The following is a 285,533-nucleotide window of genomic DNA, read 5'->3' as shown; positions in this document are numbered from 1 at the left end:
CTGCAACACCATTTCCTTGTGCCCTCTCCCTCAGACCCACCAAGAATGCTCCACTAGAGAAAGGGGCAGAGATTGTAAAGTCTCTTTGCAGGAGTGGAGTGCAGTAGAGTCAGGGGGAATGCTCATTCTTCTTCTTCTGACTCATGGTATCTCAAACAGTTTATTAAGAGAAAGCTGAAAGCCTACAAGAAATGGAAGATGGGAAGGATCTGTAAAGAAAGCTACCTCTTGAAGGTTAGAAGGTGTACGGGAAAAGTGAGAACTGCCAAAAGCCAAGTACAGCTAGACCTTGCAATGGGAATTAAAATAGTAAAAAGTCCTATAGCCATAAAAAGAAAACAATGAAAGAAATGGGACCCCTAAACACTGAGTATAGAGTAGAGATTAAAGATAATCTTGGCATGGCCCAACACCTAAATGAATATTTTGCCTCAGTTTTTAAATAAAGGTAATGAGCTTAGGGGTAGTTGGAGCAGGAAATGAGAACATGGAAGTAGAAATTACCACATCCGAGGTGGAAGTCAACCTCAAACAGATTAATGGGGCCAAATCAAGGGGCCTGAATAATCTCCATCCAAGAATATCAAAAGAACTGGCAGATGACATTGCAAGCCCAATAGCAAGGACTTTTAATGAATCTGTAAACTTACGGGTCACTCTCTGTTACAGTAATATGCTGTTTATTGCTAATTATCCTTTGTGCCTTCTTTGCGACACAAATCCCCTTTGGAAACGCCACAGTACCTCAAGTGTCTCACTCTTGGGTGCCTGGCATTCCATGAAAACCTCTGTAACTCATTGGCTAGTTCTATCTCTCACTAAGGCAACATGACGTGAAGAGGAAGCAACAACTCATTGCCATCCTCTCTCTCTCTCACACACACACACACACACACACACGCATTTCCTTCACTGGCAGCAAGAGGAGAGGAGAAGGCAATTCATGTCTTTATCCATTCCCTCCCCCTTCTCCCCCAACACTTCTGGAAGGTTAGAAATGCAGTCTTGCTTACAAATCATAGAGCAGACCAGCAACATACACACTCCTCCCACTGGCATAGTATTTTCTTCATTGCCTTTACTTTTCTATCACTGCTTTCTTTCCATAATGGTGTAAGCATGGTGTCTATTGGTTATAAAATACTGTATTATATAACTAATAGACAAAATGCTTACAACATTGTTACTACATGGTTTAATTAATTATTACTACATGGTTTAATTAATTATTGTAGCATACTAGCTAGTATTTTTGTAAGGGAAAACAAGTCAACCTGGAAGCACAAAGTATTTATAAATTACAGAAATGTTATTTAATTTCTGATAGGAATCACTTAGACATCTTTAGTTACTTAATAGGTCCACAACATCACAGAGACTCACAACCAGGGATTCAGCTATAGTGGAAAGACAGCACCCCCAAAAACCTATTGGTTTCCTAGTTATAAAACATAAAATACCTTTCCAGTCCCAGGGAAGGTATTCCCTACATCCCCCTTTTGCGTTCACATGGCTTGAATTATCATTTGTTAATTATGCTATTGCATTCACCTGTATCTTTGAGATATTTGCATGATTTGCAATTCCCAAAGGAATTTCATAACTAGTGTAAATCATTGCTCAGAAGCCAGGTTATGCAAAATCAAGCATACTTTTACTACGCTGCATCTTCCCAAAGAATTCTTGACGTGTTGTATGTAAACAAAAAGTGCCATTTAGTAAACCATTAGGTTACCATAGTTCAGTGTTTAGATTTGCAGAAATAAATTAGTAGGGCTGTCTTGTAAAATAACTGTGGTGTTTTCTCAGTCTTATTATTATACCGGAAATGAACTGTCCCATGCTAGAAGAATTATTGAGCAAAGAGGACCAGTAAAATAACTCAAGAAATGCTCTGTATGTAATCATTGATATGTGCATCCATAAATAGTCATTGTAGGAGATTGTAGGCTTCTTGAAAATATGATAGTTTGTATATATTAATCCCTCCTTTACTGGCTTTTTTTGGAGTAGGGTTGATAGTTTATCTGTAAAAAGCTGAAGTGTCAGTAAAACTTAAGTGTGTCAATAAACTATTTTTATATGGATTGTTCATTAAAGAAAATGAAGAGTTTTGTAAATATTGTAGGATATAATTTCCATGACAAGATCCTGGTCTTAAGTGTAATCACTAAGTGATTTACTTTATCGTCTCATTGCTTCACTCTAGTTTTGACAACAGTGAGTGACAGAATCATCACTCTTTCCCTGTCAATACTCAGGAAACACTACGTTTATTCAGTTAAAGCCACAGGTTTAGGAGAGACTTTTGGCACAGCATTGCCTTGGTGGTGGGGGCGGACTACCGAGACAGACTGTTGTTCCTCTGTTAGGCGAGTATAAATCCCTCCCTCCCTTCACTGTGTGTTCCACACTTCAAAATAGCGAAGCTTGTTCTCCCTTGTGCTCCCAGATAACTTTGTGGGCCAATGAGGTGGAGCCATAGACCCATCTTTGCCATGCACCATTAGGGAAATGTGTTCTCCCCAGGAGTGAACAGAAAAAGCAGTTTTTGGGAGCTCCTTAGGGAACTGCAAATAACCTTGCTTTCCATGAGCACACAATGGGAGGAAAGTTCCTTTCAGTATTCTCCTGGACAACCCCTGCGTGGTTCCTGTGAGCGGTGGCTGCTGGATACATGTAAACCTGAATGCAGTTGTTCTTTCCCTGACTCCCCCAACCCTAAATCCACACCGTTAATGGGCAATATGGAGCCCAGCTCCACTGCACACAGAAAGTGTGGTGTCCAAATAGTCTAATGGTTAGCGCATGAGACTGGGGCTTCACAGACCTATATTCTAGTCCTACTTAGGCGGGTCACTTACTCTCTCAGTCTTCCCTCTATAAAATGGGTATAATACTTATCTGCCTACCTCATTGGGTTGTTGAGAGGATTAATTAGTTAAAATTTGTAGGGCAATTTGAAGATTTAAAGTGGTATTTAAATATTATGTATTTATTATTATTCCTCGCCAGTGAGACCCAGAACTGCAGTGGTTTCACTACTCTGAGAGTTTTTCATAGCCTCTGCTACCATGGATGAATTTCATCATCCTGAAGAAGGTTGCATACCTTAGTGTGAAAAGAAAAGACAACATAGGGAGAATCCAAAGAACAAAATAAAATGTAGAAAACAAATTCTTCTGAAGAAAAAACCAATAAGTCTGAGAGGTTAAATAGATACCTAGCAGTTCAAAATAAAGAAAATCGAAGAAAAAAATGTAAGACTAAAACGCAAAACAATTAAAAATATTGTCTGAAAAGCTTGACTGTCTCAAAGATCATCTGCTCTTGCCTTAGAAATATATTTTTAAAAAAATTGCACAATGCCAGATATTTAAAACGTCACCAGAGGTTTCACTTCACATAATATCTGTTCTTCATTTTATTTCGCAAAATTAACCAAACAAAGGTTTAGCCAGGGATCTTGCATGTTTTTGATTTAGAGATTTTACAGGGAAAGTTTAGCACTTTGCAATATGCCAATAGAACCTAAACTTTCATGGTGTTTTAAGAACTCTACAAGAGGTAAACTTTTACTTACCCACACACAACTGAAGAGTAGGCTAGCCAATTATTTGTTTGTTTTATAATAAACCAATCTTAGTTTCAATTCCAAGGCCCTGACTACCGTAATCCAGCATCAGAGAAATCTTGAGTACAGTACAATGGAATGCAATGCATCGGTGGCACTCTCCCCCGCCACACACACCCCCTGCACCCTCTTTAGGAGGCTCAGGGTAGTCACTGCATTAGCATCCTTCTCAGCCAACACAGCCAATTGTTGTAGCCTGTACTGAGTTGGATAGCCATTCCCATAGACTTCTTGATAATTATGAATTATTTCAAATCAGGTACCAGTCTCGTGCAGGAGATGGAGGAAGGATCTTTGTGAACAAACATGCTTTTTCTCTTGCCTGCATTCTTACTGAAGAAATCAATGAGTGAGGCTTTGGCAGCTGCTGGTGAGAGATTACACTTATCACAGGTGAACAAGAAGGGGGCTGAGAGAGGCAGATACCAAAGAAGACTCCTGGGGCAGGGGTATGAAGGTGGTTTGCTGTTACCATCCCTCCCTCTCTACTTTCAGACAACTCAAGCATTTCTATTTAGGCGCACATTGCTCTTTTTGGGGAGGAAGGAAGGTTAGGGAGAAGATGGTTTCCTTTAGCTCTTTCTGTTAGATAATTGGATAGTACCAAAATATTGCAGCCCCTGATGCCTCGGGGATACAACAGTCTAGGAAATGGGTGGATTTTATTTGCCTAATGTTTTAAAGCTATAATTGAGGATTTCTCTGTATGAAATAAAAAGATGCTAAATATGCCTTAGGAGAGGTGGTGGAAAATGTTTAGACACCATTCAAAACGATTGCAAACACTGTAAGGCTGCTATGCATGCAGATGACCTAACTAAGCATATATACTCTAAATCCTCATTTGACTGTAGTATTGTTGGTCAAATCCTAACCAACACACCAAGAGGTTTTGGATGGCCAAATTATAGAACTTTCAGATATTAGCCCCTTGGCTCTTACAACATATGTAATTACTAAAATCATTATTTTTAAAAGTCTTTTTTATAGGGAAAGTACTTTCTTCCCCTCCCCAATAAGAATAGTTAGTTCAAATACTTTGGTATTTTAATATCATAAAAAGAACTATTGCCTCAAAATTAAACCCATTTGGTGAGTTTTAAGGGCTACAACTTGAATTTATGGAGTTCATTTTAGAATTTGAAAATAATACATTGTATACAGATTTCTAATATTAAAGCACTAATTGTAAGGATATCCCATGTCCTCAGAAATAAGAAAAATTGAAAACCTAATAGGAACAAAAAGTACTTACCCACTAGCAGGGAGGAAGGTATAGCTACAACAGTCAGACATAAAACGGCAACTCCAGGGCTGCTGTTCCCGTTTGTCTCTCCCAGGTTTAAAGGGCAAGCTCTGAGAAAAGCATGCTGGAAGAGGTTAGCTATTAAGAAAGGAACTGCATTTTTATGTTTGCAAGGGACAGATGGAAAAGGTCTTGGGTTTCTAAAATATCTTTTTGATAGTATGCAAGTGTAAAAGAACTAGATACTTTTTGGGCATCCACTTGGAGTTAACCTTTAATGTACCATAGTACTGTAATTCTGATGCATCATAAGACTATTTTCTAAAAGTAATTGCTTTGGAAGAGAGCAAACTGAGATCAAATAGGAAACATACCTGTTATGATATTTGTTATTAACTAACTAGTATTTCCTGATTAATTATTAAATAAACTTACATCCTGATCCTGCAGCCTTTACTTAGTCAAATGTCCCATTGGAGTCAATGGTAGTATTAAAATGTTGGGTAGGGATCACACCAATTATTTGTTAAATCATATGTAAAGAGATAGGAATGGTGCAGAACTACCAACATATGCTCTGATCCTGGAAAGAGAGCTGTGTGCCCCCTGATTGCATGGAGCCCAGCTGATTTCAATGGGGCTTCCTGCAGCCCATAGGAGTCCATACACATTGTTCTCTTTGCAGGATAAGGACCATAGTATACTGGCAGGCTTCAGCTGATCTGACAAAAATCTTTATATCTAGAGTTCCGGGCTCTGACGCCAAGGCGACTCAGCAGAAAAGTTTTGTATGCCAACTTCTTACTTTCTAAATCATAATTTTAAAACAAATATAAAATAAATGGTCATCTTGGCAAACAAACCTTAAAAAAAATGTTGTCAAAACACAAAAGTTATTTGCACATATATAATAAATGGAACATGTTTTGGAGTTTCTTTTGTTTTTGTAAATGGTTTAATGGGACTTTATACGGACATATTTGAAGGCACAGCTGCACATATTTAAGTCACTGGGAGATGGATCAGGCCCTAATATTGTTTAAGCAGTAAGTGCATTCTTATCAAAAGCATTGGCATTCATGCCACTGCAGGTATAGAATTTTGTTACTGCATTGTAAACCACTGTGATCACGGGCTTCATATCTTGATATAAATAATTTTTCTACCATACACCCAAAAGCAAATTTGGAAAAAAAAACACCTATGTCTCAAGAAAAAAGGAGAAAAGAAAAAAGTGTTTGGGGTCTGGTTTAATTCATTCCGCGTCTTTAACTAAAAGATGTATTCTTTGCAGTTAAATTTTCCTGCCAAATCTTAACAGGAAAAAATGTAAAATATTTTTTGGCAGCCAAATACCTGTCTTTACCCAGGCAAGATTCCCATTAACTTCAGTGGAAGCAGGAGCAGACCTTAAGCAGAGACAACAGGACTTGGTCCTTTCAGCCTACAGTGTAAATAATACCTTTAGGTATTTTCATTTAAAACAAGTAAATGTAATTATTAAATGTATTCTTTACAAGTGTATTCTTTCTGCATGTATTTTTTTCCCCTATTGAAAACGTATGCAGATCTTTAGCATATAAAAATTGCAGAACAAGCTGATTTTCATAATAGACTCTACTGGCTCTTAGATGAAAAAGGTCCCTAAAAATTTCAAATATAGACCCTAACATCTCATGCAGCTTTCTTCTTTACCCAGTGATACGAGTTCAGGACAATGAGCATATTCTTGCAAACCTGTATGTACATGGGTATATTTTGTAAATGTGAGTAGACCTATTGCAGTCAAGGGTATTACTCCCTTGATTATGGACTTGTTGCCTGAATGTGTTTGCAGAATCAGTTCAATAAGTACCCCTTAACATAGTAATTCTTGGCATAAATTATGTGACTCGTTCTGCTTTGTCACAGTTTTACAGACCTATTCTTCTCTTGATGATTTTTTGTTTCCTATTAATTCTCTCTCAGTGGCCCCTGCAATGTCATTTTCTGTTGCATATTGCCATATATGTAGGTCTGGCTGGCAAGAATCATAGGGTGAAATCCTGGCCCCATTGGAGTCAATGGAAAAACTCCCACAGATGTCACTAGGGCCAGGATTTCTCCCAGAGAGTCTGCTAGAGAACAAGTTGGTTGCAGAACGCTTATATGCCAAACCACAGATGTTATAAAAGGAGATATTTCCCCTTTATTGCTGAGCAAAGACAGATTACAAAACTTTCCAGAAGACTTGATCAGGCCTTTTGTTTGTAACAAAAATCACAAAAGCTTATGCTTAAATAAATTGGTTAGTCTCTAAGGTGCCACAAGTACTCCTTTTCTTTTTGCAAATACAGACTAACACGGCTGTTACTCTGAAACCTGTAACAAAAATGTTTATTTGTTCTATTATTAAAATGATTTTTTTTTACTAAACCAGTTAATAAATGCTTCCATAGCTCCTTACAATTGTTTTTTATTCTCGCCCACTCTACCCTTCTACACACACAGAAAAACACCTGCCATGGTGTGCACGCACGCTCATGCGCATGCACACACACAGCAATGGTACAGCAAGTGGCTGAAAAGATCAGCTGTAATTGTTTTGCTGGTAGACAGCTGTTCTCCTCCTTGAGTACCGCTCATGAAACTGCCAACTTCTCCCTCCGACTATGAATCTGTTTTGTATACATGGAGGTGTGACACCCCTGTATCTCTGGCCACTGAAACAATGGGAAGGAAGCGTTTGGTGAACAGTAAATATAAGCATTGAGGAATTTATAAGATTACAGAAAAGTTATTTACAATACCTCATCCATAACAACGTTGAAATGGGAACATAAAATAGTCTTTGCAAGTGGAACAAGTATGTATGTACTATAATCCCATTTCATCAAACAACTTGACAAATTCATCACCAAATTATTTTGCAATTAAGGTACTTTCCCTCTACTACAAAAGTCAAAATGAATCATATTCCAATCATTAAGGGACTTGCGCAATCAATCAAGCTTTGGATCTATTTTATATTATAATTTTCAAAAATATTTGCCTTTTTGCCAAAGTAAGCTAGAGTAACTGCTCTATATTAGACAATGCTTAGTGATGATACAACATTATTATTTATTTTTACCAAATATACCAAATAGCAACATTTATTTGGGTTTTTGTGGAATTCTGGATTCTACCACTACAACCAAAAAATGAGTACATTCCGCAAATTCCTGTTTACAAAAAAAGTGTCTCTCCCCCCTGCAGCTTTTTTGCATTTCTTTGTGTCTTAAGGTCAGAATGGCCAGTTCAGTGAAAAGGTGAAGTTACACAGAAAGAGGTTGTCCAAGATCAGAAAAACAAAGAACTTTTATTCATGAATAAAAATATTTAGAAGATATTTCAACATTGGTAAAGTATAATTTAGAACTATCCAATACTGAACCAATCAACATTTTATAGGAGTGACTGCGTCTCAGACACATTAATTTGACAGCTGAAATGTGACTTGAGTACACCCTGTATTCATCCTTCAGCAGCAGCTCTGCTCTCACAGGGCTGGCTGGGCTCAGCTCCCTGCTCCGGGCACTGCAACCCGTACACAGGGTTTCAGCACCACTCAAGTTTGGCTCAGTTGTCTCTCCATCTTGAGAATGGGGACCAGCCAGGCCCAATTTGAGTGAATGGCACTGCAGCCCCATTCACTACGTCACACCACCACTCTCACAAATTTGGCCCAGCTGGCCCCCCGATCAGGGAAGCCGGGCCAAACCTGAGCAGCGCTACACTCTGGAATTTTCAATGCCGAAAGCAGAGAGCTGAGCCCAGCCAGCCCCTCAGGACAGGAGCCAGTGCTTACAGTACACACTATATACTTATTTAGTACTTTTTACGTTAATGTGTATATTATATATCATGGGTGAGAAATATTTAGTAAGCCAAATGGTTTTTGCACTAGAACTATTTACTGAATTACAAAGGCCATCAAGGTTTACAAATGAATCCTGAGCCCCAAACGGTAGAGAACCACTGCTTTAAGGAGTAGTATCAGTAGGGACATCATTTTTGTTGGGAAATACGGCACAGCAAGTTGGTAATTCTTCACAAAGCCATTCTGTACTGAGTTCAAATACTATCCTCAGTTAAGTCAATGGGAGATGTGCCATTAACTTCACTGGGACTAGAATTTAGCCCATCATGCATTAATATGAATTAGGTGTGAGTACAGAAGGACAAATCATCCCTATCCGGGCTGATGTAGACATGTGTCAGGTGTGGGGCCATACAAAGTACTGTTTTGTGGGTACCTACTGTGCATCCCTTCCCAGATAGAAATATGGATTCCCCCGTTATATTTGGATACTCAGCTCTTTATGGCCAAACAATGAAAAGTACACTCTCCTACCAGCTGTCCACAGCCTTGCTTTTTGAGGACAAGCCAGCTGATCGCCTGCCATTTGCCAGACTCTACTTTTCAACCCTTATATTTTGCATGGGTTAGTGTAATCTGTCTGAGGGTCATGCAGGAGTTAGTATAGCTGTTGGTTAGCGCACAAGAGCGTGAACTAGGAGTTCTGTTTCTAGCTTTGCCACTCCAGTGGGACAAGTCCCTTAATGTTTATGCCTCTGTTTTCCACTCTGTACAATGCGTCTAAAAGTACTTCTCTACTTTACAAGGATGCTGTGAAGCTTAATTAATTCATCTGTAAAATGCTTTGATCTCATTAGGTAAGTGCAAAGTATTATTTTCATTATTCAAAACTGTGCTTAACTTTCTGTATATAAGTTCAATGCACCTATTCATGAATGTATGTGAAGTTAAGTGGGTACAGGATCACACCCTAAGGCATCTCCTGTCTACAGAATAAATAAGTAGACAAGACACTAATAGAAGCATAGGCCATGAATATGTCTTCATCTGGTGGTGTTTTCTTTGTCCTAGAGCCGATATTTATCTTTCAGATAGGGGCTCAGGACTAGATCCACTAGGGGATTTAGGCACCTAACTGCCACTTTAAGTCACCTAAATCCAAAATTTAGATCCTCAAAACCTTCACTTAGCTGCTGCATGACTCTGCAGGCACCTAAGTTTCCACTGGTAAAGTTCCTGATGCACCTAAATTTCAGCCAATAGGCATGTGCAAAACTGTGTAAGCCCTGCCACCTCGCTCACAGCTAAGTCCTCCCCAAATCCTCAAACTAGGCATTTCGTCACCGATCTGATTCATGCTTACATTATGCCTCCCAGATCAGCGCCATCCGCCCACAAAACACAGCAGGAGGCAGTAGTGTCCCATTCCCCACATATGGGAAAGCTCAGGGGTTATAGCACTCCCTCAAGGTGTTGGAGACTCAGGTTCAAATCCTCTCTCTCTAGCTGATGTGGAGCAGAACCTTGAACCCACATCCTCCCCTCCTAGATGAGCGCTCTAACCCTAGGGCTCTGGAGTCATGTGGACACTCACTGTAGCACAGTGACTATTCTATACAAAGAAAAACAGCTTCAACAGGAAAGACTGAGGTATGTCTACACAGCTTGCTGCCATGAGACTCAGAGCCCAGTTGGACAGACCTGGGCTCATGCTATGGCAATAAAAACAGCTGTATAGACATTGCAGTTGGGGGTGGAGCAGAGGGTCTGAAGCCCACCTACCTCCCTATACTTCAGAGTTCAAGCATTTAAACAACTATTTTTAGTGCCATAAGCTAGTTTAGGTGGCTCCCAACTCAGCCTTGTGATTCGGAGTCTGTTGACCCAGGTTCTGAGGCTTGCTATTGTGGGCTGCTGCTTGGTGCGTAGATGTACCCTGAGAGAGCCCCACCCCAGAATACCTGTCTCTCTCACCAGAAGCTGGTCCAATAAAAGATATCACGTCACCTACCTTGTCTCTCTAATATCCTGGGATCAACATGGCTACAACACCACTGCATACAGTAGCTATGCTTGGCAGAACTGGATTTTTATTTTTATAATTTTGACATATCAATATTTATTTTAAGCATTTTTTTCTATATCTGAACATTTAAATTTTCACAGTTGTGAGGGATTACAGGGGAGTCAGACTATGGGAGGGTCAGACAACTATTAAATGACGGTAGCTGTTGAGATTCATTCAAACACATATTGTCGTCACATGTCAAAACATACAAAGTAAATATCCTTAAATCAACCTCTAATAAGGTCTTAAGCAGTATTTTTCTTACTTTACCTTCCTGTAAATTTCTATCATCATCAATAGAAATATCTTTGTCGGTTTGTGAGTGTGTACAGTGAAATTGACATTTATCAACATTTACCCATACGATCTAATCATTACAGGCCTAACTGTTGCCCAATGGTTAGGGCACTCACCTGGAAGAACTGGGTTCAAGTTCCTGTTTTGTGTCAGGAACTGTGGTGATTTGAACCTATGTCTCCCACACATCTTGGGGCATGCATGCGACTTGGTGTATTAGAGGTAGTGATTCCTCCTGCATAGCGTTTTGTGCAAAAGGACTGGCCAGTCGTAGAAGTGCAGGAGAGGGTTCACAGCTGTGAAGCCCAAGCTTCCTGTTAGGTGCCTAGCTCCCTTTGAGGGGCAAGACTTAGTCCCCATCCCTCTCCTCAGCATTTCTTATAGGCTAGTTTAGGTGGCTCCCCACTCAGCATGCTGGCCTTGTTAATCCCATTCATAAGTACCTCTCTCCCCCCGTGCATTGTATTAAGTGCAGAACTCAAGGCTGTGGATTCCACTTGGCATCAGAGCACCTAGATGTTAGGTGTTAAAATGCTGAATCTATGTCCCTCTCTAGCCCTCAAATACCACAGTGATGAACTTGATCTAATTAGATAGATTGGCTACACTAGATGTGTTGTTTAATGGTAGAATAATATTCTAGCTTGTATTTATGTATCAAGTGTACTGAACTCTCAGCATGTTCCCATAAGATCTATCAGAAAAATCACATTTCCTATGCTTATAGTTTCTGTTGTTGTTTTTTAAAACAAATGGCCTATTATGCCTGAGTTCACTTTGATTTACTATCTGTGGGTTATAGACTGTTACATTAACTTTGCTCGTAGGACTGATAAGAGAATACAAGAGACAAAGCCAGTAATGGAGTTCTTTTCACAGGTCTTACTTTTTTTTTTGCAATTCAGTACTCTAACTACATCTCAGATTAACTATGACCCTATAGGAAACTTTGGATTCCTTTGCATGTAGGTATGCCATGGTATGCGCACGCTCTCTCTCTCTCACTGAATAGTTATAAGAACAAATGAATGTGAATATTATGAGTGACAGTAGCAAGAAACTTTCCTATTGTCTCCAGATTGCTAGAAGGTTGTTCTTATTCTTCTCAGATGATGACTTTTTAACAGTGATTCACAAATTCATCATCTCAGCACTTGAGTACTATATCTCCCTATACCTAGGCATTTTGGTCGAGGACAACTAAACAAACATCCGCCTGTCTTTGGAGCAGAGCTTGCCTCTCAGAGCACTTTACAGCAGAGGTCTACAGTTAATTCCCCTTCACTTCCAGGTCCAATTTAAAGTTCTGTCTTAAGGCCCACAGTGGAAGGAAGCAACCTTTTCATCTATGTTGCACCAAGACAACTGCACTTGTGTAAATATTACACAGAATTCTCCAATCTGTGATGCCTACTTACATGGGGCAAAGTGGACTTCAAGCAGAAGCAGATGACCAGTGAAGAATTCCTCCTGTGTAAAGGAACGATGTCCATGGGGGCTGCCTCCTGCACCAGCCGCACCCCCTAAGGAGGCAATCCTCAAACTGTGCTGATCTCATACTTGGCGTTGCTGAAGAGAGGGGAAGCAAAGATGGTGCTAAGCAACCCTATGCCTTCCCTAATTCCAGAAGCAGTCAGGGACCAAACTGGGCCCTGGCTCAAGTTGGAACACACCACATAGAACACATCTCACACCTCCTAGGGACTATTGCTTCTGCCAAGGATTGATGGAATGACTCGCACCCTGGCTTCACCCTTCCTTCCCTAAGCCAGCCCTGACAAGTCCCTGTCCCTGTGATGACAAGGAGAGGTAGGCATAAAGTTGTCTTTATGTCAGCCCATGATTCCTTCATAATGAGGAACCCCCATTAGACTCTTAGGGATAATTTAAGGGTCCTTTGTGTCAGCTTAGGAAGGGCTAGGATTCTGTCAGCAGATTGGCAGAGCAGGAGTGTGCTGGGCCCATAACCCGGACATCAATGGGCTGAAACCATCCATGGTTAGTTGCCACCTCTTTCCTGGCAAGCAGTGACTCTGAAAAGGACTTAGGGAGGTCCCAGTAGATAACCATCTGAAAGCTCCCAGTGCAATGCAGTGGCTAAGAGGGGTAATGTTATCTTTGTACGTACTCTACTGTGTCCATACTTCAAAAAGGATGCTGAATGTTTCAGACAACAACAAACAACAACACGAAAGGCTGGAAGTCTGGAAAACCTGCTTACATACTCAATCTATTTAGTTTATCCAAGAGAAGGTTAAGAGATGACTTGACTATATTCTACAAGTACCTTGACAGGGAGAAGAGTTGATAATGGAGGGCTCTTTAATCTAGCACTCAAAGGGGTAATGAGATCCAACAGCTGGAAGCTCATGTAAGACAAATTCAGAAAAGAAATAAGGTGCTATTTTTTTTTTAAACAGTAAAGATAATTAACAATTGGAACATTTTACCAAAGGTTGTGGTGAATTCTCCAGTCAAGACTGGGTGCTTTCTAAAAGATATGTTCTGGCTCAGAGGGTAAGGGATGAATACAGAAGTTACAGAAGTTCTCTGGCATATAGTATGCAGGAGCTCAGACTAAATGATCATAATTGTCTCCGCTGTCCTTAAAACAAAAACAAAACAAGACAATGAATCTGACCAATAACTTTCATGACACCCAGTGGTTGGCCCTGTGCTGAGAAACACCCTCTGGAAAAGATTAGAGCGAGCCCTACTCCTTCCATTTTCAGAGCCCAGTCTGAACACCACCCATAGCCTACCTGTAGTAATAGGTACCGATAAATGAACATAGAACAGCATTTAAGAGCATGGAAGTGAAGTTTTTCAGTAGAACTTACTCTCGGTGTCAACATTCAATCACTTACCATATACTGTCATCATTTACTAACTCTGGGACCAATCCTACAAGCCCTTCATCATAGAATCTGAGAAAGGTAGGGCTGGAAAGAGCCTTGAGAAGCCAGCAAGTCAAGTCCACTGCACTGAGGCAGGACCAAGTAAACCTAGGCCATTCCTGACAGGCATGTGTCCAACTGGATATTAAAAACCTCCAGTGATGGGGATTCCACAACTTCCCTTGGAAACTTATTGCAGTGCTCAACTGCTGTCATCATTAGAAAGTTTTTCCTAATATGTAACTTAAATCTCCCTCCCTTCAGATTAAACCTGTTACTTCTTGTCCTACCTTCACTGGACATGGAGAACAATTGATTACAATCCTCTTTATAACAACCCTTAAAATATCTGAAGACTTACCAGGTCCCCATTCAGTCTTCTTTTCTCAAGACTAAACATGCCCAGTTTTTATTTAAACCTTTCATCATATTTGTTGCTCTCCTCTGGACTCTCTCCAATTTGTCCACATCTTTCCCAAAGCGTGGTGCCCAGAACTGGACACAATACTCCAGCTAAGGCATCACCCATGCTGAGTAGAGCCAGACAGTTAGCTCCTGTGTCTTACATACAACACTCTTGTTAATACACTCTCGATGATACTAGCCTTTTACACATTTGCATCATATAGTAGATCACCAGTTGAGTATGAGTCAACAATAACCCCCAAATCCTTTTCAGGAGTACTATCAAAGCCAGTTAAAGTATTCCCCATTTTTTTAGTTGTACACTTGATTATTCCTTCTTAAATGAAGTACTTTGCATTTGTCTTTATTTAATTTCATCTTGTTGATTTCAGATCAATTCTCCAGTTTATCAAGATCATTTTGAATTCTAATCCTGTCCTCCAAAGTGCTTGCAGTGCTTCCCAGCTTGGTGTCATCTGCAAATTTGGTAAGCATACCCTCCACTCCATTATCCAAGTCATTAATGAAAACATTGACTAATATCAGACCCAGGACTGACCCTTGCAGGACCCCCTGAGATACACCCTCCCAGTTCGGCACAGAACCATTGATAACCAACAACTCTGAGTATGATCCTTCAACCAGTTGTGCACCCTCCTTATAGTAATTTAATCGAACACATTTCTCTCACTGGTTGATAAGAATGTCATGCAGGACTCAGTCAAAGCCTTACTAAAATTAAAATACATTATGTATACAACTTCCCCTCTATCCACTAGACTAGTAACCCTGTCAAAGAAAGAAGAGAAGCTGGTTTGGCATGATTTTTACTTTGCACATCTGCACTGGCTATTCCTTATAATACTATTATCCTCTAGGTGCTTACAAACTGGCAACTTGTTGCAGTCTCCTGCCATATACTGAAGTTAGGCTGACTGGTCTATAATTCCCACGGTTCTCTTTGTTCCCCCTTTTAAAGATAGATACTAGGTTTACCCTTCTCCAGTCCTCTGGAACCACACCCATCCTCCATGAGTTCTTGAAGATAATTGCTAGCAGTTCCAAAATTGAACTTCATCCTAGGATACTTAAGGAACTAACTGAAGCAATCAGGCCCCATGACTTCAACACATCTAATTTATCTAAATATTCTTTGATCTGTTCTTTCCCTCCTTTGGCTTGCATTCCTTCCCCTTGTTGTGAAAATCAATTGTGTGGAGTATTTGGTCATCATTAACCTTTTTAGTGAAGACTGAAGCAACACACACACCTAAGCCTCCTTGATGTCGTTAGTTATTAGCTCTCCTTCCCTGCTAAGTAGAGGGCCTACACTTTCCTTCATCTTTCTCAGGTTCCCAATGTATTTAAAGAACCTCTTCTTATTGCCTTTATGTCCCTTGCTAATTGTAACTTATTCTGATTATATCTCTACCTCCTTGTGCTATCCTTTTGTATCCTCCTTAACAATTTGTCCACGTTTCCACTTTTTGTAGGATTCCTTTTTGACTTCCAGGTCATTAAAAAGCTCCTGATGGAGCCATATTGGCTGCTTACTATTCTTCCTATCTTTCCTTTGGATCAAGATAATTTGCAGTTGAGCCTTTAAAATTGTCTCCTGGAGGAACGGTCAGCTCTCCTGAACTACTTTTTTCCCTTAGAATTTCTTCCCGTGGAACCTTACCTATCAGTTCTCACATGCTCAGAGTCCAGCTGATAGCCATATTTGGGGTCAGGAAGGAATTTTCCTCCAGGACAGATTGGCAGAGGCCTGGGGGTTTTTCACCTTCCCCTGCAGTGTAGGGCACGGGTCACTCGCTGGAGGATTCTCTGCGCCTTAAAGTCTTTAAACCATGATTTGAGGACTTCAATAGCTCAGACATAGGTGAGAGGTTTATTGCAGGAGTGGGTGAGTGAGAGAAATTTTGTGGCCTGTGTTGTGCAGGAGGTCAGACTAGATGATTGTAATGGTCCTTTCTGACCTTAAAGTCTATAAGTCTAAGTTTGTTAAAACTGGCTTTTTTGAAGTCCATCATCCTTATTCTGTTGCTCTCACTCCTTCCTTTTCTTAGAATCATGAAATCTATCATTTCATGATTACTTTCACCCCAAATTGCCTTCCACCTTCAGATTCACTACCAATTTTTCTCTGGTGGTCAGAATCAAGTCTAAAATGTCTGCCTCCCTGGTTACTTCCTCCACTTTCTGGAACAAAATGGTTTCCCCAATACATTTCAAGAACTTACTGAATGTTTTGTGTTTTGCCAATTACTTTTCCAAGAGATGTCTGTGTAGTTAAAGTCCCCCCTTACTATCAGATCTTGTAGTTTGTATATTTCTGTTATTTATTCTAGAAATGCCTCATCCACCCCCATTTCTTGATTTGGGCAAATATAGTAGACCCATACCATGACATCACCCCTATTTTTTACCCCCTCTTATCTTTATCTTACCCCAGAAACTCAACTGATCTGCCTTTCACCTCTTTTGGACCTCAGAATAAGTGTGTATGTTCTTGATGTATAGTGCAACACCTCCTCCCTTTTTATCCTGCCTGTCCTTCCTGAACAAGGTGCCTCCATCTTTCAAAGACTTTCAAGTAAGAGCAGCATGGGGTTGGACAGATGATCCTTTGCAACCTTCCCATAATATATCAGATGCAGGCTCCAGGCAGGCAGCACTTCTGACAGGCTATCATGCAGGTTGGCAGAGGGATGTCTCCACCTCCTCAGAAGGGAGTCCTGATTGCCAGTACCCTATCTCTTGGCTGTGGTGGCCAAGAGCCTCCCATCCTCGGTGGCAGGTACCTTCTCCTCCTTAGCCATTGAGGTCTGCTCCTCCCTCCTGTTGCCAGTACATCATACCAGTTCTTCATTTTGGTACACAGGGTACCTAGTGGGGAATGGAGCACTGTCTCCTATCTATTGAGCAGCTTTCTCTTCTAGTGCTTCTGTAATCATCTGTAGTCTGCTAGCATCCTGTGTCCCAAGTGTTTTCTCATGTGCATTCTGCTGATGAAGTCCTTGTGCTCCCAGGTGCTACACAGATGAGCCACCTCCACTTGAAGCTCTCTTACCTGTTTCCTGAGAGATTCCACCAACAGGCACCTCTCACACCAGGGTGTTCCCCCTGCCTGGACTTGTCAGTAGGGACATGCAGACCACATTCCCAGCAAGTAAGACTAGGGCCTGGGTAGAAGGCTCCAGGCTCAGGATGCCTGTCTGGCTATGGGAAAAGCTAGCAGTGGTGTGGACAACACACCATTTTCCTCCCATTGTGGGTTCTTCCTTCTAGAGCACCTGCTAATTAAGCAAAAGAAAAGAAACAAATGCAACACTATCTCCATCCGGCGAACTCAGCTGACTAACTCCCTTAGTCTCCTCACTGCCTCAGTCTCACCAGCCACATGACCTATGCACAGAAGCCAGTGGGTGTTCCATGCAGGATAGGGCTATTGCTATACCTTACAGATATGGTAGATATTTCACTTTTTATTTTCATGTATTCATTCAAAAATAGTTACTACTACCCTACCACCTGACTTGAGAATTTTTTATTGCAGACATTTACATGCTTGTAGTTCTATTACTGTGGCTGTGTAATGTATACTTTTGAATCCTAGCTATAATAGAACACACAGGAAACAGAATACATTCCTGTGCTAGTATACTGGAAGCATAAGAGTCTATAAAATCAGACAATAACTATCGATGGAAAGCATTTAATTAGACCAATTCCATTGTGAAGACCGGTGCTGTAGCTGGTTACAAGAACACTGCAGTATCATGAGAACCACCAGGTTTGGCCACAAACTTTGGGTCAAATTTGCTTGTCTGGCACCTGTCTGTGCTCCCACTGACTATGTTATGACTAGTGGGTTGCGTCAGGAAAGCAGGATTTGTCCCTACAATTGTGAAGCTAACAGGCTGAGTACCCAGGAAAGACAGTATATGCTGCATTTCTCTTGCACTATTCACTCCTGGTTGAGCCATAACCTGCAATTAGCACCAGTTCCCATGGAGGCTCCATTCTCTTGCCCACACCCCCCAAACTGATAAGCTTTTTGTTAGTGCTTTATAGCAAGAGGCAACAATGAAAAGGAGAGGAAAATGTCAGGGTCAAGTATCAGGAAATTATGGCACAATGCATATTCAGTTATGGTTTAAATTAAGATGTACTACTTTTAAAATCAGTATATTGTGTTTGAAGAGTGACATGTTAATTTCATGTTTTGCATAGTGGGCAGAAGCTTAGCAGAGCTCTTAAACGAAAACAAACTTCTAAGTCATGTTGATGTTAGATGCATACGAGCCTATCAAATACATTAAACCCAGATAAGCATGATGTTATGTGAAACTAATTAATTTTGAATTTTCCACAGCAGGTATAGGATACTCAAGAAGAGCACAAAGATTATGTGAAAAGAAAAGGAGGACTTGTGGCACCTTAGAGACTAACCAATTTATTTGAGCATGAGCTTTCGTGAGCTACAGCTCACTTCATCGGATGTGAAGCTCATGCTCAAATAAATTGGTTAGTCTCTAAGGTGCCACAAGTCCTCCTTTTCTTTTTGCGAATACAGACTAACACGGCTGTTACTCTGAAACCTGTCAAAGATTATGTGGTATGTTTGTATAACATTTTGCAGGATTGAATATTCTTTTCATATTTGTTTTCTAGCAGTTTCTTTAGGTTCATATTAGTGAATTCATAAATTGAATTTCCCTTTTCCAGTTTATGAGTTCACAGTATTTGTCTGAGATATATTTTTCTACAGTAAAGAAATGTAATGTTTCTCCATTCACTATTTCAAATTTGCCATGAATCGATTTTTAATTTCTTATTTTTTTTAAAAAAACTCAAGCTTTTTTCAAATCCTCAATTTTCATTAATATTTTAACACTCTCCAATAAAATACATCTATCAATTGTTTAAATAGAAGCAGTAACATTTTTAATTAGTAGCAATTGGATTTTGTTTATAAAGCTACTTCTATACTTAGGGAAATTTTAAAAATCCAGAGCCAAATTGTACCTTTCTGTAGAAATAGCACAAAGAGATTGGCCCAGCAAACTCCAGAAATTGACTTTGAAGCTTCCTTCAAGCTCTTCTCACAGGAAGGGGAGGTTTGTAGCAGGGGCAAGGGACAGGATGGAAGTAGAGTGGCCACCCCAGTCCTGAAGAACCCAGTGATTGGAGTGGAAGGCAAATCCTCCCCCTATAGCAGTGACCAGCTACTCCTGCCTCATACTGAGAAAGAGGGACGATCAGCGAGTTATCTCAAGTGCCTATATACAAAAATGCAAGAAGCCTGGGAAACAAGCAGGGAGAACTGGAAGTCCTGGCACAGTCAAGGAATTATGATGTCATTGGAATAACAGAGACTTGGTGAGATAACTCACATGACTGGAGTACTGTCATGGATGGGTATAAACTGTTCAGGAAGGACAGGCAGGGCAGAAAAGATGAGGGAGTTGCATTGTATGTAAGGGAGCAGTATGACTGCTCAGAGCTCAAGTATGAAACTGCAGAAAAACCTGAGAGTCTCTGGATTAAGTTTAGAAGCGTGAGCAACAAGGGTGATGTCGTGGTGGGAGTCTGCTATAGACCACCAGACCAGGGGGATGAGGTGGAAGAGGCTTTCTTCCGGCAACTCACGGAAGTTACTAGATCGCAGGCCCTGGTTCTCCTGGGAGACTTCAATCACCCTGATATCTGCTGGGAGAGCAATACAGCGGTGCACGGACAATCCAGGAAGTTTTTGGAAAGTGTAGGGGACAATCTCTTGGTGCAAGTGCTGGAGGAACCAACTAGGGGCAGAGCTCTTCTTGACCTGCTGCTCACAAACTGGGAAGAATTAGTAGGGGAAGCAAAAGTGGATGGGAACCTGGGAGGCAGTGACCATGAGATGGTCGAGTTCAGGATCCTGACACAGGGAAGAATGGAGAGCAGCAGAATACGGACCCTGGACTTCAGAAAAGCAGACTTTGACAACCTCAGGAAACTGATGGGCAGGATCCCCTGGGAGAATAACATAAGGGGGAAAGGAGTCCAAGAGAGCTGGCTGTATTTTAAAGAATCCTTATTGAGGTTACAGGGACAAACCATCCCGATGTGTAGGAAGAATAGTAAATATGGCAGGCGACCAGCTTGGCTTAACAGAAATCCTTGCTGATCTTAAACACAAAAAAGAAGCTTACAAGAAATGGAAGATTGGACAAATGACCAGGGAAGAGTATAAAAATATTGCTCGGGTATGCAGGAGTGAAATCAGGAAGGCCAAACCACACCTGGAGTTGCAGCTAGCAAGAGATGTCAAGAGTAACAAGAAGGATTTCTTCAGGTATGTTAGCAACAAGAAGAAAGTCAAGGAAAGTGTGGGCCCCATACTGAATGAGGGAGGCAACCTAGTGACAGAGGATGTGGAAAAAGCTAATGGACTCAATGCTTTCTTTGCCTCTGTCTTCACGAACAAAGTCTGCTCCCAGACTACTGCACTGGGCAGCACAGCATGGGGAGGAGGTGACCAGCCCTCTGTGGAGAAAGAAGTGGTTCAGGACTATTTAGAAAAGCTGAACAAGCACAAGTCCATGGGGCTGGATGCGCTGCATCTGAGAGTGCTAAAGGAGTTGGCGGATGTGATTGCAGAGCCACTGGCCATTATCTTTGAAAACTCATGCTGATCGGGGGAAGTCCCGGAAGACTGGAAAAAGGCTAATGTCGTGCCCATCTTTAGAAAAGGGAAGGAGGAGGATCCTGGGAACTACTGGCCAGTCAGCCTCACCTCAGTCCCTGGAAAAATCATGGAGCAGGTCCTCAAGGAATCAATTCTGAAGCACTTAGATGAGAGGAAAATAATCAGGAACAGTAAGCATGGATTCACCAAGGGAAAGTCCTGCCTGACTAATCTAATTGCCTTCTATGATGACATAACTGGCTCTGTGGATGAGGGGAAAGCATTGTTCCCTCATTGTTCCTTGACGTTAGCCAAGCTTTTGACACGGTCTCCCACAGTATTTTTGCCAGCAAGTTAAAGAAGTATGGGCTGGATGAATGGACTATAAGGTGGATAGAAAGCTGGCTAGATTGTCAGGCTCAATGGGTAGTGATCAATGGCTCCATGTCTAGTTGGCTGCCGGTATCAAGTGGAGTACCCCAAGGGTTGGTCCTCGGGCCGGTTTTGTTCAATATCTTCATTAATGATCTGGAGGATGGTGTGGATTGCACCTTCAGCAAGTTTGCAGATGACACTAAACTGGGAGGAGAGGTAGATACGCTGGAGGGTAGGGATAGGATACAGAGGGACCTAGACAAATTGGAGGATTGGGCCAAAAGAAATCTGATGAGGTTCAACAAGGACAAGTGCAGAGTCCTGCACTTAGGATGGAAGAATCCCATGCACCACTACAGACTAGGGACCGAATGGCTCGGCAGCAGTTCTGCAGAAAAGGACCTAGGGGTTACAGTGGATGAGAAGCTGGATATGAGTCAATAGTGTGCCCTTGTTGCCAAGAAGGCCAATGGCATTTTGGGATGTATAAATAGGGGCATTGCCAGCAGATCGAGGGATGTGATCGTTCCCCTCTACTCGACATTGGTGAGGCCTCATCTGAAGGACTATGTCCAGTTTTGGGCCCCACACTACAAGAAGGATATGGAAAAATTGGAAAACGTCCAGCGGAGGGCAACAAAAATGATTAGGGGATTGGAACACATGACTTATGAGGAGAGGCTGAGGGAACTGGGATTGTTTAGTCTGCGGAAGAGAAGAATGAGGAGGGATTTGATAGCTGCTTTCAACTACCTGAAAGGGGGTTCCAAAGAGGATGGATCTAGACTGTTCTCAGTGGTAGCAGATGACAGAACGAGGAGTAATGGTCTCAAGTTGCAGCGAGGGAGGTTTAGGTTGGATATTAGGAAAAACTTTTTCACTAGGAGGGTGGTGAAACACTGGACTGCGTTAGCTAGGGAGGTGGTGGAATCTCCTTCCTTAGAAGATTTTTAAGGTCAGGCTTGACAAAGCCCTGGCTGGGATGATTTAGTTGGGGATTGGTCCTGCTTTGAGCAGGGGTTTGGACTAGATGACCTCCTGAAGTCCCTTCCAACCCTGATATTCTATGATTCTATGATTCTCTGCCTGCCTCCTACGTCTTTCTTGCCAGTATGGCTCCTGCTTTTTTCTCTATGTCCTTCCCCAACATTTCTAATGACTATGAAAACAGAAGCCTGCCTGTACATTCAGTCTCAATCTATGACCTGACGTATTCAGTGATGTCACAATCCAGTTGCATTTGCCACTTCAGAATACACTAACATAGCATTAATCAGAAATGGTGACAGAAAATGCAGAGGAGAGATCCTAATAGGGTCTTTTAAAAAGAGGACAGTTTTCCCTCTTCAAACCCAATCATTTTATTTTATAGATATTGTTTGATCCTTCTCTCATTGAAATAAATGGCAAAATTCCTACAAGCTTAAGTGGATACAAGATTTAGCTCATAGCCTCATCTGTCTATACATAAAATGGATCATGCAGTAGAGAACAAATTCATCATTTGCTTCTCTGCGACTGGTTGTTTTTGAACCTCTAGTCAGATTAGGGAGTTTGACAGATGGTACTTTCAATTTAAATGGATTTATATGCCATTAAAAGAAATATTTGCTGTGGCTAAGAAGGGCATTGACTGAGGAAGTCAGAGCTCTAGATCATTTCCTCTGAGAATATATCAGTATCCTTCCAATTAGTCAGTCAATATAATGTTCTTATAAAGATGATACTTTATTTTTCTCCAGAGGTTTCCTTCTACCCGCATTCAGGATGTTTCTGAAAAGGACTAAACCTTTTTCAAAGCATCTACTCCTCCAGCACAGTGTTTATGATTAATATTCATTCCCATGTTATGAATGATACAGAAACACATGTACTACTGCTTGCTCTGTTCACAAAATGAACATTTGCTGCAATTGGCTATAAATCAAACTTTCCTTTTTTTGGTAATAATTAGATAAATTATACCAGTAACCAATCATCATAATACAGTAATCAATCGTACCCATAACTTCCACCAAGGACCTTTTCCAGTATGTAATTGAAAATATAACATTGTATTTGCAGTTACATAATTCAGTATAGATTTCTCATCATCTGCACTTTTTTAGAAACACCAACTCTGGTATTAATCACTTTCTATCTGCCTTCTTAAACCACAAGTTATCCTTTACAGGACTAGTGATTGCAAATATTTCAAATGGAATCTTAATCTTAAGAAAAAATGTAATTAAGCTTATTAAAAGATCCTTGTGTGTTTAATTGGATTCTAATTAAACAAAAATATTTTCACTAATATCTCATTTGAATAAAATATATCAATGTAGGATTAAATTCATCCCAGTGTAGAGGATTCATGCAAGATTGTCCCCACCATTTAAATGCCAAATGGCTGCCTACTGCACCAGGATAAAGAAAAAACAAAGTTAACATTTATCATTATAACTATACCAAATATCAAACCCAATCCTAGAAACACTTTCTACTTCACTGCTGTGATTAGCCTCTTTGGAATTATGATGGTAAGTGCTACACACAATGTTTGTTGGACCAGACCTTTATAGTGTGATGCTGCAAACGTAGGGTTTGATCCTGCAAACAAACACGAGTAACTTTAAAAGGGATGGGTTTCAGAGTAGCAGCCGTGTTAGTCTGTATCCGCAAAAAGAAAAGGAGTACTTGTGGCACCTTAGAGACTAACAAATTTATTTGAGCATAAGCTTTCGTGAGCTACAGCTCACTTCATCAGATGCATCAGGGGTAGCTCACAAAAGCTTATGCTCAAATAAATTGGTTAGTCTCTAAGGTGCCACAGGTACTCCTTTTCTTTTTTTAAAAGGGATGATTAGTTTCACTGAGTTCAATTGGACAACTCACATGAGTACAGTTACTTCAGGATGAGTAAGTGTTTACAGGATCAGGACAGCCTTACAATGGGCGGGGGGGGAGGTGGAGGGAAAGAGACAAACAAAAAACAACCTACGTGTTTTGCAAAATTTCACTCCCAAGAAGTGAAATTCTGCATGTTTGCAATCTGAAATAAAATAGTAGAATGTTAGTAAAACATTTTGCAGATCTGTTTCACCATTTCACACAACTCTAAAACCAATCACAATCCAGGAAATTTAGACTTTTCCAGCACGCTGAGATTTTGATCCTGGCACAAGAATTATCTAGCGTGTGCTTCTTTTAAGGCTATAAAAATATACTCTTAAAGCTGAATCCTGGTCCCTTGTGCAAAGCCCAGGTAAACAGTCCTTTCACAGGGGGAATTCTGCATAAGCCAGGTATATGTAGTTTTTCTCTTAAGCCGAGGAGCACCAGCAAAGCTGCTGTACATCTGATGTCACAAACCATCCCTACATGGGTGAGTCTGACCAGTTAGTCCACATAGTCATAGATCCAGTGTTTGTACTCTTTACCCCTCCCCCAAACAACACACTACACTGCCCTCTTGTTGAAGCAGCTGCACCTAAACAGCAATCAGTGGCATATACAGATGCAGTCTCCCCCATGTGGCTTCTCCTTAATATAGCCCCTGACCAGCCAAGTTGTCTGAGCTCTTCAGCCCTTGTTCATGCGACTTCGATCCTTAATATACATTTCTGATGCTGAGTGATCTAGGAATTAAGTGAACTGCTGTGTTAAACTCTGGTTAAAACATATCACTTTGGCAATAAGCATCTTGATACAGCCCTCGACCAGATAGGTAAATCCCCATTTTAATAAACTGGTATGGAGAGGGAGATATTTTTAGTGTTTGCTTTGTATTGCCCTTTTGTAAGGAGTTTCATTCTGTAACTAGCTTTTCTACTTTCCTCTTTTTTGGCGGGGTGAGGGTTCTTGAAAACAGTTCTTGTAGTAGCAAAGAGCTTGTATTGAGAGGAATACATATGGTCTTGCTGAATTTGGGTAATACCAATGGGGTAACTGGGAGTTATGGATGTACACTCAACTCCCTACTGTCTTCTACTTGCTTTTGAAAGGGAAATACAGAATATTAACATTAACACTGGAAAGAGCCTGAATGGCTGGAGAAAAAAGTTCACGTAAAATAAGGAATGTGTTAGAGTCTGGGGGGTGATTTTTGAAAGCTTGTAATATTTCAAAAACTATTCAAAAGGAAGAAAATGCTTTGCTTTTAAAACTAAAGATTTTAAGAGACACACAGCTCATGGATATTTTAACATATCATATCCTATAGAACAGCTCCAGTTCTGGAGAAAGATATTTATTGAATACAAAGTTTTATTGATAATTGTTTTTCCTCTAGTTCTGAAAGTAACAGTAACAGACTCTACAGCTATGAGGGAGAAACTGAAAAAAAAATACTTATGTTTACATTTTTCCAGTTGGCTGGAAAACATCTCTTTAAAACCTATATAGTTTGTTTTTTAAATCTAAACAGAATAATTACACCATTTCCAAGGTGTGCTTGAACTTTCCCCATCACTACAACCGCACACATTGATCTTAAGCAACCCCAGAAGGTACACAGCCTGAGCCACTATATGTTGTTGGTAAGAACTCCTGACAGAAGAAATGCCTGGCCCCAACCCCCACGAAAAACCAACAATGAGCCTAACCCAGTTCAGCAAACAAGCTGCACTGTAGATGTGTCATGTAGGGCTCAAGCCTATGGTTTTTATGCAGACAAAAATCTCATTGACTTCAAAGGAGATGTTGTTTATGCAGATAAAAACTCCTTGAGGAATGGGGCTATTAGTAACAATACACAACTTTTCATATAGTAGTACTTAATCTACAGATTTATAGTTTGCTTTTCATCAGGATATCAAGGGACCAAATACAAAACTAATAAAGAGGTGTGTTATCTATACAGTTTTATTTTTGTCATCATTTGAAACTTACAGTTTAGTTTCACTGTCCAAACAGAATGATAAGAAAAGAAGTGTATACAGTGAACGGTCAGTTGACAGAGGCGCAAATATATATAAACACTGGGCCCAGTAGTGGAACTTACTCACATGAGTAGTCCATGAGATTACTTGCATAAGTAAGTGCTCCCCACTTCCTGGGAATTAGAGTCCAAACACTGCTCAATTTACTTAAGCAAGGAGGCCCATTGACATAAGCAGGACTATTAGTGTGATTCAGGGCTTCAGGATCAGACTGAAGTTTTGTAAAATAGCACTATACAAACTCTTGCTGTGATGGGCCTAGACTGTGCTCCTTTGGTGTAAAGCTGCCAAGTAATTCACTGTAGGTGTCCACACAGCTATGTGCTACCATTGATATGATGACAAATGTCAGCTCAGTGGTATTTTCACCCCCTCCTCTTACTGCCTCCCTTTTGTTCTCCACTCAGTTTGAGTCATGAAACTTAGTTTTGTCATGAACAGAGAAATGCAAAACCACATGGAAGAGTTATTTCCTTAACCCAGATACAATGAGGGTTTGGGGAAGGAATAGATTTATTTATAGGTGCATCGTCATTAACATTCAAAATGTGCAAAGGGGGAAGGCTGACTGATTATCAAAGAACATTTTTGCATTTCTTTCAGTTATATTTAAATGAGCTAAATTAGCAAAATGAACTAGCATTCATGTTCACTTTTACTGTGTGCATCATAATTGCATAATCTATAATATTTGTAAATAAGTGCCTTGCTAATTAGAACAGAAAAAAACCCTGTGAACCTCAGTCCTGTTCTGTATCCAAATGGATTTGCCCCTGCACCTGCTAGGTAGGGCTAGTGAGGTGTTGAAAACCCCAGTCCCACTGAAGTCAAACAGGAGTGAAGGGTGAAAAATGCCTTGTATTACCCTATAGGTCCAGATATTTAAAGGATTAAGGCCTCTAAAGATGCAGATAGGGGTCTAATGGGATTTTCAAAAGCATTCAGATGCATAACTTATTGATTTCAGTAGGAGTTAGGCACCTAGGGGTTTTGAAAATCCCATTAGACCCCATCTGCATCTTTGGGGGGCCTAAATCCTTTAAAAAATCTGGCCCTTCATTCCCAATTATTCAACTAAAAAAATGCTTTTAGCTACATAAGTTTAAATTCTAGTGAATTTACTAACATAATGGGAATTTACAGACTAGCCATATTGCAGCAAGTTTGCCCTAGTGTTAGTCCTTATGCTGACACACAGCCCTGGTCTACACTACGAGTTTAGGTTGAATTTAGCAGCATTAGATCAATGTAACCCTGCACCCGTCCACACCACGAAGCCTTTTTTCCCTACTTAAAGGGCTCTGTACTCCTCCCCCGACAAGGGGATTAGCACCAAAATCGACCTGGCTGGGTCGAATTTGGGGAAGTGCAGGGTAGTGTGGTCGCAATTTGACAATCTTGGCCGCCGGGAGCTATCCCAGAGTGCTCCATTGTGACTGCTCTGGACAGCTCTCTCAACTCAGATGCACTGGCCAGGTAGACAGAAAAAGGCCCAAAGTTTTGAATCTCATTTCCTGTTTGGCAAGCTGCAGGTGAGTGCAGATCTCATCAGCAGAGGTGACCATGATGGAGTCCCAGAATCGCAAAAGAGCTCTAGCATGGACCAAAGGGGAGGTACTGATCTGATCGCTGTATGGGGAGACAAATCCGTGCTATCAGATCTCTGTTCCAAAAGATGAAATGCCCAAACATTTGAAAAAATCTCCAAGGGCATGAAGGACAGAGGCTATAACAGGGACCCGCAGCAGTACCGCATGAAATTTAAAGGAGCTCAGGCAAGCCTACCAAAAAAAAACAGAGAGGCAAATGGCCGCTCGGGGTCAGATCCCGAGACATGCCACTTCTATGATGAGCTACATGCCATTCTAGGGGGTTCAGCCACCACTACCCCACCCCTGTGCTTTGACGCTGTCAATGGATTATCATGCAACAGGGATGCACATTTTGGGGAGGAGGAAGATGAGGAGGAGGTTGAAAATAGCTCACAGCAAGAAAGCAGAGAAACCATTTTCCCCGAGAGCCAGGAACTCACCGTGGACCTGGAGCCAGTACCCCGCCCCGAACGCACCCAAGGTGGGCTCCCGGACCTGCCAGGCAGAGAAGGACTTCTGGTGAGTGTACCTTTGTAAATATAATAAATCGTTTAAAAGCAAGTGTGTTTATGATTAATTTTCCCTGAAGACTTGGGATGCATTCGTGGCCCATACAGTTACTGGAAAAGTCTGTTAACGTGTCTGGGGATGGAGCAGAAATCCTCCAGGGACATCTCCATAAAGTTCTCCTGGATGGTCACTCCTCATGGTCACCTGGTTGAAATAGGGTAATTTTATTAAGGGGACATTCAGAGGTGGCCGTTCCTGCTGGGCTGTGTGCCTGTGGTTGAAAAGAAATATTCCCCGCTGTTGTCCACGCAGTGGGGGGAGGGGTGAAGATATCATCCCAGAGAATTGTGTGTGGGGGGGTGGTGGTTTAGTTGGGTTTGTGCTGCACCTTAACCTGAAAACTGCAGCCCCTCCTTTTAAATTGCCAACCCAACGCCGCTTGGTATGGGAAATGAGGGTGCTGCTGTTTGAAACCATTCCCACATGTTATGAAAGTTAAAGAAGCCAAGAGACTGTGGCTTACCATGGCTGCCTGCAAGCTGACTTCTGTTTCCCAACCCTGCAGGTGTGATCTCTCACACCAAACCGGCAGACCCTCAATATAAGAGGCAAAATGCGACCTTGTGCCGAAAGCACACGTGCTACGTAATGTTAACTGCAAGGTTCACCATCGAAGAGTCTACCCACTGTTCTCTAAAATGTGGGTTTTTACCTACTACTCTCCTTTTTTCCCATCCTGCAACTGCAAATGTTTCAACGCTCACACTATCATCTCCGTCCCAGAGGCTAGCGAAGATTAGAAGGCGAAAAAACCCACACTCACGATAAAGCATTCTGAGCTCATGCAGTCCTCCCACACTGAAAGATCCCAGCAGAATGTTTGGGGGCAAGCAATGTCAGAGTCCAGGAAAGCACAATATGAACGCGAGGACAGGTGGCGGGTTGAAGAGGATAGGTGGCATCAGCTTGCTGACAGAAGGCAGGAGGCAATGCTTCAGGGCAGGGGAAAGAAAGTCACAGAGTTCCATGAAAGTGCCCTTAAGCATGCGAAAGTTTTGCAGCACTGGGAATCATCCCAGACCTGCAACACTGTGCAGTCCCACCAGTCTGTGCTGGTTTCCCAGGCCCAGAATCAGCATTCCATGGCATAAACCTGCCCCATTACCACCATGATGTCCAAATTGCCGGGGCCTGTACTTTGAGAGAAGTCTGTGTCCATGTCCTCATCACTCTCATCACCGTGCTGCCATCGCCTCCTCGCCTGCTTTTGCAGGTCTGCATATACTGCTGGTGTTTACAACACTCTTAACTGCCGCGGTGATCTGAGCGGGCTCCATGCTTGCCATGGTATGGCGTCTGCAGGAGAGCAGAGTGGCAGCAGAAGCAGCGGGTGGATGATGATGCTGACAGCAATATGGCGCCCGCAAGGAAAAAGACGCGAAACTATTGTCGGCCATTGCTTTCATGGAGGGAGAGAGTGGGGAGCAAGGGGTAGGCTGACAGCAGACAGTGCAGTACGACTGTAGTCGTCATCATTTCCAGACGGACTGAATCTCCATGAGATGAAATTTATGGGAGTGACTCCAGGTCATTCTCTTTTATGTCCAGGCACCCCTGACAGACCTCACCGGGGTCGGCCAGGAGCACCCAGGTCTGCCCAGGCACCCCCAACTGACCTCACCGAGGTCGGCCAAGAACACCCAGGAGACAATGACGGCTACCAGTCGTACTGCACCATCTGCTGCCACAAGGCAATGAGCTGCTGTTGTGTAGCAATACAGTACCACATCTGCCAGAACCCAGGATACGTATGGTGACGGTGAGCTGAGTGGGCTCCATGCTTGCCATGGTATGGCGTCTGCACAAGTAACCCAGGAAAAAAGGCGTGAAACGATTGTCTGCCGTTGCTTTCACGGGGGAAGGGGGCCCTGACAACATGTACCCAGAACCACCCACAACAATGTTTTTGCCCCATCACGCATTGGGATCTCAACCCAGAATTCCAATGGGCGGCAGAGACTGCAGGATAGCTACCCACAGTGCAACGCTCCGGAAGTCTATGCTAGCCTTGGTACTGTGGACGCACTCCACCGACTTAATAGTCTTAAGTGGGGACACACAAACACTTGACTATATAAAATAGATTTCTAAAAATATCGACTTCTATAAATTCAACCTAATTTTGTAGTGTAGACATATCCTTAGATAAACTAGAATTCCAGCTCTGATGAGAAACAGCATGATATTAGTCTCTGGCAAACACTTGCAAATTAAAAACCAAAGGGAGTAAGGACAGCAATGTAATGTATTACTCCCTAACATCAGAAACAGCTTCTCTTCAAGACTTGGCTGGCCAGCCTCACACACAAGCTTACCTTTTATGGAACAGAAGTTTATTGGTTCTTAATTTTTATTCTTAAAAAATGTGATCTAATCTATAATTTGGAATGAGTGTGTGATTAAGTTAGAAACAGAAGACCTAACACCTGTGGAGTTACTGTGGCATAAAGCAGTGGTGAATCAGGCCTTATGATTCTAATGAGCCAGAAACACCAAGAAGGATCAAGAAATTCTGGCTTCTGTAAGTGTAAATTGATTTGTTCAAGGATCCGTTTTCATTTCTTGTAACCTTTATGCTATCATAGAAATTCTAGTCTTTTCTCCTCTGCCCTTTACTGCATGATCAGCTAGCCTATAGGTTTTTGCTATACACTATTTCCCTGGTCAGTCTTCAGAGCACCGAATGTTAAAATTGAAATCTTTGAGGTGTCTGAATCAGAAGTTGTTTTTTTAAATAAAACTCTCACTTGCCAGAGTTACTAATCCCTCAGTAACATTGTGAAATCGAGTTTCCCAGTTGCTTACAGCTCTCAGCATTTAGTTAATTACTGCAAGCAATGAAAGTGATAGACACTCATATCAGCCAAAGCATCTTCCTCTCTAGCGAAGCATGCAGTTGAAATACTGTGCCACTGGCTGATTCAAGGATCAGATAGAAAAAATCCGCAGCAGATACGTATTCTTGACTCTGAACACCTTTGGATGATCAGTTATTTATTATTATTGTCACTCTTTTTCAACCCAAATGACGAGTCAAATTTCAGAGCCCTGGGGATGTTCCAGTTGGAAGTAGAAACCGATGCAGTTTTGTTTTTTTACAAATGTGACAAAGTGCTTAGAAGGGCAGGCAGCCTAGAAATTAGTGCACCTGCTCTTTGGCCCCTTACCTCCGTCAGGGCAGTAGAGGTGCCTGGTTCCTGACCCTAAGCTGGGAATCATCTGCCTCCACACACATCTGGATAACAGCCTTTAAGGGGATGTGGTAGGGGAACCCAGGCTCTCCCTCTCCACTGGTTTCCAGCCCAAGGCCCTGTGGGAAGCAACACCAGGAGGTGCCTTCCTGCAGAGTCTACATTCACAGCCCTGGACTACTTGCTACCTGTATGTCCCTTCAGTCTGGGGCATGGCCCCGATAATTCAACCAATCACTTTAAAAAATAAAAAAAAGCCAAATGAGCAGGGCTTTAGAGGACTTGCTGGTTCTCAAGGGAGGGTGGGGGGTGGAGATTGGATCTGTCTGAGGGTCTTACCAACTCTGTAGTCCCCTCTCTGTTTCAACCCTCTGTTTATGTTCCTGTAGGAGAGAAGAATTCTCCTTTAACCTGTCCACTCACTTTTGCACAGCCTTCTGAGCTCCTTTTAGCCTATTCCTCAATCAGAACGTAATATTGAGGCACCCCAGTGTTCTGCAGGTGGGATCGAACCTAGGAGCTCTGGAGATAAATGCATGAGCCTCTCCTATATGAGCTAAAAGCCACATACCTCTTAGCTAAGACTGTAGCAGGCTCATTAATCTCCAAGTGGTTTCGGTGCCACTAGAGGGGTACAAAGCACCACACCCAGGAGGTGTGGGTTACAAGAACATGCTCTGCAAGCCTGGAGAGGTGGGCCTATCTGGGTCCAGTATTGACCTTTGGCCTTTTTGGGCCCAGTGTGGAGTGTACACACCCCATCACACAAACAGAGTATAAAGTCTTGTATCTCTGAAGGAAGAAGGGATCAAATAGCAGGAAACAGCTTATTTTGCTCACAGCACCAAGAACATTATCAGCCTGTACCCTGACCCAAAAACCTCTTCCCAGGTTTCTTCCTCAGTCAGTGTTTTCAGCTGCTCACTCAGGCACTTTCTCTCTCTCTCATATATCATATGTTGTCAGGGTTCCCCCCCACACACACACTGAACTCTGGGGTACAGATGTGGGGACCTGCATAAAAGACCCCCTAAGCTTATATTTTACCAGCTTAGGTTAAAACTTCCCAAGGCCCAAATTCCTTTCCTTGTCCTTGGATAGTATTGCTGCCATCACCAAGTGTTTTTACACAATTTCAGGGAAGGGTCACTTGGAATCCCTATGCCCCCAAAATATCCCCCCCCCAGCTACTTTACCCCCTTTCCTGGGGAGGCTTGAGAATGTTAACCAATTGGTTGGTATATTAATGTGAGCACAGACCAAACCCTTTGTTTTTAGGAGACTGAAAATCAATCAGGTTCTTAAAAGAAGAACTTTATTTATAAAGAAAAGGTAAAAGAATCACACCTGCAAAATCAGGATGGAAGGTAGCTTTACAGGGTAAATAAAAAGATTTAAAAACACAGAGGATTCCTCTCTGGCTCAGCTTCACAGTTACAAAAACAGGAATAAAACTACCTCTGTAGCATAGGAAAATTCACAAGTCAAAACAAATGATAACCTAATGCATTTCCTTGCCTTACTTACAATTTCCGTCATTTTAGATGGATTATTCCAGGTACATTTTCAGGAGATGTTGTACCTGCTTGGTCTCTCCCTCTGTCCGGAGAGGGAACAAACAAAGAGGACAAACAAAACCTCCCCCCCGAGATTTGAAATTATCTTCTTTTCTAATTGGTCCTTGTGGTCATGTGCCAACTAGGTTATTGAACTGTTTAACCCCTTACAGGTAAGGCAATTCAGTATAGGAGGGATGTTATGCTACTCTTTTCTCTATATTTATGACATGTCTATCCTACCAGTGCTACAGCAGTACAGCTGCAGCTACACTGCTGTAGTATAGACACTACAAGGACAGAAGGGGTTTTTCCTTTGCTCTAGTAAATCCCCACTCCCTCCAGAGGTGGCAGCTAGGTCAACAGAATACTTCTATTGACCTAATGGTGTGTACTTGGGACTGCTTTACTACATCTTTAAGGAGTGTGATTTTTTTTACATCCCTGAGTGACATAGCTAGGTCCACCTGAGTTTTAGGCATAGACCAGGGCTCAGTCTTTCAATATTCTGTGTGTTCTCTCTGCCCCACACACCTAACTAGTAACACCCAGATGATGCTTCTGCCCACTTGGTGCTAATTTCTGAGCAGACTATTAGGCTTTGTTTTAGGTGTTGCCCCTTAACTCTTACAATTGTCTTAAATGAGGGACACATTCACACATTTTTCAAATGAGGTTTCAACTCAACCCATAACATCCATCACGCTCATAACCTTATTCTAGCCATCAGTAATTACTGGTTACAAGCAGGCCATGCCTATATGATAATGATACATTGTGTGTGTGCGTTCGTTCCTCTTCCATTTAGAAATGCAGCTTGTAAAAGATGTAAAGGAAAGGGACAAATTTATTATGGTATCATAGCATTTAGATTTTGAATTTAAAAGGATTCCTATGCTAAACTTTAATTAAACTCATTACCTATTGATGGACATGACAGACCAAAGGTTTTGAAAAAGGACACAGGGTAAAAGTTTAGCCCACGAAAGCTCATGCCCAAATAAATTTGTTAATCTCTAAGTTGCCGCAAGCACTCCTCGTTCTTTTTGCTGACACGGACTAACACGGCTGCTACTCTGAAAGAAGCCTACAAGTGAGACATAGCAGCCTATGTCCCTTTTTCAAAAGTGATTTTGTGCTAAATTGATGATATTTAGACACCTAAAGATGATGATAGGCACTTAACTAGGGACCATTGTAAACCTCACCACTTTCTGCTCCAAGGTCAAGGCACATTTCTTTCATCTTCCCTAAAATACATAGCAACATGTATATTTAAAACAAAAAATTAAACCCCTTTCAAAACAAGACACTCCACTGAACACTCTTCTCCCCCTGGGAAGAGGGTGAGAGAACAAAACTACTATCTGTCATGCTGCTTAATGCACTACTGAAAGACACTTATACTATGTTCATCACCACAATATCTTAGGAATGACGAATAGAATAGAAAAGTGCTGAGCAAGCAAAAGAAACTCACCTCTTAGTGAGTCCAGAAAGAATGTACCCAGGCACGAGGCAGGTTTTTGCAAATGTGAACTCCTCCATATTTTCCTTACAAAGCACATTCTTTTGTTTAAGAAAGATCCATATTATTCCTATATATAAAAGGACAACCCTGTAAATAAACCCTGGGTTAAAAACCTGAAAGGTGATCAGCACCTCGAAGGTGGTGCTAAACACTTGTAAGTTCAGAACCCATATAAACAAACATTATTAGAACTAGCAAGGGTTGGCAACAGAAGTCTATAAATTGTGTAATGAAAATTATCAGGTTATATCTGTCAAACAAACAGAACAAACAAACTATTACAGATCCTTTAAGGTTTGTTTATTTACCAGAGACTGGTATTTCAGCCATTAACGATTAGGGCAATAAGATGTTAACAAAAAGCTAAAAGGATGGGGGGCCCACAGTTTTTTTGTTTTTCCATCTAATTCAGAGCAAAATTACTGCTAAAATAATGTAGGACTTTCCTGGAATTATTAAATTATATTGCTCCTAAATTGATTTAGCTGAGAAAATCATTAAATATTTTACTCTAACTCAGCATAAGAAGGCATTAAGAACAAAGCTGCTGTCCTGGTAAATTTGGCAGGAGCATTATTCTGCTACGTAGAATATCCAGTTTTGGAGTGAATTTAGGCTTCACTTCTGGTGGTTCCATGGTTCAGACTGACTAACAGACAGGCATGTTAAGACTCCAATAGAAGAAAAAGGTGAAAAAAGCAGAGGATGTTAATAGTGCAATATTTCTGCATCCTTACCCTCAATTAGCACCTCTGCTTCCTAGGCAGAGATACAGTACTGGATTCTGACTTCAAATATAACTTGTTAATTCAAATTAACTCAACTGAAATTTGTGGTGCAACTCTGGATTGAGATCAAAATCTGGCCCATAACATGTGACCCTGTGTGTCTAATGGAAATGGGGATACATTAGTTGCCTTAACGGAAGTGAAGGAACCAGAGAATGGACATTTGGAGGGTCCTTTTCTTAGCAGCAGGTGCAGCAAGAAAAATCTCATGTCCCAGCTGGAGCAAAGAAGGGCACGAGTGCCAGTTCAAGAACAGAAAATAAAAGCTTAAAAGTGACTTACAATTTATTCTGTTCCAAATTCAATCATGAGTTTTATTTTCTAGTTTCCACTGTGTAGGTCTATGTAAGTGTCACCAGGACAAACATTAATAAATAATTTCAAACATAATTATACAGTATTAACTCTGGTCTGCACACAAACTTGGACTGAAATAACTAGACCACATTTAATTCACACTGTTATTTTGGAACAAATCAGTGTGTGGACAGCATTATTTCAGAATAAAGGTGCTCTTCCTTGATTTTCCATAAGTGGATAATAAAACTAAGTCTGACACTTATTCTGAAATAAGATCATCCAAATATAGACTTACCAAAACAACAAAAGATGTGAATTAAAACCAAGTTAGTTATTTCAGTGCAAGTTTACATATACACCAGCTTAGTTACACAGACATTATATACAATCCATAAAAAGTGTTATTGCAAGCCTATTACACTATCAGAACAAGTATTTACAATAGTGTTTCCCCATCTATAATACACACAATATATATTTCAGAACTAGGTCTCTCTTTTTTTAGTACTTAACAAATCTTCTATAATTCAACAGAACAGACCCAAATCTTAAAATCTTCTCTCTCTCATGTTTCTACTTTGAATGGCAATATTGTAAGCTCTGGAGATTCAATTTCTTTAAGGGCACAGTGGCAAAACAGTAAACAAATTATCCATCTGTATAACTAATAGCACCTACATTTCATGGATTTTCTCTTATTCTTTAGTTTCAATTTCCCATTCTCATGCACTAGCACAAACTTATTCTATTTGGGTTTCTTACACTGCAAGGGAATGTTTAATTCTAAAAATGATATGCACTAAGTGAAATTAACAAAAATTAATTATCCAAAAACCCCACCCAGTTCTGTTAGCTTTAGGTTTTTAAACTCCTTCTTTAAATCCCAACATTTAGCTTAATTTAGCCTAAAATTTGAGCTTAAACCATTTGTTGATTTCCCTTTAAATTTCAATGAGAGAAATTGAGGAAGTTGGAAATAATTCCACAGCATCTGAATCCTTTGTCCTACTCATTACAAAGGGCAGGTCCAGCCTTTACTGTAGTAGTTCAGGAAAAACTGCATACCAGTGCAACATCTTGCTACAGTGCAATTCAGCATGCTGCAGCTACAAGGAAATCCCTAGTGCCTTTCACTATAGCTAATATGCTGTCATGGGAGAAGCAATACAATGAAATATGGTAACTTCTAACTGCCATTCATTATATCCCTTCTCTAGAGTAATCTCCTTATCTGTAATTAGAAAGAACATGCATCTTAACTTCCTGAGATAAGCTGTTGTGTAGAGTTGTTGTGTGCTGTTAAAGAGTTGTCACATTCCACCTCAGAGATGGTTACATTTAAGGATGAAAGAAAAGGAGGACATGTAGCACCTTAGAGGCTAACAAATTTGAGCATAAGCTTTCGTGAGCTACAGCTCACTTCATTGGATGCATGTAGTGGAAAATACAGTGGGGAGATTTTATATACACAGAGAACATGAAACAATGGGTATTACCATACACACTGTAACAGGAGTGATCAGGTAGGGTGTACCAGCAGGAGAGCCGGGGGGGGGGGGGGAGAAAAACCTTTTATAGTGATAATCAAGGTGGGCCATTTCCAGCAGTTGACAAGAACATCTGAAGAATAGTGGGGGTTGGGGGGGGAAATAGTTTTACTTTGTGTAATGACCCATCCACTCCCAGTCTCTATTCAAGCCTAAATTAATTGTATCCAGTTTGCAAATTAATTCCAATTCAGCAGTCTCTCCTTGGAGTCTGTTTTTGAAGTTTTTTTGTTGTAATAGTGCCACTTTTAGGTCTGTAATCGAGTGACCAGGGAGATTGAAGTGTTCTCCGACTGGTTTTTGAATGTTATAATTCTTGACGTCTGATTTGTGTCCATTTATTCTTTTACGTAGAAACTGTCCGGTTTGACCAATGTACATGGCAGAGGGGCATTGCTGGCACATGATGGCATATATCACATTGGTAGATGTGCAGGTGAATGAGCCTCTGATAGTGTGGCTGATGTTATTAGACCCTGTGATGGTGTCCCCTGAATAGATATGTGCACACAGTTGGCAACGGGCTTTGTTGCAAGGATAGGTTCCTGGGTTAGTGGTTCTGTTGTGTGGGGTGTGGTTGCTGGTGAGTATTTGCTTCAGGTTGGGGGGCTGTCTGTAAGCAAGGACTGGCCTGTCTCCCAAGATCTGTGAGAGTCATGGGTCGTCCTTCAGGATAGGTTGTAGATCCTTGATGATGCGTTGGAGAGGTTTTAGTTGGGGGCTGAAGGTGATGGCTAGTGGCATTCTGTTATTATCTTTGTTGGGCCTGTCCTGTAGTAGGTGACTTCTGGGTACTCTTCTGGCTCTGTCAATTTGTTTCTTCACTTCAGCAGGTGGGTATTGTAGTTGTAAGAATGCTTGATAGAGATCTTGTAGGTATGTCTCTGTCTGAGGGGTTGGAGCAAATGCAATTGTATCTTAGAGCTTGGCTGTAGACAATGGATTATGTGGTGTGGTCTGGATGAAAGCAGGAGGCATGTAGGTAGGCATAGCGGTCAGCAGGTTTCTGGTATAGGGTGGTGGTTATGTGACCATCGCTTATTAGCACCGTAGTGTCCAGGAAGTGGATCTCATGTGGACTGGTCCAGGCTGAGGTTGATGGTGGGATGGAAATTGTTGAAATCATGGTGCAATTCCTCAAGGGCTTCTTTTCCATGGGTCCAGATGATGAAGATGTCATCAATGTAGCACAAGTAGAGTAGGGGCATTAGGGGATGAGAGCTGAGGAAGCATTGTTCTAAGTCAGCCATAAAAATGTTGGCATACTGTGGGACAATGCGGGTACCCATAGCAGTGCCACTGATTTGAAGGTATACATTGTCCCCAAATGTGAAATAGTTATGGGTGAGGACAAAGTCAAAGTTCAGCCACCAGATTTGCCGTGACATTATCTGGGATACTGCTCCTGACAGCTTGTAGTCCATGTTTGTGTGGAAAGTTGGTGTAGAGGGCTTCTACATCCATAGTGGCCAGGATGGTGATTTCAGGAAGATCACCGATGGATTGAAGTTTCCTCAGGAAGTCAGTGGTGTCTTGAAGACAGCTGGGAGTGCTGGCAGCGTAGGGTCTGAGTCTACATAGCCAGACAATCCTGCTGTCAGGGTGCCAAAGCCTGAGATGATGGGGCATCCAGGATTTCCAGGTTTATGGATCTTGGGTAGCAGACAGACACACCCCTGGAACCCCGACGAGGGGTATTCTGTGCGGTTTTGTTCTTGTGCTTTTTCAGCGAGTTTCTTGAGCAAATGCTGTAGTTTCTTTTGGTAACCCTCAGTGGGATCAGAGGGTAATGGCTTGTAGAAAGTGGCGTTGGAGAGCTGCCTAGCAGCCTCTTGTTCATATTCCGACCTATTCATGATGACGACAGCACCTCCTTTGTCAGCCTTTTTGATTATGATGTCAGAGTTGTTTCTGAGGCTGTGGACGGCATTGTGTTCTGCACGGCTGAGGTTATGGGGCAAGTGATGCTGCGTCTCCACAATTTCAGCCCGTGCACGTCGGCGGAAGCACTCTATGGAGAAGTCCAGTCTGTTGTTTCGACCTTCAGGAGGAGTCCACCCAGAATCCTTCTTTTTGTAGTGTTCGTAGGAAGGTCTCTGTGGGTTAGTATGTTGTTCAGAGGTGTGTTGGAAATATTCCTTGAGTCGGAGACGTCAAAAATAGGATGCTAGGTCACCATAGAACCGTATCATGTTTGTGGGGGTGGAAGGGCAGAAGGAGAGGCCCCAAGATAGCCCAGCAGAAGAATCTGTCCTAAGAGTATAGTCCGATAGATTAATGATATTGTTGGGTGGGCTAAGGGAACCACTGTTGTGGCCCCTTGTGGCATGTAGTAGTTTAGATAGTTTAGTGTCCTTTTTCTTTTGTAGAGAAGCAAAGTGTGTGTTGTAAATGGCTTGTCTAGTTTTTGTAAAGTCCAGCCCTGAGGAAGTTTGTGTGGAAGGTTGTTTTTTTTATGAGAATATCCAGTTTTGAGAGCTCATTCTTAATCTTTCCCTGTTTGCTGTAGAGGATGTTGATCAGGTGGTTCCGCAGTTTCTCTGAGAGTGTGTGGCACAAACTGTCAGGATAGTCTGTATGGTATGTAGATTGTAATGGATTTTTTACCTTCAGTCCTTTTGGTATGATGTCCATCTGTTTGCATTTGGAAAGGAAGCTGATGTCTGTCTATATCTGTACGAGTTTTTTTCCATGAAGTTGATAGATTTCCACTCCATACGGCTAAATTCAGTGCCTTGCATAATGACAGGTTTCAGAGTAGCAGCTGGGTTAGTCTGTATCCGCAAAAAGAAAAGGAGTACTTGTGGCACCTTAGAGACTAACAAATTTATTTAAGCATAAGCTTTCATGAGCTACAGCTCATTTCATCAGATGCATGTAGGCTTGAATAAAGACTGGGAGTGGATGTGTCATTACACAAAGTAAAACTATTTCCCCATGTTTATTTCCTCCCCCCCTTACTGTTCCTCACAAGTTCTTGTGAACTGCTGGAAATGGCCCACCTTGATTATCACTACAAAAGGTTCCTCCCCGCCCCCCAGCTCTCCTGCTGGTACACCCTACCTGATCACTCTCCTTACAGTGTGTATGGTAACACCCATTGTTTCATGTTCTCTGTGTATATAAAATCTCCCCACTGTATTTTCCACTACATGCATCCGATGAAGTGAGCTGTAGCTCACGAAGGTTTATGCTCAAATAAATTTGTTCATCTCTAAGGTGCCACAAGTACTCCTTTTCTTATTCCTGCCTTATGTTTCCCTTTGAGTTTCATGGTGTCTCTCTGTGTACTGGGCACCCAGAATCTGACCACCCAGAATCTGGCCCATAGTTTGTAAATCAGTTTATAAAGCTTTTGGGGCTCATTCTGGAAGAAGGGTGCTAAATACATTAAAGTAAATATTACCTACATTGGGCCAAACTTTCAGAACTGAATACCTAAAATCATATCCACAAAATTTATACCCAACATAGCCACAAACAGGCAACTGTATTGTATTTATTAATTTTATATATGTGAATTTATCATCGGAGTATTGCACCAATCACTTACTAACATCTCTTATTTTACATTAGAAATACACGAGCATTAAAGGGAGTAAAGAAAAATGTTTTCAGTTCTTATATTTTGTAGTTGAAAAAAAAGTAACATTAAGAAGCTGTTTAAAGCCTACAACTCTGTAAAATGCTTTAATATAAAAGCCACAAAATGAGGCCCAAAACGCATATTCATTTTGAAATTATTCTTTGGGGTAAAATTAAAGTAACCCATATCCCTTTTATCACCGTGCTAGCAATTCATTAGCTTTCTGTTCAAAAAAGATTTTACAATACAATATTTTAAAATGGGCACACCACCACCATTAGAATCATGCTTTACAAATCCATGAGTTGTTTTCGCAAAGCTAGTTTCATATGTTGTATTTCTTCTCTCAGTTTCAGAGTGCATTTTGTGCGTACTATATGCCAACACAAAAAAGCAAAAACAACAACAGATAGGCACTGTAGCATTGCAGTAATTAATTTAAAATAAGGTTGATTTGTTCTACTGCTTCTTTACCTGAGGCCAATAACTGGGAGCTAGTTATACTTCAATTCAATAAGCCAGAGGAAAAACACCTGTTGCATATGATTACAGCCTATTAAAATGCAATGAATAATTCAACATGAATATTTTAAACAGCAGCACTGTTGTCTTACCACCAGCTTCTCAAGAGTATGTATGAGGCTGAAGAGAGACAGGGTCAAGTCAACCCAATAAGTTTCTGTCCTGTCAAGTAACTCATCCCCTCCACTTCCTCACATCTTGGAAGCATTCTATTGTGGCTTTGTTTTCTTTCAGCCACTGACTGAAAGAGAAAAGAACTGTGGTATTGTGCTTTTAACTTAGATTCCGCATCTTCTGTGTTTAATTTTATCTCACACAGAGATGGGCCCAAACCTAAAACTCGAATCTGAACAGTGGCTGGCAGTTATGTATGTAGGGGGCCAAATCAAAAACTCTGATCTAAACACCTCCCAAATGCTGGGAAAGTCTGGACCTGAATTTTACTGTGTTTAGGTCCTAATCTTAAAAAGTTATTGCTCCTTCTAGAAGATACAAGTGTTCTCTCAGGATGAAGGTTCTACTTCCATCTGTTTTTCTTACAACCAATCCTAGTCTCTCTGAAGTCAATGGCAAAGGTCCCATGTACTTCAGCTGGACTAAGACTTGGCCCAACTCCACTGAAGTCAATGGGAGTTTTTCCATTAACTCCAAAGGGAGTTGGAGTGGATCCTTACTGCATCCTGGTGCCATGTTAGATTAGAAGCTCTTTGGGACAGGGACTGTCATTTCAGCTACCCTGAGGTTAAGGACTACGGATTCCGGTAGCCTAACCTTAACTACTCTCGGGGGAAGGAAAGGAATATTAATCCCTGTAGCGAAGCGAGGTCAAAGACTCACCAGCACAGCACCTCCTGGTGGTTGTCTTGGGAATTAGCTCTTTCCAGCCTTCAGAGCACTCGCTGCCAGCATCTCGCCTGCTTCAGGCACCGTGTCCCTCCCAGACCCTACTGCCCTTTTCCTCAGGGTTCTGCCCCAGCAATACCCCCACACTCTGGGTCTCCCCTCCCAGGGGAACCCCCAACTCTCTAAACCCACCTTGCCTCAGTGGCTACTGCCAGTCATCATCTAGCCCCCGCTCACTGCAGTCTATAAACCACTCATCACTGGCAAGGGGGTTTGGTCTAGCTGCCTCTGTCTAACCCCAGAATGTACTTCTGCAGCCCCAGTACCTTCTTTAGGCCTTACACAAGGCCTGCAACCTGGAGAGTTACTAGGCTGGAGCTCCCCGGCTTTACTCTACCTCAGGTACCCTTCACTCCCAAGCAGCCAGGTCCTTCTCTCTCCAGAGATCGATAAAGACTGACTCAGCTCCTGGCTCACAGCCCTTTTATAGGGCCAGTTGGGCCCTGATTGAGCTGGCCACAGCTGTGGCTGCTTCCACAATCAGCCTCGCTTGGCTGCTTTTAACACCCTGTTCCCCAGGAGTGGGGCTTTTGCCCTCTTGAGGTGACCAGTCATTCCCCACACATTGAGCCAAGGTAAGCAGAAGTCCTTCTCTTATCTGGCTCTGGCTCTTTTGCATTTTCACAGATCCTCAAGTGGTCAGAGACTACGGAAAAAAGTCCCTTCTCCTTCATGACTGTAGTTACTTTTGTCATCTCCCAAGCAGCTGTCTTACACTCTATTTGGGCATTTCCCACCCTGGTGTGTGTGTGTCATAGACTTAGCAGTGCACTGCAGCTGCCTCAGTGTCCCTACTTCTGGCTAGAGTCACTGCCATTACCACGCTTTGAAAGCCTACCTTCACCAGCGACCCAGAGGCGAAAGAACTTATTTCTCTGAGACCAGAGAATTCTCCTTGAAGCCAGTAGTTCTCATCACTCCCCTCTTCTTGGGTATTTGTTTGCCTACTCTGGGAAAGTAACTAGATTCCTCTTCGCCTCTGGTAGGGGGAATGCCACCCTTCCCCCAGCTTTTCTATTTGCATTTTGGCTCAGAATGTCTCTTGCCTGTCTGGAGCTTACTTAGGGGACCCAATTTACTCCTTCTGCTTTCAAAACTATAATATCATTACCTGAAAGCGAAGATTATGGACTACCTAACAATACACCTACAGTCACCACCTGTGACCCTTCCTGGGTCCGTATAAAAAACTGTAAGGTAGGTAGAGTGAAGGCTTTACCACAGTAACTTTAACCCACATTTCACACATTGGGAGCATTTGATGGGGCTTAAATATAGCCTTAGCTGTCTCAGTAACCCCCATGCAGTGAATGTCTCCCCGTTAATTACCATCTTCCTCTCCTACTGATGATCTAATGGACCTGCATCTGGGAGGGTGTAACATGGTGTGTAGGTGGTGGATTGAGGGGTGAATGGTTCAGCAAGAACATTATATGCCATCTGCAGACTGGCTGTGTGACTCCCTCCCTCCAGAGATTCAGTCACAGAGTTAAATCTGAGGTTGGGGTGAAGCTGGTCTTTCCAGCACTGCACTGGTACTCAGCGGGCGACATGGGTATTCTGGTCAAAGTCACCCCGCTGGTTACATAGGGAACACTGCTTTTCCCCACCGGACCCAGAGCTTCTCAGAGGTGTTTTCATTTTCCCCTGGGTGAGGGTCTCAGCATAGGCCTGATACCTATCCTCTGAGCCCCATTCCATCCCTACCATGTTTTCTATTAACCCCACGCTGACTATCTGGATATTGGTCTTCCCATTTCCCAGCTATGTTTACATCCCTGGGGTTTTTGTCTATTAACCATGATTTCAGATTAGAGGGGCAGAGTTTAAAGAATTGCTCAATACCCATTGCAAAGAGGCCCATTAGTACTAGCTGGCAATGGGTTCACTACTCTGTGTCAGCAACTCCTAACAGGCCAGACAAACTCACTACAATGAACACACTACTTTCAAAGTGTTTATCCATAAAGAATATCATGTCAGATCTTAAATGAAAGCCACATCATGCAATGACCAGCACGATCCTATGTATGGATGATATTTAAGAAGTTGTGGGTATGTATGAAAATATATCCTGAGAGTCTGTATCAAGGTGTGAGTCACCAGCAAAGATACGTTTTCCCTCAGACCAAGACTCTGTGTCCATCTAGTTAATTGACATGTAAATTAAGCATTGTGTTGTTTCACAATGGGCCTGCCATCACTGGTTTGAACTGAATGCTAATTAAGAACAGAAATATGTGAAGTCAACAGGAAAAACAAGCAATGAAGGGGAAGAGTCCTATCTAGGGGTGCACTTCAAAGGTTTACTGGCCTATAACAGGGAGACAAACATTTTGCATCTTTCCGAGTAACATCCGTGTTAGTCTGTATTCGCAAAAAGAAAAGGAGTACTTCTGGCACCTTAGAGACTAACCAATTTATTTGAGCATAAGCTTTCGTGAGCTCATGCATCCGATGAAGTGCTCAAATAAATTGGTTAGTCTCTAAGGTGCCACAAGTACTCCTTTTCATTTTGTCATCTATTCATGGAGAAAACCCATGGAAAGGTGTGGGGTGTTCATGAAAGCTTGCATTCTGGCTCTGACTGAAAACCAGCAACCCTGTCTCCCAAGGATTCAGTCTTTGACAATCTACTTTATCAAATATGAAAGATAACTACTGATAAGTGCAGACCTAGGATTATGTTTTATGTTTTGTTTTATTTGTGGAACCATTTCTGTTTTCATTATCCTTACTCGGTATCTCTTAAATCTTAATATTTGTTAATTAAGATATGATTATTTTCACAATAATTAAATCTCAGTGCAGTGGTTCTATAAAGGACCTGATCATAAAATCATAGAATCATAGAATCCTTCTATAAAGGACCTGATCCTGAGTTGTATTGGTCAAGCTGTGTCTCTACGGTTTCCTTGGGAATAGCACACATGGTAATTACTGAGAGTGGGGCTGGATACTAAAGGGTGAGGCTTTCTGAGGGCCTTGGGGTGCAACTAGTGTTAACCTGCAAGGCAAAGTAAGGGCTGGCAGAGCTCTGAGAAGATTGTATGTGTTGCTAATAGATTGGTGGGGTCAGGGAGTTGATACCCAGGTAAGCACAAGTCTCTCTCTCAGTGAGGTGAGGTAACAAGGTGGCTCACAATCCTGGGCACCCTGAGCTCGAGTCACACCCATTAATACGTAGGCCTCAGTGACTCTTTTCTGGACTCCCTAAGACGTTCTCCTACAAGCTTGACAAGTCAGTTTAAACTTTTGCAAAAAATCTTGTTTTCATTCATAATCTTTATAGTTCTCTGTCCATAAGGGTGAAAATGTCCAAGGCCTTTGTTTCAGTCCATAATGGAGCCAGGTTCCATATCATGTCCTCCTTCTCCTACCTTAGTCAATTCATACCCAATTTCAAAAGCATTTAGAAACACATCCATGTCATTCCCCTCCCTAAAGTGAGGAATAATTTGGAGTCTATGCCACCCACCGGGACAGGTTCAGGAGCCCTGGCTTCACCTACCAGCTTAAAGTGTTGAAGGAACAGTTTCCTCCATCTCAAGCTGATATTGACGTTCCTTGTCCTTCTCTTTCTCATCATAATGGTGCTACTTCTCCTGTTCTTCTGTCTGGTGCTGGTTCTTCTTCTCCTCTTTCTCATAGTGATGCTGGTTGTCCTCTTCTCTCTCATACTGATGCTGGTGTTCACGGTTTGCGAGCTTCTGAATATCCAGATGTACTCAATTCCTCTCCAGCTGCAGCTTCCCCCCGCCAGAACTGTTGCGGGGGAACAAAGAGACACCATGCACCCACCCTAGAAACTGCCAGGGAGGTGGGAATGGGAGGAGCAGGTCTCAGGTTTACACCAAAATGTTTTGGGATAACAAGGGGCATATGAGAACTCCGCCCCAGAGGTTTCTAAAGAGAGACATTATACAGGATGATTGACAAACTGTATGGATTTTTGAAAGATGTATGCTTGCTTCCTAGCAGACTCTTTATTATGTACATAATTGAAATATGAACTTATGAAAAGTAATGGCAGAAATGGCAGGGAATAAACCTGTCCAGGAAATAAGTCAATGGGTGCCCCTAGGATGCCTGTCAAGCACCCTAGTTATACCCACTTCTTTAGGAGGGAGAGGTGACGGAGATGACGATATCCTGCAATAAGCTGGACAAATCTTACTGTCTTAAGTTTAAGTATTTTAGGAGTTCACTTTATTAAAAATGCAAATGTTTATGTACTATTGAGGGATTGTATGTATTTCCATGGGGGATGGGGACCACAGCTCTCCAGGAACGAAGAACAGTGAGGAGAGGCTAGGCAAATTCATGCAAGTTGTAACATGTCCAGAGAGCTTCCACCACCTGGGTGGGGAGAGGCTCATAGATACTGGTTCAAACTGAATTTTCCAGGGACCTACAGAAAACAAAAGGATTTTTGATTACATAGCCTGAGTTAAAATTTACTTCTTTCTGATTTAGCAAATGGACATGACCTTGGTTCAAGGGAGGCCCCAATCCTTAGGAAAAGTTGGCAGGACTTTGGCCTACTGGGGCCCCATAAGACTGAGGGGGCTGTTCTGAGCTGAAGTTGTGATGAACTTGTGGCCACAGGAAAAACTACTGTGTGGGGTTTGGAGAACTGTTCACCAGCCAGAGCCCTTGTTGCAGTTGGGGGTGATCTCTGCTAAACTTATTAGTATTCGTGTAAGTTCTTTTAAGATGTTTTTTTCTGTAATATTTGTATCTTCAAAATAAATGTGTTTGCTTAGACAGAGCTGTGTGGTAACCCAACAGTGGCAATTACATTGTGTACTGTCTCTGAGGAGAGAAGTAAAGCAGGCCTGGTTTGCTAGGGAGTTGGGGAACTGTGCAGCCTTTAAATGCCCCAGGCAGAAGAGAGAGAGGTAACAGCTGAGGAGCCTGGACCCTAGAGTGAGTGCCCTTGCCAGATCATAGAGGGGGAATACAGGTGTAGATGGTCTGAAATGTGACAGATACTAGATTATAAGCTCTTTGGAGCAGATACTGTCTCTTTGCCAAGTGTCAGAACAGTGCCTAGCACAATGGGGTGCTGGTCCAGGACTGGGACTCATAGAGGCTACCAGAATATAAATAAATAATAATACTTAACATTCATATGTCCATATTTAAATCTTAAATACTGCAGTGTTGCAGTAGTAGCAAGTCAGAATATTGAGAGGAAGCTACAGCTCATGCAAATATTTTCAAGGGACTTTATAGACTAAGCTGTTTTGTCCCTAATCAGCTACTGAAAACAGGGTTTTTTGCATCACCTCTATATCACTGGTTCAGATCTAGGTTAGTTCAGTAGTGATGAACAATTGTGGGCATCTGAGGGAATTTTTCAATGGCCTATATAAAGTTAATTAGTGATGTTAGTTAATTTCATAATAGAACATCCCAACACAATCTCATAAAACTGCCAAATAAAATAATCACAATCAGCATCTGTCTAACTACTGCTGCAACTAAAAATAAACAATATTTTGCACTTTTCAGCCAGAGATCACAAAGCACTTTACAAACCTGACTGAGGATTACCCTCCCTGTTTTGCAGATGGAGTATCTACCTTAGGAGCAGGTAGGCTAAAGGTCATGTCCCTCACACAAGAGTCAGGCGCAAAACTGGAAATAGAGCCCATGGACTAGATTCTCATTCTAAATTCAATCAGCACGGAGAATAAACTACCCTCTATCTTAAAGACCTCTACAGATGGTCTCTCCAAGTCAGGAGCATTGAGGCTGAGGCAAATTGATGAGGCAGCATGGGGAAGCTTATACTGACACTGACTTTCCATGGTTTACCCACTGGGTGAAACCCTTGCCTCACTGAAGTCAATAGAAGAACTCCCATTGACTTCAACAGGGCCAGGATTTCACCCTCTCTAACTACATAGAGGACATTAATTGCCAAAACAGTCAATCCAGCGTATTTTACAAGCAATATTTAATTTAAACAATTATTGAAAGTCATAAAAATTTTGTACACATTTCTGAATACCCATGCTTAAGAGCCTGCTATTGTGAAAAGCTCAAAAACATAGATCCTAAGGTCAGAAGGGACCATTATGATCATCTAGTCTGACCTCCTGCACAACGCAGGCCACAGAATCTTACCCACCCACTCCTGCAAAAAACCTCTCACCTATGTCTGAGCTATTGAAGTCCTCAAATCGTGGTTTAAAGACTTCAAGGAGCAGAGAATCCTCCAGCAAGTGGCCCGTGCCCCATGCTACAGAGGAAGGTGAAAAACCCCCAGGGCCTATGCTAATCTGCCCTGGAGGAAAATTCCTTCCCGACCCCAAATATGGTGATCAGCTAAACCCTGAGCATGTGGGCAAGATTCACCAGCCAGATACTATAGAAAATTCTTTCCTGGGTAACTCAGAACTCCACCCCATCTAACATCCCGTCACAGGTCATTAGGCCTATTTACCATGAATATTTAATTACCAAGGATTCAAATTTGCAAGATATGAGGTACCTAAAAGAAAATGCTGAGTGGCTCTCATTAAATGCATTGGGAGTCAAGGGATTCAGCATATTGCTAGATCAGGCCCTAATGAAATAAAAATGCCTTTTCTCACCATAGCTGGAAATGAGATAGACACAACAGTTGGTTTTCACCCAGGCAACTCAATGGAAGAGCTGCTTAGGTGTTAATGAGGATTGTATTTGGCCCAGCTACAGCAGAAAGATGGTGATCCTGAAAAGAGACTATGGGGGAGATTTTTAAAGGCACAAAAGGCCAGTTGGCCCTAATTCTAACTAGTTTCCCAATAAGGAAGCTGCATGCTTTGCCCCGGATATAGGGGAGAGAACCACAAAAACAGCAAGTAAAGGGGCTGCACTCATTCTCTGTGGGAACCTTAATAACTATTCCAATTCCCCTGACTTTTAAAACATTTAATAAGTCATTCAGAAACTGTCATGGTTACGTTTTAACTGACTTCCTCCTGAAAGTCACTGTGACGATGGAAATCTAAACTCCAAATCATTTACATCTAAAAGCCTAATTCATCCAGAAAACGACTTATAGAACCAGGTTGTACTGTTCTTTCTACGGTTTTACGATATACTGGGAAGACAATCAATAGTACCCATGATGATTCATAAAGGGAAATATCCCTTTTGTTAAAGTGCTACCTACTGGCAGATGGGGCAATGAATTCAGTCATTTGGAAGCAGGCTTTTTTATGTCCTTCCATGAACCGATCGTTTAATTCATATTCTCACTGGGTGTCCTGTTCCTGATTAGAGCTCTGTGTAAATGCTTGTACCCAAAGGGAAACTGACATATTCTCGGCTTTTCAACAGCTATTCTTTTTGGGTTTGAAATTTCTAATGATTCTTTCTCAAGTTTTGCAGTAGCAAAAAAAAAAAAACAAAACAAAAAACCCAAAAAACAAAAAACAAAACTTTTTAAGATTGACTGTTTTTCTCTCAACCCTAAGGAAAAAATTGTAACATTCCGACTTAAACTAGGCCAAAGGATATTTTAAAACTTCTCAATGTGGGTGCAAAGGGGAGAGGGAAGTTCCTCACCCCAGTCCTTTCTTGCTTATTTTCCACAAAAGGGCTACAATTGCTTAACTAGTGGAGTATCTGGTGACATCCACAAAACACTGCACTAGGCCATACAGGAATCAGGGTTTAAACAAGGCAAGACCCCATCTTACGAGATAGACAAGTCTTCTGTCCTGACTAAAGTTTTATTTTCCTTCATGCCAAAGACTTAGAAGGTCCTTGTTTCACATCATTTCTCCACTAGGCTGGGATGGAAGGTTGTAGATGTCACTATTTTCATTTTCACAATTTTCACCAAAACATTTTGTGTCCTGTTCTATTCATAAATATTAATAGCCACCATTTCTTTGCATTTGCTTTACCAACTATAAAAGTGTAGTGTATCACTTATGCAGAATAGAGCTCTCCCTTATATTTAGTATCCCCTCCTGATTCCCTCCTTTTATCCCAGATTCCCATGATCGTGTCAATTCCTGGGCTCTCTGGACACATACCATATATAGTACATCATGCATTAAACATCATCTCCACATCATACACAAGCTTCTTGCCTTTATCATTAAGGCTCTTCGCATCTTAGCCCCACCCTACCAAGTTGATCTAGTAACATATCATAACACTGACCCTCAACCTTCACTCTCTGATAACATTTCCAACCTTTAATGCCCACCTGTCAGCTTCTGCGCTAAACACCTTTGTGCTTTCTCCCACACCACCCCTTATGGATGGGGAAAACTTCCTGATGTGAACCATACAGCCACAAGCTTATCATCTTATAAATCCATCTGCCATGATGCTGATAAAACTCCACTTGCTGACCTTGGCTAGGCAGGTGATGAGCTGTGGCTGTCTCTCTTCCCTTTCCTTCCTTTTCCTGCTCCCCTTTCATTCATTCCTGACATTCCCCCTCTCTCTACCCTTACCCCCGATTTTAAAAATTGGGAGCAAAATGATAACAAGTAACACCATAACATAACTAAGAAAGTTGTGTCAATTCTTCACCGTATTCATTTGCTTGTATGTTATGCCCTTATCCCCTACTCTTTGTCTGTTTTTGGTTGGTTAGACTGTAAGTGCTCTGGGGCAGGGATTGTCTCACATCCATGTTGGTTTGTACAGCAGCCAGCACACTGGGCCTTTGGGAGCTGCCATAATTTACTATTTCTAACAGGTTGTGCTGGCTCTTAAAGGACAGGCGCAGCCTCTTCACACTTCCCAGGGTCTTTTTACATCCTGCCTACCTCTAGATTTCCTCCAGGACTGTCCACAGGCCCTTTTCCAACAGATCCTCCTGCACTGCCTCCCCGCCTCTTTTGGTGGAGACCCTTACACAGGTCTTATCTCAGCTCCAGTTTTGCCAGACTGGACAAGAAACTTGTCTTACATAGTCCTGCATTTTCCATCCTCTCTTGCTACCCCAACCCTTATTTTGGACTGAAGTCAGGAACAGGCTGTGCTGGCCTGTGCCTACTCTTAAAGGGTCACCACAACTTGTTACATTACTACAGGCTACTGATAATATTAATAATACAGTGACTGATTTTCTACCACTATACTATGATTTCACATACCACCTTCACCAAGCTATACAGGTGAGATCCTGGTATAACTGGAAAACAACCTTTGCAGCTTTCCAGGTCCAATTACATATTAAAACGTATAAGGTGAAGCACTGTAAAAAATGCAAAACTCTTTTCTCTCTCTATCTATATCTACATATTATAAAGGTCCATATATTTATAGACATATATACATGAATTTCAACTATATACAGAATACCACCAACATAAAGCAAAAGAGAAAAATGGAAAAGATCCCTGTGTGTAATCTGGCAAGTATTGCCTCTGAGGTACATTATACCATGCCTGTATCAGTTGATTTTTTTTAATTTGATATTTGTTTATGTTACCTTTAACAAACCCGAAGTACTACCACTTCTCACACTAATCCCTCAGTATAAGTTTATATTGCCTGGAGTCAGTTTCTTCAACAGCGACTCTCCTGAATACAGAATAATAAACATGTTGTGGTTTAATTATTCTTGGTACTGATGTCTTTAACAGGTTTAAGAAAACACAGAACTTACATATAATGAAAACACACAAAAGCCCCATGTACTTTCTATTCTTACTTAAATCATTAAAACAACAGATTTCCCTCAGTTCAGTTTTGTAGCAATTACTGTTACTTCGTACTGGACTTTTATTATTTGTAGCAATTTTCTATTCTTTGTCATTTGCAGATCTCTGGTGTTTTGTTCAAAGCTACAGAGTAAGAAGAATCATGTCACTAATCCTCCTTAGTTATATGAATAGGAAGAAAAATCAATACATCGAGCCCAAATGTATCTGGAAATGGAGTTAATCCATTATAAATTCATTATGTTGTACTGGGACAATATAGGGATTCTTTCCTTACTTTGGAGAATTCACAGCTGTAATATTTCAGTTCTGCGTTGCAGGGTTTTATCACCGTTTTAATGAAGTGTAGTTGATTTTGAAGTAAAATCTGTCAGTTTTCATGAAAAGAATTAGATTCTTGTCTTGTGTCGCCTGATCAACTTTAAAATAGGACTTAATTCCCATTATCCTGTGAACAATATATTTTCTAAAAATTAATTGTAGTGGTATATTTTAACTTGATGTGACGACAGGCTCATTATCAGGAGTAGTATGCCAGCAGACAAAGATGGATTATCCAGGAAAAACAGATTCATGGAAAGGAAATTTAAAAGATTAGACTGTCTCCTGGACAAAGGGTCCCTTTGCTGAAGGGAAGAACCTGAAATTACCCTTTCTCTCTGTATCCACATGCACTTTTTGTAGGAAAGCCCCCCTCTACTACCACCCCTGCCCCCACACCATCATTTTGGTCTATTAGTTACAGTAGAAGGTAAAAACAGTGGGAGGCAGGCCAGTAGGCAGGCACATGGATACTCACCTTGCTTCTTAAAAGGTGCCTCTGGGATAACCTTTCACGTCTGACCCTCAGTTCCCTCAGGCCCTGCTGTCATCAATGGGCTTCTTGACAGTGGGCTCGGCTCACTAGCCACATTGGTTGTTTCACATCCTTCATTTAACAACTTCTATCAGTGGGTGACAGACTATAAACTCCCTGAAATAACTGGAAGTGGTCAAAATATAATTATCTGTCCTCTCTCTGCTGTACTGATGCCCAGCTAAACCTACCCCTTGGGACTTCCGATGCCTGGGTCCCTCGGTCTCTGTAGAGAATTGCTTCCTTGCTCTGAGACCAAGTTGCTCAGCATGTGCTTATCAGCCTTCCCCACAGATTGGCTGTTTCCTCCTTCCTTCCACAGCAACCAGTGTACTGCTTCTACAATTCCCAGATCCGAGATCCCAGTGCAGCCTCTGGGCTGCTCCTGCTGGCTTTGCCTTGTCCCTGCCTGGCTCCCTGACAGTTACCACAGCAACTCCAAGGCAGTTCCAATCATGACTCCATTTCCAACCCCTTAGGCAGAAAGCAGGATCAGCAAGCAGGATCTTCTGGTTCTGTTCAGGCCCGTGCACCCCCTCTGTCACAGCTGAGTTGATTGTGTGTTTCTGAGGTTCAGCGGCTTCCTTTTCCCAGGCTCTCAATATCACCTCCCTGCATGGTTACCTAGCAGTCACAGGTAGCTACTGTTTGCATGCACTGCTGTTTGCATGCTACCCCAGCGTCTCCACGCTACAACCACCCTCTCTAGCCTCTAGTTGCCCTGAGTCCTACTGTCACCTCCTCTGTGCTCTGATAGGCAAGGGCTTCTCAAGCAGTAGGTAGTGATCAACACACTAATTATGAAGAGGTATCCCAAAGGGTCTCACCCTACTGGTTGAAAAGCTAAAACAATCAGTAAACATCCTCTGGCACTAAGGCCCAGAGGGAGCCTGTGAAGAGGAGGAAAGGAATAGCATGCCACTTGTCTGCCTCCTCCACCCAGGCCCCACCTCACCAAACTCCAGACACAGTCAGACTGCCTGTCTACCTCCCTCTCCCATACACAGCATTCAGCTCTGGTGAAGAAGTGCTGCTTGGAGATATAGCACAGCTAATTCTGCTGCCCCTTGAAGCAGTGCTTCTCTGGAACTGTGCTCCGTCTGTAGGGAAAGGAAGCAGGGAGGCTAATGGACAAATACAGTAGCCACTTTAAATGGCCCTTACATGAGAGAGAGGACGATTCATGCAGTATAGTGGTTTTACTAAAAGGGAAGCAGAATGGGCTGGAGAAAATCTGTCTCAGATGGTTTGTTAGTGAGAGAGGAAAGAGCATATCAATATTTTTAAAATCTCTCCAACACACATAAATTCTGGTCTGCCAGAGAGTGCTATTATAATGGGGTACAGCCAGGAAATGGTGGCACAGAATATATATGAGCCTTAAAAAAGCAATAACAAACAGAATGGTAAAAGTCTGAGAAAATCAAGAACTTGGAGAAGACCAATAAAACTCTTAGGAATTTCTATTACAAAGTTACATTCTTCACAAGGGGTTAGACAGAAGGAAAGACTAGAGAAATATATATCTGAAGCTTTAAACTTCCCAGAGAGGATACAAAGAATCTAGGTGGTCCTATACAAAAAGAAGAATGGAGATCTGTCCTAAAAGATTTAAACAAAGGGGAAATTCTGATAGGGAGACGATCCTGGTGATTTAAAAAAAAAAAAAAAAAAAGGGCGATCACCTAATTCCACTGGTTAGGTGAAGGCCTTGAATTGAGGCGTCTTGCTGGGAACTATGAGTAATGCTTCTACAATTCTCTTTACAGAACCTGGGAGAGACCCAACAGATTGAGGAAGCTACAAATTGTTTCACTTCTAAATGATGACTGAAAATTACTGGCAGAAATTCTGGCTTCCCAGCTGCAAGATAAAACACCCCAAAATAATACACGCCAATTAGGTGGGGTTTATGAAGGAGTGGCTGCTGCCTGACAAAATGAGGAAACTGATAAATCAGACAAAATGCACTAGAGGCAGCTGCAGTTTTTGCAGTAGACTCAGACAAAGCAGTCAGCAAAGCTGAATGGGGTTTTCTGTGTAAGATTATGGAGCATTACAGGATACGAAATTTATTGATTATGTGGATTAAACTTTAACACACGGCACCCTCAACAGTAGTTATCACCAGTGACACTACTTCAGAAAACTTTTTCCTAGGCCAGGTACAAAGCAGAGACTGCTGCTATCCCCCATTGCTCTTGCTGTTGGTGGTGGGATTTCTTGCACGGCAATTGTAGGATCACCAGGAATAGAAAGAATCAAATTTTGGGATATGTAGGTAAAGGCCAGCCTACACAAAATAGGCTTGAGGAACTCTGAGAAAGCCTAACAAACTGGAGAGAAAAAATGAAGACTATCCAGGAATTTGGGGCATGGTCTCATCTTACTGTCAATGTTCTTACATCAGACTGTATCCTTAAATGAAAAATGCATTAGGCCCCAGATTGAATTGTGGTTTAAATTAAAAGACCAGTGCCTCAAATGCCTGCAAGTTAAAATACACCCCAAATTAGGCATATGCTCGTTGTCCCACCCTTAGCAGATTCTGTTAAGCAAGTTTTTAATTGATGGAATTCATTACCCCTTCACATATGGGATATAAATGATTTGTTACAGATGTCTTTAGACAGAGTGATAAAAAGTGACTCGATCTAGTTCTCACAAAATGTTAATATATGTTTAAAGAATAAATATGGAGCATTAAGGCCCCTAAATTGTATGTTTAACTTTATCAATATTATCTGAATGGTATGACATTTCTTTAAACTGTTAAAGTGGTTGGTGTATCCATAGCTGGATTGCTTATTTTGCAAGAAATTATACTGGAAAAAGTCTATGGAGTTTATACAAAAAAAAAAATCCTGTCCACAATGTTGAAAAGTGGAATACATACTCTTCATGGGTTTGAGCCAAAAATACAGCTGTGCACAAATATCTTTAACCAAAGCTTAAAAATTCTCATTTAAAATTTTTCTTTAGTTCTGCTTTTGGGTATAAAATTTCCAGTATTTCAGATACTTTTTTGTGACTAGGAGAGAAAAAAGTTTCCACAACTAAAACCTGCTTTTCTTGACTGAAAAAAACCCTTTCCTCTTCTGATTTTTTTAAAGGGAGGTCAATGAACAAAAGAATTTTGAAAAAATCATCCTTTTCTGAGAAACATGAGGGAAGCGGGAGAGTTTTATTTGGGACCCTGGGATGGGACTAGCCTGACTTGTTTTGTCACACCTCAGCTTGCTGAGAAGTAAATGGGAGTCCCTGAGGTACATCTCTAGCCACAGGTTAAAAACAACTATCCCACAACTACCAGCTGCCACCTCAACAGCTAGCATCCCTGCAAAATTTCGTTTCGTTTGAAGTGATCTTTACCAACTGGAAGGACTCTGCTAGGCAATTAGCTCGTCAGACTTACAAAACCATTAAGGGAAGGCCAGCACTGGACCAGAAGGTCCACCAGAGAAATTGTCTTTTACTGTTTTTCTTCAGGAACAGGAAGGTGTTGTGTAATTTTCCCACCATGTGGAAATATATTATGTGTTATGTATGTATATTACTTTTACTAAATATTTTAAAGTAGATTAAATTGCATTAAGATTTGTATTTTGCCATTCAAACCTTCTGCAATTCCCAGCCCTGCAGGGAAGAACTAGCCCTGCTGTCATATTCCATGCAGGGATGAAGCTTATGCTGGCCTGCACTGCGGGCCTGATCCATTGGCCTGTATGTTTGGAGTCAGCGCCATAGCCCCATTTCCTGCCCCTTTGGAGTGGTTTATGCCCTACAAGGCACAAGCAGAGAATAGTCTCTGCATCTAGAAGAGCACACTAAAGCTTCTCACACTCCTTTCCCCCTTGCCCCCCCTCCCCACACCCTTGGAGTGGAGAGACAATCTATCATCTAGCCCACAATGGGTCTGATCTTACTCTCAGTAAAGTCAATAGGAATTTTGCTATTGAGGTCAAAAGGTGTAGAATTGGTCCCTATTTTTTTAGCTAATAAATAAGAAGCATAATGACATACAAAGATCAGGCACAACAGCATCATGCAGCATTCAAAATTACCCTATTCTCCTTTCTCAAGTCTCCCCAAACCTCTCTCATTGTCCTTTACAGTCTGTGGAGGGTAAAGCCTTTTCAGCACCCGAAGAAAAGTTGAATGGATAATTTCCTGGTCCAGTTGCCATGAGAGTTCTATTACTATTGTTTCCATCATTTTAGTTTTTTAGGTTGTAATGTGGTTGCTCACTTTTGAGCATTCATTCAGTCAATTGAAATAGGCATAACCTCTGAAAGACTAGCCAATGTTTCATGGGAAACTGGGGGGAAAAATACTGTTGGGTAACAATTCTCTGTTGCCTTAGCCCTGGTGTATCCATTTATACCTGTGCAAAGGGATGCCAAATGCTACCAAGGCAGAATGGTGCACAGGTGTAAATGATTTCTCCTGTCATGGGCTTTGTGCAAAGGTCCTTGTGCCTATTAGAGCTGACATTTCCTGTTTTTTCCTCCTCGGTGCATTATTACCAGGGATATTACTATGGAAACAAGAACTTTTTTTCAGCTGCTTCTGCTGTTTATTTCATACCTAAAGCCCAGGGACACATCTTGGCCCCCACTCCAGCCCCTTTGAGACACTCTGATAGTACTAAGGATGATAGACAGCTGGCAAATACAGCCAAATGGAGATTTCTCCAGCAATGGGGAAACTCTGGCTCTGCATCAACCCATTTTAGCCCTCCTGGTGCAGGAGCATGGCTGTTACCAGCCAGCACAAATTAGAGTATTAAAGCCGCTGTAAATCTACTCTAACTTGGGCCAGGGACTGAATTAGCCCTAGCTCCATTCAGGATCCAAAGGGAGGGAGTTCTATAGTACCAATTTCCCCTACAGCCCTCAGTCCTATGCTAAGCAAAGCATGGCTGCACACAAGGATTTGATCTTTAGATCCTTTCTTCCTTGATGCCTGTGTCAATTAATATAGCGTCATATACCGAATTGTAAGATTTCAGATGGGACATCTGAATGGAAGCAGATGAACACAGATCCCACTTTCATGCCACTGTCCAGGCTAAACTAAAAGTGCGGGGAAAAGAATACAGAAAATATGATACCTGCAGATCTCCCTCACCTCCTATGCATGTGGTTTTTTACACAGTGGATCCATGTAGTCACAGCTTTATTTGACACACCTCCATTGCTTCCCTAGACTGGGAAAATAGGCAGAATTGTTATTAAACAGGTATTCATCAAACTTTTCCATGAAGCGTCAACAGGGATAAGTTAAAATGTACCAAAAGGTCATCCTCCTCCTCTCATCTACTCCTCCTCTTTCTAGACTGTAGCATGACTCAGAAAAATAAATAACTGAAGAGCCTTCGTTAAACTCTGGGATGCAGATTTGGTTTTGGCTTTTTTAAAACTTTGTTTTATTCAGGTCATTGCGTGGACCATGTGGAGTAAAATAAATTCTTAAAAACGTTATAGGGAAAGCAATAACATTTTACCTGTGTTTAACAGTATCTTAAATGTAGTGTCTTTATCCCCAAGAGATCTCCGATACAGAGATCATTTTGTAAAACTGGACTCCCCCACTATGTTTTTATATATAGATATATATATATAGATATAGATATATAAAATGGAATTGTACCTCTTCTCTACCATTCTACTGGGTATTCGAGAGACAAGGTAGATGAGGTAATATCTTTTATTGGACCATCTTCTGTTGGTGAGAGAGACAAGCTTTTGAGCTTACACAGAGCTCTTCTTCAGGTCTGGGAAACTAAATCAAAGTATCAACGTTTGAACAGATTGTTTATCTCTCTCACCAACAGAAGTTGGTGAGATAAAAGATATAAAGATACTACCTCACCCACCTAGTCTCCCTAATATCGTGGGACCAACATGGCTACAACAACGCTGCAAACATTCTGCTGGGGAGTCAGTTGTATTCTCTAGTGCCAAATCCTGCAGAAGGGCCACAGAAGACCTCAAAGGCAATGTAACTGGAGCAGTTTGGCTGCACTGGGGTATTCTAGCAATGAAAAGGACATACAAAGGAATTTTGTTCACCTGAGCAACAGTTCACTGCAGTTGTCTCTGCACCACTGGATGGGGGGACAGGCTAGAGAAGCAACAGAGGTGTAGCAAATAAATATGTGACTACATGGATTCACAGTGCAAAAAACACACGCACAGGTGATAAGCAAGGACTGCAAGTTGTCCTGCTGCAGTAGCAAGAACTCCTCTGCTAGGCAGAAATTCAGCTCTGTGCGGTTGGCCAGTGCAAGACACACACCCCACTTAAATGTCACTTAAACTTTCAGAACAGGGCTTGGGTGGTGCATAGGCTTTGTGCTGTTCCTCTGTAAAGGTTTGGATTTAATTCCTCTAATTTTGTGACCCACGGGGCAAAGGGGGAATTCTCTCCCCGGTGACTCCCTTGAATAGCCCTGTATGCAAGACTCATCTTGAATATGGTTTGTGTGTGAAAAATGGCTGTTGGTTTCTTTGCTCTGCTCCTTAGGGTATATTTTCAGAGTTACATTGAGTTTCAATTTCACAGTCACCTTCCATTGGCTTGAAACCTCATGAGTTTCTTTTAGAGTAGCAGCCGTGTTAGTCTGTATTCGCAAAAAGAAAAGGAGTACTTGTGGCACCTTAGAGACTAATCAATTTATTTGAGCATAAGCTTTCGTGAGCTACAGCTTGCATCCGATGAAGTGAGCTGTAGCTCATGAAAGCTTATGCTCAAATTGGTTAGTCTCTAAGGTGCCACAAGTACTCCTTTTCTTTTTATGAGTTTCTTTGACAACGTATCTTCGAGGGCTTCTATTTTACCTCACTTTTTATTTCAATTTCCCTTTTTATGTGCTTTACTTCTGAGTTTGGGGTTAGTTTGAATGAGAAGTTGATTTTCAAGGGGATTTTCCTTTTATGTGATGGCCAGTTTGGATGTGTTCTGCTTTCAGCCTATCCTCTTGTTATTTTCTGTTCTACTTTTCATGAGTGCATTTTTGTTGCTGCATGCAATTTATTTTGTTTGTTTGGTTTGTCATCATGCATGCAAGCAAAGCTTCCATTACCTCTGAGTCAAACGTGTATAACCTTCTGGTGAGTGGTTTTATAATTTAAGTGTAACTGTAAGCTATGCCAGACCCGCAGCACTAATGTGGTTATACAATGTAGTCAGGGCCCACCTGAGTCTCCATAAAGTGTTTTCCCTACAGTGTCAGTGCATTTTTCCCTTTTTAAAAAGTAACATTTTTCAACCACTTTCACAGAGAAACTTTGTAATAATGACTCATGTGCTACTATAAAGGTTTCTGTACGTGACACAACAGCCAGCCTCACTGATGACTCAGGCTCTGAGCTGCTGAATGATAACATGATCCACTACTCAGACTTCTGGGCCGGCCAGATTTAGGATTCCCATGTGGCATTTCTTTTGTGTGACTGAGGCATGCTCCCCTGTGTTGATAAAAATTGATTTGTTTCCAGAAATTCTTTAGGTATTCATAGTAGTAATTATTCCTATTTATACACAAAGGTGCACATGACCATAGACCAAAGGTGCCAGAAGATCTGGTGTGCATAGTTATTTCCCATTGGCAGCTCTGTATTATTCTAACGATACCAGTTTTGTTGTCAGTTGTACAGCTGTCACTGTATTGTCAGCTACAGTGAAATACATTCCAAAGGTTAGGGAAATGAAAATTTCTCTTTGCAGAGTTTAGACATATGGCCAGAGTTAATATCATATACATTTAAGCCTTACTTGGTTGCATGCTGTTAATAATTTAAAATCATATTAAGAAATTATGCCAGCACAAAGAATTACAGAAATTACGTCACTCAACTGGGTCCATGTAGGCACCATAAAATAACTGCTCTGAAGCCAGCTTTATCCATGGTTGCATTTCAGAGGTTATGTTAGACTGTTTTCCCCAAGAACGACGTGAAGATCATGCAGGACAAGCTTTTAATACAGACCAAGGGAAATGTCTCTCAGGAAAGAGAAGATTCCACACAGTTAGATCCTCCTTCCACTGTCAACTCAATGCAAAACATCCTCCTTGTAAGTAGAATGAATGCATCTGTAATTTGTGTACTTGCTAGCTGACCAACCATCTATTTCACTGTTGATATTGCCATTCTGCTTTCACTGACCACTCCACTATCTCGTATCTATGGAAAACCTGCATCAGATGCAGTGAAGGTCAGAAGCGCCTATTATTTTGGTGGTGAAAGCCGGCTCCAAAGAGACACTTACATATGGGCCTGAGCCACAAAATTCAGATCTGGCTTTGAACTTTCACCAGTTCAGGAGAGTTCAGATGCAGGGAAGTTTCTGGTTCAGGCTTTTACCTTTTAACGAGAAAACACTGGATATTCTTCTTTGTAAATCAAAGCCAAGTACTTACATTCTTCTGGGCTATCCCTGATAAGAAGTGGCTTACCATAGCACTGGACTGATTAGTAACTTGGAATTGATAAGTAGAGGAATACTCTAAAAGCTGCAATATTGATTATTGTCAAATGGGACTAAACCTGCATGAGTTTATATTCCTAACTGAAAAAACTTGTTTTCATCACTAATTAATCGAATCTATTATGTTAAATTAAATTATCTTTCTACTCCATTACCTACTATAGTAGTTACCTTTTCTCATCTTATTTTATTCAAAATAAATATATTTACTTTGATTAAATCCTAGTGGCAAAAAGAATATGTAAGACTAACTTTCACCTTACAAATAGTTTCAATCTTTTCTCCAATCTTCAAAAAGATTTTCTAAGTATGCAAGCCAATATGAATACTATTCTAGATATATAGATACACACACACACACACACACACACACACACAGCCTATATCTATTTCTAATGATGATTAATTGTATTCTATTTCTCTTCATGAACACAGACTTCATGTATTTTTAGTTTTAAATGACTTGTTTGGATGCAATGCTGATTGTTCAGCAAAGTTCCAGATTCAAGAACCTTATATAAATGAAATACCAAAGAACTGGAAACTGGAAATTTCCAATGACCGGTAGAGGCAAGTCTTCCTATTCAGAATCAACAATCTCTTTTAGTAAAAGTGAAAACTCAAAACCATGGCTTTATTTATTAGATACTGCCCACCAATAATCAGCTGTTTAATGATAGAATAATGAGGTATCTGGTAATAAAGGGCTTAAATTCAATTTTAGTGAGTAATCACACATGACTATTAAGCATTTGTATATCGACAACAAATAAGCTAAATCGATAAATAGATAAGGACATTTAATTAGCATGTTATATTTATCACAACTAATCACCAAATTATAGTAATTAGAATTTCTCCTCTCTATAGGTGAATAATGAGCAGCATTTTAATCCATTATGTATTTAAAATATGCATTATTAATATCACTTGATTATATATTTCAGTTTGATACATTTAAGAGCGGAATGTGATTTCCCCCCCCCCCCCCGGGTTTGGAATTCCACCATTTTTAGTGTCAAATAGCAGCGATGCTGTAATTACAAATCAACATTAATTTCCTCATAGACTGTGCATATCTAGCAATGAAGTTCAGACAGTTGATTTGGTCTTTGCTGCACAATGATGCATTTATTTTTAGTGAATGTCAGATAAAATAAGAGCATGTGAAAGAAGGAATTGGGTCACCTAGGGACATTACTGGGCGTAGAAGAATATTCAGGAGAAGTAAGTTCATACGTGTGTGCACTCAGACTTGCAGAGTTTCATACAAGAAAATGACAAGGTGACCACAATAATTGGTTCCAGTGCTGGAGCAGAGAGAAAGGAATGCCATAGTTACTATATTCAACACTCTTCACTATTAATGAGAAAATACAACATACTAGGGGTGAAAGCCTCCAGTGCTCCCTCCTGATTCTGGGCTACTCTGGGGCTGGAATAACCCCTACCATAATTCAGACAGTCATGGAGGGCTGCCTAACTTATAGCAACCAATCTCCAGTGACCTCCAGCAATAGTGTTGCTCAGAATCTCCACAGCACATTGGGCTACTGCCCCATCCTAGATAGCTCCCTATGCTAGAGTTTGTAAAGGGGTACTCGGTATTCTTCCCCCGTTCCCATGGTGGGGGAATTCTCCCCTGGTTGGATGTGGAGCTTTTAGAGCAATGTTACATTGCGCCAGCCACTTTACCCAGCATACAAGGGCTGGAACAAGTGTGAAAAGCTCACCCCAAAAGAGTGTGCTAAGAGATACTCACAGACTCCAACACCTCACTAAGCTCTTTGGTACAAGGACTGCCTCTTGCTATGTGTCTGTACCATGCCCAGCACTATGGGGACTCTAGGCACTATTCACTGTAATACAAATAGATAAATAAACAACTTACTCTGCATGTGATGTTTTTTCTTTCCAGTATTGTAATATACTGGGTAGTGTGCTTGTGCATCACTGCCCTCTCCTTCAGAGGATCAGACCTGCTCAAGTATGCATCATCATTTCACCCTCTGGGGGTGACAGTAGCTGATAAACTGAGTAGCTTTCTGTCACTAATCTCAGGTGAGCAATCCTGGCCAAAATTCCTGAACAGGATTATACAGCATAATACATAACCCCTGCCAAAAATAACAAATAAACTAATAAAACATAATAACCAAGAGAGTTCAAAACTCATCCAAAGCTAGCCCAAGGGTTCCGCCACCATCCCCATGTGTTAATGAGGGCTTTCGGTTGTAGGGTCTGTGAGCCAAGACCTTTGCCCTGTTTTAGCTGTACAGGGTGTTGCACACCTACCGTGCAGTGTAATTTAATAAATAAATAAAACAAATAAATAAATGTCATTGTTAGAATGAAGATATGAAGGTTGTGGTTTATCTGAACACTCCTTTTTCATTCAGTGGTCATGGCAGAGATATAAAGAAAAAGTCTACAAATTTTTGTTAATTCAAGATCTATACAAATCTGGGGACACACTCTTCGATAGACAAGTCAAATGCCAGTTTTATTTGTTTGGGGAAGCAAAAAAGTCCTCATTTACAAACAACAAACCTCTAGCTGCTGCACTGGCTGATCACAAATAGCAGAATGGCAGGGCATCTTGACCTTCCAACCTACAATGACTGAACCATATTTAAAGGAAGGAGAGGGGCTTCCTCCCTGATGCAGTCCACTCCTTTTAATTCTCTCTCCCCCTTCATGAAATGCCCTGGTAGCATGGTAATCCACCCGGTGTCTGAAGAGCATTGGATGCAATTCCCTTTGGAGTGTGTCTACACTTCTTCAAAAATCAGCCTGTAGGGGTCACTCAAAAGCATAAGGCAGTCTCCTCCACACAGAAGCTAAGGGGCCAAACATGTTGTCTACATAACACTCCCACAGCCTTTCCTGGCTGAGGAGTCAAGCTCAGCACCCAAACTTAGATCTCTGGGATTGTGTCTGCACTAGCAGTTTTCAGGAAATCTTCCCCCGTTGTACTGGTAATAGTGCTAGTATGAATACGACACTGGGTTTATATAACAACATCCTTTAGTTATGCTTTGAGCTGGGGTAGGAGATGCTGTGGTAAAAATGCCTTTGCATGGTCTACACCAGTATCTTACCTTTACCACCATTGATGGAGCTGCAGGGCTAAATTAGGCCCAGCCTGTGTGACACACTATACAGCCAAAGGACTACCAGAGTGTTCCAGAAAAACAATGTCTAAGGCACCCTTTATGCACCCACTTATACAAGGTCTGAATTAGGACTTGGGCATTTTTGATAAATGAGGAGCTTTACAGATATTACAGAGTTTGTTTCACTGAGATCAGATGAGATATATGTGCTGTGAAATTCCATAGGTCAAGCACTTTTAAACTCTGAAAGGAAATACATCAATAACAAAAGAGCAAGCACTGGTCATTCTAACAGTAATATGAGACATCAGAAACTGCAGTCAGTATGCAGTTCTGGAGTTTCTCACTAGTGCTGCATGGAAGGTGCTAGGGAAATTATGTTCACACTATTTCTGCCACCTGTGTAACACTATTCCTGACTTCCTGTGTTCTAGGGAACACCCTTCACTGAGATTCCACACAAAAGAGCTTTGTGGGGTGTAGGCAGGGTAGACTAACATCAACCAAGAGACTGACTATTCTCTGTTGTTCCATCCTTACCGCACGGAAATCCAGGAAGGAATACAGTTTAGCACTGTATAAACTCCATTCAGGTCTTGTCTAACGCTGATACTGAGCAATGACAGCAGGGTTCCTGTAGGAGCCAGAGTGACTAGGGAATCCATGAAACAGCATGCAAGCAAGAGAATCCATGTGGCTGGGTCCTTCTGGTATGGATTTGGGAGACAGGAATATCTAAGGGTGAGGAAGCCTCACCCATTCCAAATTCCATAGGCCTCCAAGTCCCTTCCTCTTGAGAGGATACAGACATCACAGAACATTCCACAAGGAGAGCTTTGTCGTGTTTTCCTGTTCCTTCGGCCTCTTCCCATGTGTTCTGCCACATGCGTTCTGTAGCTCAAACTTCCCCCACGTCTGTCCCTGTAAAACAAAGCCCAGTAGTAATCTATTCCAGAGACCATTCTCTCTGTTGTTGCAATACACAGTCCACCTGACAACTGGTGACCACTTGCATCCTTCCATTTTTGTTTAGCTCAAACATGCATTGGTGGAATGAGTATTGCTGTTAGCACCTTGGTGATAGCAGTGTTCAAGTTCATTACATCAACCGATACATGCCTATTTGTATCAGTTGAGGATCTGGCCTATACTAACTAGAGAAGGAAAGATCACTAAGTCTACCACACTGCCAGGGCAGGGTATATTTGCCTTCAAGAGAACAGGAGATACTGAACTGTTACTGTCTAATTTAGGTACTTATACCAGGTTCATCACAGTGGTCTATGAGCACCTATGACACTTAGTCTTAGCCAGAAAGCCAAGCTGTTGGGCATATTGTATTATGAAGTTGGGTTACAGAAAATGGAAAAATTAAATAAAAAGAACATTTTTAAAAGTAAAATAACCATAGCTATTTCACTATTTATGAAATTCAGTAAACAAAAAAAAGGACCTTCTAATTTCAGAATCCTGTCATCTACTGAAGCTTTTATGAAATCTCTGCAACTGTAAATTCAAATGCAGACTCCACATACCAATTCACGCATGAAGGCCTCATTTCATTGGCCATATTAAATTTAACATTATTTCAATCCCGCATTATTTGTGCTTCTGCCCTACATGCATTAATCTTTTCACAGCAAAGCAGTTGTTTGTGCTGACACGTGATACCATTGTACCAAACATCACTGTGTATCCCACTAAAAAAAGAAAATGCATCTCTACTAAAGAGCAGTGTTCACTGGTATCCTGTCTGAGCTGTACATTGAAATTATGACGACACAGGTTTTGAGCATGAATAGGAAGTGGCTTTGGTGAGTTTTATTTGAAAGAAATGAAACCTTAGAAATAAAAACATCTTCTGTAGCTCAAGATCTAGAGTCAGATGCTTTACGTGGGTGTATAATAATGTGTGCTCCTCCAATCCACAGGGCTGCTAGCGTATGTCTATGCTGAAGTGTAAGCCTAGGCTCGGACTCAGGCTTGAGCCCAAGCCCCACTTCCATCTGCACACAAATCTCTCAGACTTGGGCTCAGACCTAGGGTACTGGGACCCTGCTGGGGTAGAAGGTCTGAGCCCAAGTCAAGCCAGGACACAGGGTTTGAGCCCTACTGATTTGCAGTGTAGATCCAGCTCCATTTGACTCAGGTCCTGGAAGTCCTTCAAAAGTACCCACAATCCCATGGGCCAATTTCCTTTGTCCTCTCTCTAGAATCTCCAGTCAACTCAAGTGAAAATGGAAGCAACCCCCCTTAGCATACAGCAGCATGTGAGTCAGTGTTAACCCTTCCATTGTTTTCTGACCACCAAGCTACAAACATACCATCAGAGTTTATTTCTATCACTGCATCTCATCATACAATCAGTATATGAAATATAAAGCTAAACACATGGTCAGGAACAATTAGAAATTAATAAGCAAACCCTATTCCTCTATGCAATTAGGCACAACAATCCACACTTCAATCATTCCTTATATAACTCCATATTGTGAATCATCCCGCATCTCCACCCCTACTTCATAAGTAATCGTGTCATTCATAAGTACATTGCATGGCAATCCAGTTCTCAAGCACTGACCCCCGAACCAATTAGCCCCATCCTCCTGACAAGCACATTAATAGAAGTACTATTCACCCTCTTCCATTGGCCTATGCAAGTCCATAATGTGGGAGCACGAAGCATCCCTGGTTTCTGTTGCCTGGGTGCGTCCAGCTCCAGCTGTGTCAATTGCACTTTCTGGCTGAGTGTACTGGTTCAGCAGTCCCTCACTGTCATCGGTCCATTCGGGGGGAAATGGCTCGCCTCTGGCTTCACAGAGATTGTGAAGAGCACAGTAAGCCACGGTAATGCAGACAGCACTGATGACACTGGCATCCAAATGGGTCTGTAAACATCTTGACTGGGATTTCAGCCTGCCAAAAGCACATTCAGCAACCATTCTATACCTGATAAGAGTGTGATTAAACCATCTTTTCCCAGGGCCACTGAAATCAGTCTATGGTTTCACAAGCCTCGGCAAAAGGGTGTATGTGTAGACCCCCAGAATAACAGGTGGGACAGTAACTCTGTTTATGACAATGTCATTTAGTGGGACTTGTGTCCCAGCCTGTCCATCAATGTAGACTCTCAATTGGTGAAAAACCCTGGCATCATGAACTTTCCTAGTACAGTCCACTTTGACATTCAGAAATTGACCCCTGTGGTCCTCAAGGGCCTGCAGAACAACGGAGTAATGCCTATTGCTGTTTATGTACTTATGTGCTCCTTCAGGAAGGCAAACTGTGGGCACATCAGCCCAATAAATGGCTCCAGCACAGTTTGGAAACCCTGTTCTCTCAAAGCCAGCTATTACCTCAGGAATATCGTTTATACCCATCACCCTGGGGTAAACCACAGGCCTGATTGCCTCAGAAATCTCTGCCACCACTTTACCCACAGTCTACTTTCCAACACCATAGTGGTTGGCAACAGACCTGTAGCAACCTGGGGTAGGCAACTTCCAGTCAGCTATAGCAACCCATTTCTAGACTTGCAAGGGTGGCCTCATGTGTGTCTCTTTATGCTGGCGGATCAGGGCAAGCTGCTTACAAAGCTCCAGAAATGTAACTTCCTTCATTCAAAAGTTCTGGACTCACTGCTGGTCATTCCAGGTCTACATGATAATGTGATCCCATCAGTCTGTGCTTATGGCTCTGTTCCGGAAGCACCAGTCTACGTAGGGGGCATCATCAGCTGTACCAAGTGTAATGAACAGCATCAGCCAGTGCGAGTCTGCCATGCCTGGGTACTGCTCCTCTGCCTCCTCCTGCTCCAGCCTAAACTCTGTCAACTGCCTTTGGTGGGTCAGAAAACATTGCTGAAATGTCCACCAGCACCTCAATGCAGCTCTGCCCATTTTCTGACATTACAGAGAAGTAAAAGCAAAAGCAAGAGAAGTTCTTCCAAAGGGGTTCTTCCAGGATGTGTTGGCAGGCTGTTCAACCTTCCTACAATGTGCAATATGGCAGTAATGTTTTCACAGTCAAAGAGCTAGAGTCAGGGCCGGCTCTACGTTTTTTGCCACCCCAAGCACTGCAACTCCAAATGAAGACAAAGTTTGAACATTTTGGCTCTTGATTTTTATATATTACCTTTGACGCTAAACCAAATACTAGAAATGCTGTAGGTGTTGGTATGTTATAGCATAGCACATACTCTACATATATATACACTGTACTTCTATAGAGAAATATGTATTACATATGCAAAAAATACAGGATATGAGTACATACTGTAGCTCATCCTACTGACAGGAGCAGTAATCTGGATCCTTTCAATGGGAGTAAGGACTTCAAGATTTGGCCCTATAATTAAATTTCAGTAAAAAGTAACATATTAAAGTACCAAATATTTTAGATATAAATTGCATTTTCAGACATTTTATGAAATGCTAGGGAATACTCATTAACTATTGGCACAAATATGGATGTTTAGTGTTTGTATGTAAATAGTATTCATGGTGCTACGTAGTCAAAAGAAAACAAGCTCTATTCATCAGCCCTTACTCACACTTTACCTCAGCCAAACTCCCACTGACTTGACTTGAAGTCAGTGGGAGTCTGGCCAAAGAACAGAGTGCTGAAGAGGGTTCTTTGTTGATAAGAATTATCTCTGTGGTGTATGTACAGTAAGTATATAACTGAAAGGAGTGATTGTCATTCTAGTTTTGCAGTACTGCATCTTTAAAAGAAGAGGAGTCCACCTCCTTGTGGCAGAGGCAGATACTCTTGTCCCACACACCACTGGAAGAAAGACAACATCAGGAACGTAGTTTAACTAGGCAACAACTTTATTAAGTAACATGTCTGGGAACTACCCAGCAATACCCATCCAGTGCTCCTCATCCTTCCTTTATAATTTGTCCCACCTGGGGGAGGGCTGCCGTCAGCTCCACACCCCATTAATCTGCTTCCAGGACCCTCAAAACTGGGATGCCCACAGCAAGGACCCAGAACTCAGTCCTATTCTAATCCCAAGGAGGAGATAGCTTTACTTCGCAGGATAGACTGGCACTCAGAGCTGGGGAAGGACTTAAAAGCCCTCCCCTTTGGTGTGTGGGAGCCAACAGGCTTATGTCACATCTCTCCTTCCAACCATTCAGTCACAGAACCCCGTCTCCTCTTCTCAAGTACATGAGGAAGGTGCAGTCCTTAAAAGAACCAAGGGTCTTGTTTCCCCTTCAGGTACAGACAAAGTCCCCTCACCGCTGAGGTTGCAAGGGGAGAGGCAGGTGGTTTTTGTGTTTCAGTTCAGTTGTGGCATGTTCCAGAGTAAGTCACTGGCCTCCCTCTCACACACACAGGGACTTTCTTTCATGTTTTCCTGTGTCTGAAATGAATCATCAAGATGGGAAATACCTGTTTCGGTTTTTGCATTTCAGGAAGGCAGCTTCTCAGAAGGCAAAAGGAATACAGTGAGACATCGTTTTATCCATATTAGATAGAGTACAGTGACATCAACAGCTTTCAGATGCACCTATCCTTTCCAAATATCTGAAAAACAAACCTGTTTCACACACACGAAGAAGCTTTCTTCGCATAGGACTATACAGCATTTTGACAGAGGAATTGTGAGTCTGTTAAAATGTTACTTGGAGTTTCAGTGGTGTTGCTGGAAATAAGCAAACAAAAATATTGTTTCCCCCAAGTAATACATCTACAGCTTAGAAAATTTCCATATTCCCAGAGTTTCTTTTCAGTGGAGCAAACATGAAAGAGACACTGTGAATAAACAAAAGGAGATTTGGACTTCAAGATACACTGCATGTAACCCAGGCTTTTAGCATGCAATATAGTTTGCTAGGAGGCAGCTTTGATGCCACTGTTCTTTCCCCTGAAGACACCCCTCATTACTGAAAGCTACACGTTGCCCTCTTGGTCTGGAAGAAACATTTAATTAACTACAATATCACTATAGATTGCATCTAGTTGCCATAGAAACTTTAGAGAAGAAGCTTGGTTTTATCCCTTGGACTGGACTGACTTTTGCCACCCGACATCATTACTAGTATAAAAAGATTATGTTTCTCTTATTGGGCTGTATCCTTAAGTTTAAAAACTGAAAGCTGTTGATAAATCACAGGGGATCTGTGGCTGTCCAATATTTTTATTACAATATACACTATTCAGTTGGGAAGTTAATTGGAAAATCTGTTTAACTGGAAACTCTCTCAGGGAACCATTTTAAGACTGGGTGAAATCCTGGCTCCATTAAAGTCAATGGAGAAAACTTTGATTGACTTCAATAAAGGCATGATTTCACCCCAGCCATTTAAGAGCTAAAGCTGCTGTGTAATGGGAAAGGAAATTCTGTTTAATGGGGACACCTTTCTGGTGACTAAGTGTTACAGTACTTGGAAGGCAAGAATGTTTTTCTGGTTACGGTTTAGGATGAAGTCAGGAAATTTAGGTTCTGTTCCTGGCTTTGTCACGGTCTTCCTGTGTGACATTGGGCAGGTAATTCAATCTCTGTACTTCAGTTTCTTCTTCTGTCCAATGGGATAAGAGTCTATCCCATCAGGTTATTTCCAGGTTTAATTAATTAATACTTCTGAAATGTTTTGAGATTCTCAAATGGAAGGAGGCTGTTCTGGCATCATAGGTCTGTCCAGTCAAATGATGGGTTCTGCAGCTCCCTGTACAGACAGCAGCAGTGCTATTAAAATGGTGTCCTCTGTTAACTGTGATTTCCTCTTAATGGGTACAAAAGACTTAAACTCCAGGGTTTCATGATTAAGAGAATATACTTCTGTCTTCCAAAGCCAAATGACAACGCTTTCTGTGGTAGCTAAATAGTGCATGCTCTGAGGAGGCATCAATTCCCTCTACAACTGGCGGGACAATTCTATATTTGACTGCACTTTGGACTTGCACTACACCACATTTTTACTCTGCTGGTCTCATTTCTTGAGCACAAAAAGTGAGTGGTCTGTTGATTCTGCCACTTCCCATTCACACTAGCACAAGGGTAAGCTGTGCAAGTGTGCGCTATCAGTCAGTGAAGATTCCTTCTGTTTTGCCAGGCTACATAAAAATGCTAAATGTTCTAGCCTCTGAGAGGTCTCAAGCCTTCTGTCTCCCTTGTGTTCTCATTTCCCTACTTTTTACAAATGCATCAACTTGACAAACAATAATTTAAAGTTGCAGCAGTGGAAGCCCAGTGTTTGTCTCCTGCCAACATTCTTTGCTGGGTGGCATCTGCACACTGGCACTATTGTTCTTTTTGCTACAAGCTCTTTTCAGTGTGAAAAGTTCATCCTCTAGTTACTGCTGGTTTTGTTCCGGAAGAAAAACTGAAGGTCTGTGTGTGTGCGCGTGCGTGTGTGTGTAATGTGATATTAAGATTCACTGGTCTACATTGTGCAACCCTCACTCATGCTGGTGAGCACTTACTAACCCAAATAGTGCCACTGAAACCAATGAAACTGTAGTACCTGATTCTTTCAAAGCATATAATGTTAATTGCAACAGAAACGATCATAACAAATCACTTTCATTGTGAAGTCAATGGGACTATTCGTGCAAGTGTTCACCAGCATGAGTGAGGATTGCACAATCCAGCCAAGGACATGCTATTTTTCAAAGAAATAACAGCTCAGTATTTTCTGACAGGTTTAGTGTCTTTACTTGATAAAATCAGCATTAACAAGAGTGCCTTACCTGAGAAAACTATACAGTGAACCTGTTTCTGCTTTGAATAGCTAATTTGTCTCCAGGGCATAGCTCCCAAGGAATGTAGTTATTGCTTTGGAAGCACTATTGGATTACAAAGAGTTTGATGCTTTTAGCTGGTTGGCTAGCAGGTCGTTTGAACAAAGGATTTTGCGTCCTTGAGCTGCGTTGGCTGTAAATGGTGATACTCAATTTTAAATATCTCATAACTGAAGTACCACCTTTTAATGAAGCACGCGTGGAAATCCAAATGAACGGTAAATGGTTCATTATGATAATTTCTATTATAATGACTATTATATGATTTTAAGTAATAAAATACTACAGTGAAATACCATCACGTGAATAAAGAACTTCAAACCGTCAGTCTCACCTTCTACAGGTGTTCTATATTTAAGTTTGAAAATAAAAACTCCAGTAAACTCAGCAAGCACATGCAATCTGAGAGGAGATATCTTGTCAAACGGTAATCCCAGCTGCACACACAGGTACAGGTTTAATATGACATTACTAGAAAAACTGCTACAGATAACATCTTGTGAAGTTATTGCTCTTGCACCAGGCAATAGCAGGTTCTCAGGTTACAACAGTATGGTGGCTTTAAACAATGTAGACACAGGTACACTGTTCTGAGAGTATTTGCCATTGCATGTTGGAAGATTTGAACAGAGGTCTCCCCAGGCCTGTTCAACTGCCTGCCAAGTTCCATTCCTATCTCTCCTTTTATTTTTCAACATGAAGAAACTGGAATGCAAACCCACAGTCATGTGACACACAAAATTCTTTGAGCTTTATGCCACTGACCACTTAGAAAGGAGTTAAGGACAGCCTCAGTTAGACTTGTTCTGGAGGGTCCAGACACTGCACTTCTCTTTTTAGAGGGTGCAGAGTGCACTCCCTCTTCTTCTGGGGCACGAGGAGAGAAGATGAGGCTATGACCTTGTCTCTTCTTGTTCATTTTGGGAGGGTAGTGTCACTAGCAGCTGTAGACTAGTACAGTGCCTGTGCTCCCCACCTTCAGCTGGGCTGGTCTAGCCCTCTGGGAATAGAGTGGTTAAGTACTGGCAATGCTTTAACCCTGGGGAGTGTTTGGAGAAGAAGAGATGACCTCTCATGGTCCCTGAAGCCTTACAGTTCTATGATTCTATGAAAACAGAACAATGGGAAATAGATACCAAGTCAACCCAGTTCCATTTTATAATGAATGTATTTGTTCATACTAATCTTTGTTTGAATACAAGGATGTTCTTCTTTGAACTGTTTAAAGCCCACCCTGGCTATCCCACTGATGTTTCCCAGAAGTAGAAAGACAGTGAGGATAACACCACTGTGACCTCTCTCATGCTCATCATCTGTCCCTACAGAGTGGTTGATCACTACTGGGATGTACAATTCCATAATCAGAAATCTTGGGAATGCAGATCTCAATATTTCTAGTGCACTAACCTTTCTTTTAAGACTTGTTCCCTTACCTGTCCCAAATAGTTTGTCTATGGCAGGGGTTCCCAAACTTGGTTTGCGGCTTGTTCAGGGTAAGCCCCTGGCGGGCCGCAAGACACTTTGTTTACCTGAGCGTCCGCAGGTACAGCCACTCACAGCTCCCAATGGCCGCAGTTCACCTTTCACTCTTTCACATTGCAAACTCTCAAGAATTGGGTGCTATAAAATAATTCGGGATGAGATTGCCCCCACACTTTCAAAACTGGGTGGTTGCATTTAGGGGTACATCTTATATTAAAGTCAATGGGATTGGTGTCCCTAAATCCCCACAGTCGAATTTGAAAATGCAGAGGGTGCATTTTCTATTAAGTAGGGTTTGTGTCTGCATAAATATTTTATCTATAATAACTCTGTAACTTTCTGAGACAAAACTGTAACTAACATATGCAACGGATGCATTTCCACAGCAATTCTACCTACAGACATCCAGTCACATAGAGACCAAATGTCAATTCAACATCAAAAAGACAATCTCTTGAGCCTCAAAAGAGCAAATAGTTATTACAGAGAAAAAGGGAAAAAAACACATCTGTCTAAACATTCTTGTACAAAACTCTACAGTATTTAGAAAAATAATCAAAAAACCATGTAGTAACACTATTGTGTTCTGGACCATCACTGCAGATTATAGTTGATTTGCTATGATTTTCAAAAGTGGTCAGTGTCTTTGGGATGTCCCAAGTTTTTGGTGCCCAATCTGAGCCAGCCCAGAGAAGCCTGATTTTCATACGGCAAGTGTTGGGTACCCAAAAACTGAAACACTGAAAATCACTAGCCACCTTTGAAAATCAGGGCCTACTAGTCTTGTTTTGTTTTTAAATAGGTTAGATTATTCTTATATGCACATGTATTTATACCATGGGCTTTTAATTTTAGTAATAAATTGATACTTAACAAGAATGTGCCAAAAGAGCAGACATACCAATAAATGTTTTATTTTATTGACTTTAAGTTGAAACAATATACACATTCCACAGCTATTGAGCAGTGTAGTCCAGTGGCCAAGCTACATGACTGAAAATTGGGTGACCTGAGTTCTATTCACAGTTGTGCCATCGTTTGATGTGACAAAAGCCAGTCATTTGAAATATGTGTCTCAGTTTTCTAGTGTGCAAAATGGGGATAACAATGCCTAACAATGCCTCTGTAAAGCACACTGAGATCTATGAATGAAAAACTGAATGAATGAGCGAAGAGGTATTATACAAGTAAAAGTAATATCAAATAAGTGATGCTAAATTAATTACAAAATTAATTTGTACTTAAAAAATTATTGATACCCAAAAATATAAAACAGATATACCTCTACCCTGATATAACGCAACCCGATACAACACCAATTCGGATATAACGCAGTAAAGCAGTGCTCTGGGGGGGGGGGGGGGGGGCTGCGTGCTCCGGTGGATCAAAGCAAGTTCGATATAATGCGGTTTCATCTATAACACGGTAAGATTTTTTGACTCCTGAGGACAGCGTTATATCGGGGTAGAGGTGTACTTTTTTCAATCAGCTTTTAGGCTCAGCAGACATCATTGCAAATAAATCACTGGAAAACAAAAGTTTATGTTTTTTTTAATGATTTGAAAAATAAATGGTTAAAACTGAAAGCCCTACAGATGTGACTATTTGTTAGTGCTCTTCATACTGTATATTCATTATACCACAGATATTCAACTGGTCTTTGTAAGTGAATAATAAAAGACTGAGAAACGTTCAATACTCAACCACCAAGTCCTATTGACTGGTTCTGAGACAGAAAAACCCTTGTAGTGATATTGAAGCAGATTAAATGAAAAGGATTATTTATCCACAGACCTTAAACCATGAGTTAATTGCACTTGGTGGAGTACAAACAATGTACTATAGAGAAAATGCCTGAGTCACTAAAACTAGTTTACCACCTCCACAGTATCTTTTATGAGGCTGAGAAAAAGTAAGCCCTTGAGATAGATGCATTTACAGTGCTAAAATTTAGTAAAGTGTATAGTATGGCATCGAAATCCTGTTTTAAGATGAACGTGTAATGCCCCCCTGAATCACAAGATTCAGCTTTTCAAAGAGAATACTGTTTATCCTGGGTAGGCAAACACTTTGCTTTAGGAGCTTCTTGCAGACAGAGACCTCCTCAGGGCCTAGCTAGAGGCCAGCCTCCTTTGCTGGAGCAGCAATCCCATACTCCCACTCTCTAGCCCCTGCAGTAAGTAGCTCAGTTAGTTTGCCCTTATCTTATTCTCAAAGAGGCAAATAAAAATAGATAAAATAATAAATAAATATTCAAAATGAATGCTAACTATAAAAATGAAGCTATTTCTAAAGCATCTATTCCACAGACCCCACATAAGCTAACTACAGCAACCACTATTGACAGAACACTTGCTGCTGCAGAAAAGCAACGCATATCTACTTTTCCTTCAGTTTTGAACACAGAAGCATTATAACAATCACAAATAAATACTTAAAAAGAAAAGGAGGACTTGTGGCACCTTAGAGATGAACAAATTTATTTGAGCATAAGCTTTCATGAGCTACAGTTCACTTCATCGGATGCATGCAGTGGAAAATAGAGTAGGAGGATTTTATATACACAGAGAACAGAAACAATGGGTGTTACCATACACACTGTAAGGAGAGTGATCACTTAAGATGAGCTAATACCAGCAGGAGAGCGGGGGGGAGGGGGGCAGGGGGGAGAAAACCTTTTCTAGTGATAATCAAGATGGGCCATTTCCAGCAGTTGACAAGAACGTGTGAGGAACAGTGGGGCGGGGGGGGGGGAATAAACATGGGGAAATAGTTTTACTTTGTGTAATGACACATCTGCTCCCAGTCTTTATTCAAGCCTAATTTAATGGTGTCCAGTTTGCAAATTAATTCCAATTCAGCAGTCTCTCGTTGGAGTCTGTTTTTGAAGTTTTTTTGTTGTAATAGTGCCACTTTTAGGTCTGTAATCAAGTGACGAGAGAGATTGAAGTGTTCTCCAACTGGTTTTTGAATGTTATGATTCTTGACGTCTGATTTGTGTCCATTTATACTGTTACGTAGAGACTGTCCCGTTTGGCCATGTACATGGCAGAGGGGCATTGCTGGCACATGATGGCATATATCACATTGGTAGATGTGCAGGTGAATGAGCCTCTGACAGTATGGCTGCTCCCACTATATTTTTGCATGGTTCGCTCTTTAGGGACACAGTATTGACCCTAGCGATCTTGCCCAAGTCCTAGTATGACTGAATGGGTAATTTGCTGTTAATGTCAATATTAATTGTCATGGGAAGTGCTGTGAGGTGACCTCCACAGTGCTAGGGCTTGATGTTGGCTTAATATCTGCAAGTCCTGTCTATGAAGGTGAGTTCTTTCATGAGGTGTGCTATGGCTAAATCAGATGTTTATTATTTTCTTTGGCTTAAAGAAATCATTCCTGCCAATATTTTAAATTAATGGCATTCACACTTTAATTATTCTGCATAATTTGCACTTCCTAGTAATATCAGTGCTACACTTAATGAGTTTGTTAACCATCCACTACCTTAGCTTGCAAAAAAACCCTGAAGTCTATGTTAATACTGTCATGTGGTCCTCTTTTAGGCACGGAACACCATGCCAGAACAATTTTATTTGATTATGCTATTTATACTCATAAGTTTGTGTACTTATTAGCCTACACTACTATATTCAATCAATGTGTACTGTATCAATCTCCTGTTGTTTGCTTTGCCCCTCTTGGGATACAAGTGGAGACGGAGGGAGCGGAGCATTCACAGGAAAAGCTAGAGGCAGCTTCAGAATACTTTGCTGGTTTACATGCAAAGCCCCATCTGACTGTCATGCCACTCCCCAGACTTATTAGTGGTGTTCATAGGGAGAAATTGGGACCCTTGGGCGACCAGTTCAGCTGTAAAATCTATCCTGGGAAGAGGGCGGGAGAATAAGGCTCAAATATTTTAAGCCAAATAATCAGCTGGTGTCAATTATGTGTTGTCAAGGTTCCTTGCCCACTCTGAACTCTAGGGTACAGATGAGGGGACCTGCAAGAAAACCCCCCTAAGCTTATTTTTACCAGCTTAGGTTAAAACTTCCCCAAGGTACAAACTATTTTACCTTTTGTCCCTGGACTTTATTGCTGCCACCACCAAGCATCTAACAAATATAACCGGGAAAGAGTCCACTTGGAAATGTCTTTCCCCCCAAAATCCCCCCAAGCCCTACACCCCCTTTTCTGGGGAAGGCTTGATAAAAATCCTCACCAATTTGCATAGGTGAACCCAAACCCTTGGATCTTAACAACAATGAAAAAGCAATCAGGTTCTTAAAAGAAAAATTTTAATTAAAGAAAAAGTAAAAGAATCACCTCTGTAAAATCAGGATGGTAAATACCTTACAGGGTAATCAGATTCAAAACACAGAGAATCCCTCTATGCAAAACCTTAAGTTACAAAAAGACACAAAAACAGGAATATACATTCATTTCAGCACAACTTCTTTTATCAGCCATTTAAACAAAACTGAATCTAACGCATATCTAACTAGATTGCTTATTAACTCTTTACAGGAGTTCTGACCTGCATTCCTGCTCTGGTCCCGTCAAAAGCAACACACAGACAGAGAGAGAGAACCCTTTGTCGTCCGTCGTCCCCCCCCGCCCCCCAGCTTTGAAAGTATCTTGTCTCCTCATTGGTCATTTTGGTCAGGTGCCAGCGAGGTTGTCTTAGCTTCTTAACCCTTTATAGGTGAAAGGGTTTTTCCTCTGGCCAGGAGGGATTTAAAGGTGTTTACCCTTCCCTTTATTTTTATGACATGTGTATTTCTGAGCAGACCCCTCTGTAGGCCGCTGTAGCAGCTGTCCAGATATGGTGATGGTTACATCCATTCTAGAGATCGCCAGTTAGTGATTTCATTGGTACTTTCACAGTCTCTGCACTGTTTCCAGAGATGGATAAGAATGCTGTTGATTTTATTGATTATGATGTGATAGAGAAGATAATGTCAAGCAATTTCAGCCAGGATTGACTGAGGTCTGCAAGGACAATGCCTTTTAAAGACAGGTGACCAATCAGCATACAAGTTGGTAACATGTCACAAATAAAGGCTGGGATTTTCAAAGAAGCTTAAGGAAGTTAGACACACAAATCCAATTGAATTTCAAATGTCAAACCCCATACAACTGAGCACCTAATTCCCTGAGGCTCCTTTGAAAATCCCAGCCAAAATAAAATAGGTGACTGATGTTGCCTCATATCCACCCTGCTACTTTGCACAGTGATCTTGTATGTGAGATTATTCCTGCGAGGAGACCTCCAGGAGCCTTTCTTCAAAGAACATAGAGTGTGAACAACATGGGAACATTAAGCAAGACCACTGCAGTGCAATGGTGCCTTTTTTGGCTTTGGAAGATTTCTGGTGGATGTCACAAAGGTGAATAAGCTTGAAGAGGATCCCAGGAAAGATGCTGAGGCTGAGACACAAATATCCCAGAGAAAATAGGTATGAAGTCAAAATTTTGGAGCTATCATATAAATGGGCCTTACGGGCATAACCATCTTGTGTGTACACTACTGAGGGGTACATCTGAACTGCAATCAGAGCTGCGATTGCAGCCCATGTAGATATACCCAAGCTAGCTTTGATCCAGCTAGCTCAAACAACAGTAGTAAAGCTACTAAAAACATCCTCACTGCATTTTCCACTTTTCTGCAGAATTCATTTGCAAATTGGATACAATTAACCTAGGCTTGAATAGAGACTGGGAGTGGCTAAGTCATTATGTAAGGTAACCTATTTCCCCTTTTTTTTCCCTCCCCGCGCCCCTGTTCCTCAGACGTTCTTGTTAAACCCTGGATTTGTGCTGGAAATGGCCCAACTTGATTATCATACACATTGTAAGGAGAGTGATCACTTTAGAGAAGCTATTACCAGCAGGAGAGTGGGGGGAGAGAAAACCTTTAGAAGTGATAAACACCCATTTTTTCATGATCTGTGTGTATAAAAACATCCTCACTGCATTTTCCACTTTTATGCATCCGATGAAGTGAGCTATAGCTCACAAAAGCTTATGCTCAAATACATTGGTTAGTCTCTAAGGTGCCACAAGTACTCCTTTTCTTTTTGCGAATACAGACTAACACGGCTGCTACTCTGAAAGTAGTAAAGCTTTGGCAGCAGTAAAGCTGTGGCAGCCTGGGCTGTACAAGCCTGCCCAGAAGAGACAGGACTTGCTATACTTGTCCCAGGAAATAACCAGATGGCTATTAAGAACAAAAAGCAAAAGAGAAAGGTGAAGAGGAAAGTCCCAGGCAAATCATAAAAACATAATAGATGTACCCATATTATTGCAAAGCAGGCCTTCTGGCAATGTTACAGGAAGACAGGCTTCAGCTAGTGGTCCATTATACACCCCAAATATAAAGCAGGCTCATCCTGCCACAGGCCAAACAAAAGGGAAATTAGTATTTACATAATTTCCTTTTTTGTTTTAAAATAAAGATTTTAAATCTGCATTGTGTACACAGTGGCATTGTAACAATTTGAATAGTAGCGGCGCTGAGAGCCACTGAACAAAACTGTAAACTCTGTATATGAGGGAAACCACTTCAAGCCAGATGGTACTGCTGCACCCTCAACACCCCTACTTCCAGCACCACTACGTGTGGATGTATGTGTGCTTGAATATAAATATGTAACTTGCAGCTGAGAATCGCTGCACACAATATGCTGAACTGCTTTTAGATGTGCTGGAAGAAGAAGGAAGGGAGGCTGAAATAGATGAATATAGCTCCGGGGAAAGGGTAGCCAAAGGTGCTGATCACCAGGCTTATGCCCAGATAAATTTGTTAGTCTCTAAGGTGCCACAAGGACTCCTCGTTGTTCATGCAAAAAAGGTTACAGGAGATAAATACAGCTTAATATTGCATGGAGGGGTAGGGTGTGATTGAAGAATGGAAGTTGGGCTCATTTTCTATGAATGTTTGGCTTTGAGGAAGAACAATGACCAGGGAAACCCGAGGCATGTTGTGTTTCTCCCTGCAGTAAAGTGTTGTTATGTATAATTTATGTGCTTAGCAAGAATATTAACAAGTAACTATCATTAGGAACAGTGAAAGCCTGAGAAATTCAATCAGCAGCTGGAAGAGCCCCAACCTCCCCAGTGCACAAGCTTCAAGCAACTAACAACAAGACTCCAACAAAAGGGAAAAAGGGGAGTAACACATTAGTGCAGTGTAGAATATACTATTCAATTGTGAGAAAGCTCATGTGTCCAGGATAAACACAGCTCAATGTGTATGACATGGTGATAAAGCTGCCATCTGCTGCGCACCACTGGAAAAGATGTTGCTTTTGTTTATATCACAGCTTGTGCAAGGAACATTTTATAGTGCTGACAGTGAGACAGAAAAAAATTGTTATGGAAATGAACAACTTTTTAAGTGTGGCCAGTGTAGCTCATCATTTTTCTTATTGCCGTAACTCTGAAGAAGAGAATTCTTATTTGTTAACTGGTATTATTGGATCATCAAGCAGAAATTCTCCAGTTCATGAGAGACAAAGTAAAGTTCCCAATGACACTATTCACTTACTCACTGATGTGGTGATTCCTTTTTAGGGGAAATACTTTCTATCATCACTAACTCCTCTTTCACTTTACTTGTCACATCTGGGCAATAGAGATCGAGAAATGTGGCCCATTAACCCACCTCAGCAATTCAACTCCACCTAGACAACATAATCTAGTGGTGAGGCATATGTTCAGCAGTCTGGCACCATTGCTGTTACACCCGTGATGAGAAACTCTGATGTAATATAAATGTGACCAGACTCAGTCTATTTATTTGACAAAATATTAGAATATTCATCTAATACACATTCTATACTTTGCCTGATGTGGCAGAGCACAAAGGCAAGATAGGCATACACAACACGGCCCCTATTGCCAGTTTGGTTACTGCTTTGGCTTTAGCCTCCTCATCCCTGCCCCTTAAATCAAAGTAAAACTGCCTGTCAATGGATTTTGAGGACATTGGGAAGTCTCTAGCGGCTCCATTACTTCACTACAATAATTTATTCTTGATGAGAACACTGTCATATATTATCTTTCAATTATACCGGGAGGAAACACAAGAAGGAGGGTACAAGACAGGAAACCTCCTGATTCATACGGAGAAAGTAGGGCAATCGGCTAGCTATCTTAGGTGCATGTACACGAATGCAAGAAGCCTGGGAAACAAGCAGGAAGAATTGGAAATCTTAGCACAATCAAGGAACTATGACATGATTGGAATAACAGAAACTTGGTGGGGCAATTCACATGACTGGAGCACTGCTATGGATGGGTATAAACTGTTCAGGAAGGACAGGTATGGGAGGAAAGGTGGAGGAGTTGCATTGTATGTAAGAGAGCAGTATGATTGCTCAGAGCTCCAGTTTGAAACTGGACAAAAGCCAGTTGAGAGTCTTTGGGTTAAATTTGGAGGGGAGAGCAACAAGGGTGATGTCGTGTTGGGCCACCACAAGATCAGAAGGATGAGGTAGACAAGGCTTTCTTCGGATAACTAACTGAGGTTTCACAGGCCCTGGTACTAATGGGGACTTCAATAACCCTGACATCTCCTGGGAGAGCAATATAGCAATACACAGACAATCCAGGAAGTTTTTGGAGCTTGTTGGGTACAAGTGCTGGAGCAACCGACTAGGGGCCGTGCTCCTCTTGATCTGCTGCTTACAGACAGGGAAGAATTGGTAGGGGAAGTAGAAGTGGGTGGCAACATAGGCAGCAATGACCATGAGATGGTTGAGTTCAGGATCCTCACAAAAGGAAGAAAGGAGAGTAGCAAAACACAGGCCCTGGACTTCAGAAAAGCAGACTTAGACTCCCTTAGGGAACTGATGGGCAGGATCCCCTGGGAAGCTAATATGAGGGGGCAAGGAGTCCAGGAGAGCTGGCTGTATTTTAAAGAAGCCTTACTGAGGGTGCAGGAACAAACCATCCCGAAGTGCAGAAAGAATAGCAAATATGGCAGGCGACCAGCTTGGCTTAACAGTGACATCTTCAGTGAGCTTAAACTCAAAAAGAAAGCTTACAAGAAGTGGAAATTTGGACAGATGACTAGGGAGGAGTATAAAAATATTTCTAGAGCATGCAGCGGTGTAATCAGGAAGGCCAAGGCACTGTTGGAGTTGCAGCTAGCAAGGGATGTGAAGGGTAAGAAGAAGGGTTTCTACAGGTATGTTAGCAACAAGAAGAATGTCAGAGAAAGTGTGAGACCCTTACTGAATGGGGGAGGCAACATAGTGACAGATCATGTGGAAAAAGCTGAAGTACTCAATGCTTTTTTTGCTTCCGACTTCACAGACAAGGTCAGCTCCCAGACTGCTGCACTGGACAACACAGTATGGGAAGGAGATGAGCAGCCCTCAGTGGTGAAAGAACAGGTTAAGGACTATTTAGAAAAACTGGATGTGCACAAGTCCATGGGTCCAGATCTAATGCATCCAAGGGTGCTGAGGGAGTTGGCTGATGTGATTGCAGAGCCACTGGCCATTATCTTTGAAAATTCGTGGTGATTGGGGGAGGTCCTGGACGATTGGAAAAAGGGAAATATAGTGCCCATATTTTAAAAAGGGAAGAAAAAGAACCTGGGGAACTACAGACCATTCAGCCTCACTTCAGTCTCTGGCAAAATCATGGAGCAGGTCCTCAAGGAATCTATTTTGAAGCACTTGGAGGAGAGGAAAGTGATAGGGAACAGTCAACATGGGTTCACCAAGGGCAAGTCATGCCTGACCAACCTGATTGCCTTCTGCGACGAGATAACTGGCTCTGTGGATATGGGGAAAGCGGTGGATATGATATAGCTTGACTTTAGCAAAGCTTTTGATATAGTCTCCCACAGTATTCTTGCCAGCAAGTTAAAAAAGTATGGATTGGATGAATGGACTATAAGGTGGATAGAAAGCTGGCTAGATCACCAGGCTCAACGGGTAGTGATCAACGGCTCGATGTCTAGTTGGCAGCCGGTATCAAGCGATGTGTCCCAGGGGTCAGTCCTATTGCCGGTTTTGTTCAACATCTTTATCAATGATTTGGACGATGGGATTAATTGCACCCTCGGCAAGTTCGCAGATGACACTAAGCTGTGGGGTAGGAATAGGGTCCAGAGTGACCTAGACAAATTGGAGGATTGGGCCAAAAGAAATCTGATGAGGTTCAACAAGTACAAGTGCAGAGTCCTGCACTTAGGAAGGAAGAATCCCATGCACTGCTACAGGCTGGGCACCAACTGGCTAAGCAGCAGTTCTGCAGAAAAGGACCTGGGGATTACAGTGGACAAGAAGCTGGATATGAGTCAGCAGTGTGCCCTCGTTGCCAAGAAGGCAGATAGCATATTGGACTGTATTAGTAGGAGCATTGCCAGCAGATCGAGGGAAGTGATTATTCCCCTCTATTCGGCACTCGTGAGGCCACACCTGGAGTATGGCATCCAGTTTTGGTCCCCCCACTACAGAAAGGATGTGGACAAAATGGAGAGAGTCCAGCGGAGGGCAACAAAAATTATTAGGGGGCTGGAGCACATGACTTACAAGGAGAGGCTGAGGAAACTGGGGTTATTAGGTCTGCAGAAGAGAAGAGTGAGGGGGCAGCCTTCAACTACCTGAAGGGGGATTCCAAAGAGGATGGAGTGAGGCTGTTCTCAGTGGTGGCAGATGACAGAACAAGAAGCAATGGTCTCTAGTTGCAGTGGGGGAGGTCTAGGTTGGATATTAGGAAACACTATTTCACTAGGAGGGTGGTGAAGCACTGGAATGGGTTACCAAGGGAAATGGTGGAATCTCCTTCTTTTTAGGTTTTTAAGGCCCGGCTTGACAAAGCCTTGGCTGGGTTGATTTAGTTGGTGTTGGTCCTGCTTTGTGCAGGGGTTTGGACTAGTTGACCTCCTGAGGTCTCTTCCAACCCTAATATTCTAATAAAATTCATACTTCTTGCTTCTTTAAAAATATTCAATACAAAGTATACTTAGAAGCAAGGTCATGTAGACAAACACTTGTCTGGGATTCTTTAGGTTTACTTGGTCCTCCCTAAGCATTAGGGAAATGGACTAGATGACCTCTCAGGTCCCTTCCTGCCCTACATTTTTATGATTCTATGTAAAGAAAACCTACAGAACTACAAAAGTCTAAACGATTTAGATATTATAATGCATTCATTGCCACAGCACCTAGGACAAAGATCTCTTGCTTTTATACAGCTAACTTTATTGACATGTCGAGTTACACCTGTATTGTCAAAGCTAGTAACATAATAATATAAACTGAACAAATACTGCATAATTAACAGACTTTTTGGAAAAAATATTTTACATCTTTCTAATCTGGAGACAAGATGAACATATGAGATTTTTCTGTTGTTTCTTTCATTTCTCCTAAAGTAGAAATACATTTTATCTCTTTCACTTTTTAGCATGAAGGTTTATTATTTCAGATAACCTAAGGGAAAAAAAATCTTATTTCCTGTTATTCCCTCTATTTTTTAAACAATGGAGAGCAGACCCTCTCTGTGTTCAGCTTTCTCTGCTCTTAAACTGCTAGCAATAACTCTTTGGAGCGAGAGTTAGGCCTGCCCGTTTTGACTTTGACTTCATTGTGGGCAGGATAACACAATTTATCCTGCTCCCATTCAAGTCAATGGAAAAACTCACCTTAACTTTAATGGGGCAGGATCAAGACCTTTGAGCATGAGCCAGAGCCCACTGAATGACTTCTGTTGACTTCAGTGGGCTTCTGATTAGACTTTTGCTGAGGTGTTTCCCAACATTTGGAATGTGCCAACCTTATAGATTAATCTATTAGAGTAGTCTCTATTCAGAGGCATTTAACTATCTAAGTAGACAAAAATATTATTTGTTCTTTTCAACAACTTTAGTGTTTTCAGAATTACCCACCGTCACTTTAAGCTGCAGAAACCCTGTATAATCACTTGGCCTACAAAGGATGATAGATAGGCAGGTTTTTGGTTTAGGTCTTTTAATGGTAAGAAGTTATGTCATTTGGGCTGAGTAGACATCATTGTAAATTCCTTTTTTTACATGCTGATACAAAGAGGAAATCAGCCTAGCTTTGCTCTGCAGCCAGTGTTGGGAGAATTTCTGTACCAATGTAGGGAGAAGGTCTGCTGGCACAACCGCCACTGCATGAGTTATTTCTACTGGTGTTTGGCCCTATTCTGTATAATTTGTATGGCCTGCTGGACCTCAGACTTCACTCCCATCCCATACACAGAGAATGTGTATAATAAACTCTCAATAACTGCGATATTCACCACAGAACACTGGTTCTATAAGCAGTTTTATTTCCCAACTTATGCCTTCTAAATTATCTCATGTAGGGGATAGAGTCATGTCCAGGGTCCTTCTGCTGTGGAGTGCATTTCACTGTTAGGCCTTCAGCTGAGGAGCAAATAATGGGGCAAACCAAATTTGAAAATGGGTATGAGGTTTGAGCAAAATTACTACAGTTAACAAGAAGAAAAGTGCAAATGTTCATACCGAGAATTCAAAATAACAGATTCCAAAATTAGCTTTTACCAAAATTAGATGTTGTACAACGTCATAGTTTAGCAGAAAAGCAGAAGCTAAAGCTTATCATTTGCAAAACTAAATCATACCCCTGAGAGGGAAGAAGAACTGCAGGATCTGGCACAAGAGTTCTTTAGTTGCTTCAGAAAGGGGGGGCTTTTTCTGCTTTGGTGGATGGGCTAAATCAAAACTATTTCCAGCAGGTAGAAACTAAGGCAGTGGCTTCACCACACAATATGGAGGTGGGCACCACTGCCATAGACCCCTGTTAGTAACAGAACTGGATTGTTTCACATATTGTACAAAGAGAGTAAAAGATGATCCATGCCCCAAACAGCATGCAAGCTGATTAAGACCAGGTGCAACAAGTGGCTGCAATAAACGATCTGAAAGAACACGAGAGAGAGAATGAAGGAAGCAGTAATAAGAGCATATTTTTTTACAATAGGCCAGAGGTGAGCACAGCTAGATTATTTCAAGTTAGGTATTTATTGTAATAAATTGTAAGATATGGAGTATCTACACAGAACAGCAAGAGAAGTATCAGAAGTCCCTACAGGCCATCTATCAGCTGTTACCAGTTGGGAGTCACTGTTGACATTCTACTGGAAGTGGGTCTTGAGGAGGATTTTGAAGGAGGAGAGGCTTGAGGAGTGTTCTTTGCTGTGTAAAATGATACTACATTTGTTTCATCTTTCAGATTATATGTCCTCCTGCATCCAATCTGTTGTCTGTCTTTGGATTGCCTCGCAGCAGCAACTCTCCTTCTTATGTGTATGCAAATTGCTTAGCACATAGAGGGTGCTACCACTAATAACCACCCTATGAAATTCTAACTTTATTATGGACAGACAGTGCTGAAATCCTTATGCAAAATTTCCATTGACTTTAATGGGAATTTCCCCTGAGTAAAAACTCCAGCGAAGGCTACATTAGAGAGTTTACAGTGGTGCAGCTGCACTGCAAGTGCAGACACTCTAAGTTTACAGGAGAGAGCTCGAATTAATCCACCCCCAATAAGCAGCGGTAGCTATGCCAGTGGGAGAAGCTCTCCCGCCAACATAGCACTGCTCACACCGGCGCTTAGGTCAGTGTAACTTACATCACTCAGGGGGTAGCTTATTCACACCCTTGAGCGACATAAGTTATATCGACCTAGGATATAGTGTAGCTGTAGCCTAAAATCTAAAACTACATCCTAAGGCAGATTGTAATGCAGTGCTGACAAATCCACTTAATTTTAAGCTTTTTTTATTTTCTCCTTATATTGTCAACTACTGATCACCTCTAATAGCTGGGTAAAAAAATATATAACCATGTAACCAGATAGACGGTCTCTTCTGAGACTCCTGTCATTTAATCCATTATTTATCATATTTGGGGGCCACTCCCTTCCAGCTGAAAGCATTATCCTTTTCAACACTCAATGCCTCTTCTTGGCTAGAGAATAAAAGTCTCCTAATTACCATAAAACTTGGAGTTCATACATTATAGCCCGTTGTGCAACCAGGTCAGCTGCTACTGCTGCAGTCCCAACCCCACAAGCAGATACTTATAATTTACAATAAGGACTAGTCCCCTGACTTTTCAATGTATATAAGATTATTGTTGCAACTGTTTATAAACAGTTATCTCTATCATCAGGGTGTACATAATAAATTACTCTTTTATTCTAATGATGGTAACCTAAGGATACTACAGTTATTGCCATATCAATTCAATTGGATCAACACCCAAAATCAAAGAATAGTTACTGTGAGACTTTGGCATCTAACTATAACAAGTCACAACCCTAGTAGCCACACTACTAATGATCACTGAAGAATAACTGAATCCTCAAACAAACAAAAAACAATAATGGAGGCTTGTCCCAAACAGGAGGTGCTACTCAAATTTGCAAGATCCTCACTTTACTTTCCATGATATCCTCCCATTGATCTCAATGGCAGCTCCATTTTCAGTGCTCCTTGGGATTACTGAATTTCTGGTGCATGCATATAATGGTTTTCTCTTCAGAGTCCCCCATATATGTCTCTAACACAGTCCTGTGGATTCCCCTACATTCCCTCATCTGTCATCCCCACTCTCACAGTCTCACATCCTGGCCACCATTCTCCTGGCAGAAGAGGATTGGATGGGACTGCCTTTGGAGCCCATCAGAGTGGAGCTTCATTTACCCCAGACAGTTATTACTGAGCAAACCAGGGCATGCCCTTGTTCACATGGACAAACATGCTGCCTTCACGTCCCTTTGCCAATCAAGGGAGTAAGAGGCTGGTAGCTGAAACCCGGTCTCCTACATGGTGTTGCAGAATGCTCCCATTATGCCAGTGGGCTAGTACTGGTTTGGGTGAGTTGGTGCATATGCTGTCCTCATTGCCAGAAGAATTGCCTAGAGTCTGTGTCTTGGTCTTAGACTGGGTTACTTCTGCTTTCAGTGGGGTTTCCAAAGAAAAGTGTGAGTGAGGTTTCCAGTAATGTATACAACAGAGACATTAACTGAAACACCAAAGGTAATGAACAGATGCAGAATTTGTATATTAGTTTTAATGCAGAAGCCTAGAGAGAAGAGATTGCTTGTCTTGTAGAGCCTGATCATTGGATTTCTTGCTTGCTCTTTCTCAGTTTTCAGTTTCCAATCTTTTTTTTTCTGCTTGCTTCTGTTGCATCAAAGTACTCACATAGAAAAGGGCATGGCAGGACATGCCAGGAACAAGATTGTGTTCAGTCATGAGTCTTTGATCTTACGGACTGTTCAACTGTACACTGGGCAGAAAGGTGCAGGCTCAGTACAAACTAGACAGAGAAAAAAGACCAGTGGTTAGTTTTGTTCAGTGACTGAAGAGTTACTGTAGGTCAATAAATGCAGCGTGCACCATTTTCCATTGCTGATGTGTAGCTTTAAAACACTGAGGATATGTAGAAGGAAGTCCCAATGGGCAGTAAATTGCTGCATGCAGATTTTTCTCTTTATGTCATACAGTGCATTTTTAGAGATGTACAAGGAATGAAATCTTCTACCTGCAGAAAGTGTAAACATTACATTCCAAGCGACAGTATGCTATTGATGTTTGCAAACCAAATACATGCAAAAAATAGGGTGGGTAACATATTCATAGTTTTTAAGGTGCTTTCTCATAATCCTGCCTCAGCATACTAGGATTCAGCCCTACAGTTTTATAATTCTATGCTCATTATTATCCAAATCTCTGTTGGATACATTGAAAGCTGGACGAGCACAAGTCCGTGGGGCCGGAGGCGCTGCATCCGAGAGTGCTAAAGGAGTTGGCGGATGTGATTGCAGAGCCATTGGCCATTACCTTTGAAAATTCATGGCGATCGGGGGAGGTCCCAGTCGACTGGAAAAAGGCTAATGTAGTGCCCATCTTTAATAAAGGGAAGGAGGAGGATCCTGGGAACTACAGGCCAGTCAGCCTCACCTCAGTCCCTGGAAAAATCATGGAGCAGGTCCTCAAGGAATCAATTCTGAAGCACTTAGAGGAGAGGAAAGTGATCAGGAACAGTCAGCATGGATTCACCAAGGGCAAGTCCCGCCTGACTAATCTAATTGCCTTCTATATGACATAACTGGCCCTGTGGATGAGGGGAAAGCAGTGGACATGTTGTTCCTTGACTTTAGCAAAGCTTTTGACATGGTCTCCCACAGTATGCTTGCCAGCAAGTTAAAGTAGTATGGGCTGGATGAATGGACTATAAGGTGGATAGAAAGTTGCCTAGATCGTCGGGCTCAACGGATAGTGATCAATGGCTCCATGTCTAGTTGGCAGCTGGTATCAAGCGGAGTGCCCCAAGGGTCAGTCCTGGGGCCGGTTTTGTTCAATATCTTCATTAATGATCTGGAGGATGGCGTGGACTGCACCCTCAGGAAGTTTGAAGATGACACTAAACTGGGAGGAGTGGTAGATATGCTGCAGGGTAGGGATAGGGTACAGAGGGACCTAGACAAATTAGAGGATTGGGCCAAAAGAAATCTGATGAGGTTCAACAAGGACAAGTGTAGAGTCCTGCACTTAGGATGGAAGAATCCCATGCACCGCTACAGTCTAGGGACCGAATGGCTAGGCAGCAGTTCTGCAGAAAAGGATCTAGGGGTTACAGTGGACGAGAAGCTGGATATGAGTCAACGTGTGCCCTTGTTGCCAAGAAGGCTAATGGCATTTTGGGATGTATAAGTAGGGGCATTGCCAGCAGATCGAGGGACGTGATCATTCCCCTTTATTCGACATTGGTGAGGCCTCATCTGGAGTACTGTCTCCAGTTTTGGACCCCACACTACAAGTTGGATGTGGAAAAATTGGAAAGCGTCCAGCGGAGAACAACAAAAACTATTATGGGACTGGAACACATGACTTATGAGGAGAGGCTGAGGGAACTGGGATTGTTTAGTCTGCAGAAAAGAAGAATGAGGGGGGATTTGATAGCTGCTTTCAACTACCTGAAAGGGGGTTCCAAAGAGGATGGATCTAGACTGTTCTCAGTGGTAGCAGATGACAGAATGAGGAGTAATGGTCGCAAATTGCAGCGGGGGAGGTTTAGGTTGGATATTAGGAAAAAACTTTTTCACTAGGAGGGTGGTGAAACACTGGAATGCGTTACCTAGGTGGAATCTCCTTCCTTAGAAGTTTTTAAGGTCAGGCTTGACAAAGCCCTGGCTGGGATGATTTAGTTGGGGATTGGTCCTGCTTTGAGCAGGGGGTTGGACTAGATGATGTCCTGAGGTCCCTTCCAACCCTGATATTCTATGAAACTTCTATGTACATTCTTCTCCCCTTTACTAAAGCAGCTGTTTCAGTGTTTCTTTGCTCTCGTGATGTTATGACTAGAAAAAAAAACAAAAAAACGTTTCTTCCCAGTCTAGAACTTCGCCCCAGGTTCTATTTTGATAACAAACATAATAGAATTTTGTTTCTGAGAAAGAAAAGGATATATATAATTAATTATGAACCATATGCTTTGATTTCCAGGGGCAGCCACTATCTCTACTTAGGAAACAAACACTGGTCCACGGGGGGTGGGGGGGCACATACCACAGTTGGGAAGAGGTTGATGATGCCATTGTGATTTCTTTTCACTGGGGTTTATTAAGTCTTTATTATACTCAAGTCATTACCAACTTGGTGCTATCAATGGGTAAATGCCAATCTGTCTAAGTATTAATTGAATTCTTTATCTTATCAAAGGCACCAAAAGCTTTTAATGGGTGATCTTTTGTATTAGCACAAATCTAAATTAAAAAATACATACATACGCACACACAACTGATCGGAACTGGATGGGTACCTTGTGTCAGCAAAGTGTATATGGAGGATATTGTTGGGTCAAATTCATGTTGGATTAAATTTGCTCCTGCACAGATGGCCTCCAGAAAGACCTGTATACATAGCTTAAGGCTCAGGCTAAGGACTTAAGAGACAAATAAGGCCTCCTGGAGCCATTTGCACATGGGTTACTTTCACCCTTACAAATACGCCAATATAGTGGTAATTTTTTTGCAGGTTAAAATACATTCTTTGTGAAAAACAAATAATTGACTACATTTGATGGAAGTGACAGCGTGTTAATGTACACCTCTGATGAATACAAAACGCAGGGGAAATTGCTTGTTGCTGAAATACATTGGATCATAGCAGTAGTAAAGTACAGAAGTGAGATGCCACCATCATCATTTCAGGTTTCAGAGTAACAGCCGTGTTAGTATGTATTCGCAAAAAGAAAAGGAGTACTTGTGGCACCTTAGAGACTAACCAATTTATTTGAGCATAAGCTGGAAATGGCCCAACTTGATTATCATACACATTGTAAGGAGAGTGATCACTTTAGATAAGCTATTACCAGCAGGAGAGTGGGGTGGGGGGAGAGAAAACCTTTTGTAGTGGTAAACACCCATTTTTTCATGCTTTGTGTGTATAAAAAGATCTTCTATACTTTCCACAGTATGCATCCGAGGAAGTGAGCTGTAGCTCACGAAAGCTTATGCTCAAATAAATTGGTTAGTCTCTAAGGTGCCACAAGTACTCATCATCATTTCAGTGTCTGTTCCATATAATTACAGTGTAATTGCAAGCTTGCCGGGGGAAAGCTATCTGTCTTTGGAATTCTTGTAATGACATTTTATTTAAAATAAAATATCTAGTCTAAGGGAAAACAGTCAGGGACTTTTCAACATCTATTGAAGCGCACACTGCTTTTATTAGAACATTGTAAATGGCGTTTTCCAATGAAGTAAACTGATTCTCCGAAACTCTGATTCCAACAGTGCCATTAACACAACTCATCAGCTAATGAGAACTCACTCCTCTTTACTAGGCACAGATGATATTAAAAAATGAATCTTCAATAGACCACTTCCCTAATGCAAATCATTTATGCCCCAATCCTACAGACAGCTCCACATGGTGGACTCCTGCGCTTGCACAGACCCCCACTGAATTCAATGGAGCAGTCTCAGTTGGTGTTAATCAACTATGGTCAGCAAAGCTAAACTAGCTGAGGACCTGGCTCAATGTGGCTCTGTGCAGTGCTCATTGCAAGATCAGGGCCTTAAAATGCAGAGGAAAGAATAAAGGATTGATGTTACACAATCCAGATGTTTTTAGAACAAGAGTATTTTTACAGTTTAAAATGGTTTAAAAGATTTAAAACAAAATAATGTGACTAATTCAACAACTGAAACTTAAAAAAAAATATACCACCACCACAACCCTCACTACTTTCCATTTTACCAATGCCAGCAAGCCTAAGCATAGAGAGTTCAGTCCTGCAAGGCACTGTACACCTGGGCGCTGAACCACCACACGATTTAAATACATGCTTAACTTTAAGCATGTGAGTAGCCCTATTGAACTCAGTGGTGCTATTTATCTGCTTCAAATACTTGCTGAATTAGCACCAGAGCGCTCAGCACCATACAGGATCTGGTCTAGTAGCAGCAAATACACGGTTTCTCATTGTAAGGGTCTCATCCTGGTCTGTAGGAGTTACAGACTGGTTTAAATCTTAATGCATGAGGTCGAATGTCCATTCCAAATTTTTTTTATCATTACATATGAGAACTCTGGATATTCTTGATATTCATATAAATGTCCAATCCCTTTTTGAATCTTGATAAATTCTTGGCCAAAATGACTTCCTGTGGCAATGACTTCCACAATCTAATTACACCTTGTGTGAGAAAGTATTTCCTTGGATCAGTTTTGAGTTTGACACTTTTTTAACTTCATTGCATATTCCCTTGTTCTTATGTAAATAGGCAGTCCCATCTGTAATGAAACAATGTGACTTTTGGTAAAAGTTAGCTGTGATAGGTGAGTGATACAATCATTCAAAACACAATGCTGCGCTGGTACATACTCAGTGTAAATTGAAGCTTGTGGACTTTCCTAAGAGTGACATTCCAAACCTCCTTTTGCATTTCAGTATCTAAACTTTTAAGGGGGGCTGTGTCATACATTTTATCAAGTGCATTGGAGGAACAAATAGAATGTGGAGATTAATGATGAACTTTAAGTTTTGCTTTATTATGCTGGCTGAGGTGAAAACTATAAGTAGATTTACAAACAAAGAGTTGGAGATGGACAATATACAATTGGCTAGTTAAATGAAAATTATGTTTAACCTAATAATATGAGACACACTGGTTGTCTTCAAATCAGTCTGAGATACTACTGAGGCCATTGGATATCTAGCTAGTGAAATGTTTGTTTCAAAGTCTGGTAAGGAATGTATTCATTCAGGTATATATGAGAAAGGTGCAATGAACTCGCTCATACATTTTCAAATATTATTCCAGGTTTGTAATAATGTTTTGTTGTAGTGATGATTTGATCTAGCAATGTGTTTGTATGATATGGGACTAGCGGGAGGTTATGTGTGGAAGTAATAGGGAATACTTATAAGGATGTATTGTCTATTTTTCTGTCAGATGGGTCCTGCACAGGGAAATGTTGATATCCACAAATGGTTCAGAATGACATTTCACAACCGAATCATATCATTTCCAGTTTTAAAAGGCTACAGATCACTTTTAACATGTTTAGTTTAAGCTTTTAATTCTTCCTTAAAATTGCCTTATGACTTTACCTCGGAGTTTCTTATGCTGAGAGAAGAAGTAAATAAGTAATATTTGAAAGGGGTATAAAAGTCCTGGGGCTTTTGCTCATTTTAATTATGTGGATATATAAGTTTAACCATATCTTGCAAGGTCCAATTGTATTTTCGTTAGTAAAGAAGGGGGAAGCACAGTAATAGATAGTGATTGCCATGCCTAAACATTTAGATCATAGGGTGTTACCCAGGGTTCTCCCAACCCAAAGCTCTTGGTAACTTTTACTCTGTGCGAGGTGGTGTCAGGAAATAAATCAGGGGAGACACGGCCGTCCGATCGATAGATGGCTGGCACAAATAGGACAACACAAGAGTGCTTTCACTTAAAGCTAAGCACTTACACACGTCTGCAACAGGTTAGTAGAACACCCCCAACCCTTGATAATTACCAAAGCCGAGTGTGGCTCTCAAGTAGCACAGCGGCAGGCTTCTGGTGGCCAAATCTTCCATCTGCCGCTAGGGATGGCAAGATGTATCCAGAGGGAGAGTCCAGAAGAGTCCAACTACCTCAAACTTTTCCCCCTTATTTATACATTAGTAATACAATGACATGTCCCTTAAAGAAAACTTGTCAAACAAGCAGTTTCAATGGTCAAGCAACAGGTTCCTTCTGATTATTGATTAACCAGGTGTGGATTTTTCCAGAGTTTTCAGCCTTGAGGCCCTAATAGACATTCCTGGGGGCATGTCCTGCTCTTCTAAAACGCATGTATCAGCAATTTCAACACAATTCTTATCAGGAAGGATGCGGGGTCAAGCTGCCCTTTCTGTGGCACCCAAAACTCCCTCCCCTCCAGCCTTGGTCAAGCCGAGGTTGTTGCATGGCCACTTTATGGCCTGCTGACTTGGCTGCTTTTAGCAATCAGCCATAGTGGTTTCAGTCACTTCACTGGTTTGCCAAAACCTCCCCGTACAAGGGCAACCATTTCAATTGAAAGTCTTGAAGTAAATCTTTTTGAAAAGATGGCTAACAGTAGTGGCTACTAATTTCTGAATGTCCACATTCTGAATGTCCAGTCTGGAGAGATCACCATAGTATTTGAACAGACCATGTAGTTGTGGGTGAGAGATGCTGGATGATTTTGTGTCTCGTTAGTTATTGAAAAAAGATGTATGTATGTAAAGCCAAACATTAATTCCTAAATTATTTGGTTCTGCACATACTGCTGTTGCCAGAGATTCAATGGCCACTGCAAACCAGAGAGTAGCAGTAAGTATCCCTGTCTAGTTCCTCATTTGAGATTAAAGGATGGTGCTTATATACGGGTCACACATGAGACTCAAGAAAATTAAGAGAGTATCTGAATCCTGGAAATACATTATGGACAAAACCCTAATGCAAAGAAATTAAAAAGTGAGAGCTATCAGAGAATAATAAACAGCTCTATCACCCTAACATTTATGCGCATGAGTAACTTTATGCATGTAACTTCACGTATATCTGTGCTTGAGTAGCACTTGTAAATTAGAACATGTATGTTAGCATAAATGGAGATGATTTTTAGGTGAAACAGCTGGCTGGAATACCAGGGCTATATTTTTCAGCTCCATGTCCCTTACGTTTTGGAAATGTGCTGGAAAGGTCAGAGGGACGCAGCTATGGTGAGCAGGGTGTGCTCACAGAAGAGTTTGCTGCTCCTGGGACACGCTCCAGTACTGGGGCTTGTGCAAAATGTGTATGTTTGTTTGATTCTGACAAAAGTTTTAATAGATGTTCAACTTTAAACAGCACCCTGCTCTGGGAATGTAATATGTGCAGAATCAGGGCCCGTGTGACTATCTATTTGTTACGTATGTTTAAGGACTAAGAAGACTTCCAATCTGTGAAGTGTTGAGTACCTTCAGTTCCCAGTGAAGTCCCATGATCAGGATTTCCACTTAAGGCTCAGATTTGGGACCATTCATTGCTTGTTCTTTCAGTTACATACAGACTCTTGCTTACTGTTGGGTTATAAAAGAAGAGCTAGCCAGGATCTGCAAAATTTCTGGTTATTTTAACCTTTTCCTTTTCTATTTAGTACTTTCAATAATCCAATAAAAATGCTGCTGGCCATTTAAATCATTATATTCACAGAGTATCAGAAGGGTAGCCATGTTAGTCTGGATCTGTAAAAGCGGCAAAGAGTCCTGTGGCACCTTATAGACTAACAGACCTACTGGAGCATGTCACAGAGTGGTAAATAGTGAGGGAGTGGAGAGATTGTAGCGATAACTATTGATGCCACCTCTCAAGCAGACACAGAATGACAGTCTTATCACCTGGATTAACTTCTGAAAGCACACATTAAAATTATTACAGCAGCTACCAGGCAGTTCCTGAGAAGCATCATTCACTTTAATGGCAGACTACTGCAGCAGAATGTCAGGATCCCTGGATCCTGAACCCAGGCCTCCAGGCTGCTGGCATGTCCACACCACCACCCAACAGCTCTACTAATGCCTTGACAATTTGGATCCCTAGGGCCTTACACGCCACAAAAGAGACAGCCCACAGGGACCTGCTTAGAGGAGTCCTGGAGCCCATGATTGGACAAAGTACAGTATTTCAGTCAGAGACATAGGAAGTTGTCTGTGCAACAAGGTGAATCCTGGCTTGTTGCTGCTACAGGCCCTGCTGACTGCTACTTGACTTCCAGTCTCATTCCCAGTTCCTGCCTTCCCTGCCTCGTCCCTGGCTCCTGCCTTGTTCCTGGTCCCCACCCCCGTCCTTGTTCGCTGATTCCAACTTCAGCTCCAACTCTGACCTTTGGCTTGGCTCTGACCCTTGGCTTTGGACTCTGCCTCTGCTCTGACCACTAGGCATGACTCTGGATCTGACACAGGGTAAAATTCAGGGAAACAGGAGGGAGACGACCTGTAGTTCAGACTGTTCTTACTTTTGGGAGGACAAAAATCCACAGATAATACCTAGGAGAGTTTGGGGGTTTGTCAGGAGTAAAGCCCTGCAGCAGCACTCGCTCAGTATTCCTGACACCCTAATAGGCAGCTAGACTGCCTGACAGACCACCCTGACCAGCTGAGGAAGCCAGCAGACTGGTTCTTAAGCCCAGCAGCAGCTCACTGACTGCTCAGTGCACATGCCCACGGACTCTGCCTCCCTGTGCTCATCTCTCCAAGCACTGCTCCTGCTCTGCTCTTCCACTTCTCCATCCCAGATCCTACCCTGCACCCAGCCTTGTTCCCATCCTGTCCCAGCCTTACTCCTGCCTCAGAACCAGCCCAGGTCCTGCCTTCCCTAACTGCTGGTAATCTTGTTCTGACCCTTGGCTCTGATTCCTGTCTGGCCCTGTGTTGATCTCTGGCTCTGGCATTTGGACTCAGACCACTAGGCCTGACTCCCACTCCTACCATTAGGCCTGACCACGGGGCTTGACACTGTCCATAGACCAGGTCATACTACACATAATTTAGGTTTGACTCACCTCTCACCCCAGTGTATGAGAGATGTAATTTCATTGACTTCAACCCACCTGTGTAAGTGGGAGGAAAATCAGACCTGGTGGGTAAAATTGTCAAAAATAATACCACTGAATTTCAGTGGTGAACATTTGCTGCCTAGTTCCCCCTCACTGTGTTGAGAGGTACGAGAGCACCCTTCACTAGAAACTGGCAGACTATTCCAGGGATGCACCTCCCTCTGATCACTAAAGAATATACTACTCAAACACACACTACTCAATAAGAGTCTTGTACATTGCAAACATACTGTACAAATAAATATATTAAAATGCATTTTTACTTAACTTGTGAAGTTATATTAATAGCCTCTGCATGATGACAGAATCAGCTTTGTTTATTGACCTTTTAGACAAATCTTAAAAGGGAAGGATCGCTCAAACTCTTACTACACAGGCAACTGAGAGTCTACCACAGCTAAATCTCCTTATGTGGGAGAGAGATACTTACCCTTATCCTTAATCTGTACATCATTTTATTATAATTATTGAACCACCACGTTATTCCCAGTAGTTACTGCCTGGAACTCTTCTACTTTCCATAAATGAGCAGTAAATATTAGTACTCTGGGTCTGCACATTTGTACTCAAGTTGGACCCCTAAAGCAAATGAATGGAGCTAATTAAGCTGCCTATTTTATTATTGCTTTTATGCTTACACCCAGCTGAGTATACCGTGTAGCAGTAAGTGAGAGATATAACAGAAACATTTCACAAAGGCCATTAAATTACATTTAAAATGTAATTAGTTTAAGACACTGTTGAAACCAACAGGACACCAGTTTAGCGGACAAATTGGTAGCAGTTTAAGTCACAAGATACATATATTGCTTATGTGGAAACTACTGACCATTTAACTACTTAAAAATTATTATGTAGTGGCATTGCAACAGCATAGTAAGTACTATATCATTACAGGATTATAGCCTTCTAAACCACAATGCCAGAATTAAGGTTACATGCTTGCTAATTTTGGATTTACTAAAGGTAATTACACAGTAATCTGCATGTAGTTACGTGGTATTCATTAGTAAGCCTTATTACTATGTAATTAAAGAATGCTTGCATGATATTCCTGCCTTGTAAAGTCTATTATTGCCAGTAAAGTTAAAATTAACAGATGTTTATAGTGCACATAGTTTACACTGCTATAGTTTATACCTCTCAGTATCGGGACAAGCATAAGGCAGCAAAATATACAAAATCAGAGAAGATGCCACTTTTTCAGTCCATGGAAAATGATGCCACATTTCGCAAACCACTATCTAGCTTCAGTAACGAGAGGGAGGACAATCCTACTATGGCTCCTGTTTTCACTTCTTTTACTCTTCTCCCTATACTTGTCCTCAACACCTTTTCTAACATCTTCTAAGGTCTGCTAAATGCTGTTTGGTTTATTTCTGCCTCTTTACTATAGCTGCGTTCTCCTAAATTCTTTTGGTGTATTTAAGCCAGATTCCCTGCTAGCTCACCTCTGTTTTACCCTCCTTTTCTTTTTCTCTTCTTCTCTCCCTCCCACCAGATTTTGCCTTTCAGTAATTTTACTCCTTTTTCCTGCTGATTTATGTTCTCTGTTTCACTGTATTTTTTTCCTCTACTTCCTTCTGCTTGCTTTTCTTGTGCACCCACTTTGCCTCGTCCCCTTTCTGCAGAGGGGAATTTGCATGCTACTGCAAGCCCTTCTCCTGAGATTCTCTCCCTCAGACCTTCCACAGTCAACGTTACCAGTCACCCATCTTACCCGTACCAGCTAGTCAGGTTCTTCTTTTTCTGTTCAGCCTTGCAGGGACACTCTCTTCAAAGCTCACTGTTGCTGCCATAGCCAGTACTGTGCTCTTTCATCCAGGCTGGGGCTGAGCAGCATTTCATCTGGTCCATATCATGACAACAGGCAGTTCTGCAGATCAGGACAAATGCTATATAACACCATCAGCAAAGAGAACTAGAGCAAGCAACACAGATCAGCATACTGAGTTCAACTGGCCAAAACTCAAAATGTCCATTCTGCAGGAAATTCCAACATTTCAAAAACTCTTTCATTCCAAATTGCAATGAAAAGTCAACATTTCCTGCAAAACACAATTTCTGAAATGTTTTATTTCGACTCAGTCAGAATATTTAGTTTTGATTTTGACTTTTTATATCTTTTTATTTTTTATGTTTATATTTTTCATTTTATTTGAATATTTATTTTATATTATTTAAAACTATATGCTCCCGGGAAAAGACTACATTCAAAATGAAAAGCCAATCTGAAATGGAAAAATCAAACCATTCTGTTCCTAGAAGCTTGAAACACTTAATTTTGATTTGTTTTTCAAAACAAATTTTAATCTAAATCAGCATGTTCCCACAGAACGTTTTGATTTCAATGAATCAGCATTTTCAGACAGAAATTTTCCACCAGCTCTGCTACTGAGTTATAAATCTGCCCGAGGTTTTCCTTGCCTGTCTAACTATGCTGAGGCACAGAAAGGGAAATGTGTTAATGGTGACTCCTACACAAGGATGCAGAAAACCAGGAGAAAGTCTTGCTAACCGAGTCCTAAGAGCACAATGTTCAGTCACATAGGGCACAATGAAGCATGAGAGGGCTTTGCTCTCTGCATAGCTCCAAAGTACTCAGTGCTGTGCACTTCCATAGTAGGAATCCAGGTATAATCCCTGCTCTCTGTCCTTTGCCCCTGGACCGATAAAAGACCTGGAAAGGCTCCTGAGTCCCCCAGGGAAGGAAGTGCCTTGCATTACTCAATAGCACCCTCTCTGGCTGGCTGGGGAGCAGTGTTGAAAGACCATAGAGGGTACTATTTCATCTTCCAAGTAGGAAACAAAACAGAGATGTGGGGTTGGATGGGTGTTAAACAGGGAAAGTAAATGGAAATTCCTCAAGGCTCCAGTATGGTAAAAGTCTCACAAAAATAAGTGAAGTTGTTGGTTAGTGCGCCCTATAGTATTGTCTATATACTGAGTTAGTATTATCCATAAAAATGTGCTAGACAGAGAAAAGACAGAGCGGAGGCGGTGATTAATAGTACAGTTCAATACCAGAGATGACAAATGCAATGCCCTGCTCTGCTCTCTTCTCCTTTTGCTCTATTATTTCACATCCCTTCACCCTCCGCTGCTTTTAAAGACACAGCGCTAGATTCCTCGGGGATCAATCCAGGCAGTCGGCTCTGACACTGGGGAGGCTGTAGTAGCCTTTGAGTTGTCTGGTAGAAGGTTAGCAAAGCCCAAACAGTGGGTTGTGCTGCTCAGGGAGGGCACACAGACAGGATGGCTGGAGAATGCACTGAGTTATTGCTTTCAGCCTGATCAGCTCCTATAAAACATTGGTGGGAATTATAGCTGCTTCCCTTCTCTGCCTAGAAGGAACCTAAAAGAGCATGGAGGTAACACCATCTGCCTGCCTCTGGATTGAATCTGGTGCCAAGAGAGTCAATAGGGGCACTACTATGCCTTTAAGTAGAGGCAACATCACATTCTGCTATTCCCCATATGACCTCACTCCATGGTGCTGTGGCAGCAGGACCATTTTTTTCCCCCAAGTATCAGAAAAGCAGAAACCTGGACAGAAGTGCAGTAAGGATCCACTATTTTTAGGCTAGTGCACAATAGCTAGTTCTTCAGCACACACAGCTAGTCTATGCTGTAATAGCCTATTATTGCTGCTTGTTTGCTTTATCCATTGATTTTTGTCCTTTAGAGAAGCCTTTGGAACAGGAATAGTCTGACTAGTGATTTTGATGCTTAACTTGACATACTGTAAATGGGCCTGATTTGCCGAGGGCAAATGTTCATGTCTCATGAAAATCAGGCCACTTGATGATTTCTCAAGTCGGGAGTCGAAAATCACTAGTTAGTTTGGAAAATTTAGGCCTCTATATTTATACTGAGCCTGGCACAGTGGGGCTGTAACCTGGTTGAGGCCACTTGATGCTAACATAATATAAACAACAACAACAACAGGGGCACAGCACTGTTAGTATTTGCCTCTCCAATTGTTGGCTTAATCCCGAAATAAAAGGAGAGGTTTCTATTTTTAAAAAAATCTCGCCTTTCATTTTATTTCACCTTTCAAGATTTGCCACCTTCCGTTTCTCTCACAGCTTCCAATATAATTCTATGAAATCCAGGTTCTATGGCCACTGAGAAAATAAACTGGATAAAAAAGTGTGTATTTTTTCAACATGCTTTCTAATCCAACTCCACACCAAACCAGGGTGCAGGAAGGGGGAGGGGGAGATGAGGGGAGGGAAGAGAAGCTGTATACAGTAACCTTCAAGTCTGAAATTAATTTCACTTCCTGGATCACTGACCACAGGCTGATGGCTCAAACAGAAGAAAACAAAAGTCTGCACCATGTCAGGAAGGTCCACTGAAAGGGGATGTCACACTGAACAATTAAGTCTGATTGCAAAACTTGCTGGCTCGGGAACAAGTCTGCTGGGCCAGTGCATTCACACTACAGAGCAGCTTACACGTGTTCAGAATTAAATGGGCAGCCTTCTAATGAATGCTCCCCTTATATATTTACATAAGGACTTGGCATCCAGGTTAGCCACTGCTGACTCAAACTACTGGACAATTAAGTAATACTAAGCAACAAGTACAAGCATCTCCCACTATTACTTCAACTTAGAGATAGCAAAGGCTGTTATTAATTAACAGCAAAGGCTACAACGGTAAAAGATTATGATTTCTCTATATGTATGGCGAAACTGGGTCTTTCCAGAAATTCAGTTACATTTTATTAGCATGCAGGCATATGCTTCCAAGCAATTTATGGCCTATTATATGAAAGTAGTGCAAAGAGACCACTTTGCCCCCATTAATTTTTGCTCTGCAAAAAACAAATCCAGAACCTGGATCTAATTTAACCACTTCCAACCTCTGGGGAACCTCTCTCAGGTGTTTCACAAGGAGGCACTCATTGGATTGTCTGCCAGCTGAAAAGGAGAAATATCAGCACAATTCCTCAGTTGCTAGGGCCCAGCAGAAGCCAAGGCAGGGGAGAGGTAATTGCCTCCTTTCTTTCTTCCTCCTACCGTTGCCCCACTTCTGTGCTGCCCAACTCTCCCTCAAAGGCAATCACAGTGGTGCTCACTTCCTCCTTTTTCCACCCCTCCCTGCCACAGCACTCAGCTCTGGGTCAGGGGAAGAGGCTGTGGAGCTGTCTTAGAGCAACCCTGCCCCAGAACTGAGGTGTGGGTCACTGAGCTAGGAGAAGTGACATACAACACATACGCAGCAACTAGTCCTCTGCCAGCCCTAAAACAAGCCTTCCACTGTATTTCAAATGTCCATGACCTCACATTTTCAAATGTTAAATAAAGAAACACTCTGAAACACTGGGAAAATAGTAAGTGGGGGATATCCTGGGATTACTGATGAATAACATGTGTGGTCAAAAATAGGACCTAAGAAGCATTATGAAAATATGACTTGGCTGATCTTTTAGAACAGGCTGGAATATTCTTAAACCCATTGTGTGTGAATAGTCATACTGGAGTTTAAAGAGCAGAGTAGCTGCACCACTGTGTACGCAGGAAATGGATTATAAGTGTGTGCTGGTAAACTTTAAGCATAGTCAACTCCCACAGGCACTATTTTGGTCAGACCACCACGTTAATGGAGAAAACATACTGAAAGACCCTGACAGCTGTATTCATGATTTTTGGATGGCCAGGAACACCAATCAGAAAGCATCTAGTAGGTATCAATTACTAATATTCATAGTAAGAATGCTCTTCAGACTATAATGTTGTCACAAATGCTTCTGAAGGGAATATTTTACATAGTGTTTCTTTCATCCTGTTCCTTTCATTCCAGTTCTGGGGCTGCCTTAGTCCCCAGCCCCCGGCACACAGCCAAAGGTACCATGCCATCAGGGAGGCCACTGTGCTAGAATTTTCTCATCTAGGGTAAGGAAGGAGACCATGCGGAGAGGAAGCACACATTAGAAAGGGTGGTGCACGACCAGTAGTTAGTAAAGCTACAGAAATCCCCTTTCCTCTAGGGTGCTTGATCTCTGTGCTTGTCTCTCCCCAATTTATTAGCCAAGCCCAGTGAGGTCCAACACTCAACTCAATGGCTTTTCTGTTTGTCTGTAACATGATCATTTTGGAATGCTACATCCAAGCCATTCCACAATTTCAGGGGAGAGTCTAGGCACCAGTGGGCACAAGTCTGTTGATTCTGATGCCAAGCGGAACACCAGAAAAGCCTGATTCACATGAAAATCAGGGCCCCCACGTTGTCCAGTGCTGCAAGCAGCAGAATCTCTCTGCCACCCTCTGCTGCTGCCTACACATATCAGAGGCAGCAACTGAACTTGCTGCTTGAGGACAGTGTCTATACTCTGGCAGCTAACAGAGCCTTATAGGGATGCTTTGTTAGGGGGGAAGCGGGGACCCAGAGGGCTGAGTCGGGGGAAGCAGCAGGGACCAGAAGGATGGGACAGTGGGCACTGGGGAAAGCAGGGACCCAGGGACTGGGGTGGAATTGAGTTGAAGTGGGAAGGAAACAGGACCCAGAAAGCCTGAGGGGAGTGGTGGTGGTTAAGGGAAACAAGGACTCAGGCAGAGGGGTACTGAGTATGTGTGCATGGAGTGGGGTGGGGGGAACAGAGTTGGTGAGGAGAAAGTGGGAAAAGGGGAAAAAGGAGTGGGAGGAGGGACTGGAGACAGGGAAGTGGGGAACACCAATACCATATGAGGGGAGAGAGTAATGGGAGGCAGAGCCCCTGGTATGGGGGAGATGGTGAGGGGACTTTGAGAGAGTCCTTGAAATAGAGGCAGTTGGGAGGGTTGCACACAGGGAGAGAATGGAGCAATGCAAGATGCTTCTGGTAGGTGCAATGCGCTCAGCCAACACAAGATATGAAATGTGTTCCCCTCTCGTTAATAAATAGAAGAAATAATAAATAATAATTCCTAACGCTTTATAAAATGTTTTTGATGAGCAATTTCAAAGTGCTGCATAAGAGAGATGAGTATAATTATCCCCATTTTACAGATGGAGAAACTGAGGCACAGAGCAGTGACATGCTGAGGGTTACGAAGTTGCAGAGCTCAGAATACAGCCCAGATTGCCAAAATCCCAGTGCTCTACCCACTAGGCAAAAATGCCTCTCTTCCCCTTTTCCTCCTTCTGCAATGTGTCGGTCTATGCTTTCTCTTCCTCCTCAAGCAGAAAGAGCTGAGGGGCCGATTAGTCAGATTTCTCTTTTGAAAAGGATAAGCCAAATGGGCCAAAGATTCTCCCTTCGCTGACTCCACACAGCAGAACGAGTAGCCTAACCACAAGATTCACCATCTCCACCTTCTCCTCCTTTCCATTAAGCCTAACCACTGTGCAGCAGAAATCCACAGGAGTCAGCTATCTGAACTGGTGGTTCAGGTATTTGCAACGATGTATGCTTCAATTTGATTATCACAGACAACGACCAGGTTACTGGGCCAGAGCAAAGGTGGGGAATAAAATAATTAGAAATATTGCTAAGACAGTGTGTGAGGGTTCTGTACTGTTTCTTTAAAACTTCAGTAGGAAGACCAGCAGGTGTGGGGCTGGGAAATGTGCTATAAAGTTCTACAATGAAGCAGAAGCAGAGAGGCTAGCAGAGCAGCATCAGGGGTAATAATGTTTTTCTTATTCTAATGAAGGTCCATGTACAGTGTTATAAGAAACTCTCTTTCTGCAATTCTTTACGATTATCACCTGATACACTGTATTCACTGCATACATATTACCTCACTTCAGGCTTTTTGCCCATGGTAGATCATTGCACCAGCACCGAGGTGCATTATGGCAGGGTTATGTCTCCCTCTGAAGTAACTAGTATAGTATAGAGACAACATACTGAACTAGATGGACTATCTGTTCCAATATGCCAATTTCCAAAGGCATAGGCCTGTCCTCAGATTTTAGAGTAAATGGAAGTGTGTGTATTAAGTAAGTTCCTCATTCTCTCAACAATAGCACTCAAACTCAGCAGGCTATGGTGGCTCTCATTAAAATAAAAGTTTCTAGCCATTTTCGTTGCAGAGCAAACCGTGAAAACGTGAATCCTAATGGCTCAAAAACCAGACAGCATTTAAAACTCCCCAACATTTATTGTTTTTAAATATCTTTTAAGCCGGCCACGATTTAGGAGGCAGGATCTGTCTCATATTTTTTAAACTCTTGGGTTTGACTGTACTGAACTCAGATACACTGTTAAGTCAATGTTAACTGTTGGCTTTCCGTTCTCACCTTAACTTTTGTTTCCATTTTTAACTGAAGATCAGATCAGATCAGCAACTAGGAAGTACTTTAAAATATGAACTAAAAATTCGCCTCACTTGATTTTTGCCACTCTAACCTCTTTTTCCTCTGGAAAGAGAGCTGGAGAGGTCATGATGACAGAATTCTCACATCTCAGCTGTTAACTGCTGAAATCTACAAGGGCTGATTGAAAAAAAAACAAAAAAAACCCAGTAACTCACTTGAGGAATCTTTTGACTCCTGAGGGTACTAGATTTCAAATTGGAGAAGAGTGTATTTTCACTCATGTTTTATTTCTTATTTTTAGTCAGCTTTAATTATTATTTTTATTATTAATTTATTATTATTATTTTAGAGGCCAACTTGTCTAACAAGTTTCAGCTTATGCAATGACACTAAGTATTCACATAGTTGGATCCTGTGTCAGCCAGACAGAACCTTTTTTGATAATTCCTACTTCATTCTGCCATATAAAGAAGTAAAATTTTCCATTAATTCATACCATGCAGAAAAAAAAAATCAATTGCTTAGTGAACATCCAGAAGGCCTGAAAGGCCACATGCAGAAAGCACCAACCTGATAATTATTGCAATTTCCCTATAAGATGTGCTAGCAGAGTAATTTATGTATGAAAGCACATTGGAAAAGGGGTGGGAGAGTGTTATAACAGCTTCATTATACACTGGAGCAACATTGAAACACCGACTCTAACGATAAACGTGAGCTGTAATTAACCACCACTTAGTGGGGAAGAGGTTTAATAACATCCATAAGAAACAGGATAAGTTGACTTTCTCAGATTAAGAAAGAGACATGACTAAGGAACCTGATTTAACATGGAAGCACAAGGCAAACCTACATATTATTTTGGTTTATTTTAAACTGTTCAAAGTCAAATGACCTTCCAGGCCTGGGCTCCCTGTTCAACAATCTACTTACCTCACTGTGTTTAGAGAATGTTTTCCTCAGTCTTTGGAAAGTTTCCTCTTTTGTGCTGGACCTGCTGCCTCAATCCATAGAAAATAGATATGTTTACAACAGGCACAAAGGAAACAAAATTCATCCCCCAAAAGTATTTCTCTCTCTAAAAGAATAAAAAAATGTATTAATTCTTAATGCTTTCTACCAAAAGAATAATGTATTAAGCAGCATGTATCCTGATTAATAAATTGCAAAACAAACAGATGCAAAAGTCACTTACAATGTGTTATAAAGTTGTTTATGTTAATGCTCAAGATCAGAGGCATTTTTAGAAGTTTGTTTGCATAGGGAAAATACCAGAATGTTGCTGTGCCAAGAGTCAGCTTTGAAATAGATGTAATGAATAGTTACCTATTGTTCTTAAAGAATATCCGGCAGTATTTGACTATATATACACACAGAAGATGACCTTCCTCTTTAGTAGCAATTTCCACTCATTATTTCCTAAGCTCATTATGGGTGTGCTCCAAAAAGAGAGCAAAAATGCCTGATGCTTCTATTAACAAGTAAGATTCACATCTGGGCATTTCAATCAGGTATGGAAAAAAATCTAATTTAATAGAAAGAGTGTTTTAATGCCTATATGAAAACAGAGTGAATCACTAACAAATGGTTTTAAATTCTTTCATAAAAAATAGAGAGAATAACTGACCGTCAAATAGGAAGTTGCCATTTTAAGAATCTGATCATGGAGAGTGGGACAGAAAGGTTATCTCCTATTGGAATGCATGAAAAAGCAGGGTTTCTCAAGCCTCTTGAGGTAGGGCCTTTATTTGGATATTTTAACTCAACAACTAAGAAATACACAGTTTATCTTACAACAATTTTGAACACTGTTAATTTTCCATTAATTCAAGTAGAAGCTCCATTTTTCAGACTACTGCTGCAAACATCAAACTAGAGCTCCTACTGAGAAGTGTTAGGTACAGTGGCAACTTCCACTGAGTAGCTATTCACACTTATGGAGACCGTGAAATAGTGACAGATACTTAACAGGTTGCAGTTTACAGTGATGTTTACAGTTAAATCTACATGCAAAATACACAGGTCCACATAGATCTTCTGGCATATACCCAGTATTATGAGGTAAGGCAAGGTAGGAATAGCTGTAGTTGGTACAATGTCATTTCACACAAATATATACACGAATACTTACAGGGCCGGCCCACAACATTTTGGCACCTGAGGCGGAGAGCTCAAATGACGCCGCCATACCCCCTTGATTGGGCCAAAACTTTGAAAGATCTCAATTCTGCCTTCTTCCTGTTCTACTCCTCTCATGGTACCGCTCTGCTACCTACCCCAATAAAGGAGAACTAACAACTTAAAATGCCTTGTTCAAAAATGTTAAGTAACACTTAACTTTCAAATGTGTGAACAGCAAAGGTAACTTTTCTTGTCTGCATAGTAAACACTGGCATTTTTATCTGTTTGAATAATCAAAGCGGTGCTTTCCGTGCCTTCTTGGTTGCAAAGATTTAAACTGCTTCCTGAAGGTCCACAGTCTGGGCCAGCTCATGCTCTACTGAGATAGTTGCAAGGCCGACCATCCTCTCTTGTGTCATTGTGGAGTGTAGATGTGTTTTTATTAACTTCAGCTTGGGAGAAGCTGTGTTCTCCACTGGCAACTGTTACAGGAAGTGTTTGAAGTATGCGCAGAGCAATAAAAGCATTTGGAAAGAGGGTGGTTATCTTATTTGTGCACATATATTCTAGAACAGCCTTTGGAGTTGATCCTGCTGAAATGTATCTTGAAAGGGCTTTCAGTTCATCTCCTAAATCACTCACATCAATATCGCGTATGTCATCATGTGTCAACACTGTCTCTAGTGCCTTGCATTGCTGGTGTAGGTCTTCTTCAGGTATAGTGAGGAGTTCTGGAATATTATACAACATCCCAAATATACTGCTGTGTTCCTTGAGCTGCATGAAACATTCTTCAACTGACACTATTGCATAATCTAGCACCTGGTTGAAGAATTCAGCTTTGAATTGTTGTTTGGGGTCTCTTATGGGATTATCCCGTGCCTCGTAATGAAAATGTCGTCTTCTTCGGGGACTCTTGTATTCTTGAATGGGTGGGAAAATAGCTTCAGTGTGAAGTTCCTCTGCCAACTTCTGTGCACTCTTCAGAATGTTTTGAAATCCCTCATCTGACCGGTAAGACTGTAGGTATGACTTTGCTTTGTCCAGTTGTTCCATTGATCCAGATATATCAAGGTCAACACCTAGGAGTCTCTTGCTTACAACATTTATTTCAAACAGTATATCATGCCACAACACTAAGCCACACAGAAATTTGAAGTTATGTATGTTTCTGGTGATTCTATTTCCCCCTGCCACTGTTCTCCCACGAACAGTTCCTGTCATAGCATTATCCGCCATATTGGCAACTATGGCATCATCTATCTTCCCAATTTGGTGTTTTTATAGGCTTTATCGCCTCCACTTGACTTTCCCATCATGTGGTACTCAGTGGTTTCAGTGTCAGAGAGGATTTTCCCAGATGTTGCTTCAAAATTTACCATCAGTGAGTTGATGCAGAGAAAAATACATAGATGCTTTGAATTACATTGAAAAATTCAGCAGCCTCACTAGAAGCTGATGCTGCCTCACTGACCACCAAGTTCAATGAATGAGAACTGCATGGGACAAAAAAAGCTGGAGGATCCATGTCTGCACTCCTCTGTTCTTTCCTCTCATGTTGGCACCATTATCGTAGCCCTGACCTCTCATGTCAGCTATCACAATTCCCGTATCTTCCAGCTTTTTAAGAAGCACATTTGTCATACCAGCTCTTGTATCATCAATGTCAATAACTTCTAGAAAATGCTCTTTGACAGTCACCATTTCAGGGACATTTTCACTAGGTTCTGTTGTTGTTACAAAACACACCATTAAAGTCATTTGTTCTGTATGGCTGCTGTCAGGTGTGCAGTCCAGAATAACAGAGTAATATCTTGCTGACTTCAGATCTGCCACAATCTTCTGTTTGACTTTTGTTATCAATAACTGTATGATCTCATTTTGAATTGTTTTTCCAAGGTAGTGGTGAGTGTACATTTCTTGGGTAGTGACTTTTCTTAGATGCTCCTGGAGTGCAGCATCAAACACAGCCAACAACTCCACAATTTTAAGGAAGTTTGCATTGTTTGGCACATACAGCTGATCTGAAGTGCCGCACAGTGCTAGGTTTTAGGTAGCAAGCATTCTGACAATGGCAATGAGCCTTTTCAGAACATTTTGCCAGTAAAGAGTCTCTGATGCAATCTTTTCTTGATGTTGATCATCTATGGTGGCCTTTAACCTTAGTCTCATCTCAAGCTCTTTCCACCTATGGAATGCTCTCTGGTGATTTGCTGCCTTCTCATGGCATTCCAGATTTCTAGCCAGATTTTTCCAGTCCTTTGTTCCTGTAGAATCCAATGTGGCTGGAACATTAGACTGGAAGACTTCGCAACAAAAACAGTATGCAGCATTCTGAGTTTTTGAGTACATAAGCCATGGCCTCTCCACTTTGTCACCATTGGGGAGTTCACACCAGTAATGTGTTGGATGGAAACTTCTATTTTCATTGTCTTTGGGGAACGTGAAGTTTTTCACTTGCTGTGGCCCATGCAGTACGAGGAAGTCCCTCAGGCTACTGCTCAAGTGGGTTCACAGTCCTGGATCATCTAGACTTAAGGAACTAAACTCAGCAGCAGCTGTTTCTTTGCCTCCACCACACTCTTCTCTGATCTACACTTTTCTTCAGGAATGTGCATGGTTACATCCATTTGAGATGGAGATATGGATGCTGCAGTAGCTGCCAGGTCAACTGCACTCTGACTAACCGGAAGATCAGGCATCTCCTCACCACTCACATCCTCACTGCGGCCAGAAAGCTCACCGTGAACATTTGTGTCTATGTATCTCAGGAGAGCTCCTTCCTGCTTAGATAGAAAAGCTTCCTTTACTTTCTTTCTTTTTCTGAATGCTGCCCCAGAGGGGTGTTTTCTTCTTTCACTCATGACTGCAGTTCTGTGCCAGCTATACTGGCTCTCAGCACTCAGTTGAAGGGGACAAATAAGCAGGCTGGTAGCAGGGCCGGAGAGAGGGAAGATATCAGCGTCTTAAACGCCTAACTGGCTCCTACTACTTCAGTTGACTGCCTGTTTCCTCAAGTGGGTTCAGGGAAGCCGCAGGAAACAGGAAGCTCCCTGAGAAGCTGGTGTTAATCAGTCCAGGCTCCTGGGCATGCTAGAGAGGTACAGAAGAGGCTCCTCCTCCTCTCTCCCTGCAGCTTCTGCTGCTTTCTGTTATTCCCTCTCACCTTTTCTCCTGCCTGCCTGTTATGTCTCTTGTGCCCTCCTTCCTCCAGCACAGCACTCCACCATCTCTATGCATCTAGAGCAGAGAGAATACATATGCACCAGCAGCAGACAATTTTTTACACTCTGGGTCCTAGTGGCACCCTGCCCCCCCACAGTCTGGCACCTGAGGCGGCCGCCTCAGTTCGCCTCATGGTAAGGCCAGCCCTGAATACTTAGTGCAGCACTATTGTATACTGAAAATAGACAGTGAGAGATGAGCCTAAGTGACAAACTTCTGCAATGCTCATGGAAGGGAATGTCTCAAGATTGAATATTATGGTTTAAGAATGTTATATAAGTAATGGGCAGGCATTCATATTTCAGGCCCATTTGTTCACTGGAGCAGGGTTTTTTAATATACATACACTGAGGCAGTTGTATGGGTATTTTGTACAGAACTGCTATACCCTTAGGGTAAGCAGGTGTCAGTTATTCAGTTTATAAATGATATATTTCTAAATACTGTAGTTTAAGATATTCAAGTTGGTGCTTGAGGTCACTGTTTGTCTTTGTTTCCTGTGTGTTGGTTGCAGCTGTGTTCCTTGAAGCTCATTGGCTAAAGCCCAGTTTTCCTCCATCTGGTCGTGGAGCTGTTCTAATCCAAGCTGTGATCTGGGCCATCTCTCATTTCTTGTATTCTGTTTAACCATATTACATGTGTTGTATTTCTCCTGTGAGCCGTGGTGTGGTGATGCATTTCTTTGCCCCTGCTGTCAGTGTTCTGAATAAATCTTTCTGTTTTGTAGATTTTTGGGAGGACGAAGTGGGATGACTCAGCACAAGAATCACAATGCCATGCAGAAAGCATTTGTAGGAGAGAGCCCCTGTTTAATAAGCAGATATGTTGTTATACCTTGTCAGATCAGTGTTCCTTTAAAAATAGTTTTATTTATTTTACCTTTTTTATTGGGTCCTACTGTAAATAAAATGATACTCATGGCCCCATCTTAACGTCTTAAAATTAAAAGCAGTCTAAGTATCTGCTACAATGCTGGTGAAATAACAGATGGAAAATATCTTGTGACCTGCATAAAGACTAAGTTGTTTGCAACAGCAGATCTTCAAGTGGGAGTTGTATTTTTTCAGAACAAGGCAGGACAGAGAGAGATGATTTATCCACAATCAGTCACCGCTTTGCTCCACGTCATTCTCTCGCTTTATCTTTCCCAAGACTGCTCACACAGTTGCACAGCTATTTTTTACCATTTTAAATTCATTGTAAATAAGAGTAGCTACAGAAATAGAGGTTTAAAGAGAGAGCTGTGATCTGGTACATGACGTATTAAAATCTGGAAAGGGCTGGAGTCCCAGTTCATTCAATGTTGGAAATAAAAGCCTTGAAATTTCCAGTTCTGTTGTGATCAAGTGAACAACAATGTACTTATTTTAGACATAGAGAAGGTTCAATAAGTGAAAAAAACTTCTGTTATTAAACATATTCTTGAGGCAGGAACGTAGCACATATGTTATCCATGCACATATGTTTCATTGTTCGTGTTATGAAAATAGACGGCCAAAAGATTTGCCCAAAAAGAACTGAGTAATGATATTGGCAATTACCACACTTTTTTAGATTAGTGGATTCAGAAGGACTCCACCTAAACTGTACTGTAGGCTCCAAAGACCATTAGTATCAGGAATTTGTAAATGAGACTTTGCCTCAAAAGATTATTGGTCAAATAATTTTCTTCCTTTAAACAAAGTGAAAACTCAAAGCAGAATCTAAATACAAAAATAAAAAGAAATTTCTTGATTATGTTCTAGGAAAATTTTGGCCCAGAAGACAAATTATTCGCAGGACCGGTATTCACATTTCTCTCTACTGCTTTTCTGATGATGCAATTTACATATACCCTGTGTAATTAGTCATAAAGAAGACATACGCAACATTTCTAACAATATAATATAAACTTTTAATCCTATTAACTCAAATAAAAGATAATGGTAAGATAAACAATGATGTCTTATTTCACTCTGTTACAAACATTTAAAGAAAATCTGGCTAATGCATCATAAGGATTATGAAAATTGCAGTCATAATGGGGCAAATTTGTCTGTGCAGAAGTGTCAAAGAATTTAGCTCAGTCATTTTTCCTCTGACTTAAAAAGTTGAATCCACATGACAAAATAGTAGGGGCTAAATATTTGTGACCTGTGAGCTTTACTGTGTGAATTGAGAGCCAGAGCAAAAACTTCCCTTGAGCTACTTCTTTTACATTAGACCAGGCTGCTGAATTTTTGTTTCTTTCCATTATAGTTTTCATTCCCCTCCCCCCTGCCCCCCATACCATTTTGGGATGAAACACTCCGTTATTTTTACTTTGGAAATGATGTCTTGCTGAGTACATGCAAAGCTGAGATTCTGAACATGTAGTCATGAAAAAAAAAATATCATGGCACTTTATGCGAGGAAGAGGATGCTGGTCAAATTTCCAGCTTGGAAAATTAGCTTCTGCCTAACACAATCTTCCCAGTAGTTTTAACTGGCTATGGTATTTGTACTCTATTGCTCCAAGTGTTATTAAAACAGCAGTCATCTTTCACTCCCATGGCTGGCTAGATTTGAGTGGAAAATGATTGATTACAGATGGCTAAATCCTGACAAGTGCACAGGCCATTGCTCCCACATAGATTGTCTGCCATGCAATGGTTTAAACCAATCCCAGGACAGTTCATAGAATCATAGAATATCAGGGTTGGAAGGGACCTCAGGAGGTCATCTAGTCCCAACCCCTGCTCAAAGCAGGACCAATCCCCAATTAAATCATCCCAGCCAGGGCTTTGTCAAGCCTGACCTTAAAAACTTCTAAGGAAAGAGATTCTACCACCTCCCTAGGTAACGCATTCCAGTGTTTCACCACCCTCCTAGTGAAAAAGTTTTTCCTAATATCCAACCTAAACCTCCCGCACTGCAACTTGAGACCATTACTCCTTGTCCTGTCCTCTTCTACCACTGAGAATAGTCTAGAACCATCCTCTCTGGAACCACCTCTCAGGTAGTTGAAAGCAGCTATCAAATCCCCCCTCATTCTTCTCTTCTGCAGACTAAACAATCCCAGTGCCTCCAGCCTCTCCTCATAAGTCATGTGTTCCAGACCCCTAATCATTTTTGTTGCCCTTTGCTGGACTCTCTCCAATTTATCCACATCCTTCTTGTAGTGTGGGGCCCAAATCTGGACACAGTCCTCCAGATGAGGCCTCACCTATGTCGAATAGAGGGGAACGATCACGTCCCTCGATCTGCTCACTATGCCCCTACTTATACATCCCAAAATGCCATTGGCCTTCTTGGCAACAAGGGCACACTGCTGACTCATATCCAGCTTCTCGTCCACTGTCACCCCTAGGTCCTTTTCCACAGAACTGCTGCCTAGCCATTCGGTCCCTAGTCTGTAGCTGTGCATTGGGTTCTTCCGTCCTAAGTGCAGGACCCTGCACTTATCCTTATTGAACCTCATCAGATTTCTTTTGGCCCAATCCTCCAATTTGTCTAGGTCCCTCTGTACCCTATCCCTGCCCTCCAGCGTATCTACCACTCCTCCCAGTTTAGTATCATCCGCAAATTTGCTGAGAGTGCAATCCACACCATCCTCCAGATCATTTATGAAGATATTGAACAAAACCGGCCCCAGAACCGACCCCTGGGGCACTCCACTTGACACCGGCTGCCAACTAGACATGGAGCCATTGATCACTACCCGTTGAGCCCGACAATCTAGCCAACTTTCTACCCACCTTATAGTGCATTCATCCAGCCCATACTTCTTTAACTTGCTGACAAGAATACTGTGGGAGACCGTGTCAAAAGCTTTGCTAAAGTCAAGAAACAATACATCCACTGCTTTCCCTTCATCCACAGAACCAGTAATCTCATCATAGAAGGCGATTAGATTAGTCAGGCATGACCTACCCTTGGTGAATCCATGCTGACTGTTCCTGATCACTTTCCTCTCATGTAAGTGCTTCAGGATTGATTCTTTGAGGACCTGATCCATGATTTTTCCGGGGACTGAGGTGAGGCTGACTGGCCTGTAGTTCCCAGGATCCTACTTCTTCCTTTTTTTAAAGATTGGCACTACATTAGCCTTTTTCCAGTCATCTGGGACTTCCCCCGTTCGCCACGAGTTTTCAAAGATAATGGCCAATGGCTCTGCAATCACAGCCGCCAATTCCTTTAGCACTCTCGGATGCAACTCGTCCGGCCCCATGGACTTGTGCATGTCCAGCTTTTCTAAATAGTCCCTAACCACCTCTTTCTCCACAGAGGGCTGGCCATCTACTCCCCATGTTGTGATGCCCAGTGCAGCAGTCTGGGAGCTGTCCTTGTTAGTGAAGACAGAGGCAAAAAAAGCATTGAGCACATTAGCTTTTTCCACATCCTCTGTCACTAGGTTGCCTCCCTCATTCAGTAAGGGGCCCAAACTTTCCTTGGCTTTCTTCTTGTTGCCAACATACCTGAAGAAACCCTTCTTGTTACTCTTGACATCTCTTGCTAGCTGCAGCTCCAGGTGTGATTTGGCCCTCCTGATATCATTCCTACATGCCCGAACAATATTTTTATACTCTTCCCTGGTCATATGTCCAAACTTCCACTTCTTGTAAGCTTCTTTTTTATGTTTAAGATCCGCTAGGATTTCACCGTTAAGCCAAGCTGGTCGCCTGCCATATTTACTATTCTTTCGACTCATCGGGATGGTTTGGTTAGGTCAGTGCAGAATAGGATTACCATATTTGAACATCCAAAAAAGAGGACACTCCACGGTGGGGGGGAAAGACCAACTCTTCTTTGGGGAAAAATAATAATGGCAAAATCCTTAATATTTTTAGATATTTAAGAATTCCTCCCGGACGGTGATTTAAGAACCAAAAAGCAGGACATGTCCGGGAAAATATGGACATATGGTAACCCTAGTGCAGAACAGGGTGCAGCTTTAATTTTAGGGTCCCACAGAGCAGTTGACGGGGAAAGGAAACTCATGCAACTGAGGAGCAGTAGGGACAGACTTGGCCCCGGTGGTTGGTTCTTGAGGGTAGTAAGATGGGATCTGTGCGATTCCCTCCTCTCCCCAATTCTCATAGATTCCAAGGCCAGAAGGAACCATTGTGATCCTCTAGCCTGACCTCCTGTGTGACACAGGCCATAGAACTTCCCCACAACAAATCCCAGAGCAGATCTTTTAGAAAAACATCCTATCTTGATTTCAGAATTGTCAGTGATGGAGAATCTCTCTTACCCTTGGTAAGTTGTTCCAAAGGTTAATTACTCTCACCATGAAGAATGTATGCCTGTAGTGGTCCCTCGCTCCCAAGTGGGGAGGAAGGCCACTCCGCCTCACTGCACCAGGCAGCAACACTCAGGCTCAGGTCCCACTGGCAGGGTTGAGCAGTAAGCAATCTATAGCTCGTAGCCTCCTAGCAGGAGCAAACAACTGCTAACAGTCTGGAGCTCTTGCCCCCTCCAAAGGGGTGGAGCAGTAAGCAGTCTTTAGTCCAGCTAGGGCTGCTGCCAATCAACAGTCTAGGGCTCTGGCCCTCTAGGTGGGGCAGAGCACAAGTGGTCTTTAGCTCACAGCTGCCTGGCTGGGGCAGACAGCAATTAACAGTCTACAAGGGATGCTCTGGCCCTCTGGGCAGGGCAGAGCAGGGAGCAGGCTTTACCGTAAGCCTCCTGGCTAAGGCAGCGTGTAAACAGACAGTCTGGAGTTCAGTCTCCTGGCTGGGGCAAGCCACAAGCAACACACAGGTCTTTTGGTCTAGGCATGAATAGGCCATGACCCCAGCGGTGGTGTTGATGCAGGGGGTAGAGGGACCTGGGCCCCACTCTACTCATCTGAATTCCATCCCAGGGTCCTAACAGTGGCGAATGGTTTTGCCACTGGGTCAGCAGACATCCTACTGAAACACGCTGACTCATGCTCTGGCAACAAAACCGGACTAAAGTCTGGTTTCCCTGGGCTACTTCCTACCACGGTCTGGGCGGGGTGTTCCGTAGTCCACAGGTCTGCTGTCTCCTTGGGGTACACTGTGGACGGCAATCCCACAACTCCTCTCCAGGGGCAGGTGCTGTACAGTGCAGGTTCAGCTCCGGAGTTCTGCAGTGGGCTGGAAGCATCTGGCTCAACTGATCGGCAGGGTCCTCTCTCTATACTTCCTGACTCACCCCAGTATTTCCAGCAAGGGGGGCGGGGCGGTTTTGGTTCCATCCCCCAAGGGGAGTGTAGTGGTCCCTCACTCTCAAGTCTGGAGGGAGGCCACTCCGGCTCACTACAATGCCTTATTCCCAGTCTGAACAGGTTGAGGGGAGATATTTATTGCGAATAGGCCCAACCTGTTCAGTTGCGAGCTCTGTAACAGGGCTGGCAAGCCATTTCCTCCCAGCTAATTCTGTTTCCCCAGGGGTCACTCAGCTGAGGGAACTGCCCATTTAGAGATGTTAGGGAAGATATCTCCTTCCCTTGACATCACTCCCTGAAGCTCCCTCTGCCATAAGCACCAGTTAAGGAGATACAGTCTCCCTCAAAAATCATTTAGTGCTCTGTGCCTATGCAGCACAAGGATCGGAATTTGGCCCATGGTTTGTACAATTTGCAAAGTGTTTTGCAACCTATTTAAACTGAAGCACCTGTAGCAAGCTCATCATCCTCACCACCACTTTGCCTTGAGCCAGTCTCCTCCCTCTGCCTTTCCCCAGCATAGCAATCATAGACGATCACAGCTGGTGACTGGACCCTAAACTGTCTGAATATGACTCAGTTGCTCTGCAGAAAGCTAACACATGATCAGTTTCTACTGTAGTGCTAAATACTATGTCAAGTTACATTCAGCTACATAGCTGTTGTGGATAAAGTTGAGAAACGAGGTGGTAGATTTGCCATTCATAAAACTGAGCATGCAAAGTACATTGCAAAATAGAAGTATCAGTTTCAGTAGTGAGAGACTTTACCACAAGAAACAATGTGATTATGCAATTCAGTTTGCTGCTGAATGAAAATGAACACTCCTCAAAGAGATGTGCTAATTCACAGAGCAGAAACTAAAGTACAATTACTATATTGCATCGAAACCCTAGAACGCAGTACAGTTTACTACCATTGTTGAATCTCTTGACACTTACTGAAGAACATTAGAAATGAACCAGGATAAATTAGTTTTAATTCAATTCACACCCCTGCAGGGACAGGCCCTGTCTTTCTCTTTTGGTGGTTAAAATGTCACCATCCCCAAGGGTATCCCTCAGGGGAGGTGAGGTTTAAAATGTGACTAGGGCCCTATAGAAACCCTGCTGGCAGAAGCTGCCCGAGGGATGCCCTGAATTGGTGCAGTCTCTGAGCAGCTGGGCCATGCTCCTTCTCCCAGCCTCTAGCCAAAGCCATTCACTTTTAGGGCTGCACTGAATTGCGCTGGGCCCCCCAGCCAAATATGAGTTGCAGGTGCTTTGCAGCATTTCAAGCAGGCAAACATTTCACCATCAGGGAACCAACACTCTGGGCTATGTCAGTAGAAGCTGATGTATCCCAGGGGTGAATGAAGCTTTCTGTGTATCACATTACCAAAACTTAGAGTTTTTATCTGAATCAAAATGCAGTAAAGTTATCTAAGAGTAATAAATTTGCTGCTAACAAACTTCAGTTTTAAAGCTGCCACTATCATCAAGTGGAAATTGACCACCCACAGAGACAGTTCACCGGTCCTCCACAATACATCGTTTCAGTGAAATGAATTCCCATTTACTATCAAGGAAGCAGAAGTTGTAAATTTTACTTTAAATTTGCTTGTATAAGCAAAGCTGTGACTAGAGGATGCCAGTGAGATCACTGCAGTTACAGCTCAGATGGAAGAGAAAAGCACCTTCTTGCCTCGCCTCTGCTACAGTGCAAATATCAAATTGCCCCCCCCTTTTTTTGATATTACAACAGCAACTCTCCCCCACCTGCAAAATACACAAACACACACTGATTCATTAACATGAAACATCATCCTTCTTGGTGTTAGATAATTTTAGTGGCATTTGTACTGATGAATACTATATGAAAATATGAGCTAGAGACAGTATGATGGATAGTGGAGAGAAAGATGATTATGTAAATAAATAAATAAAGAGTATGTTGATTATGAGTGACGGTTGTGCAATCTTCTCCAAGTATTTGCTTCTTAGTTAAATTAATTCAATTTTGTCACATCCTACAGAAGCAGCCATGTCTTGTAAAAGGATATAAACAACATTCTCAAACAGACACTTTAGGAGAGTAATAAAAGATATGCAAGGCAAGAATGTCCTCATTTTACCATATGGATTTTGCAGACAATAAACCAATTCCAAGCCTATTTTCCATTCACATTTTTGGAGAAGGGCAGGAGGCTGGAAGGGGGTTATTAGATTTGCTGCACTGAGTTGGGGTATTAGTTTGTTAGATTTACTGGATACGTTTATTTATTTACTGGATACGTTTATTTATTCTACAAAGTGGGATAAACAGCCCATTAGAGTAAATTATGTAATTTACATTGTGAATGTTAACAGTGTGTGTAATGGCCACCCAGAGTATATTGACATTTATACTTTTATAAGTATCAGAACACTTTCCACCGGACTGAAGAGCAATTTGAAACATATGTATATATGAAGCCTCTGTAGTAAACCTACTTACCCTTTTATGGGTACAGCATACAAATATTAATGATAGGGGGTTATCAAATTACTACCTTACAATGTTGCACAAAAGGAGAGCAAAGCAGCTTAAAATCCAGAGCATGGTCTTTGGGGTGAAAAGTTAGTTCTTCAACTTCTTTGAATAAGAAAAAGAGAAGAGCAGTTCCAGGTTCCACCAAGGTACCCTTTATTGAGTTTCAGAGTCTGACAAGAATGCTGCCAGCTGCTTACTACATACTATATCTCTCTCTGTTATTGGTCATACTTATCTAGGTGATTTGGAATCCCAGCCATTCACACAGGCCTTTCAAGGCAAGAAGGGAGGGGGTCACTCTGTGTTTCCATTGTGAGTGCTGTAGCCTACAGTGTCTGTCTCTCCCCACTCTGCCTAAGATCCTGGAGTTACAGGACCCAGCATCCTTATTAAAAGGCCAGTCCTGAGACAATATTTGACTCACATGTCACAGCAACTGGAGACACTTGTGCAAGAGAGGGCCACACAGACCACCCATAATACATGCAGTATTATTTAAACTAAAGAGCCGATAAAAGTTATGTGCACAATGTTAAATTATGTCTGGCTATGTTGCCATTGTTAGAAAGCATGTTCCCCATTTTATATACCTTTTAGTGCTAGGGCATTGCACATTATTATCCTTCAACAAAAGAAAGTACTAGACACCAATCTTTAAAACCAATACAATATAGATTGAGCAGTACAAACGTTAAGTACAAGTATCATAAAGACAGATAAAGAGCAGTGACACATAAAAAGTCAAACAGATTCCTACTCCTCAGGGAGAGAAAGCCATCATGTGAAGAGTAAATATTTAAATGAGTCATTTCCTATGTTAACGAAATATGAGTGCACAGTCTAAAAGTTTAGCATTATTACAATTCAGGGCGTGGCTTCTTATCTCAGTCTCAGTTCAGAGCCTGAGCTGTTGCACTTTGGCTGTTGAAACTGTAATATCTTTAAAAACCAGAGTTGCTATGGCATTACTTAATATGGCCAGCTTTTATCATGCCAATGTGCACATACTCTGTACTGAAAATCTGGGCTCAGGAGAGAGGGTGTTTGTACTATATTTAACTCCATATAATTAATTCACATGCTTCTCAAATGCCCTTTCCACTTTATCTGCTGAATCCTAACAGTTAATGATTACTCACATGCCAATGAGGATAAAGGTAACATAAAGAGACATTTAAACAATATAAAAGCAGAGTTTAGTGGTAGGTAAATACCGATAGTCTCAAGACTCAAGTTCTCTCATAACTAGCCAAAATAACTCCATCAAACTATGCAATGGAGGACATTACTAAATGTCACACTCACTAAGGGGAAGATGACAAAACTCCTCCTGTAAAAAAACCCCCAACATTCTTTTGATTCCATTGAATAAGGTAAAGTGGCATTCAGTTAGTTTTTTAGACGTCACATAATCTGACAGCCAAACTAAAATTTCCCAGAAAACTCCCAACATGGAAATGTATTAGAAATCTACATCTGATCAAGGAACAGGAACAGTAAAGTCCAGAAATAGGAAACTTGAAAAGTTTTTGCAAGGCTGGTTGCAAAATTGATTGGGATGGGATGAAACTTTCAGTAATTTTGTGCTCTGCAAGAAGAATTCAGTGAGCTGTCCAAAATGACTCCTTGATTTTTTTAAGAGGTATCAATACAGAAAAAAACCCACCCTACTCTGCAGTGATTGTGTATCCATTTTTGTATCCAATTCATCAGTATCTTCTCTACCAAGAAGTAATTTTAATACAGGCTGTGGAATGGTTGGTATAATCTGTACCCATATAGTCTTCCACCTCTGCAACCTCTCCCCTACAGAGGTCACCACTGATATGCTACAACACTTACCAACAGTCAGGGCATGTCTACACTTGCCATTTAAAGCACAAAATGTCCCTTTTTTGCACTAAAACCGTGGGAGCGTCTACACTTGTTATTGACTTTTTGCAGTGAAACTCAGAAGTTTCACCTCAAAAAGAAAACCGCCTTCATGAGAGGCACGCAGTTCTTTCCGCTGTTCTTTTTGTGTTGTTGTGAAAGTGAAGACATATTCTTCCTATGTAAACACCTTTTGGCCTCTGGAGGATATCCCATTGTTCCAAAAGTGACCACTTTGGCCAGCATCTCAGCTGCTCTGACACCAAGTAAATGGACATCCGCCCTTCTCCCTGTAAAGCCCTGGGAAGTTTGAAACTCCCTTTCCTGTTGCAAATGCTCATCTGCCCAGGTGACCACGGCTGTTCCATGTAGCAAACAATCCCCTGCTTGGAGCAATGCCGAGCTACTGGACCTGATCAGTGTTTGGGGAGAGGAGGCTGTGCAGTGCCAGCTACGTTCCAGCAGTAAGAATTTCAATACCTACAAGCAGATTGCACAGTGGTGCATTTCTTACCAGTGGTGTATTTCAATGTACACGTTGATTCCCGTATGTATGTTTCACAGCAATGTGTTGCTTTTGTCTCCCCAGAAATGATGGTGGAAGACCCACCCCCCACTATAGCAGACTGTCTATGACGCATAAGCAAGTGGCCAAGATGCACTAAGGCAGACATGTTTCGTGAGGGGATTCTGCACTCCCAAGCGGAGACACATGATAAAAATAAATGGAGAGAAACCATGACAAAGTGGAAAGAGGGAGAGAACCAAGACCTAAACGAGAATAATGCTTTCCATAGGGAAGCCACGGAGAGGCTAATCAACATTCTGGAGCATCAGACAGATCTGTTGCATTCTCTCATTACACTGCAGAATGACCTGATTCGTGCCCACCCCCCATTGCAGCAAGTGCAGAATCCTTTCCCATGCACTCCCCAAACTCCCACTGCACATTCTTATAGGCTCGCTGCAAATTTTTCCATTCCTCAACAATCCACACCCCCAGACAGCTTGTCAAACGACAGCTGGCGTTACACACAGCTGTGAGGTATATGGGGCCCCCACCCTGTTCCCCACCATCACTCAGGATTGATATATGTGCATGTGGTGTTTGCTCTGTTTTTAAAATAAAAGCACACATTTTTCAAAAAGAAGCAAGCTTTATTTGTGTGTTCACAGTTCTGTACATGTCATCACAGCTACAAGTCAACCAGCACTTCATCTTCACTGAAATTACAGCCAACCGCCAGGCAGGACAGCAAGTACTTATAACACTTCCTTTCCCAAGCACAGCAGCAAAGTTTAACTATTTTAATTTTCAAACTTTTCCCTCAAGGCATCCTGAATCCTAACTGCCACGTGTTGTGCCCCTCTAATAGCCCTGGTATCTGGCTGCTGCAACTCAGCAACCAGGCGTTCGGCCTCCACGCTCCACATGAGTCAACCCTTCACCCTTCCCTCCTCACTCATTTCCCGCCTACTGTACAAACATCTCCAGCGCCCTTTCAAACGGCCAAATGCACATTCGACAGCCATTCTCACCTACTCAGCCTGTTGTTGAAAGATTCCTTACTGACATCTCGGTTTCCAGAGCATGGCTTCATGAACCCTGGCATCAGTGGATAAGCTGGGTCTCCCAGGATCACAGTGGGCATTTCCACTTCCCTGACGGTAATCCGCTGGTCTGGAAAGTCCCCACTTGCAGCTTTCTGTACAGGCCAGTGTTTTTAAAGATATGTGCATCATGCACGTTTCTGGGCCATCCAGCATTAATATGAGTGAAACGCCCACGGTGATCCACTAGTGCCTGCAAAACCATGGCGAAGTACTCCTTACGATTTATGTACTCGGTGCCAAGGTGGGCTAGGGCAACAAGAGGGATGTACGTTCCATCTATCGTCCCACCACAGTTAGGGAAGCCCGTTTCTGAAAAGCCATCCAAAATGTCATGCACATTACCAAGAGTCACGGTCTTGTGCAGTAGGATGCGATTAATGACCTTGCACACTTGAGTTACCATGGCACTAACGGTCGAGCTCCGCACTCCAGACTGGTTCACAACAAACCGGAAGCTGTCCGGAGTCACCAGCTTCCACAATGTTATGGCCACACACTTCTCTACAGGGAGTGAAGCTCTCAGTCTGATGTCCTTGCGACGCAGATCTGGAGAAAGCTCAGCACACAGTTCCATGAAAGTAGCTCTCTGCATCCAAAAGTTTTGAAGCCACGGGTCGTCATCCCAGACATGCATAACGATACGATCCCACCACTCTGAGCTAGTTTCTCTAGCCCAAAACCACCGTTCCACAGCGCTCGGCTCCTAAGTTAATGCCAAAAGCAATGGAATGTTGCTTATTTCAATTTCAGGCAGCTCGTCAGGCATCTCTGACTGCAGCTCTCTTTGCAAGTTTAAGAACAGCTGCACTGCCACACATGATGTGCAAGCGACAGCAATCAGAGCAGCGGACAGCAGTGCAGGATCCATTCCTGCTTGTAGATGTGGCGGGGAAAGCCGCCAGACAGCAGGGGGGTTTAAAAAATGCCACGAAAGAAACTAATGGGGCTGCTGGGACATGAAGCAGTGCATCACAGGGCACTGAGCAGGGACCCAGAATGCCTTCGGCTCATGCCCCCTTTTCCACAAAACCTATCGAGAGAGCTGCACTGTGCGATAGCTGCCCTAGAGTGCTGCTCTCATTGGCAATGGAAGTGCTGCTAACATAAACACTCTCTGACGCCTGAGGAATGAAGTGAGTACACAAACCAGTGCTTTACTTTCACCGGTTCCCTGTCACCGGCGAAACTTACAGTGCAAAAACTCTGCAAGTCTAGACAAACCCTTAGTTACCACACAGCGGACACTACCCAAGATGTGGAAGGATTCCCCTAGACTTGAATGGGAAATAATTTCAATATTTGGGCTCACCCTGTGTGACAATGTTTTGCAAATGTTGACTTTTAAGTGCAGATCTTTGTATCTTTCCTACATATGGACAAATTCTGTCAGACATTGGCCAGAAATGGATGGTATCTAATGAACTATTCTGCCCCACCATCTCTGTGACATGCCAATCGAGTCAATGTTGTCCCCCAGTGCCAAGTAGTCCAGCTCAAACCTATACTAGTGGACAGCTATAATATTGGAATCAAAGCATGTGTGATTGTATTTCTGAAAGCACGACTATTTTTCATTCCTTTTTTATGCCAACAATATTTATCAACTGGATATACTCTCCTTTACCATGGCCCATCTTCTTCTATTAGAGACATAATTTTACTTGTATTTCTACCTTTCTTACCAGTGACTTGAAAGCTTCTCTGCACCCCAACGTGCATGGTATCTGCCACTGCCCATCTAAGGCCCCCATGTCCCTCCTTGGCACTCCTCCAGCTGTAACTGTGGATTTACACATATAACTGTTTCCATGCATGTTGACATTGAATTATATATAAATTGTACGGGTCAAATTCTATGCTGGTTTAAGTGGGAAAAATTCCACTGAAGTCAATTGAGAAGCAGCCATTGCCCCAGCAGAGAATTTGGCTCCATGTCTTTATTATAATCCTTGTTTTGTGAAAAATGTTGTGTTTGGAAAATGCAAACTCAAGAATATTTTAAATGAAATAAACTGTTCTGGAAGTTTGTAATGTTGTTAACTTTCATTAGATAACGCACCTGTTAATTAAAAGGTATTTTATTAGTACCTTTCATTTCATATTAATAAGGTTTCTATTTCCCATCAAGATATAAAGGCAACGACATGCATAGAGACTGATTACAAATTTCCTGTGTAAACCCCACTCAGGGAATGGAGTATTCTGCTTCAAACAAGCCTTATCACTTTTCCCCTAAGTAATAACTTTCTAGTTTAGTTACCCATAATCATAGAAAACCATGTTAGAATAAGGGGTTTATTCACACTGTAGATAAATGAAATCAAAACAGAAGGGGCAGCATCTATTCTAACAACAAATGCATTTGTAAAATGTGCAAACACCACATAGCCACTGGATTTCTAAGAGCTGAGGATATTAAGGTGTTACAAAAGAGACATCAATAGTGCTGGCATTCACAAGTAAGTGGGTTTATTATACTATGTTTTCAAAGCTTAGCTGCTTATGAGGCACATTTTCCCAGCCTTTTAACACTTGTTTCAAAAAGTAACTCTCCAAAATAGCTATTGGATCCTATTATTCACCAACAGGAAGTGGTTAGTGTAAAGCTGAACTCTGACTGCTTCAATCTAAAATGTAATTAATGAGAGGCCTCAAGGTATCAGAGACAAAAGCCTGCTTACATGGAATATTTTCCAATAGAAAGAAACATAGGAACTGCCTGATGCAGCAGATAACATATAAACTCATCATAGCTTGTCTTCCCTTTCCCCAATCAACTCTCACACAAAAATGCACAATTTTGTAGAACAATGAAATGTTCAGACTCTTTGAGCCCTTATCTGTTTTAACTTAGTTTTTTTAAATAGGATCTTTAAAAAAAAAAAATCAATAACATTCTATGAGAAGCACCAGATCTATCTACCAATCATAGCACATAGTAAGTTTAAAAATACCAGTTTTGCCAACCATTTATTCTTCTCAAATATACACCTAAAGCGGGCTTAAAATTACATCATCACATTTTCTCCAACATTAGTCTGAAAAAAACATTTCCCCTTGCAGGGAAGGGAAAAAAAAGAAAAATCACTCACATACTAAAGAAAATCTACGAAATGTTTCACAGAAAAAGTTCTTAGGTTTTTCTTCTTAAACTAAACCCTGTGTAGTCACAGAAAACATTCACAGGGTTTGGGTCTCCCTCTGCCCCCCGCCCTTACAGGAAAAATGAAACAAATCTTTGGACCACAGGAAATAACGCAAGTATTAGAAAATCCCAGTGGTCTGAGTGAAAATACTTTAGAAGGATCTGTGAGCCCTCTAAACGATGTTAAAGGACAACAGATGTTCATCCCCCCAAGCTTATTCTCAAGACTCACGTATTCCAAAAGAGGTTTTATTTGTGAATACTTGGTTCAATACTCATATAAACAGAGATACTGAGGGTAATAGATAAATAAGGAAAGGGAGGCTGCATCTGCCCTCTACCTGCTGAAAAGAGAGCAGAAAACCCCCACTGTGTATGTGAAGATAATGGAAAAGTAAAGCTCTTTGGGTACAGAAAATGGTATTTGTTTTTCTCTGCTATGTCTTATGATGTAAAACAGAATTCAGAAAATATAGTCTGATACATGATTGTAAAGTTCTTTATGGTAGGGACTGTTTCTTTGTTGTATGTTGTACAGTGCATAGCACAGTGATTTTCACCTGTGGTCATCAGACAGTTGGGGGCCAGCAAACTATGTCCATGATAGGTTGCTGTTACCATAGAACGGTGGTTTTCAACCTGTAGTCCATGGATCCCTGGGGGCTTCAGACTATGTCTAAGATTTCCAAAGGGATCCACACCTCCATTCAAAATTTTTTAGGGGTCTGCAAATGAAAAAAGGTTGAAAAACACTGATCTAGTAGAATAGGCCCTGGCCTGTAGGTACTGCTAAATTACCAAAATATTGTTAATAATAAAAACCCAGTTCATTATTAATTAATTCTGACACTAAATCACAGACCCCATATTGCACCTTAGTGCCTAATGTCACTAAGATCCTTATTGAGAAATACTGACTGGTTCCAGTGGGAATCTTGCCCTACTTGGTCAGAAGGATGGTAACTTGATTCTTGATCCAGCCCCACTGAAATCAATGGGAGCTTTGCCATTAACTTCAATGGATGCAAGGTAAAGGTAGCACAATGAACATGGCTGTATAAAGACAAGAAACAAACTATCTGAAGATCTCGACAGAGGCACAAAATCTTTGAGAAGAATAATAAAAGCAGTTGAAAAATGTCAATCAGCTGCTAATGATTGTTTAAAAAGCACTTTGAAGTGCTGTAGAAGTGTTACATACATACATAATACACACACACACACTCACTCACACACTCACCCTTAAGGAAATAAAGAGGTTCTTGTCAAGTGTATCTTGAACTAGACCCCTTTTTCCATTGAAAGTTTGATTTTATCTCTCTTTTTAACTCTGTTACAAAAGGAAATAAAGCCTTAGATACACCAATTGGTAAAGGAACCCGATGGCTTTGTTCAATTAATTCCCAGGACTACCAGATACTGATTTAGTAAAAAGTTAGGTGGGTCAAGTTTTTTAAAGTAATTCAAAATTTTATTTCTGCTGTCAGATCTATCCTGATCCAGAAACGTGTTTCAGTCTGTTGCTAACTACTGTGCTGTCATTTCTGAAATACTTTTATTTGCACAGTATTGAACAGGTAGTTATTAAAATACACACACTAGAACAATGTAACATACATAACATTAAAATGGTGTTTTTAAAAAGTTTCCATGCAGCTTGCAGACATTTCACTCTTGTGACATTTCCATTTAACCACCTTCCTCATTTTTGTGTAGTTTACCTTTCTGAAGTAAAAAGCTGCTGTGGTGGGCTTCTTTGGTATTTTCCCCACCACAAAGATGTTAAATTTAATTATATTGCAGTCATTTATTACTGAGTTCAGCTATATTCACCTCTTGGACCAGATCCCGTGCTCCACTTAGGATTAAATCAAGAACTGCCTCTCCTCTTGTGGGTTCCAGAACTAGCTGCTCCAAGAAGCAGCCATTAATGGTTTCTAGAAATTTTATCTCTGCATCCTGTCCTGAAGTGACATGTATCAAGTTGAAATCCTCTATTATTATAGCGTTTTCTATTTTTAAAGCCTCTCTAATCTGCCTAAGCATTTCACAGTTACAATCACCATCCTGGTCAGGTGGTCGGTAGTATATTCCTATTGCTATATTCTTATTATTCAAGCATGGAATTTCTATCCATAGAGATTCTATGGTACTGTTTAATTCATTTAAGATTTTTACTAAATTTGACTCTATGCTTTCTTTCACACATATAGTGCCACTCCCCCATCAGCGTGACCTAGTCTGTCATTCTCATATATTTTGTGCCCTGGTATCAGTGTCCCAATTGATTAATCATTTCACTACGTTTCTGTGATGCATCATTTAATACCAAGTATCAGAAGGGTAGCCGTGTTAGTCTGTAGCCACAAAAACAACGAGGAGTCAGGTGGCACCTTAAAGACTAACAGATTTATTTGGGCATAAGCTTTCATCGGTAAAAAACCCGCTTCTTTAGATGCATGGCGTGAAAATTACAGATACAGGAATAAATACATATTGACACATGAAGAAAAGGAAGTGACTTTACAAGTGGAGAACCAATGTTGAAGGCCAATTCAGTCAGGGTGGATGTGGTCCACTCCCAATACCTGATGAGGTGGTGTCAATACTAAGAGAGGGAAAATTGTTTTTGTAGCGAGCCAGCCACTCCCAGTCCCTATAGGTCTCTGAAGGCTATGAGCTCCTTGCACCAAATGCACTCATACAGCACCTGTCCACAAGGCAGGTAATCATACAGGCTGAGCCAATGGAGCATCTTGCAAAGCAAACTCACCATATTTTACAGCAATCAAATTAACCTTCAACCATAGGCGTGGACTCCGTAGGCACTCCAGGTCTGGAGCGCCCATGGAAAAAAAACAGTAGGTGCTCAGCCCCCACAGGCAGCCCCGCAGATCAGCGCCCCCTGCCCACCAGTGGCCATGCCGATCAGCTCCTCCCCCACCGTCCCACTGCGATCAGCTGTTCAAGCAGCGTGCAGGAGGTGCTGGGGGGGGGGGGGTAGGGGGAAGAGTGGGGGCAGGAAGAGGTGGGGGGAGGGGGTGGAATGGGGCAGAGCAGGGGCGGGAAGAGGTGGGGTAGGTGTGGGGGCTTGGGAGAAGCGGTGAAGTGGAGGCAGAGCCTGGGGAAGGCTGGGGTGGGAAGAGGCAGGCAGGGCCTGAGGTGGAACAGGAAGAGGCGGAGTGGGGCCCTGGGGGAAGGGGTGAAGTGGGGGCAAGGATCAAGCATCCCCCGGAACTGAGGAAGTCAGCGCCTATGCCTTCAACTCAGGATGGCACACCTGGGCCTTATGCTCCACAAAGGAAATAAAAGTCTTTTACACTTAAACAACATAAAGGTACATTTAGAATTAGGCTCATACCAAACCAGGCTTTTTGGGTTAAGACAGAAAGAAGATCCATCTTCCCCTGTCCTAGATTCACCCATCCCTAGCTCCTGACAGAAGCAGCCAGACATTTTTTACTGGCATGCTGGGCCCTAATTGGCCTCTGTCTGCTCTTGGCCCTTCTAGACACTAGAGGACCAAGTCTCACTATTTCCGCGTGCAGCTGATCCTGGGAGGCCTCTCTAGGCAACCCCTGGAGGTCTGAACTCACAGCACTTTTCTTCTTAAAAAGGAGAGCTCCATAAAGCAGGGCACCACAAGGCAGCAGGGTCTTTGGCAGGGTATGCTTGTGACACAGGGATTCCACAACCTCCCTAGAAACCTGTTCCACTGCTTATGAAATATCAAATCCCGTAGTTGAAAGTAAATTACTGTGGTGAGGATAGCAAACAAAATATATTTTATGATGTTATGTCTTTAACTTACCATATGTATTGTTTTATAGTCAAATATTGCCTTTCCTATGTAGTGCCTTTCACTAATACTCAAAATTAAGTCATCCAGTAATTAATTCCAGTCATTTGTGTGAATTAGCATGGCTCTACAGTCATTTCAGCAGCATTCAAAACTAATCATCAATATGCACTGTATAATCAAAAAGAAGTGCAAGTATCTATATAATGTAAAAGCCATAGTTGTGGTGCATCAACAGACTTACATGCATTGGCAGAAACAGTAATAGGAGGAAGATTCTTTTATCCATTACTGATGACAAGGCATGTAATGCTAATTTGTTTTGATTTTAGTTTTGTTTTGAATATGGTTGCCCTTATATGCAAGGATAATTCTTTCAGTGGCATACTCGCAAGGCCCTTTATGTATTATAAGTGTTTTAAACGGTTGATACCACTCTTTATTAAAAAAATCTAATTTCATCCACTACAGTGAGCATTAAACATTATTTACAAATATGCACAGGGCAATCCTTCCATGAAGGCATTTAATTAAAAAGCATTTTGCATATTCTTTCGGAAACTATGTTTACAAGTTTTCCCAGGACACTGGTAGTTAACCGAAAGGTATTAAAGGTAGCTTAATAGCAGCAGGACTAGAAAGAGTAAAACCTAGTGCTTTGGGTTTTTTTGTTTTTTTTAAAAAGAACATTATAAAAACCTAACTTGATCCCTCACACCAACCAAGGATGTGGAGAAACATAAAAAAAACCCCAAAAAACAGTCCTCTAATTGAATTCTGAGAGTTCTAATCCTGAACTGGAAATGTCAGTAGCCCCTCACAAACTTGCTAACATCAAGAGTGAAGATAATAAATACTAAATTTGGAAAGCCTGACACAGACTTTTTTAAATTTTAAAAACAACTTTGGAAATCCGAGCTTTGCACTGAGAGTTAACATGTCCTACAGTACTATGGTGATGAGAGCCCTACAAATGTTTACAGACATACATATATGCAGATAAATTAATATTACTCTGGTGTGTGCAACAGAAATGCCTATATCGAGATAAAACTTCTTACCGAACAAACAAGGCAAATAGTTATCAATGAAGTGACAAGAGGAAGCACACCATTAAGTGTTTAATTTTTGTAAAATATATCACTAGACAATTGCAAATGATTGGATACTTGTGTTTGAATAAAGGTACAATCCAGAAGCTGGAAATAACATGGCTACTGAAACAGCTGAAGTGCAATTTTACTTCTCTGCACTTTTTTCCAGGTACATAAATGAAAGCTAAGTTAAAAAAAAAATCAGTCATCTTAAAATAAATTATTTTTCATATTTACAAAACTCCACTCAAGTCTGAGATTCAATTAATAATTTGAAACAAAATTTTAAATTTCACTTTCAGTGCATATGTTTTAAGTGTGCCCAGGCTCAAAGAATGCCAAATTCTATCTTATGTCATATTATTTCAAGAGGAGAAAAGCAACAGGAACAATGGTATAAACAAAGGGTGAAATCCTGGCCCTAGTGAAGTCAAGGGCAAAACTCCCATAAGGATACATATTTGAATGGTGTGAAATAGTCTTGACTATAAATTCAAACTTCTAATTGTAAATGGAAGCCTGTGCCACAGAATCATGTTTTTTCATCCATAGAAATTATACCAACAGAAAAATAAGGATCATAGGACACAAGACAATAAAAAACAAAAGAGGTCTTGCAGTCTGAAGATCATATCTTAGTTTGCTTTTTTAGTTACATCTTTAGTTTATACATTCAGATCCTGCATTGTTACTTTGATTTGGGAACACATGCCTGTATGCAGTCATGAAATTAATTAATTTTTGTCATTTATTTCCCTTGCCAAGTTGAACTCAGGTATGATATGTCTTATAATGAAGACCTTGCTGTTACCTAGTTTTCTATCTGGGTTCAACATAACACAAAGCAGGCAAGTAATTTGCCTACAGGTCATATAGTCCATTATCCCGTAAGTAGGAAATTACCTCATAACCCAATATAATCCAATAGGGAAGAAATTTGCTCTTGAACCATTAGGAAAAGTCATTACAGAATACGCAGATCATATTGTTTTTGAGGCTTAAGTGTAAATGTACACAAACATATGGTAATTACATAGTTTTTTCATTTGCTAATTAAGTTTTTGATGCTTTGCCCAATTTAAGACCATGTTGGCAATTTAACAAGAGCACCGAGGTCTGAATAAAAATGTACATAAATTGGGGAAATTGCAGATGCCCTCATCTTTTATACAGTTGTGAGCCAGGGACTATAATCCTCAACATGCCATGGTCCACTTTTGAATCTTTCTGCTTGGATGAAGATGGCACATTGTATTCTGGGACTGCAGTTTCCACAGGCTGAACCTTCACATTAAAACTGAGGGAAACTCCATTGCTGAATGATGCACTTTGTCCTTGTTGTTCAAGGATATTAAAAATCAGCAGCGGACAACCATATAAAAATGTCAGGTACCATCCATTTTCCTTCTGAATCCTTCAATCCATTTGAATGTAACCAAATGATGTCATGACAAATATAAAATAACAATATTTCCAAACTTTGTTTCCTAAACTTCAAAATTTTTTTACAAATACAATAGATAATCCATAGAGTTATGTACTTCTGCTTGTTCCACCATTGCTTACACCATCGAATCACTTTATTGTTAAGTTCTGATCACAGGTACCCGACATGAGCACATCATGCTGGAGGAGTTGGCAATCTCCTTACTATTTCAGTAGCTATCCTTAGATAGGCTTTGGCCTGTAAAAACAAAAACATATCTATTACCTTTTGTTTTCTATATGAAAGCAGAAGAAATATAAAAACTTCTGTTCATTCTATGTTCTTACACACACATTCAGAGAAGTATTTCAATTTCAGTGTTGCCTTTTTGTTGGTGAAATAAAATAATAATTAAAACTTAAGTGTTAGTAAGTATCAAGGAAAAAATCAACTCCAAATATGATCAGTTATTTTTAAAATTCCAGTCCAAAACTCAGCTGAACAATCTGCCCTGTCCAGCAGGCAGTGCTTGTGTTCTTCCTGTGAAGGACCCCTTCGTCCCTGACAAAAAATGTTATTCCTCAAGTTCCTCTGTCCTGTCAAGTTGGTTGAGGTGCTGCATACACAATTTCAAACTTCAGACAAAAAACAAATAAAACACTAAAAAGCCAAGTAAACGACATCATTAAGCACTGGGGTGCACTAAGGAGAATATGACAGAGTCAACAGGGATTAAAAATGAAAATACTTTTTAAAAGACCATTTTTCCAAGAGATTCAGGTGGATGTCCAAATGGACCAAATCCAAGTGATTAACGACCACCCCAGTAAAGGTCAATCACACACCAACCTATGGTGTGATGGTGGAGTCCCTAACAAGGTAGATGCTGTCAGAACATGGACGCTTACCAAAATAACACTCAAGGAGACAGCCTTATTATATGTACCAAGGTCCTTTTCCATTAACAACTTTAAAAGCCAACAGAGCCAGGTTCATTATCAAACTGATCATAGATTCATAGACTAAGTCCAGAAAGGACCAGACTCTGACCTCTGACATAGCACAGACCATAGAGTTGGACCCAGTAATCCCTGTATAAAGCTCAATAATTGGTGTCTGAACTACAGCATATTTTAGAAAGACATTCAGTCTTGGTTTAAAGATTTCAAACAATGGAGAACCAACTAAGAGGGCTTGGTAAATTGTTCCAGTGATTTTACCTTCACTGTTAAAAATCTGCATCTTATTTCCACTTTGAATTCTTCAAGCCACTGGATTTTATTATGCCTTTGTCTGCTAGAATAGACCTCTCTGCTACTTAGCTTTCTTTTCCCTATTTAGACACTTATAGGCAGTGATCAAGTGACCTCTTAATTTTCTCACAATGAGCTTGCGTTTCTGGCCCATCCTACACTCCCACTGTAATGGGAATTTTGCAGAGAATGTCTTGCCTGTTTTGTTAGAAAAGAAAGACATTGCTAGAAGGATCACCAATGTGTTCCTCTCCCCGCCACCCGCACCCTCACCCACATGCTTCCCATACCTGGAGGCTACTCTCAGCCCCTCCATCCTTCTTTCTGCCATTCCCAGCCCCACTGCTTTACCACTGTGATATCAGGTGCACTTCTTGTTACTTAAGTGTTCACATATCCATAGAACTGGCCCTCAAGCTTCGGGTACATAAGGAATGCAGTATCAAGGCCTTTATAAATAGTACACAAGGCGCGTATAATATAATCACAATTGATAAAATGAAGGGCCCCAGTGCTACAAAGACACATGATTAACTGTATTCATGTGAGCAATCCCACTGAAGTCAACAGTACTACTTACGAGAGTAAAGTGACTCACTTACCTAAGTCTTTGCATGGTCAGCCTCAAGTGCAGTAGCAGTATGTTGACACTGCTAAGACTTGTTTAAAATAAGAACTACCAGGATGAACAACAGTATTTCCTATTCTGCAGTTCAGCTTGGAGGCAGCTTTTTCTTCTTTCAAAAGCAATTCAGAACATTAATACTGCCTAAGAGAGGTCCAAAAATGCAATTCTAATAATATAATTATCGTTAGCATTTTTTCAGAAGACTAGTACCATTGATGTCGCTCATATTTCCTCCATATGCCCATTCTATAATGATAGTTTCTGTGGGTACTGGATAATGTAACTACATGAAACAGTAGCAGACTTCTCCAATCATTAATCTACCAATTTGTGCACTTGTAAAGCAGTGCTAAATCAAGGTGATAAATAGCTAACTGAAGAAACTCTACAAGAGATTCTGAAGAATTTAGTTCTGTTTAATCATTCCTACTACGTAGGAAATAAGTCTTGTGCTAGGAGTTACTTAACATTCTTCAACACATTGTCTTATTTGTACAGTTGTCATTTTGAAAAAGGCAAGCTATTTTTAAAAACAGAATCCCAAATTATTGGGTACAATTCTTTTTACCGTTTAGTACTATACATGCTTCAAAAATTCTTAGTTTACTCTATAAAGTGTTAAGATCTTTAACAAGAGAATGATTTAGGGTAATTTTATGATCAGCAAAACCAGCCACCACAACTCACTTTTATAGTCTCCAAAATATAGTACAGAAGAAAAGTATGGAGACGGCACAGTTATGAAGCATTATTTTGCATATAATTATGATGTAACCCCATAAACCAATATTTTAATAAATTAATTTTCTACAATGTAGTTACAAGCAAGTCTGACATCACTGAGTGAAACAGAATGAAATGAAAATGTACTTCTGTTCACAATTCACTAAGAAGTACAAACAGGAGGTATGTCATGGAGTTAAGTTCTTTAAGTTAGACATAAGCCATCAGAATTATAAAGTCCCATTGCTGTACCACAACAGTCAAGCCTTCACGTTTCAGTAAAATTCCCATCAAAGATTAGGGGCAATCCTGCTCCTCCTTACCCACAATATACATATAAAACCCAATGCACTGCAGAAACGATGTTTCTACTTCCAGAGCAGGAGGAGTGAGGAGACAGGGCACGGCGTCCCAATAGAAGTAAAAAGAAAAGGAGTACTTGTGGCACCTTAGAGACTAACAAATTCATGCATCCGATGAAGTGAGCTGTAGCTCACAAAAGCGTATGCTATAATAAATTTGTTAGTCTCTAAGGTGCCACAAGTACTCCCTGTCTTTTTATGGATACAGACTAACACAGCTGCTACTCTGAAACCCAATAGAAGTAGACTATACATCCCTTTGCAGGCTGTGGTGACTAAAATTTCAAGGCCTTGAAACCCAATTCATTTTTGAAACTGGGTTTTCCAGACCCTGGTCAAGGTAAAAAAGGAAACAAAGATTTTCCCTCACGGGATTTTCACTAGCGCTTTTTTTTTTAAATTACAAAAACAACTACTTAGCTGTTATGCAACCACAGCATGAATGTGTCCAAGAGCGGGGATTTTTCTAGAGAGCATTTTCCTCTTTTTCCACAAGGAGGGGCTGGCTCATAGAGGCAGCTATCTTTGACTTGTCTGAACACAACTTTCTGATGGGGAGAAGTGCCTAATCCAACCATCTGGCCCAACCATACTTCTGTGCAGCCTCTGCACTTACTATGTGCAGCTGTGGTCTTCCCTCTGCTCAGGGAGAGTAGATCAATCATCTCCCTGCTAACCATGTGACTGAGACTGTGAAGAGAAGACATTTTTCAATTACCTATATACCAGTAATAGGAGTCTGGGTAACAAGCAAGGAGAACTGGGAATGCTTACTGATGAGAAGAAATTTGATATATCTGGCATTACTGAAATTCGGTGGGATGACTCGATGAGTGGAATGTTAAAAATCACTGGTTATAACTGTTCAGAAAGGACAGAGTGAGCAAAAAAGGTGTGGGGGTGGGGGGGCTGGCACTCTACATTAACACCATTACCTGTTTTAGGAGTTACTGATAACTCAGAGCCACAGGATTTTTCATGCATACAGATCAATGCGCAAACTAACAAAGTCCAGGAGGGTGACTAGTTGGAGGCCTGTTAGCAACCACTGAATCAAATCAGAGAACAGGATGATTTAATCCTTAAACATATGTCTGCAACGTGTAGAAAATTAAATTGTGTTGTGATGGAAGACTTCAGTTTAGGAGACATATGCTAGAGGTCTCAGAGTTTCTAAAAATGATAGATGATAATTTTCTAACACAAAATATATTGCACCCAACACAAGATAACTATATTTTGGGCCTCATTATGATGAATAAAGATGAATTAATCACCGAACTGGAAGCTGGTGGTTGCCTTGGGACCAGAGATCATGATCTGATTACATTAAATATGGGCAAAACGAGGAAGTCCCCACCCGGAGTAGATTTATTTGGTGCTTCAAAGGGGTTAATTTCCGAAAGCTAATAACAATTATGAGTGAAAATGCTTGGGAGCACAAATTTTGATGGAAAAGTGACGAAAATTGGGAGTTCTTTAAGAAGACATTATTAGATGGCCAAACAGTCATGATTCCACAGTCAAGAAAACTTTGGCCAAAAGCCCATCCTGATTCAGTGGTTAAGCGAAGGCAGCACTTAGAAATAAAAAAGCAATACATAACAAATGGAAAATGGGAGAAATAAATAGAAACTGATATAAATCAGAAGATATGAAGTGCTGAATACTGATAAGGGAAGCTTAAGACATGAGGGAAAAGTCCATGGCTGGCAGCGCCAAGGACAACAGAGAGCTTTTTACATATAACAAGAACAACAACAACAGAAATCCTAGCAATGGTGCAGACCCATTCCTAAATGGAGATGATAATAATGATGCAGAAGAGACAGCAGTGTTCAATAAATATTTCATTTTTGTATTTGAAAGAAGCAGGATGATGTACTCATATCAGATGAAGATGATGAAATACTTTCCAGTCCATAGTAACTGAGAAGAATGTTTGAAGTATTTAGCTGCCAGCTTCTAACAATTATATGTCTGTCATTCTGACATTGACCCTGGGCAAGATAATGAAGAAACTGATATGGGACTCAATTAGGGCTGTCAAGCAATTAAAAAAATTAATCATGATTAAATGCGTGATTAAAAAAAATGAATTGCAATTAATCGTGATGTTAAACAACAATAGAATACCATTTATTTAAATATTTTGGATGTTTTCTACATTTTCAAATATATTGATTTCAATTACAACATAGAATACAAAGTGTACAGTGCTCACTTTATATTTATTTTTGATTACAAGTATTTGCACTGTAAAAAGCAATAGTATTTTTCAATTCACCAACCACAAGTACTGTAGAACAATCATGAAAGTTGAACTTACAAATGTAGAATTATGTACAAAAAAACCTGCATTCAAAAGTATAAATGTAAAACTTTGGAGCCTACAAGTCCAATCAGTCCTCCTTGTTCAGCGAATCGCTCAAACAAGTTTGTTTACATTTGCAGAAGATAATGCTGCCTGCTTCTTGTTGACAATGTCACCTGAAAGTGAGAAAGGCGTTTGCATGGCACTGTTGTAGCTGGCATAGCAAGATATTTACATGCCAGATGCACTAAAGATTCATACGTCCCCTCATGCTTCAACCACCATTCCAGAAGACATGCATCCATACTGATAAGGATCCAAGGCAGTGCGGACTGACACATGTTCATTTTCATCATCATGAGTCAGCTGCCACCAGCAAAAGGTTGATTTTCTTTTTTGCTGGTTTGGGTTTCTAATTTCCACATCAGAGTGTTGCTCTTTTAAGACTTCTGAAAGCATGCTCCACACTTCATCCCTCTCAGATTTTGGAAGGCACTTCAGATTCTTAAATCTTGGGTTGAGTGCTGTAGCTATTTTTAGAAATTTCACATTGGTATCTTCTTTGCATTTTGTCAAATTTGCCATGAAAGTGTTCTTAAAATGAACAACATGTGCTGGTTCATCATTCGAGACTGCTATAACACGAAATATATGGCAGAATGAGGGTAAAACAGAGCAGGAGATATACAGTTCTTCCCTCAAGGAGTTCAGTCACAAATTTAATTAATGAATTATTTTTTTAATGAGCATCATCAGCATAGAAGCATGTCCTTTGGAACGACGGCCGAAGCATATGAATCTTTAGCGCAGCCAGTACGTAAATATCTTGTGACGCCTGCTACAACAGTGCTATGCGAACACCTGTTCTCACTTTCAGGTGACATTGTAAACAAAAAGGGGGCAGCAGTATCTTTCTGCAAATGTAGACAGACTGGTGGGTCTGAGCGACTGGCTGAACAAGAAGTAGGACAGATTGGATTTGCAGGCTCTAAAGTTTTACATTTTTATTTTTGAATGCAGGTTTTTTTGTACATAATTCTACATTTGTAAGTTCAACTTTCATGATAAAGAGATTGCACAACAGTACTTGTATTAGGTGAACTGAAAAATAAAACGTTTTGTTTTTTACAGTGCAAATATTTGTAATCAAAAATAAATATAAAGTGAGCACGTGTAGACTTTGTATTCTGTGTTGTAAATGAAATTGATATATTTGAAAATGTAGAAAAACATGCAAAATAGTTAATAAATTTCAATTGGTATTCTATTGTTTAACAGTGCGATTAATTGCGATTAATTTTTTTAATCGCGATTAATTTTTTTGAGTTAATCTCATGAGTTAACTGAAATTAATCAACAGCCCTAGACTCAATTAATAAAGAATTAAAGGTGAATAATACAATTAATGCCAGTAACATGGATTTATGGAAAACAGACCCTGTCAAACTATCTTTTTTTGATGAGCTTACAAGTTTGGTTGATAAAGATAACTGCAAAGATGTAATAGATGTAGCCTTTTTGTAAGTCATTTGACTTAGTACCACATTACATTCTGATTAAAAAATTGGCACTGTACAATAGCCACAGAGCGTACACTGACTGGATTAAGAACTGGCTAACAGATCTTAAAAATTAGTTGTCAATGGGGAATCAGCACTGAATGGAAGTGTTTCTAGTGGAGTTCCACAGGATTGGTACTATTCAACATTTTCATCAATGATCTGGAACTAAATATAAAATTACTGCTGATAAAATTTGTGGATGACACAGATTGGAAGTGTGGTAAATAATGATGAGGACATGGCAGCCATATAGTGACACCTAGATCACTTGGTAAATGGGGCCCATTCAAACAAAATACAGCCAAATGCAAATTTATATATCTAAGAACCAGGAATGCAGGCCATACTCACAGAATGGTAGATCAGGAATTGGCAACTTTTGGCAGGCGGCCCGCCAGGGTAAGCCCCATGGCGGGCCGGGCCGGTTTGTTTACCTGCTGCATCTGCAAGTTCGGCTGATCGTGGCTCCCACTGGCTGCGGTTCGCCGCTCCACGCCAATGGGGGCTGCGGGAAGTGGCGGTCAGTACACTGAAAAGCTGTACACTGAAAAGCAGCGACTCTCAAGAGGATTTAGGGTCATAATGAATAAGCCACTCAACATGAGCTTCCAGTGTGATGCTGTGCTCAAAAGGGCTAATGTGATGCTTAGATTTTAGATGTATAAACAAGGGACAAGTGAGTAAGAGCAGGCAGGTGATTTTAACCTCTGCATATGCCACTGGTGAAACTGATACTGGAATACTGTGTTCAATTCTGGGCTCCGCATTTTTAAAAAGGATGCTGGAAAACTGGAGAGGGTGAAGAGAAGGGCCACAACAATTATTCGAACGCTAAAGAAAATGGATTACAGTGACAAACTCAACGAGCTCAACTGGGTTAGCTTTTGAGAGACTTAAAGAAATTAATCTGTTCAACTTCTCAAAAAGCAGCATGAGAGGTGACTTGGTTACAGTTTATAAGTACCTTCACAGGGAGACAAGACCAGGTACTGAAAGGCTCTTTAATCTAGCAGAGAAGGGCACAACAAGAACAAGCGGTTGGAAGCAGACACCAGACAAATTCAAACTACAAATCAAGCCCAAATTCTGCACAGTGAGTGGGATTAACCACTGGAAAAAACTACCAATGGAAGCAGTGTATTCTGTATCCCTTGATGTCTTCAGATCAAGCCTGCATGCCTTTCTGAAAGATACGCTTTAGCCAAACACAAATTATGCTTAAGTCAAACAAAAGTTATTGGACTCAATTACCGTGATAAGTGGGTGAAATGTAATATCCTGTGATATAAAGAAGGTCAGACTAGATGACCTAATGGTTCCTTCTGACCTTAAACTACACAAATCTATGACCCAGAGGACAGGGTATATACATCTTATCACTGGGAGGAATGTGTGATGTGTGTAAAAAGACACTAGGCTTTGAGGTGAATGTACACATCTCAGCGTGCCTTTGGCCCCTTTAAAACCAGGAGCGATAGACACATGGCACATGACTTGGAATAAACATGTGACCTACAGGAAGCCAGACATAAGGCTTCCTGCCTCTTACACAGGGGCAGGCACCAGATGGGAGAGACTCAAGATTAAGGAAGGTCAAGTGTGGAACTCTCCACAGCAGCTAATAAAGGGTTATCAGGAGATGTGCCCTCCCCACTTCCCACCTGTGCAAAGCAGGAAAGGTCTGGTATGTAGTGTTTTGTTTTATTCAGAGCTTTTTTTCATCTTCAGTTTATTAATAAACCAACCAGGGATGTGGATCTAAACTAACATTTCAGCTTTATTTGCGCTGTCTCAGCTGATAAATATCTGCCCACTGATTTACACAGTGGCCAGAGAGTTTGGAGAACACAGATCCATAGCTCATAACCCTGCCTAGGGATAGCATGGAACACTACGCTTCCCCATCCCTAGATGTAGCAGCCATTGCTTGGCCATGTGTGTCCAGGTCCTATGAGATGATAACCCTTCACCATACACACAACTCAGTTCCTGTGGACTGAACCAGGATTTGGGCAGTAAACATCAATATACACATACCAATGAATGGAACATAAAACTGTTGGTCACCTTTTAACAACACATTTCAGTTTTAAAAGATTTCAGAAATGCAAGATTAATTTTCCTACATCAAGGTTAGAGAATAGTTTAATTAGGTGATTTGACCTAGACTTGTTTCCTCCGAAGTGATTAAAAAGTGAAATCTCTATCTTGTTGAGAAATTCAGTCGTTCATCCAAAGCTAATAAAATGGCAGTAACACAAACAACATATGTGAAAAGTCTAAACAGGATTTCAAATTATCAATACTCCCTTCATTACACAAACTCAACTCTCTATATATTGAACTTTTTCTCCTATTCATGATCTTTTTAATGTGCCATCTGTAGACTTGAATAATACGGCTGAGTTCAGTTGTTTATTCTCTCATTACTAAGCAACAGAACATGGCTTGCAACAAAAATAGAAATTTTTTTCTTTTTGCGTGGAAAGGGCATGGAGAGAGGAGGAGGATTTTGAGTTCGTATCTATCACTCACAGCTACTTTCCTATTAATACAAAATGATTAATCTTTAGATATTATAGTTTCCCCTTTGTTATTTGGAAGCTCTCTAATAGGAATTAGTTTACAGTCCTTCTTTCTGAAAGCAAGCAGTTCATCTGTGGAAATTAAAAAAAAAAACCCAACAATTTCAAATATATCAATAACTTACTGGATAGTTACTTGGAGGTCAAAAACTCCTTCCTTTTGCTTGTGGGGCTGAGGGGAGCAGAAGAGCACAAGAAGGAGCAGAAATGCTTTGAAAACAGAAAGAGGGTGTGTGTAAGTAGAGCCTAAGTAGCACAGTCCCTTCTTCACCAGTGCTGTGCGGCCTGGGGTCTGTCAGTATTTATTTTAAGGGAGGGAGGAGGTATATTGCAAGGGAAAAGTGTTGAGGAGTTGTCACTCTACTTCTACACACACACCCCTCGAAAACTGGCAAATAATACTGCCAGACAAAAAAAGCGGAATTCCAGCTTTAGATTTTGCTATATAACCATTCCCCCTCTTTGGGGAGATGGGTACAGGAATGGTGAGCAGATAAATGGCAACAAAGTTCCTGAATCAGCAGAAGCAAGATGTATGGAAAAGTGTGGAGGGTTTCCTTCAGGAAAAGGAGTGAAATTTCCGGCGTATCTTTGAACTGTGTGCAAATGAAAGACACACACAAGGATCGATTTAAACAGCAGGCTGCAACTCTACTAACTTAACAATGGAGAGGGGCACTATCGACCCACCCTCTCTCACATACTAGGCATTTAATTGGGTCCAGTGCAGAGTTTCTAGACTCCCACCATACACTCAGGGTAGACCCTCTTCTGTTTACCCACAGGACTCAACTAACTTCCAATCCTCATGCCCTCCCTCACACAAGAGGGGAAGAGAATGCTAAAGGGGACCTCGGTCTGCAAAGACTTTAGGTCTCACCTTCTCCTTACAGGCAAAAGGTCCCAGGTCTCATTTACCTCTGGGAGCGGTTTTTTTTTTTTTTTTTTTTTTTTTAGCCTGTATCAGCACTGGCACATTCGGGATGCCAGTAATTAGTGTGGTCACACCTTCATCCCACAGTCTGTTATGTATTTCATGCCTAATCCAATTCCTAAAGTCTCCAAGCCAAATGCCAGACCCTCTGTCCAAAAAGGGCACTATATCAATCTAAAAATTCAGGCACATGATACCAGATGTCCCTGAGACACCCCATGTCCAAAGATGACTCTGGCAACATCACAGTTCATGCTCTTCCAAGCCCTAACCCCATGGGCTGGTTTGACCACGCCTTGCCATACTCACCTTGCAAATATTTCTGACCGAATTAATCTATGCTCTGTCAGTCTACTCCATCCCATGCCCCTCTGAATCCTAATTCACAAATTTACCCCAAGGCAGGCCCCCAGATCATTTCCCCTGAGCTGAGCAATCAGGATATTAGATGGATGTAATTCAGACATCTACGAGAGCAGAAGAGGCATGAGCTGATCTGACAACATGCCCCTTCTCCCAAACCATTGCAGGTGGATAGTCTCACACCTGAAGCTCAGCTGCAACACATGCCAAGCTGACTGTCTGCTTATAGGTCATATTTCAGTCCGATTTACTTGCCTGCAGCCTCAGAGTTGAAAACCCTCCAGTGCTGTGAATAGTGCTGCACCCATCCTAAAAGAACGAATGCCATAATTTGCCAGATTGGGATCCAAATGGGCTAATGCCTCCCCCATTACCACAGCAAATGGTACCTAGTCAGAGGTATAAAGGGCCTTGCTCCTGCATCCACATGGTTATCACAAACTCTTTTACTGGACATACCTGTTCATACAAGCATTCTCTTAGCTCTTCTGTAGCTCCTTTTCTGGATTGATAGGGTTATAAATACCTTAATTTTCAAAGGCACTGCTCCTTGTTTAAGTTGCACATCTACCAATTCGAGGGCACTCCTGGAGCTGTCCCCTTGACACCAGCACACCCTCACTAACCCTGAAGGCACTGAAAACAGCAATGACAAATGCAGCTTTAAACAGATCCACATGCACCCCAATGTAGGTAAAGCTTCCAATCACTGAAACAAATGCTTTATGCTTATGGGGTGCCTGAAACCTATGCAGCATCCCTCTCCTCCGGACCATCCCTCCAAAAGCTTCCTTAGTAAGAATTTTCCACATGTGTTAGTAAATCCTGCCAGCGTGCAACAAAATGACAGGCCAGCAATGCTGCTACAAGTTGGTGAAAATTTTTGAACCAATAGTTTATTCATTAAAAAAATGCAGTTTTGATCAATTTGCAAATTTGATCTAATTAGTTTTTATTGGGAAAACCTTTATCCATGTCAGCAAAACTGTGAGTCCATATCAACCTGCTCCTTTATAACCTTTTGCCCAGTGGTTAGGGCACTTGCCAGGGATGTAGCAGACCCAGGTTTGAATCCTCACTAGATATCCCTCGCTCCAGGTGAGCATCCCTAGCCACCAAGCTATCAGCTGATCTGGGGTGGGTTGCTCTCAGTCTCTTGTGTTGAAGCTGTTCCACTACATATAAATAGAAATATTCATTGATCCGAAGAGCGAGTGAGCGAGAACAACTTCATAGCCTGGGAGGTAGATCTGGATTCAAATCCCTCCAATGAATCAGGCAGAGAAGATTTGAATCCACATCTCCTACCTTCTAGGTGAGTGCCTTAATCACCAGGCTATACAGTTGTTCTCACTCACTCTCTCTTTGGTTCAATGAATATTGATTTACACACAGTGGAACAGCTTCAACAAGACAGAGAGTGACACACCCAAAAATAGTCTATAGTCTGGTGGTTAGGACGCTCACCTATGAGGGGGCAATATCTAGTGGAGATTCAAACCTAGGTCTACCACATCCCAAGCAAGTGCCCTAACAGTTGGCCTACAGATATTAAGGGACATGGATGGATGGACAGACGGACACACAATCCCTTTTCTAATTTGCTTATGTGGAAAAAGTTTTGTCATTTTCAGAATCTTACGAATATTTTTTGATTTTTTGGTTTGCTGGACAAGCCAAAAAAATCAGTTATTTGCCCACCTCTAAAGGTAACTCACTATAGCCAATGATGCCAATCTACAATGCACCAAAGACACCGCATAATTCACCACCTGAAACTCAGGGATGTACTAAACATACGGAAGGCTTCCTCAATGCTAATCTATGAACTCAACAAAACTAGCCTCATAAACCCTTAATGTCCTTGGGGCAATGGAATTTTCCACCAATCCTAAAGCCGTCAGGAGCCACAAACTGTGAGGCATCACCTGTGGGTCTTGGCGGCAAACAGCACTAGGTTCTGTAATCGGTCATCCTGAAACTGAGATAGAGCATGGACAATCCCATTATCGACACCAGAAACACGTACTACACAGAAAATATGTTAAACGAACGGCAGTGCAATACAAATGCACTTACTGGCCACATTACTTCGTTGACTGAATTAATGTGAATCTCTGCCTGTCAGACTAAAAACAAAACCATTTAATTCCTCACCCCAAATAGTGACAGCCACCAATATAAAAAAAACTTAATAGAAGTAATCTCTTATTATACTATGCTCTGACCACTCTTCAGGCCACCTCTATGCATACCAATTCCCTTGGTAATGAACTCCAAAACCAATTTTCCCAGAGGCGTCAGACAGTCCCCGTAATGCTGATCCTAGCATTCAATTGGATCACTGAACTGATAACCCATTAAACTGCTATAAGAATGCTTCCCCTAATCCAAATCGGCCCTTACTTCTTTTGGTGATCCTGACAAAGTGATGAGGATTCTTGGCTCCAGAAGTGTCAGCCACCACATGGGCACAAGACTCTAGCCAAGGCCACTGCCCTACATGCAAAATTTAAATGCCCCAATAGTTACTTATACCTGTTTTAGAGTGGCTTTCGTAGAACTTTTGATTGTCCTTATCTACACCTTTACCTTACCTAAGCTGTCTCTGGGTATCCATGATACACACTGTTTTGAATCCAATTCAGTTCCCCAGTATGTTAACTGTGCTGGGCCTTCTGCCTTTTCTGACGCCTGTGATGCCCCAAGCACTTGGTCTTCTCCAGAAATGCTCTCAACAGGCAGCTGTGCTCTACTGATCATATTTTCTGCCAAGAGGAAGTCATTGAAACAGTGAACTGCCTTGGGTGCAGGCTCGTTTCCCTCATATCTGACCATTCCAATGTCATGCTTAACCTTTCAAAGGCTGAACATGATGTGGAGCAAGGGCATGGCCTTGTCAAAACAGTAATATTCCTCAAACTGAAGACCGAACCAGTTACTATTTTTGCAATGAACACAGAGTAATGTTGTATTTTGCTACCTGTGTCCTTATGCTGCATTCCTTAACCATGGCTACTGCTGCATCAAATGAGGACTATCAAAGTGAACATAATTGAGGGTCAATACTGTCTTTAAAGGAAGCTTTGAAGGTACGATAAATGGTTGATAATCCTGTATTATCCATTAACTTTTTTAGGCACCACACCCAGGAGGAGAGCTGTAGATCTCTACTGGTAATTTTAAAAAAGGAACAACTATTCTTTCTACCTGACGTTTCCCCAAACTATTTGTTCTAGTTCTTTAATAAATTATAAATTTTCAGCCCACACACGTAACCTTTCCCCCTCATATGTAGGCTTGGCAGAATTTTATTTTTATTTTTTATAATTTTGATGGATAGTATTGATATTTATTTTTAAGAAGTATTTTCCAATTCTTATCTATTTACATTTTCACAGTTGCAAGAAATTACGGAGGGGAGCACCAGACAATGAGGGGTAAACAATAATTGTTTAATTACAATAAACGTTGAGATTCAAAAACCTTAAATCAAACTCTAATACATTCCCAAGCAGCATTTTTCTCACTTTGTCTATCTGTAAATGTCAATGATTGATAGTAATATTTTTTCATAGGTTTTTGTGTGTACTTGGTAATAGATGTTTACTGACATTTATCGATAAAATTCTAATCCTTCCAAGCCTACTCACATGGGATCTGAAACCCTACCAGATGTCCCTTGCATATATATGCCCCATCTGTTTTGTTAGGATAATCCCATAGTAGGGTCCTTAGTACCTCTAATTTAGCTGGAGATTGGGCTGAAAGGGATCGAGGGTAGTGACAGCAACCACCTAATCAGCTTGCCAAACTTGTCTTACCCATCCAATATATCAGGGTCGCTGTCTTCTTGTAAGCACGGGGCTGGGGAGGTGGTAAATGGCCTTCCTTAGGGTAGCTCCCCTGAAGGCTTTTAAGAGTCTCCTTTACGAGCTACAGAGCCCTCCGCAGCTGCCTGCTCTCTCCCAGAACTGCCTAGCAACTGCTGAGAACTTCCTCTTTTTAAGACCTTATTCCATCCTTGACATGATTGACAGGGCTGAAGGGGCGGGACCAGCCTTGCCCACAGCCTCTCTTTAACCCCTTCATCACTGGTGTGGGGATTATATACCTTTTATTCTAGTCTTAACAGAACCTAAAACGTGACAGTTAAACTCAGCACATTGTTTTCTGAGGACTCAGTCACTCTCCCTATAGCTCACTGTTTTATTCAGCTATGTACTATTTCAGCCCTATAACTCTATTTCATTTATAATGTTCACTAAGGAAAGCGGAACAGATGTTCTTAATATTTCTGAATCTAAGGACAAGAGTGGAGATAATTTCAACAGTGCAATGCATATTGTCCTCTATCTGAAAAATACGTGGTTTTTCATGAACGAACAGCAACAATTTTAGTTTATTTGAGAAACATGATGATGGATGTTATATATTAAAGATTAGAATCTGACCTCATGGAACCTCTCTAATCATTGTTTATGTGCTGTGAATTTTATATTATTTAAAGTAAGAAATAAGAGAGACACATTAAAGTTCTCTCTCATTCAAATGAGAAGTTGTGGGGGGGAGACAAGCAATTTTAAGTTGCACAAAGATTAGTGACTTTTTACTTTTTCTTTGTGGGAGAAGTGATTATCTTACAAAGACAATGAGAAAGTGTAAAAAAAGTTCCCTCTACTGAGGCACAGTAAGTGTTAAAAATTTACTTATTTCATCTTTAACTTGATGTCGATAATGGAGTTATCCCCCGATTTCATCCTAATGCCATTACCAGTGCAAGTGTGGGCAGGAATTAGATGCCAGATTAGAAACAAACTCACAAATGTAGATGGCAAAGCTACAGAATTTTACTATATTTCTCTTTAAACAGGAAAGTACTGCTTGTAAAAGGTGACAGCCTGATGAATGGAGACTGAAGACTCTTCATCTATCCAGAGAATAGATAAACCAGAACATCACACAATTATTTCACAGATCAGTAGTGATCTGTGATCAATAGTAGTACAGGCCTTATCCCAGACTAGTGAACGTGTTACATTCTATTAGTAGTCTTATAAGGTACTCTGCTCCAACTTCTCTCTTAAAAACAAAATTAACAAGTACAACAATGTTTAGGTTTTGCTACTACTCTCCAGAATGTTGGTAACCATATAAAAATTGAGCCCTATTGTGATAGGCACTGTACAAATAAGGTAATAGACAGTCCCTGCTTTGGAGAGCTTACAATCCAAACAGAGGAGATAGGCACACGGTAGGGAAAAGATGTACTAGGCAGAAAAGTACTGTACTGTCAACATGTATGACAATATCTTATGTACAAAACTACTTTTCTGGAAAGATAAGTCTGTCTTTCCCCCCACCTTCTCAATACACCAGTGCTTTCATTTGGCAATAAAATGCTATGGTGAATTCACAGAAACATCCCATTGCCTCCTGTATACAAATTCCTCCACTTCCTACTAACTATATTCTAGGTATTAACAATGTGCAGGTTCTTGTTACACAGATCTTTTGACGGAACTAACCTTCCCCTTTGATCCTCTCGTGGCTCAACTACCAAAGCATCAACAGACAGCTTTAGAAGACCTATGTTATTAGTGAGATCTCATGTGGCCCGACACTGACCCTTCCTCTTCTTGGCATGCAAGCATCTGGATTGAGTCTTTTGCTACTGAGACTATGGTTCAGACTAATTAAACACAAACATGTGCACAAAGAGGAAAAGACAGCAAGGATAACCCACATACCTGTGTACCTCGGTTTTGGAGCAAGTACATAGATTAACTAAATTTTCAGGATTTATTTCCTTATTTTAACAAGACGGTTTCCCCTCTTAAAATAACAGAGACCTTTCCCTCCTCCCTCCCCACTCTTCAGGGTATTTTTGTTTGTTTGTTTATTTTTTTAAGTTCATAGCACTAAACTTACTGTGTCACTTTGAGGCTGTGAGATGACAATAGGCTGGCCGGCATCACATGTCTCTCTTATATTAACATGCAATGGAATGTCTCCTGCATTAAAAACACCAAAATACATTTACATAAAGACTTAATATTTTATAAGTGCATTTCATTAAACTAGCCCTGAAGCTACCTGAAATCAAATTCTAGTTCAGGCTATCCTTTGAATTACTTAATCTCTAAAATTAGCATTTAAAATGAAAATTAGCTGCAGCAGAGTTCCACGTATCCACAATCATTAGTACCAAATATATTTCAAATGTATTCATTTTCTGGAAAAAGAGCAGATTGCTTTGCAGTAATTTATAATGACAGGAAGTTTGCTTTATTGCTTTCTGGAGATGCAGAAAAGCTCAAACTGAGACATTTCTATGGTCTAGACATTTTGGATAGGTACAAAATAAAAACACTTCTTTGAGTGTCAGGATAACATACTATTCAACATATTTCTTACTTTTGTATTTCAAAAGTGTTTTGAGATATTAATCAATATCCAAACTATAGCACATTTTGTTGCCCAACAACAAAATGTGCTATAGTCCTTAGTAGGCCATTGATTTAATTAAGTGCTAGCTATATATTCAACTCATTCTCTTTTACAAGAGTTAACTACTGTGTGTTTTGCTTGTGTAATCAGCAGGGAACTGTTATAGAAGAAAAATGTTCTGAAGGAAAAATCATTTATCAACCCATTGGATATTTTCACTTAATTCTGAAATATTTTTCCAGCACTGAATACAGTTGAATGCACTTCACATAGAAAGTTAGGGTTGGAAGGGACCTCAGGAGGTCATCTAGTCCAACCCCCTGCTTGAAGCAGGGCCAATCCCCAGTTTTTGCCCTAGATGGCCCCCTCAAGGATTGAACTCATAACCCTGGGTTTAGCAGGCCAATGCTCAAACCACTGTAAATTTTTAAAGTTCCCATAATTACTATATCATAACACAGATACTGCCTATGAGATAAAATGCAGTTAAAAACTGATCTTCTACTAGTATCAAATTTACAGCATGCTGGAGGCCTGGCTACTCTTCACGCAAGCCTTGTCTATACTCAGAAGTTTCACTGATATAACTAAAAGTGTGTTTTTAAACCATTTTAATTAAACTGGTGCAAAATCCTGTGTAGGTACTCTTAGTTTGGCTACAAAGTGTGTTATTTTGCTTTAACTTAAATTTATTTTTAACACCAGATTAAGATAAATTAAAAAATAGCTAAACTGAAATAAGTATTCATTTATAAACTTGCACTGGTTTAACAAAAACAGTTTAAAAGCAAACCTCTAGTTAAACAGATGCAAGCATGGGTATTGTCAAACCTTTATATGTAAGTAACATACAAGAGTTGGTCCAAGAAATATCTGTAGTTGAGCCCCTATGTAACAGTGACCAAAATAAATTTTAAGTTCAACATCATTAGAGGAGGAAATATATTGAAATCTTGCACTGAACTTTAAAAGAGGATTTTAAAAAATAGTTAAGGATGCTAGTAAAAGAAGACCCTAAAAGAAAAAAATAAAAATAAATAAATAAATAAAAAGTCTGGAGTTGCTGGTCTTGACTCTGTAATTAAGGTAGAGTTGAATTTTGCACTTAAAGAAGAGATGCAACCTCTATATAAAGACTACAATCTATCCTCCCCAAAATTGCTCAGTACATATGCTTTTGGCACAGAATGAATTTTCTGAGAATTTAAGTGAATCCACTAATTTTTTTTTAGTTAAATTTAGTTAAAAATTGGTCTCTTCATAAATTTACCATTGGAGGTCAGATCTTTTCTTGGTCCCAAATGTTCTTAGTAATGGAATAATGCAGACTAATTAAAGTCCACATAGTTAAATCTATAGTTTTTTATGGGGGGGAGGGATAACTCAGTGGTTTGAGTTTTGGCCTGCTAAACCCAGGTTTGTGAGTTCAATCCTTGAGGGGGCCATTTAGGGATATGGGGCAAAAATTGGGGATTGGTCCTGCTTTGAGCAGGGGGTTGGACTAGATGATCTCCTGAGGTCCCTTCCAACCCTGATATTCTATGATTCTAAATATTACTGTTATCTTGTACATAGGTCACATTTTGAAGATTATTATTTTTAGGATTCAGAGTAAATTTTTTGCAGTCAGTCTTCACAACTAAAATTTACTACTTCAGCAGCAATAGAATTCCACAAAGAACTGCCCTTTTTCAAAATGGCTGCCATCTCCTACTGTTCTCAAAAGGATTGAGGGCCACATTTATGAAGGTATTTAGGTGCTTAAAGATGCAGATAGGTGCCCAGTGTGATTTAAAAAAGTACCTAATTGAGTTAAAGACAGTAGCTAAAGATATAAAAAGAAACAAGTAATTCTGTAAGTATATTAGAAGCAGAAAACCTGCAAGAAAATCAGTGAGTCTGCTGGACCACCATGGGTAAAGCAAGCAATTAAGGAAGATAAGGTTATTGCTGAGAAACTAAATGATTTCTTTGCACAATTCTTCACCACAGAGCATACCTGCCTGGCACCTACTCTTTTCTGGTAATAACAATGAAGCGCTATCAGAGAGTGAGGTAACAAAAAAAGAAGGGCTGGAACAAACTGATAAATTAAAAAGCAACAAATCCATTGAGTCCAGATGGTATATGCCCAAGAGTTTACAACATAAGAATGAAGTTGCTGAGCTGCTAAGCAAAAACATGCACATTTTAATTTTTTTTAAAAGTTATTATACCAGGGGATTGAAGGGTAGCAATTGTTGTGTGTTTTAAAAAGGTGCTAGAAGTGATCTGGGATATTAGAGACAAGTAAGCCTTATTTATATATCTGGTAAATGTATTGAAAAACAATTAAAAATAGAATTATAAGAGATCTACGAGATCACAAATTTATTAGGGTCTAACCAGCATAGCTTCTGCATAGGAAAATGTCTCTACAAATCTGTTTGAATTAACTGAATGTGTTAATACAGAAATCAATAAAGGGGAACTGGCTGATATACTTTATTTGAACTTTTGAAGGCCCTTAACAAAGCTTCTTACAAGAAGCTACTAGAGAAACTAAGTACTCATGCTGTGTTGGTCAAAGTAATGGCTCAGAAACTGGCTGAGACACAGAAAAGAAATGGCCAATTTTCATCATGATAAAATGTAAATAGTAGAGTGTCACAATGTTCTATACTAGGATCAGTGTTGTTTAACGTAGTCATCAATGATATAAAAAAGGGGGTGAGCAGTGACGTTGCAAAATTTGCAGATGACACAAAATTATTTGGTTAGTCAAAACTGGAGAAGACTCAGGAACATCAGAGCCTTCCAAAGCAAGGTGTCAGGTGCTATCTCTCAGTAGTCGGGCTTAGTGGCTGGACGAAAGGTCAAAGCCAGACTTTGAGTTGGGACTGGGCCAAGAGTGGCACTGGAATCGAGATCTGGGGACAGGCCAGGGTCAGAACCAAGATCAGGGTCCATCGTGAAGCCAGGAGTCCACAGCTGGAGTCCAGATGCAAGCCAGGGGTTGAAGCCAGATGGTCAGAGTCCAGGGACAAGCCAAGTCACAGTAATAGCCAGAGTCCAGATACAGACCAAAGATCAAAGCCAGGTAGTCAGAGTCCAGGGGTCTAGGTAGGGTCAGCAGGCAGAGGTAAGCCTGGAGCAGGTCAGTAACAGGGCTGGAGCAAGGGCAGGGTAGGGCAAGGACAAGACTGGAACAGGGCTTGGGCAAGGCTGGGGCAGAAACAGGAACAGGGTCAAGAGCAGGCTGGGAGTCTCAAGAGTCTGAGACTCTGTGAGGCAGGATGAGGATTTCTGGCTGGGTAGTTGCACAGACTGATCTGCAGCTCTGGTGGGGTTGAGGAAATACTTGAACCTGGAGGATAGGCTGCAGCCACATGCCTGAAGGTTGAGTCACTGCAGGCTCTGTGCGAAGACTAAGTCAGTGCACCTACTGAAGCACTGGGGATGGCCGGGCAAAAGCCTGCCCACATCTAAAGGCCCTTGCCCACAGTCTAAGGGGAAGAGCCACCAGACCCAGACATCAAATGATTATGGGAGACAACCAATGAAAAGAAAGGGATGGAAGTGGTGGGTCACAGATTCAAAATCAGGGATCCAGATGGGGATACCAAGCAGAAGACCCCAAACAGTGCCCATTGCTCCTCAAAGACATCCAAGGAGCATGGCCCAGAGGAACTCTGTCCAGAGACTTGAGGGAGGATCAGAAGTAGGTCCCACAGTCACAGAGCAACCTCCCATCCAGCTTCCTCCTCGTGGTATGGTGGATGGCCACCCTGGCCAGCAGCAGGAGAAGGTTGATGAGGATATCTTGCGACTTCGTGGGGCCGTGGATAGGGTGTGCATAAAGCAGGAGGTGCAGGGAAAAGAGCAGCCAGAATTGGAGGAGGTGGTTCTGGAGAAGCTGGAAGAGGGGCTGCAACCTGGCGCACTTAATGTAAATGCATGTGAGGGTCTCCCTCTCACTGCAGAAGGAGCAGATGTCGGGGGAAGTGGTGAACTGCACCAAGTACATGCCCATGCTCCTGACTCCGTGAAGGAGCCGCCAACTAATATCCCCAGTGGGCCGTGGAACCAGAGTGGAATATGGACTAGCCCATCAGGGTTGTTCGCCCTCCGTGGGTGGTAGGAGGTCCCTCCACTTGGTGTCGGGTGGGACATGAGGGTGATGAAATGAACAGTGCGGAGCACAAGCACATACAGCTGTTTCCTGAGCGTGGCTCAGAGACTGATCAGCTGCATGTCTCGCAGCCAGCTCAGATGGTGAGTGGGTGGGCGGGAAGGTGGCAGCTGGGGAGGCTTGTGGGGCAAGAGCCCAACGGTAAAGATCAAGCAGGCAAGGGGGAGCACCCAAGGAAAATGTGAGAGACAGGCGGTAGGGCTGCCATTACCTCCTGGAACACGCGACAGCGGACACAAGGGGTGGAAAGCCCCATGTATTAACTGACCGCAATGGGATACAACCAGTCTCCTCAGTCGTAGTCCAGGAGATCCTGGTGGTACCAGCGAAGACCAGCACCAGCACCTCCAGTGCAGCAAGAGGGACTCTTGCACTCTTAGATGCTGGGATGCGTACGAAGGGCTCAGCAAAGAGGTTCACCCCCTTGGTGGCCGCCACGGACCTGGTCACCGAGACTAGCTTCCAGGTCCTGAGGAGGTCCTGGTAAAAGACCGGCAGCTCAGATTGGTTTTGGGGGACACCCTCGTGTGGAGGTACAAGAGCTGCTGGTTGTATCAGAGCCCTCAGAGGGGGTGGATGAAAGCATGCGCCAGCACACTCCATGCCTTACTACCTACACTGTAAGGAATTCTGCAGGGCCTCGAGGTGGAAGACACAGACCTAACTGCAGACACAAAGCAGGCCCTTTCTCCCTCCTCCAGGGAAGGCTCAGGACACCTGCAGAGACCCAGTGCAGCCCGAGCCAGAAAAACTCCAGGATCTTCTGGAGGCTGACTGGAGTGTCCGGGGGCAGGCTCAGGGTGTTGAGCTGGTGCCAGAGGACCAGCTGGTGCCAGACAGGACCAGATGGTTAAGCACTAGTGCCCTCCCTCATAGGGAAAGGCACCAGAGCAACTTCGTCCACTTCCTGTCCTTCGTCCACTTCCGGTCCTCGAGATCCAGTCAGCCACCCTGGCCTCGAGATCTACCCAATTCTCCAGCGGGGAGAGACTGGGGGCAGAAAGGTGAATGCCCAGCTAGAGCAGCAGGCCCACACTCTACTAGATGGCTGGGAGTGTTGTAACAAATCGCTTTGCTTAGAATCATTTAAACTATATGCTATTATAGTTTGAATGCTCTTTAACTTGCAATAAGAGATTGGTGTCAGGGATTTTGTACCTGGTTTAGGATTTTTAGATCATATAGTAGTAGGGATTATTAGTTACTTTACTAAAATGATACTTCATTTTGGAAAGGAATACTGCCTGTGTCAATTACTTTATTGGAAGGTTACATCCATGTCTTTTGGTGTTTCCTTCACAACACCAGGAACTTATACCTCGGAACAGATTAAGGGGGCATTAGGCAAGTTATTCACTGACAGCAGATTTTAAATTGCTTTGAAATTGACGTATATATAATACAATTAACAACATCCTCGGCCTTCAGGCCAAAGCTCTTGACGCAGCTGAAGGAGGCCGCCAAGTAGACGGCTTGGCAAGTCTCCACCTGCGCCAGGTCACCTGGGTCCTGGGCCACGAGGAGCACGTTGACAACATATGCCAATGGGGACTACCTGTTAGGATATAGATATTCAGGCCTGTCTGTAAAGGCCTGTACTTTAAGAATTTAGGGGTATTCTTATCACTTGGCTAGTTCTAGAGGTATAAAAGAAAGAATCAAAATCACTGTCTGCTGGTGTAAGGGCCTTCTCTTACTGTGACAGTTTGAGGCCCTGTGCTTAGCCTAAGGCCTTTGGCTAAGCAGCAGAGGCAGCCATAAGCCAGGAAGCGAACAGTCACATCCTCACATTCCAAACTAGTCACATTGAAAGAAGGTGCTATTGGGCTGTTAGGAATACAATCCTGTCCTGATAATTCCTATCACCTCCAGAGAAAGGGAAGTGCCTAGAAAATGTAAAAGGAAACTTAGTTTGATAGCATCCTGTCTGGCAAGAACTCACTTATCAATAGCTGGGATGTGAAATCCTCACTTCTGTATTGTTTTGTCATTAGAGTTCCCACTTTGCTATTGTTTGTCTGTATAATCTCTGTCTGGTTCTGTGATTGTTTCTGTCTGCTGTATAATTAATTTTGCTGGGTGTAATCTAATTAAGGTGGTGGGATATAATTGGTTAGCTAATCATGTTACAATATGTTAGGATTGGTTAGTTAAGTTTCAGTAGAATGATTGGTTAAGGTATAGCTAAGAATATTACTATATAAATTAGGGGCAAACAGGAAGTAAGTTCGGATTCGAAAATAAGGAAAAAGGAACTTGTATTTAAGCTTGCTGGAAGTTCACCCCAATAAACATCGAATTGTTTGCACCTTCGGACTTCGGGTATTGTTGCTCTCTGTTCATGCGAGAAGGACCAGGGAAGTGGGAGAGTGAAGGAATAAGCTCTCTAACACTACCCACAAATCTGGCTCTCTAAACACCAACCTTGTAATCCTTTTGCCGAGAAGACAATGTTGGAAGGGCAGCTAAGCAAGCAGCCCTGATTTGGCTGCAGATTTGCCTCACAACAGATGAATGGGCAACATAATGATGGATTCATTCAGTGTTGGTTAATGCACAAATGCATGAATTGGAGGGAATAATTTGAACAGTTAATTGTATCAAGCAAAGAAGAAGACCTGGTATTAGCAAAGACCTCTGTTCAATATGGACAAAAATAGAAATGTTAGGATACATAAGGAATAGGATAGAATGGAGAATAATACAGAAATTATTATTATATTTCCTTACATAAATCAATGATACAATTTCATTTGGAATATTGTGTTTAGTTCTTGTCACCCCCTTTCAAAAAGCATTTAGAGAAATAGAAGGATTCCAAAAATAAGGGCAAGAATAATTAATGACTGATAATCTCTCATCTGAAGAATGACAAGACAAACTATTTCCTTTAATGAGGAGATTAATAAAATGGCATGATAAAAAGCATATAAAATAATGAATGATACTGAAAAGTTATATTGGGAACTTCAATTCAGCGTTTCTCATAATACAAGAACAAGGGGGACACTCGATGATATTAAAAAGTGGCAAATTCCAAACAGATAAAGGAAATACTTTTTCACTCAAAACACTGTGACAAGTTCCTCAGGCTAACAAGGTATCATTGGGTATGTCTACAGTGTAATAAAACACCCTCAGCTGACCCGTGTCAGCTGCACCACGGGACTGAGTCAGCTGATATAGGGCAGCTGCAGGTGTTTTAATGCAGTGTAGACATACACACTGAGGCCAAGAGCTTAGTAGGATTCAAAATACATTTACATGGATAACAAGGATGTCCACATTTTTACTTATAAATATGAACAAAAACACACCCAAGAGCTTGGAAAGTGTAATATAAACCCTCAGAACTTTTGGTCATAAGTCAGACTCTAACTATTGGGCACTGGAAGGAGATATTCCCTATGGGCAGATTATATCACAACTAACTGTTGCAGGTTTTCTTCCTTTGAAGTATCAGATACTGGCCATTGTTGGAGACAGGACAGATACTGGTCTAATCCAGTATGGTAATTCCTATGCTTCTATGTACAATATAAACTAACTTTAACCCTTACAGCACTATATTCATGCTCTTTAATGAGCAGCTGGAGAACAGTATGTTTGTATCCACTCCTCTTCAAACCTCTTCCTCCCGAATCAGCAAATCCCTTGGCTCCACCCGCTTCCCATCCTTAGCCAACGGTACCCATCTTGGGGGCAGCAAAAGCCACTTATGGGGACCAGTGGCTGACCAAGCACCTTGTGCCACTGCAGATGGAGGCTTTGCACCCAGTGTAACCCAGGACTGAAGCAATCCCCTTTGACTCTGATCCCCACACATTATGCTTCTATCAGGTGACCCTAAATGTGCACCTTCAATTCTAAATTCCATTCCTATGTTAGATTTGAATCAGACCTTGATGTCTTTATGAAGATTTTAAATGAACTTCCTGGTTCATTTTAATGATAAGCTGTGGAATATCATTGACATAATTACAGTAATACATGGCGATACATCATTAGGATGCACAATTATCTCATTTACCAACTTAAATATGCTTTTATGTTTTATAACCTCTTCCTGATCACTCAGGTTTAAACATACCTTCTTTAAAAACAGCAAGCAATTAATCCACATTTTAAAATTATACATAATTCCACATTAAATCAATAAATGAACAATTCTTGTTTAGAATTACTTACAAGTTAAGATACATTTTCTTTTGAAATCACATTTTGCAATCCAGTATATTCCTGAAATCCCAACTAACACTTCAATACAATAGTTAAGGTGGTCTAATCATAATTAAATTATGTTTAGTCTAAACATAACTGACCTTGGATAACCAGTGTGTGTGTGATTCAAAGCAAAAATGTAAACTACTTATTTGCCATGCAAAACGCAACAATTCAATATTCTATATGTAGATATAAAAGTAACGGGTCTAATGCATTGCTGTTCAAATTACAGTCTTTTCCCACATACATAAAAAGCGCATTCCTGTTCCCAGTAGAGTCAATGGGACAACTCCCACTGACTCCAATGGGAAGAGTTTAGGTCCTAGATGTCACTGCCTACATGTTACTAAATTTCACCATAATTAAAAGTACACTTTATTATTTAACAATTATATAATTTATTTGATAAATAATACTATATGTTGTATGCTGTATAATATATAGATATCAAAACAGTCCATGTTCTGAAGAGTTTACAATCTAGAAGACCGTCAAGATCACCGAGATCCAGTGGATGGAGTTTCCTTAGACACTTCCTCTCCCACTTGTGGCCCTTATATATGTGAGTACTAGTCACATTTGTCACAAACTTCCAAATCTAGCCAGCATTTCATTAAAAGGAAAAATACTGAGACAATGATCATAAACAGCACAAAAACTGTAATAAAACTCGGCAATTTAAGATTATTACTGCACCATTTTTTTTTCTATTTGACCATTATTTGAACACACAGTATCATTAATTTGTCCGTCAACAATAAAAATCTTATCAGTATTCTTACCTAAAACATCAAGTCCAAGGGTTTTTGCTAGATCTCTCACACCATCAGCTCCAAAAATATGGGTCTCATGTTTACACTTCGGGCATTGGAAAACACTCATATTTTGGACAAGTCCCAAAACCTGTTAAGTTAAAAAAGAATGTTCAAATCTAGAGTCTTAGTATCAATGCTGGTATATTACATCTATCCACATATGGCATCAGAGAATAGATCTCAAACAAGGTATCTTAAAAGTATCAGTTTAAAATGAATAGACCGTTTTAAACAGTGTCACCACAACCCCTAGATTCCAGACTCAGCAACAAAGTAATTCAATAGTGTTTTTATTTGATCATTTTATAAATATTTATATATTATATACTTCATATTCATTACAAGATTGCTGCCTTTCAAGTCAAGATTATTAAGCACATTTGTTATAAAACATCTCTTATGCTCCCCAAACTACAGTACTTAACTTACAAACACCACTTTATAACATCTCACTAAAACAACTGTTGTATCATATAACTTTGAACCCTGGAGGTTTCATGTGCTGTGTTTTACAGTCTTCTTGTTTAGAGTTTCATTTCATGAACTGTGACATATTATTACAAGAAGTGAGACAAGCTGGGGGAGGTAATATCTTTTATTGGACCAACTTTATAAGACAAAAGATATTACCTCACCCATCCTGTCTCTCTAATATCGTGGGACCAATGGCCACCACTGCACTGCATTACAAGAAGTGTCACAATTGGACCTATTTTTTAAAAAAAGACTTTTTTGGCTATTCAGCAGGAAAATATCTTCAAAAACGAACCCAGATTTGCTAGTCTTGCTGAGGAGCAGAGAGACATTTAAAGATCAAAACAACAGAAATAATTATGCAAGGCAGAAACCGACAAAAACTGTGGGACAAAAATCTAATACACACATATTAGGTGTCTTTTTGTTGATATCCAATTTCCAACATCTTCTTTGCAAAAATATAAAGAAAGTTTGCCCCTCTGGGCATAAAATCTACGCTTCCACATTTTAGAATGATGCTGATGAGAACACTAATCACACTGTGTTTATCTGTCAAACAAAGTTAAGCACGAGGGATGACCGGAATTTTGCAAACCTGCCAGGAATAACTTACACCCAAATTTAACATGTTATAAGGCTCTTGTGGTTTATTAATCAACAGAAAACCCGCACAATCTTAGCTTCATGTTGCAGAGTCAACTGTTATATATTAAAATTCTATAAACAGACAATAAATAGATCACCTAGATACTACACCCAAAATTTCCAAACTTCAGAGTGAAAGTTACAAGATACAGAGGGCCTTTGAAAATTTCACCTTAAATTCCTAAACTTCGGCGCCTGAATAAAGTGGCCTTGTTTTCAGAAGTGCTGATCATCCACAGTTTCCACTGAAGTTAATGGGAGCTGCAGGGGTTCAGCACCACTAAAAATCAATTACATTACTTAGGTTGCTATTTACAATAAGCACCCGACCTTTGGCACCCAAGTTTGAAAATACTGGCCAATGTAAAGAATACGGAGAGAGGAATATAAGCAGATGAACATGTTATTTTTACTTTACAGCACATAACTGTGCTCAATGTGCAATCAAATACAACTAAAATAAAAAAAATTTGAGAGTGTGTCAGCTTTGGTGTACTGGCTTTTCTATGCCTGCATTTGGCGTTCTGAATTTTTCACATGGTAGCATAGGTTTACTATGTAGAGCTTTCAGAGGATTTAAATCAGGGCAGGTTTTACTCTGAGTTCTTTGGCTGGGAAAGACTACAGCTGTTGCAGGGGCAGCACATTCAATTTCCAATGGGAGGCACAGGGAAGGAGGAAGACAGCAGTGTTTTATAGAGCTCTCTGTAGCCAGCGTAAGTGCTCTGTTGATGGACTCCTAAACGATTAATACCATAACATGGGGATTTCAATGTGTGTGTAAACTGGAAACTGAATGATAACGAAGTAGGATGATGCTTTGAGATTTGAGAGACATAGAATCATAGAATATCAGGGTTGGAAGGGACCTCAGGAGGTCATCTAGTCCAACCCCCTGCTCAAAGCAGGACCAATCCCCAATTAAATCATCCCAGCCAGGGCTTTGTCAAGCCTGACCTTAAAAACTTCTAAGGAAAGAGATTCTACCACCTCCCTAGGTAACACATTCCAGTGTTTCACCACCCTCTTGGTGAAAAAGTTTTTCCTAATATCCAACCTAAACCTCCCCCACTGCAACTTGAGACCATTACTCCTTGTCCTGTCCTCTTCTACCACTGAGAATAGTCTAGAACCATCCTCTCTGGAACCACCTCTCAGGTAGTTGAAAGTAGCTATCAAATCCCCCCTCATTCTTCTCTTCTGCAGACTAAACAATCCCAGTTCCCTCAGCCTCTCCTCATAAGTCATGTGTTCCAGACCCCTAATCATTTTTGTTGCCCTTCGCTGGACTCTCTCCAATTTATCCACATCCTTCTTGTAGTGTGGGGCCCAAAACTGGACACAGTACTCCAGATGAGGCCTCACCTATGTCGAATAGAGGGGAACGATCACGTCCCTCGATCTGCTCGCTATGCCCCTACTTATACATCCCAAAATGCCATTGGCCTTCTTGGCAACAAGGGCACACTGCTGACTCATATCCAGCTTCTCGTCCACTGTCACCCCTAGGTCCTTTTCCGCAGAACTGCTGCCTAGCCATTCGGTCCCTAGTCTGTAGCGGTGCATTGGGTTCTTCCGTCCTAAGTGCAGGACCCTGCACTTATCCTTATTGAACCTCATCAGATTTCTTTTGGCCCAATCCTCCAATTTGTCTAGGTCCCTCTGTATCCTATCCCTGCCCTCCAGCGTATCTACCACTCCTCCTAGTTTAGTATCATCTCCCGAAGGGGGCAGAGAATAAGATGATTTACCCAATTAAGTCAGTCTATTCCTCACACCATACAAAAGAAAACTTGCACTTGTCATACAAACATACTCACCCATTTTCAAGCACCTAGCTTTTTAAATTTCTGTAGTCCTCTTAGAGTACATGAACACAGCACACTTCTTTTGGTGACATTTAGAGTACCTACCTGCATAAACCTCAAAGGATGGATATTAAATTGCAGTGTAGCCAGTGAGGCATGGCTTAGGCAAACAAAGACACGCCTGAAGGGCGTGGGTATGTATGGGAGTACATCCCCAACACCGTCTCTACTCGCCCAACCCAGACCTCCCCATCTACACTGATGTTTTTAGCAATATAGTGTCCCACTGCCGCCTCACTGCAGAAGCCTTTCGCTGCTGCAGGAAAAGACTTCAGGGGGGAAAGGCTTGGGCACCTCTCACAGCTGGAGCCCTTCCCCACAGCGGGGAAAGACTGTGGCAGCAGGGACCTTCTCCTCTGCCAGACCCTTTTCACTGCCAACTACAGCTGCACACTTGGATGCAGCCTGCTTTTTACTGTGGTGAGTAGCTACACGTACTGTGTGTACTGTAGACACAGCATTCAAGTATCAAAAAAAAAAACCCAAACAAAAACAAAACACATGATCACAGAACAAGTGATGTAGTCTTAGTGTTTTGTTTAAATGTTTTATAGCTGTTTTTATAACCGTTTCATGAATCCTTTGATGACAGCAACACACCACCAGAAAAAGTAACTGTGCCAGAGCTTTATTAAGACAATGCTACTGTAGCTGTATCCTCCATGCTAAATCATGTGTTAATGTCTCATTTATGATCTTTTTTCTTCAGCCAGTCTTACTGAAAGCAAATGACTCTGTGACGCGGGTAAACCAGGTGCCAGCTCTTGCTAAGTCTGTAGGCATAAGCTGAGCACTGACAAATTCATAGCTGGAAACCAGTCCAGCTCACCTATATATTAATATTGTTCGAGGTAGGTGTTTGACTTGTAAGGACGTATTTAGACTCTATAAAATGCTTGTAAGTTGATACATGCATTAATCTTATTTGTAGTGTCTGTATTCCATGCTACAAGGAAAAATATAAATTTGTTTTATAAAACTGTAAAAATGCCTGCTCTGAACTTGTGAACTCAGATGGGAAGAGGGGCTCCCCACACCCATACAGGAGGACTACCAAATTCAATGGGCAATCACAAAACAAAAGTTTTGTTAATTGCTCCATCCACCCATGGAGAAGTACATGCAGAAGGCTTGTCCCATTGGTTTGAATGCTGGAAGAGGGAAATAAAAATAAAATGAAGATTTTTCATATCTTTGCAAGTTTGTACTCTAACCAGGGCTGGAGCTAAGAAACAAAACGCAGAGATCCCCAGGGTTGAGATGGTTAAGCCCTAAAAAGACATTCAGGGGTGACAGATTACTGCATCTCTGTCACTTTTTGAATCAGACAAACTCATTTGTGTATATATGCTTGCTTGAACCTGTAAATAACTTATTTCTTCTTTCCTAGTTAATAAACCTTTGGTTAGGTTATTACAGTATTGGCTACAGGCTTTGTCTTTGGTGTGCGATTGAAAGTACAAATTGATCTGGGGTAAGTCACTGGTCTCTTGACACTGGGAGCAACCTGAATTTTTTGTGATTTTTTGGTGTAAGTGACCATTTATCACTAAGCCCAGCTTGCCTAGGTGGCACGATAGACTGGAGAACCCAAGGGGACTGTCTATGACTCCATGGTAAGACAGTTAAAGTGATCTAGGAGTTCATGTTTGTTACTGGGTTAGTGAAATCTAACTGTAGAACATAGTACCAGCGAGGCGGGGTCTGCCCTGCTTTTGACAGTCTGCCCTGAGATTGGCACTCTCGATCATGAGTCACTCCAGATGGCGTGACAGACACACAGTCCCTTAATGCCTGCGCCACATGCCCATTTTACATTCCTTCTGCATTAATCTTGTCTATCATCTACCTAGTAGTATATTTTAAGGTATAAATGGCTCCTTCTGAATATCAGCAGAGCTTTGGAATACTGGACTGTTCACTCTCAGTGTGCAATATTATGCAGAGTCCACTAGGCTCATTTTTTTCTCATTTAGGATTCTATTATTTATTTATATAATTATTAACTAAGTTATTTTTATTATGTGAGTTACTGTAACGCCTAGGAGCCCTAATCACAGACCAGGACCCCCTTGTGCTAGGCGCTGAACTAACACATTTTGCCCCAAAATTTACAATCTAAGTGTAAGACAAGAGAACAGATGGATACAGACAGTTTGGGGGAGTACAAGGAAACAATTAGATAATATTGATCAGGATGACAGATTGTGGTCTCAGCATACCAGTAGCCTAACTTCTCATGTTTTTTTGTAAGCATCACTGAAAAGGAGCATTTTAAGGAGGTTTTAGAAGGAGGATAATGTGTTAGGTTTGTGGATGGTCATGGGAAGCTCTTCTTGAGCATGAGGGGCAGCATGGGAGAAAGCACAAAGATGTTTGTTTGAAAATTTAACAAAGAAGCATGTCAAACACAATTTTCACATGGATATTACTGTGGGTTTACAATTCCTTCTGGTTGAAATTTGTTCTTCAAAGTACTGGTGTCAGAGGAACCAATATAGTAAAATTAGAAAACAAATGATTTAATAAATTTGAACAGCAGCAGCTCAAAAGATATATTTTACAATTTTGTGGGACTTTTGTGCACTACAATTATAAATTAAAAGCTTGAGGTTTTCTCCCCAGATCAAATTTGTCAGTTCATTAGTTCACATTATGCATTAATCAAAATGACTATTTTAAAAAGCTATTATAATTTATGTAAACGTTTTTATCACTCAGATGTATTTGTTAATACGTATATTGTTGCATATTTACAGAAAGATAGTAAGACTTCACTATTATCCTCAAAGTTTTTAAATCCACAGACTGAAAGTAATAAGTCTTGCTAATGAAGACTGTAAAAGCTCTCATTTCCCTGTTCAAATAACAGATTTGAAAAGGTTACAAAGTCCATTACAGTCTACACAAACTATCCCATAAGTATGAATGAATCTAATTTCACTCCCTAGTCTTTTGTGAGCTGAGCCTAAGAAGGTCAAAACCTTTTTTAGTTATAGAAGATAAAATTAGAGAATGAAAGCCTTTCATGACATCTTTAGAGATTCTGAGGGAAATCCTGGCTCTACTGAAGTCAATGGGAGTTTTGCCATTGACTTTAAATAGGGCCAGGACCATCCTTTCCCCCTCCCCCGTGTTTCAACGGTCCACATCTCAAAACTTCTATGAGTCAGCATTTCAATTTCTCAGATGTCCAGTTCACTTGTGTCACCCATGTGCCTCCTCTTGCTCAGCAGCCCTACACCCCAAGTTACTTTGGCCTGGCCAGATACTATTTGTACTACTTTAACTGAATCATCTGTTAAACTGCAAGTACAAGATGTGGTAAAGACATTGGACTAGGACTCAGCAGACCTGGGTTTCAGTTCCCTCTCTGGGCTGCCACAGATTTGCCTGTTTGACCTTGGGCAAGTCACTTCATGTATCTTTACTTCAGTTCACTATTTACAAAATGGGGATAATAATACTTCCTTTCCATCCCTCCTCATCTGATTGCAAACAATTCAGGCCAGGGACTGACACTTACTATGTGCATGGGTCCTCTAGGTGCTACAGTGATACAAATAAATAGCCAGACAGACAACAGTTGAAGTGTCTTTAGAAGAAAATACACCTCAGATTCTTTCTTCAATACAACAGCCAATTGTATATACAGCTGGCCTTTGGAACCTGTGAAATCCACATCTCCCACCAATCTGAACATCCTGGAGAGAGGATCTCAGCTTTATTAAAACCAAACAAGTTAGTCCTTCTCCTTTCAGAGATAGTCTTGAAAATATAAACCAACAGAAACTGATCTCTAAAGTTGAAAGTACTTCACTGATTTTTCCTAAATAGTCCGAATTATTCATGGATTTCCCCACCAGGTGCCCTGTGCTGGCCTTTGGGGTTCATGAAAACCACAGCCACAGATTCTTAGATTTAGGGTAGATTCCAAAAATTCACAGCTATGGGAGGCAGTGTCACATTGCAGCAGCTCCACTGCAACAGAGGCAGGCACACTCCCTGCCAAGTGGACGGTAGCAGCTGAACTGACTCCTCTGCCCACAGCAAGTGAGACTGCTGCCCACAGCAGGTAGAGTTCAAGACAATGAGAGGGCACATGATCTTCTAATGGAGAAGTCACTGGACTTAAAACTAGAGACTCTTGCATTGTAATTTTGTCTCCAACACGGATACACCTCTGTAGCCTTGGTCAAATCATTTAATCTTTCTGTTTTAGTGTCCAAGCTGTAAATACTATGGACCTAAATACCTCACTTGGGGGTTAATCTGTTAATGTTTGTAAAAAGCAGTGTACGTGTGATAAAATTCACCAGAATGCATGCAAAATCCTTTAATGCCTATGGGTTTAGCAGCCCACAGGCCATGAACTTATCTGGGAAGCTGTCCCTTATCAAATCCTTTTAGACGGTGGAAACTATGAATGGATTCCAGTGCAAGCAGGTGGTCTCCATTTCTGCAGCAGGCCATACAGTTTTAAAGATTCCACCTCTTCCAGGCCTGCCGACAGCAATTCCAGCAGTTCAAGGCCTTCGCCTGGTGGAAAAATCCAAACCAAAAGTAGTAAGAGGGAGTTACTAATGTCCAAGGTCGTAGGATACTTCCCTCTCTGGTTGTCTCTGGGGTGGGTCGTCCCTTCCCTCAAGGAGGGCCCCTTCGGGCAGCAGTGTCAGAGCCTTTAGGCTTCCCTCTGCTCTGCCACCCAAATAAGATAATTCCCTGCCTTTTAATTCCTCCAGCAGATGGAGCATTTGCTGCAGGTGTGGCGGGGCAGGGCTGGCTGAGATAAAAATGATCCCTTAACCCCTTGTTGCTCAGTGTGGGGTTTGTACACCCCATCACACATCTCTAGCACAAAATGCAACAGATATTTTATACTTTGAAATTTTGGTTACTGAAAAATTGATGTACATGTACATGCTTCAGCAGCCAACAAACAACATTCATATTTATTGAACCCATTCATGTATTTTTTTTGTTAAGATATCCTGTGAATTAAAAATCAAGTAAAGGCAGTAATTTCAACATTTCTGTCTCAGTTTCTATTTAAAGTAAATTAGGCATTAAAGAAATTTCTACTTTTTAAAACAGAATATAAATGTTATCTAAATAGGTAATGGAGAAAATGCGCATCACCAGAGGGAACTTTTTAAGGAGAAGATTGAAAAAAATGAGGTGTACAGGATGCTTTCCTTTTTAATTAATATTTAAAATGAGCAGATATTTGAATCTGCATGTTTCTTTCCATACTTGTATTCCTTATGAAAAATACATTTTTTGTGGTCATATTCAAGAATGCAATACTTTGTTATTTAGAAACTCGTATTATGGTGTCAAGTCCAAAACACAATTTAATATGTTTTCTGAAAAACACTATTTGATTATTTACTGTGACAAAAGTTCCTCTTCTAGCTTGGTGGGTCCTGCACTTATTGGCAGATTTGCTAGCTTCAGAGATTCACGGCAGCCCTCAGTTTGGCCACTTTCGTGGCTCAAATCCGCTGTTCATCACTGGCCAGCATGGGGAAAAGGAAGGAGAACAATCCCCGCACTCTCTGCTGATCCACCATGTGGGTCGGGGAACAGGCTCTCTGGTGGAACCCACAGTCCTGGTCAACTCCTCCTGTGTCGGATCAGGAGTTGGAAGGTTTGGGGGGAACCTGGGCCCGCCCTCTACTCCGGGTTCCAGCCCAGAGCCCTGTGGACTACAGCTGTCTAGAGTGCCTCCTGGAACAGCTGTGCGATAGCTACAACTCCCTGGGCTACTTCCCCATGGCCTTCTCCCAACACCTTCTTTATCCTCACCACAGGATCTTCCACCTGGTGTCTGATAATGCTTGTACTCGTCAGTCCTCCAGCACTACACCTTCTCACTCTCAGCTCCTAGTGCCTCTTGCTCCCAGCTTCTCGCATGCACACCACAAACTGAAGTGAGGTCCTTTTTAAACTCAGGTGCCTTGATTAGCCAGCCTGCTCTAATTGATTCTAGCAGCTTCTTAATTGGCTCCAGGTGTCCTAATTAGCCTACCTGCCTGAATTTGTTCCAGCAAGTTCCTTCTTGTTATGGAACTGCCCCTGTTACCTTACCCAGAGAAAATGGACCTGCTTAATCTGGGACTAATATATCTGCCTTCTAACACTCTCCTGTAGTATCTGTTCTTATCAGTTTAATGTCTGATACGTCCTCTATCTGAGGACTATATATTAAATGGATTTTTGGAACAGGGAGATGGAATAGGAGCTTGCTCCATCCACTCCACGCATCGACCTGGTATTGCAGTATCTCCAAAAAAAACCAACAAACAAAAAAAACCAACACTCTCCTGTAGCCATCTGGCCTGACCCTGTCACATAACCTAGTTAATATTTAAATAATACTTATCTTTTTTGTCCAGACATTAGAATTCAATTTCAAGTCCTTTCACTGTGAACTTTTGTTGAGCTTTTGATTTTACATTTTAAATGTTAAATTTAAAAATTAATTCAATGAAAAAAGTAGCAAGGTTATAATTAAAAGGTTCATAGAAAACTGACACGCAGGAAATTTGGAGTCAAAGCAGTTACCGTGTCTAATTTTCCCGCATTCCCTACAGATATTACTGAGGTTTCCAAACTTTGTGTGATCTCAAGTATTGGTGCCACCACTTATGCTGCAGTAACTAGCTAGAATAAGGTAAATTAAATATAGAGGCAGACCTCAGCTGGTTTCACTGATTTGTATTAAAATCAGCTTCTTAATTTACTGTAATGTTTTACTGTATTTAATGCTTTTTTTGTTTTGGTACTTCTTACCCGGGTTTTATCTCTTAAAAGTAATTTACATTTCATAGGCCTGATCCTAACACACTAGATCATGCTGCCTCTCATGGTACTGAGCTCAGTGGGAGTTGAAAGAGCTCAGCACCTTGTAAAATTTGCTCCATTACAGCAATCAGCAACTAACTAGTCTTCGCAAGATAGATTTGTATGAGAATAGATCCCTACAGAGAAGAAAGATGATTGATATGATCAATAATGAAACGTAATGATACATCTTATGAGTAATAATTGTTTCTTGTACGTAAGTGAAGCAAACATTTCAAGATGCTGGACTGTTCTTTTTCCTTAAAGATTAAACTAATTGACGACATGCAAAATGCTGAGGAGGTGTGAGGGAGAGAGACAACACAGGGGAAATCAAATCAACAGTGGGAAAATGCCTGATCATCATGTTAAAATACACATACCATACACAGGTGAACATACGATAAACAAGACTGTCTGGAAAGGGGAAGACTATACAGTGACCTGCTGCAGGGCTGAGTCATGAATCATAGAATCACAGAAGATTAGGATTGGAAGAGACCTCAGGAGGTCATCTCGTCCAACCCCCTGCTCAAAGCAGGACCAACCCCAACTAAATCATCCCAGCCAAGGCTTTGTAAAGCTGGGCCTTAAAAACCTCTAAGGATGGAGATTCCACCATCTCCCTAGATAACCCATTCCAGTGCTTCACCACCCTTCGAGTGAAATAGTTTTTCCTAATATCCAACCTAGACCTCCCCCACTGCAACTTGAGACTGTTGCTCCTTGTTCTGTCATCTGCCACCATTGAGATCAGCCTAGCTCCATCCTCTTTGGAACCCCCCTTCAGGTAATTGAAGGCTCCTATCAAATCCCCCTCACCCTTCTCTTCTACAGACTGAATAATCCCAGTTCCCTCAGCCTCTCCTCATAAATCATGTGCCTCAGCCCCCTAATCATTTTCGTTGCCCTCCACTGTACTCTCTCCAGTTTGTCCACATCCTTCCTGTAGTGGGGGACCCAAAACTGGATGCAATACTCCAGATATGGCCTCACCAGTGCCATATAGAGGGGAATAATCACTTCCCTCAATCTGCTGGCAATGCTCGTACTAATGTTGTAGCCCAATATGCCATTAGCCTTGGCACCAGGGGAATACTGTTGACTCATATCCAGCTTCTCATCCACTGTAATACCCAGGTCCTTTTCTGCAGAACTGCCGCTTAGCCAGTTGGTCCCCAGCCTGTAGCAGTGCCTGGGTTTCTTCCATACTAAGTGCAGGACTCTGCACTTGTCCTTGTTGAACCTCACCAGATTTCTTTTGACTTAATCCTCCAATTTGTCTAGGTCACTCTTGATCCTATCCCTACCTTCCAGCTTATCCACCTCTCCCCCCAGCTTAGTGTCATCTGCGAACTTGCTGAGGGTGCAATCTATCCCATCATCCAGATCATTAATGAAGATGTTGAACAAAACCGGGCTCAGGACCGACCCCTAGGACACTCCGCTTGATACCAGCTGCCAACTAGGCATCGAGCAGTTGATCACTACCCGTTGAGCCTGGTGATCTAGCCAGCTTTCTATCCACCTTATAGTCCATTCATCCAGCCCATACTTCTTTAACTTGCTGGTAAGAATACTGTGGGAGACCAAATCAAAAGCTTTGCTAAGAGGTCAAGATATATCACATCCACCACTTTCCCTATATCCACAGAGCCAGTTATCTCGTCATAGGAGGCAATCAGGTTGGTCAGGTATGAATTGCCCTTGGTGAATCCATGTTGACTATTCCTGATCACTTCCCTCTCCTCCAAGTGCTTCAAAATGGATTCCTTGAGAACCTGCTCCATGATTTTTCCAGAGACTGAGGTGAGGCTGACCAATCTGTAGTTCTCTGGATTCTCCTTCTTCCCTTTATTAAAGATGAGCACTATATTTGCCTTTTTCAAATTGTCTGGGACCTCCCTGGAACAACACGAGTTTTCAAAGATAACGGCCAATGGCTCTGCAATCACATCAGCCATCTCCCTCAGCCCCTCGGATGTACTGCATCTGGCCCCATGGACTTGTGCTCATCCAGCTTTTCTCGATAAGCTGGACATGCAGCTCATTTAGAAGAGGGAGCACTGCGAATCCTAGAGAACAAGAGGGGATTTGTTGAGAACAGCTGCCGAAAGGAGGGGTATCAGACCTGACTGGAGCTTAATCTATGGACACAGCCAAACAGAGGCACTCAATAGTGAGTAAACCCCATGACAAGGCTAACCACCTGAAATGTTGTCTTAAGCACTGTATACCTACTTTGTTATTTTAGTTTTCCAGAAATGGTCCCTACTCCTGAGCCAAGTTTGACTCTAGATCCAAACCTCAAAACATGTTCCAATTTGGGGTGTTTCTTCTCTAACAAACAACATGAAAATCTGAACGGAAAGTAACTTTTTTGTGCAAACCACTACCTAGTCACTAGCAAAGGAATATGGTGCACATAAAGATTGGATATATAACATACACAGAAGGCTGATTTATAATCCAGTCTATTTGGGACTATAAGGTCATTTTATTTTAGAACATCAAGTGGTACTGTGATCTCAATTAAATTCTTAAATTCTTCTGCCTTTAATATCACAGGCTAGAGAAATATACTAGTTTTTAGGTGTTTTACCGAAACAGAATTTGTGAAATTCAGTAAAAACAACGAGGAGTCCTTGAGGCACCTTAGAGACTAACAAATTTATTTGGGCATAAGCTTTAATGGGCAATAACTTCATCAGATGCACAGAGTGAAAAAAAGTAGGCAGGTATAAACATACAGCACATGAAAAGATGGGAGTTTCCTTACCAAGAGGGAGGTCAGTGCTAACGAAGCCAATTCAGTCAGGGTGGACGTAGCCCATTCCCAACAGCTGACAAGAAGGGGGGAATGTAAACACAGGGAAAATTACTTTTTGTAGTGCTAATGAGGCCAATTCAATCATAGTGGACGTGTCCATTTATTCATTTGAGTAGAGACTGTCCGGTTTGGCCAGTGTACATGGCAGAGGGGCACTGGACACAAATCAGACATCAAGAATTGTAACATTCAAAAACCAGTAGGAGAGCACTTCAGTCTCCCTGGACACTCAATAACAGACTTAAAAGTGGCCATTCTTCAACAAAAAAAACTTCAAAAATGGACTTCAACGAGAAACTGCAGAACTGGAATTAATGTGCAAACTTGACATCATCAAATTAGGCCTGAATAAAGACTGGAAGTGGCTGGGTCACTACAAAAAATAATTTTCCCTCTGTTGATACTCACAGCTTCTTGTCAACTGATGGGAATGGCCACATCCACCCTGATTGAATTGGCTTCGTTAGCAACTTGCAAAGACAACTCCCTTCTTTTCATGTGCTGTATATTTATACCTGCCCACCTATTTTTCACTCCACGCATCTGATGAAGTGGGTTATAGCCCAATGTCAACGTTCCTTCCCCACTCTGAACTCTAGGGTAGCTAGATTACTTACTAACTTAACAGGAGTTGGAAGGCTTGCATTTCTGATCTGTTCCCGGCAAAAGCATCACACAGACTGACAGAACCCTTTGTCCCCCCCCCACCCCCCGCCCGCTCCAGATTTGAAAGTATCTTGTCCCCTCATTGGTCATTTTGGGTCAGGTGCCAGCGAGGTTATCTTAGCTTCTTAACCCTTTACAGGTGAAAGAGTTTTGCCTCTGGCCAGGAGGGATTTTATAGCACTGTATACGGAAAGGTGGTTACCCTTTCCTTTATATTTATGACACCCAAATAAATTTGTTAGTCTCTAAGGTGCCACAAGGACTCCTCGTTTTTGCTGATACAGACTAACACAGCCACTCCTCTGAAACCTGAAATTCAGTAGTTCATTTAAAAAATTCACCTGTCTCCACAATTTAGAAATGTTTCACCTTTTGGAAGAATTCAATATATTTCTTTCTAAATGCTTACAGGCACATGGACTTTTCGAAACATCTCAGCTCCTTTGCGTGCATCCAGTAAAGCAATGTCTTGTGGAGTGGAAACAATCACTGCCCCTGGGAACAGAAAACATAAAATTAGGTTTAAAACTTATACTGTAAATTATACTACCAAGCTTATTTTGGAGTATTTTACTTCACTGAAGAAAAAGTTGCTTCTTTATATACTTAAAATATACGCAAAAAATAAAAATGATGCTGAAGAGTTTAGTTTTAGATTATAAAATGACCGGACCCAAGGTTCCCAAATTATGGTACAGAGAGCTAAAATACATTATATGCTTTCTAATATTATTTTTCTATGTAAACAATTGTTGTAGTTGCTATATTATTGGGAGGGAAAGGGAGTGCTGCCCATGCAATCACAGAAGGGAAGAGAGATGCTCCATGAGACAATGTGTTCATAAAAATGTGGTCCACTGTATGAAAAAGTTGGAGAACCTTTGGATTAACTGTAACAATAGCCTATCTCCAAGTAATAAGGCAGACAAGACACCCTATGACCAGCCCACTGGCTTTGTGACAGGGTTACGCCAATTGATACAAGTGATCTATGGGCATGAGCCTGCAACCGCTACACTAGGAATAGTTCCTCTGAGTGCTTTAGGATTTCTCATGTGAACAAGACTACTTGCATGAGTACGAATATGTATGTTTTGGCTTTTTGTCTAGAAATACGGGTTTTTTTACATCTGTACAATATGCCCAAAGCACTTCAGCCTTTTTTCTCAAATCATTGTCTTTACATCAGCATTAGTTACTATTTATTCCACCAATGGACACCAAGTATTCTCAGCAAGCGTCTATGTTGGAATGCATCAAGTTTTCTGTTATGGGCTTCTGCTATTTGCCCAGTTTCAAAATTATATAACAATACTGGTATCATAATAACATTGTACAATTTTATCTTGGCTCTTGTGTGAGTCTCCCTGTTTTTCCAAATATTTGCCAGTCACAAAAAAGCTCTATTTATCGTCCAAATTTTTGCTTACGCCTCCTTACAGAGTTGGCACTCAGCACTAACTGTGCTTCCAAGATATACAAAATCACTAATAATCCTGTAGTCTTCACCATCAATCACATAAGCGCCATCATTGCTGACTCCTCTTTCAACAATCATGACTTGCATTTTCTTTTGGCTTATTCTTAATCCTACTTTAGCACCCTTGCTTTTAACATTAATAGTTATCATTTTCATGGCATCATAATCCATGTACAACATGTCATCTGCAAATTCAGGAGCTTAAAGTTTTCCTCTACTCCACATAACTCCTGTATCTTCCTTTGATGTTGCTCTATCATAATGCAGTAAAGAAAGGGTAATAAAATGCCACACTCCAGTGATGATATCAAACCAATCGGCCCCTGTCTTTCTCTCTCTTACAGCATTTTGACCTTTATAAAGCATCTTGATCAGTGACACTGTTTATAGGAAACTTTTTTGTTGCAGGATCTTCCTCAGCAACTCTCTATGAATGCATTCAAAAGCCTTGGTGAAATCTATGAAGTTCAAGACTAATCTTCTATCATAGGGAAGCCCTTTCTCAATCAATCGTCTCAATATAAACATGTGATCTACACACAATCTTTCTGGTCTAAAGCCTGCTTGCTCATTACACAGTTTTTCATCTATATCCAGTTTGACTCTGTTCCACAGCATACTGCAAAACACTTTTCTAGGTACTGAAAATAATGTTATTCCTCATAAGTTATCGTATACCACTTCTTTTTTAATAATTTACCGATCCCACCTTTCTTCCAATCCTCTAGGCAAAGTTCTTTTTCCCAAACTGTATTATAAATTAATATCCAGATCCATCCTTTAGAAGGTATGCCTTGAGGAGAAAACCCATTGTCTTGCTGAATACCTATTTACAGTCTCTTCGAAGACCCAAAATGGATAAAGAAGTGACTAAGATTCACAAGTGTGCTTGTTCTGAGCCAAAGGACTCCTCATTATTATGTAATCACAGGAAAAACTCTGGGCTTTAAAGGACTGTTCACCAGCCACAGCCCTTGTTGGAGTCACAGGGCAATCTCAGGTAAGCTTAGTAGTATGTGTGTAGGTTCTTTTATTGTTTTTAATATGTTTTCTCTAACGTTTTTACTATAAGAATACATGTGCTTGCTTATAAAGAACTATGTGGTAATGAACTGTGGCAATTACACTATTTATAGCCTTCGAAGAGTAAGCAAAGTACAGAGGCATCCTGTTTAGGCAGTCTTCCTTGCTGGGGAATAACACGGTGTAGGCAGGGAACTGTGCAGCCTGGAAAAAATCTCAGTAAGCAGGGAGAGAGATGCAGGTCTCTGCCCAACAAAGGTGATAGCTAGAGAAGTGAAAGCCTGAGAGTGGGTGTCCTTGCTGGATCATGGAGGGGGAATACAGATGCAACTGCCCTGAACTGTGACAGACACCACTGTGACTTGGGAAGTATGATGATAACTGCTTACACACCTGGAACAATTTCTTGGAGTTGCCTCTCATTTATGCTTCTTTCGCTTTTCTCACTTTTTTTGTCAAGCTATTCTTTCATCTTTTGGATACAACTTCTTTATTTCTAACTTTTTCTGCATACTCCCATTGCAGGATGTATTGTCATTTGCCATATTTTAGCTGCTTAATTGCATTCTCTACTTCTGCTTCTAAAATTGGACTGGATGAAGACGACTCCATTCAGACCGTATTCAGTACCCTACTCAAGCAGGCAAGATGACATTCACGTGGACGGAGTTGAATAATCCTTGACAATACCAACCTTAGTGGAATGGGAATTAGCTGACTCGAATTATAAGAACATGTTTTGTTACAAATCACAATAAAATTAATTATCCTCCAGTGTTGAACGACATAGAGGAACAATGGGCTTGCTTTAGAGATGTTTGCTGGAAGCCACCACAAATTCACTTGTATCAAGAGGATGAAGAAAAGAAGTGTGGATACAGTCACACATGGAAACTGATAGAGGGAAGAAAAGCCTTAAAAGAGAGGCAAGCATAGGTAACACAGCAAGAAAAACAACTAACAGTGCAAGGGTAGACTCTAGAGAGACAAAAGTTATGTCAAAGATGAGAGAAAACAGCTGGATAAAAAAGCAAGAGAAGGTGAAGAAGCATCAGAAAGAGGTGACTCTAAGAAACTGTTTCTGGTGTGTAAGCAATTGTCATTATGGTTTCACAGAGTCACAGTGATACCATAAAAGCAAAAGATGGAAGATTGTAAACACAAAAGGAATCATGGTGAGAACATTTTAATGGAGTATTCAACCAACCGCAGCCAACAATTCAAATTAATAAATGTGAAGAAAGTGAAGAAGTAGTCCCGCTGAGGGGGGCAAGGAAACGCTAAAAATGATCTGTTAAATATCGCAAATTCCCATTTCTTACAAGCTAGTTTAACATGTGTGGTAAAGCAAAGATCCTGCACCCATGAATGGGAAGTATCAAATACAATTTATACATTTTCCCATTGCACCTTTTTGCCCAAAATTAATAAGAGGAGTAAACAAAGCATTGCCAATATCAACAATCTGATTCTAGGGCCTCCTATATTTTAGAGTGATGTGACTCTCAAGTAGTTATGTACTTCAAAACGTCCTCATCCACATCAAATCACAGAAATTGTTATTCACTTGCCATGTTTAGACCAAAGTATAGAAGTATCAAGTATTTATTTCTAACATTACATTTTTGTTTGCTCTCCATTGCCTACACTACTTTCTTAAAACATTAGCCCAGTAAGTGTTCCCTCTCCTCTGCAACACTATCTCCATACCCGTCCTGGGCCCATTACTAATCCCTCTGTGGGTCCAACGATCAGCATGGGAGGAAGAGGTGGAGACTGGGAAGTAACAGAGCATTATTCCTATAGTCCCACACAATTTACCCAGGAAGATATTGCAGCTCAAGGGTATATTGTCTTTTCTGCAGAGCCTTGACCAAAGGAGTCTTGATGGGAGCTGCAATCAGGGAGCTTCTGATAGTGTAGTGCCAATATAGACACACTGTCAGATTTTAGGTCGAGTATGGTGCCAGAGCTGGTGTGGGAAGCACAAGGTCCCTACATGGAAAGCCCTAGCTGTCCATATATCCCACGATCAACACAGGTTTGGGTTTAATCCAAATGACCTTAGGAGGAGATCTTATGCTACCAATGGGTTAAGGCTGGGAGGGTGGGCAGTGACATTTTCTCCTCCACATCCCCTTTGACCTTCAGAAAAGATGATCTGGGCCACTGACAATAACATTTCTTTCCCAACTAGTTTTGTTCTTTTCCCTTTGCGAGCACTGAGTTCTTCTTGTTTCTTCAGGAGCAGAAAGCAATATAAATCTCTTTAGTTTATCTACCTCTATTGGCATCATCACCAAGGACAGTACATCTTTGGGAAGGGAGTGAGAACTTGTGCTCCCTCTACTGACCATATAGATATAGTAACAGCACAAAAATCTTGCATAATTTCAAAACAGTGGCTCAGAGAAAAGAACAGGTTTTTTTTAAAAAAAATCTATATAAATTATGATAATTTGGTGAGTTTTCTCATCTGATGCTAAAATGATTCCCTATGGCCCAAACTACTTAACAGTGTCCTCAGTATTTCTATCCCATTCTCTTCCAAATTAAAATGAGATAGACCTTTTCCTAATTTAAATTTCTTGTATCAAAATGTAAATTCAATGAGGTCTCCAGCAAGTACCGCATATCAACAGTGCCTGCAATAAAAATAAGTATTTAGTATTTATTTTCTTTTTATTCAAGGAGAATCTGAACCATTTTCAATAACTTAATTTCTGAAAGAGTTTAGCCAAACATAGCTGAGTATTACAGTATAAGTGCAGTTCTGCTCTTACAGGGGTAACAGTTTGTATTCTGGTTCCATTTATAAAAGGTTTATAAAGGGTTAAGAAATGATTAATAGATGCTATAAGCATGTTACAGATGTGAGTAGTATGTGTTGTAGATGGTTATAAGCCATGGATATAACCTACCTACTGACTCACTGGATTCTATAAGAATATATAACAATTTATTACAATATCTATCAATCATTTAACCCTTTATAAACTACTGACCACTGGAACGTTAAGTCTAACCCTCAAAAGTGACTCTCTAAATCCTGAAGAAGAGCTCTGTGTAATTTGAGAGCTTGTCGCTCTCACCAACAGAAGCTGGCCTAATAAAAGATATTACCTCACCCACCTTGTTTCTTTAAAAATGTCACGCTGGGCAATTGTGTCTCTACCTTCATATTAAACATGGTCTTTTTGAAAGGTTTTCATTTGGTTGGTATGTTTTTTGTTTAAATTGTCAGCACAGCAAACTCACCCTGGGATCTGAGGCTTCAGGTGGGTTTTTTGTTTTTTAATACATAACCACTAGTAATAGAACTTGTATAGGCCAATTTAGGCTCTAAGGGACACATGTGCAACTCCACTCCTTTCAAAATTGTCACACAGGTGTAACTGAAGTAAATAGTTCTATTGATGCACAAGAAAGAATCCAGCTCTCTACTTTTTTGCTGTGTTGGCTCTCCAGGGTTAATAGCAGCCAACAATAGTAAAACATTACTTGATCCCTAAAGTAATCAAATATGACTGAATTCATACATGCAGGAGGTCTCTTGAAGAAAAATGTGCAATTTTTAAATAGTTGCCTTTCAGACTGAACCATACACAAGGTTGATTAATTGCACAAACAAGAAGTTGAACAGATCAAAATGCTATCACGGCATGTCCTGAAATTCTTCATATTTTATGTGCACATTTCTGTGCAGAAGAATAATTTCTGTGCCTTGAGTATACTACAGACTTCTAAGTTCAGCCTGGATAAATGTAAGTGACTAATCTACTTGTTTTTATTTAAGTAATTTGGAAATATATTGGTTGAAAACCACTGATGTGGGTTGTACTAATACAAACTATTCTACTATAATTTTAATATTTAACATGCATAAAATGAAATAACAGTAGCGTGTCAGTGTTATTTGCATTCCATTCAACTCCAGACATGCAGTTTGATCACTGTTAATATACATCACATTAACACTGACTTCTGACTAGGGAGCTAATCTTACACAGGAAGTTAAAAGCATTGAAGGAACTATTCTACTTTTTTATAAAAAAGTATCTGCATACATTGGAACTATTCAGAATTTATCGGGAGGAGTGCAGGTCACAAGAGGTTATGGAATGGGCCTTGTGTACAGCCAAATTCTTGGCAACCTAGAAATACTACTTAATATATAAAGGAACATGAGTAATGGTAATTATCTGCCCAGCAGTGCTGTAAATGTAGTGCTCTGGACAATGAGATACAAGGTATCTCTGTAGCATCTCCTTCTGCAGATACAGAGTGACATGGTGTTCTTGGAAGGGATCTGTGATGGGGTGTACCTGGTCTTTGTGGCCCCCAGCTGGAGGCCCCGCAGTCCTACTACACCCTGCCCCAGGAAAGGAGTGGCTAGAGAGATTCATGGAAGTCCAGCAGGCTCAGATAAAAGGAGCTGCAGGGCCTTAGCAGGTCAGTTTGTAGTCGGGACAAAAAGAGCAAAGCACAGAGCTCCTCTCTGGCCAAAGGAGCTCAAGGGATAACCAGAGTTTGTTTGTGGCTGCATTTGCCTAAGCTGAGAGAAAACCTGAGGTAAAGGGACCAGGTGGGAAGAGACCAAAGAAATAACGGCAGAAGACTGAAGTAAGCAGTATGCGGCTACTGTTTACAGGATCCCAGCCCACTACTCAGGGTTCCCCCAACCAGGAAAGTGGTATCAACCCCAAGACAGGGACAAGGTTTATTGGGAAACCCGAATGAAGGATTGAATTTAAAGGACTGAAGGCCCTAGTAAGAACTCTTTTGCTACCCCAGAAAGGGTTCATTTTGATTGTGCGACTGGGCCACTGAAGACCTGTCAAGTGAGCTCAACAATCTATCAGGGGTGCCAAGTGCGTGAAAGGCCTGCAGTACTGCATGCATCAGCAGGTGGCGCTCAAGAGGTGAGTGCCCCCATTACAGAGTCACATGCAGACCGCAGTGCAATGACAGACGGCTTGATCTGACCATGTCTCACACTTTCCTCCAGCTTTGAATCCCCCTTTTCCACTAAAAGAACAAGATTCTTTTAGACAAGATTTCCAGATTGTAGATAAACTGAAGAATCTGTACTGCCTCCACTCTATAACTGCTTTGAGCTGCTCCCATTGTGATGAAATGTCTTGTTATTTTTCAGATAAATTTGATCAGATTAGGGATGAGCTGTTTGCTTCTGTGGTGACAGTGCAAGGTCTGGAAGGAACCAAGGGCCTTATTTTCTGTGCTAGAGTTTCAGCTGGTGATGCTCACTGAGGTACTGGAGGTGTGGAGAAAACTCAGTCCCACAACCTGTACTTTGGATCCATGTCCTTCCTGTTTTCTGAAGGCTAGTGGAAAAGTTCTTGGTCCTCGACTTGTGGAGACTGTCGATACTTCTGTTAGAGAGCAGGCTGCCTATTGTTTTGAAGGAAGCACCAGTGTTTCATCGTTAGTTTTGACTTTGCTCAGAAAGTCATTGTTTGATGTTGACACTCTAATTAATTCTTGGCCAGTGTCACATATTCCCTCTTGGGTAAGATTGTGGAGAGAAGGCTGTAGTGAGAATTCTCTCAGTACCTAGATTCCTTTGATCTCCTTGACTCTTGTCAGTCTGGGTATAGACCTGGCCAGGGCACAGGGACTGCATTGACGGGTGTGGATGAAGATCAGGTGTCCATGCCGATATTATTAGGTCTACAAGATGCCTTTGATCATGAATTGTTGTTAACTCACCTGAGGACACTGGTGGGAATGAACAGGGCTTCCCTTCAGCATCTTCATTCTTTTCTCTTGGAGAGATCTCAGTGGATAATAGCTATCATTTGCTCCTATTCCTGAAGGGCTCTTAGATGTCCTGTACCACAGGGTACCATGCTGTCAACCCTCCTGTTCAACATATATATGGAGCTGTCGAAGGAGGCATAGGGAGCAGTATTTTCAGTATGCTGATGGCACCCAGGTGTAGATCTCTATCTCATCCAACTCTGACTGCAGTTCCACACCTCAGCCCATATCTAGTTGCGACTGGGTCATGCAGGAGAGGGAGTTGTCTGAAGCTCAACCCACACCAGATTGAGGTGAAGGAGGTGGGTTGGGGAAAGCAGCAAGAGGAGATGGGGCACAACAGGAGTCCCTTTAATTGAGGGGGTGCATTCACCACTAGTTATCAGGGTTTACAATTTAGGGGCAGTTCTAGACCCCAAGCTGCTGCTGGATGATAATATTACAGCAGTAACCCAGTCCACATTTTAACATCTGTGTCTGGCTAGACAGTTGTGACCTTTCCTTTTGGATGCAGATCTTGACAACATTACCCAAGGCCCTGTTACTTCAAAATTAGACTATTGCAATGCCTTCTTCATGGCGCAAAGCCTCAATACATTCAGAGGCTGAAGCTGATGTAGAATAAAGCAGCTTGCTTACTGAGTGGAGACAACATGCTGGGAGCATAGGACAACAGTACTCTGGGATCCATGCTAGTTGTCTACTCATTTCAAAGTAGAGTTTACGGTGTTAACTATGACCTATAAAGCCCTGAACAGTCTCAGAACTGCCTGCTTGAGAGACTGCCACTCTCCCTGTTCCATACTGCCACAGCAACAATCCGCAGAGGTTCTCAAGGTGGATCCCTTTTTGTTAAAGGAAAGGGGGCTGCTAGCAGGGTATTTACTGTGAGGTCTCCTAGACTCTGGAACTTGCTCCCCCTTGATCCAAAATAGCCCAAATGTGACACTATGGGTACATTAAAAAAAGAAATGTGTTTGGCAGGATTTTGGGAGATGGCTGAGAGTATGTTCCTGAAATGATAATGGGGAAGAAAGGACTTCTTTTTTTTTGTAGGAGGCTAATTGGTTGAGTTCCTGTCTGAATGACCATTTTTATACTGTGGGGATTATGTTGTGATATTAATTAAGTATTAGGGCACCCAGAGCCTTTGTACAAACATCTTTTTTATTATATAAATCAAAATAGTCACTGCCTCGGAGACTCTGCATACTTCTCCCTTTTCTGAGTTATCAGCTCTTGCCTCTTTCTGCCTTGTCACACTCCACCAATCATACAGCCTTGAATGCTCACTTGCCTGATTATCTACAGATTAAATCAAAATCTGAATGTTCTCCTTTGATGGACAATCATTCTTTTTTTAAAAAAAGCACCACTTCTGGGAAACTTTCAAGCCAAGGGATGAAAATGTGGTGAAGGAGGTCTAATTTCCACAGAAGAGCATATGTTTTATTTGTAAAGGAAGACACGGCACTAAGGTGCAGCTTTAGTTACCTCCAAACACCATCCTATAGTCGGTATGTTTTAAAGCATTTATTTTGTCACCCTCTCAGGAAATAACTAGAGAAGAGGATACGGTATCATTAATCATATGGGGGTCTCTCACCTTTTGTAACTGTCAGACCAATAGTACCCTGAATGCATCCGATGAAGTGAGCTGTTACTAATAAATAAATAAATTTGTTAGTCTCTAAGGTGCCACAAGTACTCCTTTTCTTTTTGCGAGTACACTTGTTGTATCTTCCTGTTCATAATACTTGGTCTACAAATGTAGCCATCACAGCTGATCTAGTACTTATCATATATTTACGCCTCTGTTGGCAAAGCCCAGAGAGTACCTCAGATAGTAAATACAGTATACTGTGCTGCTTTTTCCAATACTTAGATACTATTTTCCAGGACTAAAAATGTTCATAGAAGTCTGACTGAATATATAATCACTTCAAACAGTCCCTGAAATATGTGTTAAATCAATCTGCGTGCACCATCAAAGAGATACTCACATTTAAATCTATATTGAAAAAGTTCTGAGCCATTCATGCATTAACCTGTACTATATTTGGATCTACAAATTATATTTATAATGTCTGCTGTGGACAGAAGACTCACACTGAAATACTAAGTGTGTCCAAAAATTAGATAACCCTGGGTAATTATCCGCATTCTTCAACCACCAGCTGCGCTATATCTGACAAAAGAAAAAAAATTTAGTATATGAATTATATCTTGATGAATAAAACAAAAAAAGTTATATAGTCACACCAATGAGGATTATAGATCTGTCCACTATTTAAATTGACCTAAACCTATAAGGATTTTCTTTAAGTGCAATCATACAAAAACTGCACTGTGGAAAACTGGAATGCATGTATGGGACAGCATATGACATGACACAAATCCATGTGGATGTCTGAATCAACATGCAACAATCTCACACAACAAACCTGAGTTTTAACAAAAAAACACCAGCTAACTTCTGCAAAAGTGCCCACAAAAAGCTGCCAAAAAAGGCTGCCTTGCTGACTCGCATCAGTGAGAAAGACTGGAGGATAGAGTGAAGTGTAATGAACAGACTAAAAGATGTGAAAATGACAGTATTTGATTGGATGCATTCCAAACTGGATTTGCATAAGTATAAGGGAGATCCAGTGGTTACACTAGTGGGTAAGTTCAAAAACACCTTTGAACGTAAATTGTATGGACAAATGTGATTTGCTCCTGTTTGGTGGGTTCTCATAGAGCCACATTTCTACAAAGGGTTTTGGTCATTCCTCTTCCCAATGGACCAATGAACAGAAACCCTACCACTGAGCCTGCCATTTCAGCTGGTTCAAAGGGACACAGAACTTGAAAAACCATACATTCTTCTCCCCTAAGGCATGCAATAACATCCTAGAAACATCAATTGCAATTTTATTTCAAATCGGATTTGAAATTCTCCAGTTTTATGACTTGCTTTTATATGTTAATTACTGGGCAGACTGAGAGGGTTGTTTGCACATCTGTGACTTTTGGTTCATGGGCAGGAGCACGACGACACATGATGAGGAACTACTCTGGAAGCTACATACTCTCTCCTCTGTTCACTCTGTAAAACTGTGAGGCCAACACCTCTAGTCTGTAACAGACATGAATTTGAGTAAATTTATCATCTTGCCAATGCATTATATCATGGCTAATGAAACTTTTTACTAATGTATGCTTCCTGCTTCTATTAATTATTATTATTTGTAAGCTAAAGTTGATCCACTCCAAAGTCTACAGAGTAGAGGTTGGAATGACATTGGTTCTACCTATCCTGTGTCTGTTCTGTTAGAGAAGAGAGACTGTCAGTCTCCAATGCCATCAATCTGTCACATTTCACTAAAACTAATTCCACTTTCATTTAAAATAAAGGGAGAAAAATAGGCAATTTTATGTAGTTTAAAATCAAGCTTGATAATTCAGACTGCCTAGGAGGAAGAAAGGGCCTTATAAATACAAACCTACGTCCTTCTTTCTCTCTAAGAGATCCAATTCCTACTGTCCCTGTGGCCTTCACTGCCCGATGGGGAGATAATCTTCCTAAATGGAGGAATAGATAAATATATCTCTTGGCTATAATTAAATATATATTCATTATGGAAGCTAACCCTAGTTATCTTTAATTTATTCTTCTATATCCAATTTATTCTGGATTTCGGACTTTTTATTACACCATACATTTATATATTGTAGGCCAGTTTCACATACAATATATGAAGGATTCACCTTATCCCCTCCACTTCATTAGTTTATGCCAAATGGCTACCAATTTGATACTGAACACAAAAATTTCCAGCTTCCCAAGTCACAGAGAAGTGTTAAGAAATCAGCAGGCTACCCCAAGTATGTGCGTTCAATATAGATGGCGAGGCACCCATCTCTGCACACTCCATAAATTGAAAGTGAAATGGGAAAACAACAAACAGGTCAGAAGGAAAACAAACATGAAGGGAATGTAATCAATCGTTTCCACTCTAAACTGACTGAGGGAACTGCAATAAAATTCCTTATTGGAAGGCAGATCAGTGGCGGAAGAAAGGAGTTCTTGCCAAACAAGAAAATACATCAGTTTTATCTAGCCACACCTTGTTCAATAGTTTTGTTGAAGAACTGCAGATAGTATAAGGAAAATAATAGAAGGTTAAAAAATCATGCTATATAACTTGTATCTTGACTGGAATGTGAATCAGAGTGATAAAATCCATAGTGGTTTCCTACCCACCACCCCTTTAAATAAACAGCTGTAGACACACACACCTGCCACCATTTGCTCCCTCCAATCAAAAGAATGAGGATGATTTTTTCGCTAATATCACATATGAGTCAGAGTTAAAAAATATATTTCATTGTCTTGTTTCTTACCTGTCATTTGGGTATTGCTCCTACTACCTCCTCTTTGACTGAGGGAATTATCTGTATATGATGTTAGGTTTAAAAAAAAAAAAAAATCTGGAAGAATTTTTTGAAGTGTCAATTCCTACCCTACAACCAAAATGTTGTAACCCATCACCGTCTCATTTCTCATCTAAGCAAACCTAAAAACAACCAACCTTTGCCAGTACAGTTTTTTTCCTGATTGTGGGAACATGTGCACATGACTGGCATAGGTTTCATGTAGTGAAATCCCTCCACTCCAAGTTTCTTTGAAGACAGAATGAAAGTTTCCATACACTGCCTGTTCTAAGAAAGCCACAGTCAGATAGAATGGAGAAAATGTAATGCAAACACTACATCTGACATATGCACACCTGCAAATCAAGGCAAATATAAACTTCATGCACACCACACTTGAGACTATACTTCTAAATACAAAAAACTAAGCTGTGTAGTAACCTTGAGAGAAAGGATTTATACCACTAGCACTATCATAATCCATGTTACCCTCAAGAGAAACACAAAGTACATGAAAATTAGAGAAGTAACCGATGATGGGGAAACAGACTCTTTCTGTAAAAAATGAAAGAGAACACCCAACTAAGAATAAGATGGCAACATAGAAGAGAGCAGCAGAATATTGTATGCAACTCTGCTAGAATTCATTTAGACCCATGTGACACTGGGTATGTCTAAAGAAAAACCTGTGGCATTGAGTCTCAGAGCCCAGGCCAACTGATTTGGGCTCAGTGGGCTGGTGCAGCAGCACTAAACAAACAAAAGCTGACCAGGAACATCTACACTGTTGTTTTTAGCTCCACAGCCCAAGCCCTGCAATTCCAAATCTCCCAGGGCAGCCAGGAGCTGCAGGCGGGCCCCCACTGCCTGCAGTGGCCAGGAGCTGCAGAGTTGGCAGGAAGACCCTGCAGCTGCTGGCCACTGGGGCTGAATTCATGGAGGTTGGGGGAAGTCATGGATTCCGAGATTGCCATGACCTCCCTGAAAAAATCATAGCCTTAAATCATAATGCTTATAAGGAGTCCTTCTAGCCAGACTGCAAACTATACAAAACGTACAACAGCGAGGAAATTCTGGAGAACAGGATGAAGCTCTATAAATCACCATAATCATCTACCCAAGGAAGACCCAAGGAACTATAAATCTAATCAATCCTTGTCTGCTGTGTTCATTTTCAGCAGAAGCACGATAAACTTATTATTACACTGTATTTCAATCAGGCTAGAATCAACCTCAAACTAACACTCTCTACATAAATGACTACTGGGAATGACAAATGAGACCTGCTGCTGTGTACTGCTAAACCTAACTAGAGAAAATTAGGAATGAAAAAATAAACTTAAATTAATACTGTGGTCAACATCCTCTCATCCCTCAACCCCACTATGCTAAAATAAAGCCCCGTCATTTTAGTGTTTAAGTTTAAATGCCATTCTTAACTCAGCCCAGAATTTAGGGTCACCTGAAGTTATGAAAGCTCAGATTCATAAGAAGATATCTTATCAACAGCAACCACCAGTTTTAAAGATGACAGAGAGAGAGAGAAACAAATGAATGTGTCAACTTTTCTGTTTCTTTAGAAAGTTTTAAGAAGGCCTGAATATAATTTTTTTTAAATTGTGCTTTTTTTTTTTTTAAAAAACAGGTTAGAAAAGAAGATTTTGCACACTCTGCTTCTCTTGGAAAACCTCTATGGACATATAGAGAACAAGTAGGTTTATAAGAATCACAAAAACACTGGAAATGAAATCTGATTAACAGTGGATAAATAATTTTCATTCTGTTTAAACAGTGGTTCTAATTCTCCAACTTTTTACACTAGCGTAACTCTTTATATTGGCATAAAATGGCTGCAACTGACAGAAGAATCATGCACATTTTTGTTTACACCTGTTTAATTCAAAGAACTGGCAAATACAGTTAGAAAAAAACCTCCAGTGTTAAGAGTTAATATCCTCACTTTGTCAATTAATAATGTACAGAGCTTCCAGTGTATATGGATAGGATTATCTACATAATAAATGGAACCAAAATAACTAAACAGATTGTAATTCACACCTTTAGTTATTTCAGTTCAAGTTTGTGTGTGGACATACTTGTTTCAGAATATAAAAGTGCTCGATTTCAAAATTTATTAAAAACTTTATTAAAAAAAAAAAACCGAAGTTTTTTCTAAATAAGGAAGTTCTTTTCAGTATGTTATAAAACTCTTATCCCAGAATCAGAATAAGCCATCTGGTGGTTTATACCAAAATAACTATTCTTGAATAATTTAGGAATAGCTATTTCAGTAAATTTCCAATTGTAGACAAACCCTAACTTATGCTCTTAAGCAGCTTTCAGGTCTTACAAGCACTACTATCAAAGGCAAACCTGTGTCTGTCTGATCATTGTTAACAAGACAAAGCCATAAAGCTTTATATAGCAATTGTTTGTTTGTGACTTATCTAAAGTTTTTTTTCTTTCATATAACTCATTTATTCTCATATTCTCCTTCAAACACCCTTTCGGATAAAGATAAAGCATACAGAGCATGCTCAGCATACAATATCCTGATTGCACACCACATTCAGTGGTGATATAAGGTACTAAAAAAGTGTGGTATCCGTAGATGTTTCTTAAGTACATGCTGGGATTTCTGCACAAGCCTTCAGTTAGCAAATATAAGTCAGCTCCTTCAAAAACCTAATATAGTTTTAAAAATAAAAGGAAACAGGTTTGACGTTCCATATAGGGTGAGGAATTCCCACCTCAAGATGCACAAACAAACATTTTTCAAATGATTTCTTTTAAAAGGAATTGCTGACAGGAAACAAGCAGTGAAGGAACACACACAAATTAGGTAAGTAGTTGACAAATATGTTTGTTAGAAAGAACAACCATGTAATAAACAGCTTTTAGAAGTATACCATACAATTTTATATTCTATTAGCAACTTGTTAAGAGCCTTAGGCACAAGTGAAATAACCATCGAAAATGTTTACTATTACTTCAATTGGCTACTGCTTAAAAAGAAAAGTAGGAAGGAAGGAATGCCAAAGGAAATGGATGTATGCATGCCATGTGAGCTTGTCTGTTTGTAACTTTGGTGTCAACAGAGTGGAAGCTGTACAAGGCAATACCATATTATTTTCCTGAGATATCAACATATTTAGCTGATAGCAGCAAAAGTATTGGAGCAACTTATCTAATTAAGCTAACAATTGCCATTGACATTGAGTTATTGTATCTTCCTGGAAACATAATTTAAGACTCCACTCTCTCTTTCTTCTGTCAAATACTAATAGTGGTATGTAATCTATCACTGAAATCAGCCTCTGTACCAGATGACTGGAGGATAGCTAATGTAATGTCGCTTTTTAAAAAAGGCCCCAGAGGCAATCCTGGCAATTACAGGCCAGACAACCTAACTTCAGTACCAGGCAAATTGGTTGAAACTATACTAAAGAACAGAATTGTCAGAACTAGATGAACATGATTTGTTGGGGAAGAGTCAACATGACGTTTCTAAAGGGAACTCATACCTCACCAATCTATCAGAATTCTTTGAGGGAGTCAACAAGCATGTGGACATGGATAATCAAGTTGATATACTATACTTGGACTTTCAAAAAGCCGTTTCACATAATAGAAGAACCAGGGCTTACCCAATGACATTAATAGGCAGCAGGTTTAAGACAAACACAAGGAAGTACTTCTTCACACAATGCACAGTCAACCTACAGAATTCATTGCTGGTGGATGTTAGAAGGCCAAAAGTATAAGAGGGTTCAAAAATGAATTCGATAAGTTCATGGAGAATAGGTCCATCAATGGCTATTAGCCAAGATGATCAGGGATGCCACGCCATGCCCTGGGTCTCCCTAAAATGCTGACTGCCAGAAGCTGGGACTGGATGATGGCAGATGGATCACTCAATAAATTGCCCTGTTCTGTTCATTCCCTCTGAAGCATCTGGCACCGGCCACTGTCTGAAGACAGGATACTGGACTAGATGAACTATTGGTCTGACTCAGTATGGCCACTCTTATGTTTTAAATTTCTGTCATTCATTCTGTTCACTGCTGACGGTGGTCTCTGACAAAGCATATTAGATGGACAAGCCTACAACAACTCATTCAAGGCCTGATCCTGTGACGAATGCCTTTGCCTTTTGACAGGCAGCATCTTTAATTCCCACTGTGATCAATGGGATTTGTGGACACTGAGTATGACACAGAGTTGAGCCACATGAGTTCAAATCTCTATCTAAAATTCAAATTCAGAACACCGGGGAAAGGAGGATCCATTAGTGTGTTAAAGCATGGTGTAGTTTACCTGATTAAGCTTTGTGCATTAAGAAGATTGCTTGACTTGTAACTTAAAAAAAAAACAAACTTATCAAGACAAACTTTTTAAAACTATATTAGCATTCATATGCCACAATGAAAAGTGACAGGGAATATATTTTCTAATATTAACTCTACCTCCATCAATTTATAATGCAATTGCTTTTTCCCAGAATATTGATTTGTTCAACTTTTCTATATTTCCCAGTCTAACTTTAAAAAAAAAAACAACAAAAAAAAAACGGACACTGCTGACATTTTAAAGATTCTTTGTACTTTTCATCAGCATTCAGAGAATAGTTTCATATTATGTTTCTACACATTTCTAGTATCTTCAACTGCATTTTCTAAAAGATTTTTCTATTGCTATGAAGAAATAAATATATTGAAATCTTTGAAAAAGAGTCACAGTAAAAGTGTACCTGTAACTGGAACATTCTGTGAGACTGATAACTGTACGTCTCCTGTTCCAGGTGGCATATCAATTACTAAGTAGTCCAGTTGACCCCAGTCTACCTAAAAAAAGATTGCAAATGCATTTAAAAAAAAAAAAGAGTTGCAGTCTTTAGGAGAAACAGCCTGAAATTCAACTTGGTACAATGTATAATAAATGCATCAATGGCACACCTCAGGAGACTGATATTATGAATCCCTTCTCGTCTTGCTTTTAGCAAGCAATCAAGACAGATTTTCTAAACAATTTGCAGATTTGTTGGCTATTTGAAGCTATGCCTATGAGCATAACTTTGACATTCTTATGAAGGATGATCTTTTGACATTTTTCTCACAAAACGTAATCACAATCTCATTATTTTAAGTTGTTTATGTCAGAAATGCTGACTCATGTAACAGAGGTCATAAGAAAGTGTTATATAAATCTCAAGTCAAATTACTACTTCTTGTAATAGTATTCCTTAGTAATTGTTTTCATTAATTTTTAAAACAATTTTGCTCACTGTTTATAACTTCTTAGATGCTTGAAACTGTATAAATTGCCTTAATTTTTTTTCTAGTTTGTTATTGCAGTGTTACTCATGCATGAAGAGCTATCAAGACTGGCTTTTTATTAGGGAAAAAATAGCAGTGAAGTATTTGTTAAACAAAATCAAAGGAGATAATTATATAGATTTAGCATGTTCATAAGACACACAAAGAATATATAGGTTAGATTTGGTGTCTAACAACCAGCAAAGCTTGCTGTTAAAAATACTGGGCCCAAATCTGGGGTGCTGCGATTATTTTGTATGATGTAAAACAAGCATATAGTTTGCTTAAACATTTCCTGAGGAGATTTCCATGCATCATGAGGCTCCCAGTTCAATGCCAAGATGGTATTAAGTGGAACTAGTGAGATCTAACAACCACTGGGTCTTTCCTCTCTCCAGCACCGAGGGAGGCTTTTGAGAGTACAACCGGATGGGAAAAAAAAAAAGCGGGGGGGGGGGGGGGGGGGGGGAGGGGAGAGGAGGCAGAAGGCCGTGTTTCTGATGATAAACACATTGGTCATGGGGTGACCTTTTGGTATATGTCTGACTTACACCTACCTGTGTAAGATAGAGCCTTCGGCTGCTCTAATTTAGGAGAACACCTAGCAAGTAATGGGATTTGGCTAGACTTTTTATTTTACATACTGAATCATAATCAGCAGCATGATATAAGGTACAAACGCCTGTCAAATTACCATTGTCCCCCATTTCTTGTTGTTTATCAGCAGTGCATGCATTACTCTGTTTTCAATATGTCCTTGTACAGCTAATCATCTGGTGAGGACAATATACTTATCCCAGCAACTGAGTTAGTTGCTGCAGGCAGATCAGGACTGGAGCTACGATCTGTGGTCCTGAGCCAGCTTAGCGCTTTCGCTAAGATTTTTTCTCTCCTTGGTAGGAGGTGCTGCAGCAGCAGAATTTTTTATGTCCAGTGTAACCCACATTCCCTTTGGCTATAGGGGGATGCCCCATTAATGGGGGCAGAAGGGAGAGAAACTAAGAGGTCAGTAAGAGGCCAACATCAATTTTTGTTTTGTTCTTACATTAAAAGTTTGTGAAAAACTCTTTGTAATTTGTGATAACTGGTTTTGGTAAAGTGGAATCCTGGTACATGGTATCCTGATCTTCAAATCCCCCAAAACTGCTCAAATTAAACAGATGGATTATAATTAAGTATGGATGAGGTGCAAACTAACAAAACTGAGGCTCCCCTCACTTAGTGCTGCTTTAACTTACCCCCCTCTGCTGCCCTACCAGAGTTTTCAGTATGCATCATCAGATCAAGTTACAGCAAAGAAAAAAGTTACTTACCTCTACTGTTAACTGCTGTTCTTCAAGATGTGATGTAGATGTGTATTCCACATAAGTGTGTGCACTCCCAGCACACCAAAGCCAAAGAACTTTGCCTAAAGGGCCCATAGGGGCAGTGCTTTTGCCCTGCAGCCCTAGCCCCTCCTCTGGCTGTTTAAGGGCTGCACCACCCTGAACCTTCTCAGCTCCTTCGCATTGAACATTGAGAGCACAGACTCTGATGCAGAGGGGACAGAGGTTGGGTTGTGCAATATGTTTGCATCACATCTCCAAGAACAGTTACAGTACAAGTAAGTAGCCGTTTTTTCTTCTTCACGTATATGCAGCCGTGTATTCTACGCAGGTCACTCACAAGCACGAGTGGCAGGTTTGTAGAAATTTTGGTGGTTCCCAGAACCCGCCCCTGCCCAAACTCCGCCCCGCACCTGCCCAAGGCTCTGGGAGGGGGAGGAGGTCTGCGGTCCAGGCCCTAGGCTGGGGCAGGGGATTGGGGTGCAGGCCCTGGGAGGAAGTTTGAGGATGGGAGGGGGTGCAGGGTGAGGGGTCCGAGGTATGGGAGGGGCTCAGGGCAAGAGTAGAGTTGTAGGGGGTGAGGGCTCTGTCTGGGGCTGGGAATGAGGGGTTTGGGGTGTGGGTGGGGCTCTGGGTGAGAGTAGGAGTGTGGGGGGTGAGGGCTCTGTCTGGAGCTAAGGGGTTTGGGGGGTTAGAGAGGCTCAGGGCTAGGGCAGAGGGTTGGGGTGTGAGGGCTCTGGCTGGGGCTGGAGATGAGAGGTATGTGGTATTGGGGGGTTAGAGAGGCTCAGTGCTGAGGCAGAGAGTTGGAGTGCAGGGGGATGAGGGCTCTGGCTGGGGCTGGGGCTAAGGTGTTTGGAGTGTTGGAGGGGCTCAGGGCTAGGGTAGAGGATTGAGGGTGTAGTGTGGGGGTGAAAGCTCTGGCTGGGGGTGTGGGCTCTTGGGTGGGGCAAGGCTGGGGATGAGTTTGGGGTGCAGGCAGGCTGCTCTGGGACAGGGGCCAGAGAGGAAGACTCCCCCCACCCCTTTCCCTGCCAGCAGCAACAAGCTCTGGGGGAGGAGCCCCCCTTTTCCGCCCCCCCAGCAGCACACTCACCCCCACCACTGTCACTGCATGTGGTCCTAGGGCTCCTTTCAGGTGCAGGAATCTCCCTCGCCTTCCCCATGGTGGGTGCCGGGGGGTGCTGCATGCACCTCCTCCCCTGCTGTTGCCCCTGACTGAAGCCTCACTGGGGCTGAGGGACGGGGCAGGAGCGGTGACTGTGGGCGGTGGGTAGGCCATGTGCTGGTGGAGTGTCCCGCCGGAAAAGGGAAGGGTCTGAGGTGGAAGGGCAGGCTCAGTCAGTCTGCCCTGGCAGTGGAGTTGGGGGGCACTAGGACCCTGCGGCAGCAGTTGCTGCAGGGAGGCAGCATAGAGCTGCAGGGCAGAGGCAGAGACGCTCTGCTCCAGGGCGGGAGGGGGAGGGGGGGAAGAGCCCCAGGGGCAGCAAGAGGGGGCTGGGGGACACTAGGGGAGGCACGGGGTGGGGGCGGCAAGTGGGGTCAGGGGGAGACACCCGGCACCAAATATTGGTGGAGCTGGGCCCCTGGGCTCTGAATATTGCTGGTTCTAAGGCACCCCATGGAGAGATAACTCGCTGCCCCTGCTCACAAGTAGTACTCACAGGAGGTGTGGCTCGGATTCTATTTAAACAAGGTTTCAGAGTAGCAACCGTGTTAGTCTGTATTCGCAAAAAGAAAAGGAGTACTTGTGGCACAAATTTGTTAGTCTCTAAGGTGCCACAAGTACTCCTTTTCTTTTATTTAAACAAGGTCTGCTGGATTACCTTCCCAAAATATCTGATCTGGGTGCAGTGCCATGGCATAGTGGTTTGTAAACATATGTATAGAGACAAAACAGCAGCCCCGCAAATGTCCACTATAGGAATGTTACTTAGAAATGCCATCAGCATTGCCTCGGCCCTTGTGAAATGAACTTGTACCGTTTGGGAGGCACAGTCTGAACTACTTTGTATGCTGTCATGATACAGGAAGTTATCTACCTAGAGATAGTCTGTGGTGAGACTGCTTGCATATAAAACAAACAGATGAGACTAAGAACAGAAAGGTTTAGTCCTATCCAGGTAAAAAGCTAAACATTGCCTGACATCCAATGTGTCAGGACACTATTCATCTGGGGTTGAATACAGCTTAGGGAAGAACACTGGTAGAAATATTACTTGTTTCAAGTGAAACTGAGAAACCACTTTAGATAAATACTTAGGGTGCAGCCACAGGGTTACTTTGTCTTTGGAAAATTGCATATAAGGAGGATCTGCCATCAAAGCTTGCAACTAACACACTCTCCTTGCAGATGTTATCACCAAAAGAGAGGCAGAAAAGGGAGAAAGAAGAAGTTGGCAGAGGCTTGAATGGAGGTCCCATAACGGCTGCTAAGATAACATTAAGGTTCCACAAAGGAACTGGTTCTTTAACCTGCGGGTGACTCCTTTCAAGAACCTCACAACCATGGAGCTCAAAAATACCCATTTCCCATGGATGGGTGAATGAAAGGTAAAGAATCGCTGCCTGGCGCATTCTCAATGAACTAAGTGCACAATCAGACAACTGAAGGTGTAGCAGGTATTCCAAGATGTCCTGGATACAAGCCATCTTCTGTAGAACTCCCTGGACTAACAACCACATAGAGAACTGCTTCCACTTGGCCAAATAGGCCACTGTGGTGGAAGGTTTTCTACTGTTAAGTACGATTTGCCAGACTGCCTTCAAACACCATTGCTCCTCCTTATCTAACCTTGCTGGAGATGCAAGGAGTTGAACTCTGGATGAAAAATCAGACTGTGATGCTGAATAAGGAGGTGAGGGCAAAGAGGAAGAGATATGGGAGGCTGAAACAATAACATGAGGAGGTCAGAGAACCAGCAATGTCTCAGCCATGCTGGAGCAATGAGAATGAGCTTGACATAATCCAATTTCAGCTTGAGAATGACCTGAGGGATGATCAGAATCGGACATAAAGCATACAGGAGTGCCAAGTCTCAGCTCAGATGAAAAGCAGTGGTCTGAAAACCCAAACTGAGATCCCCTTTAAAGTAAAACAGAAAGCATTTTTTGTCGTCTCTCATGACCAGGTCGATTGTTGGGATGTCCCAAACTGTAAAGATGGACCACAGGATGCTGAGCTTCAGGGACCATTTGTGATTAAGGGAGACATTTCTGTCAGGTCATTCTGGAACCCAGGTACGTGAATGGCCATGGAGATCATATTTTCCCCAATGCACAACTGCCAGAGCCCGATCGCCTCCTCACACAGCATGTTGGATTGTTCACATAATACATCACAGTGGTATTGTCAGTAAGGATGTGCACTGATGAGTCCCTGATGATCTCAAAGGGCATGACAGACATTGTAGATGGCACAAAGCTTCAGGATATTGATGTTCAGAGAACCTTCCTGTTCCAACCACAGGCCTTGACCTTTCAGTAACCCAAGATGTGCCATCCAACCTATTAAGGAGGTATCAGTGACAACAGTCCTGGTCAGTGGAAACCAAGCGAAGGGAACACCCAGACACATATTGCCCTGAGACACCCACTACCATAAGGAGCTAGGATCAGCAGAGAAAGTTGGACCACTCTGTCCAAGTGGTGACTGTTCAGATGATAGACTGACTTCAACCATGTATGAAGGAGGATGAAGGTACAACCTGGCATACTGGACTAGCAGTCTGCATGCAGCTGTATGACCTAGCAACCTCAGGCATGCTCAGGCTGTGGCTGTGGGTAGAGACTGCAGTTCCAGACATAGGTGGCAAACTGCGTGGAATCTCTCAGTCAGCAGAAACGCTCTCAAACTCAGAGTCTATCAGGGCCCCTATGAACTCGGTTCGAGTTGGAACCAATGTTGACTTCCTGCTGTTTAGGATGAGACCTAGACTATCAAATAAGTGTAGCGTGAACTGAATATGAGAGGGGACTTCTTCTCTGGACTTGCCCCTCAGAAACCAATTATCCAGACACAGGAAGATATGAATTCCCCAATTCCTGAGTTACACTGTCACCGCAATCATGCATTTGGTAAAATCCCAGGCAGCGGTAAACAGACCAAAAGGGAACATTGTGTACTGATAGTGCTGGTCTTCCACAACAAAGTGGAGAAACCTCCTGTGGCTTGGGAGAATTGCTACATGGAAACCATCGTCTTAACTATCCATGGCAGCAAACCAGTCATTGTGATTTAATGTGAAGAGAATATGTGCAAGTGTGACCATACAAAACCTCACTTATCTGATGCATTTGTCGAGGTTGCAAAGGTCAGGAGGGTTGAGACCTGTCCTCTTGGGCCTGTGAACCAAGAAATACAAGGAGTAGAATCCCTGTCCCTAATGCTACAGGGGAAACTCCTCTACAGCCCCCAAAGCCGGTAGAGACTGAACCTGCTCGAGGAGCAGCATGTGTGTGGTGGGGAAAGAGGTGTGCCATAATAAACAGACATGAGGAAAGACTAAGAGAAAGTTCCATTGTTTGTGTTGCACTCCATAGATTTTAATTCCAGCATTTATCTACATGCACTCCAACTGCCTTGACTGTATTAGGTACAGCTATATTGAACGATGGAGGGATTGATTGATGTAGCTTGCAACTAAAACCCCTCCAACGCATTATTAAGGATCTACAACCTATCCTGAAGGATGACCCAACACTCTCACAAATCTTGGGAGAAAGGCCAGTCCTTGCCTACAGACAGCCCCCCAACCTGAAGCGAATACTCACCAACAACCACATACCACACAACAGAACCACTAGCCCAGGAACCTATCTTTGCAACAAAGCCCGTTGCCAACTGTGCCCACATATCTATTCAGGGGACACCATCACAGGGCCTAACAACATCAGCCACACTATCAGAGGCTCGTTCACCTGCACATCCACCAATGTGATATATGCCATCATGTGCCAGCAACGCCCCTCTGCCATGTACATTGGTCAAACTGGACAGTCTCTACGTAAAAGAATAAATGGACACAAATCAGATGTCAAGAATTATAACATTCATAAACCAGTCGGAGAACACTTCAATCTCTCTGGTCACGCAATCACAGACATGAGGGTCGCTATCTTAAAGCAAAAAAACTTCAAATCCAGACTCCAGCGAGAAACTGCTGAATTGGAATTCATTTGCAAATTGGATACTATTAATTTGGGCTTGAATAGAGACTGGGAGTGGCTAAGTCATTATGCAAGGTAGCCTGTCTCCCCTTGTTTTTTTCCTGCAAACCCCCCCCCCCCCCCCCCAAGACGTTCTGGTTAAACTTGGATTATTGCTGTGCACATTGTAAGATGAGCTGTTGCCAGCAGGAGAATGAGTTTGTGTGTGTGATTTTTGGAAAAGGGGGGGGCGTGTGGGGGGGGGGGGTGAGAAAACCTGGATTAGTGCTGGAGGTGACCCACCTTGATTATCATGCGCATTATAAAGAGGGGTTTCAAAGGGGGATGGGCTGTTGCCAGCAGGAGAGTGAGTTTGTATGTGTGTGTGTTGGGGTGTGGGGGGGGGGGGGCGGGAAGGGTGAGAAAACCTGGATTTGTGCTGGAAATGGCTCTACTTGATGATCACTTTAGATAAGCTGTTGCCAGCGGGGGAGTGAGGTGGGAGGAAGTTTTGTTTCATGGTCTCTGTGTGTATATAATGTCTTCTGCAGTTTCCACGATATGCTATGCATCCGATGAAGTGAGCTGTAGCTCACGAAAGCTCATGCTCAAATAAACTGGTTAGTCTCTAAGGTGCCACAAGTACTCCTTTTCTTCTTGCAAGAGCTGTTACTGGGATATGACAAAGGAGGTTTCCTGGCATAGCTATATTGACAAACCCTCCTACTATAGATATAGATTATACCAGTAGAAAAGTGCTTCGGCAGGTATAGCTTACCCCAGTTCCCTGAAATACATAAATTATACTAGCAAGAGCACTTTATGCTAATATAAACTATGTCTATACTGGGGCTTTGTCAGTTAAAAAAAGACCATACCCCTAACTGACATAACTAAGTGCAGATCAGGCCTAACTACAGATAATACTTCCTTTGTTTAATAAATCAGTTAGTTTTAAATACAAAACTTGCTGTGATAAAAAAAAAAAAAAAAAAAGTTTAACTGTAACCCCACATTAATGTAGGTTTATTTAACTAATAAAAATAAAATGCTGGTTTTGTGTATTTTAATTAAATTCCAATGTCCAATTTAAACAGATCTTGACACAAATCACAAATTAAAAAAAAGTACTCTAGTAAATAAGAATTGAATTATTCACCATTTTCTACTACATTAAAAATGTAAAATTAAGAATCTGAATATATCTGATTGCTATATAATTGCTTAAATAAATGTGTACAGATAGAGAGTATCATCCTGGTTATCAAAAAGAAGTACCAATTTAGTGTAAAGACTATCTTTAGTTGCAAATTAACATGTTTTAATGGTTACCAATCAATAAGAATTAAGCTCTTTATGAAAAACCTAACAAGTACAAAGGCAAAACAAGATTAGAATTATTTAAATCAAAAGTTTCCTGCCTCATGATTCAAACCACTATTGAAATCAATGATTTAAAATGCTTTAATATGAATCACCCACCCTGATGCAGAGGAGCACAAGAGCGTCTTCTTCCCATGGTGAGTGGCAGTAGTCTGGTGGCATATGTGACAGTGGTCTCCAGGACTTAGGCCAGGTCTATACTACAAACTTTTGCCAGCATAGTTATTTTAGCCAGAGTTGAGATAAAGTGGGACTCTCCCTGGCTGACATAGCTGTGCCGACAAACACTCCTGGCATAGACACACTGAAACCAACATTACTGTGTTTTTGCCGATATAGTTTATTTTGCTTGTGGGAAGGCTAGAATAAGCTATACCAGCAAAAGTGCAGTTTTGCCAGTATAAACTCCATCCACACTGGGAGCACTCCTACGTAGTGTAGTCCTCACCTTAGTGGGGGGGAGGAGGTAAATGAAGACAATGTCTCAAACAGAATCCTCTAGACAAGGGAGAAAATGTGCTAACATTTAGCAAGTCTGGGGTGGTTTGTGTGGAACAGATTCAGTGTTTTAGAGTAGGCCAAGTGGTAGGTAGCTCCTGTTTTTGCTGCAGAATCATAGAAGATTAGGGTTGGAAGAGACCTCAGGAGATCATCTAGTCCAACCCCCTGCTCAAAGCAGGACCAACCCCAACTAAATCGTCCCAGCCAGAGCTTTGTCAAGCCGGGCCTTAAAAACCTCTAAGGATGGAGATTCCATCACCTCCCTAAGTAACCCATTCCAGTGCTTCACCACCGTCCTAGTGAAATAGTTTTTCCTAATATCCAACCTAGACCTCCCCACTGCAACTTGAGACCATTGCTCCTTTTTCTGCCATCTGCCATGACTGAGATCAGCCTAGCTACATCCTCTTTGGAAGCCCCCTTCATGGAGTTGAAGGTTGCTATCAAATCCCCCTCACCCTTCTCTTCTGCAGACTAAATAATCCCAGCTCCCTCAGCCCTCCTCATAAATCATGTGCCTCAGCCCTCTAATCATTTTCTTTGCCCTCCACTAGACTCTCTCCAATTTGTCCACACCCTTTCTGTAGCAGGGGGCCCAAAACTGGACGCAATACTCCAGATGTGGCCTCACCAATGCTAAATAATCACTTCCCTTGATCTGCTGGCAATGCTCCTACTAATGCAGCCCAATATGCCGTTAGCCTTCTTGGCAATAAGGGGATACACTGTTGACACATATCCAGCTTCTCATCCACTGTAATACCCAGGTTCTCTTCTGCAGAACTGCCACTTAGTACTGCCTTAGCAGTGCATGGGCTTCTTCCATCTTAAGTGCAGGACTCTGCACTTGTCCTTGTTGAACCTCATCAGATTTCTTTTGGTCCAATCCTCCAATTTGTCTAGGTTACTCTGGACCCTATCCCTACCCTCCAGCATATCTACCTCTCCCCGCAGCTTAGCGTCATCCACGAACTTGCTGAGGGTGCAATCCATCCTGTCATCCAGATCATTAATGAAGATGTTGAATAAAACCAGCCCCAGGACTGACCCCTGACACACTCTGCTTGATACCGGCTGCCAATCAGACACTGAGCCATTGATCACTACATGTTGAGCCAGACGATCTAGCCAGCTTTCTATCCACTTTACAGGCCATTCATCCAATCCATACTACTTTAACTTGCTGGCAAGAATACTGTGGGAGACCGTATCAGAAGTTTTGCTTAAGTCAAGGTATATCACGTCCAATGCTTTCCCCATATCCACAGAGCCAGTTATCTCATCATAGAAGGCAATCAGGTTGGTCAGGCATGACTTGCCCTTGGTGAATCCCTGTTGACTGTTCCTGATCACCTTCCTCTCCTCCAAGTGCTTCAAAATAAAGACCTAAACTCAAGTTTTACCTTAGCAAAGAGAAGATGTTAGACTGTCTCCTACCATCCTCATGTGCTCTGATTCCACTGTCCTGTAAGGGCAGAGTACTAGTATGGTGTTAGTGGCATGTTGGGGCATTGCTCAAAGAGAGTAGTGTTAAGACTGAGTTGCAAAAGTGGCTTGCACCTTAACTTTGTATTTCCTGGTACACGTCAAGGCAGGACAAGGGGCTCGGATACCGCCCCCAAAGATTCCAGCACACACAAAGGGGGTGGAAAGAGGGACACAGATCCCCCCAGAAGGACAAAGCCTCCCAATCTTGGCTCATGTGGGGGTCAGGGAGAGTGGCTCAGACCCTCCAAGAGAGGCATAGCCCCCAGATGTGGGCACACATGAGAGGAGATAATGTGACAGACTCCCCCACCCCTAATCTCCCCTACTCCTCCTGCCACCTTCCCCATTTTCCGTCCATCCATTCTCTCTAATTCCACTGGCCTGAGCACCCCCTCAACTCCTCTCTTCTATCATCCACCACCTATTTATCTGCCTCCTCCTGTTCTCCCCCTATTCCCACTTCTGTCCCCCACCCTTTTTCCCCACCCTGCAATCTCCTAACCCCCACACAACTAACACTGCTCCCACATACACCTACATTCCTCCTTTCCACTCCAACCTCCTATGCTCCCTAGCTCTGCACCAAAAATGTTAAGAACACAACAAGGCCATACTGGGTCAGATCAAAGGTCCATCTAACCCAGTATCCTGTCTTCTGACATTGGCCAATGCTAGGTGCCCCAGAGGGAATGAACAGAACAGGTAATCATCAAGTGATCCATTCCTTGTTGCCCATTCCCAGCTTCTGGCAAACAGAGGAACCTAAAAATGTTATGAGCACTTCATGTTAGGAGACTGTATATCCTGAAACCTTTGACTTTAAGCATATTCAGTTCCATTGTTCTGGAAACACAATTACATTATCCTGTCTTTCATTTTCCCTCCAGTTAATCAATGCTAATTGATTAATCAATGCTGGCACTCTCCTATAATATTTTCCCAGGTGGAAAAGTGGCAACATGCCCAGTAATCATTCTCACATATCTGCACAAAGGATGTATAATTTATTATCTTTCAGAAAATAGTTAGAACCTCTTCTAAATTAGCTGTACAAATTAGTAGGGCAAAGTTCCCAGAACAGAGGTGGATTGATGGTAGCAGCATGCCTGCATATCATTATCACATTTCTACTAGGGATGCATGGGTGTAGCTCAAGCCCAATGACTATAGCATGTCCCCTTGAATTATCCACCTACTGTGCCTGGAAACCCTCCATGCACACTTGAATCCCTTTTTGGCTCATGAGTTTTGCCATATGCCATTCTTGACATCCAAACTCTGAGGTCAATAACTTTTTCAATACTGCTTTCCCAAAAGGGCCGTAGGTTCCACGCACTAACTGAGATAAATGTTGAGTGACTTGGATCAGTTGGGGGATGATCTGAGCAGATCCACTGCCCCAGCTGTGTACAAAAAAAGTTGTAAGAACCAGATGATTTTGTAAAATGGTGGGGGAGGTGGGTTTCAGGGAGCTATATCTTGGGAACATCTTTCTGGAAAGATCCCAAATGTGAACCCCTACTACTGCCCAGCACCCCATAAGAAACAGAAAATTTCATGACAATCCAAGGAAGAATGTGCTCCACCTTAACTATACAAATAAATATAGTAATGAAAGATGGCAACATGCCTTTGTTAGCAATCTTGGTAGAAGATTTTAGTGAATTCCAGTTATTTTAGATAAAATGTTAAGATATCTCAACCCCTTAGAAAAACCCTATTTAAGCCTCTGAGATTAGAGATGGAGAACAAAAAGTAAGCATTGTACACAGATGACATTTTATCCTGGAAGTCTCCCATTTTGTGTTTTTAATATCTAAATCCTGCTTGCTTTTAACACCAGAAAAGATTACGCATTCTCAAGAACCTACACATTGGTAGGCCTTTCAGAATTTGTGTCGCTGTTAAATTAACATTTAAGTCACTGTAAAGATGATAAACTGACAGGTAAAGGAGGTCCATTGTTAAAAGAAAAGGATATTAAGTAGTTCACAACATAGGTAAAAAGATTCAAACCCTTTAGATACATGTACCCACATGTACTTCAGGATTCCGAGAAAACCCTCCATGTCTGAGCTTACCAATTGATCTGCCACATACAATGCGGGGTACACAATGTTTAGATGTATATACTTTTGAAATAAAGGCAAGACAAAAAAGAAGAATGAATGTAGCAAATAAACCTGAACTTTTTAATGAGTACATTGAAAAAAATATTCCATCATTCTGAACTAAACATTTTAGTTACAATTTCTAGACTACCTTTCAGCTACGCTGTAGTATAGTGAGCAAGTGAATTTGGCAATGCATTTTGGAAGCTGTACTTCAGTGAGCATATTTCTTACTATTCTTTAGCCAGACACCTTAGGGCAGTTTTTAATACTACCATTCTGCATGCCTAAAATATTTCTTTTGAATGGCATATTCCTGAAGAAGATAAATCTGTGTATGAAAATGTAACTATTATGGGTGAAACAGGTTTTCACAACGTTTTTGATTTGCTTAGGCAAACCTATTGTAGATTGGTAGGAATCCTAATGTTACAATTAACTTTTGAGGCAGGGTCACAGATCCTTATACTATTAAGAAAAGCAAACTATGTAAGGCCTGGGCCACACTGGGGAGCGTGGGGGCGGAGGGGGAATTTCGAACTAAGATACGCAACTTCAGCTACGCTATTCGTGTAGCTGAAGTCAAAGTATCTTAGTTCGACTTACCTGGCCGTCCTCATGGCAGTGAGTCGACCGCGGCGGCTCCCCTGTCGACTCCACTTACTCCTCCTGCCGAGGTGGAGTACAGGCGTTGATTCGGTGATCGATTTATCCTGTCTAGACGAGACGTGATAAATCGATCCCCGATAGATCGATCACTACCCGCTGATCCAGCGGGTAGTGAAGACGTACCCTAAGAGTCTTTGGAAATTCACCTTAAACTTCTGATTATGCCACAACGCAGTAAACAAAGAAGCAGTAGCACTGCATCAAATAGTAGTTATATCAAGTCTACCTCAGCCAATACAATGTTCTTGAATATCAGCTTCAGATCACTGATGATACAGGAAGCCAGAAGCAGGAAGGAGATGGTCTTACAGTTTTGGCAGTCAACTTCACTTTGGGAAGTTTTCTACCTTTCATAAACCTCTTGATTTTCATGGTTCACAACACAAGCAGAGAGTAACCTTGTATTCACACTTAGGTTATTTATCCTACATATTTTATTCAAACCACAGTTGAGGTTATTTGCAGTCATACAGCCCCTTGACAGGATTCATAAGCTACCCAGGGTCAGGGCTGATATGTATTTGTATGCTAAAACTCTATAGAAAACCCAAGTGCTGCAGAAGTGAAGTGAATGATTCAATAGATGGCACTCTTCTCTGTATCATTACTGAAGTTGTGCCTCAGCAGCTCTGGTTGCCACTCTGCTATGGAAAGTGACACATGCAAATGAAATCTTTACAACTTGTGACCATTAAGGCTAACTCAATGAGCGTATAGATCAATGGATATCCATGGAGACAGGCTATGTTTATTGTGTGGGTTCGGGACACAGGATTCACAAAGACAAAGGAACCCCAAGATAAGTCACTAAAGAAAGGACTTCCTGGGGTAAAAGACAATAGTCTGTAACTGCATTAAAAAAATAGGACAGGGGACAAGATTTCATCCTTCACCAAGGAGACAAACTCACAGCATGTTTGTCTTATGAAAGGAGGGTCAGAGCCACGTTGGGTGGAACATACTGCAAAGATTTTGGGTGAGCAATATTCTACAAGACATGTTAATTAAGTCTAAGCTCCACAATGCATGTTACAATTTTGTTTTATATATACACTCATTTGTTTCCCGTACTTCTAGTTGCTATTACTTGAATCTCTATACTTTGTTAATACACTTATACCTGATTTCACTATAAACATATCTAAGTGTTTTGTGTTTATAAGAGTGATGATTTGAGGTGACACTGGTAAAAACTGGGGAGGACTGTTTGTTTGGAAGCAGCAAATCTGTGACTACTGCAAGTGTCTAGCGGAACATGGGCTGGACACTCCAGAAAGATGATCAGAGGGCTCAACGACTGGAGTGTGCCTTTCACTAACCCTTAAGAGACAGCGGGGCCTCCGAGGCCTAGAGGGGAGTGCTTGTGTTATCCATAGCTGGTAGAGTTGAGGAGGTGACCCCCAGCAGGCACAGACAAGGATTCTTCACGCTAAGGGCAAGCGGTAGCAAGATGCCTCTCAGACCTGGTACTCTTGGGAAGTGTCACACTTCCACAAGGGAAACTTCATGGTGTTTCCTGGCTTGTCTCTGTCCCCTTGTATAGGGTTTTTCCACAAGTGGATATGAGACAGCCCCTTATTAAGCAACTGATTGTATTAAAATTTCATATTTAATAATTAAATATAAAGTGTAAGGATCTCTTATAACAATTTATATCATTTAATGGGAAGTTTTCCAGTACTACTATTACTGAATCTCAAAAAAAATTAAGAAAGGGAAAGTTTAATTAAATTTGAAATTGGAATAGGAAATCAGACGATAGACTTTTTGAAATCCACTACTGCTATTTCTTAGACATTATTAAAATGGTATATGCAATCAAGCTATGATATAATATACCCACTTGTACTCAAATCCTGTTTAAATGCAATATTTTACCAAATCATGGCCATTAGTTCTCATGTTCCCAATCACTTCCAAGAACTGTGTCTATATGTAAATACTACTACTTGTGGACAACTAAATGTGCTTAAATTATCAACACATTATAGTGAGGGAACTCCCTTTGCAAGCAAAGTGGATGGTAATGACAAAAATCTGCATTGTAACATCTGATATCTTTGCATGTGAAGAAATGTTTGCTACTTTAATATGTACAGCATATCAAACATTTCAAACCTTGGAAATATAACTGTGCTTTGCATACATGTAGCATTCATCTTTTTTAAAAAAAGATTTAATTTGACATTTATTGTTAAAGCAATGTAATTAAGTGTCATGTGCTTCTATGTATTTTCCCTTATTCAGATACATCATGAATGCTTCTATGTAAATTGCTTTAATCTCTTTGTTTATGCGACAAATCAAACAAAATACCAGGTATTCATAATATGCATTCTGAATGAGTATTTTAAATAGCAAATTTAATATGAGGCAGAGCATGCAAATCTCAGTGGTATCTGCAGGAAAGTGCACTCAGTGCTGTCTGTAGGAAAGTATATGCACAAGACAGCACTGGAAGAGTTTTAACAAAAGAATTTCTACTTGTGGTTTTGTAGTAATCCTGACATTTAGTAAACAACAGAGATATTCTTTATTTATTCTTATCAAGAGAAGCACATGCAAAGTTCCAGTCAAGAAGCACTTCAGATACAGACTTGGCAGCAGCCAAGCAGCTACCACAGCTTGGAACACCAATATTAGAGCAGTTCTAAGAGGTTCATTTAAAGAGGGATAAGGTATATTCCCCATCTGATCTCTCCCTCTCAGCAGATACTATGCACAAATAATTATGTAAAAGTAAATGGTAAATATGGGGACAGAATGAGGAAGCCCGGAAATTCTCTTCATGACTGCATAGCCACATCTTTTTACATCTTTTAGTTCAAGATTAAACCAATACCAAAAAATAATCTTTCAAGGAAATCTTTTTAGGATCCCACTTAAGCCTACACATACAATTACATAAATGATTTTGACATTAATCAAGGCTTTTGACATAGTCCTACATGACATACTCATAAGCAAACTAGGGAAATGACGATATTATAAAGGTGAACACAACCAGTCGAAAGACCGTACTCAAAGAGTAATTAATTATCAGTGGTTCAGTGTCAAACTGGGAGGGCGTATCAAGTGAGGACACACAGGGGTCAGTCCTGGGTACAGTACTATTCAATATTTTCATTAAATTACGTGGATAATGGAATGGGGAGTATGCAGATACAATCTGAAAATTTACAGAAGACACCAAGCTGGGAAGGGTGGCAAGCAAGCACTTTGAAGGACAGGATAAGAATTCAAAATTACTATGACAAACTGGAGAACTGGTCTCAATTCAACAAGATGAAATTCAATAAAGGTAAGTGCAAAGTACAATAAAGTTAAGTGCAAAATCTATAAAATAGGGAATGACTGGCTAGGTGGTAGTACTGCTGAAAAGGATCTGGGGGATATAGTGGAACACAGATTGAATACAAGTCAACAGTATGATACCGTGGCAAAAAAGGCTAGAGGTAATTGTCCTGTTCTGTTCAGCACTAGTGAGTCTTCAGTTGGAACATCATGTCCAATTCTGGGCACCACACTTCAAGGAAGATGAGAACAAACAGGAGGGAGTCCTGAGGAAAGCAACAAAAATGATAAAACGTTTACAAAACCTGACCTATAAGGAAGGGTTAAAAAAACTGGAAATGTTTAGTCTTGAGACAAGAAGACTGAAAAGGAGACTTGATAACAGTCTTCAAATATGTTAAGAACTGTTATAAAGAGAACGGTGATCAATTATTCTCCATGTTCACTGAAAGTAGAAGTATGTGCAGTAATGGGTTTAATCTGCAACAAGGGAGATTTAAGTTAGATTAGGAAAAACTTTATAACTATATGGATAATTAAGCGCTAGAATAGGCTTCCAAGGGAGGCTGTGAAATCCCCATCACTGGCGGTTTTTAAGAACATACTGGACAATCACCCAGCAGGGATGGTCTACATTTATTTGATCCTGCCTCAGGGCACAGAGTTGGACTTCATGACTTCTTGAAGTCCCTTCCAGCCCTACATTTCTATGATACCATGATTTAAAAAAATTATTTTAGGAATAAATGGTCTACTTTAGGATTAATATATAATAAAAATGAGCTTATTTGAATAATTTTTTCCCTTCTATTTCTTTGAAAATATTTTACAAATTATTTTAAAAAGATGAAGACATTCCCCAAACATACCACCAAAGATCCTTTATCCTTAGTGGAATTTACCATCTGGTATGGAAATGCCTATCTGATCATAGCAGGATTTCCGACAGAACCTAAGTAACTTAGGCCTGGTCTACAATATGCGGTTATTTCGGAATTAGCCGAGTTATCTCGAAATAAAAACTGATTCCATTCACACGATCAAACCAGTTTTTTCGATTTAAAGGGCTCTTTAATCCAATTTCTGTACTTCACCTCGGCAAGTAGAGTAGCGCTAAAATCGAGATCGCAGTTCCGGGTTACAGGTACTGTGGACGCAATTCAACGTCATTGGCCTCCGGGAGCTATCCCAGAATGCTCCCTTGTGACCGCTCTGGATGACACTCTCAACTCTGATGCACTAGCCAGGTAGGCAGTAAAAGCCCCGGGAACTTTTGAATTTCCTGTTTGGTCACCATCAGCACAGGTGACCATCAGCACAGTCCACCATCACAAGCGATCACGCAGTCCTGGATTCGCACATGAGCTCCAGCATGGTCCGAACGGGAGGTACTGGATCTCATTGCATTTTGGGGAGAAGAATCTGTTATGGCAGAACTACGTTTCAAAAAAAAGAAATGCAAATACGTACGCTAAAGTCTCCAGGGCCATGATGGAAAGAGGCTACTCAAGGGACACAGAGCAGTGCCGTACAAAAATCAAGGAGTTCAGGCAAGCGTACCAAAAATCCAGGTAGCCGAACGGGCGCTCTGGGTCACAACCCCATACATGCCGCTTCTACCTTGAGCTGCATGCAATTATGGGGGGTGACGCCACCACTACCCCACACCACTGTCCATGGACACCTGCAAGGGGGGAGTAGCACGGAGCGAGGAGGATGAGTTTTTGGAGGACAAAGAGGAGAATGAGGACAGTGCACAAGTGGGAAGTGCGGAATCTGTTTTCCCCCCTAGCCAGGAACTATTCTTAACGCTGGAGCCAATAGCCTCCCCCCACTCCCAAAGCGTGCTCCCAGACCATGACCCTGGACAAGGCACTTCTGGTGAGTGAGAGCTTGATCAGAGCCACATGGTGGGGGGAAACCCAGCTGTGCTGCGCTGTTCGCATTTAGTTTAAAGGGCTCATCCCTGCTCAGAGCCCCATCGGAGCACCGCGGTGGGGGGGGTGGGGAGGGTGTTGTGTGAAGCGATCATCCCAGAGAGCCTGCAAGCTGCCTGCAAGCTGAATTCTGTTGCCTGGCCGTGTGTGATGGCTTACTCACACCGAAGTGGCAGGCACTTCAGTATAAGAGGCAAAATGAGACCTTGTACAGAAAAAACATGTGCTGTGTACTATGAATTGCCAGTTTCACTAAGAAAGAGTGTCCCCTTTGTTCTCTAAAATGTACCTTTTAAAATACTACACCCTCCCTTCTTCTCCTCCCGCAAGGTGCAAATGTTTCAATGAGGCCCCTATCAACTCTGTCCCAGAGGCTGGTCCAGATTAGAAGGCGGAAAAAATGAACTCGGGACAACATGTTCGCCGAGCTCATGCAGTCCTCCCGCACTGATAGGGCCCAGTTGAATGCATGGAGGCAAACAACTGTGCAGTTGCATAAAGAGTTACATGAATACGAAGAGAGGAGGGACGTGCACAATGAGAGCAGACAGGATGCTATGGTCAAGCTCATGGGGCAGCAAACTGACATGCTCCGCTGTATGATGGATCTAATTCGGGAAAGGCAGCAAGACACCCACTGCTGCTGCAGCCCCTGAATAACCGCCCTCCCTCCCCCCAATGTTCCATAGCCTCCTCACCCAGATGCCCAAGAACATGGTGGGGGGGGGGGGGGGGATGAGGAGGCTACAGGGACCCACACAGTCAACCCCAGAGGATTGCACAAGCAGCAGAAAGCTGGCATAGCTGAAATTTTGATTTGGTTTCTGGACTTTTCCTTCCCTCCTCCTTCACCCCCCAACCCAATACCCCCCTCCCCTATCCAGCTTCTGATTTCTCTCAATGTTTTGTGCAACAAATAATAAAGAACGGTTTTTAAACAATTGTGACTATTTCCTTTCATATATATAGGGGGCAGGTAACTTTAAGAGAAACACACACAACTGTCACACCAGACCCTGGCCAGTCAAGAAACTGGCTTTCAAAGCTTCTCTGATGTGCAGCACACCCTGCTGCGCTCTTCTAATCGCCCTGTTGTCTGGATGTGCAAAACTGGCCACCAGGTGAGTTGCCTTAACCTCCCACCCCACCATAAACGTCTCCCCCTTACTCTCACAGATATTGTGGAGCACACAATAAGCAGCAATTACAATTGGAATACTGGTTGTGCTGAGATCTAACTGAGTCAGTAAACTGCACCAGCGCGCTTTCAAACGTCCAAACGCACATTCTACGACCATTCTGCACTTGCTCAGCCTATAGTTCAACTGCTCCTTACTACTGTCCAGGGTGCCTGCGTACGGCTTCATGAGCCATGGCATTAAGGGGTAGGCTGCGTCCCCAAGGATAACTATAGGCATTTCAACATCCCCAACAGTAATTTTCTGGTCTGGGAAGTAAGTCCCTTCCTGCAGCTGTTCAAAAAGACCAGAGTTTCTGAAGATGCGAGCGTCATGCACCTTTCTCTGCCATCCCACACTGATGTCGGTGAAACGTCCCTTGTGATCCACCAGTGCTTGCAGCACCATGGAAACATATCCCTTGCGGTTTATGTACTGGCCGCCCCGGTGTTCCAGGGCCAAGATAGGGATATGCGTTCCGTCTATCGCCCCGCCGCAGTTAGGGAACCCCAGCGCATTAAAGCCATCCACAATGGTCTGCACATTTCCCAAAGTCACTACCCTTGATAGCAGATGGTCAATAATTGCGTTGGCTACTTGCAGCACAGCAGCCCCCACAATAGATTTCCCCACTCCAAACTGATTCCCGACTGACCAGTAGCTGTCGGGGTTGCAAGCTTCCACAGGGCTATGGCCACTCGCTTCTCAATTGTGAGGGTTGCTCTCATTTTCGTATCTTTGCACTTCGGGGCAGGGGACAGCAAGTCACAAAATTCCATGGAAGTGGCCCTACGCATACGAAAGTTTCTCAGCCACTAGGAATCATCCCATACCTGCAACACTATGCGGTCCCACCAGTCTGTGCTTGTTTCCCGGGCCCAGAATCGGCGTTCCATGGCATGAACCTGGCCCAACACCACCATGATCTCCCAATCACCACATGCCGTGCTGTCTGTGTCCATGTCTTCATCAGTATAGTAATTGCGCTGTCGTCGCTTCCTCACCCGGTTTTGTAGGTACTGCACATACTGCTGGATAATGCGCGAGGTATTTACAATGGTCAAAACTGCAGCGGAGATCTGATCGGGCTCCATGGCTATGGCGCCTGCATGGGTAATCCTGGACAAAGAGTGCGAAACGTAGGAGAGCAGAGTGGCAGCGGAAGCTGTGCTGTTAGGTTCACGGTAGTTGAACAAAGGTGGAAAACAGTTGTCTTCTGTAGCTTTCACGGAGGTGGGAGCCCAGGACGGACATGGAGAAGCTCGGGAGCGTGGCAATAGTGGGAGAGCAGAGTTGGCGGCGGAAGCTGTACTGCTCGGTTCACGATGGCCGAGCAGAGTTGGCAGCGGAAGCATTCTTTGAGGAAGAGAAAGAGTAGATAGTAGAGATTACATAGGAAGATGAGAGGTGGATTCATCGTAGCATGAGAGCAGCGGTGCACCGTCTGCTGAAAGCAGTATGGCATCTGCGCACCAAAAAGGAGCAAAACGATTGTCTGCCATAGCTTTCTGACAATACACGCCCAGAAACACCCGCGAGAATGTTTTTGCCCCATCAAGCACTGGGAGCTTAACCCAGAATTCCAATGAGCGGCGGGGACTGCAGGATAGCTACCCACAGTGCACCGCTCTGACATTCGATGCTAGCCTTGGTACTGTGGACACTATCCGCTGAATTCACGTGCTTTAGTGGGGACACAGAAGACAGAATGTATAAAATAGCTTCCGAAAATTCAAATAGAATAATTTTGAAATAATTTTGTACTGTAGACGTACCCTTACACACTCTTTGGACAGAGATCGCTGCCCCCTTTGGGACTTATTCTCCCAATGCCACATCCAGCCTTGAAGACTTACAAAAAGGTTATAACACCACTAAGAAACCAAATGCGGAGAGATTGAAATATTGAAATCCCTGTCAGCTTCTGAAGGAAATATGTCCGAACAGTGTCCCTGTACCAATCATGAGAGAACTACAGGGGCAATTCTATAGACCACAATTAGGTGGATTAGAGATTGAATTTTAAGTCTATGTACTTATTTTATAATTCTGAACAATAATATTGGTTTATTTTTATACATTTAAATGTTCACAGGTGTGCATAATTATGAGTTATAAGCTTTTTTCACCCTATTTTTATCTATTTAAATTTTCACGGTTTCAGGAAATTATGGAGGGTGTCAGGTAACATTGGAGTCAGATAATATTTATTTAATGACGGTACCCGTTGAGAGTCAAAAAGTTAAAGCTTTATATCATTAAAACACACACTGGCAACATCACATGTCAACGTATACAATACAAATATCCTTAAATCAAACTCTAATAAGTTCAAGCAGCATTTTTCTCACTCTACCTAACTATACATTTTGATGATCATCAATGGAAATTGTTTTCTCATTGGTGTGTGTGTACAGTGAAATCACCATTTACCAATAAAAACCTAATCCTTCCATACCTAATCATAGAATTATTTCTGTTACCCTCATATTGGGGATATAAACATCTAAACCAGTTTTCCAATTTTATATATTTTATTAAATAAGGGCATGGCTATACTTGCAGATGTAGAGCGCTTTGAGTTAAACCAGCCTTCGGAGAGCGCAGTAGGGAAAGCTCTGCAGTCTGTCCACACTGACAGCTTCATGCGCACTGGTGTGGCCACATTTGCGGCACTTGCAGCGGCATTGGGAGCGGTGCATTGTGGGCAGCTATCCCAGCATGCAAGTGACTCCAACGTGCTTTTCAAATGGGGGCGGGGGTGGAGTGTGACAGGGAGTGTGTTGTGTGTATGTGGGGGAAGAGAGAGAGTGGGTTTTGGAGGGGCTGACAGCATGTCAGTATCCTGTCTTGTAAGTTCAGACAGCAGCAGACACCCCCCACTCCCTCTCCCCCTCCCCGCCCACCTCTCTCTCACACACACAGCATTCCACACTAAAGGCTTGCTTTGTTTCAGAGCAGAAAATCAGCCAGCTGTCAGAAATGGAGCTTTCAAAGGGCGTATCCGCATTCCTGCAGGGATTCAAAAACAATGACAAGAGTGGCCACTTGATTTAAGGGGATTATGGGACGTTTCCAGAGGCTGATCAGAGTGCAGTAATGCAACACCTCGTTCACACTGGAGCCGCAGCACTCCAGCAGGGGGGCAGTAAAGGTTATTCAACTCGCCGAGACGGGGTACCAGCAGCGCTGTAGCCGTGGAGTCAGAGCGCTCTACATGCCTTGCCAGTGTGGACAGGTAGTGAGCTGATGTGCCCAGGGCTCCTTTATTGACATTGGGTAACTCGCAAGTGTAGCCAAGCCCTAAATAAAATAAGAATGCATAAAAACACATATAAACAAATCAAATGAGAAGAAAGTCATATCAAATCATACAGTTAATTTATCAGGTTGATTAATCCATATTAAATGAATGAACAGTTCTTTATAAGCTTTATCTAATAATTTAGGAAGTCAGCAATCTTGTTTAGCTATCAGCTCCAAAAGCAACAAGTTATTATCAACCTTACTACCAAAGGTGGTAGTTCAAGGAAATCTAATTAGAATCCTGCTTAAGCATACATATACAGTGGGCACACAAAATATTTCTTCCATTTTATATTATGGTAGATATTTAATTGGCAATACTACTGACAATGGCAGAAATAGTCAAAAAGGAAGAAACATTTTAAGTCCACCTGCTATATGCATTTTTAGTGACACTATTAGACTATACTAACTTCCGTATCAGTACAAGTATAAAGCTTTGCAGTAGAAATCAAGATTCCTGGTTCCTTGGGCAAGTCATTTAACTTTTCTAAGCTTCAGTTTATTAAGCTGTAAAATGACTATACGAATACATTTATTTTGGGGAAATTGAGAATCTTAATTTGCTGCCTATAAAGTATCAGCTTGATTTTAAATTGAAACTGTGTATAAAAGATCATTTAAAATTCCAGGATAAGGTCCAGGGCTGACAATTCTGCAGCTCAGGCACAATCGGTTTGTTCATGAGATGCAGTTCTCTCCGGGACCAGCCCAAGACTGACAAGAATTCCTGCAGGAACTATGAACCATTACAAGCCATAACACCTTCCTCTCCAAGTGCAAGGATTGGTTCTTTGATCTTGCTTTCCTTATTACAGACACACAGCACAGGGCATGTATAATAATAAAGTATCCTACCAGGACAAACGGTACAAATAATTTTCCCTATGTAGAGAAGATGAGAGAGTGAACAAACCACAAGTGATAGATGTTAGTCATGTCATTCTTGGAAGACACTCAGATACTACTATGGTGAGGGCAGAATAGACTAGAATAAATAGACTGCTAAATTGGGGACAAAAAGAGTAAATGTATACCTGACTTTCCAATGAGAAGCAGTAAGTAATAAATTCCTTGAGAATCAGCTGCCTTGGTGTAAAACATCCTATGATTATCCGTAGCAAAAAAAGATGTCCGTGTTCTCCGTTTCCTTTTTTGAATAATTTGATATTTAAAATATAGATTCAACTGCATCCCCATAGTTTTCCACTTTTAAATTTCACCACCAAATCCTGAACAGTCATTGAATAAACAGGAACCAAACTAGCCTTACCAAGCCAGCATGGTTGGGTGTGTTTGAATTGTCCTGGAGCACAGCAATCAATAGCACCCACAGAATATAAATCTCAGCTACCCTACAAAATTACAATTCCAATTCCAGAAAATGCTATTAAGAGACAAGGCATTAACTGTTGAGTTATTGATTTGTTGAGGAGGGATGCTCAGTCAGAGCCTGATCCACAGCCCACTGATGCCAATAGGAGTCTTTCCATCAACTTTAATATGCTTTAAATCAACTGCTCAGAGAGGAACAATTGCACAGCAATTTTCCTGGCACAGAATAGGGGAAGGGTGGGCAACAGAAAGGCACAGACCAAAAAGTCAAGAAAAAGGAACATTTAAAAGTCATCTATTAATTTACATACAAAGTTTCTTCACCTTAAGCAACACAGTATGTACTGAATGTCTGCATTAGTCTTGCTATTATGAACATTATATTATGGGACAGACAGTCTGTGAAAGGTTACCTGTAAAATTGTTCAGCTCCCTGTTTTGCGTGTAGAACTATGTATTTGTATTGACCCATGATTACTTACATGTGCAAATAGGCTGATTGTTTTCATAAGAGGGTACAGTACAGCAACAAATATTTGGTTGCAAATACAAGGTTTTTGTGGACACATCATGCCCACAGCTATGAATTTGGGTCTCATAAATTAGAAACTACGTTAGCTTTTTCAATTTACAGTTAGTGTACTGAGGGCCCATTGCTAAACTGAGGAACCATTTCCATATTTTCCTTTAGTCTTAAATCCCTGAAATTTTTGTTTTATTATTTCTTATACTTTTTTACAGAGGAAATGTATGTATACCTAAACAGAAAAAAATCATTTCAAAATGGGTTCCCATTTAGTTTAATAAAATAAATGCATTCCAAAGGCACTGTTCTTCTGGCATAATAAATTTTCACTCTAAAAGATAATGTTGATGGAGGAGAACATTGTCACAGAAGAAAGGTCTCCTGCTGCTAGATAAATAGCATAGCAAAGAGAAGATATTTATTTTCAAAGCCAAAGACATTGATCTCCACTAGATATAAAGTAATTGCAATAAAGTCAAGTCAATCATTTGGTATGAGAGAGAATCATTTTCACCAATGGATGCTGGTGCAACGGAACACCATAGATATACGCTCATGGTACTCTTATTGAATGTTTGCCTTGTTATTTGGTTAAGGCCCATCTTTTTCTGTGTTTCAGCTACTCAGTGAGCAGTTTATTCATTTCAAAAGCAAACTAGTTTTATAAATAAGCTACTTTGTGACTAACTTATTTTTAAAAATTAAGCCAATAAGGAAATAACAGAAGTATGTGGTATCTGTTCCCCATTTTAGACTGACTGTTTACTATAGTTGTGACATTCTGCTCTGGTGTTATACGGACCAGTGATCTGCTGGTCACTCCAATCCTTGACTCTGGGAGCCGGCCTTACTCTGCTCTGCTGTGAGAACCCCCACTCCTGGGATGGTCACACACAGCCTCTAGCATGTAAGCTGCTCCTTGGATTGTGCAACCAAATGACACTAGCTAATATATCCGGTCCCAGACGCAAGCCTCGGAACTTCTGACTTGCAGGGTCCAGTTATGCCCACTGGATGCTGCAAGCTCATATGAGTTTGTCAATTTTACAAAGAAAATGATATGTACCAGGCTTGTTATTCCAAGGGGAGTCTCTGACACGCTTCAAACCAAATGCACTGCTTCAGGTAGAACAAACAAACAGATTTATTAACTACAAAGATAAATTTTAAGTAACTATAAGTCAAAGCATAACAAGTCAGATTTGGTCAAATGAAATAAAAGCAAAACGCATTCTAAACTGATCTTAACATTTTCAATGCCCAAACTTAGATGCTTCTCACCACAGGCTGGCTGGTTGCTCTTCAGCCAAGCTCTCCCCTTTGATCAGCTCTTCAGTCACTTGGTGTGGTGTATGTAGATGTAGGTGGAAGAGAGAGGAAGAGCATGACAAACGTCTCTCCCTTTTAATCATGTATTTTCTTCCCTCTTGGCTTTGTCTCCCCACGCTTCAGAGTCAGGTGAGCATTACCTCATCACAGTCCCAAACTGACCAAAGGAAGGGGGATGACTCACTCAAGAGTCCAACAGATCCTTTGTTGTTGTCTAGACCAGTTCCTTTGTTCCTATGAGGCTGGCCTGGGTTTGTCCCACACATGCCCTCATGAGGTGTGAGCTGCCCCTCTGCTTTTGGAGAGTTTTTGCCTGGGTTTGCTTTAAGCCATGAGAATACATTTTCAGCGTCATAACTATATACATGAAATTATAACCTATAACATTACTGTAACAATTACTGTAACAACAATGCTCAGTGCATCATGAGCCTTCCGAACACACCCGACATGACAAACTTTGCATTGGATACCACACAATCATTTTATAAGGATGAACATGGGGGTGCAGGGTGTTCCCACGAGGTACAGATCATCACAATAGTGTTCTCTTTACATCGTTTAAAGAAAATTCCTGATAAATATCTGACGCCTGCATTCTTGATCGGTGTATCTGATATTTGGGCTATTTTTCACTGTCATTCTGATCAAGAATATAGAGAGAACTTTATGCAAGAGTTGAAAAAGCCAGTGCCAGGTAATTTGCTTGCCTGGCCTCCATATCTGTATTCAGAAGCAACCTCAACAATCTTTTAAAGATCTGGGATATTTAATTTAAAAACCTTTTTTGGTTTCATTTTGAAAAATCTGCTTTTCGTGAGCTTGGATTTACTTGCTTCCTTTTTTGTTCTTCTCCACCATGTCAATCCACACATTTGTGAACTTCAAATATGGCCTCAGTGCTCTAGAAACTCAGTCCATGTTGTCACACTAGGCTTGCCAATATTCAAATAATTTGGCAATCACCCATAAAAACTTCTCTCACTATATTCCGTTGGATAGCACTCGTGGAAATAACTCGTGAAAGCTGTATCTGTAGTCTGTGCACACTGAACATCTAAAAAGCATGGTAAATTTAATCATCTTGGTTTTGTTTCATCTATGATGAGAATGATAGTATTCTCTGTCCCATGCCCTTCAAGGATCTGTTTATAATTTGTATTTTCTTGATAATTATGTACCCTGCATTGTGGATGGGTCTGAAGGGGTTATAGGTAATGGTCCATGACTTTTTATTTATTTCATTTAGCACAGCTCTATTGGTGCCTTTTCCTCTGCCTCCTTCCAGTTTGAATTAGAGTTTTGTCTGGTTTTGTTCAAAACATGTAGGCTAAATTTTTCATGTTGCTAAGGAAGATGTCCCTGGGCATAGGCCACTGAGGACCTAGAATAAAGGACTGAGACCTTATATTTGACTCAGTATTCCACAGGAAGCCAAAGAGAAGAGGACAGCTTTGATGTGTGATCACAATAGTCTTATTGTGCTCATGGTAGCTCTGTTAGCAAAATACATATTCCTCTTTAGTAAATATTTAAGCACATGCTTAAATCCATCTCTCTTCAGCAAAGCATTTAAGCACGTTTAGGTTCCACTTCAGTGAGATTCAGCCACAAGCTTCAGAGCTTTGCAGATGGAGGATGGACTTAAAATGTATACTTAAATGCTTTGCTAAATTGGGACCTTTATACGGTCCACTCAAGCATGCTCTCCCTTCGTTAATGACCATTCAAATCCAGAAAAATCAGTTGTAGCCATAAGGTGGCCGTTTTGGAAAAAAAAGTAGCAGTCTTCCATTTCTTCCCTTCCAGCCACTGCCAAGCAGTTTTGTGCAAAAAAAGTGCAATTGTGTTTTATGATAAAAGCATGAAATTTGCCAGTCTTGAAGCATGACCTAATGAAGATTTTCAGACATGGGGCCATCATCAACTTATGCCACATTGGTTGTGGCAGTCATTTTAACACCATTGCAATAATCAGCAAACGTTATTTTACATTTGGAGATACAAAAGGATGTATTCTTGATTTTCAGGACACATTTTGTACAAATTCTGATAGTCAAAGTGGTCTTGTTGACTGGGTAATAACTGTATACAGTAGCAAAAGATATTAGATTACTATTGGTTATTACTGGTCTTCAAACATGTCAAAAAGATACAAGTTTCTTTGAGAGTAAGGTCCATCAACAAGACATTCTATTTCTCTACTGACTGGGTCAACTGCTGGAAGACATAGGTGCACAGTTGATTAATCCAGCAGAATTAAAAAGAGAGTACATTGGATCTGACTACCAAACTAACAGAAAAGCAGAATGCACTTCCCAAATCTTTAGAAATATGTAGATTAGATCATGGTAATGGTATTGAAAAGGCTTTGACCAGGAACAATAGAAGCTGGCACAAATCCTGTTACATCATGTTTCGCAGGACCAAACTTAAGAGGGCTAGGAAAATAAAGAACTGAGAAAGCTGAGGATCGTCCTACTGAACTGTAGAGGAAATATACACATTTAAATGACCAACACAGAGGACATCCAGAAGAATGCTTTATTTGTGAAATGAACATATCATCAGAAGACCTCCATGAAGCTTCTACCCTCAGCAATGATAGTGGAGTCTGCAACCACGCCCTTTAGCTGCACGAATAGCGCTTGCTTGCAAAACTAGGTGCAAGGGACTTATGGTATGTCTACACAGCAAAGAAAAACCTGCAGCTGGCCTATGCCAACTGACTTGGGCTCGAGCTGCTGGGATGTTTCATTGCTGTGTAGGTTTTGGGGCTAGAGCTGGAGCCTGGGCTCTAGGACCTGTAAGGTGCGAGCATCCCAGAGCTCAGGCTCCAGCCTGAGCCCGGAAATCTACACAGCAATGAAAAAGCCCTGTAACCCGAGCTCTGGCACAGGCCCACCACAGGTTTTTCTTTGCTGTGCAGACACACACTCAGTGACCCAAGAGGCAAAGTATCATTCAAGATGTTTGGTGTCTCTACAAAAGTCAGGGTGAAGAAAACTGAGCAAAGCAACAAAAATAAAATGTCACATGGGATTGCCTTTGCTGAACTGATAGCATATACTAAAGATGCAAGATTGAATGAAGCTGGCTTCAGTCTTTGAACAAGCAGACCTCATGAGGCTCTATACAGTTAGACTAGAACAGCTGGGGGTGACGCTGGTTGGGTGCATTCACAGCACTGAACTAAAATCCAGTATCCTTTCACACATTCCATATCTCCAAGCACACAAAGGAGGACATGATCTACTCCTTGCCTTCAACCAGGATATTGGACATGACCTCCAAAAAGAACGCGAGGAAGACTGTGAAGAAGAAGCACCTTACCTGTCCCAAAACAACAAACGTTATTTGAACAAAAAGAAAAAGGAGTACCTGTGGCATCTTAGAGACTAACAAATTTATTTGAGCATAAGCTTTCATCCGATGAAGTGAGCTGTAGCTCACGAAAGCTTATGCTCAAATAAATTTGTTAGTCTCTAAGGTGCCACAAGTACTCCTTTTCTTTTTGCAGATACAGACTAACACGGCTGCTACTCTGAAACCTGTCATTATTTGAACAGACATGTTTCAAATGAAAAACACAATTTGCTGGATCATTTGACCCCGGATGCCAAGCAAAATCTGTGCTTGATTCACTAGTGGCACTGATGCCCATGATATTTGATGGGCCAAACATTAACAACTCAGGCAGAACAAGTTTCCATTCATCCATCTACCCTTATTTTGGCACCATTTTTGCAGAACAACAGTAATGTCCGTTGCCATGAAGGAATAGAGTTTCTCAACAAAGCTTGAGAAACTCCTTTACTGGTCTATGTTGGTTTGACACTTCATGCACAGACATGAAGAGTGACCTTGTAGATACCTTCTTTAAACTTGGATTGTCCACCTCCTATTACAGAGTGTTGGTCATCTCTACCTGCATGGGAAACAATGCATGCCACCACCTTGAAGCTAAGAATGTGGTCTGTCCTCTAAAGCTTTGGGATGGTCTGTTCACTTCTGCAGCCATAAACACCACAAACCACAATCCCAGCTCCACCACGGCAACAGACTCCTTTCACGGAACCAGTATATCACTTTTTCAGCATGCCAGTACTCAAGTGGAGGGGTTCATCACTGAAGAAGACTACACCCTCACTTCCGAAGTCTTATACAATTGTCCCACCATTTATCTTGAAGAAAACCAATGCTTCCATTTCTGCCACAAATGGTGAAATTAAGACTGACTGCCAACTTATTGCCCAAGACCTACAAGAAGAATGCCGGTGGCTTGAACAAGGCAGGCAATCAGCAAGCCTTGATACCTTCAACAGAGATCAAGACATTTCCTGGGCAGCTTACCAGGCCAGGAAGCAGCCAGTGGCAGACTTCACCCCAGACATTCACTGTATTTCTTCCCATCTTCTTCCCAGATGACTCCAAGTCTATGGCACTAATTCATCACACCATGGATGTGAAAAGGAATGCTGTACACCACCTAAACCCATGCCAAGTGTCAGTGATCACTCTGGATCACCCTCTTGTCACCATAAACAGACAGACACAGTGGACCTGGCCTGATGGGTATAGAGAGGACAAATCTGTTGGTCTTCATCTAGAAATGGCAAGCCTCAAGCTGACTGGAGACTGGCTTAGAAGATAGTGGGTGGATGGAAGCCCTTGTTCAGGCCGAAGTGGCCTCCCCAGGGAAGGCTGATTCCTTTAAAGTGTCTCACGTCACACATACTAGTTGTGCACACCAAATAACTGCCAGCAGTTTGTACATCTTGCTCCAAAACACATACACACAGTATACCCAAGATCTCATGGGAGAGGAGGCTCCCACAGTGAATGATAAATGATGTGACAAATGAAAACTAGAAAACTCACTGTTCCACTTCTGGGAAATCACACTTCCTCCACAGCTTCCTGTATTGACCTATGAACTGTCAATCCACTAGGAAAACTTTGCTCTCTATATTGATTGCCCTGGAAAGCTCTCACCCTGGCTTCTCGCACTAGCTCATACTAATTAAGCTCATTAGGTGCCTGTTCACCCCCAGAACATGGTAAGCCATCACACAGTGCATCCATGCAGCTAGACAGTTCCTAAACAGGAACTTCACAGTTTATGAGACACACAGTGTTTTCTCTGCAATAGCACTTGACCAAGCTCATGAGCAAAATAATGGCATAATCAAAGGGGATAGTGGAGCTGTTGGTCTAACACAAAGCCCAGAGACCTTCAGTGCTGGATAATAGCAGACCAGTGGTGGCAAGGTTGATAGAAGAATTTGAAGCTACAGCTGAGAAAGGAACCACCTGAAAAGGGGATAACACAACGCATCATGAGCAAATGAAAGGTGTCCAGATTCCTTTTAAACAACATGTCAAAGCACCTGATGGGGTCATGGAAGACATGGGTAACCCCTTCTCACAAGAGAGTGCAGACTTAGTTAAACTGGACATCAAAGACCTTGCTGTGGTTGTCTCTGTTAGGGAGTTTGAGAAGACTGGGAAGCAGTAGTACACCATGTTTGTAACAGGGAGATTGTAAAACAAAACCAAGCCATTAACAGCATATCAAGCCAACTAAACTCCCCTGGTTCAGCAAACCCCCTGCCAGGGAGACTTCCAAAAGCTTGAAGCTCTCCTCCTCCTCAAAAAATGACTTCTCCCTCATCTTAAAGCTGTAGATAGCTTCCCAAACATGTGATAGTAATCTGGATGATTTCTTTCAGCATGAAAATCAGGCATGCCCCCCTTTGTTGTCTCAGATGAGAAAACTACACCTTGGAAAGAAATCTGACCTGATGGGTATTCTGGAGCACTATGTTCAACTGCAAGATATGGCTCAAGCAGTCAATGACATAATTTTTTATAGGACACCTCCTGTGAACATGTGGAAATCTGCTGCTAGAAACACATCTGATGACTATGCTATGATAAGTTTTAATTCCATACCTCAAGACACAGCTGCACTGTTGTAGAAGGATGGGATGTTTACATTGCCAACCATCTCAGGGCCCAGACCAGAAGCAGACAAGGAAAGGAAAAAGGAAAGGAAAGGAAAGAGGAAAGGAAAGGAAGTGAAGAGGCAGGCCAAACCTTACATCCCTCTATTACTAAAAGTGGCTAGAGTTTCTGCACATCAGTGAAAATGAAAATGAACTCTTCAACTTCCTTACAAAGTATATGGCAAAGTTGGCAGTAGAAGGCAAAGAAGTAATCACCACAGATAGTCAAGATGCACACTACAGCCCTACACATGATAAGACCAGCCTTTCCTCATGCAACTACAAGGAAACAGATACCAGAATGATACTGGATGCTGCTGATGCATTCAGTCGAGGATTTACTGAAGTTCTCATATGCACAATTGATACAGATGTGGCAGTCTTTGCTGTTACATATGTACAAAGGATTCAGATCCCTGAACTGTGGATTGGATTTGTGACCAGCCAACACTTAAGATACCTCCTCATGACACAGTTTCTTCACTTGGCTCAAACAAGTCAAAGGCTTTACCAGCATTTCATGCCCATAATGGTTGCATTACAGTGTCTGCCTTTGCTGGAAAAAGAAAGAAGTCCACATGGGAGCCCCTTGAAGGCACTGGAAGACGCAATCCCTGCTTTTCATGGGTTTGTCTGATGTACACCGTCTATAGATGGTAGAACTATGTCTCTATTAGAGTGCTTTGTTGTGCTTCTGTACGACAGGACAATTGGCACTAACAGTGCTGGTGAGGCCCATCAGACCTGTGGAATCCCTCCCACCAACCACAGCTACTTTAGTTCAATACATTACGCAAACTGCAAACCAAGCAGGACATTCCTGGGGTCATACCTTGATACCTGCTCCCGAGCACCCCTCACCCAAGGAATGAGGATGGGTTCGGGGCACTGATGGATGGACAACCCTTCCAGAAGCAAGTGATTATTGTCATGATCTCCTAAGATGTGACTGCATAATGGGGTGCCAGGCAAGGTAAAATGGGGTGCCAGCCAAGGCATTTCAATGTTAGTGAATGTTAGGGACCTGATGATCCAAAGCCCAGTGAAATCAATGTCACTCCTACTGATTTCAACAGACTTTGGATTAGACTTTAGAGCTGTGATACTCAGTTAGATCTACTGATGGGCCAATTTGAGAATTTTATGATAAGACGTGAGCCATTTGCGCAGAAAGCTAACAAAATAAAATTTAAAAAAAATAACTTCAGTTGCCAACAAATGAAGACTTCGATTGCAATGTAAGTATTCGTGTTTCTATCTTTCAACAAAGTTTATATAAATCAACATTACCATCTGTGTTCGTGTTCATCTCTAATGGGAGAGGTGACACTGATGACCTCTGGCAAGCTTTGTGTAGAGTGATTTGTAAGAAGTCAAGGCAAGGCATATGCACTGGTGAAGACGCTAATCTGCCAGGCAATTGCAGTGTTGGGTTTTTTTTTATAACATTCATGGTAGAAAACACAGATGTAGGGGTACGTTGATCTGAATGTTAAAAGACAGATGGCTAGATTCTGGCTATTTTGAAACTGGTCAGCATATTGAGTCCAGAATTCACAAAGTCTCACTCCTCTGAACTTTCCCTTCAAGATATCTGAGTTCTGGAGCTTTAAAATTTCTAATTGAAAGGCACCTTCATAAACTGAATCAGGCATAAATTTCATAAATTAAAATTACCCAGCAAACATTATAAAACCAGCAAACATTGTGCTGCAACAGGTCACTGTAAAACAGGTCATCTTGTAAAAGAGCTTTGAAAAGATGATGTTGCAAACAAAAAGTTGAGTGTATGTTGTTCACTAATCTCATCACAATACCCTTTTTTTTCAAATCCCCAGACAACTTATTGCGCAGGAGTCTGGTGAATGACGCATTGAAGTGTATTTAATGAAGAGAGTATTGCTGCCAAACGTGATGCAAAGCCCTTCACTTTCCCTGTCAGAATGGAACCTTGGTCTGTAACAAGCAAGTTTACTTTCTGCAGGTCTAAACCATTTTTTTTTCAAAAAAGCCTTTTACCCTTTTGAAAAATGCTCTCCTACGGTGCAGGTTTCTAATGCTATTAAGCAGAAAAATTCTTCTTTGAAAATGTCACCATCATAAAATCGAACAAACAATGTTAGCTGGGCAGCGTTACTTAAATCACTTGATTCATCCACTGCAAGAGACGTGTTTGGCATTTTTTTTAAATTGGAAAGCAGTGCTGACAAACAATCCTCGTAAAATATCTCCAATCTTTGCACTGCCATGGAATCACAGGGGAACTTGCTTCACATGGTTCACAATGTCATCTTTGTTTTTATCTCTGGCAAAAAGCTCCTCCAGCATTTCCAATGTCACTCCTTCACAAACTCAGGATCCAGGAAAGGCTTTTTCTTTTTTGCTAGTACCAACATTATTTGAAGAGAAGCAGCTGTTGCTTTTTCCTGTACAGTCGCTGGTGTTGTGAGAATGACATTTGAAGTGCGTGATATGAACACTTCGGGTTTTCAATTTTGTCACGTCCTGCAACACTGACAGGAGGATACGCTACATTGAAGTTACTGTGCTTTGATTCAAAGTGGCACCTCACGTTGATGACCTTACAGACAGATACAGTGGTTTGGCATACTAAACACAGAGATTTTGCATTTAAATGAAATGGCATAATAAAAAGAGAATCCACTGTCCAGTTTGGGTTAAAAGCTCAGTTTTCGCTGTCAACTTTGCGATGGTTACTCCCACTCGCATTCATTTTTGGCTCCATTTCCATTACTGATGAAAAAATGAGTGGTGTCCTAGCTCAATTGCTTGCACATAATACTTCTTTTCTTCCCTCTTTGAGGTGGGGGGCAGACAAGGAGTTTGCCACAGGGTCTTGACTGGACCCATTTCAGCCCCATTAATGGGTAAAGTCACTTTGGAGGGAACTGCTGCAGCCAGAATGTCAATAAGGCTGTGGGATGATTCCTTAAGTTCCTCAATCTGCAGCCCCAGGTTAGCTGCTACCCGCTTCAGAAGGTCCTGATGGGCCCTAAAATCATCCTGTGGAAGCAAGCTACTCAGCCCCAAAATGGCCTCATCTCAGGAGGAGAAGGAGACGGTGTCTTGCACCAGAAGAGGGACTCCTTCCTCTTCCTCAGCCTCAGTGACGTCCATGGGAGCCACATTCTGGACATCGGTGCCAGGGTCAGTAAAGGAGTCATGGTCTGGTGCTGAGTGGGAAGAGGCAGTAGCCCGCCTCTCAGAAACCACAGAGTATGATCGATGGGAGGGAGGACCCGGTACCAAGGGAAAACACCAAGGGTTCCAGAATAGCCACTGCATAGGCCACTGACCCGTTGGCCAGGTGCCGGTGGGAGACCTGCACCAAGGTCTGGTGGTGCGTAGGGTGGGCACCGGTGGTGGCCCTTAGCCTGAACGTAGGATTCCCCTTTGGACTCAGAAGAAGAGTCCTCCCCTCAGTGACCACAGTGGAGCGGTAGCCTTCTCTGCCATGTGATACAGCATGGCCAGAAGGCAGCAGGAGAGTGATATAGGAGAGATATGCAAGCCCCAGGATGAGGAGAAGCCTTATTCCCTGTAGAGGGAAGAAAGGTTGCTATAGATTTAATTAAAGCACCTGAAACCAGTCACCTGATAAAAAACCCCTGCTTCAGTCAGCCAGGGAAAGGAGTTGGAGCAGAATGGTTTGGTGTTGGAGCAGAGAGCAGTTTGAAGAAGAGCAGTTTGGAGGAGTTGAAGTAGAAGAGAGTTTGGAGAAGTGCTGTGGCTGGCTAGAAGACCAAGACCCTAGGTAAAGAGACACCCGGCTTGTGCAGAGAGAAGGCAGGAAGCTCCACAAGCTGAAGAACAGGAGAGGGAAGTAACCCAGGGGAAGGAAGCACTAGTTCAAGTGGTTTGCCACTATCCCTAGGGCCCCTAGGCTGGGACCCAGAGTAGAGGGCGGGCCCAGGTCCCTCCGTCTCCACTACCCTTCTCTGGGTTACGAGTGGAACAGTAGATACCCTAGTTCAGGGGAAGGAGAACTGTGCCCTGAATGCCCCCCACAAGAAGAGGAAGCGCGAGACCCATCATAATCGTGCCGGCAATTTGCCACAGCCTCCATTTGGTGCTAGGAGTCCAGGGACGATGGTGGACAGAAGATGGCTGCAACAACGGTATCAGGATCGGCTTGCCCCTAGAAGGTCCTGGGGGGCCTAGTGTAGGGAAGGAGCTCGAAGTTCCATGCTCCTTCCTGCTCAAGGACATCATAGCCAGCAGCTGTCCCATCGGAGTCAGGGGAACCAAGAGTGAAAGTAAGTCTCTGGCCACTGCAAAGGCCTCCAGGGTTGATGGAACCACTAGACCTCTGGTGCCATAGTGCCTTATGGGTGTTGGCAGAGGGTCCCACAGTAGACTCACTCTGGGTGGAGTCAACAGTGCCACCACGGGACTAGAGGAATGGCCCAATACAGCTCACACACTGCTGCTTTCCCCATGCTTGTCCTTCTTCTGCATCGGCGAGTGCCCTGTGTCGGTGCGTTGCTTTTTGTGCTTCTTCCATGGCACTGGAGATGGTGAATGGTGCCAGGAAGAGCACAGTGCTGGACGAGTGCTTCGCACTGAGGCCGAAGGTGCAAAATCAGAGTGGGTTAGCTCTGAGGATGACCTGAGAGCAGCTTCCATTAGGATAGTCTTCAGCCTTATTTCTCTGTCTTTTTTGTGTGAGGTCTAAAGTCCCAACAAATCTGGCACTTACCCTCACATGAATTACTCCCAAGTACTTCAAGCAGCTGGAGTGCAGGTCGCTCACAGGCATAGATCTGCTGCAGGAGACAACGTTTGAAGCCCAGGGCCTGGGGCATGCCCAGGCCCTGGTGTGAAGAGAGTCCCTCAGTGATAGGGACTATCTGTTTACATTAATTTACACTAATGCTAACTACAATATCTATGCCTTGCATGGTGACAGGTTTCAGAGTGGTAGCCGTGTTAGTCTGTATCAGCAAAAACAACAAGGAGTCCTTGTGGTGTCTTAGACACTAACAAATTCATTTGGGCATAAGCTTTCGTGGGCTAGAACCCACTTCATCAGATTCATGGAATGGAAAATACAGGAGCAGGTATAAATACATGAAAAGATCTGAGTTCCCTTACCAAGTGTGAGGTCAGTCTAACGAGACAATTCAATTAACAGCAGAATACCAAAGGGAGAAAAAATAACTTTTGAAGTGGTAATGAGAGTGGCTCATTTCAGACAGTTGACAAGAAGGTGTGAACAACAGTAGGGGAAAATTAGTATTGGGGAAATTAGGTTTAGGTCTTGCAATGACCCAACCACTCCCAGTCTTTATTCAGGCCTAATCTGATGGCATCCAGTTTGCAAATTAATTCCAGTTCTGCAGTTTCAGGTTGGAGTCTGTTTTTGCAGTTTTGTTGTTGAAGAATTGTTCAAGTGGGTTCTAGCCCACAAAAGCTTATGCCCAAATAAATTAGTCTCTAAGGTGCCACAAGGACTCCTCGTTGTTTTTACAATATCTATATACACTAAAACTATACTTAAAACAAACACCGAATCAGAGTCCACGGAGACGAAGCCTTGCCAAAGGAAGAAGGGTCATTGCAGCAACCGCCACAGGAGGTAAGAAGGAACTGAGAGGGTGCGTGGCCAGCGGTACCCCTTATACCAGCGCATGAGCGCATGGCACCACGGGGTGCAAGAGCCAGCCCCACGAATACTACCAAGGGGAAAATCTCCAGCACATTCCTAATGTGGAATGGACATGAGCAAGCACTCTAAGCAGAATAATAATAAATGAAGGAAGCAATTCTCTGTAACAGCTATCTTTAAGTAATGAGCAGATTGTCTCTTTTGCTGACCTCAAAATAGAGAACACCTTACAGACCCTTGATAAAATTAAGTACTCTGGTTTGCTTCACCTCCACCTCCCAACATACTTTATATAAAGATTCACTAATGACTCATGAAAAACTTTGACATTCTAAACAATGCTATCTAGGTCTTATTTTCTGTGGGTCATTTGTATATGAGCATGGAAAACCAGGTGCAGGCTGCAGGCTTTTGGCAAATTGTCATGGCAGCCCTCGCTGCTGCAAAGTTTGTGCACCACTGACTTGGGGTGCTGAACATGATAAACCTATATGAAGTATTTAATACACTATCTCATCTTTTCTGAAAAAAGCACAAATATATGTAAACGAACAAACCTATGTGCAGCGAAGACTTGTCTGTAGTGTTCCATTTTTATACTTCAGTTTGGATAAAAACCAATAAAAAGGCACCTCACTTCACTAAAGATGCTCCTGTTTTACTGCTCTAAAGAAAAGTAGCATCTTAGACACAAAGCGGTAAGTTAAGACAGCAAAACTTTCATCTGGGCTGACAATTTCTATATCAAGTTTCAGCACAAGACAATTCAAAACAGGCAAATCAAATTCTGGGAAAATAAAAAAAGTCAGGGTTTATTATGGAAATGCTGGCAGAGCTTTCATTATAATGATACTTGGTGAGACTAGTATATTTTAGAACTATATATAGCACAGTAAGTATGAGGACTAAGTAAAATGTAAAAATGTGTCTGTAGTTTATAACATAAAGGGAGCTCTATGTAGTTCTATAAAATCTGACCAAAATAAAAGGTGGTTTGATTGGAAAAGAAACTCAGTGCTGTGGGGGAAGAATAGTCTGGAGATCTGCGTCCTGTTATTAGACCAACTCTGCCTCAATTTTACCATCTGTAAAATGGAGAAAATACATGGACGTTATGTGGCTGAAGTCAAGCTTACAAAACACTTTGAGATCCTCTAATGGAAGATGCTGCAGAGATGCAAACTATTATAATGAAAAGCAGAACTGAACAGAATGCAACATTAAGAAATCAGCACTTGGCAAAATATACGTACTTAAGATCAAAAATGGGAAAAAAGTTATATGTTTAAGTATGAAAAATATTAGCTTAGTTACTTCTCTGTCCACCTTACCTCTTTCAGCACTGCCCCACTTGTCCCCTGAATTTTTCTGTCAGCCTAGCCACTGCCATGCAGGGAATTGGATTACTTAGGTTGACAGAAAAACCTCTGTGACACTGGTAGACTAGGTGCCAGCTGATACCAAGGCCCCTAGGCCTCACTGAACACTCATAAATGCATACCTGGAAGCTAGTCTGGCTCACCTGTGTGACAGTATTATCGAAACAGATATTAGAGTTATAACAATGTGTTTAGCGTTTAGACTTTATGGAAGTCTTGTAGGATGCTGTATGTGTCACACCTACCTATAATATCTGTATCACACGTTATAAGGTAATGTTTAAATGTTTGCTCTGTAACTATAAAAATGTTTGTTAAGACTGTAAATTCCCTCAGTTAGGGGAGAAACCTTACCAAATGTGCAACATTAGTTCACTCCAAGAGGTGTTATCTCCTGCCCATGAGGAAGGACTACTGAATCCGAATGGGCCATTGTGGAACAGAGACTTGGTTGATTGCTCCCCCACACACCCATGGAATGAGAATGCCTGCATATCACCTTTTCATCACCTTGGATTCTGAGGTGAGGGGGGATAAAAATTCCTGACAAGAAGAACCTCCATCTTTTATGCTGTCTGGACATTGAGTGGCAAACATTCCTAAACATAAGCAAGAGATCCTCATGCTGCTTGGCATGGGTCAGCCTTAAAGGACATATAGAGCTGCTTATTACAGAAGCTTATATTAGCTTTTTAAATCTAAGACTGTAACTCATTTGTGTATGTATGCTTCCTGTTTTAACTTTGTAAATAGCTCTCTTATTTCTTTCTTAGTTAATAAATCTTTAGTTAGTTTATTACAGGATTGGCTACAGGTGTTGTCTTTGGGTTGAGATCTGAGTACAACTGACTCGGGGTAAGTGTCTGGTCCTTTGGGACTGGTAGTAAACTGAATATTGGTATGATTTTTGGAGTAAAGTGACCATCTATCACACAGCCCCATTGGGCGTTCCAGTCTATCTTGCCACCCAGGCAAGCTGGTCTATCTGTGACTCCACTGTAAGACTTATGGAGTGTCTACACAGCAACTAGACATCTGCAGCTGGCCCATGCCAGGGGACTTGGGCTCATGGGTCTCAGACTGCAGGGTTGTTTTACTGCTGTGTAGACTTCTGGGCTCAGGCTGGAAATCAGGCTCTCAGACCCTGCAAGGTGGGAGGGTCCTAGAGCTCAGGCTTCTGCCTGAGCCAGCAAGTCTGCACAGCAAGGAAGCAGCCCTATAGCCCGAGCCCCGCAAACCTGAGTTGGTTGGCATGGGCCAGCTGCGGGTTTTTCTTTGCCATGTAGACATACCCTCATAGTGCTTTAGGAGTTCTCACTTGTTACTGGGTGGTGAAATCTAATTATAGAAAAACAAACAGTTTGGGGTTTCTGCCCTGCTTTTTGACAGTCCGCCCTGAGGCTGGCACTCATGGTCATGAGCCATTCCAAACAGCATGATACCCAGCAGCATAGCTGCAACACTGCAGCTGTACCGCTATAGCCCCCATAGCGTAGATATGGCTTTAGCTTGTTGCCCTTTGTCTTTTTCTCCAGATTTACGCATTCCTTTATGCCCTACTTGAACTTCTCTTTTAAAATAATATAATTTGTAAGGTTTGTTCTCCATGGGTGACTCATTTTTATTTATTTTAACCTTCATTTCTCCTTTCCCTGTCACCTTAATATTCTATGTTTGTCCCAATTTAGATTGTAAAATTTTCTGGTCAGAGACTGTATTTTTAATCTGTGAAAGAGACCATTAACGGATAGTAGTAGTAGTAGTAGTAAGAATCATTAGATTAGATAAATAATTTGCTTTATATGCTCTGGGACCCTACAATATAAAATGTACTATGGACTCCAGAGAATACATAAGAACGGCCATACTGGGTCAGACCAAAGGTCCATCTAACCCAGCATCATGCTTCTGACAGTGGCCAATGCCAGGTGCCCCAGAAGGAATGAACAGAACAGGTAATCATCAAGTGATCCATACCCTGTTACCCATTCCCAGCTTCTGGCAAACAGAGGCTCGAGACATCATCCCTGTCCATCCTGGCTAATAGCCATTGAGGGACCTATCCTCCATGAACTCATCTAGTTCTTTTTTGAATCCTGTTATAGTCTTGGCCTTCACAACATCCTCTGGCAAGGAGTTCCATGGGTTGACTGTGTGTTGTGTGAAAAAATACTTCCTTTTGTTTGTTTTAAACCTGCTGCCTATTAATTTCAGTTGGTGACCTGTAGTTCGTGTGTTATGAGGAATAAATAATACTTCCTTATTTACTTTCTCCACACCAGTCATGATTTTATAGATCTCTATCATATCCCCCCTTAGTTCTCTCTTTTCCAAGCTGAAAAGTCCCAGTCTTATTAATCTCTCCTCATATGGCAGCCATTCCAAACCCCTAATAATTTTTGTTGCCCCTTTTCTGAAACTTTTCCAATTCCAATATACCTTTTTTAAAATGAGGCAACCACATCTGTACACAATATTCAAGATGTGCGCATACCATGGATTTATATAGAGGCAATGTGATATTTTCTGTTTTATTATCTATCCCTTTCTTAATTATTCCCAACATTCTGTTAGCTTTTTTGACTGCCACTGCACGCTGAGTGGATGTTTTCAGAGTCCTATACACTATGACTCCAAGATCTCTTCCTTGAGTGGTAACAGTCAATTTAGACCCCATCATTTTATATGTATAGAATGCTAAATTGCAGTTTGGCAGTGTTTTGGGAAAGCAGTTTACACCTTTTCATGTCCCTCTTGCCATCAATTACAATTCATATAATAAAACTGATATTTTCCTACCCTCTTTAACATAGTTAGAGGGAGTCTAGCAAGTCAGGCAGTCTTTCTGCTAGACTTCACACACCCATACAACTAATTTAAAAATTCTGTACTTTTTGTGTAGCTCAACTTTAGCAACCTACTAAACACCTGACTGTCAGATATTATCTTTTTCACTACCTTTTTTTTTTTTTTTTTTTTTAAATTAAATAAAAACACATACATACACCCAAGCTGGCCATCTTATGTTAACACAACTATTTGCATCTCTTGCATTTAATATATATTAGAGATGGACCCAAACAACAGAAGTTGAGATTTGAATTTAAACTTATTTACAGTAACAGATTTCATTTGGCCCTTCTCCTCTTTTCATAATAATGGAATGAAAGGCCTTGGTAACATGGCAATTAGTAACTTTAATGTTGTACAAGTGTGATGGCACTGAAGAATTTTGAAGGGTCTATTATATATATTACTTGTACTGTCCTGGAAAAGGGTAAGAACGAATTTAGCATTTCACCTGATGCTACGACAACATTGAAAGCATGGGATGCTTTAGTAACTAGAATCTGTGATTACTATGGTAAGTTATGACTAACCAAAAATATTGCATGACTACTCTTATGTTAATGGAATGCATTGTAACGGAAATATTTTGATCATCTCTCAACAGAACAATGACTGGTATTCACTGGTATTCAAAACAATGACTGTTCTTTAAAAACAGACTTGAAATAATGTTATAACAGCAGAATGTCAACATGAATAGTAATTTGATATGCAAAGCTCTGTTGCTAACTATACTGGAGTTTGCTTTGCTTTATTTTTCCCCCTACAATAAGAAACCATTGCTATTATAGCTATTACATTTCACAGTTATGTTGACATATGGTTACTTCTCAATATTTTTGTAAAGCACTGTTGCAGGGTTAGGTGCAGGTCACATACGGCGAGAAGGAGGAAAAAAACTGAAAAGCAGTCAGTTAGGTCCCTCGTTCATGACCCTATCAAATGTGGTAGTACAGCCTAGTGGCCAGTGTCAATAAAGCGGTGCTTCCTCCCAGGCCAGCGGGGCCCAGTGGCCAGAGTCAATAAGCGGCCCTTCCACCAGGACAGCGTGGCCTACTGGTTGGAGTCAACAGAGTAGCCCACCCCTGTGGGATTGTGTGGCCTATTGGAAGATCTGCGGGAAGGCTCCTTTCCTCAGGCGGCTCTTTCACCCCTGTAATGTGTGCTGTGTAGAAAGACTAGAAGACGGCATTTGTGACTCTTGACTTGCCCTCTTATGAGATGGCACCCTGTAGAACTGGTCACCATAAGTGGCCCAGGGGGTTCAAGCAGCTCACTTTGGTGGGGTGTAAGAGAAAGGGGCAGGACCCCAATATTGTCCTTGCCAGAGTTAAGTGTATCCCCTGCTAAATGTTTCATCGTCAGACTGTACCCTGATTGAAGGAGATTGAAAAGGCGAACGCTGTTTAGACACACCTGATTCTGAGGAGGACTCATTTACTGTGTCAACTGGGGACGGGAGGGGGAAGGGAAATGGTATTGGTACCAGTGGAAGAGTCAGTAGTGGGAGCCAAAAGGGATCCTGTAATTGTATAGGTACCAGAAGCTGTTGATAAGAAGCTATTGGATGGTGTCGAGTTCATACTGTCCAGAAATGTGTCTGTGAACCCTCAAAGCATTTATTAGGGACTGGAGGCCACGACAGTACCAGACAGCAAGACATCATTCAAGTTGGTAGCAGAGGGTAAGTAGGCTCCAGCAGATGACAGAGTAGCAGTGGGGAGTGTCTCTTGGTACCCCTCAGTAACAGTGACTCAGGCTCTTCCAGGAGCTGAAAGGGCTCACGGCTCAAAAGACTGGAGAGTACCAGGGACTCTGGATAGGAAACACCGGGAGTCAGAATATCTAGTGGTACCAGAGACAGTACTGAAGTACAACTGGTAAGTCCTTCATGTGTGATTGCTGCAGGCTACAACGATGATTTAGGCCAAGCTCTGGAGTTCTCGCAGACACACAATCTGGTGCCAATATAGGTATCACTTTATATAGTTTACCAGATGATTTCTCAGTAAGTGGCATGGTCTTCTTAGTCAGTACTGTGGTCTCAGTACTGGAGAGGACAGGCGCCTCAGCAGCACCCGTAATGAAGCGAGGTCTCCTGAGACCCAGATCAAAGGAATGACTTTTCCTTTCCCTTATTCCGTTCTGGGGAAGGGGCCTTCTCTTCTTTGCTTATCGTAGCAGTAGAGATGATAAACTGGAGCTCTCAGAGGATCTGATGTACAGAGGCCTGACTCAGATCCCATGCGTCTCAGCAAGTACTCCATTAACAGAAGTCTGAGCCTGTCCTACCCTGAATTTCTTAGATTTGCTCTTAAAACCTGAGCTGATCTTACATTTTGAGGGGATGGGAAACTCCTTGGGAAGCGAAGTGAATGTCCACCAATGCGGGGGAAAGATCTACGGGCAGGTCTGGCAGGTTTTGAAGCTTAGGATCATGGGCATAACCTGCACTTGAGGCAACGATTCAAATGTCCGAATTGAGCATAAAAAAAAAAAAAAGGGCAGAAACTCTCCTTTTCAAAAGCAGAAATTGTGCTAAACCAAAAGTAAAGGAAGAAAAAATTCTAAGAAAATACAGAAATTTTAGCGAGAGGTGTAGCAAGCCACGGGCTAGCTAGACAATACCATAATGCTCTGTCTCAAGCTGCAGGCAGTTGATAAAGAACTGGAGTGGTGGCGGGTCCATTTCTCCCTATATGCCCTCATACCAGAGTATGAGCTCTCCGAGGCCCATGAAGGAGAGTGTTTAAGCAACTTTAGGGGTGGACCTTTTGAAGTCAGGCTCTGGGGTGGCTGAACTGTGGAGTCCCAGGTCCCAAGGACAGGCTCAGAGAAGAGGTCTGCACCTGGGAGTGTGCCTTACAGACACACAGCTCAAAATAGTGACTAGAAACTGCCCAGACCCAGTTGGCTTGGAAGCACAAGGAATTAGATCCACTTGCAACATACAGGTGACATTACAGAGGGATAGTAGGCCAGGTTGTAACACAGATCACATTGTTCTTGGTTCTGTTACATACTATGTATGAGACCCTTGGACAAACTATCCGTGTGTCCCTTATTTAAAACGCGTTTAACACTAGTTTCCCTACCTCAAAGGGTTATTGTGAGGCTTGATGTTTACAAAGAATTTTGGAATGTGAGAGTGTAAGATGCTATACACAGTAAGTGCTAAGTATTATTAGTAACACAATTTACTTTACAAAAAAAAGAATTTTATATCCGTGAACCGCAGAGGTTCCAAAAAAATGGGAGAGAGAGACTAAAGGTGGTTAAGTACCATCAATACTGTTGTCCAGATCCATCATCACATAATGAATTTGCACCCTAAACCTTCTGATTCCTCACTGGAATTTCTGAAGCACTGATCAGATGCTGCGGACCAAGTTTATTTGCATATTAAAAAAAAGAAATAAGAGCTTGTTAAATGTACTTAATGGTGCAAAGCTATACACCAGAATGCATAAGTAGGTTTTGTACTCAAACTGATAAAGAACATTAAACAGTATTACCTATTTTTAATGGGAAAACATATGAACTTTTTCTATTTGATGCCATAAACTACATTAGCAGTCTCAGAGCTGCCTGACTTAATTATCTCAGAAACGTTACTTAATATTTTATCTCCTTGTCTGAATGTCTGGGAGCTCCTTAAATTCAATATATTATACTATAAACCTCGATTAAGAGAGTAATTTGGATTGTTTATCTGTAGCTGAAGGGGGAGAATGAGCTATTTCTTGAGGACCTGCTTTAAACTACTAAGAGATTAAATGTGAATACAAACAACTAGAAGAATTTTGATCTCCTGCAAAGGATCAAACCTCAGACTAAAAAATAATCCTGTTGAACAACAGTTAATGGCTGGAACTGATCAGTGACAGATTAAGAGAACTCAAGTCCTAGAGAGAGAGATTTAAGAACCCCTAAATATCACTATATAATTTCCAATGTATAATGGAACACTACCATATTTAATAATAATATGGAATGTCGGGTTCCTCTGTAATTTAGGTGCCCCAACCACAGCTCTATCAGCCCTACAATTAAACCGATCTCAAGACTGACTGGTAATCATGTGACTAGGAAATTTCATAACCTCTTAAAGGTATTAAAATAGCATGTGTCAAGGTGGCTAATTTATTAGTAATTTACTAAAAACTACCTGTGCACTGGAATCTACTGATGCTTCCTGTGATCTATGAGTTTCTTTTTTCCTGGAGAGGAAGTCAACAATTTCTTTTTATGGAAGATTAATGGAGACTAGTCCACACACGCACACACAAGAAAATTCTTGCCAAAAAACAAAAACCACTAGCAGTTTAAACCTGCCTCATTCAAAAGCAAAATTCCATTCTCAGGAAAATCAGTAATGCCCCCATAGTCAAGGAACTATGTCTCATTCCTAATGAAGGATCTGCTGGAGTGCAACTGCTTCTTTAGTTGCTAGGTAACAACCAACTCATTACATGCCATTATCAGCACCCTGGAAAAGGAAACTGGCATCTGCTTCCCCTTTGGCGATACCAATGATTGAAATAATAGCAATGGTCTGCCTGCCAAAAATCCTTGGTCTCCCAGAGACTGGTTTGTGAATACAGCAGGTGCTGATTTCAGCATCATCTCTGAAGTTTTAGGTTCTGTAGCTTTTGTGATCTTAACCAACACAGCGTGCCAAGGAGATGGAGTTGCCTGTCCCAGCCACTGGCACATTATTAATGCAGAAAAATATCCTCCCCCTAAATTATGGCTTATCTGATTGGTGGGATGTTAACCACAAAGACCTATTGTGAAGCCTGTACCAGAAACAGGGGAAATCAACAGCACTAGGATGGGAACAGGCTGGGAATGAAGTGATTTGGAAGAACTTGCTGAGGTCAAGCAGAACTCTTGCAGTCGCTTAGCTGTATTTTTTTAAATCACTGAAATAGATGTCAACAGTGAGCAATGTGGGCCACTATGCAAAAGCCTAAACATGTAACCTTAATGCATTTCTTTTAGTTCATTAGTACATCATAGTTCCATTCATATTGAGAAGGGAAAATAGGTCTGCCAACAAACAAAAAAGCCACCCATCTTCCGAATGCCATAACCAGAAAATGAATACATTAACTAATGATAAATTTGCATTACACAGAGACAATGTCTAACAATTTTCATACAGTATACACATGAGCACCCTATCTGGGTGGTAGGTGAATAAACAAACGTGTGAAGAAAGTTGGTCCTAAAGACATGCATGGTTCCTTGTATTCATATTCAAATATCTACATCTGATTTAGTCAAATCTGAAAACACCACCATTTAAAAAAATAGTATAAAACCCACAAAAAGTATAAGAAAAGATCAACTTTGGAGTTGAATACTTTAAGCATGCGTGGCCCCTACCACAGCTTTGTCTGAGGAGCATACTGAAATGCATCAAGTTTTACTTTTCCTCTTTCCTAATGCTTAGGTTCAATTCTCTAACCCTCAGTAGGGTTGAAAGCCCACCATAGTTAAGTGGAAGATACCTGTTTTTAAATTCAATACATAAACTGAATGTATAGGAACCAAAATGAATGGAATACCCAGAGATTTTAATTCTTAACAGAAATAAAGTCTCGGCTCTGAACATCCATTCAAGAAAATTATGAGCAGTGACACTGAAAACACTGATATCATGAGGACTACTCACAAGCTTGAAGTTAGGCATATGTTTAAGTATCTGACTGAAGCAGGGTCATTCTGAACTCTGCTCCTACACTGGACTATTTTCACAAGTGTCCATTTCCACACTAGCGGTATGCTTATTTTATTTATGCACATTCCTTGTCATTGGTGTATTAATCCTGCAACTTTCAACTGGACATAAAGGAATAGATTTTCTAACAGTTAAGCATGACTCCCACCAAGTTTCAATGGGAGTTAAGTGCCATTTCAGTCTTTGAAATTTCCCCTGAAGTGACTGATATTAAGAAGAAAGTTAATTACTATAAAGCGTATTTTCCCTTTTGCAGTACCTAAAAGCCAGTGCAAAACACTAAGTCATGGAAAACGCACATTTGACACATTGTGAATGTGCAACACACATTCAAACATTGCACACAAAGGGCATTTCTTTCAACAATTGCTCAGCTTGGAGTTCAGCCTTCAACAGAGGCACTTTTTTCTATCAAGCAAAAAAAACATTTTAGGTAACACCTTACCTGCCTCAACAATTTCTCTATAGCTGACATTACCATGAGTCCTCTCCACACAACTGGTGCAGTCTCTTCTACCAAGAAACCCATCGACATACTGAAACAGTAAAGCAAAAAATTTATCTTTCAAACAGGATACAAAATAAAATTATCTGAAATACATCTGTAAAGTAGCTTGATTTAAAATAAAACATATGCTCACCATGCAATGCCATAGTTCTTAAGGGGTCTCATTAAGTTTTCTAAAATAGAAACAAAATTATTCGATTTTTTAAAAAACTAAGCAATTACTTTAGATTCATAAATACATACTTCCTCACATAGTCTTACTGAGGTAGTTTTTCACCCAAATCAGCAGTAGGAGCTGCCTCAGCTCCTCCAGTATTCTCTCTATCTAGCCACATTTTCAAAGTAGCTATCTGCATGATGGTGAGTTCTCGGTCCCATCCCTTTCTTAGAAACTGAGGCCAGGTCTACACTACAAAAACTTTCATCAGTAAAACGGCATCGCTCAAAGGTGTGAAAAATTCACACTTCTGAGCGACGTACTTATACCTACCTAACCCCAGGCATAGACAGCGCTATATTGACCGTAGAGCTTGTCCCATTGACATAGCTACCTCTCGTGGACATGGATTAACTCTCCCAACAGCTTGGTAGCATCTTCACTAAAGCACTACAGAAGCACAGCTTTTTAAGAGTAGATCTGCCCTCAATCTCTACTAGCTCAGGCTTCAGCCTTCAGATATATCTCTATTAGAGGGCATCAATACCAACTCAACCATGCCTTCTGCGACATCCTATGCAAAAAGAGAGATCAAGCTTTCTCAAGTGGTCTGCCTAGGATACCACGTGATCAATCATTGATACCTTACGTATTTCCTTTGTTAGCCTTCTACCAAAACCTGTAGGACTTGTTAATCACAAGCTGTATATGGTGAGGAGAGCAGGTCTACCTTACAATGAATAGTTAAGATATGAATATAGCCGATGAATGCAACACCCTGGTGTGACCCAGAGGCCCCTTGCCAAAGATTCCTCCCTGTTCTTCGCAAAAAACTGTCATCTCAGATGAGAGCACCAAACATATCTTACAGAGTATTTATCCACAAGGGATAACATGTAAGGTATCTACAGAAAGCTCATAACTTGTGAAGACTCAATCATTCTGATATGTGCATACAAGTAATATTTATGGAACAATGTAACTACATTGAAACTATGCTTTACAGACTTGGACATAAAAGTTAGTCACAGTGGAATAATACGTGATGGCCAATTGGAGCAGGAGGAAGTTGTTGCTCCTCCCTGGTTAGTCGGGTATGTAATGCAAGTCTCAAGTATCTAGCCTTGCTCCATCCCAAAACTAGCACTGGTAAACCATCAGAGACAACTGCAAACAATCAAAACTTCTTGGAAGTAAAAAGGAACATTATTACACACAGGATCTCTCTGTCTATGAAGACACACAAAAGACTGTTTCAGTGTAATACAGAGTGAGGAGAGGAAACACCTTGTGGAAAAGGGTGGTTTTTATGGAAGTTTGGATCCTGCTTCAGGTGAAGCCAGCCAGTTCTGCAACAGATTAAACTTTGGGAATGAAAACCTACTTGATTAGAAGGAAAAGGTAATTATTAATAAATGTAGGCCCTACTTCCCATTTTATGATTTTATTTTATACTGTAATCATTTGTTTCTACCACTCTCTATTCTTTCTTAAATAAACTTTCTCTTGTTTTATTACAACTGCTGTGTGTTATCCAGGAGCAGTGGTTTAAGGTAAAACTGGGGTACATTGCTTCTTTGGGAGCAGAGAATCTGGGATTTCTGTGAATGTTAGCGTCAGGGGCTGGACATCACAGGGGAATGCTTCAAAGGTGATTTAGGTACAAGGGTGCATCTCTTGTTAATCTGTAAGGCAAAGACAGGGCTGCCATTGCCCAGAGAAGAGTGCCTGAGTGGCTAACACGCTGGTGGAGTTAGAAAGCTAATACCCAACCAATATGTGCAAGGCTACCTCTCACTAGAGGCAGGGGGGTAACAAGATAGAACCATAGAATATCAGGGTTGGAAGGGACCTCAGGAGGTCATCTAGTCCAACCTCCTGCTCAAAGCAGGACCAATCCCCAATTTTTGCCCCAGATCCCTAAATGGCCCCCTCAAGAATTGAGCTCACAACCCTGGGTTTAGCAGGCCAATGCTCAAACCACTGAGCTGTCCCCCCCCATACTCCTGCGTACCCTGAGAACCATCACACCTAGCAAATCTCTTTTGAGGAAGCATAGCATGTAGCTGAGATAGATAGACTTTTGCCATCACAGGAGTTTGATTTTGTGGAAAAATAGTTAAACAAGTGACTGGAAAGCATATATATGCTCCTGATGGCAATCCCTGCTACTACAATCTTGAAAAGACTATTTCACAATGTTAATCTTCCCAGCCTTTGCATTTCAACTTAAAACAACACCAACAATATTCTTTACAGGGATAATCACGTGTTGTATGTATGATTACACTAAAAATATTAGAAAGTTTGCAAAGTCAAACACTCAGAAGTCAGGAATACCAGAATTAAGGTTGCCTATGCAATCTAGATTTGGTCCCTTTGTGTGCATGCATTATGACAGAGTCTTTAATTACATGATCATATATTATTTGTTCCACAGGATGCTTCATCATTCAGTGCACAGGATGGACAATGTTCAATGAATGAGTAGTTATTTCTTTTTATCCTCATCATTCAATGTGTGGCCCCAGAGCTTATTTAACATACACTGTCCAAGCCCTGGAAGGAATACAAAATTATTAATCTCTCCATGGGCTTTTCTATGACTTTCATCATTGTAGCTTGTGAGTGCTTCACAAACATTAATAAATTTATGTTCACAACACCCCTGTGAGATGAAGTGGTCTTATTATATCTGTTTTACTGACAGGCATCTGAGACAAAGATTAAGGCCAAAATTGTTAGAAATGTCCACTATCTGGGACTCCCAAGTTGACATGCCAAGAGTAGTTTTGAGCACAATTAGCATTTTTAATAACATTATATGTTTAAAAACAAAACCCCCTCCAGACAACTTCAGTTGCAGTTGTTAGCACTTATGCAAAATTTGGCTCCAGCCATCTCAAATGGGCACACTTAAAATAAGGAACACTCAGTTAGTTGCCACTTGTGAAAATTCTGATGTAATTGACTTGCCCAACATTACACAGGAACTCTGTGATAGCGGCCTGGGTAGAATCCAGTTCTCCAGGGCAGCATCCAACTGCCTTAATCACAAAACCATCCTCTCTCTTTCTGCAATCTCCTATCTCATTCACTATACACTTTCCAACTTCTACACCAAACGAGGCAAGGTCCTACAGACAACAGCTCATCCCCAGCCCATGTCCCTGTGCCCAAGTGTTCACCTCCCCTCCCCCTTTAGCTCCTTACCCCTTTGCATTTGAGTCAGGCGCCTTGCTCCTTCTCTATGCTGTCTGGGCACCAGCAGGGGAAGAATGGAGAGCACAAGTCTCCCTGCTCTCAGTGCTGGGGCCTGGAACCACAGCAGCCCTCCAGCTTCCAAGACGAGCAATTACAGAAGTCCTGATCAGCCTGAGCATGCACCATGTTCATTCACTCTGAGCATGTGCAAACTGAGATTTTTCAGAGGTTTACAACTTGGCCAAAGTTGGGCAGATTTTCATGGGAGCAACAAAAAGCAAAACCCCCTATACTGAATTTCAAGTCACTGCTCCAAAGAATGAGGTGTTAAGGCTTTTCAGTGTAAAAGATTCTTACTATTGATAATAGGGGCAAAACAATGCTTCCTCATTTTTAGATACCACTAAACCATAAACTGTAAACATAACCTTGTTTTTAAAAATACCTAAGTCATTTTAGTTGAAACTTTCCCAAAAAATTCAGCCTGAAGCAGACACCTTGCGTGAAAAATTTCAGCCTAAACAGTTAAAGTTTGGCAATGCTACAGGCAACTGAAAACAAGGTCTTATAATGGAAAGTGTTAGACAATCTTGACTATAGGTGGATCTACCAGCTCCACCTGTGCCACACACATCTGTGTGACTACAAAAATACTCACCATGTACAGTAGGTATTTTATTGACCTACCAGTGATTTAGCTCATTAAACATGGCTGGTCTCCTTGTTCAGAAGATAGAGAATACCTTGACTAACTTCATGTAGAGTAGTTTTAACTCACTATGTGTGATTACATACATGAATACTCCTGTTGACAATGAGTACTTGTGCAAGTAACAGCCTGCCAGTGAGAATAAGGAACTCACAATCTGTTTATCTAGTTCCAGGAGAGCACCTGATAAAAGCACCTTAACTGATACAGCAAACACAAGAAAGGAGGACTGTTTTTCCTATAAAGAGGTCTAGATACCAAAAAAAATATGGTAATTTTATATTGGCTATACCAACTGACAAGTTTTTTCCAAATCCATTTGAGCAATAAGCAAGCCCTGGTCTTGAAATCAAGTCCATAATCACCTTGCTCCACTGGCTTCAAAAGGCATTCCATGCAGGCATACAGGTCTGCCTACTGAGGTCCCATGATGGTATCAGAGCTGCACTTTGATGTGTGTTTACCTCTTGTGCTCTATCGCATGAATTGGCGTGGCCCTCATTACTGTAGTATTTGAGCATTTCACAATCTTTAATGTATTTATCTTCACAAGACTCTTGTGAAGTAGGGTAGTACTATTATCCCCATGTTATAGATGGGGAACCAAGCCACACACAGAGAGACTATGTGACTTATCCAGGATCACACAGGAAGTCTGTGGTGAAGTAGACTTGAGCCATTCTTCTTTTCTCATCCTTTCACTCATAACAAAGTACTTCAAAACCGGTTGATTATAAACAAAACATCTGAGAAAAGTGGGTCAGTTTTGTTGCTTTACTAAAGTTATTTAATATTTTACTTTGGTGAGGAGAAAAAGTCTCGGCATAAAGTAAAAATAAACTACTGTAAGAAATGCAGCACCAATGGTTACATTTCTCAACGTCTTTTCCCGCAAGTCTCTAAACAATATTTTTAATGCTTAAAACTAGCTAGTTTATACATGAGATCCTGTAGTAACTATAGATTTAACAGTGTATTTATGACTAAAAGTACTAATTCCTCTACCACAACATTTTATTTAAATAAAAATCATGCAGTAACCTCTCTACATGCATTTAAGAAAAATGATAGCAGGCTAGTATTTGTTCAAAGTTTATACTGAAGCTTAGGAATCCACTGCACTGTGAACAAAAGCTTTCTTTAGAGCTCTTCATTAGCTGAGTTTATCATAATATAGGTCATTATTTCCCACCTTCTCACATCTCCAGGATGTCTCATCACCCAAAACACAAAAGACTCTTACTACAAGACAAAGTGTGTCATTGCCACAATGTCAGTGAAGGAGTGAATGACGTATTGCAGCATATACGCTGTATTCTGTAACATAAAAGCAATACTGACTATTTGAGTCATCCATTTAGTTAATATACTATCTGTACATGCTATTTGGAGCAGATTTTAAGCCTTCTCCATTTGTAAAATCTTGAATAATTTTGCATCACATGATTTTTAAAATGTCTGATTTGGTACTGCAGTGACTGTACATTCTTCCCCCACCATCTTAATTAGGATTCCAGTTTCTGCAACACTGTATATTAATCACAGTAAACAGCAATTCTCAGATGTTATCTGTCTGAAAGAATGAGAAAAACATACTTGCTGCTTTCCTGGATCCAAAAAGGAATTTCCAGTTACGTTCCAAGACTGACAGCCTGTCATGGTTTAACACAGAGGATTTTGGGCCAAGTCAAGGATCTGAAGGCTCCAAACTATATGAGACTAAACAGAAAGAACTACAAAAGGACTGAAGAAAACAGACATGAGGCTGTGGAAGTTAAAGGGAGATTTGACATCTTGGGACATAACTAAAAGAAAAGAGTTTTGACAAGAGGGAGAGAAGTAAAAAAATTAGGAGACAGAAAAGAATACAGATTTGTAAAGCCATTCAAAGGGAAAAAGAATAAAAGGGGAAATATGACAGGCTTCAACACCGTATCTGTTCAAGGCTCGACCCCATAAAGTACCTGAAAGGCCCAGTTTCAAGCCACAATAGTGCTTGTCTCCTTGGTTTATTTCTTATTGGCTTGTGAACTCTTCTGTGCTAACCCCAAATGTTTTTGTTTTGCTTGTAACCTTTAAGCTGGACCGCAAGAAGGTTATTCTTGATGTTTAATTTTTGTAAGTGGGTTTTTTAAATCTAACAAAAGCCTAAGTTCTAGATGTATTTTCTTTCTTTTTGTTTTTAATAAAATTTACCTTTTTTAAGAACAGGATTGGATTTTGGTGTCCTAAGAAGTTTGTGCATATGTTGTTTAATTAGCTGGGGGCAACAGCTAATTTCCTTTGTTTTCCTTCTCTTCCCCAGACGGGGGCGTGTGTGTGTGAAAGGTCTTGAGGGTACTGCACAGGAAGGAATTCCCAAGTGAGCCTTCCTGGGTTCCAAGGGGTTTTGCATTTGGCAGCATCTACCCACCCAAGGTCAGAGAGAAGCTGTAAGCTTTGTAGTTTAATATCAGTCTGGAGTGGCCAATATTAATTTTTAGAATCCTTGTGGGCTCCCACCTTCTGCACTCAACGTGCCAGAGTGGAGAAATCAGCCTTGACAGCACTCTAAGTGCAATTTACTATGTAATTCTAGGTAGTGACATACTGGCTCAAACTAGTTGTTCATCAAGTCCAAGATTCTGTTTTTGATGATAGTGGCAAATTCCAGATGCTGCTGAAGAGGGTGTTAGATCCCTTTAAGAGGTAATTATTGACTAATGTACCTAAATCCCTCCCCTCCCCCCCCCCCCCGAGTTAGTGATTAATGGTTTATATTCTTTTTTAATTCCTATCCAGTGTAATTTAATATTAGACATTAAGATGGATAATGAGTATAACTTTTTAATATTTTCTGTGCTCTTGGACACCACGGGTATTGTGGTAATGAGTTCCACAAGCTAATTATATTTAACTGAGTCAACTGTAAATCTGTTCCTATTCAGATTTGTTTGAATGGCACCTTGTTCTTGTACTGTGAGAAAGTGTAAAAAGTCTCTTTTCCCTTCTCTGTACCATTATTTTAGTCTCCTGATGATACACAAGAAGGAACAAAATGCAGGTTCATCTCTCATAACTGCTGTCACTAGACAGCTAACACCAAGACTAGATTAAGGCAATCCAGGGCCCGAGCATACCTCACATGCCCCTCACTCCCAATAATCCCATCCTGTGGATTGGCATCATGGATCCTGTCCCTGCTGGGAGTGGCAGTGACAGGAGCCACCTGCACAAGAGTCATCTTCTGGGCAGACTAGGGGCTCCCCGTCTCTGGACCCCTGCTCCTTGTCTTCAAGCAGGCTGAGTGTCCCGGAGGAGTAAGGACTTAGTTGGGCAGGGCCTAAGCAAAGGATTCTGCTGGGGCTACCAAGGTTGCAGGACAGGTGTTGACATGTCCCATCACTGTTTACACCCTGGAATGTGACACTTAGCAAAATTAAACAGACAGTTCTATGCCGGGATGGTGTTAGTGGGGACCTGCAGATTTGGGGTTTCCATACTTAACGACTCACTAAGATGAATAGACAAGTTCACCCCTTTCAGATCTAGGATTTCAGGCAATCCGCAAGTCAGGAAAAATTCACCATGACAGTTAAACTTGAAAACATGATCAGAGGGTATCTTCACAACCACAAGGGCTAGAAATAAGTTTAGTTTCTTGCATATTTTTTTTAAATTACAGATGAGATTCTGACACCTTGTAACTTCAGGAGCTCAGGTCAGATGGGTAGGCATATAGTACCTAGGCTTTAATACAGCTCTGGTTAACAGAAGTAGTTTAAAAAACAACCATCACCACACACTTATTTTTGTTACAAAAGTAAACACAGAAAGAACAGGACTTATTGATTAACATGTTGCTATTTTTACACTGTCTCTTTTCAGAGTAGAGCCAAACTAACACATTCATGTATGCAAAGATTTCAAGATATTCAGTCAGAAGCTGTTGAAAACATGCACAGTATTAATAAAAGCACAAAATTGCAGATTAATTTTAACAATCTGCCAACAGTTTATCTTGCTTTGATATCAAAACCCAATCACCTTATATACTGTCCAAGATTTAGTTACAAACACGATTTAGTAACAAATCTGAAAATATTACATTTTAGTCTCTTGTACTAACTGAAGGAAAAACCCTGCTTTAAATCTCAAGAGGTGCTGGATAATACTGATTGCTTTTCAATTATGCTACAATCATTTCATTAAGCTTTTCAGCTTTCTACTTCATGTAGTCAGCAGCATCAAGAAAGAGAGCTTCCATATCAGCAGTAGGAGGTGGGAACTGTGAAGCCGAGTCTCAACCAAGCACAGACAGCACCACAGCAAAGGCTAATCTTGCAACTAGCTATAGAATTTGATATATAATTTAAAGGGACACTGCCAAATAGATTTTTTTTTTTTTTTTACATTGACTAATTTTTATTTATTTATTTTTTTAATTCTGGTAGCACCCTTTTATTAAAATATCCGGAATTTTTTTAAATTCCTATTTTAATTCAATGTTAATTTTTCTGCTCCAGGGATGTTTTTAAAAGGGTTTGAGGACTAAACTGACCAAGAAGTTCAACCCCACCCACCTTCAACCCCCACTATCTCTGCCTGCACACATCCACCCGTTACCCCTTTCAGTTTTAGCTTTGCTATTGCCACTGCCTGACATACTTCCCTTTGTAAACCCTAAGATAGTCCAAGAAGTTGTAGTCCCACAAGAGCCGTGCATGACAGTAATGCGGCAAAGGAATGCCTCTATACATGAAGTGCTGCCAAATGCACATACTAAACTAACAGAGAAAAATAATTTCCTCCAATCTTTCTCTTTCAGTAATCTTAAAGGTCACTCATAACGTCAGCTGAGTACGAAATGTTCAGTTACACGTGTCATTTTTCAAGTTGACCATATTCCTTTAAACAACCACAATGTTCCTATCAGAAAAATACAGTACACAGTCCTTTACCTAAAATGCTATGCGTCTAAAAATAATCAGAACTTTAGTTTCACACAATATACTACAACAGCTAGAAAAATCAGATGATATGAAAAATGCGCACTTGCATAAAAATGTTCAACTGTTGAGCATGCACAGATTTATCTAAAAGAAATGCCAGCAATTTAAAAGGTTAACACTCAACTATTATCCTGCATTAAACAGTATCAGAGTAAAACAATTTTAAAAAACTGAACAAGCAGGTAAACATTTTGCAACCAATGTAAAAATCTATCTTCACTCAAGAATTAGAATAGCTATTTCTGGCTAAGAAATTTGTAATTATGGTTGTTTAAAGAAAGCAACAAGGATATTCTTCTCATTTGCTCAGAGGCCAGCCCACCTCACCGTTCCTAGATCTCTCTCTCTCTCTCCCCTTCCCAGAGCCTTATTTTGAGAGCTAAAAATATCAAACATTTGACTGAAGATTCTGTTATTTGTAATGGAGGTGAAATTAGGTCAGCTTGAAAGAACTCCAGTCTACATATTCCTAAAGGTTGTATCTTGTAAAAATCAAAACTTCAGTTAAACAAAATTAAGTCAAGTCATTCCAAAAACAGCCTTCAATGTGAAACAGAAGTAATAATATCTATCTACCGAAGTCTGCAGATAGCTTGTAACAACAGTTTCAAGACTGGTTTCAGAGTAGCAGCCGTGTCAGTCTGTATTCACAAAAAGAAAAGGAGTACTTGTGGCACCTTAGAGACTAACAAATTTATTTGAGCAGAAGCTTTCATGAGCTAAAGCTCACTTCATCGGATGCATTCAGTGGAAAATACAGCGGGGAGATTTAAATACATAGACAACGTGTAACAATGGATGTTACCATACACACTGTAACGAGAGTGATCAGGTAAGGTGAGCTATTACCAGCAGGAGAGTGGGGGGGGGGGGGGGGGGACCTTTTGTAGTGATAATGAAGGTGGGCCATTTCCAGCAGTTGACAAGAACGTCTGAGACAGTTGTGAACTTCCCGCATTTAAGGAAGTATTTATTCTGAAACTTAATGAAGACAAATGTCAAAATGGTTTAGTATGTCATTTCTGATTAAAATATGAAAAAAAAAAAGGATGATTCAATTAAACAGACTGGGACAATCTACTACGAGCAACCTCATATTTTTGGTTTTGTCACTAGGCAGAGTTTGGGTTGGGAATGGAGATTGGGAAAGTATCACTATTTTTTATTTCCTAATGTGATTTCTGATTTACATCTTTAAAAGATGTATTCTGATTCTTGTTCTATTATGTCCTGGCCAATAAATCTAAACACACTATTATGTCCTGGCCAATAAATCTAAACACACTATTATCAAGCTACAGTCACACTAAACGGATTTTTGTGTTAAACCAATCAGTAGTAATACAGTTAATAGCAGCAAAAATGAACTGTAGTCATTAAGTTTCAGAATTAACATATTACTGTGACAGCACACATCTCTTTAGAGCTTTCAGGTAAAATTCTCTCCTGGTGTCAACTGGTGCAGCTCCAACCTGGCCCATTATTTCAGCCCATCTGCAGACCTCGGTTTGTGTCAGTTCACGTCAATAAGGTTTTCAGTCTACCGTAAGTTAATTTTCTTGGTAGCTAGAGGGGTTAACAGTTTCTTTTTAAAGTGAAATCTTACATTAAGGAAATAAATGGAAATTCACGGAAAGAACTTAAAACTGTACAGTGTGGAATTTTCACAGCACAAATTTGTAGTTACACGAATTGTGGCTGATGCCTGGTTTAGGTCTTTACCAAGTTTGGGGAGGCCGATGCTTTTTGACACATGCCAGATTCTCAGTAGTCTTCCTTTATTGGTGACCCTTGTGAAGAATTGAGCCAGCCAAAAGCAAGAGAATGCTTTTTTTTTTTTTTTGCCTCAGTCTTCACAGACAAGGTCAGCTCCCAGACTGCTGCACTGGGCAGCGCAGTATGGGGAGGAGGTGACCAGCCCTCTGTGGTGAAAGAACAGGTTAAGGACTATTTAGAAAAGCTGGATGTGCACAACTCCATGCAGCCAGATCTAATGCATCCAAGGGTGCTGAGGGAGTTGGCTGATGTGATTGCAGAGCCATTGGCCATTATCTTCGAGAACTCGTGGTGATCGGGGAGGTGCCAGACAATTGGAAAAAGGCAAATATAGTGCCCATCTTTAAAAACGGGAAGAAGGAGAATCCACGGAACTACAGCATCACCTCAGTCTCTGGAAAAATCATGGAGCAGGTCCTCAAGGAATCCATTTTGAAGCACTTGGAGGAGAGGAAGGTGATCAGGAACAGTCAACATAGATTCCCCAAGGGCAAGTCAGACCTGACCAACCTGATTGCCTTCTATGAGTAGATAACTGGTTCTGCGGATATGGGGAAAGTGGAGGACATGATATACCTTGACTTTAGCAAAGCTTTTGATATGGTCTCCCACAGCATTCTTGCCAGCAAGTTAAAGTAGTATGGGCTGGATGAATGGACTATATGGTGGATAGAAAGCTGGCTAGATCGTCGGGCTCAACGGGTAGTGATCAACGGCTCCATGTCTAGTTGGCAGCCGGTATCAAGCGGAATGCCCAAAGGGTTGGTCCTGGGGCTGGTTTTGTTCAACATCTTCATTAATGATCTGAATGATGGGATGGATTGCACTCTGAGCAAGTCTGCAGACGACGCTAAGCTGTGGGGAGAGGCATATATACTGGAGGGTAGGAAGAGAGTCCAGAGTGACCTAGACAAATAGGAGGATACTTTTAGCGTGTCAGTGGTCCAGGTTGGAGCTGCATCAGAGTCCTGCACTTGGGACGGAATAATCCCAGGCACTGCTACACGCTGGGGACCGACTGGCTAAGCGGCAGTTCTGCAGAAAAGGATCTGGGGATTACAGAGGACAAGAAGTTGGATATGAGTCAACAGAGTGCCCTTTTTTCCAAGAAGGCTAATGGCATATTGGGCTGCATTAATAGGGGCACTGCCAGCAGATCGAGAGAAATGATTATTGGCCTCTATTTGGCACTGGTGAGGCCGCATCTGCAGTATTACGTCCAGTTTTGGGCCCCCCACGACAGAAAGGATGTGGACAAATTGGAGAGAGTCCAGTGGAGGGCAACGAAAATGATTAGGGGGTTGGGGCACATGACTTATGAGGAGAGGCTGAGGGAACTGAGCTTGTTTACTCTGCAGAAGAGAAGTGTGAGGGGAGATTTGATAGCAGCCTTCAACTACTGAAGGGGGGTTCCAAAGAGGATAGAGCTTGGCTGTTCTCAGTGGTGGCAGATGACAGAACAAGGAGCAATGGTCTCAAGTTGCAGTGGGGGAGGTCTAGGTTGGATATTAAGAAACACTATTTCACTACAAGGGTGGTGAAGCACTGGAATGGGTTACCTAGGGAGGTGGTGGAATCTCCATCCTTAGAGGATTTTACGGCCTGGCTTGACAAAGCCCTGGCTGGGATGATTTAGTTGGTGATTGGTCCTGCTTTGAGCAGGGGGTTGGACTAGATGACCTCCTGTGGTCTACTTCCAACCCATATCTTCTATGCATGTGGGCCACGGCTAAGGGGTAACTTGTTTTCAGTCTATATAACAAAGGTGGCCAAACCATGGCTCACAAGCTGCATGTGACTATTTTACAGTTGAAGTGGGGCTCACAGAGCTCCTCTCCTCTCCCCTCCCCTATTCTCCACTTACCAGCCTGGGGGGAAAGAAACTCAAGGCTTCAACTCTGCGGGGGCTTCTGCCAGAGACAACCGATATCTGCTGAGTGGGAGGGCACAATTTAAAGGTTCACACCCCCCCCCCCAACAGCTTGAGTCACGCCCCCCCCTTACCTTCAACGGCCTCTCCCTGCAGCTCCCAGGTGTTACTCCATGTGGAGAGGCAGTGGCAAACAGCTGGGACCTGCAGGGAGGGACCAAAGCTTTAGCTCCACAGAGAAAGGCAGCAGCAAAAGCAGTGGCTCTCCCTGCAGCTCTTAACTGTTTGCTGCTGCCTCTCCCCACAGCCACAGGTCCCAGCTTGCTGGCTCCAGCAGCTGCCATGGAAGGAGCCCTGCTGCACCATGTAACCAATCAGGGCCAGCAAGTCCTGTCAAAGCCCCCCGCCCCATGTATTGCCTCTGGCTTCTGCCCAGCGGGGAACGGGGGTCTCGGGGCTCCAGTCCCATGGGGTGCACCTGCCAGGGCTCAGAGCTTCAGCAGGAGGGGGGCTGAAGCCCCAAGCCCTGGCAGGTGCGCCCCAGTTCTCGAACTTTTCAAGATTGTCGTATGCGGCTCAGAAGGTCAGTAAGTTTGGACATCCCTGATCTTTAAGTATCTACGTGGGGAAACAAATATTTAATAATGGGCTCTTCGATCTAGCAGAAAAAGGTACAACACAATCCAATAGCTGGAAGTTTAAGCTAGTCAAATTCAGACCAGAAATAAGGTGCAAAACTTTAACTGTGAGAGTAATTAATCATTGGAACAACTTCCCAAAGGTTGTGATGGATTCTCCATCACTGACACTTTTTCAATCAATTTTGGATGTGTTTTTAAAAAAAATGCACTAGGAATTACTTTGGGGAAGTTCTATGGTCTGTGTTATATAGCAAGTCAGAGTAGATGTCACATAGATTCCAAGGCCTGAAGGGACCAATGAGTCACCCTTCAGCTTTTTAGAAGTAGCTGCAGTCTTTTGCTACTCTTTAGAACGTATTGCTTTATATACAAATACATAGTTTTGGGCATCACTAAGTAGCAATAAAGTTCTGAAGTACTATAGAAGCAATTAATAGTTCCACTGGAGTAAAAGATCTGTCAGTATCTTCATAATAAATTGTATACCCCCCCCTTTTTTTTTTCCTCTTTTTTTAAAAAGAGATTTATAGGTATTATGACTATCACCATCATGGCAAAAAATAAACCCAAAATGCCATTTTGGCAATTTCAGTCACTTTTGCTCTCTGCCAACTAGTGAAAGCGATGGATTTTTAAAAATGAAATTTTGCAGTTCACTCGTCCAGAATGTTAATTGAGTTTTTGGATCAATTAGTTTGAAGGATGTGAAGCAGCAAGTAAATAGTCATGTTATTTATGTTATAAAGTAGCATCTGTGCATGTGCAACAGCTAGTTTTCATATCCATTCCACACAGATGGGAGATTATCCAATATCTAGAATTCAAGGGTGTATTTCAAATTAACATTTACACATCTATCTTTTCCTGGGATTCTGCATAATATCCTTATTAAACACGTGCAGACTTTTCCATTTACCAAGATTTTGCATAGTAATTTAAGAGAAAAAAAGAACATATCATCTTACATTTATGGAGCATCTCTTATCTCCAGGGACCCTAAAGCATTTTGAAAACTGGAAATATACAGTAACTGCTAGATAGTTTTATCCTACCGTGCTCAGAACCCTCAATCCTGCTGAAATGTGTGGTTGGGTGACAAAATTGAAATCAATGGGTAATCTGTACCTCACAGGATCAGTCCATATGGGTTCAATGTTGAAGGGTGCTAAGCAATGTGGCCCCAATCCAGTAGGCAAAAAACTAAGCACAGGCTTCAAACCCAGTGGCTTCTATGGAATTTACGTGCATAATTAAGTTCTTTACTGAATAGGGATGAATTCAGCACATGCTTAAGTGCTTTGCTCAGCCAGGACCTAAGAGTACACTGCACTACACAGCTAACTAAAAAACAGCTAACACCAAAGAGAGTGGGTAAAATTTTGGAGCTACCAACCTTATTAAATCACAACAAAGTAATCTAAGGAAATCTTTAAAAGAAAAAAAAAAAAGACATTAAAATTGAGAGTTAAATCAAAAGCAGACAGTAATTCCCAACTTTGGCTACCACATCATCCTTAAAACATCAAACTGATCCTGGGAGTTGTTGCCTATAAAGTAAATAGTGGACACCTTTAATGTTCATTCTTCTTGTTTTTACTCAATTGAAGGTAGAAACAATGCTATTTTAGAATGGTTTCAAGCATTCCATATAAAAACGAACTTTAAAGTTTTAGACTTAACCAAGAAAATTACCATGCTATTCATATACTCTAAGGCCAAAAGGAATCATTGTGAACATCTAATCCGACCTCCTCCATGACACAGGCAATAGAACTTCCCCAAAATAAGTCCTAAAACATATCTTTTGGAAAAACATCCAATCTTGATTTTAAAATTGTCAGTGATGGAGTTGTCCCAATGGTTAATTACTCTCACTGTTATAAATGTATGCCTTATTTCCAGTCTGAATTTGTCTAGCTTCAACTTCCAGCCACTGGATCATGTTACAACTTTCTCTGCTGGATTGAAGAGTCCATTATTAAATATTTGTTTCCCAGGTATGCACTTATAGACTGTAATCAAGTCACCCCTTAACCTTCTCTTTGTTAAGCTAAGTATATTGAGTTGTTCCCTGTTACAGCAATGCACACAGAACTGGGAATGCATGGAGCAGCTGAAGTGGTGTGGGAAAAGGGGATGAGAGCTGGACTCAATACAAGGCCCCAACATCCCACATGAGCAGAAGCAAACTCCACATTTACTCCTGCAGGCATTCTGCACCAAAAAAATAAAAATTCTGTGCACAATATTTTAAAATTCTGCAAATTGTATTTGTCAAAACAACTCTACATAATTATGCCAGTTTCAATTATTTTGGTAATTTATTTCCAAGTATCTGTCAGCAAGTATGTCTGTAACAATACAGACACACACAGGAGTAGAGAGTTAAAGAAACCCCTATGACAACCCAGTTCCTGTTTCTCTGTCCCTTCCCCTCCCCAAGCCCAACCAGGGGGCCGGACACCCATAATCCGTCCCCCCCAAGAACCCAGCCACAGGGTCCCCTGAATCCAGATAACCGCACCCCTTCCCCCCCAGCCCAGATACCCCCACACACACACCCCAGAGCCCAGCAGTGGCCCCACAAGCCCCCCCGCTTCCCCTCCCAGAACCCAAGGATGCAGAGGGAGAAACAGCCTGACGCTGCGTCTCGGGATTGTGTGGAGTTTCCTGCACGCTGCTGTCTCCTTCCCTCAGGGCATGTGGGGAACTGCAGCTGCCGGCAATCCTCTAGCTCCCTCCCCCCAACAGCATCTTCTATGTGTGAGCTGGGCTCTGTCAGGTCCAGTGGACCCTAACAACAGCCAGCAGCACTGCAGCCCATTTCTGTGGAGGAAAGGAAATTCTGCGCACACATTTCTGCAAAATTCTGCATTACGCAGTGGCGCACAACTCCCCCAGGAGTATGTCACATTACAGGAGATGGGGAGAAAGCCAGATCAAGCTCTCCCTGTAAATCTTCTGGAACCAGTACATGACCTTAGCATCCCAACCTCCCTGCCAGGGGCTCTGCAGGAGCCAGAATCCTCGTGGACCCAACAATTGACACCAATAGCCCATTCCCCACTTCTAGGATAACAGCCTTTTCATGTTGACAGCTAACATAGTCAAGTCTTGTAGCTCATGCAATAGAAGCCAGTGCTGAAAATTCAGGGATTAAACTTTGCTTGTGCTGCTTTGGGTTGTTACAGTTGTATATAAACAGAATTGGGGGGCTCCTTTAAAAAAAATACTAGGAAATTACAAACAAACAAAAAAAATCCATAAAAGCTTATTATTTAGGTTTCAAACTCAAGCATAAAGTTAGGAAATGCCAAATTTACAATTGCCTGCACAGTCCTAAATTTGCCCCCCCCATGTGTATATTCATTATGATACAGCATTCAATTTTATGATCATATTCCATACACATCCTCGAAGCTCAAGGGAGCAAAGTAAGTTTGAACAGGAAAACTTAAATTTAGCATATTTCCTAACTTTTGAGTGCTTGACTTTGCAACCTAAAAAAAGGACATTTAATAAGGTATCATATTAACCACACAAAGATAACGGTATGGATAAAAAGCTAGAAGGTGTGACACTGCCTTTTACTTAGCAGTGAATTCCTGTCCAGAAACATTGTGGCTGCCAATGATTCCTGGTAAAGTTGCAGCCCATGACAGTATTGTCCATTTGTCAGCTGAATGACAATACTTGACCATCACTGGGTAGAGAGTATTGTAGTGATGAGGATGGTTTTATTTGTGGCCAAATATTTTTAATTTTTGTAAATGGGCTCATTTATTGTCATGACGGATACAACAAATCATTAAATACATTCTGTTTTCGTAATTTGGGTAGAAAGAGATTCTCTACTGTACCTGAGCTCTGCCTAGGCACTTTGCAGAGGAGAGACTTACAAGGAAATGATTGTGGCTCTTGGATTCTCAGGTGTCTGACCCTAGTCTACATTAGACACAGCATAGCCTTGGCCTCTCCAAGCCCCCTTCTCTCCCCATCCCTTTCTTCCCCTTCCATTCTCCCTCACCTTTCCTTCTCCCAACGCATCCCTTCTCTCTTCTAATGGGAGAGGCAGCAAAAAACTTCCTCTCCCATTTTTACACTGATGGAGGTTTCCCCTACCCAGGGGAAACTCTCCAGCACAAATCTCCTGCCAAAAATCACTGTGGTGTACTGGACAATCTGGCCCCAAAGCATTAAGGGAAAGGACAGGCAAATACATTATATCAAACATCTTTAACCATCATAATCACCCTTCTCCTCTTCCCCAGATATATTTCAAAGTGTTAGTTTTGAAAACAAGTTCGTTTGGAAAAATTGAAACAATGATCAAAGAAAACAAATACACCAAGTCTTTATTCTTATATTAGGATTCAACCTCATACTTAAAATATGGCAGATTTTTAGGAAGTACTGAATGAGGCTTGACCAGCAACATAGAAAAAATATTAAAGCAAATAAGACTTGTTAAAATAACTCTCATAACTTGAAGAAATCCATTTTCTTCAGAAACTCCATGAGATATTAACAAAAAAGTTATGTAATTTTACACTTACTTGGTGATAATTCTGGATTTCCTTTCAAATTCATCATCTTTGGAATTGAAGGGCCATATACATCTGCATCAAGCAAACCAACTCCTTTTGTCTGTAGGACCAAAAAATTGTAAAGGTCAACACTCTTTTCTGCTTCAAGAAAAATTATCAGTTGAGCAAAGTTTCAAAGCTGGTTTCAGAAATAAATGTGTCATCTTTATTTCATCCTTAATTTAACACTGTTCTCTCCCTTTCTAAGTTATATTTGAAGTAAAAAGTATTATGCATGAAGTACAACAACATTGTCCCTCTAGGATTTGAGCCATTGGATTCAACTGCAAGAACTACTTTCTCAATAACCAGCATCCTCACTCACACAATGAAATATTCCTTATTCATGGTGTTTGATGTACATTATTTATGGAAAACCACACCATCAACTTCCTCCTCTGTACACACACACACAAAAGTGTCACAGTCTGGCAAAATATATTCTGCCTCATTATACTTAAATTTGACGTTTTCTATTTTAACTAACTGGTAGTGGATAAAGAAATAAAATGAAATAATAAAAGGTGAAAATGAATAAAATGAAATATATTTATGGGACCAGAATCCTTGTCTTCAGAGTTCCAAAACAGTTAAAAGAAAATTCAGACTGATGAAGCCAACTGAAGCTGTTATACTTGATCCATATTTATTACAAAAAGATGCCTAAAATGTTTTCATTTTTGAATTGCTGCCATTGACAAGAGAAATAAAAATATCAGATTATTTAGACAAGGAACTTTACATACAAAATTTCTAACTTCCGTTTCCAGGCTTACAAACGTCATTTCAAGAATGGTTACGTAAATTTTAATTTTAGCAAAAGATGTGTTATTAGCACCGACAGCCGAGATGCACTGCAGGTTACAGCATCTTACAAACTATCAAGTAAAGAACCAGTCTCTTAACTTCTTGAGCACCTTCAACTTCAATGAAAGTTGATGGCATTGAACACCTTACAGACTCAGGACCTCAGTAAGCAAACAAAATTTGGGCCTGTTTTAAAGCCTATGGGACGTTTTCAGGTGACTCCAGTTCACTTTGAATCAGGCCGTTAATGGCCATGCACCAAAAAACGTACTTCTGTATTTATTTTGAATGAAGTCTTAATAATATAGGACCTCACCACCATAGCATTCTCCTGTCACATCTGTGATGAGAAGTAGGGTGTGACAGTTGAGCTCTTGAAAATAATCATCATATTTGTGGCTTTGAGCGTAGAGAGGCTTCTACTGAATATCTTAGAACTTAATACAAAAGTCTCTCTAACCTTGAACAACATATCCAAATGTGAAATGATATCCATAACGTCATTCAGGTTAATATGTGTTTTATAATAGCACAAAATAGCTTTCGTTAATCAAGTTTTCCAAGTCAGATATGTTAAAAAAAATTATGAAAGAAATGTACTTTAATCAAAACTATAAATATTCAATTCACTACTAGTTAAATGATTCTGAATTATAAAGTATATATTCTAAATTTTTCAATTTTGAATAGGCAGGATTTAATTCATAAAAGTGTGTGCAACTGAGTGGTAAGCTTGTCAGTTTATTTAACACTATTTTATTACTAGGTTATCAGTCAAGAGCATTAGAGATTTATATTGTTATAACAGAATTCAGAAAGAGCAATAATACTTAATCAATTTAAAAGGTTTCATCTTTGCAGCATATAAACATAGTGCACTAAGAAGTAATTGTGATGAAAAGTGAAAACTTATTGCTATAAATCATGGTTGTGATCTTTAAATAAAAAGTAACTCAATCAACTGTCACCATAAACTCAAACTAGAATGTGGCTTCGTAACATTCTGTTCTCTGTTCTTGAATATGGTTTTTTTATCTGCACACTGGCAAACGGGACAGTAAATGTAATCACAGAGATGAAAGTTTCAGACCTCATTTAGTGGGGTGGGTTTTTTTTGTTTGTTTGTTTTTTTACTTTCTTTATAATTTATAACATCCTGTGAAAGCTATAAAAAAAAAAAAATACTGTTGTTACTCTGACACATTATACTGTTTCATGCCTAATGTATGAAAGCTGCAATTTAAAAGATCAGAAAGCCCCATTTTTATTTTAGATTTCAAAGGCACCAACAACAGTTTTTGTGCTGCTTTGTTCTTTGACAAAATGCATATTTTAAAAGATTATAAAGATTCCTGACTCAGTCCTTTTATCCATGTCAGCAGCTAATCCAACCCATCAAAACATCATTTTAGGGATGTGCCATTCTAATTACTTCTGAAATCAAAGTAAATATTTCCAGCAGAACCTACCTACTGTTTTAAAACTGACTGACATTATTCTTCCCTTCACTGCTTTTTGTGGGTTTTTTGCAACAAATCCCATGAACATCCAGAGAGGTAATGGAATGAGTTCTGGGAACTCCTTGCTACAATTTTGACATCAGACTGAGGGAAGTGAAGGTTTAAGATAATTTCACTGCCGCTGACTGAGTTCATGCTCCCTCGGTATACTGCCAAACCATCCCCACCAGAGATGATTTCTTCCTGGGATTAAAAATACTCATGAGCAGCAAATATTGTGCCTATAGAGTGCAACAGATTACACTAAGACCTAGACGTATAAAATAAATAAGTATTCTGGGGGTGATACCTTCGTACATCATGGTCTTCATACCCCAACCATTCAAAACACTTTCATATTACAAATCTAATCGTTATACAAAATATACAGTGCTAGCTTAATACATTTCCTCAAAAAATTAATTTGTTTGTTTGCCAAGCAATCTTGCTGCTTTCCAGGGTTACGGTTAAAATGAAGTGTTTTTGTAATAACAGAAGAAAAAAAAAAACAATAGATTCTCTAGTTGCTTAACCTCTCTTTTCTGCAAGCACAAAAACCTCTGATAAGTGAGGTTTGTCACACGCTTATAGAAAAAGGTCTCTTGGGAACCCTCTGCTAAAACATTGGCAGAACATCACTGTAGACATCGTCGTGTAGGTTATTCTTCGCCAAGCCATTCAATCCCATATGCCGAGAGGGCTCAGATCTCCCCAAGGCAGCAGCTTGCACAGAAAAGGTTGGCCTCAGTAAGTGAGCTTTTATTTTTTCCTCCAACCTTTCATTTTAGGCAGCCAAGTATCCCTAGTGTACTAATATCAATCCTTTATTCTATTTTAATTACACTGGCAGAATCTTACTGCTGCTACCAAGGAATCTTCTAAGATTGGCGCAGGCTGAAGCATCTCTTCCAACATTTTCACAATGCTCTAAAACCCCACAGGGCCGAGAGAAGACAACTTAAGGGTACACCAAGATACGATCCTTATATCACATTGCTGTATTAGAGCTATTCATCCAGTCTATTTCAGATACTGACCAGAATGTAATGCAGGTATATGAAATCTGTATTTAAAAATAAGAGATAATTTAAGGAACTCGAATAAACTCCTTTACTACTTTTACCTACACTTCTCTTGGAATGGTATAAATATTTAAATGTCCTAATATAATTAAAACTAAAGCTGTCAAGCCATTAAAAAAATTAATCGAGATTAATCGCACTATAATAGAATACCATTTATCTAAATATTTTTGGATGTTTTCTACATTTTCAAATATATTATTTCAATTGTAACAGAATATAAAGTGTACAGCGCTCACTTTGATTTATTTTTATTAGAAATATTTGCACTGTAAAAAAAAAATAGTACTTTTCAATTCACCTAATACAAGTACTATAGTGCAATCTCTTTATCATGAAAGTTGAATTTACAAATGTAAAATTATGTACCAAAAAAACTGCATTTAAAAATAAAACAATGTAAAACTGTAGAGCCTACAAGTCCACTCAGTTCTATTTCTTGTTCAGCCAGTCGCTCAAACAAGTTTGTTTACATTTGCAGGAGATAATGCTACCGGCTGCTTATTTACATCACCTGAAAGTGAGAACAGGTATTCTGATAGCACTGTTGTAGCCAGCATCACAAGATATTTACATGCCAGATGCGCTAAAGATTCTTATGTCCCGTTATGCTTCAACCACCATTCCAGAGGACATGCGTCCATGCTGATGACATGTTCTGCTCAATAACAATCTAAGCAGTGCAGACCGATGCATGTTCATTTTCATCATCAGAGTCAGATGTCACCAGCAGAAGGTTGATTTTCTTTTTTGCTGGTTCAGGTTCTGTAGTTCAGAGCGTTGCTCTCTTAAGACTTCAGAAAGCATGCTCCAGACCTCATTCCTCTCCGATTTTGGAAGGCACTTCAGATTCTTAAACCTTGGGAAGAGTGCTGTAACTATCTTTAGAAATCTCACATTGGTACCTTCTTTGTGTTTTGTCAAATCTGCAGCGAAAGTGTTTTCAGAATGAACAACGTGTGCTGAGTCATCATCTGAGACTACTATAACATGAAATATATGGCAGAATGCAGGTAAAATAAAGCTGGAGACATACAATTCTCCCCCAAGGAGTTCAGTCACAAATTTAATTAACGCATTATTTTTTTAACCAATGTCATCAGCATGAAAGCATGTCCTCTGGAATGGTGGTAGAAGCATGAAGGGACATATGACTGTTTAGCATATCTGGCATGTAAACACCTTGCAATGCCAGCTGCAAAAGTCCCATGCGAACGCCTGTTCTCTCTTTCAGGTGACATTGTAAATAAGAAGTGGGCAGCATTATCTCCTGCAAATGTAAACTAACTTGTTTGTATTAGTGACTGGCTGAACTAGAAGTAGGACTGAGTGGATTTGTAGGCTCTAAAGTTTTGCATTGTTTTGTTTTTGAGTGCAGTTATGTAACAAACAAATTTAATTTGTAAGGTGCACTTTCACGATAAAGAGATTGCACTACAGTACTTGTATGAGGAATTGAAAAATAGTTTCTTTTATCTTTCTAAAGTACAAATATTTGTAATAAAAATAATATAAAATGAGCATTGCACATTTTGTATTCTGTGTTTTAACTGAAATCAATATATTGGAAAATGTACAAAAACGTCCAAAATATTTAATATACTTCCATTGGTATTCTACTGTTTAATGACACGATTAAAACTGCGATTAATCACAATTACTTTTTTTAATAGCAATTACTTTTTTTGAGTTAATTACATGAGTTAGATGCAATTAATCAACAGCTCTAATAAAAACACATATCGATTAGAAAACTAACTCGGTCTCTCACTTATGGGTCAGCAGGAACTGCAATAGGAGCTGACCCACATGAGACCTGTAATTTCCTTACCCTTCTCAACACTGCCAAAACCTCTTGATAAACTATAAATAATATCTCCCAATCAATGTACACAGTTTCTTCTAAATTTACAGAAGGATACTAGTATTATTAACACCAATAGCAATTAAAAAGCTCCTTACTCTATAAGCAAAAAAAAAACAAAAAAAAAAAAACCACCACACCATCAATGTATAAAGAGCAAGGCATTGTGATTTGCAGTGCTGCAGACCCTGAGGGAAAGAAGGGTAGAAATGAGGCATAAACTTTTCTTCACATTATAAACATTCAGCCACTCAGCTCATGTTATTTGCTAAACCTTCCAACAGCTGATTCTGATAATATCAAGAAGAAACAGTTTCTCTTGAATTTCACATGAGACTCTTCCTTCACCCATATTCTGAAGTGCTTCTCATGTAAGGACTACCAAAAACAGACTTTTATAGATTAGAAACATTTACAAAGTATTTTGTACAGTATTAATTAATATGCAAAACCCAAATACCTCAGGATTTCTTGTCTTATTGGGAGTGCTACCTCAAGATTTCATGAGCTGACTGAACTGCTTTACACTGCAGTTCTAATTTTACACGCTCAAAAATAAAAAAAACAAAACAAAAAAACACACACCTCTTATATCTTCCCCTTACCTAATTCATTTTTAATGGATGTGAGGAAATTTGACATATGCTTTCAGTAGAAGAGAAAACAGAATTTAATCTCCATTCTGTTGTTGTAAAAAAAAAAAAAAAAAAAAAAAAAAATGTGGGTACAAGGTCCCATACCCTAGAAAGTATAGTAAGTTCGTGGCCTGGCTCTTAGAGGACTCTCAAGCATGGAAAATCAATAATGGCATCCTGAGACAAGTACACATCAAATTATTTTAATGAATGTTTAACCAGCAACATGGACAGGACCCCAGCAACAGACAGCAGGATAAGAGCCATAGTAGGATTCACACACACACACACGCTAGTTATTTCAGATACCTGTATTTAAATAAATACAAAACATCTCTGAGGAACCTAGTAGAAAGTTACTGGATTCTGAGAGTGACAAGTGATATCACATTCATTTCCATTGTAAGAGACTGATGTCACAAGACTATTTGCCTACCTCTGACATATTCAATGCATTTTGGGATAGTTTTCAAATAAATTTACCAGTGTCCTTATTTCTCTAATCATTTGCCCATTTTATAGAACTGGGCAAACAATATGAATATTAGCAAATATACACAAAAGTAATGACATTTTTTCGAATAAAGTATTCTTTTGTAAATATATCATTCACCCAACTCTACCCAGGACTAACTTCACTGCAAGGATAAAAAAAAAAAAAAAAAAAAACAACAACCAACCCAAGAGGTATATTATGAACCATTTCTATTTTTCTCAAACACCTATTTTTCTTTAACCAAAGAATACACAAGCTTTGAAACAAAGCAAAACCCACAAGAATTAGCTCTAATCACACTAAATTTATGCATAATATGTAAGTTTCGTATTTAAAAATTCTTCGCTTTTCGTTTTTCCATTCTACATTGTTTACAATACTGTCTTAATAGCTTGAATACACTTTTCTCCAACTGTGTTTGCTGTCCTTCTCCATTTAGCTAATCATTCACTTTTCCCCATTTCTCCTGCGTTATGAGGCAATGTGTTTATGTTTATCATTTCATTGTGCAATAATGAAGATAATAAAACAGTTGTTGTTTAAGATGCATATGTTAACTGGAGCTCCTTATGCTGGTTGGCTGCTTCTTTAACAACACAACAAAATATCGAAAGTGCTTATATTAAAAATGCTTTTATATTTCTTTGCAACCAAACGGTTTGCTATGGAAACCCAAGTCTATTCCCAAAAATGACAAATTTAAAGACAAATTTTGGTCCCAATCTACTTGACAAACTCCCTTTACAAGGAGCAGGTTAGAATATGTAAAATCAAATACTTGCCCATTACGTAACCAAACTACTCTAAGCAGAAGTCATTTTTTAAACTTACACACTAATTTGTTCCGTACTGTTTTACCCCGGCTCCTCTGCCCCTCACACCATAATAAATGGTTTCACTCTTTACTTCGGAATGTAAATCTTCTTGGGAAGAAAAGGGGATTCTAAAGGCGGCTGACTAGAGAGTTTGCCTCATAGTGACAGGATAAACATACAGTCTCCCAACTGGATTTATGCCATCCTTACTCACGCACAGCTGGTGTTTGCTCACTAAAATACTCTGTTCATAAACAAGCAATCTCAATCCTATTATTGCTGGCATCTATTAATTCAAGTTGTTTCAACTATAATAAATTGTCTCTGGCCATGCAGCTTTCATAAATAGTCATTCCACTCTGAATACGAATCATCTGGCATAAAAACCAAAAATTCTTTAGAGTGCTCCTGAGGGAGCGGAACTAACTGCTGCTACATCAAAGGAACTAGAAGAATCATCTGTCAAAACTAAGCAATCAATTAAAAATAGGACAAGAGTAAAACTTAAGTTACCTCCCTAAAAGTATAGATTTATACATCTCAGTACAGCCGCAAGAGCTTGCACAACTCTTAGCACTAATTAACTAATCCATATATAACAGGTAACCCACAGGTGCTACAAGTCTGAGGAGCCAGCACTAAGTCAAAGCTACATTCCTAGCCTTTCTGGCCTTGCATAACACAACTTTACATTGGACATGATGTTTCCATTAGATATCTAAATGAAATCCTCTGTTTAAAAATTAAATTATTTTCTCTTTAAATAGTCAGAGTTGGGGTATATGGGGTGAGTTCAAACTACCTAGTGAAAGCCATCGCACTGCGCCTGGGGGAGGTCGCCGTGAACTGCGCCTGGGGGAGGTCGCCGTGAACTGCGCCATCCCCGGCACTGACAGCCCATTGCGACCCGACGTGGTAGTCACCAACAAGGCCCAGAAAAAGATCATCCTCGTCGACATCACAGTCCCCTTCGAGAACAGGACCCCGGCCTTCCGAGAAGCCCGAGCTCGGAAGCTGGAAAAATACGCCCCCCAGGCAACACCCTGAGAGCGAAGGGCTACGAGGTGCAAATGGATGCCCTGATCGTCGGAGCCCTGGGCGCTTGGGACCCCTGCAACGAGCATGTGCTGCAGACCTGTGGGATCGGTCGATGCTACGCACGGCTCATGCGGCGCCTCATGGTCTTGGACACCATCCGATGGTCCAGGGACATCTACATCGAACAGATCACCGGCCACCGACAGTACCAGGAGGTGTGAGCCGGTACGACATCGTGCATCCACTATGGGAAAGGGACTGAGAGGCTTCTTCCATTGGACTGTATGAACTGGAACCATAAACTCACTGAACATTAAATCCCACCAAATGAGGGTAGATCCATCCCCATCATCGTATCCGCTCTTTATATTCCACACCTGAACACAGCCATTATATGGATAACATACCTCCATATCTCAATGTCTGTACTTTGACCGGTCAAACTTTTACCCCCAATCAGGGAGATTGCAGATTATGTTTTCCTTACGCCATCAGCTGCTAACCGAATTTCGCACCCCTGATAATCTGTACTGTAGTCCCTGATAACCAGAAACTTCTATGCTTGAACTCTGTACCATTTTCTTTTTATTTCAACGTTATCTTAATAAAATTATTAAATCTCTGCATAGCAGACAGCCAGACCCGCAGGGATGGTTTGCTTGCACCTGGTCCTGGCAACTCACTCAACTCTCACCAGTGGTCTAGGTAGCTGTGTGTGACAAGGCCACACCTTGGGACCTTGCCTTGGCTTGAATGCTAAACCTACTGAGGGTAACTAAATAGTGACAAAACACTAGTGAAAGGGCATATCTGGCCCACTAAGTGCACAAAAGTCTAACGGTGAAGCCAGCAAAACAACTTCCAAAAGTATAACAAAAACAGAAAGTGCTATACCAAGCTAGTGGATAGCTTACAGCAGTGTTGCAAAACAGATTATGATACACTGATCAACCAGAAAGCCAAGAAGTCATGGTCGAATACTTGACAAATATTGGACGATAGAAACTAAACGAAAAATGGAAGGAGAAACAAAAGCATGCCAGCTTGCTCTTCGTCCAGACAAACAAGGGCTAACGTGTTCATCACTCAGAAACCAAGGTGGGGGTGCGTGTAAAGAATGCGATCAGAACAAACACAACCCCACACAGAACAAAGAATTATGTGATGAACTTGAAGGATAAGACATGTATATAACATATATATAAAAGATTATACCACGCTAGAGCACTTGCAGTAATGGTTGACGAATTGAAAAGATACAAGTGGGAAATCACTGGTCTATGTGAAACAAGAAGGCAAAGGACAGTTCTATCATGATGAACTGATAGTGCACACCACGACGAAGTTGCACTGGTGCTAAAGTAGAAGGCAAGCCAGGCTCTTAAGGCATTTCACATGATATCGCCTCATACAATGAAGGCAAAACATGTAATAAAGACGGGAGGTTTTAATGCAAAAGTAGGACTGGACTGGAATTCCTGGGCTCCTGCAATAGACAGATTTGGACTCAGTGAAGAAAACAAACAGGAAGAAAAGCCACTAAATTTCTGCCAAGTCAACAACCTGGTCGTACCGAACAGGCTACTTCAACAAAGAAGGCCGCAGAGGAAATGGATTGGATATCACCTGATGGGCAAACAAAGAGATGACAGACTTTATATTTGTGAATCGCAGGATGGATGGATGGATGGATGGATGGATGGATGGATATCAAGTGTGTTGTCATGCAGATCATTTGTGGCCAATATCAGGTCATAAATTAGTGTTGGCATCAATGAAGTCAAGACCAAGAACCACCTAAAAAGTGCCGAAAACTAAGATTTATGACAAGGACAAATTGAAAGAGCTAGACAATCAAAAAATACAAAACAAAAAGCCATGCAGAAAAACATCACATCTCTGGTGAAAGAAAAAATGAATGTTGAAGAGACATGCAACAGTGTAAAAAATGGGATTACAAGAGCAGCTGAATGCGCATTGGGCCAAAACAAAGAAAGTAAAGTAGATAACGGATGAAATGCTGAAGTTGAGTGACAAGTGTAGGAAGCTGAAGTAAAGTGAAAAGGAAGACATTAATATAAGAGATGAGTACAATAGGTTGACCAGAGAGATAAAACAGAAAGCGGGGAGAAATAGAAACAACTGGATAAGCGAACTGTGAAGAATACACAAACAGAAAAATAAGACAACTGAGTCAGACATAAAAGTTGAAGATGGCAGTGAAAGAAAAGCTCAGGTAAATAACTGAGGATGAACAAGTGAAGAATAAACACTGAAAAGAATATTTTGGAAGAGCTGTAAAATGTGCAGAACACAGTAGATGAAATGGATTTAGAGAAGCTTTCTAGTACAAATGAGGGAGAGCAGATACCAGAATTCTTAGAAAAAAGTACTAAAGATCTCAATAGAAACGCTTAAAAAGAAAAAAGGCGCTGGAAAATGACAACATAACCATAGAGCTGCTGCAAGCAAGAGAGAAACACAGAGGAAAGACTATGCAAAAAGCTATTCAACAAGATTTACAAAGAAGAGCATGTGCTGAGCTAATAGGGGAAAGCAATAATAGTACCAATCTATAAAGAAGGGAGATAAGTGAGTCCAAGAACCAGAGAGGAATCATCTTATTGAGAGTTCCAGGAAAAGCATTCACCAAGACATTGTAGAAGCAAATGAAGAGATACACAGAAGTGGTGCTTGCAGAGGAACAGGCTGGATTTAGAACCAGTACAAAATACAATACATCAGCTATTTGTGATAAGACAGATATCGAAGGAGTACATAGAACACAACCAAAGCTGCTACAACAACTTTATAGACTTCAAACCTGCTTCCGAGACCATTTGGCAGACAGGGTTATACTAAGTTAAGTTCTGAAAATGTATTGCATTCCTGAGAAATTGATCAAGCTGATGGAAAACATCTATGGCAAGTCAAGGAGTGCAGTGAGAGCAGACAAGATAATGGAATGGTTCAGGACAACTATAGGAATGAGACAAGGATGCATGCTACCACCAGCTTTTTTCAACTTGATACTGAAAGCAACAATGGCTGTTGCACTGAGAGATGCAACAGGAGTAGTCATTATGTGGGAGGACAGTGCACAACTTCAGACTTTTAGACAATGTTGACCTCCAAGTATTGACCAAGGAGGATTGTCACAGGCTGACTAGCCCCTTAAGAGGGATCTGGGGTCAATACACCTGGACTAATTACCTGATTGATTAAAAGGAGGGAATCCGGGCTGATAAGTAATGGGTGGCTAGGGCTAGAGAGGTGTCATCCCCCCGCATATCTATTTTCTGAGCTACCCCACTGCCTGCCCAGTTCAGCAGGTGAAGCTCCACGTCTGGTGGCTCCAGGGCAAGGAAGGTGACAGAGTGGGACACTGCAGGGGGAGGTCCCCACCTATACACTGAATTCCCAACAGGTAGAACTAGATTCTTCAGTGTCACAAGGAAAAGCTGGCTTCTGAGCCACACTTCCATGAAGGTTTGCTGGAAGGGGGCAAGAGTCCTGGGGGAAGGAGGTGGATCCTGAGGTGATTGAGAGGGCAAGAGGGAGGAGAGTCTCTGAAGAAGGGGGAGATACTGAGGTGATTGGTATCAGGAGCCACCACTTTAGGGTGAGTGCAAGGCAGGGCCTGCTCCCTCGTCCACCTCCCAAAGAATATTTTCACCACCTGCCTATGCCTGGGCTTTGTAAGGGACTGAGTGCCTCCTAAAAAGGGGTATTTAATTATAACAACTTTAAACCCAGCTATGGGGAGGAAATCAAAAAGGAAAAGATAAGTAGTGTTGAAAACTCAGAGAGAGCAGTGAGGGCCAGGAGTCAGGAGCAGGGGAATGCTTCTGGAGACAACAAGGACAAGTTGGAGAGCTGGCTGAGTTGGGTCTGGGCTCCTAACAGAAACAGGTTGGTACGCCTTTATGGACCCGTCTGAAAGGCTGCAACCCCAGGAAAAGGGTCCTGAGAAACCTCATTACTTTATAGGGAAAAAAGCTGGGAAAGTAGCCAGGGAGGGTGAGGTTTGTTTGGCTGTGGACAATGGAAGACAGACCAAAGGTGATGGGGGGAGGGGAGAGACTGTTTGCCATTTGGGAGACTGAGAGAATCTAAGTTTGTCCAGTAGGAAGCTGGGAGGAGGAAGTCAAGAGTTGAAACAGTAAAGCGCCCAGACCACAGAAAAGAGAAACCGTGACCCACTGACAGATTGGGAAGAGACTGTTTTAGTTATTACATACTAATGATCTAGCTCTGAGAATGGGTGTATTACATGACTCCAGTCTTGGTCATATGATAAAGAGCCCTAGGGAAAAGGAAAACAAAGGACAGATACTGCTAAGCTGCCCAAGACAAGGATGGGACGCTACAGAGCGGATGTATACATCTACAAGAATGTACAGAGAATAACTCACAAGATAGGCAAAAGGCAGAAAATTTGGACTGAAGATCAGCACGGAGAATACAAAAATTACGGCAACTGGAAGACAAAGAGGAAGACGTAAAGATCAAAGTTGAAGACCAAGAACTAGAACAAAAGAGAAAATGTGTGTACCTCAGATGACTGGTATCGAACAATGGGAACTGTCAAGATGATATATAAAGAAAAGTTGGACTAGCCACTACTGCATTTGGAAAATTCTGGAAGATCTGAAAGGCTGAAGACATTTCAAGAAACATAAAGCATATATGAGACAACTGTTGTGCCAAAACGGCTGAATGAGTCAGAAAGCAGATAAACGAAATATATTGACTGCAGATACGACCTGGCTGAGGGGAACAACAATTGATTCAAGGCTGTAGAAAATAAAAAATGAAGTGATAAGAAAATGGCTTGGGCAACAAATAACTCTGTTACAGAAGGTTCAAGAAAGAAGACTGCAGTGGTCTGGACATGTGTCCAGGAAGGACCCAGAAAGGAAATCATTCATGGAGATACATACCAGAATGCAAGGAACTAGAAATGGAGGAAGACCGAGGATGTGTTGGATAGATACAGAACTAAAAGATTAAAGATGAACAAAGCCGTAAAAATGGTACAAGACAGAAAGCTGCAAAGGGCACAACTCCATCGTTATGTAGGTTCTCGTGGACCACAGAGGACAATTTATGAACGTCAATGTGGGTTGCACTGGAAAAGATCATGATGTCCAGGTTTTCCGCTGATCACAAGTCTACACTCATGGACAGGCTAAGACACTATTCCTACCAAGTGACATTGTCATAAATGGAGTTACTGTCCCCTCTGTTATTCTGGGGAACCCTACATACCTCCTTTTTACTAGGAGTATGAATCCATACCCTGATTTCAGAGGCCCTGGCAAAATAGGATTTAATTACACACTCAGCAGGTGCAGAATGGTTGTTGAATGTGCTTTTGGGAGATTGAATCCCATTGGAGACTTTTACAGAACCATTTGGATGCCAGTGTCATCGATGCTGTCCGAATTACCATGGCTTGCTGGGCCCTTCACAATCTTTGTGAAGCCAGAGGCGAGCCATTTCCCTCTGAACGGACCTATGACAGTGAGATCAGTACATTCAGTGAATCAGTACATTCAGCCGGAAAGTGCACCTACCACAGCTGGAGCTGGATGCATCCAGGCAACAGAGATCAGAGATGCTTTGTGTTCCCACACTGCGGACTTGTCTGGCCCAGTGGAAGAGAAGGAATAGTACAGTAACTCCTCACTTAAAGTCGTCCTGGTTAACATCGTTTCGTTGCTGCTCAGTTAGGGAACATGCTTGTTTAAAGTTGAGCAGTGCTCCCTTATAACATTGTTTGGCAACTGCCTGCTTTGTCCACTGCTTGCAGAAAGAGCAGCCCATTGCAGCTACCTGGTGGGGGCTTGGAACCAGGGTGGACCGGCAGCCCCCCACTCCCCCAAGTTCCTTGTGCAGCAGCTGCCCAGCAGGCTATCAGTTGCCAGCAGTTCAGCGGTCCCTCCCCCCACTGCCATGTGCTGTTCCTGCCCTCTACCTTGGAGCTGCTCCCGGGAGCCTTTTGCTTGTTGCACAGCGGGGAAGAGGGAGGCTAATATCAGGGTGTGTGTGTCCCCCACCCTCCCGCTCCTGCTGACCCTATCTCCCTAGAGCAGGGGACATGACAGGGCTCAGGATGGAGGAAGCTTGCAGGCAGCAGCTGCTGTCTCAACTTCCTGATCTAAAAAGGTAGTGTACTTAAAGTGAGGTCAGCATACTTAAAGGGGCAATGCGCTTCTTTCTCTCACACACACACACACACACACACACAGGGTGCGTGTCTCTGTCTGCCATGCTGTCTCCCCTCCCTCTATTTGTGCTGCCTTGTAGAGCGTGAGGCTACATTAACAACAATGTGTTAACCCTTGAGGGCTCAGCCGAATGCTCGTTCATCATTTAGCAGTAAGGCATTCCCTTGGAAATATCCCATCCTCTTACTCCACCACCTCAACCAAGCTTCACAATCACCATCATTGCTATGTACAGTATTAAATTGTTTCTTTAAAACTTATACTGTGTATACATATATATAATATAGTCTTTTTTCTGGTGAAAAAAATTTCCCTGGAGCCTACCTCCCCTTTACATTAATTCTTATGGGGAAATTGGATTCGCTTAACACTGTTTCACTTAAAGTCCCATTTTTCAGGAACATAACTACAATGATAAGCGAGGAGTTACTGTACCTTTATGAATGTGCTGGGGAGGGCGAGTACGGGGGCAGGTAGGGTGTTTGGGGAGAGGTGTGGAGTTTTAGTGCCAATGTGATGTACTTATGAATGACATGATCACATATAAATGGGGGAGGGATATTATTCACAGTACAGAACCATAGGGTTAGAAGGGACCACAAGGGTCATCTAGTCTAATCCCCTACCAAAATGCAGGATTTTTTGTCTAAACCACCCAAGACAGATAGCTATCCAGCCTCCTTTTGAAAAACTCCAGTTAAGAAGCTTCTACAACTTCCTTCAGGAGTCTGTTCCATTGTCCTACTGTTCTTACAGTAAGGAAGTTTTACCTGAGATTTAATCTAAGTCTGTATAGATTGATGTAAAGAAGTGATTGAAGTACGAACTGCTATAGATAACTATACTGAGGGATAATCTTTGCATACTAATTGTCCCTGCTCACGTGTTCACCTTTATTATTTTGAATATACGTTGTAGGATGTGAAGTAGTGACAGAAATAAACTTTCTTGATTAAATAAAAAAAATGTATAAACATGTTTAGGAAAAGTACAACATTCACCCACTGCCAGGCTGGTCAGCTGCCATTACCACACCAAAACCCCAGTAATAGCAGAACCTTACAGAAAAAACAAAAACCCACCAACTTTCACTAAATGGCGCTGGGGGGACCAATCCCGACTTAAGTTTTAACCCAGTGGTTAGAGCACTTACCTAGGATGAATGAGAACCCCCAGTTCAAGTCCCCCATCCACCTGAGAGGAAGAAGAAATTTGAACATGCATCTCCCACCTCTCAGGTGAATGTCCTAACCACTGGGCTATGGGATATTCTGATGTAGTGCTCCCTCAATCTCTCCTGTTCAAACTGTTTCGCTGTGCATAAAATAATGAAAAACTCATTGGGCCAAAGAGAGAAAGACAGCAAGCATGAGGATGACTCTGTAGCTTTGTAGTTAGAGCACTCACCTGGGAGATCCAGAATCCAGCTCCCTGCTCCAATGACTTTTTTTAAAGTTATTTATCAACAGTGGAACAACTTCAACAGAAGTGACCGGCAGAGCCTTACATCAGATTATCCCATAACCCACTGGAAAGGCATTCCCTTCAGAGATTGCAACTCCCTGTTTAAATCCCATCTCTGATGGAAGAGGAAATTGAGCTGGGGCATCTCCCACATCCCCGGTGAGAACCCTAACCACTGGGCTAAAGGTTATGAGGGAGGTTGTTCTTCTCCTCCAGCTTCTTGTAAAAGCAGCTGTCATAAAACATACAGCTAAGGGTAGCACAAAATCCCTCCTTTACCTGTAAGGGGTTAAGAAGCTCAAATAACCTGGTTGGCACCTGACCAAAAGAACCAGTAACAGAAGAAGATCCTTTCATATCGGGGGGGTTTGTTTGTGCTCTCTCGGGTCAGAGAGTAGGACCAGGCAGAAAAAACCCTCTCCTAAAACCCTACCTGAAATAAGCATCTACGATTACAAAACTGTAAGTAAAGCAAGGAAATGGGTCAGATTATCTTTTGTTTTAGCTTGTGAATTTTCCCTATGCCAAGAGGGAGGTTTATGCCTGTTTTTTGTAACCTTAAAGTTTTGCCGAGAGGGGAATCCTGTGTTTTATATCTTATTACCCTGTAAAATTACCTTCCATCCTGATTTTACAGAGGTGCTTCTTTTACTTTTCTCTTTATTATAAAGTTCTACTTTTAAGAACTTTTTTACTGTCCTAAAAACCCAAGGGTCTGGTCTGTGCTCACCTTGTTTACCTATTTGGTTGGTATATTATTCTCAAGGCTCCCAAGGAAAGGGAGTGAAGGGCCTTTGGGGGATATTTTGGGGAAACAGGAACTCCAAGTGGTCCTTTTCCTGAATCTTTGTCTAACCCACTTGGTGGTGGCAGCAATACCGTCCAAGGACAAGGAAGAATTTGTGCCTTGGGGAAGTTTTTAACCTAAGCTGGTAGAAATAAGCTTAGGGGGTCTTTCATGCAGGTCCCCACATCTGCACCCCAGAGTTCAGAGTGGGGACGGAACCCTGACAGCAGCATTTGCATCTAACCCCAAAGAGTTTGCAGCTGAGAATCCCAAACAGAGGGAAGTATCTCCTTTCCAACTGAACTTGGTCACCAAACTGCCAGGGGGTAGGGCTTACGACACAACCGTCACACTGGCACCTCCCATTAGCTAGCTTAGGCAGGTTGTCACCTAGCGTGCTGGATTTTGTGCATCCAATTTGGAGGTGCCTACATCTCCCCATTCATTGTATAAGGAGCCTTAGGCGCCTAACTCAGGCTTGGTGAATCCCAATGATTTTGTAGGTACTTAAAATTTAGGCATCATCATACCGAAGTTTCTTTCTGAATCTCCTCCTATGTATATTTGCTCTATATAGCAGCTAATGCCTTATCCATACAAACGGTATTTTATAGATCTTCCTTGGCTCTTAGATATAACGGATACTTGCATAAGACACAAAGAACCTGGCCTACTTCTGAGAGGACTTACTTCAATGGAAGTACTCCCAATTTACAGTGGCTGGTGAGCATAATGAAGCTCTCTTATTCTTAAGAGTACACTGGTTCCAGCTGCCCATTTCTGACCTGAAATTACAGTCTTAGCTTTGTGATATCACAACTAGTTACAGTAATAATCTTGTGTTAGTCTTTACAAATAACTGACTTTAAGGCTTCAGGGAGACATTTAGTTCCTTTTTCTTCAGCCTTTCATTTCAAGTATTTTTGTATATTAATTTCTCCCGTAGAAGAGTAAACCTCTGTTACCATGACAGATGTTTTGAGTATTATCTATCACCTACACAACTTTTTTTCCAAATCAGTCTCAAGAAAAAGTAGACCCAATGCTGTGCCAGTAGCCACTAGTATGGACCTATGTGCCCTTGCAGAATCACAGCAAACTCACTCAGACACTGATAGGGACAGAGTACAGTGCTAGCAAACCAAGATGAAGAATCAGGACTACTGATTCATTCACTGTGCCAACATAATAAACAAATCAACATAGAACGTAAACTGCTATGAAAAATAAAGGAATTTACTCAAGAGTAAATACTTTGATTTCATTTAACTGGCGGCCCCCAATAGTAACTTCTTATTTACATTGCTCACAACAAACTAAGTTTATTTAAGTTTGATAAATAATTTTTCACCTACCGAATCATGTGCTGCTAATGCAAGGGCTATGTTTACTGTAAGAAAAGAAGAAGAAAAAAGTTAATCACAGCAGAATTTTGTTTCCCAAATATTTTACCATATTATGAACCTCCACAAGAAAGGAAGAGACATCCAATATAAATACTGATCATGTGATTATAATTGCCACTTTAGTTCTTAAGGCTTGTCTTCTTCGCTGCAACAGTTAGGGTTTGTCTTCACTAGCAACGCTGAAGCGCTGGCCACGGCAGCATGGCCGCACTTTAATGTGGCTGTGTAGTCGCAGCACAACGCCGGGAGACAGCTTTCTCAGCACTATTTAAAAAAAACCCACCTCCTTGAGGGGAATGGCTACCAGTGCTGGTGCACTGTCTACACTGGCACTTTACAGCACTGAAACTTGCAGTGCTCAGGGGGGTGTTTTTTCACATCACTGAGCGAGAAAGTTGCAGCGCTGTAACATGCCAGCATAGACAAGCCCTTAGCTCAAGTCAATACACTTGAGTTAACCACCTAGCTCCAGTGAGAGCAGAGTTACCACACTGCAAAACAACGCAGGAGCTATAGAGCGAGTTGATCAGCAACACTGGATTAGCATCTGACGAGTTGTTTTAACTCAAGATGCTGCATCCCCACTGCATGATCAGCTCCAGCATTAGCAGCACTTGAGCCTCAACACCCCCCACACACCCTAAAGGGCTAACTCGTTTGATCTTAAAGCACCACTTAACTCAAGCTAGGGATTTGTGGGTGAATGGAAATCAGATTAGGGGAAAAACTTGAATCATAGCTCAAACTAATAGTGCAACGAAGGCAAGCCTTTAATTTCTAAGAAACAGTGCAAAATAAAAAGAGGTTTTTCAAAAGGTTTTGGTTTTCTCTACCAAAATAAAAGCTTGAGAAAAAATCTTTGAGATTTCTGTTAGAGAATTTAATACCAATTTGATTTTTTTAAAGGCGTACTTAAAAGGTTGTACTTAAAAACAAATTCATGCAGGTTTCCTTACCATGCTCTCCACTAACCTTTTTAATTTAATGACCAGTGACCTGCACCTTTAAAAATAGGCTTGTGCCATTTTTTGCTTCCATATGATTTTTTTTTTTTTTTTTAACTTTTAATGACATTTTCTGTAATAGGAACAAAACCAGGTTTTTGCTTGTTACTTTAAATTTCAAATCTTACCTACCCTGGAACCATCTGTAGCAGTGCTGCTTGGGAAATTTTCAACAATGGGTGAGAGAGGGGAAGAAAATAAAAGCAGATTCATCAAACTTTTACAGGAACATTCCAGTTTTGAAAAATTTACTCAAAGGTTTCTCAGGTCCAGTTTGGAATTTCTGGCCAAAACAAGAGAGACATTAGCACCTCAGCCTGGTGGCTAGGGCTTTCATCTCGGATGTGGAGACCTAGGTTCAAATCAGTGATCTGAATCATCGTAATAGCCAGGCTATTTGCTGTTCTCTGTTGGATAGGCCTGTCTGTCTCACTCTCTTACTTACTTCAAAAGGTCTCAAGTTCGCCCCAATACAGAACAGGAACATTTTTGAACTAGTGAAAAATTTTCACACAATGGGAAAATCATTGTCCACCCAACTCTAGTGTGGAAGCAACTTAAGAACTTGTAAAATTTGACAAGAAACTGAACACTGAGCAATTGAGAAGAATTTTTAGTCAGATGGTTTATATTTTTGTTTGTTTGTGTCAACCTTTATTTAACGCCAATACTTGGAAAGAAAGGATATTTTTATGAAAGATTCAACAACCCAACACCTTCAACTAAGGTACAAGACCCTCAAGAAGTCCTTCAGCAAAACCAGAAGGTTACTTGACCTTCCTAACAGTTCCAAGTTAAAAACAAACATTAAAAATAAAAATTCAATAAAAACCTCTTTAGGCCTTCGTTATACATCATACAAAAAAAGGACCACAAACCCAAGTTCAATTCTCTAAAGCAGCTCGTCTGTCTTTTTGGTAACGAGAAGGACGAGACAGATTTGTTGCAAGGTTGGCAGGGCAAGGAAAAGTTTAGACAAATTAGAAAAACAGAACTAAGATCTCTGCATGAATAAATTCTGGCAAGAGGGAAAACTGGAAGTGGAAGAGAGGCATAAAGAGAGAAGTAGGAAGGAATAAAAATAAACTACTTAATAGGTGGATGGAAAATAGTACAAGAGAGGAGGAACACCAAAAGAATAGAAGGAGGAAGAAAAAGCTTTTTCCACACAAAATAGCACCACCTCTCAGTCATTGACAGGAACTACTGTTTCCAGAAGATCCAAATCAGGTATGTGAAAGTGACAGAAGAAAGAGGGAAGTTGATTTGACTTCTCCTAAAGGTAGAAAAGTTATAGGGCAATGGGAGAACAGGAGAGAAACATCATTCAACAGTAAACACAACGGCTGATTAAGAAATAGTCTTGAATAGGCTTTTCCTGGGATTCCCATTCAGTTGTCCTAAAATGGAGGGGTGGTTGAGGCTGGAATGCAAGAATACTTAAGCAATGAAAAATATGGGAAACTGAGGCTCAGAGATACAGAAGTCAAAGATGGGGTGCTGAGGTCTGCAAAGCAGTCACATCTGTAGAAGTATCTCCCCAAGCGTCCTTTAACAAAAATGACAGGGTACACAACTTTAAAAGCAAGTTAATCCCAGATTTCAGCAGCAATGCAATAGGCTGAATAAAAATTCTGCAATTATCTAACCTTTTGATATTCCATCTTAACACTGAAATTTATTCTCATTTTGACAAATGAGCACTAAGAGACTGTTTTATCTTCTCAGTACAGATATGCAATACCCATTGAAAGGAGACTATAGCTCCAAAACACCAATCCTTGGACAGTGAATTTAGATTTAAGCTACATCTTTGATATTTATTACTTTGTTACGTAGCTGAGAGTGCAGTCCATATATATGGTCAAAGAACTGGAATCTCTGCCCATATTTTAAAAAAATATAGATTTTAATTAACTTCATCCAGACTCAATAAGTAGCCATGAATTCAGCTTGTTCATCTGTGGACATAAAGGGGTAAATTGTTTTTATTGTTGGAAAGTCAACTTTACAAACCATACTATCAACAACCTAAGTAAGAACAGTGAATTACAATTACCAGCCAGCAAGCACACTGTAAAGAAATACACCAATTGATTATTCCTTATGGTGTGTCCATAGAGAGATGAAACCTAAAATAAGGAAATTCACTCAATCTGTACTTCAGTTTACAATCACTATGGCAATTCCAAATTAAACATGTCTGTGTTTTGTTTTTGTTTCTTTAACAGCCTGCCCATTCCATGACTGGCAACCCAGAAAATGAACTTAAATATATATATTATTTATGTAGAGCTATGAGTGTCTTTTTTAGAACATAGACTTTGAACAAAGTCAGAATCTGAAGATTTCACCAAGAAATATATATACCAAGATATTGCCTTCTTAATATGGATTCTTGAAGAGATTTTTAAATGGATTCACAAAGGCTAATATAAAGAGAAATATTTCCCAAGTAATTTTTAATGTCAACAAGACTTTATTATTATTATTGAACAAATCTCTGCAGTGTTATCATCCCAAATGTAACATTATAGTTCTATTGCCGAGGAATCATAGTTAAAAGGTAAATCATTAGTTTGAAATCTAGTTAGATGAAGAAAAAAAAAAAAGGAGTCAAAGCAGTTTGTACTACACACACACACACACACACACACATTAGGCCCCCTACCAATTTTTGTGGTTTGCAATCACTGTTTTGTTTTTCCTTGGGTAATGTCCACACAAACAACTGAGAAAACTGACAAAGGTCCTGATCCTGCCAGCTTCCCTACATGGGCAGATCCCTGCCTTCCACTGAAGAAAATGAGTCTCCACATGTGTCGGAAGTCCACCTGCCCTGAGCAGCTTCTAGCAGCAGGATCTAATGGAAGTCTAATTTAGATCCTGCTCCTGCAGTATGAGGTGTTTATAGGCAGACCTCTGCATCCATGTGGAACTACTTTGAACACAGGGAGACCTTGCAGGGGTATAAGGGCCTATCCAAAATGACTGGACTATAGGATCAAGGCATATGAACTCTACAAGGTACTCAGTGAAACTGACTTACACAAAGTGTTGTGATTGTCAAATGCAGAAAGACAGACTCTCTCTTCCACCCCCCCACCCCCCCCGCAACCCTATTAAAATAATCTTAGGTGTTATTTGCACAATTATAGATGAAAAACTTTCAAACTGACTGTCCTTTTAAACTCTTGCAGACTACATAGACGTGAAACTGACTTGTCTGGTTTTGCATCTTCAGACTGAATGAAATACAAAAATTGCCTAATAGCTGAAAAGTAAAGTAGATTTTTTAAATGCTTTTAGTTTTTACTAATACTGCCATACCACAGATCTTTAATAAAGATAAATATGCATGTTTTTATTTTGCTGTTTACCGCCTGTGTAATTTTGTTTATTAATGTATTTGTATAAAAATACCATGCTCTTATGCATGTTATAAAACAGAAATAAATACCAATACAATAATAAAAGTGGATGCCAGAGCAAACACGAAAACTTACCTGCTGTTGTTGACTTTCCAACTCCCCCTTTCCCAGAAGCAAAAACCAATACCTGCTTAACTCCTTCTATTGGCTTTTGTTTTGGAAGTCCTCGAGACATGATTTGGGCACGTTTTTCTTTTAGAAACCCATCATTGGTGCTTGATGACTTAAAAAAAACAAAAAAAACCCACATATATACTGTTTTGTTACAGATGTACGAGTCCTGTACTCTTTGAAAGAAAAAATTTCAAAGCTGGATTCCAGGAAAGTAAGTCACCTTAAGACTCAATGGCCCTGTCTACACTTTTGCATGTGAGTAGTCCTATTTATTCAGTGGGAATTATCTCGTGTGTACAGTTACTCGTATACATCTTGCAAGATCAGGGCCTAATTCAGGAGTGATCCAACTGATGTCAGTGAAGTTACAAGTGCGCAAAACCAGTAAAGTATTGCCAGCCTCAAGTGTTCAAAAATCACAAACTGCACACCCAAAAAATTTTAACTTAAAAATCCTGAGATTTCTAACAATAACGTTTAGATTCTTTTATTTTGTGCTTTTCTCTACAACCATGTGAGCTAGAAACTTATGTTTAAAAAAAAAAAAGCACCCCGCAAGCTGAGATTCTCACCTACTTATATGACTCCAGGTGCTGGGACCTGAGGGGGGATGGTCTACCAGCTGCCATTGGCATCTTAAGCACCATGTCATCTAATCTTACTCAGAAAAGCAACTCAGGCTGACCCACTGATTAAAAAGGCAGAGGACACTCGTGGCCCTTCTACAGTAGGGTTCCCAACATTGCTAACAGCAATGAATCTGAACCACTGTTAGCAACAGTGGGTAATTTTTAACCTTGATAAGACTTTTTTGGCCTGATTCTGATCTGAATCTAACGAAACCAGTTTTACATATGTAACATCACAAACGTCACTGGAATTACTCCTGATTTACACTGGATTTACACAAGAGCAGAATCAGATCCAATAATTTTCTATGTCCTGCAGACACCCTACTGTATGGTATATAAGGAATTTCAGCTAGGAGTTTGACACATATACACACGCACGCCAGTCGACGTCTTGCCTGTCACCAGGGGCAACCTTAGACAAAAGTATAACAAATAGATACTTGAGACCCTATAATTCTGGAGGATTGTCTGTGGGACAACCCAGGAAACACTCTACCATTGGCAGCTCCTCCTCCTCCAGGTCCTGTTGCTGAACTAATGTCTTGTCTACAGCAGGAAACTGACAGCATATCTATAGTAAAATAACTATTAAGCTGTAAGCTATTCAGCTATAACTCCCCTGTATTGTATGACCACTCTATTCCAGAATAAAAGTGACTTTATTCCAGAACAATTACTCCAAAGGAGTGGACTAATCATTCCAGAATAACGAGGAGTCCCGTGGCACCTTAAAGACTAACAGATTTATTTGGGTATAAGCTTTTGTGGGTAAAAAACCCACTTCTTCAGATGCATGGAGTGAAAATTATAGATACAGGCATAAATATATAGCGGCACATGAAGAGATGTGAGTTACCTTACAAGTGGAGAACCAGTGTTGAAGGCCATTTCAGTCAGGGTGGTTGTGGTCCGTTCCCAATAATTGATGAGGTGGTGTCAATACCGAGAGCCATGCACTCTCAGTCCCTATTCAAGCCCAAATTGATGGTTTGGCCAGCATACATGGCAGAGGGGCATTGCTGGCACATGATGGCATATATCACAATAGTAGATGTGCAAGTGAATGAGCTTCTGATGGTGTGGCTCGGCCCTATGATGGTGTCGCTAGAGTAGATATGGGGCAGAGAAGGCAACGGGGTTTGTTACAGGGACACCATTGGCCATCACATACAGTCCCCAGCTAAAACCTCTCCAGAGCATCATCAACAATCTACAACCTATCCTGGAAAACAATCCCCCACTCCCACAGGCCTTGGGAGGCAGGCCAATCCTAGCTTTTGGACAGCCCCCCAACCTGAAGCAAATACTCACCAGCAACTACACACACCACAGAAACACTAACCCAGGAACCAATTCTTGTAACAAACCCTGTTGCATTCTCTGTCCCCATATGCCGCTCTGCCGTGTACAATGGCCAAACCCCACAGTCTCTATATAAAAGGATAAATGGACACAATTCAGACATCAGGAATGGTAACACACAAAAGCCAGTAGGAGAACACTTCAATCTCCCTGGACACTCAATAACAGATTTAAAAGTAGTCATTCTTCAACAACAAAAACTCAAAAACAGACTGCAAAGAGAAACTGCAGAGCTACAATTTATTTGCAAATTTAACACCATCAATTTGGGCTTGAATATAGACTGGGTGTGGCTGGCTCACTACAAAAGCAAATTTCCCTCTCTTGGTATTGACACTTCCTCATCAATTATTGGGAGTGGACCACACCCACATGGACTGAACTGGCCTTCAACATGGATTCTTCACTTGTAAGGTAACTCACTTCTCTTCATGTGCCGCTATATATTTATGCCTGTATCTGTAATTTTCACGCCATGCATCTTAAGAAGTGGGTTTTTTATCCACAAAAGCTTACGCCCAAATAAATCTGTTAGTCTTTAAGATGCCACCAGACTCCTCGTTTTTGTGGATACAGACTAACACAGCTACCCCTCTGATACTTCATTCCAGAATAGACTGTCCCCCCAATACCAAAACACCTACAGCTCAAAAAATTGGTTAGTCTCTAAGGTGCCACTAGTACTCCTTTTCTTTTTGCGAATACAGACTAACACGGCTGCTCCTCTGAAACTTACAGCTCAAAAGTTACTCTGCTTTAGCTATGCCAATCAATTTCCCCCATGTAGACAAGCCCGGAGATACAGCCACTTACCATGAGCAGCAAATATATCATTATGAGCTGTGCTGCCAAGTCCCTGAGACATAAAGCTCTTGCGGGACTGGCAGAAAGGGGAAGACCCGCTCCCGCAAAGGACCCTACCAGCGGGACCCAGCAGCACGGAGCGAGTGAGGGCCACTGGGAGACCCAGTCCCGGCGGGTAAGCAGCATTAGGAGACCCAGCCCATGGTGGGGCGCATGCACCCCCTACACTACAGGCCCCGTCCTGTTGGGCCGGGGTCCTGCGAATGGGCCTTTCAGGGACCCAAAATGGGGCCTATTCCCTCACGGGACCCACCCCACAGTCCCTATGGGGGCTGCTAAGGGCCCCCACTTCACGTGGCCACAGCGCTCCCTAGGCGGGGTGCGGGCAGACCTGCCCTACCCTTGGTGTTTGCGCGCCCCGCCGCCAGTACAAACAGCCGGGGCGGAGCCCGCGCCCAGGGAAGCGGCGGGGGTGGCGGCTCCGCTCCTCCTGGTTCCCCCGGGGCTGCACTTACCGGCGAGCGAGAGGAGAAGGCGGCGCTGCCCCAGCCATGCAGGCGGCGCGGAGCCCCAGGGCAGAGCCTGGCGCATAGCGCCCGGCTCCACGCTTGGGCCACCATCTCCTCTACTGCCCCGGGCGCGCTGAGATGGCGTCGCTTAACCCCGCCTCAGCATCCCGCCCCCTTCCCCTGTGGGGCCGGAGCCCAGCACTAGGGAGGCGTCTGCCTGCCCCGCACCCTGCCGGGCCCTGTGTAAAGCGCTCCGCTCCTTCAGGACGGGGCCGTCAGCCGGAGGCGCTGAACTCAATCCTCCCGCCCCAACGGGAGCGGATGCTGCTCAACGCCTCCCTGGCCTCAGGCCCGTGTAATTTGTACATTTAAAGGGCTCCGCAGGAGGATGTGTGGCAAAACCCTTGCTTGGTGTGCACCGTGCGCTTGGCACTGCAGAGGCAGGGTCCTGGCATTATACTGGTTCATAGGCAAACGCCACACACCATGCAATTTCAAACAAGAGGGGACTGTTTCTTCGTCAGAGTTCATCACCGTGACACGCCACGAGGTCTGTGTCTACCATGGGTCCCTGTGGATACAAGGTCATCCTGATTCTCTTTGGGGACAGGCTAAAGATAACGTTCTCTTCGTATATTAAGGGTTCCCGCCCATCTGTTGCCTAATGCTTTGCAAACCATGAGAAGGCACTGCTAGCAAGAATGTAATCTATAGTTAATGCTTTTTATAAAAAGATATAAAAACCTCTTGCTTCAGTGTTTAAGGCAGTCTCTATTAGCAATTAGGGTGACAATTTCTTGCATCTTCCACTGAAGCACTTGTCGGAAACTTTTAACAGTGCAAGTAATTAAGCACTGGAACAATTTACCCAGGGTTGGGGTGAATTGTCCATCACTGACAACTTTTAAATCAGTGGTTCTCAAATTTTTGTATTGGTGACCCCTTTCACATAGCAAGCCTCTGAGTGTGACCCCCCTTATAAATTAAAAACACTTCTTAGTATATTTAACACCATTATAAATGCTGGAGGCAAAGCTGGGTTTGGGGTGGAGGCTGACAGGTCGTACCCCCCCACACCCGTGTAATAACCTTGTGACCCCCTGAGGGGTCCCAACCCTCAGTTTGAGAACCCCTGTTTTAAATCATGATTGAGTGTTCTAAAGATCTCCTCTAGGAATTATTTTGAGAAGTTCCAAAGGACTCATCTACCCTTAGAATCTGTGCTGGTTACTGTTGGGGACAGGATACTGGACTAGATGTAGCACAAGACTGATATGGTATGGCAATTCCTATGTTCCGATATAGGGTGTGCATTCCCAGGCAGTGACCATAGAAAGAAGCTGTGACAGTTCCTAATTAAAATTTACAGAACTACCAATACCATGAATGAAACATTGTTGGGTGATGTCATCCCTTAAAAAATAAGCTTAGACACATATCTTTCATAGAGTTGTTATATATTGCCTTAAAATGGGGTTGATCACACTATACTATTTCATGAGTAAGGCTACATTTTAGTCATGGGTAATTTTAGTAAAAGTCATGGACAGGTCACGGGCAGAAAGGGGAAGATGTGCTCCCGCAAAGGACCCTACCAGCGGGACCCAGCAGCACAGAGCGATTGAGGGCCACTGGGAGACCCATTCCCCACGGGCAAGAAGCATTATGAGACCTAGCCCATGGTGGGGCATATGCACCCCCTACACTACAGGCCCCATCCTGTTGGGCTGGGGGAGGGGTCCTGCGAATAGGCCTTTCAGGGACCCAAAATGGGGCCTATTCCCTCACGGGACCCACCCCACAGTCCCTATGGGAGCTGCTAGGGACCCCCACTCCATGTGGCCACAGCGTAAACAAAAATTCACAGCCTGTCACCTGTCCATGACTTGTACTATATACCCCTAACTAAAACTTGGGCTGAGGGGCCGTGGGTGTTCTGGGGGGGTGGTCTAGGGGTGCTGTGGGGTGGCCCAGGACCCCTGCTGGTACTGGGGTGGCCAGGCAGCACATGACCTGAGACTCCCGCTGACGTTGGGGGGAGCAGGGGGGTGATGCATGGCTCAGGATCCTGGCTGATATTGGGGGTGGGTTTGGTGAGGCTGGCAGGCTCCCTACCTGGCTCCGTGTGTCCCTGCAGCTCCTAAGGGGATGGAAAGCCAGGGGGGCTCCACATGCTGCCCCTATCACAAGCTCCACTCTGCAGCTCCCATTGGCCAGGAACCGCAGCCAGTGGGAGCTGTGGGGGTGGTGCCTGCAAGCAGGGACAGCGTGCAGAGCCCCCATGGCTCCTCCGCCTAGGTCAGGAGCTGCAGGGTGATGCCGGCCGCTTTTGGGGCACCGTGAATTCCGTGACCTCTGTGACAGACACACCGCCTTATTCATTAGACACCCACGGGACGCCCGTGATTCCACAACATGGTTTGTTGCTGTCCATGCTGGAAAGACCAAACCCTATTTATACAGAATTCCCCAACATAGTAAATTTTGCATTGTGGATAGTCCCTTAATTAGGATTGAAAACCTAATACAAAATTATCTTTTTGTTTACACCAGTTTAAATCAGGAGTAAATCAATGGTCTATAATCTGTTGAGTCTACTGTAGTCTGTTGAGTTATATTAGTGTAAAACTGGTGTAAAAGGAAAGTCAGGCCTGAGGCAAAAATACTGTTGAAGTCCTGACTACAGAGGCCAGCCAAACTGTATTTTAATCCAGTCTTTTTGGAATTCAGTTTAAACTAAGTTCTCATGCAAGGCCCAATTTTGCAAATCCTTACTGTCATGAATAGTCCTTATTCCATGCAAGTAATTCCGACCCTTGCAGGTTCACGCCTTTAGTTTTCAAACATAAACCCCAATGTGTAGCTAGTGTTCCATTGTTGTAGATACTTGCAGTGTGTGATGGCTCCAATTTTCTAAAATCAATTTAAAATGTTATTATAACAAGGCCTACAGTTGTTTTACTTTCAGGAGAATTTTTACCATCATTTTTAAATGTTTTATTTTTTGTCCTATATTTTTAAGACACAGATAATCAAGCATTTTGTTGAAACACAC

General features: G+C 41.4%; 1 protein-coding gene and 1 non-coding gene across 7 annotated transcripts; one reads left to right on the top strand and one right to left on the bottom strand.

The window, feature by feature from the left end:
• Positions 1-129,249: 129,249 nt before the first annotated feature.
• Positions 129,250-282,764, bottom strand: NUBPL (nucleotide binding protein like). 6 transcript variants are annotated; one of them, XR_005225548.2, is made up of 12 exons: positions 282,485-282,747; positions 279,133-279,280; positions 274,572-274,606; positions 256,467-256,557; positions 238,696-238,735; positions 238,500-238,590; positions 190,348-190,441; positions 173,307-173,392; positions 159,533-159,653; positions 149,837-149,919; positions 144,432-144,541; positions 129,250-133,439 (listed from the first exon to the last, which is right to left on the bottom strand). XR_005225548.2 is itself a non-coding variant. In XM_037900569.2 (12 exons), exons 1-11 carry the CDS (start codon positions 282,587-282,589, stop codon positions 142,741-142,743), a joined length of 972 nt encoding a protein of 323 aa, XP_037756497.1. In that variant the 5' UTR covers positions 282,590-282,752; the 3' UTR covers positions 129,250-133,439; positions 142,734-142,740. The 6 variants fall into 6 exon arrangements, 4 of the variants coding, with proteins under 4 accessions (XP_037756497.1, XP_037756498.1, XP_043405643.1 ...); XR_006291800.1 differs by lacking the exon at positions 144,432-144,541 and adding an exon at positions 136,764-136,837; XM_037900569.2 differs by lacking the exon at positions 144,432-144,541 and adding an exon at positions 142,734-142,818 and having other exon boundaries at positions 282,485-282,752.
• Positions 168,681-168,862, top strand: LOC114020726. The gene has a single exon (XR_005225685.1). It is a non-coding gene; the product is annotated as a U2 spliceosomal RNA (small nuclear RNA).
• Positions 282,765-285,533: the final 2,769 nt, after the last annotated feature.

Source organism: Chelonia mydas, chromosome 6 (assembly GCF_015237465.2).
Source record: "Chelonia mydas isolate rCheMyd1 chromosome 6, rCheMyd1.pri.v2, whole genome shotgun sequence".
Classification (NCBI taxonomy): domain Eukaryota; kingdom Metazoa; phylum Chordata; order Testudines; family Cheloniidae; genus Chelonia; species Chelonia mydas.
Note: the sequence above shows the minus strand (reverse complement) of the source record. Positions and strands in the feature narration are given on the sequence as shown.

Excerpts from the sequence above, each read along its gene's own strand:
- NUBPL (XM_037900569.2), bottom strand. The coding sequence starts at position 282,589 with ATGGTGGCCCAAGCGTGGAGCCGGGCGCTATGCGCCAGGCTCTGCCCT. Across the intron at positions 190,442-238,499 it reads TAGAGAAATTGTTGAGGCAG|GTAGACTGGGGTCAACTGGA; the intron begins GTAAGGTGTTAC and ends ATCTTTTTTTAG. Across the intron at positions 149,920-159,532 it reads CCTTGGACTTGATGTTTTAG|GAGACATTCCATTGCATGTT; the intron begins GTAAGAATACTG and ends TTTTTAATGCAG.